This window comes from Brassica napus, chromosome A5 (assembly GCF_020379485.1).
Source record: "Brassica napus cultivar Da-Ae chromosome A5, Da-Ae, whole genome shotgun sequence".
Taxonomy (NCBI): Eukaryota; Viridiplantae; Streptophyta; class Magnoliopsida; order Brassicales; family Brassicaceae; genus Brassica; species Brassica napus.
The window spans coordinates 24,587,510-24,841,493 of NC_063438.1; the positions used below are offsets into that span (position 1 = coordinate 24,587,510).

The 253,984-nt window shown below is 35.3% G+C and overlaps 45 protein-coding genes, 5 long non-coding RNA genes and 4 other non-coding genes across 74 annotated transcripts; 26 read left to right on the forward strand and 28 right to left on the reverse strand.

Moving 5' to 3' along the window:
* The first annotated feature begins 227 nt into the window (after positions 1–227).
* LOC125609072 lies at positions 228–1,762 on the forward strand. 3 transcript variants are annotated; one of them, XR_007339571.1, is made up of 6 exons: positions 236–500; positions 891–922; positions 1,003–1,074; positions 1,180–1,269; positions 1,372–1,476; positions 1,560–1,762. XR_007339571.1 is itself a non-coding variant. In XM_048779898.1 (5 exons), exons 1-5 carry the CDS (start codon positions 494–496, stop codon positions 1,405–1,407), a joined length of 237 nt encoding a protein of 78 aa, XP_048635855.1. In that variant the 5' UTR covers positions 236–493; the 3' UTR covers positions 1,408–1,762. The 3 variants fall into 3 exon arrangements, 2 of the variants coding, with proteins under 2 accessions (XP_048635854.1, XP_048635855.1); XM_048779898.1 differs by having other exon boundaries at positions 1,372–1,762; XM_048779897.1 differs by having other exon boundaries at positions 228–500; positions 1,180–1,762.
* A 3,373-nt stretch (positions 1,763–5,135) lies between these two features.
* On the forward strand, positions 5,136–7,369 carry LOC111211371 (high mobility group B protein 10). The gene is made up of 6 exons (XM_022712392.2): positions 5,136–5,379; positions 5,980–6,058; positions 6,154–6,316; positions 6,416–6,454; positions 6,546–6,922; positions 6,995–7,369. Exons 1-6 carry the CDS (start codon positions 5,213–5,215, stop codon positions 7,109–7,111), a joined length of 942 nt encoding a protein of 313 aa, XP_022568113.2. The 5' UTR covers positions 5,136–5,212; the 3' UTR covers positions 7,112–7,369.
* A 14,742-nt stretch (positions 7,370–22,111) lies between these two features.
* Positions 22,112–23,122, forward strand: LOC125575296 (high mobility group B protein 10-like). The gene is made up of 4 exons (XM_013784610.3): positions 22,112–22,268; positions 22,412–22,444; positions 22,526–22,800; positions 22,879–23,122. Exons 1-4 carry the CDS (start codon positions 22,166–22,168, stop codon positions 22,999–23,001), a joined length of 534 nt encoding a protein of 177 aa, XP_013640064.1. The 5' UTR covers positions 22,112–22,165; the 3' UTR covers positions 23,002–23,122.
* Positions 23,123–26,816: 3,694 nt separating this feature from the next.
* LOC125608697 (uncharacterized WD repeat-containing protein C2A9.03-like) lies at positions 26,817–27,758 on the reverse strand. The gene is made up of 3 exons (XM_048779147.1): positions 27,687–27,758; positions 27,492–27,578; positions 26,817–27,391 (listed from the first exon to the last, which is right to left on the reverse strand). The coding sequence occupies exons 1-3, from the start codon at positions 27,756–27,758 to the stop codon at positions 26,978–26,980; spliced, it is 573 nt and encodes a 190-aa protein (XP_048635104.1). The 3' UTR covers positions 26,817–26,977.
* Positions 27,759–29,803: 2,045 nt separating this feature from the next.
* LOC106452328 (high mobility group B protein 10-like) lies at positions 29,804–30,984 on the forward strand. Its single transcript, XM_048779901.1, has 4 exons — positions 29,804–30,043; positions 30,187–30,219; positions 30,301–30,575; positions 30,654–30,984. The coding sequence occupies exons 1-4, from the start codon at positions 29,941–29,943 to the stop codon at positions 30,774–30,776; spliced, it is 534 nt and encodes a 177-aa protein (XP_048635858.1). The 5' UTR covers positions 29,804–29,940; the 3' UTR covers positions 30,777–30,984.
* A 603-nt stretch (positions 30,985–31,587) lies between these two features.
* Positions 31,588–32,979, reverse strand: LOC106454098 (uncharacterized WD repeat-containing protein C2A9.03-like). The gene is made up of 5 exons (XM_048779148.1): positions 32,970–32,979; positions 32,732–32,858; positions 32,552–32,657; positions 32,363–32,449; positions 31,588–32,264 (listed from the first exon to the last, which is right to left on the reverse strand). Exons 1-5 carry the CDS (start codon positions 32,977–32,979, stop codon positions 31,851–31,853), a joined length of 744 nt encoding a protein of 247 aa, XP_048635105.1. The 3' UTR covers positions 31,588–31,850.
* A 1,635-nt stretch (positions 32,980–34,614) lies between these two features.
* Positions 34,615–35,734, forward strand: LOC106345410 (high mobility group B protein 10-like). Its single transcript, XM_048779900.1, has 4 exons — positions 34,615–34,880; positions 35,024–35,056; positions 35,138–35,412; positions 35,491–35,734. Exons 1-4 carry the CDS (start codon positions 34,778–34,780, stop codon positions 35,611–35,613), a joined length of 534 nt encoding a protein of 177 aa, XP_048635857.1. The 5' UTR covers positions 34,615–34,777; the 3' UTR covers positions 35,614–35,734.
* A 681-nt stretch (positions 35,735–36,415) lies between these two features.
* On the reverse strand, positions 36,416–37,459 carry LOC125608698 (uncharacterized WD repeat-containing protein C2A9.03-like). Its single transcript, XM_048779149.1, has 3 exons — positions 37,388–37,459; positions 37,193–37,279; positions 36,416–37,092 (listed from the first exon to the last, which is right to left on the reverse strand). Exons 1-3 carry the CDS (start codon positions 37,457–37,459, stop codon positions 36,679–36,681), a joined length of 573 nt encoding a protein of 190 aa, XP_048635106.1. The 3' UTR covers positions 36,416–36,678.
* Positions 37,460–39,510: 2,051 nt separating this feature from the next.
* On the forward strand, positions 39,511–40,686 carry LOC125609075 (high mobility group B protein 10-like). The gene is made up of 4 exons (XM_048779906.1): positions 39,511–39,745; positions 39,889–39,921; positions 40,003–40,277; positions 40,356–40,686. Exons 1-4 carry the CDS (start codon positions 39,643–39,645, stop codon positions 40,476–40,478), a joined length of 534 nt encoding a protein of 177 aa, XP_048635863.1. The 5' UTR covers positions 39,511–39,642; the 3' UTR covers positions 40,479–40,686.
* Positions 40,687–41,289: 603 nt separating this feature from the next.
* Positions 41,290–42,680, reverse strand: LOC125608699 (uncharacterized WD repeat-containing protein C2A9.03-like). Its single transcript, XM_048779150.1, has 5 exons — positions 42,671–42,680; positions 42,434–42,560; positions 42,254–42,359; positions 42,065–42,151; positions 41,290–41,966 (listed from the first exon to the last, which is right to left on the reverse strand). The coding sequence occupies exons 1-5, from the start codon at positions 42,678–42,680 to the stop codon at positions 41,553–41,555; spliced, it is 744 nt and encodes a 247-aa protein (XP_048635107.1). The 3' UTR covers positions 41,290–41,552.
* A 1,687-nt stretch (positions 42,681–44,367) lies between these two features.
* LOC125609073 (high mobility group B protein 10-like) lies at positions 44,368–45,436 on the forward strand. The gene is made up of 4 exons (XM_048779905.1): positions 44,368–44,582; positions 44,726–44,758; positions 44,840–45,114; positions 45,193–45,436. The coding sequence occupies exons 1-4, from the start codon at positions 44,480–44,482 to the stop codon at positions 45,313–45,315; spliced, it is 534 nt and encodes a 177-aa protein (XP_048635862.1). The 5' UTR covers positions 44,368–44,479; the 3' UTR covers positions 45,316–45,436.
* A 6,027-nt stretch (positions 45,437–51,463) lies between these two features.
* Positions 51,464–54,391, reverse strand: LOC106452329 (uncharacterized WD repeat-containing protein C2A9.03-like). Of its 2 annotated transcripts, none has more exons than XM_048779902.1 (10): positions 54,155–54,391; positions 53,674–53,877; positions 53,429–53,596; positions 53,263–53,349; positions 53,044–53,178; positions 52,850–52,960; positions 52,659–52,750; positions 52,479–52,584; positions 52,289–52,375; positions 51,464–52,190 (listed from the first exon to the last, which is right to left on the reverse strand). In XM_048779902.1, the coding sequence occupies exons 2-10, from the start codon at positions 53,830–53,832 to the stop codon at positions 51,777–51,779; spliced, it is 1,359 nt and encodes a 452-aa protein (XP_048635859.1). In that variant the 5' UTR covers positions 53,833–53,877; positions 54,155–54,391; the 3' UTR covers positions 51,464–51,776. The 2 variants fall into 2 exon arrangements, with proteins under 2 accessions (XP_048635859.1, XP_048635860.1); XM_048779903.1 differs by having other exon boundaries at positions 53,674–53,871; positions 54,155–54,386.
* A 550-nt stretch (positions 54,392–54,941) lies between these two features.
* TRNAD-GUC lies at positions 54,942–55,013 on the reverse strand. The gene has a single exon. It is a non-coding gene; the product is annotated as a tRNA-Asp (tRNA).
* Positions 55,014–55,239: 226 nt separating this feature from the next.
* Positions 55,240–58,407, reverse strand: LOC106452330 (vacuolar cation/proton exchanger 2-like). The gene is made up of 13 exons (XM_048779904.1): positions 58,046–58,407; positions 57,733–57,819; positions 57,411–57,656; positions 57,264–57,331; positions 57,150–57,178; positions 56,873–57,069; positions 56,593–56,808; positions 56,371–56,505; positions 56,184–56,300; positions 56,043–56,096; positions 55,834–55,950; positions 55,631–55,724; positions 55,240–55,515 (listed from the first exon to the last, which is right to left on the reverse strand). Exons 2-13 carry the CDS (start codon positions 57,775–57,777, stop codon positions 55,505–55,507), a joined length of 1,329 nt encoding a protein of 442 aa, XP_048635861.1. The 5' UTR covers positions 57,778–57,819; positions 58,046–58,407; the 3' UTR covers positions 55,240–55,504.
* Positions 58,408–58,694: 287 nt separating this feature from the next.
* Positions 58,695–62,039, forward strand: LOC106418136. 4 transcript variants are annotated; one of them, XR_007339573.1, is made up of 8 exons: positions 58,695–59,136; positions 59,259–59,359; positions 59,727–60,262; positions 60,408–60,655; positions 60,741–61,243; positions 61,339–61,455; positions 61,525–61,589; positions 61,699–62,039. It is a non-coding gene; the product is annotated as an uncharacterized LOC106418136 (long non-coding RNA). The 4 variants fall into 4 exon arrangements; XR_007339575.1 differs by having other exon boundaries at positions 58,696–59,136; positions 59,727–59,986; positions 60,199–60,262; positions 61,339–62,039; XR_007339574.1 differs by having other exon boundaries at positions 59,255–59,359; positions 61,339–62,039.
* Positions 62,040–70,263: 8,224 nt separating this feature from the next.
* LOC106452331 (chaperone protein dnaJ 11, chloroplastic-like) lies at positions 70,264–75,902 on the forward strand. Its single transcript, XM_048779908.1, has 2 exons — positions 70,264–70,539; positions 75,339–75,902. The coding sequence occupies exons 1-2, from the start codon at positions 70,394–70,396 to the stop codon at positions 75,670–75,672; spliced, it is 480 nt and encodes a 159-aa protein (XP_048635865.1). The 5' UTR covers positions 70,264–70,393; the 3' UTR covers positions 75,673–75,902.
* Positions 75,903–76,016: 114 nt separating this feature from the next.
* Positions 76,017–82,238, reverse strand: LOC106452332 (enhancer of mRNA-decapping protein 4). Its single transcript, XM_013894415.3, has 12 exons — positions 81,311–82,238; positions 81,159–81,208; positions 80,922–81,078; positions 80,622–80,840; positions 80,171–80,299; positions 78,499–80,028; positions 77,929–78,288; positions 77,719–77,838; positions 77,428–77,598; positions 77,175–77,339; positions 76,710–76,829; positions 76,017–76,619 (listed from the first exon to the last, which is right to left on the reverse strand). Exons 1-12 carry the CDS (start codon positions 81,986–81,988, stop codon positions 76,320–76,322), a joined length of 3,999 nt encoding a protein of 1,332 aa, XP_013749869.2. The 5' UTR covers positions 81,989–82,238; the 3' UTR covers positions 76,017–76,319.
* Positions 82,239–84,634: 2,396 nt separating this feature from the next.
* On the reverse strand, positions 84,635–90,337 carry LOC106452333 (enhancer of mRNA-decapping protein 4). Its single transcript, XM_013894416.3, has 13 exons — positions 90,202–90,337; positions 89,440–90,113; positions 89,312–89,361; positions 89,068–89,224; positions 88,772–88,990; positions 88,344–88,472; positions 86,772–88,202; positions 86,185–86,544; positions 85,977–86,096; positions 85,675–85,845; positions 85,439–85,588; positions 85,228–85,353; positions 84,635–85,158 (listed from the first exon to the last, which is right to left on the reverse strand). The coding sequence occupies exons 2-13, from the start codon at positions 90,082–90,084 to the stop codon at positions 84,859–84,861; spliced, it is 3,858 nt and encodes a 1,285-aa protein (XP_013749870.2). The 5' UTR covers positions 90,085–90,113; positions 90,202–90,337; the 3' UTR covers positions 84,635–84,858.
* Positions 90,338–92,945: 2,608 nt separating this feature from the next.
* LOC106345412 lies at positions 92,946–94,510 on the forward strand. Its single transcript, XM_048779910.1, has one exon. It carries the CDS (start codon positions 93,117–93,119, stop codon positions 93,315–93,317), a length of 201 nt encoding a protein of 66 aa, XP_048635867.1. The 5' UTR covers positions 92,946–93,116; the 3' UTR covers positions 93,318–94,510.
* Positions 94,511–95,595: 1,085 nt separating this feature from the next.
* On the reverse strand, positions 95,596–96,683 carry LOC106452336 (RNA-binding protein PNO1-like). The gene is made up of 2 exons (XM_048779909.1): positions 96,536–96,683; positions 95,596–96,436 (listed from the first exon to the last, which is right to left on the reverse strand). Exon 2 carries the CDS (start codon positions 96,424–96,426, stop codon positions 95,782–95,784), a length of 645 nt encoding a protein of 214 aa, XP_048635866.1. The 5' UTR covers positions 96,427–96,436; positions 96,536–96,683; the 3' UTR covers positions 95,596–95,781.
* A 5,639-nt stretch (positions 96,684–102,322) lies between these two features.
* On the reverse strand, positions 102,323–102,989 carry BNACNNG68960D. Its single transcript, XM_013784613.3, has one exon. It carries the CDS (start codon positions 102,770–102,772, stop codon positions 102,434–102,436), a length of 339 nt encoding a protein of 112 aa, XP_013640067.2. The 5' UTR covers positions 102,773–102,989; the 3' UTR covers positions 102,323–102,433.
* A 548-nt stretch (positions 102,990–103,537) lies between these two features.
* Positions 103,538–103,618, reverse strand: TRNAL-AAG. The gene has a single exon. It is a non-coding gene; the product is annotated as a tRNA-Leu (tRNA).
* Positions 103,619–104,125: 507 nt separating this feature from the next.
* Positions 104,126–113,373, reverse strand: LOC106452337 (beta-glucosidase 10-like). Its single transcript, XM_048779911.1, has 14 exons — positions 113,154–113,373; positions 113,016–113,079; positions 112,802–112,851; positions 112,618–112,693; positions 112,442–112,513; positions 112,267–112,354; positions 111,913–112,168; positions 111,793–111,816; positions 106,413–106,504; positions 106,066–106,295; positions 105,945–105,970; positions 105,785–105,872; positions 105,592–105,682; positions 104,126–104,489 (listed from the first exon to the last, which is right to left on the reverse strand). The coding sequence occupies exons 4-14, from the start codon at positions 112,676–112,678 to the stop codon at positions 104,252–104,254; spliced, it is 1,266 nt and encodes a 421-aa protein (XP_048635868.1). The 5' UTR covers positions 112,679–112,693; positions 112,802–112,851; positions 113,016–113,079; positions 113,154–113,373; the 3' UTR covers positions 104,126–104,251.
* Positions 113,374–113,729: 356 nt separating this feature from the next.
* Positions 113,730–113,800, reverse strand: TRNAG-CCC. Its single transcript has one exon. It is a non-coding gene; the product is annotated as a tRNA-Gly (tRNA).
* A 1,258-nt stretch (positions 113,801–115,058) lies between these two features.
* LOC106452338 (protein CWC15 homolog) lies at positions 115,059–116,909 on the reverse strand. Its single transcript, XM_048779914.1, has 7 exons — positions 116,661–116,909; positions 116,363–116,469; positions 116,218–116,259; positions 116,005–116,095; positions 115,667–115,766; positions 115,433–115,536; positions 115,059–115,338 (listed from the first exon to the last, which is right to left on the reverse strand). Exons 1-7 carry the CDS (start codon positions 116,789–116,791, stop codon positions 115,215–115,217), a joined length of 699 nt encoding a protein of 232 aa, XP_048635871.1. The 5' UTR covers positions 116,792–116,909; the 3' UTR covers positions 115,059–115,214.
* A 209-nt stretch (positions 116,910–117,118) lies between these two features.
* LOC106452339 (WEB family protein At3g13190) lies at positions 117,119–118,572 on the reverse strand. 3 transcript variants are annotated; one of them, XM_013894420.3, is made up of 3 exons: positions 118,467–118,572; positions 118,243–118,378; positions 117,119–118,170 (listed from the first exon to the last, which is right to left on the reverse strand). In XM_013894420.3, the coding sequence occupies exons 2-3, from the start codon at positions 118,333–118,335 to the stop codon at positions 117,289–117,291; spliced, it is 975 nt and encodes a 324-aa protein (XP_013749874.2). In that variant the 5' UTR covers positions 118,336–118,378; positions 118,467–118,572; the 3' UTR covers positions 117,119–117,288. The 3 variants fall into 3 exon arrangements, with proteins under 3 accessions (XP_013749874.2, XP_048635870.1, XP_013749873.2); XM_048779913.1 differs by lacking the exon at positions 118,467–118,572 and having other exon boundaries at positions 118,253–118,455; XM_013894419.3 differs by lacking the exon at positions 118,467–118,572 and having other exon boundaries at positions 118,243–118,455.
* Positions 118,573–119,919: 1,347 nt separating this feature from the next.
* LOC106345415 lies at positions 119,920–120,489 on the forward strand. Its single transcript, XM_013784614.3, has one exon. The coding sequence runs from the start codon at positions 120,049–120,051 to the stop codon at positions 120,364–120,366; it is 318 nt and encodes a 105-aa protein (XP_013640068.2). The 5' UTR covers positions 119,920–120,048; the 3' UTR covers positions 120,367–120,489.
* A 1,661-nt stretch (positions 120,490–122,150) lies between these two features.
* Positions 122,151–123,845, forward strand: LOC106454101 (nematocyst expressed protein 4-like). The gene is made up of 2 exons (XM_022717500.2): positions 122,151–122,696; positions 122,775–123,845. The coding sequence occupies exons 1-2, from the start codon at positions 122,681–122,683 to the stop codon at positions 123,197–123,199; spliced, it is 441 nt and encodes a 146-aa protein (XP_022573221.1). The 5' UTR covers positions 122,151–122,680; the 3' UTR covers positions 123,200–123,845.
* A 2,894-nt stretch (positions 123,846–126,739) lies between these two features.
* On the reverse strand, positions 126,740–127,580 carry LOC106345416. The gene has a single exon (XM_013784615.3). It carries the CDS (start codon positions 127,471–127,473, stop codon positions 126,880–126,882), a length of 594 nt encoding a protein of 197 aa, XP_013640069.2. The 5' UTR covers positions 127,474–127,580; the 3' UTR covers positions 126,740–126,879.
* A 2,857-nt stretch (positions 127,581–130,437) lies between these two features.
* Positions 130,438–131,960, forward strand: LOC106452340 (30S ribosomal protein S10, chloroplastic). Its single transcript, XM_013894421.3, has 4 exons — positions 130,438–130,853; positions 131,048–131,086; positions 131,321–131,653; positions 131,749–131,960. The coding sequence occupies exons 1-3, from the start codon at positions 130,626–130,628 to the stop codon at positions 131,630–131,632; spliced, it is 579 nt and encodes a 192-aa protein (XP_013749875.2). The 5' UTR covers positions 130,438–130,625; the 3' UTR covers positions 131,633–131,653; positions 131,749–131,960.
* Positions 131,961–134,698: 2,738 nt separating this feature from the next.
* LOC106452342 (serine acetyltransferase 3, mitochondrial-like) lies at positions 134,699–136,188 on the forward strand. The gene has a single exon (XM_013894423.3). The coding sequence runs from the start codon at positions 134,815–134,817 to the stop codon at positions 135,985–135,987; it is 1,173 nt and encodes a 390-aa protein (XP_013749877.2). The 5' UTR covers positions 134,699–134,814; the 3' UTR covers positions 135,988–136,188.
* Positions 136,189–136,444: 256 nt separating this feature from the next.
* LOC106452341 (ABC transporter C family member 7) lies at positions 136,445–142,709 on the forward strand. Its single transcript, XM_013894422.3, has 9 exons — positions 136,445–138,983; positions 139,364–139,450; positions 139,531–140,148; positions 140,220–140,384; positions 140,475–140,769; positions 141,355–141,875; positions 141,961–142,024; positions 142,099–142,338; positions 142,436–142,709. Exons 1-9 carry the CDS (start codon positions 136,671–136,673, stop codon positions 142,552–142,554), a joined length of 4,422 nt encoding a protein of 1,473 aa, XP_013749876.2. The 5' UTR covers positions 136,445–136,670; the 3' UTR covers positions 142,555–142,709.
* Positions 142,710–143,011: 302 nt separating this feature from the next.
* LOC106454107 lies at positions 143,012–147,528 on the forward strand. Its single transcript, XM_048779916.1, has one exon. It carries the CDS (start codon positions 144,427–144,429, stop codon positions 146,386–146,388), a length of 1,962 nt encoding a protein of 653 aa, XP_048635873.1. The 5' UTR covers positions 143,012–144,426; the 3' UTR covers positions 146,389–147,528.
* Positions 147,529–147,749: 221 nt separating this feature from the next.
* Positions 147,750–152,057, forward strand: LOC106452343 (putative DUF21 domain-containing protein At3g13070, chloroplastic). The gene is made up of 14 exons (XM_013894424.3): positions 147,750–148,653; positions 149,184–149,281; positions 149,364–149,457; positions 149,542–149,619; positions 149,702–149,805; positions 149,887–149,968; positions 150,038–150,177; positions 150,272–150,350; positions 150,449–150,512; positions 150,599–150,690; positions 150,778–150,843; positions 150,943–151,059; positions 151,191–151,373; positions 151,455–152,057. The coding sequence occupies exons 1-14, from the start codon at positions 148,090–148,092 to the stop codon at positions 151,677–151,679; spliced, it is 1,986 nt and encodes a 661-aa protein (XP_013749878.2). The 5' UTR covers positions 147,750–148,089; the 3' UTR covers positions 151,680–152,057.
* Positions 152,058–152,275: 218 nt separating this feature from the next.
* On the reverse strand, positions 152,276–156,354 carry LOC106345417 (protein STRUBBELIG-RECEPTOR FAMILY 4). Its single transcript, XM_013784617.3, has 15 exons — positions 155,789–156,354; positions 155,504–155,636; positions 155,350–155,421; positions 155,185–155,250; positions 155,022–155,093; positions 154,865–154,936; positions 154,717–154,788; positions 154,576–154,644; positions 154,438–154,503; positions 153,763–154,366; positions 153,411–153,682; positions 153,214–153,334; positions 153,008–153,144; positions 152,764–152,920; positions 152,276–152,682 (listed from the first exon to the last, which is right to left on the reverse strand). Exons 1-15 carry the CDS (start codon positions 155,877–155,879, stop codon positions 152,620–152,622), a joined length of 2,067 nt encoding a protein of 688 aa, XP_013640071.2. The 5' UTR covers positions 155,880–156,354; the 3' UTR covers positions 152,276–152,619.
* A 658-nt stretch (positions 156,355–157,012) lies between these two features.
* On the reverse strand, positions 157,013–160,709 carry LOC106452344 (YTH domain-containing protein ECT3-like). 3 transcript variants are annotated; one of them, XM_013894426.3, is made up of 9 exons: positions 160,499–160,709; positions 160,235–160,310; positions 159,817–159,854; positions 159,576–159,735; positions 159,291–159,367; positions 158,760–159,206; positions 158,046–158,603; positions 157,748–157,960; positions 157,013–157,664 (listed from the first exon to the last, which is right to left on the reverse strand). In XM_013894426.3, exons 2-9 carry the CDS (start codon positions 160,278–160,280, stop codon positions 157,335–157,337), a joined length of 1,869 nt encoding a protein of 622 aa, XP_013749880.2. In that variant the 5' UTR covers positions 160,281–160,310; positions 160,499–160,709; the 3' UTR covers positions 157,013–157,334. The 3 variants fall into 3 exon arrangements, with proteins under 3 accessions (XP_013749880.2, XP_048635875.1, XP_013749881.2); XM_048779918.1 differs by lacking the exon at positions 160,499–160,709 and having other exon boundaries at positions 160,235–160,446; XM_013894427.3 differs by lacking the exons at positions 160,235–160,310; positions 160,499–160,709 and adding an exon at positions 160,101–160,216.
* Positions 160,710–160,724: 15 nt separating this feature from the next.
* On the forward strand, positions 160,725–164,749 carry LOC106452345. Of its 6 annotated transcripts, XM_048779924.1 has the most exons (9): positions 160,725–161,165; positions 161,308–161,390; positions 161,480–161,569; positions 161,655–161,724; positions 161,819–162,021; positions 162,250–162,303; positions 162,639–163,005; positions 163,093–164,229; positions 164,326–164,749. In XM_048779924.1, the coding sequence occupies exons 7-9, from the start codon at positions 162,654–162,656 to the stop codon at positions 164,559–164,561; spliced, it is 1,725 nt and encodes a 574-aa protein (XP_048635881.1). In that variant the 5' UTR covers positions 160,725–161,165; positions 161,308–161,390; positions 161,480–161,569; positions 161,655–161,724; positions 161,819–162,021; positions 162,250–162,303; positions 162,639–162,653; the 3' UTR covers positions 164,562–164,749. The 6 variants fall into 6 exon arrangements, with proteins under 6 accessions (XP_048635881.1, XP_048635877.1, XP_048635876.1 ...); XM_048779920.1 differs by having other exon boundaries at positions 161,807–162,021; positions 162,639–164,229; XM_048779919.1 differs by having other exon boundaries at positions 162,639–164,229.
* A 542-nt stretch (positions 164,750–165,291) lies between these two features.
* Positions 165,292–168,901, forward strand: LOC111211926. The gene is made up of 10 exons (XR_007339576.1): positions 165,292–165,565; positions 166,272–166,423; positions 166,533–166,601; positions 166,688–166,801; positions 166,892–167,041; positions 167,129–167,812; positions 167,902–167,961; positions 168,066–168,158; positions 168,250–168,369; positions 168,441–168,901. It is a non-coding gene; the product is annotated as an uncharacterized LOC111211926 (transcript).
* A 138-nt stretch (positions 168,902–169,039) lies between these two features.
* Positions 169,040–170,211, reverse strand: LOC106452348 (histone acetyltransferase HAC5). Of its 3 annotated transcripts, none has more exons than XM_048779926.1 (4): positions 170,094–170,211; positions 169,721–169,935; positions 169,441–169,640; positions 169,040–169,354 (listed from the first exon to the last, which is right to left on the reverse strand). In XM_048779926.1, the coding sequence occupies exons 2-4, from the start codon at positions 169,796–169,798 to the stop codon at positions 169,225–169,227; spliced, it is 408 nt and encodes a 135-aa protein (XP_048635883.1). In that variant the 5' UTR covers positions 169,799–169,935; positions 170,094–170,211; the 3' UTR covers positions 169,040–169,224. The 3 variants fall into 3 exon arrangements, with proteins under 3 accessions (XP_048635883.1, XP_013749890.2, XP_013749892.2); XM_013894436.3 differs by having other exon boundaries at positions 169,716–169,935; positions 170,094–170,210; XM_013894438.3 differs by lacking the exon at positions 170,094–170,211 and having other exon boundaries at positions 169,721–170,087.
* A 1,535-nt stretch (positions 170,212–171,746) lies between these two features.
* On the reverse strand, positions 171,747–174,358 carry LOC106452350 (NAC domain-containing protein 21/22). 2 transcript variants are annotated; one of them, XM_022712480.2, is made up of 3 exons: positions 173,721–174,358; positions 172,724–173,004; positions 171,747–172,329 (listed from the first exon to the last, which is right to left on the reverse strand). In XM_022712480.2, exons 1-3 carry the CDS (start codon positions 173,911–173,913, stop codon positions 171,964–171,966), a joined length of 840 nt encoding a protein of 279 aa, XP_022568201.2. In that variant the 5' UTR covers positions 173,914–174,358; the 3' UTR covers positions 171,747–171,963. The 2 variants fall into 2 exon arrangements, with proteins under 2 accessions (XP_022568201.2, XP_013749895.2); XM_013894441.3 differs by having other exon boundaries at positions 172,724–172,989; positions 173,721–174,267.
* A 3,119-nt stretch (positions 174,359–177,477) lies between these two features.
* LOC106345418 lies at positions 177,478–179,047 on the forward strand. Its single transcript, XM_048779927.1, has one exon. It carries the CDS (start codon positions 177,762–177,764, stop codon positions 178,863–178,865), a length of 1,104 nt encoding a protein of 367 aa, XP_048635884.1. The 5' UTR covers positions 177,478–177,761; the 3' UTR covers positions 178,866–179,047.
* A 2,501-nt stretch (positions 179,048–181,548) lies between these two features.
* Positions 181,549–182,404, forward strand: LOC106345419. The gene is made up of 2 exons (XR_001270304.3): positions 181,549–181,970; positions 182,194–182,404. It is a non-coding gene; the product is annotated as an uncharacterized LOC106345419 (long non-coding RNA).
* Positions 182,405–182,976: 572 nt separating this feature from the next.
* Positions 182,977–185,533, forward strand: BNAA05G26260D. Its single transcript, XM_013894442.3, has 3 exons — positions 182,977–184,261; positions 184,802–185,180; positions 185,262–185,533. The coding sequence occupies exons 1-2, from the start codon at positions 183,244–183,246 to the stop codon at positions 185,176–185,178; spliced, it is 1,395 nt and encodes a 464-aa protein (XP_013749896.1). The 5' UTR covers positions 182,977–183,243; the 3' UTR covers positions 185,179–185,180; positions 185,262–185,533.
* On the reverse strand, positions 185,503–187,117 carry LOC106389835 (protein Iojap, chloroplastic-like). Its single transcript, XM_013830177.2, has 5 exons — positions 186,796–187,117; positions 186,433–186,559; positions 186,189–186,327; positions 186,034–186,122; positions 185,503–185,942 (listed from the first exon to the last, which is right to left on the reverse strand). The coding sequence occupies exons 1-5, from the start codon at positions 187,030–187,032 to the stop codon at positions 185,821–185,823; spliced, it is 714 nt and encodes a 237-aa protein (XP_013685631.2). The 5' UTR covers positions 187,033–187,117; the 3' UTR covers positions 185,503–185,820.
* Positions 187,118–187,631: 514 nt separating this feature from the next.
* On the reverse strand, positions 187,632–189,333 carry LOC106452353. Its single transcript, XM_048779928.1, has 6 exons — positions 189,192–189,333; positions 189,031–189,123; positions 188,562–188,944; positions 188,387–188,488; positions 188,031–188,306; positions 187,632–187,690 (listed from the first exon to the last, which is right to left on the reverse strand). Exons 1-5 carry the CDS (start codon positions 189,210–189,212, stop codon positions 188,138–188,140), a joined length of 768 nt encoding a protein of 255 aa, XP_048635885.1. The 5' UTR covers positions 189,213–189,333; the 3' UTR covers positions 187,632–187,690; positions 188,031–188,137.
* Positions 189,334–196,603: 7,270 nt separating this feature from the next.
* LOC125609077 lies at positions 196,604–198,074 on the forward strand. 2 transcript variants are annotated; one of them, XR_007339579.1, is made up of 3 exons: positions 196,762–197,008; positions 197,095–197,885; positions 197,970–198,074. It is a non-coding gene; the product is annotated as an uncharacterized LOC125609077 (long non-coding RNA). The 2 variants fall into 2 exon arrangements; XR_007339578.1 differs by having other exon boundaries at positions 196,604–197,008; positions 197,095–198,074.
* Positions 198,075–202,426: 4,352 nt separating this feature from the next.
* On the reverse strand, positions 202,427–205,281 carry LOC106345420 (transcription factor JUNGBRUNNEN 1). Its single transcript, XM_013784619.3, has 3 exons — positions 203,743–205,281; positions 203,099–203,418; positions 202,427–202,951 (listed from the first exon to the last, which is right to left on the reverse strand). The coding sequence occupies exons 1-3, from the start codon at positions 203,957–203,959 to the stop codon at positions 202,562–202,564; spliced, it is 927 nt and encodes a 308-aa protein (XP_013640073.1). The 5' UTR covers positions 203,960–205,281; the 3' UTR covers positions 202,427–202,561.
* A 14,471-nt stretch (positions 205,282–219,752) lies between these two features.
* Positions 219,753–221,634, reverse strand: LOC106345421 (scopoletin 8-hydroxylase-like). The gene is made up of 4 exons (XM_013784620.3): positions 221,222–221,634; positions 220,727–220,968; positions 220,200–220,524; positions 219,753–220,119 (listed from the first exon to the last, which is right to left on the reverse strand). Exons 1-4 carry the CDS (start codon positions 221,480–221,482, stop codon positions 219,874–219,876), a joined length of 1,074 nt encoding a protein of 357 aa, XP_013640074.2. The 5' UTR covers positions 221,483–221,634; the 3' UTR covers positions 219,753–219,873.
* A 5,991-nt stretch (positions 221,635–227,625) lies between these two features.
* On the reverse strand, positions 227,626–229,007 carry LOC106345422. 2 transcript variants are annotated; one of them, XM_013784621.3, is made up of 4 exons: positions 228,499–229,007; positions 228,284–228,415; positions 227,996–228,160; positions 227,626–227,901 (listed from the first exon to the last, which is right to left on the reverse strand). In XM_013784621.3, exons 1-4 carry the CDS (start codon positions 228,820–228,822, stop codon positions 227,791–227,793), a joined length of 732 nt encoding a protein of 243 aa, XP_013640075.2. In that variant the 5' UTR covers positions 228,823–229,007; the 3' UTR covers positions 227,626–227,790. The 2 variants fall into 2 exon arrangements, with proteins under 2 accessions (XP_013640075.2, XP_022573223.2); XM_022717502.2 differs by having other exon boundaries at positions 227,626–227,904.
* A 6,555-nt stretch (positions 229,008–235,562) lies between these two features.
* Positions 235,563–236,401, reverse strand: LOC106345424. The gene has a single exon (XM_013784623.3). It carries the CDS (start codon positions 236,282–236,284, stop codon positions 235,739–235,741), a length of 546 nt encoding a protein of 181 aa, XP_013640077.1. The 5' UTR covers positions 236,285–236,401; the 3' UTR covers positions 235,563–235,738.
* Positions 236,402–236,792: 391 nt separating this feature from the next.
* Positions 236,793–237,575, forward strand: LOC111211429. Its single transcript, XM_022712509.2, has one exon. It carries the CDS (start codon positions 236,876–236,878, stop codon positions 237,488–237,490), a length of 615 nt encoding a protein of 204 aa, XP_022568230.2. The 5' UTR covers positions 236,793–236,875; the 3' UTR covers positions 237,491–237,575.
* A 565-nt stretch (positions 237,576–238,140) lies between these two features.
* Positions 238,141–240,264, forward strand: LOC106452359. Its single transcript, XR_001289786.3, has 4 exons — positions 238,141–238,877; positions 239,144–239,204; positions 239,493–239,574; positions 239,850–240,264. It is a non-coding gene; the product is annotated as an uncharacterized LOC106452359 (long non-coding RNA).
* A 3,494-nt stretch (positions 240,265–243,758) lies between these two features.
* On the reverse strand, positions 243,759–245,665 carry LOC125609079. The gene is made up of 2 exons (XR_007339581.1): positions 244,059–245,665; positions 243,759–243,996 (listed from the first exon to the last, which is right to left on the reverse strand). It is a non-coding gene; the product is annotated as an uncharacterized LOC125609079 (long non-coding RNA).
* A 5,937-nt stretch (positions 245,666–251,602) lies between these two features.
* On the forward strand, positions 251,603–252,383 carry LOC106452360 (auxin-responsive protein SAUR72-like). The gene has a single exon (XM_013894451.3). It carries the CDS (start codon positions 251,706–251,708, stop codon positions 252,102–252,104), a length of 399 nt encoding a protein of 132 aa, XP_013749905.2. The 5' UTR covers positions 251,603–251,705; the 3' UTR covers positions 252,105–252,383.
* Positions 252,384–253,984: the final 1,601 nt, after the last annotated feature.

The window sequence follows — 253,984 nt, forward strand, 5'->3', positions numbered from 1 at the left end:
GAAAAAACAATTATCTACTCTATACTAAAAGGAACAAATAGAGTGTTTTAAGCCTGTCCACGTCGGATGGGAAATTCTAGCCAATCAGATTGCAGGTTTGATCCACATCATTACGAATTGATATGGTTTGGGCTTTTGTTGTTTATTTTTTAAATTGTAGAGTAAAAAATGGGCCTAAACCCTAAGTCCCACCGTTTGTCAGAGACCACGAACAGACTGCCCACAACACGAAAAGTTCGAACATGAAACGATTGTAATTAAGATTCTCCATTAATTTCTATACCAACCCCTTCCTCTACGTTACATTTAATTTTTTCTTTTTCTACCTAAAAAAACTTCAGAGATATATACACTATAAATAATGAGGATGCTGTGATCAAATCTCTTCCATTCAATTAACCTGCAACAATGTTGACCTCTCATCTCCTCTCCTGCTGTCAGATTTGAAGTCCGGTTGTTCTCCGCAGGCAGACGGTGGTCATGCTCTTGATTAATGAAAAGTTTGTCCTCCTTATCTTACCTTTTGTTTTTTTAATCAGTGGGTTTGACGTTACGAGAACCAAACCGCTTCAAATTTTCAGATTCATCAATAGCTATTTGCTTCACCTAATCGACATTACATACGGAGCTCTTTAGGTTTTGTTGATATGAATAATTGATGGTACTGACAAATACAGAAAACAGATATTATTAATACTGATACTATTCACCTTTTAAGTAGGTATTTGTTAAGAATTTGTTTTTGATTCATCATTATTCGCTAATTAAAATGAAAATATATATCAACAACTACTTATTTGAAGATGGGATACTAATCGGACTTAGGCTTCTTCTCCATGATGAAGTTAAAAAAAAAACTAATATGATCTTTATGCATGTTTTATTTGCAGGTGTCTCCACGATTAATTGGGCCATTTGTAAGGTTTGTCTAAAAATCATTTATTGGAATTGTATGTTCTATCACAGGATATAGCTTTTTCTGATGATTAAGCTTTGTTGCAGGCTATTGATCTGTTGGAAATGCTAAAGAGAGAAGAGGAAATGCTTTCTGCAATCAAGGAAAAACAGTTGAAGGTATTGCTTTCTTTACATCGCAAATGCCTTTTTGTTAAGCATACAAACTAAAAAAAATGTTACTTAAAATCCCATGATTTGATTTGGGAGGCTAATTTTTTTCAGGGGCTCTTGATGATCGCACATAGAAAGCTGAATCTGGCGCACATATTTTTCGAATGTTCAACATGGATGACCAATGTTTTTCTTCAAGATGTAATCAAAGAAATCAATAAAGACAATTTAAAGATTTGCCTCTTGACATGTATTTTCACTGATGTTTGTCTTTTCGAGCTGTTATGGTTACCCAAAATGCAGGATGGATGTTTGAGTATGGAGAATATGTTGCGATGATGTAAAAGGGAAATGCTGGTGTCAAGAGACATGAATGAGAAATAGCCTAAACATCAACATGAGAAATGTGTAGGCACATACACAATACCCACATCAGCGTCTTTGGAACATTTACCGTTGTGGCTGCTAATGTTTGTAATCTTGAACTACAGAGAAGGCTGCAAGTGAAACAGGATTCAGTGATTCATAGGTGCAAGAAGGCAGTTGAATCTTTAGAAGGTTTAAGTTTAAAATGTAAAAGAAAAACCAATGTCTCATCATCATTAGTTGTGAGGACTATTTCAAATGTCTCTGTTTTATTTGTAACAACAGTTACAAGTTTGGTAAGTTTTGTTTAATCTTCATTCTTCAAATCTTTGACCTTTTTGGGTTTTTGAGAGAAAACCAGCTACCATTAGAGCACAGTTGTTATACAACTTATGTGACCTATAATACATATTTTTTTTCTCTAATACATATTTTTTTGTCAAGGCTCTAATACATATTTTCATATTTTACTTTATATAGTTACACAACAACAACGAGTCTAATATAAAGTAAAAAACTAATGTTCTTCACGCAGAGGTCCATCTTTTTCATTTTGATCATGTTCCTTTTCTCAGTACAGATTTTTACTTTAATAAATTCGTCATTTATATATATATATGTTTTCTTATATTTTCTTCAAATATACTACTCAACTCTTTTTATTAGTGTATCCTCTACCAAACATAATCTTATTTTTAATATATGCTGAATTTGAAATTTAAGGTTTAAAATGTTTCTATACGCAAAATCCTAAATCTAACTCTTAATGTTTTATATTTCTACTATAAAATTAAAATAGTTAATAAATAATAGTTTTAGTGTAAACTAATCCGCCCGTAGGGCGGGCAAACCCCTAGTTGTTGTAATAACTAGCTGAACTGGCGTGGACATATAACTGTTTTAAGGAAAACAACTAGATCTTGATCCGCGCTTTAAAAGAGCGGGTTTTCTTACAATAAAAAGTTTATTTTTGTATGTTATTATGTTACAATATTGAATTATATCAAAACATAGAATTTTATAAAATTATATGATTTATGAATTAATTTATTTAAAATTTTGTATGTATATTGTTATGTAACTCTTTTTTAGGTCCAAACATTTTGTTTGGTTCGAATAAAAACCGATCCGAATCGGTTCAGATCCAAGTCTACGGTAAAGTATCTATTGGGTATATTTCAGATCCGCAGTGTCGGTTTAAGTTTGGATTCTACAGAGATCTGAACCGGTACTCTGAGTATCTAAAATGTATTGTGTATATTAAATATATTTTTCTGTTTCAAATATGTCTTCGGTGTCACGATTATTCTTTTGTGTTTCAGATTCGGTTTTCGGTTAATGTTTCAGATTTTAAATAAAATGTTAGATTTTTAGAAACATATTTTGTGTATACGCATAAAATTTTGAATATAATAAAAAAAACTTTAAAGTATTGTCATGTTTCTATACATTATGTTTTACATAAAAGTTTTACATTCTGTATATAAAAAAATTTGGTTTATATAATATGTTAATAAATGTTGTAAATCAGCCTTTATGTGGAGCGGATAAATGATCATCATAGCTGACAATATAAACTATATCTAAACATTATCTTTCTTGTATTTAAAAATAAATGCTATTATAATTATTTTCTGTTAATAAGCACAAAATCTGGTGGCAGAATCTTTTAGTTTGGCACAAATATTAAACATATTATGTGGAGTTGATTAATTAAGGTTATATAAATATTCTAATAAAAGGGTCCAACAACTTTTTATAAGTAGATTTTTAAAAACTGATTCTCTTTTAATAGTATAGATTTAGATTATTATCAAGTTGTCTTATTATATATTCTAAATAACATGTATGTATAATGAAGTAATTTTATGATTGTTGGATTATAATTTTATATACAAATATACGGTAAAAATGCTAATATAATAACTTTAATATTGCCAGTTAAATGTTTTCAATCTAACTTTTGGTATTTATTTTAAAATATGATACACAGATGAATAATAATTTATAAATGAATGAAATATGATGATTTAAAGTACATATATAATTTAAAAATTACTTAATTGTGTGTAGTTTTTGAATTCATGAAGTAATTATTATTATAAAAGGAATATGTGTCTCTTTTTCAATTTGATGAAAACTTCATTTCACTCATAATATTGGTTTTTCATATAAAGAATTATTAAATCTTCATATCAATATATATGCTCTCATTCTTTCATTTATAAATTATGAGTATTTAGATTAAGATGAAATGCTTACCCCTAGTTTCCTTTCAAATAACATAAATAATAAATATTCTCTTAAAACATTTTTTAAATAATTATACTATTTTAGTGGGCTGCATGATTAGATAAGCCCACTAACTGAGCAATAGGCTTTTGCGAATATTGGTTTTTTAATTTTTTTTTTTGGGTATACTTTATCCTAGGGCTGTTCAATATGGTAAAACCGAACCGTACCGAACCGAACCGAACCGAAATAGACAATATGGTTTGGTTTTGGAATATACCATATAAACCGAATGGATATAATTTTATAAAAACCGTAGGATTTGGATATGGTTTGGTATATAACCGATTAAACCGAATAAACCGAACAAAACCGATTAAAAGTAGAAACATGTAAATATGTATCTATTTTATAACAATACATGAAAATCTATTTGTTACATAAGTTAAATTTGTGTTAATAACTATTACCATAATTTTATAATAATAAAAAACCTTAATTTGTAAAACACTTGAACTATAACTAAATAACAATACATCGCAATTCAGACATCTTATTTTCTAAGTCTTTTTTTGATCTTTTTGATTATTTTAGTTTTCAATAAATTAATATGAAGATTATAAATTTGATGGACAATAATTAATGGAAAATTTTCAATTGAAAAAACATGACTTTAATGAACACTAAATATGGAAGAGTGGAAAAACTTTTCTTTCATGTTTCTGTTTTGTTTCAAATTTTTATTTTCAAAATTTCAAGCTTTGATTTTAGTTATAGATTTGATTATTTTATTTGATGGTAGAAGCATTTTTACTTTTTTGTTCATTTATTTGAACATGTAATATATTTTTAATAAATGACTGTGTTGACAATATGATTCTAAAATTCATATAATATGATCTCAAACAAAATAATTATGTTTTTTGGTATAAAACCGAATAAACCGAAAACCGACGGTATATAAACCGAACCGAACCGAAGTAAATATGAATTTAGAATGGTAGTTATATTTTACTAACCGGAATACCGAAAACCGAAAAAAACCGAACCGAAACCGAACCGATATCCGGATTGAACACCCCTACTTTATCCCATTAATCTAGTCAATGTATATAGATATGTATTTAACAAAAAAAGAAAATAATCTTAATTCTTAATCTAGTCAATGTATATAGATATGTATTTAACAAAAAAAGAAAATAATCTTAATTCTTGTTTTTTTGTAAGACTATGACTTGGTCTTGTTAAGACTAAAAACTTCTTAATATATCATCAATACTTATCTAATTAATTAATTATACTCATTTTTTTAAATATTACTAAGGCTTCAAATATTTTTTAAATATATTATTTCCTAGTATTATATGTTTTTGTTATTATTAGAAAACGCACGACAGTTATTTTTGCATGTTGCCATTCAGTCTCTATGTTTTCTTCTTAACTGTTAAGAAAGTGACTAATTGTAAAGACAACAAAATCAGTATTTAAAAGATTATACGGCCTCACAAACTCTTTACCATTCACCTAAGACAGCAAAAAAGAAAAGATGTCGACAGTTTCACCCTCCTCGCAACTAGTTCAGGTGGTTCCAGACAACCACACCAACACTGGCGACTCCTCTGCTAGGGTCAAGTACGAGGATCTTGTCCGCAACTCCGACATCTTCCTGGAGCATCTCAGAGCTCTCCTCGGATTCCTCGGGAACGAACTCAAGTGAGTTTTTCTTTTTTCATTTTCCTTTCCTCGTATTTGGTTTTTGTGGGTTTGTGAGATTGTTTTCTTGTGTTTGAGATTGTAAAAGAAAGAAAAATCTAAACTTTGGTTTGTGGGTATTGTTGATTTCTCCTGCCGATGTAATTGAATGGGTTTGATCTTGTGTTCGGTGTTTGTGGGCATGCAAGTTTTTTTTTGTTCGTATTGGGGTTTGAGATTGGTTTAGGGTTGTTGATATGTTGTGTGGTGAGATTGAAGTAGAACCGTTACGTTTTTTGTGCTTAGTGGATAATCTAATTAGGGATAAATGGAATCTGTATTGGTGCAGTTTAAAGACACATCCTTTATGATGATTGATTCCTTAATATATGCAGGATTTTGCGTTTTATGTCACTGTTCAATTGGGTTTTTATCTTGTTGTTTATCTGATTATATGTGTGGTTTGGAAACTATCTTGTTGATAAGGAAACTAGAATCAAATTGGATTTGGTGTTTTACTAATCTGAAATGTTGTGATTAAGATCTAATGAAACAAGTTTAGGGCTTTATGTGTTGTTCTGTCTATTTGGATTGAAAACATTTGTTATGTTTTCTGTGAAGGGTTCCTACGGTGGGAGGGAGCACTCTGGACCTGCACCGCCTTTTCGTGGAGGTTACCTCTCGTGGTGGGATTGCAAAGGTACTGTCATTAATCAGAACTGTCATTTGTTATGTTATTTGTTCCATTTGAGTATTGAAAATCTGTAAATTTTGTTTTGTTTTTGTTATTAAAAGGTGATTAAGGATAAGAGATGGAGGGAAGTGATTGGTGCGTTCAAGTTTCCGAACACAATCACAAGTGCGTCGTTTGTGCTGAGGAGGTACTACTTCAAGTTCCTTTTTCAGATGGAGCAAGTGTATTACCTCGAGCAATCAGCTTCTTCCATGAAATCAGCAGGTCTTTATTCCAACACCCTCATGTTCTTGTTTTTTTTTTTTTGTTTCTTTCGTTTTACTTTGTACCATGCTGAGACACTATAATTCTTATGATTTTCAGAGGAAGTAATGGAGAGCCTCTCCCCAAACCTCGAGGAAGGTATTTAAAAATGGTTTCTCTAACTCTGTGGCTTTGTATCACTTTGTATCACTTTGTGACTTATTGAACTTCCACCTTATGGAACTTGCAGGCACTGATGAACCGCAGATTGGGGCTTTGGTAGACGGAGTGCTTGATGGGAAGTTCGAAAGTGGATACCTGGTGACGATGAAATTCGGTTCTAAAGTGCTAAAAGGAGTGCTTTACCATCATCATGTTCAAAGTCCCCAACAAGCCATGGGAACTCCACCTTCAGGCATGCCACCAGCATCGCAGCGCCGAGCTAAGAAGAAAGCAAGATTGACTACTGTTGTTGATTCCCAGAAGCCCAAATGCCACAGGAGTGGCTACAACTTCTTCTTCGCTGAGCAGTACGCTAGGCTCAAACCTGAGTACCATGGCAAAGAAAGGATCATCACCAAGATGATTGGACGCATGTGGGGTGATCTCTCCGAGTCTGAGAAACAGGTAACTGACTTAGTACTCATCATCAAGTCAAATCCACATTTTGCTTACAGTTTGATTATCAACTTCTTATAGGTTTACCAAGACAAAGGAGTTAAGGATGTGGAGAGGTACAGGACTGAGATGCTGGAGTACAAGTCTGCCCATGAGTCTGGAGCTTCTGCTTCTGCAGCAGCCACCATGGCTCAGTAGTTTTTTCTTTCTCCCGTTGTGTTGTTGTTTTCTCTTTCTTTATTACATTTCTCTTTCTTCTTTCTTTCTCTGGACAAGTTCTTTTTCTTTTATGATGGATATTTATTTCTTTTGATCAGTTTGCAGAACATGCCATGTTTATGGTTTTAGGGTTAGTAAAAGAGGTTACTAACTGCTTACTAAGGTCATTCTTCTGTTTCCATGTTTTCAACTTGGATATATTCTCTGTTGTTGCAGAAATTTGTATTAACTTAATTACTTTTTAGGTTTCAAAATAATTTATTTTTTTAAAGAAAATTATTTGTTTTTAAGACAAGTTTTATATTTTCGATATATTTTTATTAGATAAAGTTAAATTGTAAATTTTGAAAAAAAATAATCATGTTTACTGAACTCTGATTAGATAAATATTATAAGAAATATAGTTAAACACAAAATAATGCATTTATAACTGTGTTTAATATGTGCAAATTTTTTCAAAACATATCTTTTTGAGATGGAGTAGAGAATAATCTATCCGTTTCAAAATAATATATGTTTTAGAGTTTTCATGCATATTAAGAAAATATGTTAGTAAATGTATTATTCTTTGTGATTAGTTATTTTTCATAATTTTTAACCAATCAAAATTAAATAAACAAAATTAATGTTTTTAAAATTTACAATATATCATTATTATATATATTGAAGATATTTCAGAGATCTCCCCAAAGAAGTCAATCTTCTGCTCTGTTTCATACCCCTTCGAGATGTCATAGACGTGGACAAAGTCTGCTGGTTCGGCCATGGCCATGTATTTTCCATCAGATGTGTAGCGGATTGACCGGATCGCTCAAAGGTTACCCTTCAAAACAGCAACAGAGTGAGATAGGTTGCGGATGCTCCATACTAGGGGCGGAGGCAGCTAAGGGGTAGGGGGATACTTTAAAAAAAATATTTTTTTAAGATAAATTTTATATTGACCCTACTTAAAAAAGAAATTTGACCTCACAAAAACAATTACAAAACATTAAAGGCAAAATTTAATTATACAACTAATATATTTTCATTTTTTTATTTTTAAAATTTTGGATTTATATTAGTTTTAGTCTTATTTTATTACTATAGTTTTTTTTGGTGTAATATATTTGTAGTTTTTTGGTCATTTAAACATTATGTTTTGATTTTTTTTCTCGATTCCAGTACAAAAAGTTTCTCGCTCCGTCACTGCCTCATACACGGCAGGTCTTGTCTTGGTTTTCCAGTTGAGAAAGTGGTTACGTCAGGATGCCACGCAGAGGCAAATGAATAGTCAAAGTGCCCTGAGAGTGTTTCCAGCGTTTGTAGAGGAAGTTACAAAGGTCTGGCATTATAAAGAAACCATTTGAGACTAACTTACACACTTGGGTCCTGGATCGAGCAAATACGTACTTTTCTTGTGTTGGGTTAGGAATATCAATTGAGCTGTCCATGTTCAAATGGACTTACTTGTCCATATAGACAATCGATTTTTGAACATTATTGGGCAAAACCTAAATTGTACCAAATTCAAACTGTACCAAACCCATTTTGGACCATGCAAATATGTACTTTTCATGTGTTGGGTTAGCGAGACAATGTGATTTTCCGGTTTTGACATAACTTTGTAAATTTGGCGGGAAAACATGATGTTGCAGTTTTGGTGAAATGTGATTTTATGTTTTTGAAGGGAAAACGAGATTGTAACGCTCCGACCACCCACACCCGTTCTCTCGGCCCGTGGGCCCCATCCTGTTCCAGCGATCGGTCCGTTAATTTTCCAAGGCTTGAAATCATTGTTTACTGACCCTGTAATCACCTCATGATCTTTCCCCGTGCTTTGGTCTCACTCGCACGCTATCACAAATCACTTCCCGATAGGTCACCCATCCTTCCACTACTCCAGCTCAAGCACGCGTAACTCTGGAGTTCTTTCAGGATGTGCTCCGGAAAAGGTTAGTCAACTTTGGTGACATAGGTAGCCAAATCAATTCTCATAAGTCTTTTTCACATATCACAACTCGGGATGATACCATTCACCCCCTCTCAACGAACGCAACGTCCTCGTTGCGCCCCACGACAGGTCTCAAGACGCCTCTCGGGTCATAACCAAGATGGCTAACCAGCTCTGATACCACTTGTAACCCCCCGAGCACCCACAGCTAATGGGCCACCCACACCCGCTCTCTCGGCCCGTGGGCCCCATCCCGTTCCAGCGATCGGTCTGTTAATTTTCCAAGGCTCGAAATCATTGTTTACTGACCCTGCAATCACCACATGACCTTTCCCCGTGCTTTGGCCTCACTCGCACGCTATCGCAAATCACTTCCCGATAGGTCACCCAACCTTCCACTACTCCAGCTCAAGCACGCTTAACTCTGGAGTTCTTTCAGGATGTGCTCCGGAAAAGGTAAGTCAACTTTGGTGCATAGGTAGCCAAATCAATTCTATTAAGTCTTTTTCACATATCACAACTCGGGATCTTACAGATATTTTATGGTTTTGACGGAAAACATGATTTGCAGTTTTGTCTGAAAACATGATTTGCGGTTTTGACGGGAAAACATGATTTCACGTCATTGGCGAGAAAATGTGATTTTACGATTTTAAGAGGAAAACGTGATTTTGTTGTTTTTGGCGGAAAACATGATTTTACGGTTTTAGGAGAAAACATGATTTTGCGATTTTTTTTCAGAAAAACTTGATTTTGCGGCTTTGTGGGATAACATGGTTTTATTATTTTGGCGGGAAAAAATAATTTGTGGTTTTGGGGAAAATGCGATTTTACGGTTTTTACGGGAAAACATAATTTTGCGGTTTAAAAAAAATCATGATTTTACGGTTTTGACACGGTTTTGGCGAAGGATATGATTTTACGATTTTGGCGGAAAAAACATGATTTTACGGTTTTTGGCGAAGGACGTGATTTTACGGTTTTAACGCGAAGATGTGATATATGGTTTTTCCGGGCAAACTTTATTTCATGGTTTTTGCGGGAAGCGTGATTTCATGGTTTTGCGGGGTGGGGGGGAGGGGGGGGGGGGGGGGGGGGGGGGGGGGGGGGGGGGGAGAGGAGGGGAGGGGTGATATGATTTTACGATTTTGGCCGGAAAATGTGATTTTGCAAATTTGTAGGAAAAAACATGTTTTAATTATCTGATTTTGATTTTCTATTTTCTCTTAATTTAGAAAACTAAATTTTTAAGTTTATTGGACGCTTATGTCTAAATGGTTTTGGCCATAAAATTTTGGTTAAAATTGTTTTTTTTCATTTGGACTACCAACGTGGAAAGTAGAAATAGATGAAGCTTTGTTAATAATAATGTGCATATGACTACTCAATAATCAATATATCTAGAGACTCCTAATTTTGCACCTACGTTCTTAAAATCCACCAGCAACTAGGAAGTCAGCTTTTACTGCAAGTGTGCTCACTTGAGTCTGCGTAAACCCTTCCAGCAAACTTCCAGGATGTTTCTAAATGTACCAAACAATCAAATTATAGTAACAGTATAGTTGCATCTAAGTATAATAACTTTACATTCTGGTGAATAAACAAACCTCGGATGTTGCAACATTACCGGGAACATTGAGAACTTCCATCTTCCCAGACGTTAGAGAAGAATAATGTGTCAGCGGGAAATTAGACATAAGATATACGTCGTGCTTGGATGTTGCCACACCAAGTTCCTCAGCTATGAAACCAATCAAGATTCTTGATCAGTTACATTTTATCTGTAGTAGGAAGTGTTGGGATTTATTAAATCTCATATCCAATTCTCTATTATCTGATTATTACGATATTGTTCATTTTGGATCAGATTGGCTGGCCCGCATGGATTTGCTTTTGGACTCCTTCCCAAAAGACCTCGTAATATTAGAGTTGAACACCTATTTTTGAGCTCAAAATATATGTGTTAACCTCTACGAAAATATTGAGTGTTTTTCGTAAATGTTATATATACCGAAGCCTATGATATTTAGTGTTGTTTTCAAATTTCTAAACACCTTCTCCCTTTGTATTAATATATATTAAACTCTCTTTCATTGTATATGGGAATCATTTTAATTTTTGTTAATTAATTTAGTAAAACTTCATAGTACTCCATATATAGGTGGACAAACCACTACAAAATCGCTATTTTCTAGAGAAACGGAAAAAAATAAAAGTTTCAAACCTGTTTGACCTTCATCATATGTTAGTGAATGATGCAACTATGCAATAAAACAAAATTTTCATAATTTTGAATTTTTCTCAAAATCTATGTGTTAACTAACCCCTACGAAAATATTGAGTTTTTCATTAAATGCTCTATATACTAAAGTCAATGATCTTTAGTGTTGTTTTAAAATTTTTAAGCACATTCAACATTTCTATTAATGTATATTAAACTCTCTTTTATGGTACATGGACATCGTTTTAATTTTTTGTCAACTAATTTAGTAAAACTTCATAATACTCCCTAAATTAGTGGACTAACCACTATAAAATCGCTATTCTCTAGAAAAACGGAGAGAACAAAGGTTCCAAACATCTTTGACCTTCATCATATGTTAGTGAAGGATGCAATTATGAATTAAAACGGACTTTTCAGATTTTTGAATTTTTCTCAAAATCTATGTGTTAACCCAACGAAAATATTGAGTTTTTTGATAAATGTTCTATATGCCGAAGCCTATGATTTTTATTGTTGTTTTAAAATTTCTAAACACATTCTACATGTGTATTAATGTATAATAAACTCTCTTTCATTGTATATGGGCATCGTTTTATTTTTTTTGTTAATTAATTTAGTAAAACTTCATAATATTCCATATATTGGTGGACAAACCACTACAAAAACGATATTTTCTAGAAAAACGGAGAAAATAAAAATTTCAAACCTCTTTGACCTTCATCATATGTTACTGAAGGATGCAACTATGCATTAAAAAAAAATTTGAATTTTTTCTCAAAATCTATGTGTTAACCACTACGAAAATATTGAGTTTTTTTTTCCGTAAATGTTATATATACCGAAGCCTATGATATTTAGTGTTGTTTTCAAATTTCTAAACACCTTCTCCCTTTGTATTAATGTATATTAAACTCTATTTCATTGTATATGGGAATCATTTTAATTTTTGTTAATTAATTTAGTAAAACTTCATAATACTCCATATATTGGTGGACAAACCACTACAAAATCGCTATTTTCTAGAGAAACGAAAAAAATAAAAGTTCCAAACCCCTTTGACCTTTATCATATGTTAGTGAAAGTTGCAACTATGCATTAAAACAGAATTTTCATATTTTGAATTTTTCTCAAAATCTATGTGTTAACTAACTCCTACGAAAATATTAAGTTTTTCGGTAAATGCTCTATATACTGAAGCCTATGATCTTTAGTGTTGTTTTAAAATTTCTAAACACATTCTACATTTGTATTAATGTATATTAAACTCTCTTTCACTGTATATGGGCATCATTTTAATTTTTTGTTAATTTATTTAGTAAAACTTCATTACACTCCCTAAATTGGTGGATTGACACTATAAAATCGCTATTCTCTAGAAAAACAGAGAAAACAAAGGTTTCAAACCTCTTTGACCTTCATAATATAATATGTTAGTGAAAGAAGCAATTATGCATTAAAACATAATTTTCATATTTTTGAATTTTTCTCAAAATCTATGTATTAACCTCTACAAAAATATTGAGTTTTTTTCGTAAATGTTATATATACCGAAGCCTATGATATTTAGTGTTGTTTTAAAATTTCTAAACACCTTCTCCCTTTGTATTAATGTATATTAAACTCTCTTTCATTGTATATGAGCATCGTTTTAATTTTTTGTTAATTAATTTAGTAAAACTTCATAATATTCCATATATTGGTGGACAAACCACTACAAAAACGATATTTTCTAGAAAAACGGAGAAAAAAAAATTTCAAACCTCTTTGACCTTCATCATATGTTACTGAAGGATGCAACTATGCATTATATTTTCATAATTTTGAATTTTTCTCAAAATTTGTGTGTTAACTAACCCTTACAAATATTTGAGTTTTTCGGTAAATGCTCTATATACTGAAAGCCAATGATCTTTAGTGTTGTTTTAAAATTTCTAAACACATTTTACATTTGTATTAATGTATATTATATTCTCTTTCATTGTATATGGGCATCGTTTAATTTTTTGTTAATTAATTTAGTAAAACTTCATAATACTCCATAAATTGGTGGACTAACCAGTACAAAATCGTAATTTTCTGGAGAAACAGAGACAACGAAAGTAAGAAACCTCTTTGACATTCATCATATGTTAGTGAATGATGCAACTATTCATCATAACAGTATTTCATATTTTTGAATTTTTCTCAAAATCTATGTGTTAAACCCCCTACGGAAATATTAAGTTTTTTTCATAAATGTTCTATATACTGAAGCCTATGATCTTTAGTGTTGTCTTAAAATTTCTAAACACATTATAAATTTGTATTAATGTATATTAAACTCTCTTTCTTGGTACATGTACATCTCTTTAAGTTTTTGTCATTTAATTTTGTAAAACCTCGTAATACTCCATAAATTGATGGACTAATCACTATAAAATCACTATTCTCTAGAAAAACGGAGACAACAACGGTTCTAAACCACTTTGACCTTCATCGTATGTTAGTGAAAGATGCAAATATGCATTAAAACAGATTTTCATAGTTTTGAATTTTTCTCAAAATCTATGTGTTAACAATTCCTACGAACATATTGAATTTTACAGTAAATGTTCTATATACTAAAACTTATGATCTTTAGTATTGTTTTAAAATTTCTAAACACATTCAAAATTTGTATAAATGTATATTATAATCTCATTCATTGTATATGTGCATCGTTTAATTTTTTGTTAATTAGTTTAGTAAAACTTCATAATCCTCCATAAATTAGTGGACTAACCACTACAAAATCGCTATTTTCTAGAAAAACATACAAAACAAAAGTTCCAAACCTCTTTGACCTTCATCATATGTTAGTAAACGATGCAACTATCCATCAAAACAGTATTTTCTTATTTTTGAATTTTTCTCATAATCTATGTGTTTAACCTTTATGAAAATATTGAGTTTTTTCGTAAATGTTCTATATACAGAAGCCTATGCTTTTTAGTGTTGTCTTAAAATTTCTAAACACATTCTCCCTTTCTATTAATATATATTAAACTCTCTTTCATTGTATATGGGAATCATTTTAATTTTTGTTAATTAATTTAGTAAAACTTCATAATACTCTATATATTGGTGGACAAACCACTAAAAATCGCTATTTTCTAGAGAAACGGGGAAAACAAAAGATTCAAACCTCTTTGACCTTCATCATATGTTAGTGAATGATACAACTATGCATTAAAACATAATTTTCATAATTTTGAATTTTTCTCAAAATATATGTGTTAACTACCCCTACGAAAATATTGAGTTTTTCATTAAATGCTCTATATACTGAAGCCAATGATCTTTAGTGTTGTTTTAAAATTTCTAAACACATTCTACATTTGTATTAATGTATATTAAACTCTCTTTTATGGTACATGGACATCGTTTTAATTTTTTGTCAATTAATTTAGTAAAACTTCATAATATTCCCTAAATTAGTGGACTAACCACTATAAAATTGTTATTCTCTAGAAAAACGGAGAGAACAAAGGTTCCAAACATCTTTGACCTTCATCATATATTAGTGAAGGATGCAATTATGCATTAAAAAGGACTATTCAGATTTTTGAATTTTTCTCAAAATCTATGTGTTAACCCAACGAAAATATTGAGTTTTTTGAAAAATGTTCTATATGCCGAAGCCTATGATCTTTAGTGTTGTTTTAAAATTTCTAAACACATTCTACATTTGTATTCATGTATATTAAACTCTCTTTCCTTGTATATGGGCATCGTTTTAATTTTTTTGTTAATTAATTTAGTAAAACTTCATAATATTCTATATATTGGTGGACAAACCACTACAAAAACGTTATTTTCTAGAAAAACAGAGAAAACAAAAATTTCAAACCTCTTTGACTTTCGTCATATGTTAGTGAAAGATGCAACTATGCATTAAAACAGAATTTTCATAGTTTTGAATTTTGAATTTTTCTCAAAATCTATGTGTTAACTGACCCCTACGAAAATATTGAGTTTTTCATTAAATGCTCTATATACTGAAGCAAATGATCTTTAGTGTTGTTTTGAAAATTTTTTAACACATTTTACATTTGTATTAATGTATATTAAACTCTCTTTTATGGTACATGGACATCATTTTAATTTTTTATCAATTAATTTAGTAAGACTTCATAATACTTCCTAAATTAGTGGACTAACCATTATAAAATCGATAATCTCTAGTAAAACGGAAAGAACAAAGGTTCCAAACCTCTTTGACCTTCATCATGTGTTAGTGAAGGATGCAATTATGCATTAAAACGGTCTTTTCAGATTTTTGAATTTTTCTCAAAATCTATTTGTTAACCCAACGAAAATATTGAGTTTTTTTTATAAATGTTCTATATGCCGAAGCCTATGATCTTTAGTGTTGTTTTAAAATTTTTAAACACATTATACATTTGTATTCATGTTTATTAAACTCTCTTTCATTGTATATGGGCATCGTTTTAATTTTTTGTTAATTAATTTAGTAAAACTTCATAATATTCCATATATTGGTGGACAAACCACTACAAAAACGCTATTTTCTAGAAAAACAGAGAAAAAAATAATTTCAAATCTCTTTGACCTTCATCATATGTTACTGAAGGATGCAACTATGCATTAAAATAAAATTTTCATGATTTTCAATTTTTCTCAAAATCTATGTGTTGACTAACCCCTACGAATATTTGAGTTTTTCGGTAAATGTTCTATATACTGAAGCCTATGATCTTTAGTGTTGTTTTAAAATTTCTAAACACATTCTACATTTGTATTAATGTATATTAAACTCTTTTTTATTCTATATGGGCAGATTTTTGATTTTTTGTAAATTAATTTTGTAAAACTTTATTTTACTCCCTAAATTGATGGACTAACCACTATTAAAATGTTATTCTCTAGAAAAACAGAAACAACAAAGATTTCTAACCTCTTTGACATTCATAACATGTAAGTAAAGGATGCTAATATGCATTAAAACATAATTTTAATATTTTTGATTTTTTTCTCATAATCTATGTGTTAACCCCGACCAAAATATTGAATTTTTTTGGTAAATGTTCTATATACTGAAGCTTATGATCTTTAGTGTTGTTTTAAAATTTCTAAACACATTCTACATTTGTATTAATGTATATTAAACTCTCTTTCATTGTATATGGGCATCGTTTAATTTTTTGTTAATTAATTTAGTAAAACTTCATAATACTCCATAAATTGGTGGACTAACCACTACAAAATCGCTATTTTCTGAAGAAACTGAGACAACAAAAGTTACAAATCTTTTTGACATTCATCATATGTTAGTGAATGATGCAAATATACATCAAAACAGTATTTTCATATTTTTGAATTTTTCTCAAAATCTATGTGTTAACCCCCCTACGAAAATATTGAGTTTTTTTCATAAATGTTTTATATACTGAAGCCTATGATCTTTAGTGTTGTCTTAAAATTTCTAAACACATTCTACATTTGTATTAATGTATATTAATCTCTCTTTCATTGTATATGGGCCTCGATTTAATTTTTTGTTAATTTATTTAATAAAACTTCATAATACTCCCTAAATTGGTGGATTAACCATTATAAAATTGCTATTTTCTAGAAAAACGGAGAACACAAAGGTTCCAAACCTCTTTGACCTTCATCATATGTTAGTGACGGATGCAACTATGCATTAAAACAAAATATTTATATTTTTTATTTTTTCTCAAAATCTTTGTTTTACCCTACGAAAATATTTAATTTTTTTTATTAAATGTTCTATATACTGAAGCGTATGATTTTAAATGTTAATTTAAAATTTCTAACCAAATTCTACAGTTGTATTAATGTATATTAAACTCTCTTCCATGGTACATGTACATCTTATTAATTTTTTGTCAATTAATTTAGTAAAACTTTATAATACTCCCTAAATTTAGTGGACTAACCACTATAAAATCGCTATTCTCTAGAAATACGGAGACAACAAAGGTTCCAAACCTCTTTGACCTTCATCATATGTTAGTGAAAGATGCAACTATGCATTAAAACAGAATTTTCATAGTTTTGAATTTCTCTCAAAATCTATGTGTTAACAACCCCTACAAACATATTGAATTTTGCGGGTTTTGAAAAAAATCGTGCTTTTACGGTTTTACACGGTTTTGGCGAAAGACGTGATTTTACGATCGCGGAAAAACATGATTTTACGGTTTTGACGCGAAAATGTGAAATATGGTTTCTCCGGGCAAACTTTATTTCATGGTTTTTGCGGGAAGCGTGATTTCATGGTTTTGGGGGAGGGGGGGGATATGATTTTACGATTTTGGCTGGAAAATGTTATTTTGCAAATTTGTAGGAAAAACATGTTTTAATTATCTGATTTTGATTTTCTATTTTCTCTTAATTTAGAAAACTCTAAAATTTTAAGTTTATTGGACGCTTATGTCCAAATGGTTTTGCCCATAAAAGTTTGGTTAAAATTGGGTTTTTTCCATTTGGACTACCAACGTGGAAAGTAGAAATAGATGAAGCTTTGTCAATAATAATGTGCAAAACCATGTTAATAGCATTATCATCATAAGTAGTACGAGAGCAAAAGCTGATGCCATGTCTATCAAGATGCTGAAACCAAAGTGGAAAGTTAGAAATATATGAAGCTTTTGTCAATTATTTACAGAAATATTAAAATCCAAACTTTCGAATAAGAAATGATTTTTAGATTTTAGCGAGAATATGAATATCTATAAATCAATAACACTAGTCTTTAAATTATAAAAATTAATTCCACTAACACCTTCTAAATGCACCAAACAATCAAATAAGTATACTATTTTAATGGGCCGTGTGGTTAGACAAACTCTTTAACTGATCAATAGGCTTTATCAACATTATCTCACTAATCTAGTCAATGTATATAGATATGTATTAAGCCAAAAAACGGAAGCAATCTTAATTTGTGTCTTTTTGGTCTTGTTAAGACTAAAACAGTCATTAACACATCAGCACTACTTATCTAATTAATTAATTACACTTATTTTTAAATATCATTAAAGCTTTGAATGTTTACGACGGCATCGTAGTTAATAATTATGAAAATCTCTACATATACTTGTGTATATCAGAAACGCAAACGTAGTTGTTACGCATGCTACCATTCGAACCTTAAGTTTTCTCCTTAGGTGTTAAGTAAGTGATTACTTATAAAGATAACAAAATCTGCATTTAAAAGATAATACGGTCCTCACAAACTCTTTACCATTCACAAAGACAGCAAAAAAAAAAGATGTCAACAGTTTCACCCTCCTCGCAACTAGTTCAGGTGGTTCCAGACAACCAGAACAACACTGGCGACTCCTCTGCTAAGGTCAGTACGAAGATCTTGTCTGTAACTCATGTCTATTTGAAAAATATGTTCTAAACCTGTGAGGAAACTAATGAACCTGAATGCCATATAAAAGGTCAAGTAGACATGACTTACGGACAAGATCTTCGTACTTGACCTTAGCAGAAGAGTCGCCAGTGTTGTTCTGGTTGTCTGGAACCACCTGAACAAGTTGTGAGGAGGGTGAACCTGTCGACATCTTCTTTTTCTTTGCTGTCTTGCTAATAGTAAAGAGTTTGTGAGGATCGTATTTTCTTTTAAATGTAGATTTAGTTATCTTTATAATTAATCACTTCCTTAACACCTAAGGAGAAAACATAGGGTCCAAATGGTAACATGCGTAACAACTACGGTTGCGTTTCTTTTTTTGTTGGAATGTTAACTTTATAACAACAAAAAAAGAATTGTACAATCGTTTGATCCTAAACTAAGAGATCAAAGGACACTGGAGAACATATATGAGTGTCAAGCACAAGAACGCTCTACTGTTGCAAAAGAAAAATATGAAATCTATGAACTACGGTTGCGTTTTTTAATATACACAAGTATATGTAGAGATTTTCGTAACAAGTTAACTCAGGATATCTTTATAATGAATCACTTCCTTAACATCTAAAAGAAAATATTTAGGATTCGAATGACAACCAGAAAAAGAACTGCGGTGCGTTTTTATAATAATAACAAAACATATAAATAGATATTGAGATTTATGTCATTATTAACTGCGGTGCGTTTTATAAATATTCAAAGCCTTAATGATATTTAATAAAATGAGTGTAATTAGATAAGTAATGCTGATGTGTTAATGATTGTTTTAGTCTTAACAAGACTATGTCATAGTCTTACAAAGAAAACAAGAATTTAGATTACTTTCTTTATTGGCTAGATACATATCTATATACATTGACTAGATTATTGAGATAATTTTGACCAAAAAAGAAAAAAAAAATTAGATGCCAATAAAAGCAAAAGCCCATTGATCGGCTAACGGACTTGTCTAACCATACGGCCCACTAAAATAGTATAATTTTTTGTTTATTTGGTGCATTTAGAAACATCTGCGAAGTTTGCTCGAAGAATTTACACAGAGTTGTGAGCACACTTGCAGTAAAAGACGACTTCTTAGTTGTTGATGGATTTTAAGAACGTAGCTGCAAAATTAAGAGTCTCTAGATATATTGATTATTGAGTAGCAGTGGCGGAACCAGCTCCACCTTTCACTGGGGTCAATTGCATAATTTTCTTATGTGACAGGGGTCAAATATTTAAATCTGCAACATTTTCAGTTTTTTTTTTCTCAAAATACAAAGAAATTTTTTCTTTTGATAAATTTCCATGTGGGTCATATGACCACCCTCACATTAAAGTAGCTCCGCCACTGTTGAGTAGTCACATGCACATTATTATTGACAAAGCTTCATCTATTTCTGCTTTCCACGGTTGTAGTCCAAATGGAAAAAAACCCAATTTTAACCAAAATTTTATGGCCAAAACCATTTGGACATAAGTGTCCAATAAACTTAAAAATTTAGAGTCTCCTAAATTAAGAAAAAATTGAAAATCAAAATCAGATAATAAAAATATGTTTTTCCTACAAATTTGTAAAATCACATTTTCCGGCCAAAGTCGTAAAATCATATCCCACAAAACCAATCACGCTTCCCGCAAAAACCGTGAAATAATTTTTTCCCGGAAATCCATATATCACGTTTTCGCGTCAAAACCGTAAAATTATGTTTTTCCCCATCGTAAAATCACATTTTCGCTAAAACTGGGTCAGAACCGTAAAATCACGATTTTTGCAAAAACCACAAAATTACGTTTTCCCGTCAAAACCGTAAAATCCCATTTTCCTCAAAACCACTAATTACTTTTTCCATTTTCTTGGTAGAATTATTCATGTTTACCACAACTAAAGAGACATTTTCAAAAAAATATTCTTCATTAAGTGGCAAAAAACTCTTATATCTTTGTTCTATATATATGATAAATAATTATTTAAATAAATTAAAAAATATATATTTTTATATATCCCCTTATATTAAAGTTTAGAAATTATAAATATGGTCAACTTGATAATTTTAATTATTTAAGGTACTTTACAAACAAATAAAATGATAAGGAATAAAATATAATAACTTAAGAAAATAAATCAATATATTTTAGTATAGACTGACACGTGTCAGTTACGAGGCATGTTTTAGCTATTTATTTTGAGTTTAGGTATGAACTTTAAAATTTTATTTAGTTTATGAATTTTTAGCACATTAATATATTCTAGATATGTATTTTCTCCGCTTTCGTAGTGTGAATATGAATAAGCCGTTTTCCCCAGTAAGAAACAGACAACAAACGAAGTTAGAAACAGTGACTCTTAACAATCTAATGCGGACAGCAAAAGAAAGAGGCAAAAAAACTGGGTTTGTAGTAGATTTCAATAGCATTGGTAATAGCATTATCATCATAGGTAGTACGAGAGAAAAAGCTGACCTGGGGTCTATCAAGATGCTGAAACCAAAGTGGAAAGTAGAAATAGATGAAGCTTTGTCAATAATAATGCATATGGCTACTCAATAATCAATATATCCAGACTCTTGACTTTGCATATAAGATCTCCTTGAAATCCACCGGCAATTATTCGTCTTTTATTGCAAGTGTGCTTATATGTGTAAACTCTTCCAGCAAACTTCCATGGTGTTTCTAAGGGGCTGCTAGTTGGAGTTTGATTTATATAGATTTTGTTGATTAGAAGAGTATATATACTTGTTCAATTTGGAATGAGTTGGAGAAAATTTTGTAACAATCTATAAAAATAAATAACTCAAATATTTTTTAGAATCCGAAGGATATATGTAGTACTTTTTATGAGTTAAATAATTAAGAATACAATTCTCAATAACAGTAACTTTAATAAATTTACAGAAATATTAAAATCCAAACTTTCGAATAACAAATGATTTTTAGATTTTAGTGAGAATATGAAAATCTATAAATCAATAACACTACTATTTAAATTCTAAAAATTAATTCCACTAACACCTTCTAAATGCACCAAAAAATCAAATAAGTATATTATTTTAATGGGCCGTGTGGTTAGACAAACTCATTAACTAATCAATGGGCTTTATTAACATTATCTCACCAATCTAGTCAATGTATATAGATATGTATCTAGCCAAAAAAGGGAAGCAATCTTAATTTGTATCTTTTTGGTCTTGTTAAGACTAAAACAGTCATTAACACATCAGCAATACTTATCTAATTAATTAATTACATTTATTTTTTAAATATCATTAAAGCTTTGAATGTTTACAACCACACCATAGTTAATAATTACGAAAATCTCTACATATATTTGTGTATATCAGAAAAGCAAACGTAGTTGTTACACAAGCTAACATTCAGACCTTATGTTTTCTCCTTAGGTGTTAAGGAACTGATTTATTATAAAGATAATAAGGTCCTCACAAACTCTCCATTCACCAAGACAGCAAAAAAAAGATGTCAACAGTTTCACCCTCCTCGCAACTGGTTCAGGTGGTTCCAGACAACCACAACAACACTGACGACTCCTCTGCGGAGGTCAACTACGAAGATCTTGTCCGTAAGTCATGTCTATTTGACCTTTTATTTGACATTAAGGTTCATTAGTTTCCTCACAGGTTTAAAACATTTTACAACACTCATGTTCTTGTTTTCTCTTTACTTTGTAACATGCTGAGACACCATACCTCTTATGTTTTTCAGAGGAAGCAATGGAGAGCTTGTCCCTCGAGGAAGGTATTAAAAAAAGGTTTCTCTAACTCTGTGGCTTTGTATCACTTTGCGACTTATTGAATTTCCACCTTATGGAACTTGCAGGCACTGTTGAACCGCAGATTGGGGATGTGGGAGACGGAGTCATTGATGGGACGACGTCCGAAGGTGGATACCTGGTGACGATGAAATTCGGTTCTCAAGTGCTGAAAGGAGTGCTTTACCATCATGCTAAAAGGCCCCAACAAGCCATGGGAACACCACCTTCAGGCATGCCACCAGCATCACAGCGCCGAGCTAAGAAGAAAGCCAGAGAGACTACTCAAGTTGATTCTAAGAAACCCAAATTCCGCAGGAGTGGCTACAAACCTAAGAAACAGGTCACTTACTTATAGTTATCATCAAATCAAATCCTTTAACCAAGTGTTTGCTTATAATTTGATACCATTTTCTTACAGGTTTATCAAGACAAAGGAGTTACGGATGGGGAGAGGTACAGAACTGAGATCATGCTGGAGTACGAGTCTGCACATGAGTCTGATGGAGCATCTGCTTCTGCAGCCGCCACCATGGCTCAGTAGTCTTTTCTTTCTTCTGTTATGTTGTTGTCTTCTTCTTTCTTTATTACATTTCTCTTTCTTCTTTCTTTCTCTGGACAAGTTCTCTTTCTTTTATAATGAATATTTATAATGTCTTTGATCAGTTTGCAGAACATGCCATGTTTATGGTTGTAGGGTTAGTAAAGAGGTTACTAACTGCGCATTTATGTCTTTCTTGCTATTTTGCTTCATGATATCCCGTTTTTTTTTCTGTTTTCAACTTGGATATATCGTATTGTTGCAGAAATTTGAATTAACTATTATTACTCTTTCCGTTCCAAATTAATTCATGTTTTAGAAAAAAAGTATTTTAAGAAGATATATTTTATACTTTTATTAGATAATAATGTAAAATTTTAAATTTTGAAAAGAAATCGTGTTTACTGTACTTCGATGGATAAAAATTATAGAAAATATAGTTAAACACAAAATAATGCATTTATAATTAAGATCAAACATATTTTTAATATGTGTGGAAAAATTTAAAACATACATTTTTTGAAATGGGGTAGGGAACATCATTTATTTAACACATATGTTTCTTGAATCCCATTTTTGTTGTTAGTTTTCAAGAGTTTCAACATGTTCTCCCAACATATAAAAAGCTTGTTTTGATAATCAATTTGTGAAATAACCAAAAATAAAGAGAGAATGGGTGATTTTGGTTAGTTAGTGGATTTTGTTTTTTTCTTGTATATTGGACCTAATTTCCCATTAATAATGCAATGAATGTTTTTAAGCCAACATGTCATATTTGGCAAGAATGCGTTCAAGGCAACACAAATTTTTGTGAGAAACTTCATTGATGTTTTCATAATTGAAACAACTAACCAACACTACTTACTGTACACATCTTGAACCTTCAGAATTCACAAGGAAACAACATGCAAGCCGCCGGCAAAGCACTACAAGAAAACAGCGGTATTCTGACGGACGTTCCGACGGAAAATGAATTCCTCGGAATATACCGAGGAATTTCCGAGGCAATTCCGAGGAAACCCAAAATTTGGCTTCCTCGGAATTTCCTCGGAATATACCGACGGAATTCCGAGGAAAATTCATTTCGTCGGAATATTCTGACGGAATACCGAGGAAAATAGTATTCCTCGGAAAAAACCGATGAATTCCGAGGAAATATTATAGACGTTAGAGAGCCGTTGGAGAGCCGTTGGGGGGATTTTAAAAATTCCGAGGAAATTCCGAGGGCAGAAAGGTTTTCCTCGGAATTTCCTCGGAATAGATCTTGTCGATTTAGGGATTTGATTATACATTCCTTTTCCTCGGAATTTCCTCGGAATTTTCCGAGGAAATTCCGACGACGATAGAGTTTTCCTCGGAATTCCCTCGGAAAATTCCGAGGAACTTGGGGTTTTAAACCGAAAACAACGTTTTACGGATTGAATAACACGTATATAACCTTCATTAAGTGTCTTAACCAGATTATGAAGTCAAACTTTGGTGTTTTACCCAATAACAAACACTTTTACGATTGCATGAACGAAAACCACACAACATAAGAGAAACACTTATACACTTTAACAAACGGTAAAGGGAATACTTACAATTATTTTTGAAATTTTGTTATTTCATGGTTTATGATCATCTATACAAAGAATCCTCAATGGTATGCATTATAATTGTATAAGAAATGAAATACGGCGAAAATAATCGATGTTTTGAAACCCCAAACCCTGGTTCCTCAGAATTTCCTCGGTAAATTCCGAGGAAATTCCGAGGAAACCTGGTTCCTCGGAATATTTTCATTTAACCGGGTAAACCAAGCCGCCAAATATTTCGCGAAAATTGAATTAATGATTTCCGAGGAAATTCCGAACGATATAGTAAATATTTCCGAGGAAATTCCGACGGATAATTTCCGTCGGACCCCTCATTTTATTAGGTCGAGCCCGACCTTCTTCCCCATTTCTCTCCGCCGCACTCTCTCTTTCCCCTGCGATTTCGTCGACTCCTCTCTTCTCCCTTGCGATTTACGGCGCTTTCTCTCTTCTCCCTCGCGATTTCCACCCTAATCCTCATGTATGAACCCTATCCCACTCTTTTAGGTTAGATTTGTATGGTTTTTAAGTAGATTTGATGATTTTGGAATGAGATTTATAGATTTTGTTAGGGTGAATGGTAGATTTGTGTAAAATCGAGTTTGATTATGTATTTCACTTGATTTGAATTTTTTTTTTAGTTTTTATTAATTTTGTGGTTATAAAAATCGAATTTGTAATTATATATATATATATATTGAAAACGTTTTTTGTATATAAAATCTATTTTTTGCATTTTAAATTCATTTATATATTTATTAAACATTTTTAAAATCTATAAAACTTTTTTTAAGATTAAAAATCATATATATAATATTTAAAATCATTTTTTTGTGGTTATAAAACGTTTTATGTATTTTATATATAAAATATAAATTTCTATTTTATATATAAAATATAAATTTCTATTAAAATCATTTTTTTGTGGTTATAAAACATTTTTTTTATTTATAAACACTATTTTATTATTTTTTGTATTTATAAAAACTATTTTGTATTTATAAAAAGATGATTTCATATTTATAAAAATATTTATATTTATTAAAACTAATTTTGTATTTATAAAACATTTTTTTTATTTATAAACACTATTTTATTATTTTTTGTATTTATAAAAACTATTTTGTATTTATAAAAAGATGATTTCATATTTATAAAAATATTTATATTTATTAAAACTAATTTTGTATTTATAAAACATTTTTTTTTATTTATAAACACTATTTTATTATTTTTTGTATTTATAAAAATTATTTTGTATTTATAAAAAGATGATTTCATATTTATAAAAATATTTATATTTATTAAAACTAATTTTGTATTTATAAAACATTTTTTTGATTTATAAACACTATTTTATTATTTTTTGTATTTATAAAAACTATTTTGTATTTATAAAAAGATGATTTCATATTTATAAAAATATTTATATTTATTATAACTAATTTTGTATTTATAAAACATTTTTTTTATTTATAAAAACTATTTTATTTTTTTTTTGTATTTATAAAAACTATTTTGTTTTTATAAAAAGATGATTTCATATTTATAAAAATATTTATATTTATTAAAACTAATTTTGTATTTATAAAACATTTTTTTGATTTATAAACACTATTTTATTATTTTTTGTATTTATAAAAACTATTTTCTATTTATAAAAAGATGATTTCATATTTATAAAAATATTTATATTTATTATAACTAATTTTGTATTTATAAAACATTTTTTTTATTTATAAAAACTATTTTTTTTTTGTATTTATAAAAACTATTTTGTATTTATAAAAAGATGATTTCATATTTATAAAAATATTTATATTTATTATAACTAATTTTGTATTTATAAAGCATTTTTTTATTTATAAAAACTATTTTATTTTTTTTGTATTTTAAATATGTTTTGTATTTTAATTTTAATTTTATATTTTCGAATTTCAATTTAAAAAAATAAATTTATATTTTTTTTTTAATTTTGGAAATATTCCGAGGAAGTGTATCCCTCGGGATATTCCGACGACATCTTCCTCGGAATATTCCGAGGAAATTCCGACTAACTTGTGGTCCTCGGAATTTCCTCGGAAATTCATTTCCTCGGAATTCCGTCGGAAATTTCCGAGGAATTTCCGAGGAAAAATGAAATTCCGAGGAGTTATTTCCGAGGACTTTTTTCGTCGGTATGTCGTCGGAATAGCGTTATTCCGACGACATACCGACGATTTTTTCCCTCAGTATGTCGCTGTTTTCTTGTAGTGAAGGAAACAAAAAGACAGTAACTACAATAGCATTTGCATAACACATCATTTACACCTTTTAAGACATCCATTATATTCTGTGCTTCTGCTTTTGTATGAGCTCTCTTTTATTCCTTGGAACGGGTTGTGTATACTTCTCTTCTTCGCTTAAAGAAACGAATCAAGATAGGTGTAGTTTCTGCGCCGATGATACTCAAGGAGGCTACCATAAGTGCGGTCCCATACTCCAATGAAGAGCGCCTGTGTGTCAGGGCTGATTGATATTCCAGATATCTCTCCAAAGAAGTCGATCTCTTGCACTGTTTCATACCGCTTTGAGACGTCATAGACATGCACAAAGTCTGCCGGTTCGGCCATGGCCATGTATTTTCCATCGGACGTGTAGCGGATCGACCGGATTGCTCCAAGGTTACCCTTCAAGACAGCAACGGAGTGAGATAGGTTGCGGATGTCCCATACACGGCAGGTCTTGTATTGGTTTCCAGTTGAGAAAGTGATTCCGTCAGGATGCCACGCTGAGGCAAAGGAATAGTCAAAATGTCCTGATAGTGTTTCCAGCGTCTGTAGATGAAGTTTTTTAAAGATTTGGCATTATAAAAGTGGTGACCAACCATTTGAGACTAACTTACACACTTGGGTTCAGGATCTAGCTAATATGTACCTTTCCTGTGTTGGGGTCTACTATAAGGCCCTCGGGATTGTCGCCAACAATAGCTAGTAATTTACCATTAGGACTCAATGATGTGTGCTGTTACCAACAAATGGAAGACAGAAGAACATAATTAGCCTAACTGAAACTCCGAATTATGCCAAAATAAAAGGAAAACTATGAGAGAAGCAAGGACTTTATGTTCACTGGCCAAGGAAAAGGAAAAATGCTTAACAAGCTGGTATCTCTCCATGTCAAAATCTCTAACTCCACAGTCATTATTCGAGGCAGTAAAATGAAGAGCACCACTATGAACAGATGACAAAAACTAAGTTAGAAGCAGTGACTCTAACAATTTAAATGTAAACCCTTCAGCAGAAACTTGGGTTTGTTGTAGATCTCAATAGCATTGTAATAGCATTATCTTCATAAGTAGTACGAGAGCAAAAGCTGACGCCAGGTCTATCAAGATGCTGAAACCAATGTGGAAAGTAGAAAGATGTTTTTCCTACAAGTTTGCAAAATCACATTTTCCGGCCAAAGTCGTAAAATCATATCCCCAAAATCATGAAATCACGCTTCCCGCAAAAACTGTGAAATAATTTTTTCCCGGAAAACCATATATCATGTTTTCGCGTCAAAACCGTAAAATTATGTTTTTCCACCAAAATCGTAAAATCACATTTTTCGCCAAAACTATGTTAGAACCGTAAAATTACGATTTTTGCAAAAATCGCAAAATTAAGTTTTTCCGTCAAAACCGTAAATCACATTTTCCTCAAAACCACAAATTACGTTTTCCCACTTTCTTGGCAGAATTATTCATGTCTACCACCACTAAAGAGATATTTTTAAAAAACATTCTTCATTAAGTGGCAAAAGACTTTTATATCTTTGTTCTATATATATATGATAAATAATTATTTAAATAAACTAAAATATATTTTTTATATATATCCCCTTATATTAAATTTTCGAAGTTATAAATATGGTCAACTTGATAATTTTAATTATTTAAGGCACTTTACAAACAAATAAAATGATAAGGACTAAAATATAATAACTTAAGAAAATAAATCAATATATTTTAGTATATACTGACACGTGTCAGTTACGAGGCATGTTTTAGCCATTTATTATGAGTTTAGGTATGAACTTCAAAATTTTATTTAGTTTACGAATGTTTTAGCACGTTAATATACTCTAGATATGTATTTTCTCCGCTTTCGTAGTGTGAATATGAATAAGCCGTTTTCCCCAGTAAGAAACAGACAACAGACGAAGTTAGAAGCAGTGACTCTTAACAATCTAATGCGGACAGCAAAAGAAAGAGGCAAAAAATCTGGGTTTGTTGTAGATTTCAATAGCATTGGTAATAGCATTATCATCATAAGTAGTACGAGAGAAAAAGCTGACCCCAGGTCTATCAAGATGCTGAAACCAAAGTGGAAAGTTGAAATAGATGAAGCTTTGTCAATAATAATGCATATGGCTACTCTTTTTTTTTTTGCGCAACGCATATGGCTACTCAATAATCAATATATCCAGACTCTTGACTTTGCATATAAGATCTCCTTGAAATACACCGGCAATTATTCGTCTTTTATTGCAAGTGTGCTTATATGTGTAAACTCTTCCAGCAAACTTCCATGGTGTTTCTAAGGGGCTGCTAGTTGGAGTTTGATTTATATAGATTTTGTTGATTAGAAGAGTATATAGACTTGTTGAATTCGGAATGAGTTGGAGAAAATTTTGTAACAATCTATAAAAATAAATAACTATAATATGTTTTAGAATCCAAAGGATATATGTAGTATTTTTTATGAGTTAAATAATTAAGAATACAATTCTCAATAACAGTAACTTTGATAAATTTACAGAAATATTAAAATCCAAACTTTCGAATAACAAATGATTTTTAGATTTTAGTGAGAATATGAAAAATCTATAAATCAATAACACTACTATTTAAATTCTAAAAATTAATTCCACTAACACCTTCTAAATGCACCAAAAAATCAAATAAGTATATTATTTTAATGGGCCGTGTGGTTAGATAAACTCATTAACTAATCAATGGGCTTTATTAACATTATCTCACTAATCTAGTCAATGTATATAGATATGTATCTAGCCAAAAAAGGGAAGCAATCTTAATTTGTATCTTTTTGGTCTTGTTAAGACTAAAACAGTTATTAACACATCAGCAATACTTATCTAATTAATTAATTACATTTATTTTTTATATATCATTAAAGCTTTGAATGTTTACAACCACACCATAGTTAATAATTACGAAAATCTCTACATATATTTGTGTATATCAGAAACGCAAACGTAGTTGTTACGCAAGCTAACATTCGGACCTTATGTTTTCTCCTTAGGTGTTAAGGAACTGATTTATTATAAAGATAATAAGGTCCTCACAAACTCTCCATTCACCAAGACAGCAAAAAAAAAGATGTCAACAGTTTCACCCTCCTCGCAACTGGTTCAGGTGGTTCCAGACAACCACAACAACACTGACGACTCCTCTGCGGAGGTCAACTACGAAGATCTTGTCCGTAAGTCATGTCTATTTGACCTTTTATTTGACATTCAGGTTCATTAGTTTCCTCACAGGTTTAAAACATTTTACAACACTCATGTTCTTGTTTTCTCTTTACTTTGTAACATGCTGAGACACCATACCTCTTATGTTTTTCAGAGGAAGCAATGGAGAGCTTGTCCCTCGAGGAAGGTATTAAAAAAAGGTTTCTCTAACTCTGTGGCTTTGTATCACTTTGCGACTTATTGAATTTCCACCTTATGGAACTTGCAGGCACTGTTGAACTGCAGATTGGGGATGTGGGAGACGGAGTCATTGATGGGACGACGTCCGAAGGTGGATACCTGGTGACGATGAAATTCGGTTCTCAAGTGCTGAAAGGAGTGCTTTACCATCATGCTAAAAGGCCCCAACAAGCCATGGGAACACCACCTTCAGGCATGCCACCAGCATCACAGCGCCGAGCTAAGAAGAAAGCCAGAGAGACTACTCAAGTTGATTCTAAGAAACCCAAATTCCGCAGGAGTGGCTACAAACCTAAGAAACAGGTCACTTACTTATAGTTATCATCAAATCAAATCCTTTAACCAAGTGTTTGCTTATAATCTGATACCATTTTCTTACAGGTTTATCAAGACAAAGGAGTTACGGATGGGGAGAGGTACAGAACTGAGATCATGCTGGAGTACGAGTCTGCACATGAGTCTGATGGAGCTTCTGCTTCTGCAGCAGCCACCATGGCTCAGTAGTCTTTTATTTCTTCTGTTATGTTGTTGTCTTCTTCTTTCTTTATTACATTTCTCTTTCTTCTTTCTTTCTCTGGACAAGTTCTCTTTCTTTTATAATGAATATTTATAATGTCTTTGATCAGTTTGCAGAACATGTCATGTTTATGGTTGTAGGGTTAGTAAAAGAGGTTACTAACTGCGCATTTATGTCTTTCTTGCTATTTTGATTCATGATATCCCGTTTGTTTGTTTTTTTTTGTTTCTGTTTTCAACTTGGATATATCTTATGTTGTTGCAGAAATTTGAATGAACTATTATTACTCTTTCCGTTCCAAATTAATTCATGTTTTAAAAAAAAGGTATTTTAAGAAGATATATTTTTATTAGATAATAATGTAAAATTTTAAATTTTGAAAAGAAATCGTGTTTACTGTACTTTGATGGATAAAAATTATAGAAAATATAGTTAAACACAAAATAATGCATTTATAATTAAGATCAAAAATATTTTTAATATCTGTGGAAAAATTTAAAACATACATTTTTTGAAATGGGGTAGGGAACATCATTTATTTAACACATATGTTTCTTGAATCCCATTTTTGTTGTTAGTTTTCAAGAGTTTCAACATGTTCTCCCAACATATAAAAAGCTTGTTTTGATAATCAATTTGTGAAATAACCAAAAATAAAGAGAGAATGGGTGATTTTGGTTAGTTAGTGAATTTTTGTTTTTTTCTTATATATTGGACCTAATTTCCCATTAATAATGCAATAAATGTTTTTAAGCCAACATGTAATATTTGGCAAGAATGCGTTCAAGGCAACACAAATTTTTGTGAGAAACTTTATTGATGTTTTCATAATTGAAACAACTAAGCAACACTACTTACTGTACACATCTTGAACCTTCAGAATTCACAAGGAAACAACATGCAAGCCTCCGGCAAAGGAAACAAAAAGACAGTAACTACAATAGCATTTGCATAACACATCATTTACACATTTTAAGACATCCATTATATTCTATGCTTCTCCTTTTGTATGAGCTCTCTTTTATTCCTTGGAACGGGTTGTGTATACTTCTCTTCTTCGCTTAAAGAAACGAATCAAGATAGGTGTAGTTTCTGCGCCGATGATACTCAAGGAGGCTACCATAAGTGCGGTCCCATACCCCAATGAAGAGCGCCTCTGTGTCAGGGCTGAATGATATTCCAGATATCTCTCCAAAGAAGTCGATCTCCTGCTCTGTTTCATACCCCTTTGAGACGTCATAGACGTGCACAAAGTCTGCCGGTTCGGCCATGGCCATGTATTTTCCGTCGGACGTGTAGCGGATCGACCGGATTGCTCCAAGGTTACCCTTTAGGACAGCAACAGAGTGAGATAGGTTGCGGATGTCCCATACACGGCAGGTCTTGTCTTGGTTTCCAGTTGAGAAAGTGATTCCGTCAGGATGCCACGCTGAGGCAAAGGAGTAGTCAAAATGTCCTGATAGTGTTTCCAGCGTCTGTAGATGAAGTTTTAAAGATTTGGCATTATAAAAGTGGTGACCAACCATTTGAGACTAACTTACACACTTGAGTTCAGGATCGAAAATATTTGTACCTTTCCTGTGTTGGGGTCTACTATAAGGCCCTCGGGATTGTCGCCAACAATAGCTAGTAATTTACCATTAGGACTCAATGATGCGTGCTGTTACCAACAAATGGAGGACAGAAGAACATCATTAGCCTAACTGAAACTCCGAATTATGCCAAAATAAAAGGAAAACTATGAGAGAAGCAAGGACTTTACGTTCACTGGCCAAGGAAAGGAAAAATGCTTAACAAGCTGGTATCTCTCCATGTCAAAATCTCTAACTCCACAGTCATTATTCGAGGCAGTAAAATGAAGGGCACCACTATGAACAGATGACAAAAACTAAGTTAGAAGCAGTGACTCTAACAATTTAAATGTAAACCCTTCAGCAGAAACCTGGGTTTGTTGTAGATCTCAATAGCATTGGTAATAGCATTATCATCATAAGAAGTACGAGAGCAAAAGCTGACACCAGGTCTATCAAGATGCTGAAACCAATGTGGAAAGTAGAAAGATGTTTTTCCTACAAATTTGCAAAATCACATTTTCAGGCTAAAGTCGTAAAATCATATCCCCCAAAATCATGAAATTACGCTTCCCGCAAAAACCGTGAAATATTTTTTTCCCGGAAAACCATATATCATGTTTTCGCGTCAAAACCGTAAAATTATGTTTTTCCACCAAAATCGTAAAATCACATTTTTCGCCAAAACTATGTTAGAACCAAAAAATCATGATTTTTGCAAAAAATCGCAAAATTAAGTTTTTCCGTCAAAACCGTAAATCACATTTTCCTCAAAACCACAAATTACGTTTTCCCACTTTCTTGGTATAAGAATTATTCATGTCTACCACCACTAAAGAGATATTTAAAAAAAAAACATTATTCATTAAGTGGCAAAAGACTCTTATATCTTTGTTCTATATATATATGATAAATAATTATTTAAATAAACTAAAAAATATTTTTTTTATATATCCCCTTATATTAAATTTTTGAAGTTATAAATATGGTCAACTTGATAATTTTAATTATTTAAGGCACTTTACAAACAAATAAAATGATAAGGACTAAAATATAATAACTTAAGAAAATAAATCAATATATTTTAGTATAGACTGACACGTGTCAGTTACGAGGCATGTTTTAGCTATTTATTATAAGTTTAGGTATGAACTTCAAAATTTTATTTAGTTTACGAATGTTTTAGCACGTTAATATACTCTAGATATATATTTTCTCCGCTTTCATAGTGTGAATATGAATAAACCGTTTTCCCCAGTAAGAAACAGACAACAAACGAAGTTAGAAGCAGTGACAATCTAATGCGGACAGCAAAAGAAAGAGGCAAAAAACCTGGGTTTGTTGTAGATTTCAATAGCATTGGTAATAGCATTATCATCATAAGTAGTACGAGAGAAAAAGCTGACCCCAGGTCTATCAAGATGCTGAAACCAAAGTGGAAAGTAGAAATAGATGAAGCTTTGTCAATAATAATGCATATGGCTACTCAATAATCAATATATCCAGACTCTTGACTTTGCATATAAGATCTCCTTGAAATCCACCGGCAATTATTCGTCTTTTATTGCAAGTGTGCTTATATGTGTAAACTCTTCCAGCAAACTTCCATGGTGTTTCTAAGGGGCTGCTAGTTGGAGTTTGATTTATATAGATTTTGTTGATTAGAAGAGTATATATACTTGTTCAATTTGGAATGAGTTGGAGAAAATTTTGTAACAATCTATAAAAATAAATAACTCAAATATTTTTTAGAATCCAAAGGATATATGTAGTACTTTTTATGAGTTAAATAATTAAGAATACAATTCTCAATAACAGTAACTTTAATAAATTTACAGAAATATTAAAATCCAAACTTTCGAATAACAAATGATTTTTAGATTTTAGTGAGAATATGAAAATCTATAAATCAATAACACTACTATTTAAATTCTAAAAATTAATTCCACTAACACCTTCTAAATGCACCAAAAAATCAAATAAGTATATTATTTTAATGGGCCGTGTGGTTAGACAAACTCATTAACTAATCAATGGGCTTTATTAACATTATCTCACCAATCTAGTCAATGTATATAGATATGTATCTAGCCAAAAAAGGGAAGCAATCTTAATTTGTATCTTTTTGGTCTTGTTAAGACTAAAACAGTCATTAACACATCAGCAATACTTATCTAATTAATTAATTACATTTATTTTTTAAATATCATTAAAGCTTTGAATGTTTACAACCACACCATAGTTAATAATTACGAAAATCTCTACATATATTTGTGTATATCAGAAACGCAAACGTAGTTGTTACACAAGCTAACATTCAGACCTTATGTTTTCTCCTTAGGTGTTAAGGAACTGATTTATTATAAAGATAATAAGGTCCTCACAAACTCTCCATTCACCAAGACAGCAAAAAAAAGATGTCAACAGTTTCACCCTCCTCGCAACTGGTTCAGGTGGTTCCAGACAACCACAACAACACTGACGACTCCTCTGCGGAGGTCAACTACGAAGATCTTGTCCGTAAGTCATGTCTATTTGACCTTTTATTTGACATTAAGGTTCATTAGTTTCCTCACAGGTTTAAAACATTTTACAACACTCATGTTCTTGTTTTCTCTTTACTTTGTAACATGCTGAGACACCATACCTCTTATGTTTTTCAGAGGAAGCAATGGAGAGCTTGTCCCTCGAGGAAGGTATTAAAAAAAGGTTTCTCTAACTCTGTGGCTTTGTATCACTTTGCGACTTATTGAATTTCCACCTTATGGAACTTGCAGGCACTGTTGAACCGCAGATTGGGGATGTGGGAGACGGAGTCATTGATGGGACGACGTCCGAAGGTGGATACATGGTGACGATGAAATTCGGTTCTCAAGTGCTGAAAGGAGTGCTTTACCATCATGCTAAAAGGCCCCAACAAGCCATGGGAACACCACCTTCAGGCATGCCACCAGCATCACAGCGCCGAGCTAAGAAGAAAGCCAGAGAGACTACTCAAGTTGATTCTAAGAAACCCAAATTCCGCAGGAGTGGCTACAAACCTAAGAAACAGGTCACTTACTTATAGTTATCATCAAATCAAATCCTTTAACCAAGTGTTTGCTTATAATCTGATACCATTTTCTTACAGGTTTATCAAGACAAAGGAGTTACGGATGGGGAGAGGTACAGATCTGAGATCATGCTGGAGTACGAGTCTGCACATGAGTCTGATGGAGCATCTGCTTCTGCAGCCGCCACCATGGCTCAGTAGTCTTTTCTTTCTTCTGTTATGTTGTTGTCTTCTTCTTTCTTTATTACATTTCTCTTTCTTCTTTCTTTCTCTGGACAAGTTCTCTTTCTTTTATAATGAATATTTATAATGTCTTTGATCAGTTTGCAGAACATGCCATGTTTATGGTTGTAGGGTTAGTAAAGAGGTTACTAACTGCGCATTTATGTCTTTCTTGCTATTTTGCTTCATGATATCCCGTTTTTTTTTCTGTTTTCAACTTGGATATATCGTATTGTTGCAGAAATTTGAATTAACTATTATTACTCTTTCCGTTCCAAATTAATTCATGTTTTAGAAAAAAAGTATTTTAAGAAGATATATTTTATACTTTTATTAGATAATAATGTAAAATTTTAAATTTTGAAAAGAAATCGTGTTTACTGTACTTCGATGGATAAAAATTATAGAAAATATAGTTAAACACAAAATAATGCATTTATAATTAAGATCAAACATATTTTTAATATGTGTGGAAAAATTTAAAACATACATTTTTTGAAATGGGGTAGGGAACATCATTTATTTAACACATATGTTTCTTGAATCCCATTTTTGTTGTTAGTTTTCAAGAGTTTCAACATGTTCTCCCAACATATAAAAAGCTTGTTTTGATAATCAATTTGTGAAATAACCAAAAATAAAGAGAGAATGGGTGATTTTGGTTAGTTAGTGGATTTTGTTTTTTTCTTGTATATTGGACCTAATTTCCCATTAATAATGCAATGAATGTTTTTAAGCCAACATGTCATATTTGGCAAGAATGCGTTCAAGGCAACACAAATTTTTGTGAGAAACTTCATTGATGTTTTCATAATTGAAACAACTAACCAACACTACTTACTGTACACATCTTGAACCTTCAGAATTCACAAGGAAACAACATGCAAGCCGCCGGCAAAGGAAACAAAAAGACAGTAACTACAATAGCATTTGCATAACACATCATTTACACCTTTTAAGACATCCATTATATTCTATGCTTCTGCTTTTGTATGAGCTCTCTTTTGTTCCTTGGAACGGGTTGTGTATACTTCTCTTCTTCGCTTAAAGAAACGAATCAAGATAGGTGTAGTTTCTGCGCCGATGATACTCAAGGAGGCTACCATAAGTGCGGTCCCATACTCCAATGAAGAGCGCCTGTGTGTCAGGGCTGATTGATATTCCAGATATCTCTCCAAAGAAGTCGATCTCCTGCTCTGTTTCATACCCCTTTGAGAATTCATAGACATGCACAAAGTCTGCCGGTTCGGCCATGGCCATGTATTTTCCATCGGACATGTAGCGGATCGACCGGATTGCTCCAAGGTTACCCTTCAAGACAGCAACGGAGTGAGATAGGTTGCGGATGTCCCATACACGGCAGGTCTTGTATTGGTTTCCAGTTGAGAAAGTGATTCCGTCAGGATGCCACGCTGAGGCAAAGGAATAGTCAAAATGTCCTGATAGTGTTTCCAGCGTCTGTAGATGAAGTTTTTTAAAGATTTGGCATTATAAAAGTGGTGACCAACCATTTGAGACTAACTTACACACTTGGGTTCAGGATCTAGCTAATATGTACCTTTCCTGTGTTGGGGTCTACTATAAGGCCCTCGGGATTGTCGCCAACAATAGCTAGTAATTTACCATTAGGACTCAATGATGTGTGCTGTTACCAACAAATGGAAGACAGAAGAACATAATTAGCCTAACTGAAACTCCGAATTATGCCAAAATAAAAGGAAAACTATGAGAGAAGCAAGGACTTTATGTTCACTGGCCAAGGAAAAGGAAAAATGCTTAACAAGCTGGTATCTCTCCATGTCAAAATCTCTAACTCCACAGTCATTATTCGAGGCAGTAAAATGAAGAGCACCACTATGAACAGATGACAAAAACTAAGTTAGAAGCAGTGACTCTAACAATTTAAATGTAAACCCTTCAGCAGAAACTTGGGTTTGTTGTAGATCTCAATAGCATTGTAATAGCATTATCTTCATAAGTAGTACGAGAGCAAAAGCTGACGCCAGGTCTATCAAGATGCTGAAACCAATGTGGAAAGTAGAAAGATGTTTTTCCTACAAGTTTGCAAAATCACATTTTCCGGCCAAAGTCGTAAAATCATATCCCCAAAATCATGAAATCACGCTTTCCGCAAAAACTGTGAAATATTTTTTTCCCGGAAAACCATATATCATGTTTTCGCGTCAAAACCGTAAAATTATGTTTTTCCACCAAAATCGTAAAATCACATTTTTCGCCAAAACTATGTTAGAACCGTAAAATTACGATTTTTGCAAAAATCGCAAAATTAAGTTTTTCCGTCAAAACCGTAAATCACATTTTCCTCAAAACCACAAATTACGTTTTCCCACTTTCTTGGTAGAATTATTCATGTCTACCACCACTAAAGAGATATTTTTAAAAAACATTCTTCATTAAGTGGCAAAAGACTTTTATATCTTTGTTCTATATATATATGATAAATAATTATTTAAATAAACTAAAATATATTTTTTATATATATCCCCTTATATTAAATTTTCGAAGTTATAAATATGGTCAACTTGATAATTTTAATTATTTAAGGCACTTTACAAACAAATAAAATGATAAGGACTAAAATATAATAAATTAAGAAAATAAATCAATATATTTTAGTATATACTGACACGTGTCAGTTACGAGGCATGTTTTAGCCATTTATTATGAGTTTAGGTATGAACTTCAAAATTTTATTTAGTTTACGAATGTTTTAGCACGTTAATATACTCTAGATATGTATTTTCTCCGCTTTCGTAGTGTGAATATGAATAAGCCGCTTTCCCCAGTAAGAAACAGACAACAAACGAAGTTAGAAGCAGTGACTCTTAACAATCTAATGCGGACAGCAAAAGAAAGAGGCAAAAAACCTGGGTTTGTTGTAGATTTCAATAGCATTGGTAATAGCATTATCATCATAAGTAGTACGAGAGAAAAAGCTGACCCCAGGTCTATCAAGATGCTGAAACCAAAGTGGAAAGTTGAAATAGATGAAGCTTTGTCAATAATAATGCATATGGCTACTCTCTTTTTTTTTTGCGCAACGCATATGGCTACTCAATAATCAATATATCCAGACTCTTGACTTTGCATATAAGATCTCCTTGAAATACACCGGCAATTATTCGTCTTTTATTGCAAGTGTGCTTATATGTGTAAACTCTTCCAGCAAACTTCCATGGTGTTTCTAAGGGGCTGCTAGTTGGAGTTTGATTTATATAGATTTTGTTGATTAGAAGAGTATATAGACTTGTTGAATTCGGAATGAGTTGGAGAAAATTTTGTAACAATCTATAAAAATAAATAACTATAATATTTTTTAGAATCCAAAGGATATATGTAGTATTTTTTATGAGTTAAATAATTAAAAATACAATTCTCAATAACAGTAACTTTAATAAATTTACAGAAATATTAAAATCCAAACTTTCGAATAACAAATGATTTTTAGATTTTAGTGAGAATATGAAAAATCTATAAATCAATAACACTACTATTTAAATTCTAAAAATTAATTCCACTAACACCTTCTAAATGCACCAAAAAATCAAATAAGTATATTATTTTAATGGGCCGTGTGGTTAGACAAACTCATTAACTAATCAATGGGCTTTATTAACATTATCTCACTAATCTAGTCAATGTATATAGATATGTATCTAGCCAAAAAAGGGAAGCAATCTTAATTTGTATCTTTTTGGTCTTGTTAAGACTAAAACAGTTATTAACACATCAGCAATACTTATCTAATTAATTAATTACATTTATTTTTTATATATCATTAAAGCTTTGAATGTTTACAACCACACCATAGTTAATAATTACGAAAATCTCTACATATATTTGTGTATATCAGAAACGCAAACGTAGTTGTTACGCAAGCTAACATTCGGACCTTATGTTTTCTCCTTAGGTGTTAAGGAACTGATTTATTATAAAGATAATAAGGTCCTCACAAACTCTCCATTCACCAAGACAGCAAAAAAAAAGATGTCAACAGTTTCACCCTCCTCGCAACTGGTTCAGGTGGTTCCAGACAACCACAACAACACTGACGACTCCTCTGTGGAGGTCAACTACGAAGATCTTGTCCGTAAGTCATGTCTATTTGACCTTTTATTTGACATTCAGGTTCATTAGTTTCATCACAGGTTTAAAACATTTTACAACACTCATGTTCTTGTTTTCTCTTTACTTTGTAACATGCTGAGACACCATACCTCTTATGTTTTTCAGAGGAAGCAACGGAGAGCTTGTCCCTCGAGGAAGGTATTAAAAAAAGGTTTCTCTAACTCTGTGGCTTTGTATCACTTTGCGACTTATTGAATTTCCACCTTATGGAACTTGCAGGCACTGTTGAACCGCAGATTGGGGATGTGGGAGACGGAGTCATTGATGGGACGACGTCCGAAGGTGGATACCTGGTGACGATGAAATTCGGTTCTCAAGTGCTGAAAGGAGTGCTTTACCATCATGCTAAAAGGCCCCAACAAGCCATGGGAACACCACCTTCAGGCATGCCACCAGCATCACAGCGCCGAGCTAAGAAGAAAGCCAGAGAGACTACTCAAGTTGATTCTAAGAAACCCAAATTCCGCAGGAGTGGCTACAAACCTAAGAAACAGGTCACTTACTTATAGTTATCATCAAATCAAATCCTTTAACCAAGTGTTTGCTTATAATCTGATACCATTTTCTTACAGGTTTATCAAGACAAAGGAGTTACGGATGGGGAGAGGTACAGAACTGAGATCATGCTGGAGTATGAGTCTGCACATGAGTCTGATGGAGCTTCTGCTTCTGCAGCAGCCACCATGGCTCAGTAGTCTTTTATTTCTTCTGTTATGTTGTTGTCTTCTTCTTTCTTTATTACATTTCTCTTTCTTCTTTCTTTCTCTGGACAAGTTCTCTTTCTTTTATAATGAATATTTATAATGTCTTTGATCAGTTTGCAGAACATGTCATGTTTATGGTTGTAGGGTTAGTAAAAGAGGTTACTAACTGCGCATTTATGTCTTTCTTGCTATTTTGATTCATGATATCCCGTTTGTTTGTTTTTTTTTGTTTCTGTTTTCAACTTGGATATATCTTATGTTGTTGCAGAAATTTGAATGAACTATTATTACTCTTTCCGTTCCAAATTAATTCATGTTTAAAAAAAAAAGTATTTTAAGAAGATATATTTTTATTAGATAATAATGTAAAATTTTAAATTTTGAAAAGAAATCGTGTTTACTGTACTTTGATGGATAAAAATTATAGAAAATATAGTTAAACACAAAATAATGCATTTATAATTAAGATCAAAAATATTTTTAATATCTGTGGAAAAATTTAAAACATACATTTTTTGAAATGGGGTAGGGAACATCATTTATTTAACACATATGTTTCTTGAATCCCATTTTTGTTGTTAGTTTTCAAGAGTTTCAACATGTTCTCCCAACATATAAAAAGCTTGTTTTGATAATCAATTTGTGAAATAACCAAAAATAAAGAGAGAATGGGTGATTTTGGTTAGTTAGTGAATTTTTGTTTTTTTCTTATATATTGGACCTAATTTCCCATTAATAATGCAATAAATGTTTTTAAGCCAACATGTAATATTTGGCAAGAATGCGTTCAAGGCAACACAAATTTTTGTGAGAAACTTTATTGATGTTTTCATAATTGAAACAACTAAGCAACACTACTTACTGTACACATCTTGAACCTTCAGAATTCACAAGGAAACAACATGCAAGCCTCCGGCAAAGGAAACAAAAAGACAGTAACTACAATAGCATTTGCATAACACATCATTTACACATTTTAAGACATCCATTATATTCTATGCTTCTCCTTTTGTATGAGCTCTCTTTTATTCCTTGGAACGTGTTGTGTATACTTCTCTTCTTCGCTTAAAGAAACGAATCAAGATAGGTGTAGTTTCTGCGCCGATGATACTCAAGGAGGCTACCATAAGTGCGGTCCCATACCCCAATGAAGAGCGCCTCTGTGTCAGGGCTGAATGATATTCCAGATATCTCTCCAAAGAAGTCGATCTCCTGCTCTGTTTCATACCCCTTTGAGACGTCATAGACGTGCACAAAGTCTGCCGGTTCGGCCATGGCCATGTATTTTCCGTCGGACGTGTAGCGGATCGACCGGATTGCTCCAAGGTTACCCTTCAGGACAGCAACAGAGTGAGATAGGTTGCGGATGTCCCATACACGGCAGGTCTTGTCTTGGTTTCCAGTTGAGAAAGTGATTCCGTCAGGATGCCACGCTGAGGCAAAGGAGTAGTCAAAATGTCCTGATAGTGTTTCCAGCGTCTGTAGATGAAGTTTTAAAGATTTGGCATTATAAAAGTGGTGACCAACCATTTGAGACTAACTTACACACTTGAGTTCAGGATCGAAAATATTTGTACCTTTCCTGTGTTGGGGTCTACTATAAGGCCCTCGGGATTGTCGCCAACAATAGCTAGTAATTTACCATTAGGACTCAATGATGCGTGCTGTTACCAACAAATGGAGGACAGAAGAACATCATTAGCCTAACTGAAACTCCGAATTATGCCAAAATAAAAGGAAAACTATGAGAGAAGCAAGGACTTTACGTTCACTGGCCAAGGAAAGGAAAAATGCTTAACAAGCTGGTATCTCTCCATGTCAAAATCTCTAACTCCACAGTCATTATTCGAGGCAGTAAAATGAAGGGCACCACTATGAACAGATGACAAAAACTAAGTTAGAAGCAGTGACTCTAACAATTTAAATGTAAACCCTTCAGCAGAAACCTGGGTTTGTTGTAGATCTCAATAGCATTGGTAATAGCATTATCATCATAAGAAGTACGAGAGCAAAAGCTGACACCAGGTCTATCAAGATGCTGAAACCAATGTGGAAAGTAGAAAGATGTTTTTCCTACAAATTTGCAAAATCACATTTTCAGGCTAAAGTCGTAAAATCATATCCCCCAAAATCATGAAATTACGCTTCCCGCAAAACCGTGAAATATTTTTTTCCCGGAAAACCATATATCATGTTTTCGCGTCAAAACCGTAAAATTATGTTTTTCCACCAAAATCGTAAAATCACATTTTTCGCCAAAACTATGTTAGAACCAAAAAATCATGATTTTTGCAAAAAATCGCAAAATTAAGTTTTTCCGTCAAAACCGTAAATCACATTTTCCTCAAAACCACAAATTACGTTTTCCCACTTTCTTGGTATAAGAATTATTCATGTCTACCACCACTAAAGAGATATTTAAAAAAAAAACATTATTCATTAAGTGGCAAAAGACTCTTATATCTTTGTTCTATATATATATGATAAATAATTATTTAAATAAACTAAAAAATATTTTTTTTATATATCCCCTTATATTAAATTTTTGAAGTTATAAATATGGTCAACTTGATAATTTTAATTATTTAAGGCACTTTACAAACAAATAAAATGATAAGGACTAAAATATAATAACTTAAGAAAATAAATCAATATATTTTAGTATAGACTGACACGTGTCAGTTACGAGGCATGTTTTAGCTATTTATTATAAGTTTAGGTATGAACTTCAAAATTTTATTTAGTTTACGAATGTTTTAGCACGTTAATATACTCTAGATATATATTTTCTCCGCTTTCATAGTGTGAATATGAATAAACCGTTTTCCCCAGTAAGAAACAGACAACAAACGAAGTTAGAAGCAGTGACAATCTAATGCGGACAGCAAAAGAAAGAGGCAAAAAACCTGGGTTTGTTGTAGATTTCAATAGCATTGGTAATAGCATTATCATCATAAGTAGTACGAGAGAAAAAGCTGACCCCAGGTCTATCAAGATGCTGAAACCAAAGTGGAAAGTAGAAATAGATGAAGCTTTGTCAATAATAATGCATATGGCTACTCAATAATCAATATATCCAGACTCTTGACTTTGCATATAAGATCTCCTTGAAATCCACCGGCAATTATTCGTCTTTTATTGCAAGTGTGCTTATATGTGTAAACTCTTCCAGCAAACTTCCATGGTGTTTCTAAGGGGCTGCTAGTTGGAGTTTGATTTATATAGATTTTGTTGATTAGAAGAGTATATATACTTGTTGAATTTGGAATGAGTTGGAGAAAATTTTGTAACAATCTATAAAAATAAATAACTCAAATATTTTTTAGAATCCAAAGGATATATGTAGTACTTTTTATGAGTTAAATAATTAAGAATACAATTCTCAATAACAGTAACTTTAATAAATTTACAGAAATATTAAAATCCAAACTTTCGAATAACAAATGATTTTTAGATTTTAGTGAGAATATGAAAATCTATAAATCAATAACACTACTATTTAAATTCTAAAAATTAATTCCACTAACACCTTCTAAATGCACCAAAAAATCAAATAAGTATACTATTTTAATGGGCCGTGTGGTTAGACAAACTCATTAACTAATCAATGGGCTTTATTAACATTATCTCACTAATCTAGTCAATGTATATAGATATGTATCTAGCCAAAAAAGGGAAACAATCTTAATTTGTATCTTTTTAGTCTTGTTAAGACTAAAACAGTCATTAACACATCAGCAATACTTATCTAATTAATTAATTACATTTATTTTTTAAATATCATTAAAGCTTTGAATGTTTACAACCACACCATAGTTAATAATTACGAAAATCTCTACATATATTTGTGTATATCAGAAACGCAAACGTAGTTGTTACACAAGCTAACATTCGGACCTTATGTTTTCTCCTTAGGTGTTAAGGAACTGATTTATTATAAAGATAATAAGGTCCTCACAAACTCTCCATTCACCAAGACAGCAAAAAAAAAGATGTCAACAGTTTCACCCTCCTCGCAACTGGTTCAGGTGGTTCCAGACAACCACAACAACACTGACGACTCCTCTGCGGAGGTCAACTACGAAGATCTTGTCCGTAAGTCATGTCTATTTGACCTTTTATTTGACATTAAGGTTCATTAGTTTCCTCACAGGTTTAAAACATTTTACAACACTCATGTTCTTGTTTTCTCTTTACTTTGTAACATGCTGAGACACCATACCTCTTATGTTTTTCAGAGGAAGCAATGGAGAGCTTGTCCCTCGAGGAAGGTATTAAAAAAAGGTTTCTCTAACTCTGTGGCTTTGTATCACTTTGCGACTTATTGAATTTCCACCTTATGGAACTTGCAGGCACTGTTGAACCGCAGATTGGGGATGTGGGAGACGGAGTCATTGATGGGACGACGTCCGAAGGTGGATACCTGGTGACGATGAAATTCGGTTCTCAAGTGCTGAAAGGAGTGCTTTACCATCATGCTAAAAGGCCCCAACAAGCCATGGGAACACCACCTTCAGGCATGCCACCAGCATCACAGCGCCGAGCTAAGAAGAAAGCCATAGAGACTACTCAAGTTGATTCTAAGAAACCCAAATTCCGCAGGAGTGGCTACAAACCTAAGAAACAGGTCACTTACTTATAGTTATCATCAAATCAAATCCTTTAACCAAGTGTTTGCTTATAATCTGATACCATTTTCTTACAGGTTTATCGAGACAAAGGAGTTATGGATGGGGAGAGGTACAGAACTGAGATCATGCTGGAGTACGAGTCTGCACATGAGTCTGATGGAGCTTCTGCTTCTGCAGCCGCCACCATGGCTCAGTAGTCTTTTATTTCTTCTGTTATGTTGTTGTCTTCTTCTTTCTTTATTACATTTCTCTTTCTTCTTTCTTTCTCTGGACAAGTTCTCTTTCTTTTATAATGAATATTTATAATGTCATTGATCAGTTTGCAGAACATGTCATGTTTATGGTTGTAGGGTTAGTAAAAGAGGTTACTAACTGCGCATTTATGTCTTTCTTGCTATTTTGATTCATGATATCCCGTTTGTTTGTTTTTTTTGTTTCTGTTTTCAACTTGGATATATCTTATGTTGTTGCAGAAATTTGAATGAACTATTATTACTCTTTCCGTTCCAAATTAATTCATGTTTTAAAAAAAAAGTATTTTAAGAAGATATATTTTTATTAGATAATAATGTAAAATTTTAAATTTTGAAAAGAAATCATGTTTACTGTACTTCGATGGATAAAAATTATAGAAAATATAGTTAAACACAAAATAATGCATTTACAATTAAGATCAAACATATTTTTAATATGTGTGGAAAAATTTAAAACATACATTTTTTGAAATGGGGTAGGGAACATCATTTATTTAACACATGTTTCTTGAATCCCATTTTTGTTGTTAGTTTTCAAGAGTTTCAACATGTTCTCCCAACATATAAAAAGCTTGTTTGATAATCAACATGTTCAATATTCAGGATAAAACGCTGCGTATCGAAAGAGGCGACAAAAGAGGCGATAAGGCGATTGGAGTTTCGACGTTCGATAACGGCATGAGTACGGCGGATCCGCCGGATTTACCATTATCTCCGGTGAGAGATGGTGCATCTATGGGGGAGGCGCAGGGTTTGGATCAAGGAGCACGGCAAGTTTTGGATCTATCGGACCTAACTCAGAATTTGACGAAGGTTTTGGGTATTACAATCTTCGACGGTGAAGGATCGAAAGATCAAGCTCCTAAGGGATTGGATAGGGAGAGGAAAGGCGATCAAAGGGATGTGAATTATGGAGGATTAAAAGGTTCGTGGGTTGGAGCGGTCCAAGGTCAAAAGGTTCTGAAGAAGTATGAAGTAGAAGTCGAGATGAAGGATGGTATTGGATCGGTAACAGTTCCGGAAGAGATAACAAAAGATGTAGCTCCTCTGTGGGATGATTTTCTCATTGGAAAATTTTTGGATGATGCTCCTCATATTGGCAAAGTTCATGCGATAATCAACAAGATATGGACGATCAACGATAAGGCTCAGAAGATAGAGGTGTTTGAGGTGAACTCTACTATGATGAAATTCAGGATTATGAATCAAGATGATAGGAGAAGGGTTCTAAGGAGAGGAATGTGGAATTTAGCTGGAGTTCCGGTGGTAGTAACAAAATGGTCTCCGGTGATAGAGAAGGAGAAGCCCCCAACGCAATCAATTCCAATGTGGGTTCATGTCAAAAATGTCCCGCTGAAGTTATTCTCGTGGCAAGGACTAAGCTTCGTGACAAGTCCAATAGGAGTGCCTGTTAGACTACACCCAGAGACAGCTCAATGTTTAAACTTGGATGTGGCAAAAATATTTGTTAAGGTGGATTTAACAAAGGATCTGCCAAGAAGGATGAACTTCAACGTTCAAGGAGAGGATGTTTTGGTGGAATATACATATCCGTGGTTGCCAACTAAGTGTGAGAAGTGTGATAAATGGGGTCACTCGGGGAAAAATTGCCAAAAAGATAAAGAAGAGATAAGGGGAGTGGAAAAGAAGGATGGATAAGGTATAACTAAAGAAAAGGAAAATGAGGAGGCTCATAAGGAGGGAATGGAAAAACAGAAAGAGTCAGAAACTAAGAGTAATCACGAAGAGAGGAGGGGATCAATCTCACCTGAGAAGGAAAATGGTGGAAAAACAAAGGAGACAGAATCAGAGGGGAATCAAAAAGGAGAAGGAAATCAAGCTGAGTGGTTAGATGTATCACCGGGGAAGGCAAGTCGATCACCGCCTAGATTTGGACAAGTTTCTATTCTTACAAAGTCTCGTTTTGAAGTTCTTTCACCGGCTGAAGATGGAGAAATAAATGAAAAAAGTAAGGAGGAAGAAGAGTTATTAGAGGGAGAGGAGTTGTTGGAGGAAGAGAAGTTATTAGAAGCTGAGGATTCTGGAGAGGAAATAGAAGAGAAAGAAGAACTGGTAGTACGACAAAAACTACCTAGAGACTCAAAGATGAATCACAGATATCTAAGAGGTAAAACGGATCAGAAAGCTCAGGATTCAAGTCCTAGCAATCTGAAGAAGAAGAAACCTCGACGTCATTAAATATGTCTGGTTTCTACTGGAATGTGAGAGGCTTTAATCAACCCTCAAAACATTTGGTGGTAGCAGAATGGGTAAGAAGGAGTGGTTTTCAGTTTGGATGTCTGATTGAAACAAGAGTAAAGGAGAAAAAAGCTAAGGGAATTATAGAGAAAGTGTTTCCGGGATGGTCATATATTACAAATTACGAGTATAGCAGGTTGGGAAGATTATGGATTGTATGGAGTCAAAGGGTGAGAGTTACTCCTTGTTTTACAAGTGCGCAACTGATTACTTGCTCTATTTTGTTGGAGGGGATGAAGGAAGAGATTTTTTGCTCCTTTGTTTACGGGTTGAATTTGGTAGAGGAGAGGAAAGAGCTTTGGAGGGATCTTAAAGATCATCAGGATTCGCCTATTATAAAAAAGGCTTCATGGATGGTTCAGGGGGATTTTAACGAGATACTTAACGGAGGGGAACATTCTGATTCGGATTCTTTTCATAATGCTTTGGGAATGCAAGATTTTCAAGAAGTGGTGAAGTATTGTTCGCTATTGGATATGTCTTATCAGGGTCCTCTCTTTACATGGTGCAATAAAAGGGAGCTTGGGGTTATATGCAAGAAGTTAGATCGCACACTGATAAATGAAGTTTGGATGCATAATTATCCTCAGTCATACTGTGTCTTTGAGGCGGGAGGCTGCTCTGATCATCATAGATGCAGGGTGATGATAAAATCTGAAATTATGAAGCCGAGAAAGCCTTTTAAGTTTGTTAATGCTCTAGTGGACATGCCTGAGTTTCTCGAAGTGGTTAATGGTTTCTGGCGAAGTACTGAACCGCTATTCATATCTACCTCAGCTCTATTCAGATTGTCAAAGAAAAGAAGTTGAAAGCGTTGAAACCTTTACTAAGAGATTTGAGTAAGGTGAAGGTGGGGGATATAAGCAAGAAGACAAAGGATGCGTATAAAGATTTGTGTGAGGCTCAAATCAAAACGCTTATAGACCCAAGTCAGAGTAATATGGAAGCTGAAGCTGCAATATATGGGAGATGGTCTTTTTTATCCAGACTAGAGGAGAAAGTGCTGAGTCAGAGGGCCAAGATACACTGGTTAGATGTGGGTGATGGAAATAACAAGAGCTTTCATAGAGCAGCGAGAGTAAGAGAAATAAGGAATGCTATAAGAGAAATAAAGAGAAGTGATGGTTCTATAGCAGATAATCAAGAGGACATAAAGAAGGAAGCAGTGGATCATTTCTTCAACTTTCTGACTCATGTCCCAACGGACTATAGTGGAAAGAGTGTAGAAGATCTGAGGCTACTACTGAATTATGAATGCACTGGAGAGGATAGGAACATGCTAACAGGAGTGGTGACAGTGGAAGAAGTGAGGAAAGTATTATTCTCCATGGCAGCGGACAAATCACCAGGTCCTGACGGGTATACAAGTGAGTTTTTTAAAGCTACATGGGCGATAACAGGAAGAGACTTTGTAGTTGCCGTGCAGTCTTTCTTTGATAAAGGATTTCTACCAAAAGGTATTAATTCAACGATTCTGGCGCTTATTCCGAAGAACACTGAAGCTGTAAGCATGAAAGACTACAGGCCTATTTCATGTTGTAATGTCATTTATAAGGTCATATCAAAGATTCTGGCAAACCGTATGAAGAAACTGCTTCCTCTGTTTATATCTCTGAACCAGTCAGCTTTCGTCAAAGATAGACTGCTCATGGAGAATGTATTGCTTGCCTCTGAATTAGTGAAGAGTTATCACAAAGAGACTGTGACTGAGCGATGTGCAGTAAAGGTGGATATTTCTAAAGCATTTGATTCAGTGCAGTGGGATTTTTTGCTGAAGGTTCTTGAAGCTATGAATCTACCTGAAAAGTTTATCCTTTGGATCAAAAGGTGTATTGAGATGGCATCTTTCTCTATTCAGATTAATGGCGAGTTGGCGGGATATTTCAATAGCAAGAGGGGTTTGCGTCAAGGCTGTGCACTATCTCCATACCTATTCGTGATAAGCATGCAAGTTTTGTCAAAACTTCTTGATAAAGCTGCAAAGGAAAAGCAAATAGGTTACCACCCGTATTGTAAAGAGTTGAACCTGACTCACATTTGCTTTGCGGATGATGTATTGGTGTTCTCAGATGGAAAGAAGAGATCTATTGAAGGCATTTTGGCGGTTTTTAAAGAATTTGCGAGAATGTCGGGGCTTAATATCAGTTTAGAGAAGTCTACTCTATATCTGGCTGGAGTTAAAGCAGAGGATAGTGCTTCTATACTGGATCAATTCCCTTTTGAAGCAGGCTCTCTTCCGGTAAGATATCTCGGCTTACCTCTATTAACTAAAAGAATGACGGTGCGAGACTATAGTCCTCTTATATCTAGAATAAGAGCTCGGGTATCTTCCTGGACTGCAAGGCATCTCACCTTTGCGGGTCGTCTGCAGTTGATTGGTTCCGTCTTATATAGCATCATCAATTTCTGGATGGCAGCGTTCCGTTTGCCAAATATGTGTATACAGGAAATTAATAGTATATGCTCTGCGTTCCTCTGGTCTGGCCCGGCACTGTTAGCTCAGAAAGCAAAGATTGCATGGATAGACGTATGTAAACCGAAAGAAGAGGGAGGATTAGGTTTGAGAAATCTTTTGGAAGCAAATAGAGTCTCTTGTTTGAAGCTGATTGGGAGAATTTTGACTGCAAGATCATCTTTATGGGTGCAGTGGATTTGGAAGTATCTTATACGTAAAGGATCGTTCTGGAGTGTGAAGGAGAAGAGTAGTCTTGGATCATGGATGTGGAAGAAGTTATTACAGCTCAGACCGCTGGCTCTGCAGCTAACTAAAGTGGAGATTAACAGTGGTTCTACTACATCTTTTTGGTTTGAAAGATGGTCCCAATTGGGTAAATTGATTGAATTAACTGGAGAGAGAGGGTGTCTCATGCTTGGCATACCTATAAATTCTACAGTTGAGAGGGTTGTTCAGACATACAGAGCTAGGGATCACAGAGACCCTGTTTCCCGACAAATAGAGCAGGAAATTATGGCTTTGCGAAACCGAGGCCTTAATCAGATGGAAGATGTATGTCTGTGGAAAAGGGAGACAGGCTACTATAAGGAAGGCTTCCTCACGTCTCAAACATGGGAGCTGATCAGAATTAAATCGCCAAGAGTGATGTGGCACAAAGGCATTTGGTTCCAGGAAGGTACTCCTAAATTCTCCTTCATAACATGGCTTGCAGTTCATGATAGGCTAGCAACGGGTGATAGGATTCTTCGCTGGAATCCTAGAGCCATATCATCCTGCTGGCTATGTAACTCGGCAACTGAATCTAGAGACCATTTATTCTTTGAGTGTCTTTACTCTAGAGAAGTTTGGTATGGAACTATTGGTGATTTGGCGGGCAATAGAAGTCTACATAGATGGTCTCAGATCATTCAGTTCTTGGCAAATGGTCTACATGAGAGAAATCTGACATTTCTACTGAGGTATAGCTTCCAAGTAGTGCTATATGCAGTTTGGCATGAGAGAAATGTGAGAAGGGTTGGTGAAACATCTCAGCCAGCAGCTTGTTTGATTGCAAGATTAGACAAGTTGGTTAGGAATAGAATCACATCATTGAGAAGGAAAAATAGCAGAAAGTATGAGAAGACCATGGAAGTGTGGTTTGGAAGAAGATAGAGTTTGAGTTTATGAAATTTTTTAAAGTTTAATCTATAAGTCTGGTGTATAGAAAAGGAAGCAGTTTTTTCTGTAAACAGGTTTTTTTGATTTGAATAAATTTAAAATTCTTTCAAAAAAAGAAATAACCAAAAATAAAGAAAGGATGGGTGATTTTGGTTAGTTAGTGAATTTTTGTTTTTTTCTTGTATATTGGACCTAATTTCCCATTAATAATGCAATGAATGTTTTTAAGCCAACATGTCATATTTGGCAAGAATGCGTTCAAGGCAACACAATTTTTTGTGAGAAACTTCATGTTTTCATAATTGAAACAACTAACCAACACTACTTACTGTACACATCTTGAACCTTCAGAATTCACAAGGAAACAACATGCAAGCCGCCGGCAAAGGAAACAAAAAGACAGTAACTACAATAGCATTTGCATAACACATCATTTACACCTTTTAAGACATCCATTATATTCTATGCTTCTGCTTTTGTATGAGCTCTCTTTTATTCCTTGGAACGGGTTGTGTATACTTCTCTTCTTCGCTTAAAGAAACGAATCAAGATAGGTGTAGTTTCTGCGCCGATGATACTCAAGGAGGCTACCATAAGTGCGGTCCCATACCCCAATGAAGAGCGCCTCTGTGTCAGGGCTGAATGATATTCCAGATATCTCTCCAAAGAAGTCGATCTCCTGCTCTGTTTCATACCCCTTTGAGACGTCATAGACGTGCACAAAGTCTGCCGGTTCGGCCATGGCCATGTATTTTCCATCGGACGTGTAGCGGATCGACCGGATTGCTCCAAGGTTACCCTTCAAGACAGTAACGGAGTGAGATAGGTTGCGGATGTCCCATACACGGCAGGTCTTGTCTTGGTTTCCAGTTGAGAAAGTGATTCCGTCAGGATGCCACGCTGAGGCAAAGGAGTAGTCAAAATGTCCTGATAGTGTTTCCAGCGTCTGTAGATGAAGTTTTAAAGATTTGGCATTATAAAAGTGGTGACCAACCATTTGAGACTAACTTACACACTTGAGTTCAGGATCGAAAAGATTTGTACCTTTCCTGTGTTGGGGTCTACTATAAGGCCCTCGGGATTGTCGCCAACAATAGCTAGTAATTTACCATTAGGACTCAATGATGCGTGCTGTTACCAACAAATGGAAGACAGAAGAACATCATTCGCCTAACTGAAACTTCAGAGTTATGCCAAAATAAAAGGAAAACTATGAGAGAAGCAAGGACTTTACGTTCACTGGCCAAGGAAAGGAAAAATGCTTAACAAGCTGGTATCTCTCCATGTCAAAATCTCTAACTCCACAGTCATTATTCGAGGCAGTAAAATGAAGGGCACCACTATGAACAGATGACAAAAACTAAGTTAGAAGCAGTGACTCTAATAATTTAAATGTAAACCCATCAGCAGAAACCTGGGTTTGTTGTAGATCTCAATAGCATTGGTAATAGCATTATCATCATAAGTGGTACGAGAGCAAAAGCTGACGCCAGGTCTATCAAGATGCTGAAACCAATGTGGAAAGTAGAAAGAGATGAAGCTTTTTGTCAATAATAATGCATATGACTACTAGTCAATAATCAAATATATCTAGAGACTCTTTACCTTGCATATAAGTTCTCCTTGAAAGCCACCAGCGACAAGAAAGCCGTCTTTTACAGCAAGTGTACTCACTTGAGTCTGCGTAAACCCTTCCAGCAAACTTCCAGGATGTTTCTAAATGCACCAACCAATCAAAGTTATAATACTATAGTAGCATTCTAAGTATAATAACTTCACATTCTGGTGGAAAAACAAACCTCGGATGGTGCAACATGACCGCGAACATTGAGAACTTCCTTCTTACCAGACGTTAGAGAAGAGTAATGCGTCAGCAGGAAGTTTGACATAAGATAGACGTCGTGCTTGGATGTTGCCCACACCAAGTTCCTCAACTATATGAAACCAAATCAAGATTCTTGATCAGATGGCATCTTTTCATTACTAGGAAGACTATCACCTAAGTCCAAAAAAGGAACCTGGAAGTGAAGGATAGTAGATTTGACAGATCTTGAATTACGCCAGAAGCCATAGAACTGCCCCCCTTTCTGTGTGACATTGCAAACCTGAATTGATGCATATTAATTAGAGGATGTGCTAATTAAAAAAAAAAGAGAGATGAGAGAATAAAAAAAGTTTTTTTACCTTTTCAGATGATTCTCCGGAGTTAGGGACGTTTTCATAGTTCTTGTACTGTAGTAACCTAGTTTGTCTGTATTTATCTCTAGAGATGCTAAGCCTGTCCCAAGGAATCCCCTGAATATCTTTCCCTTTCCGAGCTTGTTCTGCCGATGTGTCAGCTATTTTATTATTCTGTTAAAACCATAGAAGAACACGAGATTAGTAATAAGGTATGGGGAAAAAAAAAAAAGATCACAAAGAAACTATACGGAGTAGTCAAACTCTTCGACGTCAGAATCTGATGCACCATCACCCCGACGGAACTCGTCATCCATATCATCATTTTCCACATCTTGCATCTCATGATCATCTACATCTTCTTCCATGTACTCCCCAGCATCATCATCTCCTCTTTGGTGATTGGACATTTTTTTTATTTTTTTTTTTAGAAAGTAAACTTAAGGCACCTGCACCTGCATATGCAAAACATGAACTTACCGAAGATCAGGACAAAACACAACCATCGTAATCCAGTTCCGACACACTTTTTATAATAAAAAAAGTTCAAAATCACACGAATTCAATACAAGCATTAGAATCTGGAAAGCTAACCTATAAAACAAATCCGACAGAATTGGAGGAAAAAAAAAGAAACACATCTGAAACAATTAAATTCAACACACAAACACCCTAACAATCACATCTAAATATATATATATATAGAAGTAAATAGATGGAGGTGGTACGAACCTTAGGAGGAATCAAACCGAAACCGAATCGTCACACACTTCTTTTGTTTTCTGAGAAATCTCAGGAGCAAATCCGAAAATATAGTCCTCCTAATTTCAATTTCGGGGTCATGTTAGATAATTTAAAATAATATATCTTCAATGATGATCGAAACGGGGAAGGAGAGAGAGAGAGAGAGATTGAACAGCCAAATAAATTTATCGAAAACTTTATCGGAATCTAGTGTGTGAATTAACCCAAATGTCAATAAGTTAATAAACCAGATTTGGCTTTCAGATATTGTTTTACATGTTCACCCTTGCTTTAGATGCGTCTCCAATCTTCACACAGTTTTATTTCATGAGGGCATGTTTGTCTTTTTCAAAGAGATTATTTTTAATTAACGTTATCTTTCGGACACAGAGACATACTGTGCACTACTTTATTATCCCCAAAAAAACCCACGTCGTTTTGTTATGGTAATGGTCCCATAACTAATAATCCAGTTATTTTAATTTTTTTAAAACTCGCACTAAACAAATTCATGGTAAATATAATCAATCTCATTAAAATATAACTACTTTATTTAGATTCAACTTTCAATAACAATGTTTAATGGATTCAGCTGTGAAGGTATTGAATCAGAAAGTTAACATTTTTGTTGAGTGTTTTACTAGAATGTTCAAATTATCTACCTCTTTAAACATCTCTAGCATTCAGAAATTTCCTAATGCTTTTGCAGAAATTGATGTCCGTGGCCTTTTCAGTCATAGATACAGCCCACGGGACAAGTACACAAAAAATAATGCGCCGTTGCCGGGGATCGAACCCGGGTCACCCGCGTGACAGGCGGGAATACTTACCACTATACTACAACGACTTGGTTGATAGTTTCCACGAAACAACATTGATATCTTCCGTCAACAGATGGAGCTAGCCACCAGAACTCGGTATATATTAGTAGTTCACTTCAGTCTAATCTGAAATCAGTACGAAAACCATTTACGTGTTAACTTTTTACTAATGTACAGTACACTGGTATTCCGTATGAACTTTTTTTACTGATATAATTTTCACTATCGTTCGTAAAAATGGATAATCACAAATCACAAAGAATCAATTTCCAAACTTTTCATAAGACCATTGTAAATTAACAAAACTTGTAACTTTAAGGATATTAATTTTACTGTGGAGGGAGCCAAAAGGAGTTAACCTTTACTTATTCCAACAAAACTTCCAAAACGTTTAACTTAATTCAAGTTTATGGAAACAAGCCACATTAGAATCAGATCTACATCTTCGTGTTCATGAAATCATCAGCTTTTTAGTTAAGACCAACCTTGCTTCACAACAGACTCTCTTCCACGGTATTTATAAAGCATCTAACCAAAAAAAAAAAAAAAATACAAGAGAGCAATATGAAAAAGTCCATTAGATTGTTTTTGTTAAATGCAAAGAAACTCGTTTCAGGTATTAAAATGAACCAACCAAACTAACCTTCATGAGGATCTTCGTGTACAAAGAAACTGGCAGCTACTATCAAATAACAAAGAATGAGCATCAACCCTTTGAAGTAATTCGATGTCCCTTCCTGTGTTTACATACACAGACACAATCATCACTTATTAGTTTTCTATTTACCATTATCAAATCTAAAAGGTGACTTATTATTTTAGCCTCCAAGGACTTCTTTACCCCACCTGGAGAAAGAAAGCTACTACTATAACGGTGATGAACAGCATCGCTGTCTCAAAAAGCTGGAAGTTCAGGTCCATCTGTTCACCCATCATCCATCCAATCACCACACAAAACGGGACCTGGCCATATACAACCAGCAACAGAGATCATTGTCTCATTGAACAAGCCTCTTGTTGGCCAAAGATGATATACTTCTCTTTCAATAACATACCACAAACATGGAGATCTGGATAGAGGAACCAATAGCCACTCCCAAGGAAAGATCCTGTAGACGTCAAAACAAAGTTCAACCATGTCTCAAGACGAATAAAGAGTCTATAGATGTTACAAACCAAAGAACTACTCTGCCTACCAGTTTATCTTTCATGGCAAACATGATAGCGCCTGCATGCTCCGCTGCATTCCCAACAATAGGAAGCAATATGACACTGATAAAAGCTATCGGTATGTTCCAAGAGACCGATGCACCCTGATAAAAACAGTTACATAACTTAGTGAATGTTAAGCCAAGTTAACTAGGAAGACGCAATGTTGATTACCTCTATGGCATCAACAAGATAGCCAGAGAGAAGGGAGACCCAAGCAGTCAAGATCGAGAGCCATATGATAGCTTCCCACTTGGAGATCTCAGGATCTTCATCTTCACCACAAGCTTCTTCGTTCTGATTTGTTTCCTAGAGTTCACAAGCATATATAGAGTTACACAAACCAATTGGTTTTATATACATTAGAATGGATTATCTTGAAACAAAACAACAAACCTCTTCAAGAGGGCAATAAGAATTATTAGACTGGCTCTTTAACTGGAAGAAGAGATAAGCGGCATATGCTATAAGCATTATGCAGCTGCTGAACCTCGACAGGGCCATCTCTGATGATCCGGCATGAACCTCGCTGTGAGTGTAGTGAAGAACGGCAGGGAAGAGTATCCCCATTACAGCCATCAAAAGCAATCCTGAGTTCACAACTGCAATTCCCTGGATGCAGGAGAACAAATGTCAGAAGAGAATACAATGAAGAAGTTGGATAAGGGATCATTACTTTGTCAAAGACTTGGTCTTTCTGGTAAAACACTAGACCACCGCAGAAGAAAGCGCAGCCAAGCACAAGCAACATGTTAGACAGAATCGATCCTAGTAAAGTCAGCTGAACAACACGTATCATTCCATTTTTCAAAGCGAAGATAGATATGATTAGTTCTGTCACATTCCCGAATGTAGCATTTAGGAGTCCTCCAACTGTGAAATTTGTAATAAAATATCAAAAAAAATCATGGAACAAAGGAACTGCCTGTTAAAGAAGAACCAAGTCATCATACCAGTTGGTCCAGTGTAAAAAGCTAGTTGCCTGTTTCAAATAAACCAATACTTACACATAAGTCTCATAGACAGAACAATGGTACGGTTAAGTTTGTGCTATAATAAGTGCTTACTCTGTGGCATATCCTAGACGTTCAGCCAATGGTGTAATGCCTATTAAGCTCAGCAAGAACACCCACCCCTGAGGCCAGGGAAACAATCATTTCTTGAGGTTCAACTCTTACAACATGAAATAAAACTACTAGTATTAGTACACTTACCTTACTATCTATCATGTAGTGAACCAATATCGCTAGAGGACCGAAAGGTAACAACATATTGAGTTTGTTAGAAAAAATCACGATCTTAATACTCCTGAGAACACTGTTCTTTGGCGACTTGGTTGCGTGTTCAGGGAAACTCAGAGAAAGTGATCCTTGCTCCATCAAAGAAGCTGCTTTAGCTTGCGTGGCGTCTTCTTCTTTTCTAAATAGACTCTTGTGCTCAAGTTCATTAACCGACCCCATCTGTTACAGTAAAGCATCCTAACATTACCCCCACACATTAAACTCAGACAAGAGATAAGAATGATCTTGTGCTTACTTCAACTTGTGCTTCGATTAGAGCCGGCAATTTACAATGACTCATACCCTCTCGTGCTACCAAAACATGGACCAAGGATAATGCAACCTGGGTACAGAGGAACTTCTTGTAAGAGATCTAAGTTTCAATGACAGTTATAATATTCAAAGCCAATAAAGGCAGAGTCTTGTGGTTGTGGGTAACGGTTACTTCACATTAAGGGAAAGAATCATATAAAAGCAAGCAAAAAGATTACTTCTCTAAAACCTTAATCTAAAGCCCTTACAACAGAAAGAAAGAAACTCCATGAAAGATAAAAGGAGGAAACTTGTACCTCGAAGTCAAACAAGGGTCAGTCAGAGAAGAAGAATCGAGCAAGTTGCAGAAACCAAATCAGAGAAACAACGACTTTGAAGTTTATATCTTCTTCCTCTGATCTGCTAGAGACGAAGGAAAGGTCGAGTGTGATTTGAATTTGATAGAATAATAATAAAAGTTCATGAACGTGATTCCGTGATCTGGACGTCGGTGTAGAATCAAATCATTTGGATCTCAGATGATGCTAGTAGAGGAGAACGAGCGAGGAAGTTTCGTTCTTGTGTTCAAAGTTGAAACCTTTCAGCAGTTTGAAGAACACAAGTTTTTTTTTTTTACTGAAGAAGAAGACACATGTAACGGCGCCGTTTAGTGTTTTGTCCTAAAAAATAAATAACCCGCGAATCTTAGCATAATAAAAATGAAATTAATTAGTTTGGTTTTCGAATATTTTTTACAAATCACTGAAATGACAGGGGCAAACGTTCAATTTACTATTTATAATTTTATAGTACAATTTTTTTTGAAAAAAAAATTACCTAGTGATAAAGACATGGATTTATTTTCTTTCTTTCAAATTCAATACATGGAATGATATCTTTTCTTTTCGAACTGGCTTCATTGGAATGATTAGTTTTTCTAAAGGTAAGAGAAAAAAATCGATCTACAATGAAAATCTAACCTATACTAAAAGGGTTATATGAGCATCAGAGAAGCTGTCCACGTAGGACAATTAAATCAGCCAATCATTATGTGACATCTGTTCACTTTACCGCGTTTCATTTATTCTGTTTCCGTTTGGGCTACATTCTTTGTTATTGTTTTGGTTTATAAAGCCCAATCTTTAAAAAGCAGAGTAAGACGTATGCCTGAAACGCAGAGTTTTTAATTCTATGGTTTCATCTCATTCTCTTCTCCGCCGTTGCAATATCATACCCTAGGGTTTTGATCGAGATGCTTCATCTTCTTCCTACGGATCCAGCAATCTACCTGTTACAGATTCTTACTCTTAAAGCCCTTTTTAAATCCATCCTCCACGATGAAGCTCAACGATTTCTCACTCAATACTCTCATCTCTCTTACAAGCGGTGAAGCTCCTCCTACAAAAAGGTATGTGCTCTTCCCAGAAACATCATTCTCACAATCCTACTACATTCCCATAAACTGTTTTCTAAGAAATCAAAGTCGATAATGGCTAATTCCTCCGTCTTTCTCGCCGATTTGAAAGCTAGCCGCTGCACCTCCACCGCCCAGGTCCGTTTGCTTAGGTTCTGGGAAGATAGGAATGTTAAGCGCGACAGAGAGGGTCAACATTCTCTTCATGGACGCCAAGGTAAATCCGGCTTGACTATGTAGTTTTGTTTTGTTTTTTAATCCTTTCTCGCGTTGTTGTGTTTTGGTTATGAAACTTTCAAACCTAATAGTTCTTCACCGGAGATCAATACATTCATGTCTTCGTTATTCTCCATAAGTTTTTGTTATCTTCAAATATTTGGGATATGATCATTGTTGTGATTGTTGATTCTTTTTTACTTTTTTCGTATATTTTATTCATACCTAAAATTCAAATAGTCCGTGTAGAGACATCCATATGCTTATGTCTTTTGATTATGAAAAAGTTAACAAGCGCTTTAGTTTATTTTTAATGATTGCAATATTTATTTCATTTGTTTATGTTTCCAATTTTTCATGCTTTGCAGGCCACTCTCACCTAAGCCACCGTGAACGTCTACCGCTTAAACACATTCAGACATCTTTTCACTGTTGGTTAAGTGTACTCTGTTAGCGGCTTTGAGCTGTCCGGACTTCAAGCTGTCCGACTCTCCTGTGTCGATCCGGTTCAATATTGAGACGGGTTTGAAAGACTTAACTGACCCAGGTTCACCAATTCCTCAAGAACGTTTCAGGTTCTGCAAAGATGAGTTGCTTGGTCTAGCAAACACCAACACCCATCTTCCAGGTAACCCTATTATTTTTTTTTTGCAAATATGTCATTGATAAATCGATCCACACCGGAATCTTGGATGAGAATCAAGGTATTTTGTAATTTATATGTAAAGGCTTATATAGTTTATTTCTTAATAAACATCATCCTCACAACTCCTAATAACACCAGAAACTTCTTTTCTCATATATCCTTCTAGATATGAGTTGATTGATAAATTTGTGCAGGAGCATGGGCTAACTGAATAGTTCCTCCGTGCCTGTCCTTTTGGTATAATGCCTGATGGATCAGGTAACAATCATTAAAACCATAAACTATGTCTTAATGTATCACATTAGTATGAAACCATGTCAACTTGCAGGGTGAAAATTTTGATTCCAAGTCAATTGACCTATATTATCTTAATAATTATTTCTTCACCTTTATTTTCTTTCAGGCACCAAATTTTTTAGGTGAATCCTTAGACGTTAACGACAATAACAAGTCGGTTTACTGGAGGAGAAGAAGGAGATAGTGAGAACAAGAATGATATGACAAAGGAGGTGAAGAGCAAAAACAAGCAAGACAAGCGAAGAAGTAGAAAACTAACGAATGAGACATATTGCGGTCGCTAGGAATAGGAAGCAAATGAACGAGCATCTTCGTAACCTCAAGTCTCTTTTGTCTGGATCCTACGTTCAATGGGTATCATGATAACACATATACATCTTCATTTCGTGATTGTATTCATTATTTTAAAATATTTTTTTAATATGCATGTATATAACAGAGAGATCAAGCGTCGATCATAGGTGGAATAGAGTTTGTAAGAGAGCTTGAGCAACTTCTACAATGCCTAGAGTCACATGAGTCGTATAGGAGGAGGAGGAGGGCTCCGGGAAGAAACAGCTGAGAACGAGTCGTGCTTGGCTGATGTGGAGGTGAAGCTGCTAGAGTTTGATGCCATGATCAAGAAACTTTCAAGAAGAAGACCAGGACAACTTATTAAGACTATTGCTTTTTTGGAGGATCTTCATCTCTCTATTCTTCACACTTACATGACTACCATGGAGCAAACAGTCCTCTACTCCTTCAATGTCAAGGCAAGTTTCACCTTTGTACATTATACTCTTAGGCATTCATATATATAGTACATCCTCAAATAAAGTTTTTTACCCATATATTTGGATTGATTTAAATAAAATATGCATATATTAGTAACCTACAAGGAAAAGTGGACGTTGAAGGTTTCCTCTCAGCACAAGCTGCCATAGATGCAATTAAGGGCTCCATGTAAGTTTGTTTTCTCCAAAACACCAGAGTATTTTACACGTTTACTCTGTTACCTTAGTCACAGCAAACAATGTAATGTTTTGATGTAAACGCAGGGATCTTTACGCAGCTAACATCAAAGCTGGCTTGCAGCGTTAATGAACATACCGGTCAATCTGTTCCTCCAGGTTTGCGTTGATGCCTTCTCCGGCTCGCTGGAGAACAAACTCACTGTGAGTGGATCAGTCTCACCGTTGGATAACATCCTATTTTTGAATTTGAATTTAAGCCACTTCGTTCAGTGTATTTTTTCTGCAGAGCTAATGTGTCTGAAAATGAGAGGCGAACAGGTCTTTATGATTATCAGGTATGCTCTCTTTTGTACTTGAAACAACACCTCTAACAAACGACTGGTGAGTGTATATGGGAGTATTTTGGATGGGTTTTGTTAGATAGACTGAAAGATGTCTGTGCAGAGCCATGATCAATATTCTAAGGCAAGAAACATGGACGGATAATAGAGAAGCGGGAATATCCGAAGGATTCTTTTACATGCGTTTGGAGAAAATCTTTAGCTTAGTGGATGTCTGACTGATCAAACTTCAGAGTACGCACCAAGGGGCAAGCCTATGGAACATCCCAGATTCAATACATATCATACTTGGTGAGACAATAAGTTTAGAAGATCACAAACAAGTAACTGTTTTTAGGTGTGAGAGAGCTTCTTGAGTATGAATGTTATAATAACAAAACGGGTTGTATTGCAGCGATACTAATGTGGTTGCTCCATTCATATATTGAAATGAATTTTCAGATTGTTGTTAACTCAGTAAGATAGCTTTGTTTTCATTCGAAATAAATAAATATATTTTTGGTTTAATTCATTTTAACAGAATCTCTTTCACACATAGCCCAAATTTGATAGTACATTCAATCAAGTTTTTGCTTAAGTCGATTACGTGGAAATTCATTATATCAACAAAAATTAATAAAAAGTAAATAATTTACACATGTACTAGAAACTCAATAAATTAATATTTGATAAATAAATAAATACAATAATTAATAAAAAATTCAGTTCCAAGTTGAATATGTGCAGAATATAATTTTGGGTAAGTCCTAATCCCTTTTAGATCCGGTTTTAAATATTTCACTTATAAATAATTGAAAATTTTCATTTATCATACAGTTTCAACTTCTACCTATTTTCAACTGAAACTAACGAAAAATATAATTAAAGTTAAGCATTATTACATTTCAAAATGACATTTAAAATTAGCATTCTACATGAAAATTTCATATAATAATTTACATATTTTTGCAGAATTTTGTTTTCATGAAGGGACGTCATCATATGAAACAACATAAATTTACAGATCCTAACAATCATTTAATATTTATAAAATTTCTCACATCTCTTACTCCTATTATTTGAACTGAATGTATTAAAAACATCAAATGGTCCATATATATATTAAATAAACCATTGTACATAAAAATTGTAATTTAAAATTATAAATATTTATTTAGACATATTTTAACAAATAAAAATTAAAACATTTGATTATACTAATATGTTTATATTTTTAATATTGTCAAGACTTAAATTTAAATTTTATAGCAAAATAATTATGATAATCTATATTATTATTATTATCAGCAAGGAGAAAGTGAAGTCGTTCACGCTCTTCATGTGGTATCCATTCCCTTTTCTTCTGCAGCAAATATCCCATTAGCAGATTGAAGTCATTCAATCTAATGTATTCAAATCATGCAGTAATGTGATCTTTTTTTTTTTTTTTTTTTTTGTTTTTTTTTTGACAGCACAGTAATGTGATCAAGAACTTACATTCACCTTCCTCTTTCTATATATTTTTATGTATTTTCAAGAATTGATCAAACTTTGCAACTTATTACTTATAACATCATAAAACTCATCGAGCAATGTTTTAAAACTAATTCTAACTATCTATAGTCAAACTAAAACAAACATTAAAAAAACAAAATAATAATCTCCTATAAAACTTTTAATGATTAATAAGTACGATTTTTAAAATGAATAGTCAAATAAATATATAAATTGTTTTAGTAAAAAATATAAATATTAATATTAATTTCAGTTAAGAATAAGTTAAACATATTAAGTAATTTGTATAATTTATTTCACACCCGTAGTAAGAGAAAATGCGTTTGTATATTTTTATTTACATAATAGTTTGTAAAGAAATATTTAGTGTAAATAATATCATAGTTTTATAAAATACTAAAATAAATTAGGCTGGTTTTCAACTTTTACAAATAAAAAATATTATTTGTAAACTTAGAAAAGAATATGTTAATTAACACAATGAAACTTATATATATATATATATATATATATATTTTAAAAACAATCAACACAAGTATGAGAGTCAATCAGGAAGGAAAAAAGTTCTTCGATTGGCTCCTTTAGGTTGGGGAAGATCATCCACAATTAGAATCGCGATATGAGCGTGAAGACTACCATGAACAAATGATAACTGTCGATAAATCATTGATTCGTGAGTTATGTTGACCCATTAAAAGAAGTTGTTGATACCGCATATGGAGAAGTCAACAAACTGACAAATTCCCAGACCTCCTACACTGATAAAGCTATACTCACACCCCGTAATGAAACCATCGATGAAATCAATGCTTATACAATCTCACAGACCGACGGGGTGTCACGAGATTACTTCAGCTCAGACAGCTTTGAGATATCGGACACTACATCAGATCAAAATGATACATTATATGCCTTTGAGTATCTCAATTCATTGGAATTCTCAGGGTTGTCTTCGCACAAACTAACTATGAAAGTTGGTGCCTCAGTTATGCTTCTGCGAAACATAAATAAAAAAAATGATTATGCAATGGTACCCGTATGATCCTAACCCACATTGGCGACCGCTTATCAAGGGCAAAATTATCACTGGCTCACACATTGGAGAAGAAGTCTTGATCCCAAGGATTGTTCTTTTGTATGATGAAACAAAGTTACGTTCATATTACGTCGGCGGCAATTCCCTATCAGATTGTGTTATGCAATGCAATCAACAAAAGCCAAGGCCAAAGTTTAAAAGATGTCATCTTATATCTGCCTAAACCGGTCTTCGCTCGTGGTCAACTTTATGTGGTCCTCTCACGTGTCACAAGCAAAGCAGGATTAACAATCATCAAAAGCGAAGATTCCCACCAGCTGAAAAGCGAAGAACATAGTCTACAAAGAAATATTCAAAGGCCCCCCCCCCCCCACCCCCCCCCCCCCCCCCCCCCCCCCCCCCCAAAAAAAGTATTTTTAATTAAAATTAGTAGTTTTCACTTCCACCATTTTTCAAAAGTCTTCTGATAAAATATTCTATTCACAGATTTACAACGCCCAACATATCAACCATACGATGATACAATTAAATAAAGAAGGACTTACACAGAATTTTTACCAAGCTATGCCAGGTATGGATCTTTTTATATAAATAACCATAGCTTGGTATTTACTTAAATTTAAGTTTACTAACTTATTTTTAACCAAGTTCAGGTTATTTTTTTCTTATGGTCCATAGCGCAGCTTCTGATTTTCAAAAGACTTGATCTCTTTCTTACATTATTTATGATTACTTAGCTACTCTTTTTTTTAAAACAATTGCATAAACTCGATATTCACCAATTTTCAAAATATTTTGAAAAATACAATGCTTCCATTCCAAACAAAAACATTCGAACTTATAATCAAAAATCGAGTATCAACATACTTTTCCGCGCATCGCGCGGAGAAAGACTCTAGTATCTTTTAAAGTATAAATATTAAAGCTTGTTGATGTTAGAAATAGATTGGTTACAAAAACATGGCATGTATCCCACTATCTATTATATATTGGACCACCAATAATGATTGTCAATAAATTGATAAATTTCCCAATTGAATCGAGACAATGGATCAAGTTTCAACCCACTTGTTTATGCTGTAGTTATGATAGACCTTGAATATTTTAGAAATAAATAATTTTCTTACGTTATTTTTCTTACATATATATATTTTTATATATATATATATATATCTAATAATATAAATGTATCAGGATTATTCTGAATTTGAATTTAATTGGTTTTCTTCTTTTCTTTGTCTCTTATTTAATTTCACCAAATACTCGAAATCTAGTCATGCAAATGTTTTTTTTTTAACAAAAATTCATGCAAATGTTATAACTTATAAGCATTTCAATTTTCATAAAACGGGTCAACTGTCAGAGATCTGACCTGAACTGAAACACTATCGGGCCATCTTTGATTTGACACAAGGCAGCCCATTAGATAGATGTCGGCAGGTAATATGGACTCAATACGGGTGGGGTTACTCAGACTTAGCCTAAACCCCCAGTAGCGGTAAATTTAAACCATTCCAATTAGATTATGGGTTTCGACATAATCGTATGATTTATTTAAAATAATTCCGATTAAAAAATCATCTTCTTTTAAGAAGTTGAGAAGTATTTTTAAGTGTTGTTCAAAAAAAAAAAGTATTTTTGAGTTGAGAAGTACATTGGTTTGTTCAGCTACGTTGTTGTTTAAATACTTTATCCGATAACATTAAAATTGTAAATAAGGCCAAACACATTATATATCTAATATCTGCTTCAAATCAATGACGAATATAACGACGACCAACTTGTGAAATAAAGAGAGCTGATGTACTGAGCCAAAAAAAAAAAAAAAAAAAAAAAAAGAGCTGATGTACAGTACAGCCAACAAATTATCTACATACTAAAAGAAAATAAATTAATTTATCTTCTGAAAAATATCCTTTTAGCACTGTTTATTTGTGGACCTGTGGCTCTGTGGTGGTTTCTAACGCAAGTTGCTAAGGATGGTTAGATATCAATCTAGTAGTGTCCGTTATTAACTTATTAACACAAAATCGATGCTTTAGATATCAGATTTGCAAGAAAAGTTTAATACTATGTTGATGGTATTAACTATTAAGTATTAACATACATACTATACTAAAAGGGGATATAAGCCGTGGAGAGGTGTCCACATAGGATAGACAAATCAATCAATCAGAGAACCCGAAATTGCCATGTCATCTCATTTACCTTTCGTAAAAAATAAAAAAAACAACGCGAAGCTGAGAATCGAACCCGGGTTAGTATGATATATATATAGGACAGTTACCACTAAGCCATTGAAACATTCTTGGACACATATACAAGAACCACTAAGTATATAATCACAAACTCTTATGTACATTTACAATAATATAATTTCAACTTTCAAGACTCCGATACTTTGTTTTGTAAAAAAAAAAATAAGTAAGTGACTAAGCTAATATATTCTTAGAAAGTGTGAGAACGTTGACAAATATGAAAAAGCATAGATTTTTGTTTTCGTGACAAAGTTAAGAATTTTGTAAAAGTAAGTTTAACATATAAATTTTCGTGACAAATATGAAAAAGCATAGGAAACAATTAAAATATACTTCTCTAATGTCTTAATAAAATATTATTTAAGGGTGTAATAATTAAATATATTAATTCAATAAATTTTGTAATTTATAGACAAAACAATAACACAACAAATTTTGAAACATTTGTTTAACCTATCGATTTTTTTCATGAGAATCCAACTAAACAAGATAAAAAAAATAATTAGATTTACAAATATTTAATTACCATTTTATTCAATTTTGATTAATTTCAAATTGTCATAATGTATCTTTTTGAAGTTACAAATATGAAAAAGCATAGATTTTTGTACAATTTGACAAAACAACTCAAAACATATTTTTCTAATGTCTTAATAAAATATTATTTAAGGATGCAATAATTAAATATATTAATTCAATAAATTTTATAATTTATAGACAAAAAAATACCACAAATTTTTTTAAAACATTTGTTTAACCAATCGATTTTTTTTTCATGAGAATCCAACTAAACAATTAGATTTACAAATATTTAATTACCATTTTATTCAATTTTGATTCATTTAAAATTATAATAATGTATCTTTTTGAAGTTACAAAAAAAATAATGTTCTTTCTTTATTAAACTAACATTATATATAGATTCTATATACACAAAATAAATATAATATAACAACATAAGCTTGCTTTCCTAGATTCATATGAAAACTTTTTAAGTGATAATAAGACAAATTTGACTTTTTTTTCCACCAAAAGTTTATTATTAATTAGCATCAGTTATTTCAAGATGTTTAAGAAATGGTGGACAAAAAAATAGGATGGACATTAATGATATATGAACTATGAATAGTACTTTGTGAAGCAGACTTAGATAACATATCTGCATATCCATTTCCAGTCCTTTTTGATGCCTAAATTCAATTTCTTCAGAGTAGTTATTCCACAAGTAGATCATATGAGATATTGTTTTGATATGTAGATTTGTTTTTTCAATGTTAAGAAGATTGATAACTGTAAAAATGTCTCCTTCGAATATGATATGTCTATAACCGAGTCCCCAACATGAAACAAGTTTGTTTAAAAAGTAAATAATTTTATTTTTCTTATATTATATAATCAATATATATTATTTACTGATAATAAAAATATAGTTATTCTTCTATCACAAATATCTATGCAAATATGTGAATCAAGTACAACAATCAAACAACATAATGATTTTCATAAAGAAAATTTAAAAAGTATATTTATGTTATGTAGTCATATTTTATATTCTTTAAATAATGTAATACAATATTATATATTATTTTTTTTAGAATTGAGAAATACATATATCAGTTAGATAAATTAAGCGATAATTAAACAAATTTGATTTTTATTTTGTGAGCAAAAAGTTTATTATTAATTAGCATTACTTATTTCAAGATGTTTAAGAAATGATGGACAAAAAAATAGGATGGACATAAATGATATATGAACTATAAATAGTTTTTTTTAAAGCTGACTTAGATAACACATATGCACATCCATTTCCAGTCTTTTTTTATGCATAAATTCAATTTCTTCAGAGCACTTATTCCACAAATAGATTGTATGAGATATTGTTTTGATATTCAGATTTGTTTCTTAATTGTTAAGAAGATTGATAAGTGTAAAAATGTTTCATTCGAATATGATATGTCTATAACCGAGTCCCCAACATGAGACAAGTTTGTTAAAAAGTAAATAATTTCATTTTTCTTATATTATATAATAAATATATATTATTTACTGATAATAAAAATATAGTTATTCATCTATCACAAATATCTATGCAAATATGTGAATTAAGTACAACAATCAAACAACATAATGATTTTCACAAAGAAAAAATAAAAAATATATTTATGTTATGTAGTCTTATTTTATATTCTTTAAATAATATAATACAATATTATACATTATTTTTTAGAATTGTGAAATACATATAATATCTTATCCGCGCGTAGCGCGGTTAAAAAATCTAGTACATATAATTTGTTAATTTGCATATTAAAAAAAGTATTAAGGAACAGGCAAAGACGAATCAGCGTCTGTGGAACTTGGAGTGCACACAAAACATGACTCCCCCACCAAGTTCCAGTAGTCCCCACCTTAACTACACAATTAAACAAAGCACCATTATAATCAATCTTAATTAATCATTTTACTACTTTTGTAGAAAAGTATAAACGTTAACTATTGCTAGTCACTCATCATAAAATAACTAACAAAGTTGAATTCCACCCCCATCCATTACATCTACTACTAGAATATGTTACCTATCTATGATTGCTTATTACCACTGTTAACCACAGTCTAGAAGCTTATGCTTATTGCCAGTAATTCATGATAAAAAAACGTAAAATAACTAACAAAATGAAATTCCCACCGTCCAGGAGATAAAATAATTAATCTCTACCGATTAGTATCAACCATATATTACACAAGCCGTAACTACTTTTCTGTCTGTTTTTTACTAAAAGGTTGGACTCATCCATCGTTCAAACTAAACACATAACAAGGAGTGTGTTAAGCACATAATCGTCTCGCGGGCTTTGTTGCGTTCACTGTCTTCTAGAAGTCCTATCCATCTAGTTGGCCTAATCAAGACATCCTTTAAAATACACTCTTGTCTCTGTTTCTACACACTAGTTTGATCATAAAATAGATTTATGTAACTTAGCAATAATTTTGTTGATAAAGACAAAAGCAAAAGCTTCTGGAAAGGCGTTGATATTTATTTGTCTATGCGTTTATTTTTCTTGGTTGTAAAGATACTTTATTGCTGCTCTCTTAATTCTCAGCCGTTGATTTGATGGGCACAATTTCTTCTAGAAGCACATTCTTCTTTTCGATCCCAAGTTATTCTGCAAGTAATTATTTTTTTTCTTCTTTTTTTGAAAAAGGGCATTGCAAGTAATTAGTTGAGGAAACAGTTAAACACTATTGCCCACATTTAAATTAATGGATAGAGCTGACTGTTAAAAAAACACATCCTTTAATTTAATGTCTGTTTAATTAATGATGATACAAATAATAATTAAACATGCCAAAAAAATTTTAAATATTGTTTTTATCAACTTGACACGTCAATCTTAGTGAGCCGATCAAGTAAGCTGAGCCTAGCCAATAAAGAGATTCTAGAAGGCCAATCTTTTGAACTGGATGACACGTCAGTGTACCATAGATTTTTCAGAAAACTGGTGACTGCCGTCGCCCCCACGGGTTTTACCTTTCTTTTTTCCTTGAATTTCGCTCCTTTTAATTACTTTATTTACATATTAACCCCATAACTTTTACTTTAAATAAAATTGAACAGTAGGTTTTACTAATCAGCTAAGAAAGCTTTTTTTGTTTTGTCGTCGCTAAGAAAGTTAATTTAGTATATCTCTTATATATCTTGGTTGACATTTCTCTAATTTTCAATAACAGCTGGAATGAACATACCCGGATTCTAAAACCAAGTAGTATATTTTTCTAAAAATTAAAATATTAAGAAAATAGCAACGAATATTCTAAATTAACAAAATCAAACAAAAACTTTTGGACTTTGAGCTCTCCTCTATAAATAAAGGTAACATTCTCAATCCCTCTCTCCTTGTGATTCATATCTTCTTCCTCAACACGAACCTCTCTGCTTTGCTTCTTTTCAAAAAAAAAATTCAATTTCTTTCGAATTTGCCCCTCTGGTTTTAATCTAATTACTTAAAATGTCTGGAATTCTAGTTTATTCCGCCGCTAGCTCCCTTCGATTCTCGCCGGGAAACAGCTTTACGGCGAAGACAGTCCGATCTCGCAACGGAAACGCACGGTTTCCCTCCGGAGCTACGTCGGTCAGGGCTTATACGCAGCAGACATTGTTGAACCAAGCTTGAAATAACTTGAGTGTCAAGTTATCTATTTCCTACCGAGTTATGGAATAGGAAATAGGAAAGTCCTTAAGTGTTTAGGAGTTATCTAAAACATCATTATCTTGTGAGTTTAGGATTTTATATTCTTATATATATGGAGATGTCAAAGTGTGACATAATATAAGAAATAATTTGTGATTGAGGGCTTAAGGTTTTGAGTGAGTTTCCTTAAGATATTAATAAGAGAGTGATTCTTATTAAGAGAATTCTTGACTGTGTTCTTGAGATCGTGTTTTTACATTTGGTATCAGAGCATTAGGAACGATTCAAAAGAAAAAAATATATAAATCGTGATCAACACATATCATGAGTGACGACAAGAAAGACGACGGTATGATCAAATCGAAGGAAATTGGACCATCCTCCATTAAGTGTCCTATGCTTGATTCAGCAAACTACACAGTTTGGGCCATACGTATGAAAGTTGCTCTCAAGGTAAACAAGGTGTGGGAAGTTATAGAACTTGGAAGCAAAGATGAGAATAAAAACGATATGGCAATTGCATTATTGTTCCAATCTATACCAGAAGCATTAATCCTACAACTTGGAGATCTTGATACCGCAAAGGCTGTATGGGAAGCCATAAAGGCTAGACATGTTGGAGCTGATAGGGTTAAAGAAGCTAGACTACAAACCCTAATGGCTGAGTTTGACAGAATCAAGATGAAGGAGTCAGATACAATTGATACATTCGTGGGAAAACTTTCAGAGATTTCTTCCAAATCAATAGCACTTGGTGAGATCATCGATGAACCAAAGCTAGTTAAAAAATTTCTAAAAAGTCTACCACGAAAGCGTTATATACATATCGTTGCAGCACTTGAGCAAGTGCTTGATCTTAACTCCACTAGTTTTGAGGATATTGTTGGAAGATTAAAAGCATATGAAGAGAGAACTTGTGAAGAGAATGACGAAGAAGAAGAATCTGAAGATCAAAAAAAGCTCATGTATGCAAACTCTGATTCACGTCCTCAAGAGAATCATGGAGGAAACAGAGGAAGAGGAAGAGGATACGGTGGTGGTGGTCGATCATACTGGAGAGGTAGAGGTCGTGGTCGTCATAATTCCTGGTATCGACCAGAGCGAGATGATTCAAAGATAACGTGTTATAGGTGTGATAAGTTAGGACATTATGCAACGGATTGTCCAGATAGGCTACTTAAACTTCTTCAAGAAACAACTGAAAAGAAAGAGGTGGACACAGAAGAAGCTGATAATTTGATGTTGCATGAAGTCGTATATTTAAATGAACAGAAGGTAAAGCCTAGTTCATTCGATAGCGACCAGGATTCCGATTTCTTGTGGTATCTTGATAATGGAGCCAGCAATCATATGAGTGGGAATCGGTCATTCTTCTTTGAGCTTGATGAAACCATTAAAGGAATGGTAAAGTTTGGTGATGATTCTAGAATAGAGATACAAGGAAAAGGCTCAATACGGTTTCTACTCAAGAATGGCGATAAGAAGGTTCTTAATAGTGTTTACTTTATTCCAGACCTAAAGAGTAACATTATAAGTTTGGGGCAGGCCACTGAAGCAGGGTGTGAAGTTCGTATGAAGGATGATTACTTAAAATTACATGATCGAAACGGAAATCTAATAGCAAGAACTAAAAGATCCAAAAATAGGCTATATAAAGTAACGATAGAAGTGGAGATCATCAGGTGCTTTCAAGTTGCAGGTTCGAGTGAAACAAATAAATGGCATTCCCGATTGGGACATGTCAACGTCGACACAATAAGACTAATGGCTAACAAAGAACTTGCGCTTGGATTACCAAGCATCTCTATGGAGAAAGAAACGTGTGGATCTTGTCTGAGAGGCAAACAAACACGACAGAGTTTTCCTCAGGCGAGCACATACAGAGCTACACAACCCCTTGAGCTGGTACACGGGGACCTTTGCGGGCCAATCACGCCATCTACCCCAGCACACAAGAGATATGTGTTTGTAATCATTGATGACTATTCTAGATACATGTGGAGCATTCTATTGAAAGAGAAGAAAGAAGCGTTTGAAAAATTCAAGATATTCAAAACACAAGCTGAACAAGAGACAAGAGCCAAGATCCTTACATTCCGAACAGATAGAGGAGGAGAATTTACATCAAAAGAATTTCAGAGTTTTTGTGAGAACAATGGAATCAAGAGACATCTTACAGCTCCATACTCACCCCAACAGAACGGAGTTGTTGAGAGACGCAATAGGACGTTATTAGAGATGACTAGAAGCATGCTTAAACACCAAGACATGCCTAACTACCTATGGGGAGAGGCTATAAGACATGCAACCTATCTCATTAATCGTCTTGCAACAAGATCTTTGAATCCTCCACAGACACCTTATGAGGTGCTACGTAGAAGAAAACCTAACCTTGGACATATTCGTATCTTTGGGTGTATAGGTTATGCGAGAACAGAGGAAGCAGGGAGAAAGAAACTAGACGATAGGTCAAGGAAACTTGTTCATCTCGGAACCGAACCCGGTTCTAAGGCATACCGTCTCCTAGATGTCTCAAGTCAGAAGATTGTCGTCAGCAGAGATGTAATATTCGATGAGGATCAAGGCTGGAACTGGAATAACAAAGGAGATATCAATACTGGAATACTCAATCTACGTTTTGAGAAGCTTGGAGATCACGTAAGTGAAAAGGATGAGAGCAGTGGTGATGAAAAAGAAGGAAGAGGTTCAGCTCGAGTTATGAGTGAACCAGAGAGAGATGATGATACTGAGGAAACTCAGGAGATAAGCGAAGCAGAGAATGATGACGAGGATGAAGAAGCTGCCGCTCCAAGACGATCGGACAGAACTCGGAGAAAACCTGAGTATCTTAGTGAATATATTTGTCTTGCCGAGACCGAGTATGAGAGATTGCTTATCATGATCAATGAAGAGCCTTGGGATTTCGAAGAAGCTAAAAGTCACAGAGAATGGATAGTAGCATGTGAGGATGAGATAGAGTCCATAGTAAAAAACAGGACTTGGGATTTAGTCGACTTGCCACTAGGAGCCAAGGCTATTGGCTTAAAATGGGTCTTTAAGATCAAGCGAAACCCCGATGGAAGCATAATCAAATTCAAAGCAAGATTAGTAGCCAAAGGTTATGTACAAAGACATGGCATAGACTATGATGAGGTGTTTGCACCTGTGGCGCGAATTGAAACCATACGGTTTATTCTATCTCTTGCGGCTACCAATCATTGGGAAGTACATCATCTCGATGTGAAGACTGCGTTCCTTCATGGAGAGCTAAAAGAAGAAGTATATGTGAGGCAACCAGAAGGATTTGAAGTTAAAGGAAGAGAAGATAAAGTGTATAAGTTAAATAAAGCGCTGTACGGACTCAAGCAAGCCCCAAGGGCTTGGAACATCAAGCTCAATAGCATACTACGAGGTCTTGGCTTCGTCAAATGTTCTAAGGAGGCGTCTCTATACCGAAGGAAAGAGAATGATCAGCTACTGATCGTCGCAGTTTATGTGGATGATCTTCTTGTAACTGGATCAAGACTAGAGATGATACAAGAGTTTAAAAAAGAGATGGCTACAAACTTCGAGATGAGTGACCTAGGGAAGCTGAGCTACTATCTCGGTATTGAGGTAACTCAACACCCTGATGGTATAACATTGTCACAGGAAAGATATGCATCCAAAATACTTGATGAAGCAGGGATGGGGGCTTGCAACTCTTGTCAAATTCCGATGGAGCCAAATATAAAAATGTCAAAGGGTTTAACCGAGAAACGCGTTGGTGAGAAGGAGTATAGAAGAAGTATTGGGTGCCTACGGTATCTTCTCCATACCCGTCCGGATCTCTCTTTTGTTGTGGGAATGCTAAGTCGATACATGCATGAGCCAAGAGAAACTCATAACGCGTGTCTCAAGCAAGTATTGCGATACTTACGTGGAACTTTGAGCTACGGTTTGTCTTATAAACGAGCTGATGGTATGAAGCTAATCGGATACAGCGACAGTAGTCATAATGCAGATGCAGATGATGGAAGAAGTACAACTGGTCATATTTTCTATCTTGAGAAGTGTCCTATTACTTGGTGTTCACAGAAACAGGAAACGGTGGCACTCTCATCATGTGAGGCAGAGTTTATGGCAGCTACAGAAGCTGCGAAGCAAGCAATATGGCTCCAAGAACTTCTAGCTGAGGTAACGGGAAGGCAATGCGAGAAGGTGACAATTCGAATCGACAATAAATCGGCAATAGCTCTCACCAAGAATCCAGTATTTCACGGTCGCAGCAAACACATACACAGGAGGTTTCATTTTATAAGAGAATGTGTGGAGAATAATCAAGTAGAAGTGGATCATGTGCCGGGAACGGAACAAAAGGCTGATATACTAACTAAGTCACTTGGAAAACTAAAATACAGAGAGATGAGAAGCTTCATTGGTGTTCAAGATTTGAAGGTTAGAGATTTCAAGCTTGAGGGGGAGAATGTTGAACCAAGCTTGAAATAACTTGAGTGTCAAGTTATCTATTTCCTACCGAGTTATGGAATAGGAAATAGGAAAGTCCTTAAGTGTTTAGGAGTTATCTAAAACATCATTATCTTGTGAGTTTAGGATTTTATATTCTTATATATATGGAGATGTCAAAGTGTGACATAATATAAGAAATAATTTGTGATTGAGGGCTTAAGGTTTTGAGTGAGTTTCCTTAAGATATTAATAAGAGAGTGATTCTTATTAAGAGAATTCTTGACTGTGTTCTTGAGATCGTGTTTTTACAGACATTCAACGCCGAGCCAGCTGTAAAGGAATCCGTTCGCCGGCGAGCGTCGAGCCTCTACGAGCTGCTGAAAGTCAACGAAACGGCGTCGTTGACGGAGATTAAGACGGCGTACCGGAGCTTGGCGAAGGTTTACCATCCCGATGCGTCGGAGTCTGACGGGCGAGATTTCATGGAGATCCACAAAGCTTACGCGACGCTGGCGGATCCGACGACGAGAGCTATATACGATTCGACGCTGGTAACACGGCGGAGACGGGTTCACGCTGGAGCTATGGGTCGGGCGGGTCGGGTGTACACGACTACCCGGAGGTGGGAGACGGATCAGTGTTGGTGATTTTTTTGTGGCAGCGAAAGGGCACTTTTTGACTTTATTTTCCCCTTTTTAATTTTTTTTTTTTTAGTTTTCCTTTGTCATATCTTTGGAAAATTAAAGGGGGAAATAAGTTGTACGAGCCTTTTTTTTTTAACTTAAGAAGAGACGTGTATATTATTTTTGCTTCAAGTTGTGAATTTTGCATCACAATCATGACTTTTAAAATTTAATTCAGGAAATAATTTAAGACATTTTTTATAAATTAATAATCATAGTTTATACTTTATACTATAATTAATGAAATTTTGTAACACAACTAACATTGTAAAGAACAGAAAAAAAAGTTGTTCACACACACTGTAAAGGACAGGAACAGAAACAAATACGTGCCTGTGAGTTTTGAATGAAAACCTCCAAAACATTGGTTTGGTTTTTACATAAGATCAACTTGAGGAAACGTATATGAAACAACCAGATTATACACTTAAAAGAAAAATGACAAGGAAAATACAAAATTCAAACCAAAAATGAAAAGATGATCAAAAATCTGACAAACGTAGAGATACACAGACACGAGTAGAGAGATTGTTGTGTTCCTATGTTTTTTTTTAATAATAAGCAACGAACAAGGCGAAAGAGAACAAAGAGAGAGAGAGAGAGAGATTGTCTCATTTGCAGGCCATTAGCATGGAGTTTATCACGTGCATTATAAGTCTCGTGGCAGAGACGTCGCTGCCTGGTGCGTTGCGGTGGTGGTGCAGAATCTGATACACTTGCTCAAAGATTGGGCGACCATGGACAGCTACCATCGGGTCTGATGGGTTAATTGCTGCAACCACATCGGTCATCCATGCAAGCTTACGGGATGAGTCCTTGCTGATGTCGCAGGCTAGCTGTTGCAGCAGTGACAGAAGTACGCCTTGGCTTAGAGGAAGCGGGTTCATCGCCAGTAGTCCACGCAGATCCACCTGAAATTGGCAAAAACCAATGTCATGGAATCTTTTAGGTAAAACTGATGATAATGAGAGATTTTACAATTGCGCAAAATTAAATTTCACCTGTGAGCAGAGCCATGATACTATGGAGACATCGCTTCTCTGTAAAGCTGAAGTAAATGATTCTTCATATTTGCGTTCCGATATCAACCTGGATAGTTCTGTTATTGGGTCTGCTTCAACCTGAAAGGAATATGTATGTTTGCGATTGTCAAAAACTCAGACAAAGATATCAACTTGGGATTCTTCTAAGATCCATTAAATGAATGTCTCTTCAATCACTCTGTGGCGCAGTTCATAAGAGACAACAGTGAACAAAACGATGCAAGGTCCTAGACCAATTCCATATGCTTACTTCTACCTAAAATTTCCTTTGGTAGCACTCTAGCTAAATCGAATCAACTATGATTGCTGAGCAGTTACAATTAACTACATGCCACCTAGGGTAAATTACAATGATCCTACAGTAGACTAACACAAGGCTTATATCACATTCATAGTTATGATTAGTTCCAGAAATGTGAAAACCTTTTCAAGAAGAGCACCCAAAGGTCCACTACTTCGTTGAGAAACCAAGGTGTTTGATCCACTAGAATTTGCTCCAGCGGCGGCGAGAGCTAAGCGATTCCTTTGGCTCTCCGCTAATTCACGGCTCAATGCTTGAGTAACTGACGACGCAGAAGTAATGGTTTCCTGTAGATCATGTAACCAGTTCAGCAAGTGGAATAATCTGTTTCGATCTTGCAACCATAATGGGAAGAAGGATGATTTTCCATCATACCTTTAAAGTATGAGCAAGCTGGGAGTGTCCAGCGTCAAACCGTTGTTGGGCTGCGTTTGTGTGCTCGGCCATCCCTTTCTGGAAGGCTGCGTCTACTTGCTCAAACATGGTCTTGCATGACCTCTCAAAGGAAGGTATGAGCGAGGCCTCCAGACCCGACCTAAGAGCTTCCTGACAATTATAAATGGTAGAAATATAAGAGATCAGTTCCATTTTCGCCAAGCTATGATGCAGTTAAGACTTGCAGTCCGTCTACATAAGTGATTTTAAACATGTTGAATTCCAATTTACCTGGAGGGCTTGCCTGCCAGATGTCTGAAATTGGGTTTGAATTTGCTTAGTTATGGTTGCCTCAAGCTTTGAATTAACAGATTTATCAAGCTGATTGACTGCTTTGTCACCAAGTCCTCTCTGTATAAAAGAAAGAAAAAGCACTTTTTTCAACAATACAATAATACGATTTGAAAAATCAACTCTACCAATTAGAAGTAAAATTTGAACCTGGAAGGACTCTGTGACTGAGGAAGATACAGTTTTTTCAATAGCTGGTGACAACGCACGAGCTAGGGCTGGAATCATTGTAGCAAACTCCTTCTTTATCGTTTTCTCAAACAATGCATTTAACTCTTTGCTCATGAAGTTTGTCACTGCATTCACAATTTGCTGTGAATTATCACGCATTGCCTTTTCATTCTTAACGATCTCCTCTTGTAAGCGGGCCCAAAGAGCATCAGCATTTGACTTGCTGGATCTCTCAATCATTCTCCCTAAAGCCACTTCTAGTCTTTTACCTTCTTTAGTAACAGGGCCATTGACAGCATTGGACAGTTGTCTCTGCATCTCCTTCTGTGAAACCATCATCTGCAAGGGAAATAATGTTTTCAAGTCAACAAATATTTAACAAATTACCCAGGTACGTCTTATGAAGAAAAGTAAAACCTATCAACGAGAAATGCAACTTTCATAGAGATTACAATCTCGATTGCTACAAAGGAACATGTTCTATGCCAAATCATAGTAACCGCAAGTTAAGCAATAGGTTAATTATTGATGTCAAGATCAAAATGTCACCTGATTCATTGTTTCTTGCAAAGCTAAGATAGGTTGGCTTGAACTCTGAGTTTGCTCATTGTAGGTATCAGCCAAATTAGCAACATTTGAGGATGTAGATGACAATCCGGGACCTTGTGAGCTTTTGGACTTCTGCTTCTTCCCTTTGTTTGTAGCGGCTGACTGTGAAAGCCCAATTGATGAAACCGACTCAGGAAGCTTTCCAGACACATCTCTCGAGTCAAGATTATCCCCAGCTTGTACAGACTGTTCATAAGCCTTAGATTCCTCTAACTCTGTACCAGGATAACAGTCTCTTGCCATCTCAGTGCTCAGGTTCGTAGTCTGTGAGTAAAAGGTTTTTTCTGTATTTACTGAAGTGCGATGCTCAGTTTCATCACTGTAATTGATTTCACCATTCTGCGTCGAACTTGATTCCCCTACTTCTTTTACCTCAACTTCTGTGTCTCTTGAATCAATATTGACGTCCTGGATATTTGCATCTCTATCCCTTTTGTCATCAGTGGTAATGGAAGCTTCAGTAGACGGAACGCGCATCAAAAACTCCGAAGGAGTTACAAGATGCGTGGGATGCTTGAAGAAAGCTTGTGCGGTTCGCATCCCAGACACATCATCATCAGGTGTAACATCATTGTCCTTGCTTCTTGAGCTTTCCTCCAAATTTCGTTCTTTAGCAGGATCTGGTTGCCTATCAACAGAATATACAGAAGAAGGTCCTTGGCCACCGAGTTCATGATGTGGTAGCATTGGCTCAATAACATCCACAGGAGTCTGATGGCCAGAAAGTGTACTTGATAGTCTGGGACTTAGAGGAAGCTGGGGTGAAGTAGCATACGTCGACCCTGCAGCACTGGTCTCAGATAGCAGCCCAGAAGCTTTAGGCTCACCGTTGGATGAAACAAGTACTGGTGCTGTCGTCTCCACAGATGCAGAACCCGCCGGATAAGTCGAAGTATTAGCACCTTTCGATCTATTCACTAAAATAGATGGTTTAGGCACTGAATCAACTGAAGGTAAATCTGTAAGCTTCATTCCAGATGGTTTTGATATGGCTTCAACCAAATTAGCCTCCCGCGAAACACTAGAATCTGACTTCTCCAAACCCACATTCTCCTCTATAGGAGGAGGCAAACACAAGGATAAGTCTAATGTATACTGCTGGATTGCTTGCGTCTGAACACAATAAACCTTAACAACGGCTTCTTCTGGTGGATCATTAGTCCCGATAAAACTTAATATCGGCATAGTGACTGTAAACTCAGACAAGTAGTCCATCCTTGTATCAGCTGGAGATGAGCCATAGTCCAAATGCACAGCATATATGGCGTTCCTTTTCGCATTTGCAAGCAAGAGGAGGCCTGCTTCAGACAAGGCTATAACTTGGTTGAAAAACGCCATCTCCGCTCGTGGCTCAGTTGAACTTTTCAAATCAAGTTTCTGAGTACAATTCCATGACTCAGATTCAGCTGGCAGGAGCCATCCTTCTTCCCCAGTCGGGACCCAAATCTTCATCTCTCGATTTAGAGGACCCTATAAATATTGCCAACACAGACAGAGTTAGCAACTAAGCACAAAGATAAGCTATGTTATAAAATGTAAAGTCAACACAGCAGATTTAATTTCCCATTAGATAAGACTCAAAAAAGTCGGAATACTGATACAAAATAATTACCCCAGTGATGAGAATGACGTGATCAGATCTCTCAGGGGATGTCACAAATGTTGCCGAATTGACTGGATGGCCATCATGAGGTCTCAGAACTGCAACTGGTTGGGCCTTGAAATCTTGCCAAATCTTAACCTGGTAAATATTATGAGGAAAGCGAGAGTAAGATTCTCTCTCTCACACACACACTAAAACACTAACTACTGCAAAATGTGACCGGCTGAGAAGCGACAATACAGAACTAAGCCAATGTTCCAAATTAAAAAAAGAGCTAGAACTGTAATTGGATGTCAACTTCACTAGCATAACAAAGGTAAAAAAAAGTAAAATTCACCATTCCAATACGATGTGTAATCAGTTTCACCCCTTGAGTTAATTCATCTTTAGAAATATATATATTAAGAACAAAGATGATGGAAATAGGATGACTCGAGTGAAGTATAAAACAAATACGAACCGTGCCATCAACAGAAGAAGAAACGAGGCGTGTGATCATCCACTGGCACATAGATAAATCTGTAACCTCTCCATCGTGCTTGCCAACAATCTTCACACCGTCAACCAATTTATCAAGGTGGCACTGAATCGGAGACTCAGACGAGAATACTTCACCTCTGCCAACTTTGGTAGTATCAACTAGGAGGACGTGTTTACCAATTGAAACCACCAAAATTTCCTGAAAAGATAATTTTAGACACAATAAACACTGAAGTACATCAAAAATGCAACTAAAAGAAATGTTTTTTTTTTTCTATACCTGTTTGTGGGAGTGCCAACAAACACGTGGATGTTTGGTGTCTTCCTCACCAAGTATCTGAAGAGCAAGAACAATCTTTCCAGTAATCTGGGGGTCATCATCTCCCTCAGAGCCTTCAGATATTTTCCACACGAAAACTTTTCCATCTAAGCTAACACTGTTTTGGAGAAATAGAAAAAGCAGACTTACGGTAAGGTGATCTGTAAAAAAGGTAGCATAACAAAAAAGAACACAAACCTAGCCAGGAGATGAACATCATGAGCAAAGAAGGCCATGTCTGTCACTCGCTGCACACACACACACACACAAACACGAGTGTGAGTTAACATAAGGAAGCTAAAACCATATGTATACAAAGATTATTTTTTTAATTAATTATTATTATTAACCTGAGAATGGCCACGGAATAAAGCTCTTAAAGCGGTGTTAATATTGAGAACACGAATGTTTCCTCCTTTCAATCCATAGCATATGTAGATCTTGTTCACTGCGATCTGGCGACCCACAACTAGCTGAGGATCCGACCCGTATTTAGTAATCGGAGTCACCTCAAGCTGAGGCTGAATCTCGCCGTGTAGCCTCACGTCGACATCGTACACAGCGTGCTCCCCGCTCAACCGCCTCCCTCTAGGAAGCTTACAGCTCGGCACGCGAAGAGGACCCGAAGGAAACGAGCGGATCTCGGGAGCCTGATGCTGCTGCGGCGGCGGCGGATCTTGATTGGTCACGCCGCCGTTGTTGTTGTTGTTGAGGAGAGCCAGGATGTGTGTACCGGGATTGTGATTAGCGCTAGTGCGCGGCGACGGCGACGGCGACGGCGTATGGAGGAGATTCAGAGGTGGCGAGGGGAAAGGGAGTGATCTCTGTTGTTGGAGGAGGCTACTCGAAGAGGAAGGCGCGGCCTCTTGCGGAGGAGGAGGAGCGTAGGGTTGCTGAAGAAACGGACCCGCGGGGGGAGGGTAAGACGCCGGCGGCGTGGGGAAGGGGCTCGACGAAGGTTTGAAGAGAGTACCGAGATCGAACGGCGGAGGATTGTTGGGGTTAGTGTTACCGGGTGAAGACGCCATGGATTTGAGCAGATCTAAGATCTACGAAGCTAGGGTTTGCGGAATCGATTGATTAGATGGAGAGAAAAAAGGAAAGACTCGGCGGATCTGATAAGTCACAGACTCAGAGAGAGCGAGAGAGACGATGAAGAAGAAGAAGAAGACTTGATAGTGAGAAGAGGAAGAGAACTTTTGGAGACTTTTAATGAATTGATAAATGATCTAAGATCGCGATAGGTAATGTAATGGGAGGAGGTATACTAGTTAGTAGTAATCGTGTATTCAGCATCTGTTTAAGGATGAATTTTTCTGGTATTTAATTCATATTTTTCATTAATAGGCCTTTGTTTCTATTTATGGGTCTTATATACCCAGCCCACGTTAGCCTGAATCACTAGTCTTTTGGGTTTCTGCTGCTGGTTTGTCAAACACTTGCGGAAGATGATTACTTGTTATATGCTAGTTTAGCAAGGGGAAGTATCAATCAGTGATCAAATTTAAACTCTTACTAATTGACCATTACAGTATAAATGAAACCAAATGATTGTCTTCAAACTTATCAGTATGCCAGACATACCATATGCAACTCACTTCAAGAAAGGAATGGTTCATTGTTTCGCTCAGGAAAATGATAGGAACCAGATATTACTAGGAGATGATCATGTTATTGTATGTGTGTGTTTAGATTTGTGTTTTTAGAAATCTTTTAAATTTATTTGTTTCTAATAAAACGTTACAAAACTATGTAAATTTTATCAAAATAGTCAATACAAATATCCGCGCTTTGAAAAGCGCGGATCAAAATCTAGTAATAGTTTAACGTTGTTTCTACATTAAAGTTTTTTCTCAAATGTAATATTTATAGGACCTCCACTGTGTTCTTCAAAGTCGTTAAGCTTATCGAAAGATGAAGTTGGGTTTGTTAATTTGTGTGACGCTCCTCTTGTATATTACACTAATTAACCCCAACTTTGACCAGAGTAACTTACTCATCTCATACACGAGTAAGTTCCATCACTTATATTAGCAAAAAGTCAGATCTATTTGTGGATTTACGTATGTTCAGAGGCGGACTTATGTTAGGGAATAGTGTGTCAGGTTAAATATATAGTTTTGACGTTTTAGCTATATAACCAGTTGATTTGGCAGCTTGGTTGGTTAGTTTCCTCCTCTACTGACTCGCCTTTTCTCAGGTTTGAATCTCCTTGATACCACTTCATGATTATTTTTTATAATATATTTTAGATATGAGTCAAAGCCAATTTCTAAACCTCTAAAATTTGAAGCTGGATTCGCCACTGCAGTTGTAACAATCTTTTCGATTCTCTCTAAATAAATGAAATGTAACTTCTCTTTTGTTTGATAGTTAAAATTGTGTATTGATTGGTGTCACAGTTTGTTTTTTTCTAAATAAATGTCTTTACCCAAATCAATGATTAACATTGTAATTTCAACTCATACAAACAAATATAATAAAAATATAAAAAATAAATAAAAATCGACACACGCTCATTACATGCATTGACTTATATGTAGCACAAACTTGATGAGAAGTAGTTAAGTTAAGGTTATCATCGTTGATGAAATGATAACAACTAGATTCCGAGTGAAGTTAATGAAATGAGGTACAAATACAATTTTTAGGATAATGGTATGTATATAAACCTTTTTTAGGCTAAAGGTTAATAAATCTTTAAAGTAGATCGATGAGACATGCCATTTTGATTAATAAATCATGACCAAAGCAAGTTAAACAAATGGATGCTAAAGAAGGATCAAAATGTCAAATTTCTCATCCGTCAAGAAGGCAAAAACCCTTGGTTTTGTTGCTTTTTGTGTGGGAAATGTTTGTTTGATTGGTGTTTTGTAGAACAAACATTTTACGGACTAAAAACGGAGTATCTTAGAAACATCTTCACACTAACCAAAACCTATGAGTCAGGGACGAGTCAAGTCCAGTTCATAATGGTAGTGGTGTATACAGGACCGGATCTAAGCATAGACAAGTGAAATATTAGCTTTTGTCTCTATTTTCTGGATATGTTTTCCATATGCATAATCCCCTAAAATATATATAAAAAAATTATTAATATTTTTTAAAAATTGTTTCTATCACCCCCCCCCCCCCCCCCCCCCCCCCAAAAAAAAAAAAATCAGGTCATGTGTGTTTATATGCAGTATGCTTTTGCATAAGAATTCTCTCACGCTTTTTTCGTAATTTTTTCTAAAACAATTGAACATTTTTTGTGAAAATATTGTATATATACCAGTGACATTCTTCTATCATGTTAATATACATTTTCACTCTTTTAATAAAAATTATATAAGTTTTTTTAAGAGCAGAAAATCCATTTTCAACATATTTATCCAACTTTTTACTTAATCCATTAAATTTATAAAAGAAAAAGATTCCAATAGTATGTGAGAAGTGATGCACTTCACTAGAACAAAAAGTCAAAAATCTACTAATTTTCCACGTTTTTGTATATATATTTTTAACAGAAACTACAACAACAACAAAAAAAACGAGGAGAGAAATAAAACAGGTACAACAACAAAAGAAATGTAAACACAATAAATTAAGGGTGAGAGACAAGACAATATGCCTGATATGATTCCATTCCATCAGGCATCATCAGTTAGTTGTACGAGGAGGCAACATAGAAGAATAATAACTTCTCCGTTCGCTTGCATGTACGGTTTTGATTCCAAGAAATTTTGTTTATGGAATTTTTATAGAATCAACGCGTCCACTGTATAAACGCGTCTAAACAAGCGAGAATCTACATTTTAAGGAAAAAATGAAATGCAAAAAAAAAAGAAAAACCAAAAATGAAAGATTTTAGTGATCCTATGGTTTGTGAACAAGAAGATAGAACGAGAGGGAGTAATCATTTGCAGCCCATAAGCATGGAGTTGAGGACGTGCATTATAAGTCTGATGGCAGAGACGTCACTGCCTGGTGCATTAAGCTGGTGGTGCAGAATTTGGTAGACTTGTTCAAAGATTCGGCGAGCATGAACCACAATCATCTGATCTGATGGGTTAATCGCTGTAACCACATCTGTCATCCACCCAAGCTTACGGGAAGTGTCTTTGCTGATGTCACATGCTAGTTGCTGCAGCAGTGACAGTAGCACGCCTTGGCTCAGCGGCAGGGGATTCATAGCCAGTAGTCTATGAAGATCCACCTATTACACATCACGTTGTAAAGATAATGCAAACTTAAAAGATTAGGAAAATTAGAAACCAAATTTTACCTGTGCGCAAAGCCATGATACTATAGAGACATCGCTTCTCTGTAGAGCCGAGGTAAAAGATTCTTCGTACTTGCCTTCAGATACCAACCTGGATAATTGAGCAGTTGGGTCCATAGGTGCTTCAACCTGAAATGACATCAATTGTGATTGTATGCATAGATACTTGGAGAAAACTCGGAAACAGACAGACATCAATTTGAGATGTGCAAACCTTTTCAAGAAGAGTAGCTACTGGTCCCTTACTAACTTGAGTAACCGAGGGATCTGACCCACCAGTTAAGACGCCTGAGCGATTCCTTTGGCTCTCGGCTAAAGCACGACTTAAGGCTTGAGCAACTGACGACGTGGAAGTAATGGTCTCCTGTAAATCGCGAAAACTTTCTTTAGCAAGAGGAATTACATGACTCGAATAATACTGCTGGGAAAAAGGATGATTTGCCACCATACCTTTAAAGTATGAGCAAGCTGAGAGTGTCCAGCTTCAAACCGTTGTTGTGCTGCGTTTGTGTGCTCGGCAATTCCTTTCTCCAAGGCTGTGTCTACTTGCTCTAACATGGTCTTGCATAACCTCTCAAAGGATGGTATGAGTGAGGCCTCCAGACCCGACTTAAGAGCTTCCTGAAATTTTAAACATGGTTAGATATAAGAGTTCAGCTCTGTTTTCGTCAAGGCCAAGCTATGATGCAGTTAACATTTGCAGTACGTGTACAAGTACTTTAGATTTTAATACAAAGTAAACTCCAATTTACCTGGAGAACTGGGATGGCAGAGGTCTGAAATTGCGTTTGAATATGCCTAGTTAAGGTTGCCTCAATCTTTGAATTAACAGATCTGTCAAGCTGATTGACTGCCTTGTCACCAAGTCCTCTCTGTATACATGAAATTAAAAGCAGTATTTATCAACAATACAACAATATAAAGAGAAATCAGCTCTACCAATTCTCGTATAATTCTAACCTGGAAGGACTCTGTGATTGCAGATGATATAGTTTTTTCAATCGCCGGTGTTGCTGCACGTGCTATGGCTGGAACAATTGCAGCAAATTCCTTCTTGACCGTTTTCTCAAACACTGCATTTAACTCCTTGCTCATGAAGTTTGTCGTCGCATTCACAATATGCTGTGAATGGTCACGCATTGCCTTTTCACTCTTAACAGTCTCCTCCTGGAAGCGAGCCAATAAAGCATCGGCATTTGACTTGCTCGTTCTCTCAGTCATTCGACCTATAGCCACTTCTAGTCTTTTACCTTCTTTAGTGACAGGGCCATTGACAGCATTTGACAGCTGTCTCTGCATCTCCTTCTGCGAAACCATTATCTGCAAGGGAAATGATGTTCCAAGTCAGCAAATATTTAACAAATTACTCAGGTACGTCTTATGAAGAAACTATTATCAATAAATGCCAGTTATGCATAAGAGGACCCGTAATACGCAAGTCACGGTCACAACAAGTTTAATAGCGTGTGGGTAAAATGATGCAAGAGGAGAAAAGCAGATATTGTTAAGGAACTGGATACTTATTAGTTTCAAGATCAATTTGTCACCTGATTCATTGTCTCCTGCATGGCCAAGATCTGAGGAAGTGAATCTGTCAAGGGATGACTTAAGCTCTGACTTTTCTCATTGTAGGAGTCAGCTGACGAATTGGGATTCTGAGAACTTTTGGCTTTCTGCTTCTTCCCTTTGCTATTCGTTGCTGCCGACTGTGGAAGCCCACTAGATGAAACCAACTCAGGAATCTTTGCAGAGACATCTCTTGACTCAAGACTATCGTCAGCATGTACAGACTGTTCATAAGCCTTAGTTTCATCTGTACTAGGATAACAGTCTCTTGCCATCTCAGTGCTGAGATTCAAAGCTTGTGAGTAGAAGATTTTTTCTCTACTCTCTGAAGTGCCATTCATAGTTTCTTCATGATAATTGACTTCACCAACTTCACTCGCCTCAATTTCTGTGCCACTTGCATCGTTACTAACTCTATCACTCTTGTCTTCAGTAGCAACGGGGGCTTCGGCAGACGAAACGCCCATAGAGAACTCTGACGGTTTTACAAGATGAGTAGGGTGCTTGAAAAAAGATGGCGAGCTTCGGATCCCAGACTCATCGTCATCAGGTGTTATATTCTTCTCCTCGCTACTTGAGCTTTCCTCAAAGGTGTGCTTATCAACACCATAATCAGCAGAAGGTGCTTTGCCACTGAGCTCATAACGAGATTCTACCTGCTCAAAAGCTTCTACAGGAGTCTGATAGCCAGAAAGTTTACTTGATAGTCTGGGACTTAGAGGAAGCTGGGTTGCAGTACCATACGCAGACCCTCCACCATTGGTATCAGATAGCAGCCCAGAGGTTCTAGGCTCACTGTTGGATGGAACAATCGCTGGAGCTGTGGTATCCCCTGATGCAGAACCTTGCGATCTATTCACAAGTATAGATGGTTTAGGAACTGAATCAACTGAAGGGAATTCTGTAGGCTTCAGTCCAGATGGTTCTGACATGCCATCAACAAGATTTGCCTCCCGCGAAACACTAGAATCTGACTTTTCCAAACCCACATTCTCTTCTCCAGAAGGTGGCAAGCACAAGCATAAATCTAACGTATACTGCTGGATTGCTTGAGTCTGAACACAATAAACCTTAACAATGGGTTCTTCTGAAGGATCATGTGTACCTATAAAACTTAATATCGGCATAGTGACTGTAAACTCAGACAAGAAGTCCATCCTTGTATCAGCTGGAGATGAGCCATAGTCCAAATGCACGGCATATATGGCGTTCCTTTTCGCATTTGCAAGCAAGAGCAGGCCTGCTTCAGACAACGCTGTGATTTGGTTGAAAAACGCCATCTCCGCTCGTGGTTCAGTTGAACTTTTCAAATCGAGTTTCTGAGTACAATTCCATGACTCAGACTCAGCTGATAGGAGCCATCCTTCTTCCCCAGCTGGAACCCAAATCTTCATCTCTCGATTTAGAGGTCCCTGCAAACATTGGCAACACAGACAGAGTTAACAGCTAAGCAGAAAGATAAGCTACAGTATAACTGCAAGTCAACACCGCAGAGGACATTTGGCATTAGATAAGGCTCAGAAAAGATGGAAATGCTGATTCAAACGAATTACCCCAGTGATGAGTATGATGTGATCAGGTCTCTCAGGGGATGTCACAAATGTTGATGAATTGACAGGATAGCCATCATGAGGTCTCAGAACTGCAACTGGTTGTGCCATAAAATCTTTCCATATCTTAACCTGTTGGTATTACGAGGGAAGGAATAAGACTCACACGCAGACAAAAACACTAGCTATTGCACCAATATGTTTAGCTTTTAAAGAGACTGTGCAAGGCTGGATGAAACTAAACTAGCGAGCAAAACAAAGCTAAACAGGCTGACGGTGGTTCCAACTAAGTAACTTCACCATTCCACCCAAGTAAGTAACGTAATCAGCTTAAACTAGAGTTTTTGAGAATAATTTCATTATAAAGATATAAATAGATGATGAAAACAGGAAGACTCGAGTGAAGCAAAATGATAAAGATAAATACAAACCGTGCCATCAACAGACGAAGAAACGAGTCGTGTGGTCATCCATTGGCATATAGATAAATCTGTGACCTCTCCATCGTGCTTGCCGACAATCTTTACACCGTCAACCAATTTATCAAGGTGGCACTGAATCGGAGACTCAGACGAGAATACTTCACCTCTGCCAACTTTGGACGTATCAATTAGGAGAACGTGTTTCCCAATTGAAACCACCAAAATTTCCTGAAAAGATAATTTTAGACACAATAAACACTAAAGTACATCAAAAATGCAACTAAAAAGAAATGTTTTTTCCATACCTGTTTGTGGGAGTGCCAACAAACACGTGGGTGTTTGGTGTCTTCCTCACCAAGTATCTGAAGAGCAAGAACAATCTTCCCAGTTATCTGAGGGTCATCATCTCCCTCAGAGCCTTCAGATATTTTCCACACGAATACCTTTCCATCTAAGCTTACACTGTTTTGGAGAAATAGAAATGAAACGGTAAGGTCCTAAAGAGAAATTTAAAAAAAGACGTAAATAAATTTTAAAAAAAAACACTACCTAGCCAAGAGATGAACATCCTGAGCAAAGAAGGCCATGTCTGTCACTCTCTGTACGAACAAATACAAACACGTGTTAACCATATGGATACTTCAATTAAGTAGAGCATATGGATAACTTCAATTAACCTGAGAATGGCCTCGGAATAAAGCTCTTAAAGCGGTGTTAATATTGAGAACACGAATGCTTCCTCCTTTCAATCCATAGCATATGTACACCTTACTGACTGCGATCTGGCGACCCACAACGAGCTGAGGATCCGACCCGTATTTAGTAATCGGAGTCACCTCAAGCTGAGGCTGAATCTCGCCGTGCAACCTCACGTCGACATCGTACACAGCGTGTTCCCCAGTCAACCGCCTCCCCATCGGAAACTTACAGCTCGGCACGCGAATAGGACCCGAAGGGAACGAGCGAGCGGTTTCCTGATGATGCGACGACGGCGACGGCTCTTGATTCGCCGCCACGGCGCCGTTGCTGCTGTTATTGAGGAGAGCGAGAAGGTGCGTTCCGGGGTTGTGATTAGCACGCGGCGATGGGAGATTCACAGGCGGCGTCGGGTACGATAGAGTTCTTTGTTGTTGGTGCAAGTTAGCCGCGGGTGAAGACGACGACGACGACGAAGTCGCAACCTCGTTGTGGAGAAACGGACCTGCGGGGGGAGGGTAAGACGCCGGCGGCGTGGGGAAAGGGCTCGACGATGGTTTGAAGAGAGTGCCGAGATCGAACGGCGGAGGATTGTTAGGGTTAGTGTTACCAGGGGAAGACGCCATTGATTAGGGCTGATTCAAGATCGCCGAATCTAGGATTTACGAAATCGATTGATTCAGAGATTTCACAAAAAAAAAAAAAGTAGACTTAGCGGATCTAAATAAGAAACAGGAAGTTACTTGTGGAGGAGGAGGCGGTGAGCGACTTGAAAGTGAGAACAGCTCCAAATCTTTTTCTGGAGGCGTTTTTTTTTCTTTCTTTTTTCAGCGTGAAAATTGAAATATATTGCATTGGGTGGAGACGAAAGTTATAGGTGATGTTCATGTATATAGTAAAAATATGAGGATACGTTCTGTAATTATCAAATGCAACATTTAGATTTGGGCCTTGTTTCAATCGAAGCCCAAATCATTCTCAGAAATTTTCAGCACCGATTCTAAACGAGAATTCGGCCCAAAAAAACACGAACTTTTCATGAATTGCCAAAGAAAACTTGTACTCGACCCTCGTCAAAAAAATCGTTTACTTTTGTTGACTTTTTTAGTTTATTAATAAACTTAAGATTGACTTGCCAATTTAGCACGCCGTGAACTCACAGTTAACTAGACGTTAAATGTTAGCGTTAAGTGAAACGACGTCGTTTCATCTCATTTGAAAACGACGTCGTTTTACATGATTTGAATTTAAAAATATGTAAACCTCTAGATTTGAACCCAGGTTGATTGATCAAATGGCAAGGTATTTTACCACTGGGCTACTGGCACTTTCAATGTACTTACTAACATGCTTACTTTTATTTGGTACATATTAAATATAAAATATTCTCTAAAAACTTAAAAAGATCTTTAAAATTCCAAAAAATTGAAAAATAAGAAATTTTTTATAAAATTAATTTTAAAATTAAAATTGAAAATAAATTTTATTTTTCTTTCTAAAAAATAAAAACTCTTTCAAAATTTTCTAAAAAATTAAAACGATCTTTAAATTCCAAAAAATTGAAAAAAAAATAAAGAAATTTTTTATAAAATTAATTTTGAAATTAAACTTGAAAATAAAATTTTATTTTTCTTTCAAAAAAATAAACTTTTATTTTTCTTAAAAAAAATAAAAAATCTTCCAAAATTTTCATAAAATTAATTTTGAATTAAAAAAATTGAAACTTTTGGAAGATTTTTTATTTTTTGAAAAGAAAAAATAAAATTTTATTTTCTATTTTAATTTCAAAATTAATTTTAAAAAATATTTCTTATTTTTCAATTTTTTGGAATTTTAAAGATCTTTTTAAGTTTTTAGAGAATATTTTATATTTAATATGTACCAAATAAAAGTAAGCATGTTAGTAAGTACATTTAAAGTGCCAGTAGCCCAGTGGTAAAATACCTTACCATTTGACCAACCAACCTGGGTTCGAATCCAGGGGTCTACATATTTTTAATTTCAAATCATGTAAAACGACGTCGTTTCATCTCATTTGAAAACGACGTCGTTTCACTTAACGCCAACAATAAACGACGTCAAATATTTCTGTTAAATTTGTTGACAGCGTGCTAAATTGGCAAGTCAGCGAAAACATCTAAACTATTAAAACTGAAGTACAAATAAATCTTAACCCTAAGTTTTCCTCAATAATTACCATCCAATGCCACTGACCTTATAAATAGCAATTTAAGTAAAAATTGTTATAAAATTGCCTAATATTTAGCTGCCTAATATTTAGCTACCTAATAAATTTAAAAGATATGCAATCATTCATTTATTCAAAAAATCAATAAAACAATTTTGCAATCTATAAAAAAACTATAAAATAGATTCAATGATCAGATTAATTTATTGGTTTATTAAAAATTAAATTAATCAAAATCGTTTAAAATTTTCAGAATAATAAAATTAACTCAGTTATATTTAATTATTTAGCATCTTCTAATTTAATTAGTACAATAATATATGTATTTAACTTTTAAATGTTTATAAAAATTAAAAACAAATACCCGTGCGGATGCACGGGTTAAGATCTAGTTGTTAATTAATTCTAAAGTCAATGAAAGTTTGGTGTTTTTTTAGTCAGCCCATAAGTTAATGTTTCTTTTGGCAATTCGTGCAAAGTTGAGGTTTTTTTTGGCCGAATTCTCGATTCTAAACACACACAACAACAATTAGCTTCTTCACCAGTTCACTATCAACCTCTCAAAAAAATAAAAAAATATAACAATCTATCACCATGATAAACCAGAAACAGATGAATCAACCACTAGATGCAGCGAGGTTTGTTTGGAACCGGTAGATGCAGCGAGGTTCATTTCAATGAAGTTCGAGGTTATGGACTTGTATTCAAAGCCGCATGACAAACTGGCTCACCAAAAGTTGTTTGAAGAGATTACAGCGAGCTTGTTCTTTTTTTTTAATGTAATACTTGGCTTTTTAAGTATGTCTTTAGATGCATTATCAAATTCAGCTGAGTTTGTGTCTCTATCCTTTTATCGTTCTATTGATGTTGTTAAAGTTTTAAATTTGGCTATTCGGATTTGTCCGAAAGAACTTATTTACTATGTAGTGTTTTAACTATGAATGAAATTAATTGGTTGCACAGAAAAAAAAAGATGAATCAACCACTTTTAGGAGAAAAATTGTTGTAAATCTTCTTGCTCGAAGTTCAAATCTCTTTATAGGATTTGTAAAAAAAGCAAAAGAACTTTTAAAAAAGAAGGTCAATATCCTTTTACAAAGTATGAAAAGTAGCAAGTAAAGTTTTATATGGCTTTAAAAGATTAGGATTATAAAGTTATAATAACTTTACATTCGGCCTGATATAATCTCATAATCATTAGTGGGCCTAAACGCTTGGCCCAATGTACTAAAAGAGTAAACAAAGCTTGCTTATCTAGAGGATTGTGATTAGAGGATTTTGATTAGCTTCAAAAAGCAATAAATAGAAAGTAACGTCCACTCGCCAATCTCTCTATCTCTCCCACTAAATATATCCTCTCTCTCTCCCAAGTTTCTCGCCAACAAACAAATTCTCTTAAGAGCTGTTCAACCTCACGAGAATCTCGGAATCTCCAGCGACAAAATTCAATCAAAGCGGAGGAGGAGGAGGATGTGTTGTGGAAGGATATGCATGCTGTGCACGTGTTTGATTCTGGTGGTGATCGCGATCGGGTTCCTATTCGGATTCGGAGTTTTCAAGGACGGTTTCCACAAGATCCAACAGTCCGTTCATCTCGAATGCGATCCGAGATCCGGATGCGGCGGAGGAGTTGGACGTCGTGGTTACGGTTTCACAGCTGGTAATAACTAGCTGTGTGATATGATATGATGAATTCTTTTCGAACCAGCAGCTAGCGTTTGCTTTTTGGATTCGAATATATATATCGATTTTTTAGGTGTTTTACTTTCTCCAATAGCTCCACATTGATTATTCCGTTTCGTTTAACCATTAGATTTAGTTTTCACCTTATGATTGATTGTTTGCTTAACTTTTCAATATGTTGTCTACTAAAATACATTCCGATTACGTTACGTCTATAGATGTTTTCACGTTAATGCAGTTCGCAGCTTTTGGGCAAAGAGTTAAAAGCATCTTTATTTCAGATAACCCCAAAAAGATATTCCTAAGCATAATCCTATTAGGAAAAAATCCATAACAAGAGAACAAAAGAACAATAATAATTCTAATATTTATTATCTTTACCGTAAAGATTGCGACGATCTAAAAGTAATATTCTCGTACCTAATAATCTGTTAATCAGGGGTGTAAGTTTGTTTATTGGGTAATAAATTGATTCGTAAACCAAATTAAAAGACTACAGGGTTAAATTCGGATTTCGAAAAGCTATATGCATTTAAACTACCAAACTAGTTAGCCTCTAGCTGAAGCAGCGGGTTTCAGAATCCAGAGAGATCCCAACAAAGAGGAGAACGAGAAGCCAAACAGACGATTATAACGAGATGAGGATCACTGTGATGACAGCCGGAGTGCCGGTGAACAAATCATTACACTTGATGTTGATTCTCACGATACATTAAGCTTTACTTTCCACGAATAAGATTCTTTGGGTTTACTTAACTACGTTTCCGTAAATTTCGCTATTGTTAGATCATTAGGTTTTGTTTTTCTCGTAGGTTGAGAATGTTAAAGACTTGCTCGGAGTTGAGGTAAGTGATCTCAAATATATCTGATATGACGAGCTGAGCACTCTGGCTCAGCTGGTCGGACTGTCAGTTACCTGGGTGAGCTGAGAAGCAAGAAACGACCAACCTTCTTTCTGACACTTCTGAGCAGAAAGGAATTGATGAGAACTGGGAAGCTGCCCTTGAACATGTTTTAGTTTATGCTTATGAAATTAGTTATATTTAACTTTATCATAGGCAGACATGGATTATTTTTTCTCATTTCCTTAGATAATGCTGTATGGTGGATATGGAGGTTAACGGTACGTACGCCTCTAAAGGCAAAATTTGGCATCCAGATGATAACCTCTTTTTGGCTTACTATCTGGTTTCGATCTTAATCAGTTCCTCAGTGCGCTTAGAGATTTGTTATTTAGCACTCCTTAGTTCGTTTGAATCATTCCAGGCTTTTGTTGATAGTGGTGCACAATCAACAATTATATCCAAGAGTTGTGCTGAGAGATGCGGGTAACTCTTTACATTATTTATATTGGTTCAGGTACTTCTTTTCATATAGAAAGATGGAATCACTCACTAGTCTTGTTAATAACTTACACTCAGGTTGCTGAGACTCATGGATCAACGCTATGAAGGTCATGGTGTTGGCCAATCAGAGATAGTAGGCCGCATTCATGTTTTAGTCTTGATTGGAGGCTTTGGAGCAACCAGCAAAACCTTCTTTTTATTCAGGTAAAAATCTGAGTTTCAGCAACCTGAGTGTAAGTTAACCCAAAGAATCTTTGTATAACCCAAATCACCCCCAGAGCTAAACGCAGCGTTTTCCGGCACAAAATCACCCTCAGATTCTTTGGGTTTACCAAAAAGCCAACAAATTGTCGTTTAGCGAGACCTATCAAATCTGCCTTATTGTATTTTACTAGCTCTTTAGAAAAACATAGGAAAGGTGTAAACTGCAAGATAATGTCATCAAGACATTCTGTTTATGCTGTCGAGTTAGCAAACAAAGTTTATAAAACTGGAATTGTGTTGGATTTACCAAATGTGGCAAAGCAAACAATGATTCATCTTGCTTTGATGACATACAAATGTCATGCCATACAACGGTATGAGCATGGTCATTTATTGAGGAATAGAATATAATACTACGAATGAGAACTTAGATGGAAGCTCTGGAACATAGCTTTTTGGTTGTCTGAAACTTGGTGAATAGACACATTTAGAAAACTCAAGAAAAATGTATAATTTTGAAGCAACACAAAATAATAAACTCATGTAAAGACTCTTTCATTTAGCGGTTCGTTACAAAACATAGGAAAGGTGTAAACTGCGTTACAATGTCTATCAGGACATTCTGTTTATGCTGTCGAGTTGGCAGATAAAAAGTTTTATACAACTAGAATTGTATTGGATTATGTTTTGATGACTATCTTCTCTACACTTTTCAGTAAAACCATGAAAAATTTGAATATAACACTAGGAATGACAACTCAATACAAACCATTCTTTTTCCGAACAGAACCTTTAGTTTATGTCTGAAAATTGGTAAACAGATGTTTAGACAACTCGACGAAACATGTGTATTTCTGAAGCAATACAAAATAATAAACTCGAACAAAACTCAAGAAAGCATACTAGTCAGCTAATCTAGCACTAACATTACGAAGCTTGGAGTAAACTTTCCCCGCAGGAGATCCCATAATAAGACTGCAAAGAGAACTCCTCGCAACCTTAATATTAGTAAACGCCCCCAAGATATGAATCCTCGTATCCGCAATAACAATCCTCGTCTTCGTCGAGTTCTCAATCGCAAACTTCGTCTTCCCTCCTTTCCCCGACAACCTCCCAATGGCCCTCGACAAATGCTCCCCTTTCAAAGTCTTCACGTCCTTAATCTCAAACGACTCAACATACAGCTCGTCCATCCTCAGAAGCGCCACCGCGTCAGGGATATCGAAACCTAGCATGAAGGCGTGAACAAAGTCAGCGGACTTCTGGAGGTTGCTGACGTCAGGGGTGTCGGCTCGGGTCTTGAGCTCGACTTTGCGGGACTTGAGGTTCATCCTTATGTCTACTTTCATCTGGTCGTAGACCGGAGTGTAGATGTCTAGCCACGCTTTCTTGAGAGGTGTGTAACGGTTCGGTGGAACAGGGATTTTTCTGAACTGGACTTTGCCGTCGGACATCTCGTGTGCTTTCAGAGGCTTGAAGACTGGTTTTGCCGGTAAGGGGACAGCTTTTGTCGCGGTCTCGATTTCCATCTGAGTAGTTTCTGCCATTATTATTAACCTATAAAGCAAAGATGGATCTCAAAACTCAGGTTACATCTCAACCTAACATGGATTCTAGTAAGTACAGGAGCTAACAATTCAAGATTAGAATACATACCTGAATAATTGATTGGGAGCTGGTGTTGGTGGGAGAAGGGAAGGAGAGAGAGGAACTGCTGCTGCTGCTAGGGTGGAGGAGGAAAGGATTCTCTGGCTGCTTGGAGGTTTTTAAGCTCTAGGGTTTAGCTGTTGTCGCAGGACAAGGCGTCGCCATTTTATAATTACTTATTGGGTTTATGAAACACATTATGATTATTTCAGAAGTTGGCCCAGTAAAGGCCTTATTGTTTCATAAGGTGTCTCTACTTATTCTTTTCTAAAGCAAAAATGTGTGTTGGACCGGGATAGACCGGACTCAATTTGATTGGGTATCCCTTACGCTAATAGTGTTAATTAAATAGGTTTGATTAGGAAACCCCTACTTAGGGCTGGGCAATTAATCCCTATTCGAAAATCCGAACCGAATTTGACTCAGATAAAAATGAATTCATACTGATCCGAATCCAATATAATACTGAACGGATATTGTTTTGCGGTATTTTGGATCATGGATTTTATCCGAATCGAGACATCTGAAAATTTAGAATCCCCAAAAACAACATGTACCTAATCCGATCTTAATTTCTATTATGTATTCAGAACGTACTAAGATAATTATTGAGTACTTAAAATAGTTATATATTACATGAATATTTAACTTAATATTTAGAGCATGTTTAATGGATGTTCTTAGAATATAATTATTGGAAAGTTTTTAGGGTGGGATTCTTATCGGAATATAAGAACCCGTCTATTAACTTTTAACTAAAAAAGCAAAAACTGAACCGGTTCTTAGTTTTTTTAGTTAAACGTTAAGAGACGTGTTCTTATATTATGATAAGAACTTCACCCTAAACTCCCTAATAATCATGCTCTTAGGGTGGATTCTTATATTCCGCTAAAAACTCTACCCTAAAAACCTCCATTAAGCATGATCTTAGCAAACCCTACTCATAGTTTAAAACGGCATGATATGAAAAAAATTTACCCGATTTCAAAACGGCACCACGTCCGTAGGAGAAAACTTGTCTTCTTTTGTTTGACCTCAACGTTATGTAAATTTAACACAGAGTGTTTGCATTGCCCAGAGGTACCTCTACTTGTTATGCATTTTGGTATTTTGAAGAAATCCTTTATGTAGAGTATATATATGGAAAGTGTCTTATGTAAATATCTAACGTGAAAACCCTACTTTCTATGATGTATATATTGTGTACTCTGATATCAATAATACATATCGTTCATTATCTAATATGGTATCAAGAGCTTAAGATCCCTATTTTTCTTTAAGCGGCCGCCACCTCCCCCTCTTTTCTCATCTTCTTCTTCGTTTCAAAGTTATATCTCACAACCATGTCACAATCTCCGGCCAGCAACAGTGAGACCATTAACGTCTCCGATACTCAAACCGTAATTAACGTCAACATGACGAACGTTTCCAAGCTTACCTCCACCAACTTTGTGATGTGGAGCCGTCAAGTCCATGCTCTCTTTGATGGATATGACCTAGCGGGGCACATTGATGGATCTATGATCATCCCACCCCCCACGCTTACAAATGAAGGCGTCATCTCTACAAACCCGGCGTATACTCTGTGGAAACGCCAAGACCGGCTGCTCTTCTCAGCCCTGATCGGAGCTGTCTCGACCTCCCTGCAGCCGATCCTGTCCCCTGCCTCCACTGCGGCTGAGATCTGGACCACACTCTCCGACACTTACGCTAAGCCAAGTCGCGCTCACTTCAAACAACTGAAGCATCAGTTGAAATACTGGAAGAAGGACAGCAAGACCATCGATGAGTATCTTCAAGGTTTAACTACTCGTTTTGATCAGATCGCGTTACTTGGCAAACCACTTGATCATGAAGATCAGATCGAGTACGTCATCGACGGTCTTCCGGAGGATTACAAAACTGTCATCGATCAGATTGAGAGCCGTGACACTCCTCCATCTCTAACCGAAGTTCATGAGCGCTTGCTTAACCATGAAGTCAAGCTTCAAACCGTCGCAACGGCGCCAGTTTCTGCTCCCATTACGGCGAATGCAGCGACTCACACTGGGCACAAACCGCACAACAACAACAACATCAGGAACCAGAATCGCTATGCAGGCAACAATCGTCAAGGTAACCGCCAAGCACAAACATGGCAGCAACAGAGCTTCACTCCTAGACAGGATAATCGTCAAGGTAACTCTCGTGGCTATCAAGGCCGGTGCCAGATATGCAGTATGTATGGGCACAGTGCAAGGACATGCTCTCAACTGCAACAACATGGTTCCTCTTCCGGCACAGGCTACACTTCAGCTCCTTGGCAGCCTCGCGCGAATCTCGCCGCAGCTCCGTACAGCGCAAGTAACTGGATCCTCGACAGCGGAGCAACCCATCACCTTACAAGTGATCTCAACAATCTCTCACTACACCAACCGTACAACGGTGGCGAGGAGATCACCATAGCTGATGGTAGCGGTCTTGCGATCTCGCACACTGGTTCATCTATACTCCCTACTCCCTCTCAATCCTTAGCCTTAAGAGATGTCTTATATGTTCCAAATGTTCATAGAAATCTCATCTCTGTTTACCGATTATGCAACACTAACCAAGTATCTGTCGAATTCTTTCCGGCACATTTTCAGGTGAAGGATCTCAGCACGGGGGCGCGCTTGCTCCAAGGCAAAACTAAGAACGAACTATACGAGTGGCCTATCCCATCCTCCCCAATCGCCACCTATCATGCTTCACCATCACCCAAAACCTCTATCTCCTCTTGGCATTCAAGACTTGGCCATCCTTCTACTTCTATTTTAAAGTCTGTTGTTTCTCAGTTTTCATTACCAGTTGTTGATTCAGTTCAAAAACAGTTTGCATGTTCTGATTGTCTCATGAATAAAACCCACAAACTCCCTTTTCACCTAAACACTATCCAAACACACAGACCACTTGAATGTCTCTATAGTGACGTCTGGACATCCCCACTTCTTTCTACCGATCAGTTCAAATACTACCTTATCTTTGTTGATCACTACACCCGATACACTTGGCTTTACCCACTTAAACAAAAATCCCAAGTTCGTGAGATCTTCATTGCGTTCAAGGCTTTGGTTGAGAACAAGTTTAACACCAAGATTGTTACCTTATACTCTGATAATGGAGGAGAGTATATTGGTCTCAGATCATTCCTCACCGCTAATGGCATCTCACATCTTACTTCTCCGCCTCATACTCCAGAACACAACGGTATCGCCGAGCGGAAGCATCGACATATTGTCGAGACTGGGCTTACATTACTCAGTCAAGCGGGTGTTCCCAAAACCTATTGGCCATATGCTTTCGCCACAGCCGTGTTCCTTATTAATAGGCTGCCGTCTCCAGTACTTCACAACAGCTCTCCTTACGCCAAGCTCTTTCATCAACCACCCAACTACCTCAAACTTCGTGTGTTCGGCTGCTTGTGTTACCCATGGCTGCGACCATATGCCAAGACAAAGCTCGACGATCGCTCCTCCCCCTGCGTCTTTGTCGGCTACTCGCTTACCCAAAGCGCGTACCTTTGTCTTGAACCTGTTACTGGCCGAATATACACATCTCGACATGTTCAGTTTGTCGAAGACTCTTTCCCATACCGTAATCCTCAACCCAAATCTTCCTCAACCGTCGAACCGCAAACACCAGAACCCACACATTCTTATCCTATAGCTATACCCGTTCCTAGCCGGCCACTCGTATCTACTAGTTCAGCAGCGCCCCCGAGCTCGGTCCCTCATCAGACGATCGTGCCAACTCCATCTCCGGTAATCTCTGAAACTCCATCTACTGCAGAACAGAGGTCGTCTATCCCTAGCAATGTTAGTGGAGACCAGATGACTTCTGTAAGGAATTCGACAGGTACATCATCCTCCATTCCCGTTCCTATATCCTCGAACCAACCTGTAGCCTCCACACCTCCTCAGCCACAAATATCACCTGTCCTGTCCCCAGCTCAAACTTCATCTTCATCCTCTCAAAATACAAACCCGCCACCACCTCAACCCACAAATCAACATCAGATGAGAACCCGAGCCAAAAAAAATATCGTAAAACCCAACTCCAAATTCACCCTAACCGTAAACACCCGACCCATAATCCCAACCACAGTGAACCAAGCTTTGCGAGATCCAAGATGGCGCAATGCTTGTACTGATGAGTTCAATGCAGTCACTCGGAATCACACTTATGATCTGGTTCCACCAGCTCCGGGTCAAAACGTCATTGATACCAAATGGATTTTTACACTAAAATATCTTCCTAATGGTCAAATTGACAGGTACAAAGCTCGACTTGTGGCGCGTGGTTTCAATCAAAAGTATGGTCTTGATTATGCTGAGACTTTTAGTCCGGTGATTAAATCAACTACTGTCCGTCTTGTACTGGAACAAGCGGTTCGACATGACTGGTGCATCCGTCAACTTGATGTCAACAATGCATTCTTGCAAGGCACACTTCAAGACGAGGTCTATGTCTCTCAACCTCCTGGTTTTGTTGATCAAGATAGGCCTCATCATGTTTGTCGTCTCAGAAAAGCTCTTTATGGACTAAAACAAGCGCCTCGAGCATGGTACGAGGAACTGAAACATACTCTACTTGCTGCTGGGTTTCGAAATTCAGTGGCCGATACATCTCTCTTTGTCTACACACATGGTGGTCATCAGGTCTTCATCCTGGTTTATGTGGACGACATTGTTGTTACCGGGAGTAGCAATGCGTTGGTTGATCAGTTTATTCATCTCCTTGCCACACGGTTCTCCATCAAAGATCTTGGCAACTTATCCTACTTTCTGGGCATTGAGGTTACACGCACAAGCTCTGGCCTACACCTCATGCAAAGGAAGTATATTCAGGACCTGCTCACGAAGACAAAGATGCTAGATGCTAAATCAGTGTCTACTCCGCTGGCCTCACATCCCAAGCTCACTCTTGCGTCTGGAACCATGCTCTCAAATCCGACGGATTATCGAATGGTTGTGGGTAGCTTACAATATCTGGCCTTCACACGTCCGGATATAGCATATGCCGTTAATAAGTTGTCGCAATTCATGCACAGACCCACTGATGACCATTGGCAAGCGGCAAAACGAGTTCTACGTTATCTTGCTGGAACTGCATCTCACGGTATTCTGGTACGTAAGAACTCTCCTCTCTCGCTTCATGCGTACTCCGACGCTGACTGGGCAGGGGATCCCGATGATTATGTGTCCACGAACGCTTACATCATCTACCTTGGTGCGACTCCCATCTCATGGTCAGCAAAGAAACAGAATGGTGTTGCCCGTTCTAGCACTGAAGCTGAATATCGTGCAGTAGCAAACACTGCCTCTGAACTTCGTTGGGTATGTTCTCTTTTGTCAGAACTCGGAATCAACTTGCCTGCTGCGCCGGTGATTTACTGCGACAACGTTGGTGCCACCTACTTGTGTGCGAATCCTGTTTTCCATTCTAGGATGAAACATGTGGCTCTCGACTATCATTTCATACGGAATAATGTCCAGTCTGGTGCACTTCGTGTTGCTCATGTTTCCACCAAAGACCAGCTTGCTGATGCTCTTACAAAACCGCTCTCGAGAGCAAGATTTCAAGAATTGTTTGGCAAGATTGGAGTTACTCAAGTACCTCCATCTTGAGGGGGCGTGTAGAGTATATATATGGAAAGTGTCTTATGTAAATATCTAACGTGAAAACCCTACTTTCTATGATGTATATATTGTGTACTCTGATATCAATAATACATATCGTTCATTATCTAATACTTTACAAACAAGAACATAAAGAAAAGAAAACCACACCTTGTCTCACGTTCTATATACACACAAACACATTGGAGAGGTTTTGAATTGAGAAAAAAAAAACACATTATATAGCTTATTAAATCATGAGACGACGACTTTAGGATTTAGGAGAGCCTCCTCCTCCCAACATGGAAAGGTTAGAGGGAACAGATATGCCACGTGACATTCCGAGTGCAGAGTTGCGACGGTGGTAACGGCACCGGAAGGAGCCAGGGTGTGTTGTTGGTGCGCATAAACAGTTTAGCCTCACGCTCGACGACTTTCCCATACCCGCCGAGCCACTACCACCACGTACACGTGGAGACATGTTGTAAGCTTCTTGTCTTTTAGCGTCTTCTTGGCTTATCTCTTGAGGTGTCTCCTTGAGTTTGTTGATCTTCATGATCATTGTCCTCTTCGCTTCTTCTTTCTCTTTCTCTTTCTCTTTCCCTTCCATTTATTTTTACTTTCCTCTTTGTTTCTCTCTCTACCTTCTTACAAATAGAGAAACCTCTAAAAATAGTCCACAATGGAATTTATGAAACTAATAAAAAAGCTTACAAAAAAAGGTACGCTGATGTAAATTTAATATATCTAAATATAGTGAGTTTTCTATATACCATTTATTTTGCGTTTATGAACATTCGAGATAGCGTTTTCTTTGCCGTAAATATATGTTTGCCTCTTGTTAGGGGTGTAGCCAAATAAAAACTGTTTTCTTAACAAAAAGGAAAAATGCGAACTCGCCCCATGCTGGTATAGTGGAACTAATTTGGGATTTCCTAGTAATGAGATTTGTTATAACATACAAGTCACAGTCGATTGTTACTCTGTAGTTTGACAAAAATATTTATCGTTTAAATGTCCTGTATTTAGACGATGATACTTTTTGTGATTGAAGCTCAACTCTTAAAACTTCTGATGATAAACTGTAGATATTACAAAATCCTCATTGTTGGTTGGTATATACGTTCACATAAAGTTGATTTTAAATCCTTTTCAAGCCACAACAATTGTGGTATACTTCTAAAATGTAGCTACAAGCCTACAACCTACGCAAACTGAAACGGTACACCAAATTGCTTATTGAACTCGGCTTCAGTAAAAAAATAACAACATTAAATCCAATAATCTGACAAACACAAAACTCAGAATAAGCACACACGTGTAAACAGAAGGGACTTACTGTTAGTAGTGTAAGGATCAAGGAAATAAAAACTAATGTTGACAGTGGGATTTGAACCCACGCCCTTTCGGACCAGAACCTTAATCTGGCGCCTTAGACCAACTCGGCCATATCAACTTTGTTGACATTGTTTTTGTCGCTATATCTAAATATCTAAAGCACGATGTCACCATATAAAATACTCAAATCTCTGCCTCTTCTCTCTCTGTCATTGCGTCTTTAACACTGTTTCCATGTGTGCCAAGTCTAGCCAGTGCCATACACAGCTTATCCCTTCAAAATCAGCCATTAGCTTTCCCGGCCTTGCAGGCTGGATTCATGGGAATATACCATTACCAACAAGCACAGCCCTCTTACTGAGTGGCTCCAACGAATCTTCAATGACTGAAGAAAGACTGGACGCTTTCATGGTGGGATCAGTTCATGATTATATTCAGAAGAACATTCAGAGAGCGCCAGAGCGGCGCAAAGAGTACTTTGCTAAGCTAAGGGTAGTTTCAGTCACTTGGTGTGGCCGTTGTGTTGGGTATCCTTTGGCGGAAACCAAAGACAGACACAAGAGGCGCACCTTAGAGATCAAGTAACACTTGAACACATTAAGTGGTGAAATTTGGTGCGACCATATGGTGTTAAAATGCATGTTTTATTGTACAATAAGTCAAACCACTAAGTTCTTTTTTGGTCACTGAAAAGACCAACTCAGACCAAATGAGAATCATAACCGGAACCATAGTTATATATGTAACTACATCACAAAGACGACGGACCAGAGAAGTGGCTCTGCATCTGAGTAATATCTCGAGGAGAAACATCCATTGTACCATTGAGAAAACCAGTGTACCAAGAAGCAGATAGCTTTGGTGACCTCTTGAGACCAGAATCGCTGAAATTCACATGGTACATCCCATAGCTGTACATGTATCCACTCAACAACTCGTACACATCAATCATCGACCATACAAAGTATCCTCTTGTATCCGATCCATTCCTAATCATTAGAATCAAGATCAGAGAGTACAATAAACCAGAACTGAACCGGGATACACCAAATGCGCTAAACATCAGTACCCCATTAAAAACCAACTAATTATATACTCTTTCCGTTTCACTTTACATATCAGTTCTAGAATTTTTCACACAAAATTAATAAAACAATTAAATTTTGTTATTTTACCCTTAATTAATACATTGATTGATTTGATTATCTTAATTAATGAGTTAAGAAAACAAGAGTAAAATTGAAAAAACTATCAAAATAAAAATGCATTGAAAAGATACTTAGAATGAAACAAATTTTACACTCTTAAACATAACTAGATCTTGACCCGCGCCCCTGCGCGGGTGTTGGATTTAACTTGTGTTCAATGTAAATTTATAAACTATTGATTTTATAAAATGTCCATTTCTATTTTTATGTTTTGTAAAATATATTTAGAGTAGAATATATTACATTATAATATAGATGTTTGATAATAATTTTTTATATGTACGTAATATTATATTTATAATTTTATAATTTGATGCAATTTGATGTAATTGTAATATTCATATATTAACCTATTGATTTTTTTTGTTTATTTATTTAAAAATTATTTAATTTTTACAGTAGTTTTTTATGAATTATTATTAATTTTATGATATTTTAAAAAAAAAAAATTGTATTGTAGTAGATTAATATATACTATATATTACAGTTTGTGTTCTTATTTTCAGCAAAATGAAATAACAATTTATTGTAATTAATTTAATTTTTTTGATTCTAAGTGAAGTGGCAGATTTGTAAATAAGAAGGAAATATAATGGCTAAACGTGTAAATAAAAAGAAATATTTAATCTGCTATCCGTGTTTCTAAGCAATTTTTATTTAATCTACTATCCAAGTTTCCAAACGACAGAATCTGTAAATGAGAAAGAAATACATTGACTAAAAATGTAAATAAAAAAATATTTAATCTGTTATTCTTGTTTCCAAACAACTTTCATTTAATCTACTATCTAAGTTTCTAAACAGTACTAAAAGGTACTTCAGTTTTAATAATATAGATTAATACGAAACAAAGGGAATGCAGTATAAATGAGGAGAATCTTACTTGATGGCGTTGAGCACAGCACCAATGTAAGCTTGAATGTATTCAATTCTTGGCGTGTCTTGTAGCGTCGAACCATGTTTCATCGGAGTACCTGTTTTTTTCATGGCTCAATTTGAAAAATCTTGAGAATAAACAGTCATGCTTTTAAGAAGAAGAAGAAAAAGAACATAGTGAAAAGACAAAAGAAGTGGACCGTTTTCAAGAATGTAGATTGGAGGATTGTTATAGCTCTGTTTCACATACTCCAAAACACTTTCAAGACCCCATGGAATAGAATCCCACTTCATACAGATAAAAAGAAATCAAATAAGGAAGAGGAAGATAAATCAATAGTTTTGTGAGCAGGTTCTTACCTCAAAGAATGTAGAATTTCCCATGACTATCCAAAAACAAGAACAAGAAGATTTTATCAGTTACAAGAACCAAGACGCCATGTTTTGATCTATTGATGATGGAAAATAAAGTAAATCTTACAGATCGTCTCGGCTCCCATGTCGGTAAAGAAGTCTTGTCTTCTAGGAATAAGAGAAGGTGTGGTGGATGTACTGTTTCTCACATAGACTGTCGCATAGTGGATAATTCCTACAAAGTCAGATGAACCTTTAACTTGCTCTGACTCTTCCTCTGAGAAAACAGGTAACCTCGGTCCCAAGACTCTCTTCATTGCATCTGGATAGTCCCCAAACACCAAAGGCTTCAACATCCTGAGGGTTGTCAAATTAAAAAAAGTCATTCACGTTTTTTTCCTCAACGTTACTGAAACAACAAAAAAACATTTCTTTTTTTTTATGGTAAAAAAAAAGTAACTTGTGTTTACTAACCAGCCAAATAGAAAATCTTTAGCTCTTTGAGTTGCAATTTCATCCTCCTTGGAGTTACTATAAGGAGTTAACCCGAATGCATATATGCTAAGAGCATCAGCATCGGGGTCCCTTAAGGCAGGGCCCTTAAAAAATTTGGGTCGAAAATAAATCAAAAAGAAAAGAAAATGAGTGGAACGGGCCTAAAATAAGGGATGATGGGCTCGTCCCGTGAGGCTACGTGTCGGGTCGGGATTGGGAGATGAAATCGTCGCGTTTGTCTGTGTCTTCGCGTCAATCTCATTCTGAAACACAAATGCGAAATACGAAATGAAGAAGGCGATAAGCTGATCTCTTCAGATCGATCTCTCTTTCACCTGAGTTTCTGTCGGCGTGTCTCCTCAATCGAAAGCCCAACTCACCAACACGAGAGATCGCAGCTTCCGTTTGCGTTTGATCCGCAGATCGAGATCCCGAGCTCCATCGACTTCCGTTCGATTCCGGTCTTGTACGAAGGGTCTCATCTTCCCCAAATCGTCTGAAACTCTACCCGAGCTCAATCCTTAGCCGTTACCGAGGTATTTTCTTTAACTCCCATCTGAAATTGAAAATTATAGGGTTTAGGAATAGTGCATGCTGAGTAGTGGTATAGATTCTATGTTGTTGGAGAACAATTGTACAGATTCTAGGGTTCGCAAATGTTTCCTAGTTTCGTATAGATTTTTAAAGATTTAAATTGTTGGATTGTGTGATTATTTTCGATGTAGTTTGATTGATTGTTTTGTATAGATTGAACTATTGTAGTCGTTGTAGCTCGTTTGATTGTTTCGTATAGATTGAACCATTGTTTTCATTGTAGCTTGTTTGATTGTTTCGTTTAGATTGAACCGTTGAGTTTGATTGTACCTTGTTTGATTGTTTGAGATCAAAAACTAGCCTCCGTATTTGTATGGTTCGAGAACAAATGTATAACAAATCAGTAACTGATTTTAGCAACATGAAAGAGCTGTTTGATAGTTTAGTTTCGATGCTTTGGATCCTATAACTGGTTTTGTGTCTCCGCGTAGCCATAGTTCATAGATCAAATATGTGAAATCGTTTACGTAATAGTTCATATAAGAATAAATGTAGCTTCTACACTTCATCTTTCAAGTCGTCTCTTGTTTTATTTTTTAAAAAAATTCAATACAAGTGATGTTGTTACGATTTAAAACTTGAATACTAATTTCAAGTTGTGTGTGGTAGTTGTATATTAAAGACACTGACTTCGTTTTCTGCTTACTTACATTGTATACAGTAGGTTTTAAACGAAATCCGCTTACATTAATGATGTTGTTACGAAAGTTGATAGCTTTTTTTTGGTGTAATAAGTTAGGATTTGACATTTCTTGTTGGGAGTTCACCATTATGAGTTTATAGACTTCACTTGAGGCTATAAAATCTCTTATCTCTTATCTCTTATCTCTTCTATCTCATAACTCTTTCTCCATTCTATCTCTTATCTTACTCTCTTCTATGGATCCAAGCAATCTTCCTAGTCAGTCCGCTAGCTACGTAGGACTGCTTCACAGTCAACAAGGAAGCGTTTATCATGAAAACTTCCCTTATGGAAGTTTTCATTCTAGTGTCAACTTTGCAGAATCAGATACATTTCCGGCTTTCAGTTCTCAACAACCTGAAGACGCACCAGTCGACGCACCAGTAGACGCACAAGCTGCCCGTCCTGTAAGACGCAAGTGGAACCCTGCAGATGACGAGGTGCTGATCAGTGCGTGGCTCAACACTTCGAAGGATTCGATTGTTGCAAATGAGCAGAGGTCGGGGGCCTTCTGGATACGGGTTGCTAAGTATTATGCAGAGAGTGCTCATGGAAGAGAGGATGGTGCGAGAGAGCAAGGTTGTTGCAAGAAGAGGTGGCATAGAATCAATGATGACGTTAACAAGTTCTGTGGCGCATACTCAGCAGCTCAGCGACAAATTAGCAGTGGTGAGTCTGACACAGACGTTCTGAAGAAGGCGCATGAAATTTTCTTCTCTGATCATCAGCACAAGTTTACCCTTGAACATGCTTGGTGTGTGTTGAGGTTTGAACAGAAGTGGCTCAGCCTTAACACACCCAAAGCTGGTGGCGTTTCAAAGAGGAAGAATGTGCAGACAGATTCCCAAACTTCTACCAACGAAGGCTTCGTTGATGTTGAGAGCAGGCCCGAAGGTGTCAAGGCTGCTAAGGCTAAAAGAAATACGGGTAAAGGGAAGTCCGTGGCTGAGATTGCAACAGTTTGGGAAATGAAGAAGGACGATTTGGTGAGGAAGGAGAGACTGTCGAGGCTAGCAATACTAGACACTCTCCTTACCAAGCCTGTTCCATTGACTGAGAGGGAAGAATCTGCGAAGAATAAGCTCCTAGCCGAGTTATTCTGAAAAAAAATTAAATGTTCTTGTTTCTAGTTCTTGTATGTCGTCACTTTAATTTTTAGAATAGCTCTATGTTTGTGTTTGCTCTATCTTTGTGTTTGGTCTATGTAGTTCCGGTTTCGTTAAATGAATGATTTTCTTTCAATGTTTGTGTTATTGTTTATCTGTAAATTTATCTGTTTCTGATTTTCTTTCAATGTTTGAGTTTCATGTTCTATGTTTCTAACTAGTATGGCTCGACAATGTCTGCAGGTTAAGTAAAAAATGGGACGTTACAGCTACTCGCAGCCATCAGAAGACGAGACTTTATTTGGAAACAATGACGACAGTGACTACAGCGAGACGGAGGATCTCATACGACGCGACCAAGCTGAGTTAAGCTTGGAACGTTGTTCACCGGTTCACTACCCCCCGCAACCGGAGGTAGAGTTTGGTTTCCCGCAGGTCTGCTATTGTGGTGCTCAGCCAGAGCTTGCAACGTCTAACACTAGGAATGATCAAGGTATGTGCTATGGTCGTTGCTTAATTACTTAGCCTGTGAAGAAGGCTTGTGCTTGTTTATGTATGTGCTTAGCGAGTTTTTGCGTATGTTAAACAGGGAGAAGATATTACACTTGTGCGAACAAGGACGACGGCGATTGCCATATTTTCAAATGGTGGGATGACGCGGTGATGGATGAGATGAGAGCCAGAGATGTACATGTGTTTCAGCTGGCTGAAAAGGTTGAAAGCCTAACCCTTTTAGCTGACTATGACACTGAGGAGAAGCTACGAAAGCTAGAGAAGATTGTTGGTGATATGGCTAAGGAGAAATCATGTATGATCAAAGGGTTTGAGTGGTTTGTAATAGGCATAGTTGTTCTTGTTGTGGTAATAGGCATGGTGGTTATGTTAGTCTAATGTTTGATTGTCTCAATGTATTGAATCCGTTAAGGAACCTCTTTCTTTCTCCTAATTTAGACGAATGTGTTCGCAGTTTGTAATCGCATGTATTGATTAAAAACAGGAACCGCTTTTGTTCTCAACATTCAACAAAATATGTCTTTCAGAACTTGCTTGAACTCGTGTCCTCACAATGACTTACAATTTGCTTTTACAAGATGTAACCATAATATTCAAGAATTTTATACACATGGTTATTTAATTTATAACCATAAGTCACATGTTGAGTTCCTTTGTACCAAAAAGTCACATGATCCATAGCACATGTTTATTTTGCTTCCTACCAATAAGTCACAAGTTGTACTAAAGAGAAATAATTCAATCACGGGAGGTTTGTAGAGACTTCTTTTAAATCATATAAATAAGTATTGTGATTTCTTCTCTCATTACAAAGGTGCAAAGTCTCATCTTCTCTTAAGATTCGAAACATTTTTTCCTTTAAAAAAAATTGTCAATGGCTTCTTCTTCCCATTATCATTACCACAAAGATGATGATGATGAATTAGATGACATTTTTGAAGATTTATTTGAAGACTTTGATTTCAATCCCACACCAAAAGAGCGAAAAAAACGAGTTTTTATCGAGAGACACCGGGAGGAAGGCCATCAGAAGCTCTGGAATGATTATTTTAGCGAAACTCCAACATACCCGCACAATTTATTCCGGCGACGGTTTCGGATGAACAAGGAATTATTCTTGCGTATTGTGAATCGTCTCTCTACAGAAGTCGAGTATTTTCAACCCGGAGTAGATGCTACCGGACGATCGAGTCTAACTCCGCTCCAAAAATGTACCGCAGCAATTCGTCAATTGGCGTATGGTGGTGGTTCTGACACAGTTGACGAATATGTCCGAATTGGGGAAACAACGGCAAGAAGGTGTTTGCACAATTTTGCTGCGGGAATAATCGACTTGTTTGGCGAACAATACCTAAGACGTCCCACACCGGAAGATCTGCAAAGACTACTTTATAATGGAGAACAACGTGGGTTTCCGGGGATGATTGGAAGCATCGACTGTATGCATTGGGAGTGGAAGAATTGTCCCACGGCTTGGAAAGGAATGTATTCACGAGGAACTGGAAAACCAACGATTGTCTTGGAGGCGGTAGCTTCATATGACCTCTGGATATGGCACGCGTTTTTTGGAGCTCCAGGTACTATGAACGATCTTAATATTCTTGACCGATCACCCGTTTTTGATGACATTATTAACGGAATAGCGCCACAAGTTAACTTCTATGTTAATGGTAATCCATACCATTATGCATATTATCTCACCGATGGTATTTATCCGAAATGGGCTACATTTATTCAATCTATCCGACTACCACAAACTCAGAAGCATTCATTGTTTGCTCAAACCCAAGAAGCTGTGCGAAAAGATGTCGAGCGTGCCTTCGGAGTCCTACAAGCTAGGTTTGCCGTTGTTAGAAATCCTTCTAATATATGGGATAAAGAAAAAATAGGAAATATTATGAGAGCATGTATCATACTCCATAATATGATTGTCGAAGATGAACGAACATCAAGAACGAATTACAACGTTGAGGAATTTGAAGAAGAAGATGTGGAAACATTTTCCGTCAATATGCCTTCAACTGTCGGGAGTACACTTGAACGTCGAACGAGCGTTCGGAATAGACAAGTCCATCAATATTTAAAAAATGATTTGATTGAAAATATATGGACTAAATTTGGAAATCCTTGAAATAATATATAATTTGTATTTTCTTTCAATAATGTCATTTTCTTATGTTTTCTATTTTTTTTATTATGATGTTTGTATTTTCTTTCAAAAATGTACTTTTCTTATGTTTTCAATTTTAATATTACATTTTAATTTTTAATGTTTTATTTAAATATTATATATGTCATTATTTATTAATTAAAATAATAAATTAAATTAACTAAGGGACAACATAAGTCCCACCAATAATCAACTAATTTAGCCAAATCCCTTACTTTAGTCCCTAAGCAAAAAATAATAATAAATAATAGTTAAGGGCCCTAAAATAAATCCCACCTATAATGATGCTCTAAGGCCTATGGATCCTCTCTGCTTACTCTGCACCATCATATCATTTATGTTTCATATAACTCATAAAAGAGTTAAAAAAGGGTTTTAAGTTATAAAATTTGATTATTTTTCTTTTTGAAGTACCTTGTATTTTAGTTTGTACAGTTTTGACGCAGAGGCATGAGCTAACAACATGTTATGGCCTGCAAGATATGGTTCAGTAGAAGAATTTCCCGTAGAGCAATTGAAGAATGAGGTAGGAGAACAGTGTCCTGGTGGTGCAAATCCTTCGCTATAAGAAGCTATGGCGAATATGTTAGCTTCGTTGATTGTAGTCCATAGCTTCACATCATCCCCAAACTCTCTAAAGCATACATCTGCAAAAGCAGTGAAGTCTTCTCTGCAAACCACAAAAACAAAAAATCATTTTCTTAAAATATACAAGAAGACTTTTGTTAGATCAGAACCTTTTTTTAGAAAATTATTTAGTTTATTTACATGATTTTTCGGTTGATCCATCCTCCGTACTCATGTTCAAGAGACTGAGGAAGATCATAGTGGTATAGTGTAACGTGTGGTTCGATTCCTGCTCGTATGTTTTGCCAAAACCTTTTATCAGAAGCTATGAAGTACAGTCTTCAATTTAGGTTTTCAAGTAGAAAAGAAGTATCACCATTGGTTCGTAGTTCTTGGATGAGGTTCTTGTAAAACAATAGGCCTTTAGGGTTAATGGGTCCTCTTCCCTCTGAGATACCAAGAAACAAAAACACAAAATAGGGTTTTAAAAATCTTACAGAATAATGAAAATTTATAACTTGAAAGTCAAGAAACCAGAAGAGGAGATGTTACTAGGTATAAGCCTTGTCCAAGATATAGAGAATCTGAATGCTTCCAATCCCATTTCAACCATGAGCTTAACATCTTCCTGTGCAAGTCACAGAAACATATCGAAATTTGAGAAAACAGAGCAAGAGACTTAGGGTAACTTGTTCCACAAGAGAAAGGCAAACAAATAAAGGAAAGAAAAAGAAACCTTGTATTTGTGATAGCCATCACATGCTATATCTCCATTTCCTTTGTTATCTGCAATTTTGTTTTCAGACAACATTAACGAGTTCTCAGATAGATAAAATAAAACCCTAAATAATTGCTCAATTTGCTAATTTAAAATGCCAATTAAATGGTAACACACACAATAACATTTTAGCTAAACAAAAACAGAAACATGAAAGAAAAAAAAAGCTTACTAGAGTGGGAGAGAGTATCCCAGACGCTTGGAGTCCTTCCGTCTTCATCAACCGCTCCTTCCCACTATAACAAAACACAGAACAATCCAACTTCAAATACAGCAAAGTCCTCTGGAACTTTAACGAGAGTCGTTGAACCTGATAAGCGGAAGTGGCGGCTCCGAAGAGGAAGTCCTTCCGTCTGCATCGCTGCAGCTTATTGCAAAATGGATGACCAGAAAACTCAATAACAGATGAGAGAAAGCTTGCATCCTTTTTGTTTCTTTGGAGCGTTGAAGAATGTACGAAGTGATTGAGTTGAGTGACCCATCTTTCATATTCCCTTCATCCACTCATTTAAAGCTACAAACAAACAAACAAAAAGGTATACGTGAAGCATCCTAAATAAGTACTTCTCTTTCGGTTAAGTGCGTTCCCACTTCCATGTGATGTGACTGGCAACTATTAAAAAAGCATTTCAGCAAACAAAATATCTTTTCGCCAGCAATTTGTTACTAGACATTTTTTTGTGTGAATGAAAGTCAGCTACACTTGCTATTCCCAAACAAAGACTACACATGGTTACAATTCTTCAACAAAACATCAAATTCTATTCCTCCTCCTTCTATACCAATAAAAGTGTCCAACAAGTGCATATTCAAGATTTTATTTCTCTCTGCTGTAAACCGATAGTTATAATTTTATTTATGTGAAAAGACTATACAAGCAAAAAAATGCACATCCAGGGAATCGAACCCTGGTCAGTACCGTGGGAGGGTACTATGATACCACTACACCAGATGCGTTTCTGGATACAGGATTCTTAAACATTTTGTTCTTTTTATGTTCATAATACACTAATACTCCTACAAAAGTAGTGTTCACATGAACTAAATCTATACTATTAAAGCAGGATCATATTGTCATAATTACCTTAGGGGTATGTTTCCTTCACTAACATTGCATGTTTCATTAAGGGCAATTAAGTAATATTAATAACAAATCTATATTGGGTCATTATTTTTGGATCCAGCCCAAATCAAATCTCTCTTGGGCCATTTGGCCCTATTAAAAAATCAGATTCAATTCTCACTTTTTTTTTTCCTTTGGGTCATTGAGTCCAAGTTCAAATAATTTTTTTTCAACTATTCTTAATTATTATTTTTTTCTTTTCTTAATATAATTTAAGCATTCATAAAAATAATTGAATTTTTTTATTGAAAAGTATAAATCTTTATTAAAATTATATAATTTTTTAATTAAAATATTAACCCCATAATAAAATTAATTTATCAGAGTTATACCAACTTAATTCATTAAAAAAATAAAGTTTAATTTTTTTAACATAAATAGTCATTTAAAATGAAATACGATAAATAAAGATAAAATTTTTAGGTCTTTTATAAAATAAAACACAAATATATGAAAATGTGACATTTACTAAATATTTGTCAATTGAAAAAAAAAACAAAAATAAACCCGCGCTTTGAAAGCGCGGGTCAAAATCTAGTAATAGTTAAATACCAAGGCAAAACTGAGAAAACTGATCTTTCACTGACTAATTTAAGCTAATCAGCCTTTCGAACAAAAGTTAATAACTGGGCTTTCACTGACTGATTTTTAATCCGATACTAAGTAAACCCCACAAGTACTATAGAAGTGCTCTTTCTAACTTTTTCTTTCATGCAACTACATCGCTTACAGTTACGTACAGCCGTACTAGTTTACGTAGTTCTGAGGTAAATATACGCGTAAAAACGCATATACGAGACATACTCTTTTTTTTTTGTAACACAAATACGAGACATACTCATTGGTCTTGATCTGCAGTTTGAAGATGTGGTGGAATGAATGTAAGGAGATCGCCTCTTTGGTACTAATGCTCTTTCTTCTAACAGGAGGTTATTGTGTTCAGGTGAAACTCCTAACTTGGATGGATTACTCTTTGTTTGAACCATAACTAAATGCTGTATCGAAATTCTATCTACTTAGCCCTCTTAATGTTCATGGTGTCAGTGATGACTGATGAGTAAAGAGAGCTTAATAGGAATTTGAGAAATAGCATTGAAGTCAAGTGCATAAGCTTTTGATATAAAGCATAAAACATGCGTTGTTTGGCTTATGTATTAGTACAAGAGAGATTATAAAATCCCACACAGAATAAAAGCCTTAGATCATTCATCATACAGACAAGTAGTAACAAGTAACACTCTTGTTCAATCACTTCATGTATCTGTGCAGGAATTTTCTGTGGAAGTCATTCCTTATTGTATCATTGATGAAGCGCTTAGGTGCTTTCATTTCACCACGAGCCTGATTCTTGAACACCACATCGTCATCCCACCTGAAAAGACGAAAAACAATTCTTAGTACTTGCCTCCAACAATTAAAATAATCTCAAGATTCATGAAGAAACAGGATATCAACAAAATCCTAACCTCCTTTTGACGCTAAACGAGGTTGGAGCGTTGTTAAGCAGTGGGTTTCCTTTGAGAAGCTCTTCTTCTTTGGCGTTTAGCTCCTCCATCTGCTGCTGCTTTTCCTGAAAAAACGTGAATGAATGATACATATATTACTACCAAAGAAGCACAGTAACTCTGACAAGACAATTCTTCCTTGCATAAATAGTAATACGAGCAGAATCATCGAACAGACAAGAGTTAAAACTTTACCTTCCTGAGCCTCTCCTCCACTCTTTCTTTCTTAATCTGGTCGAGTTCAGCCATGAGAGCTTCAGTGTCGTCCTCGTCATCATCATCACTTTCGTCATCACTTGCAAAGACAAAACATATTGTAAGATAGCTTTTCACGGAACTAGAGATATATGAGTTAACGTACAAGAAAAGGACAACCACATTCCCCACATAACCATTTGCATATACTCAAACTATGGCCCCAATATGAACAGCAAAATCGCTTACAGATAGGACTAGTTTCCAGCCCCAACCCTGATTCTTATTCAAATTTAAAGCACAAGAAGTGCAAAGAGGAAGAGAATATGAATAGGTACCTATCATCGTCATCACTTTTGAGATCAACATCAGAATCATCAGCATCGACGCTGCGAGGAACAATTCGATCTTCAGGGTCCCTCTTCGAGCCTAACAGCAGGACAATCCACGTTAGAAGACATATGATCTAACTATATGTGGTATTATGTGACAATAGACAACAAGCATGACAGATAATCAAATTGAAAAAAAAAACAATAACTTTATCTAACCTTCGAGTAACAGCTGATTCCCTCTCCTGCGGTCTCTATCATCTAACGAGAAAAACAATACCTCGTTAGTCCAGATGCAGTTAAAACAAAGCAAGAATCTCAAGTGAAAAAGGTTTGAAATTTAATGGTCATGACTCTGACATACCACTGTAGGATTTGTCTTTGGAAGAGAAGTGCCTCCTCTCACGCTCTTCAAGCTCATCACGAAGATTCTTCTTCTCCACTTCCTCTTGCGTGTGTTGCCCTTCTCTCCTGCCAAAAACAATATACCCTACAAGATCAGATCTCTTCCACAGATGCAATAAGCTATCGATCTAAATACAATTCGAAATCTTTCTAATGTCAATCAACCCTAGATTCCTAAAGAATCTCATCAATCAAAGATTAATTCCGATAGAATTCACGGATCTGTGTCGATTCAAAAGAAGAAGAAGAAAAAAAACCTTGGCTTTAGAGTCGTGTGAGCGGCGACATCGCGAGACGAATACTTCTGAGAAGCGCCGAAGATCCGGGCACCGCCCTGCTCGTTGCCTCCCTTCGCCGGAGCCCACGTTGGTCTAGCTGCAGTCGTCATCTTCAAGAAAAAAAAACCCTAAATTCCCAAATTAACCACAAATCGAGATTAAGGCGAGAGAGGATTGCGTCGGACGAGAGAGAAGTAGAGAGAAAGAAGTCTAATTTATTTCTTTATATACCCCTGATATTCTCCTTTTTCCTTTTTTAGTACCTAAACTTTTTCCTTTTGCTTAACCACCCATTGAAGAACAAAATTCACTGATAATGGCCTTAAGTAAATGCTAATTCTTGTTGAAAAGGATAATCATGGAGAGTGTTTTCTCAAAAGAAGTCCCTTTTAAGTCAGGAGATTACATGATCTATAGGTTTATTGAACTCATTAGAAGAATTACATATGGTTAGTTTATAAGATGATGATACTGAATTGTTTACATATTACAACACACATTATTAAAAGCTTCAAGTTTAAACAAACTGACACACTTATTTCTTTTAATTATGAGTTTAGTTTATACAGATTGTCACAATTTCAAAAGAGACCAGCAGGTTCTTTCTCTAACACTTGACTAAACAAGTCTCTTTGGATCTTGATTTTGACTTGTCCACTTCCTTTGCAGAGGGAAACGACTTAGCCCACATCCTACTAGCTGCCTTACGCCGTCTTTTAAGCTCTGCATCCATCACAATTGTAGCTTCCTCAGCCATCTCTGCATTCTTCAACGCCTCTTGTGTTGCTGCTTTGATATCTTCAATCTCCTTCTCGCTCATCTCCAGTTTCTTCAGCGTTTCATCTCTGCATGCTCTCAATGCTTCCGTCTCAGTTAATCCACCACCACCACCACCACAACTTTCTTGAACGTTTAGACATTCCTCTACAGCTTTTGCTTCTTTAGCCTCTTTAAGAGTGATCTTTAGCTCTTCCTCTAACTGCAAAAGCTCCCTCTTTGCATCTTCAGCTTCCTTCTTCAGCTCCTCAACGGCTTGTTCTGTTTCTCTTTGCTCTTTCTCCTTAAGCTCTGAATGCTCTTCCTTAACGTTTTCAAGCTCGAGTTTAAGAGACTCAATTAACATACACAGTCCACTCTCCTCTTCAGCTGCTCTGTGAAGTGATTCCTTAGCAAAGCCTAGCTCTGAAGTCACAACTATCACATTATTACTACTACTCACATCTAAGTCCTGACGACTCTCCTCTTCAGCTACTACTCTTTGAAGCAGTTCCTTAGCAATGCCTAGCTCTGAACTCACATCTCTCACATTACTACTAATACTACTCAAAGCTAAACCTTTCTCATCATTTCTCAACTTGTGATTGAGATGCTCAACCGTTTTCTTAGCTTCATCAAGCTCTAACAAAGCCTCAATCTTCGCCATCTCAGCACTCTTTATTTTCTCTTTCAACTTGTCAACCTCTTGATTCCAGAGACAGAGATTCGTCTCCTGCAACCACAATCAGTTAATTACACCAAGAAACACACAAATGTTATAAAGAAAGGAGAAAAACAATCATACATGTTCTTGCCTCTGGTTGAGATGTTCTCCTCCACCAGATAAACCAGCGTTGAAGAGCTTCACTGCATGTTGAACAGAATGAATAGTAGCCATTCACTCCCAGCAAAAACACTGATCCCACTAGTTTAGCAACGCCCTGAATAGAAAATACACTCTCTTTGTTTCTCAAGTAGATCAAAACCATAAAATAAACTTAAAACATTGCATATGGGAGCTGTCTGTACCTTGAGACAATGTAACTCAATAATGGAAGGAGGAAAGATGGCAGCTTTGTCATGCTCACGTGTCACGTCCGTGCAGAGATTTTGTAAAAAGAGAGCTCACGGGTCAACTTAACCTTCATTTTTTTTTTTAAGTTATCTCTGCGCTGCACGTGATGCTGCTTGTTTTTAACCACATAATCTTTCTAGTTTAGTTCCTACAGAACATAAACAGAAAGAGATGTAGATTTTTATAAAGTTTTAATAAACTTTACGGTTTAACTTTTTCAAAATAGTTAGCATTACACGGTAACTATAATCGGCAACATGAGTGAAGCAGCCACCGTCTACAACTAGGGTTGGGAAGAACACCTGTTGCCGTAATGACGGTTTTAGCCTCGAGTTAAATGGAAATTTTAAATTTCAAACCCAACACAGGACTCGACCCTTGATACTGGGGGGGCATAGGCCTCTTAAATCTTAATAATTGCTGTCGGATCGTCCAGTGAATTGTTTGTTAGTGTGTTTAATATCGCGCTGTTACGAACAATACGAAGAAAATGCTTTGCCGTTTAACCGATCTACAGACGGCGTGTATTGCAGTTGTCAGAAGGTATTATTTATGGGCTCCGAGGAAGCCCATATCATACTTGTCGGTTGAAATAAAGTCGATATATCAATCATACAAACCGGACAAAATTATTTTGAAATGGAATATCATTCATTATATTATCTTGTACGATTTACTATTTATGTCAGAAAATGTTACATTCTTTGACTTTTATAACAATTTCACCTTTTAATACAAGCTGTTCTTTTTACCACATTTTTATATAAGCTGTTAATAAAGGAAAATAAAAGCAATACTCTATCCAGATAGCTTTTTAAAAAGAAAAAGTCGAATACAGAAATCACTAAACCAAGTTTATAGACTGAGTAGTGAGTATAATAAATAAGTAAATTTATGCAAAAATTATCAAAATTAAAACAAAATTACATGAATATCTGTCAAAGTTTATCATTTTATGTGCAAAATATAAAGTTTTAATTTGACCTATAATGTATGAAAATCTAACAGTTTTGAAAGATGATGTTTGCAACAAAATATTTTCAATTAGTAAAAATTGTGTCTAACTAACAGAATTGTTGATTTTGACTTTTTATTTAGATAAAACTGACCGATGTAATTATTTCTTAAACTTTATAATCTAATATATTTCCAAAGTAAAAAATACAATGGTAGACAAACTTATGTAAAATGTTGATTTCTTTTTACTATTTTTATATCGATTTTGTATTACCGGTTAGCTACATGCATGAATCAGTAATTAGTCTAAGTTAGTATAAGTATTGTTACAAAAAAAAAATCACTAATATTTAAATATAATCTTTTTGAAAGATTAACTTCTGATTTTGACGTTTTTTTCTTGTCAGCAGGGGAATCTTTCATATTTCTTTAAACATCCACTAATAATAAAGAGAGAAGTATCACATGAATATAGCTTACCTCTCTCTCCTTCCCTTACATATCTATCTCTTGCTCCCCCTCTCTATCTCTCTCGTGTTATCCAACAAAAGTCACGGATCTTGAGCGGTGATCGGAGAGATGGAGTTCCGGGAGAAGCTCTTAAAGTTCAAGCTACAAATCGTCTTCACCTTCGTTTTCTCCTTCGTCACCGTCGCCCTCGTCACTTATTCTCCCGGTTTTCTCACCGTTGTATCTTACTTCTGGCCTCTAGTTCTCTCCACCGCCCTCTTTCTCGCCGCCGTTTTCTTCTTCGCAAGGACCTCCGACCTTCCGACGTCATCTACCCTCTCCGGCGATGGCTCCGGCCTAATAGTGGCGGCAGAGGGGATCCTAGACTATGTCGTCGGCGGACAACACGAAGAATCTCTCTTTGATAGCTTCACTAAACTCGACTAGTACTATGAGATGTCTATGTGTTTTAATTCCTCAAGTATTTTCGTTAGTTTCTTTTTAATAATAGAGGATATTTAAAAATGTAACAGAGTTAACCTGGAATAAGAGTCAATCTTGCTTTATGAATTTTTATGATTCCTTTAGGTTATATCACTTATTTTATACGTTACACTACATTGATATGATTTACTTTCAAAATCGATCAGTTGTATCTTATAATTTAAATGGCGAATGACCTTAAACTCGGTGCCTTTATTTAACTTATAAAACCAATCCACCGACGCGAAAGGATTTTCATTTGTTTACTAATTTAACGTACGAAGAAAAACATTAAGATGTTATCGTAGGTTAAAGATAGTAGTATTCCTCTAGCTAAGATTCTATAAAAAATAAAATTGGGTGATCTATCAGAGAGATGAGATCAAATAATTGTATAACATAGATTCGTACTTTTTGGCACGCTCCTCACGTGCATGAGCATCTCGATCACTGTATCTAAATCTTAAATTATGAATTGAATAAGTGCATCAACGGTTTGCTAATGATGACGTCAGCTCAGCTTAAAAACGTTGCGTAGTTCGCCTATTCGTTTCAAAAGTGACACGGACGTCGGTCATAGATTGAGAATAGTCAGATAATTCTTCATTTAGAGAGTAGGGAACTAAACGGCATGCATGTCCTGCTTATAAGCTGAAAGGATGTTTTGATTGTTTAAAGCAGCTGAATAATGTTGGTTTGAAACATAAGCTTCACTTTTGTACACCATTTCTGTTCATGTAGTTGTAGAGGAAGTCCAAGGTATCAAATATGAGTATAATGTTTTCTTTTCTGTTTTATTGCTTGTTGATATTGTCCTTAGAAGGCAAGTGTATACACTATACACTGCACGCTGGTGGTTGAAAAGAAAACAGGTGAACGGTTATCTTTTTTTTTGCCAACTGGCTATATTCAAATAAAGTTTTGATCGGTACTAAAGAAGTTATTATGAAAACACCTTAGTCCGTCCATGTCTGATTTACATAAGAAAATATAACGAATCTAATTCTAAATTCTTTGACTAATAAATCTATACGTATGTATCTGCACAAGTAGGTTGAAGGCGTGTTCAAGGAGGTGCCAAGTAAACTCTCGATCAAAACCAGATATCAGATCTTACAATGCTTTGGTCAAAGGATTGTGTAGAAAGGGTTCTTTACCCGAAGCTGTTGCGTTGCTTGATGAGATTGTGAACAAGGGTCTCTGAAGCCTGATGTTTTCACCTTCAACACGATGTTACATGAGTCTACAAAAGGGCACTTTGATGTGGGAGAAGAGTTAAGGGCAATTTAAAATTCGCTTTTGAGCTTTGCAAGGACATATTCACGAAGCCGAAGCGTATACGTGTCTAGTGAGCCCATCGTGCCAGAGGTGGTTGATGCGTTGGTGAAAGGATCAAAGCAAGAAGAAGCTGAGGAGATTGTTGAGCTCGCGAACAAGGATGAAATTTCCGGTTCAATCTATGTCTCTCTTCCAAAGAGTAGTTTATTTGGAAGCTTATTAACAAGTTTATATGCAGTCTATGTTTCCCCCTCTCACGTGTCTTGTTGGTGCACAACACTGCGCGAGCAGTAAATCGAATAACCAAACTATCTTAAGTATCGTGTTTGTGTCACTGATGTTCAGATTTAGAGGAATGCTGATTGATACAGTTCATGTTATTGTCGACTTCAACCGCACGAGTGTCCTAGGTTTGGTCATTCATACCGAGAGGGATTTGGGTTTCAAAATACTTACCTTTTTTTATTAATGAGAGAACTAAAGTAGAATATACAAAGATTTTATACACAAAAATATATTCTGTCTTGGTGATTGGCCTTTGCTCAACTTTGATTTTATCTTTATGTAATTAATGTAAGATATCAGTTGACCCTATGTTTCCTTCTTGTGCCCCGTAGAATAAACAATTTCGGAATACTAAATATCATACACACGCATTTTCAGGCAAGACTAGATATAATTAAATACTATTACCTTAGTTACACTTTCCTTAGTTAAACAAGAACAAAGTGTATATAAAAACATGTTGATTTGCTCTACTTGTTACAGAAGCATTAATCAAGCAAAAAGGAGAAGAAAAAAAATGCTAGCAGCTCCTCCTCCAATGGATTTCTCTGTCGACATGGTTAGCTAAAGTGAATACAGAATATTCTTAGATTTAATCGATTTAACTATTATTGTATCCTCTTTTTTACTTTGATTACTCTTTTTTTTTTTGCAGAGCTGTGATATAAAAGTGAATAATAGCTGCGAGCTTTGCCATCGAAAAGTGGATGAAGTTATGCAGTCTCTCACCGGTACCCTCTTCCTCTCCTTTTATTTTGGTTTGGTTGTTGATGATAGATTCATCTTTTTAATATTTATAATTACTGCAGCATTTTACTCTGTGACTTATCTTGGAGAAAACAACACAATTAAGCTCAAGGCGAGAGCTAACCCTAATGTGATTATGTGGATCAGTCACAAGTACGGCGATCACGGCAAGATCTCCAACTTCCATATGAACGGCCAACCCGTCACCCCTCAACCTGGCGGCGGCGGTTATTACGGTCCATCAGGCTATAACCTTCCTTCTAACACCTCCGGTTATTATCCATACCCTCCGCCGCCGCAGTTTCTAGCCGGGAACTATGGTTACCCTATGCCTAATCCACCGCCACCGCAGAAGGAGAGTACTCCACAGGGGATATATAAGCAGCATACAGCGCCGCCGTCTTATGTTATGCAGCCGCCACCGCCAATGCCGTTGTCTAGTTACTCTTACATTGAACCTCCGTATTGGCCGATGAGTGGGAGGTGAGTGAGCGATTGTGTGATAGCGTGGCGAAGAAGGAAGCTTCTTCTTTTGTCTCAAACGCTGCGTTTTGGTTTATGGTTGTGATCGCTGTTTTTTTAAAATGCGATTGCGTTATAGACGCGAATTCTGATTTTGTTTGACCAACAGTTATTAAGACAAATTAATTGTTGATTATTTGAAGGGGCACTCGGTTTGAAGCAGAATAAAGTTTTTTAGATTGTGGTCTCAACACCTTTAGAGAACTAAGAATAAAGTTTATGATTTGATTTGATTTGATTAGTAATGGCTTTAGTTTATCAAGTTAACTTTATTATTATTTGCAAGTAGGCAAGCAAGATTGGGCGAGTGATAACAATAAGTATGTCTTCATAGGAATGTTGCTGCTTCATTGTTTTTTTTTCTGACTAGTCTGTTTGTTTGTTATAAGAGAATAGAAACCATGGAGTTGGCATATTTATCATGGCATACTCATCAACTCCTTGATGTGTCATGATAAACCCTTTGAACAAGTTGCACTAGTTGTTTAACTTCTAGTCTCCTAGGAGCACTTCATTACCTTACGTCCACCATAGCCAATCTTTCATAGAGTCGTGCCACTATGACTAATTTATGAGTGATCCAAAAGAGTCTTACATCTTGGAGCTTTAATACCATGAAACTATGAAAAATTATCTTTCCATGACTAATTCAATTGTATTCATTTCAACATAAAGTACAACTAGTTATAAGAATCTGGGATTCACCCCATATGTAATCTGAGAACATCTACCTCGAATATAAATATCATGAAAAGATTAAATCAAACGACAAAAATACCCCCTTGATCCAAATCTCGGTAGGGCTTAGTCTTGAAAATTTGAAACCCGTGATTAGGCCTAGCCGATTCTTTTGGTATCAGATTGTATATGACATAATTCTCTAACTCTTGGAACTACTTGATCAATCCCAAGACTAGTGATGGCCATGAGGAGTGTTGGGTCCATCATCCTTCCCGTACACAACATCTGCATGGCCCAAGGAACAAACTAGTACTGGTTATTACTTCTCACTTCAAGCATGTCCCCTCGTTCTCTCATCATTTTCAATTTGTGGTTGTCCAACTTCACCGCCCTTACACCCTTCAACTAAAACTTTTATTTCAAAAAATTTCAGTTGAATAGAGAACATTTTTTTTTAAAGAAATGATCTATGCATCATAGCTGCCTTTTACGTACTTGAATGCAATTGCATCTATTTGCTTTTCTTCCTCCATCGTTCCATATAAACTCAAACAATAGCATCTGAATGCATTATCTTTCCTGAATATACTGATTCGTTTTAGACTCTTACGAGTCTTGTGACATCTTTACGAATCTTGATTTTTTTCTTCTATTCATCTCACGAATATTCCTAAGGGTTTTTGGCTTTAATTAGCTTTAGATATGATTGAGCATATGATTGTTAAACATGTATGTGTTTAATTTGATCAGTTTATCTCTCAATAATTAAGTTTTGGACCCACTTAATTCTAAGAAAGCCTGATTGTTTATAGGGCTCCTTTGTTTATATTATTGTAATTTGATTCTTTCTGTTTCGTTTCTATATACACTGATTGAGTTTACTGTTCTTTCTCCATGTCTTTTGGTTTTGTTTTATTTTAAAATTTTGGATTTTAATATGCGTAAAGAGCTCCATGATTGATGTATACACTCTCATTCATTTCATGTCTAGTACATTTGTGGCTGTTATTTATCTATCTATCTGATGCCGTTCGAACTGTTGCACCTCATGATCACCATATTAATATTATTTTTATATAACTAGAAGATTCCTGACCGATCGCTTAAACTAATATCTGAAACTGTGAAGATTTGGGCGGCTAATTTTACTATTGCAAATGCCCCACCGTATAACCATTCCAATTGAAAACTATTGATCCATAATGAACACCGACTGAGGAGTGACACAGACAAAGGTGCATAAAGTCGTTATACTTGCATAAACATGTTGCAATCAAAGCCTAACACATCAATATAAGAACTTATTTGAGTTCAACTGACCCGTTAAATCATCTAATTTTCTTTCTCGTACGTTGAGTGGATATGTTGTGTAGTGTCAAAATCGTAGTCATCTATTATTATATTCGATAGTTTTCTGCACTCGGCCATTTTCGAAAGCTTAGTTAATATTACCAAAATAATAAGTATATGTAGTTGTTATCAAATATAATATGGATCGAATACCTAATCTTCATCATCCATACACTTTAACTATCTCATCCTTGCTTGTTTGATACATGTAACATTACTAGGCCATTCTTTCTGGCCCGCTCGTTATTTTTCTTGGTTAATGGGTTTTTGATAAAATGAGATTAGTCAAATCACATGTTTTCCTTTTAAATACCAACCTCTCGAGAAGACTAGAAAAAAAATCTTTATAACTTTAATGTTGTGATAACATAGAACGTGTTGCTAATATAGCTAAACCGTTTTGTGAAAAAAAGACTAGAAGATTCTAAACAAAGATTCAATGTTCCGAAATATTCAAATTAATAATTTATTCTGAGACTGGTGATGGATAGGTAAAATAGTGAGAAACTGCAGGAAAGAAAAAGGTAAAGCATGGAGGTCTGGAACTAAAAGCGAAGAGAATAGAATCTATTGATCTTAAAAGCACAATCATTTTCGCTTTTTTAACATTGTTTCGATTATTCGTTGATAACTGTTCATATGGTTAGATAAATATGTTAAATTATATTTTCGCTTTTAAGATCAATAGATGGATAGATGTATTGTCATATGTTAAATTAATAATTTATTCTGAGACTGGTGATGGATAGATGGATTGTCGCACAATCATTTTCGCTTTTAAGATCAATAGATTTATCTGATCCATGGTAACATATAATCGTTAGGTGTTCCCATAGTTTACAGATGATCACAGGGTTCAGGCTTGGGAATACGATATTTTAATTTTGTTATCATATATGTTTCTTGTCGATCGATCCAAAAGTTCTCAGATAGAGAAATCAGAAATGAATTAAGTAATCGTATATCATATCTTTTTAAAATGAGAATTCATTATACGTACACGTGTGCGTAGCACCATTATTCCCGATACCATCGGGGTGCAGACAACACATAGCTAAAAGTATAGATTCTACATCAGTCTAGGATCTAGGAACAATAATAGAGATCGATATGATCATGTGTATGTACTATTTATGTGTGCATATATATAGTCATACGTTAATCATGCATCTTTACTAAATTGTTCTCGTTGTTGCATGCATTTCTTTAGTGAGCTTCATTTTTGCATAATACAAAGATAATATGACTAAATAACCATCGTTTATTTTCAAAATCAGCTGATGATTCACAAATCTTATGATTCACTGATCGTGCATGAGTTTCTCAAATAAAATAGATTTTATGTGTGATTTTGTTGTTTACTAAAACGAGCAGTAACTATTTTATGTGTGATTTTGATACGTTAGTTATAAAGTCATACAAATATAAACTACAGGGGAACAATGTTTTAATAAATAATGTAACGCGAGAGATGTATATAAAACAAGATTCCATTAAAATAGATGCTAAAAAGTACAAGTGACGTGAAGAAGAGGCTAGAAAAAACTTCGCTCTCTAAGAACTTATTGCGCACGTCTAATTAAGCTTAAACATATATAGCTAATTAATAAGAAATCAAACAAGGATTAGATGCTGTTTAGCTTCGAGTCTAAGCTCTTCCTTCATCTTTCTAATGAACTCATCAAACTTCTTGTTAATATCTTCCTCCGTCACCATCCCCACACTATCTTCCTCTTCTCTAGATTCGGCACGAATATCACACTTCTCCTCTAGATCACCATTATTCGGTAATGGCTCATCAGATTCTTCATCTTCATCTTCTTTCTCTTCTTCGGTTTCTTGGTCTTGTGTACTAACTTCCTCTGCAAGAAAAGTCTTTGTTCCTCTATCATGATCATCAGAGTAGTACTCTAGCTCCAACGTCGCATCGTAACTATCAAAGTCTCCGTGATCAAAGGTTTGATCGGTGTTGCTCCAGCTTTCCTCTACAGGTTTTGATGAAGATATTAAACCAGAGTACTTAGCGACAAACACTAAGAGACCATTGCAGACGAGAAACATGTACATCTTATCTACCGCGTGTGTTACGAGTTGAATTGTGAGTTTACATAAATAGAAATTGTGAGTGATTAAAAGAGATGAAACCCATATCGAAATTACTATAAACTTCGTCAGTTTCTTCATTAACTCAGGTTTTATTCGATCCATCTCTCTGGTCTTTTTCTCTCTGACTTTTATAAGTGAATGATAAAGAAATAAGAAAAAGAACGCTCAGCTTTAGGACTTTAGAGACTGATTGTGCAAAGGCTTACACTCAACGGCTTTGGTATTTATAGTTACAGTATGAGATTTTTTGGCCAAAGGAAACCTTGAAATGATTTTACCAAACTGCCCCTTTGTTCTGATGTTTCATACCACGTGTTAAGACTTGAGAGAGATTTTTTCTCAATTATGTGGATCAAATTTAATCTACTCTCCCTTCTTTGTCAACTAATCTTTGTTTCCTTTTGGCATATTATTAGTTTGATTTTGTGGACTTTCTTATGAATGTTCCAAAGCTTTTAGCATATTGTATGATTTTTATAAGTTGTGCTAATAGAACAATGATTATGTCGTCGTGTGTTATTTATAGATATGGTCATGTTTAATACAAATTTTAAACAGAATAGTCTAGAAGTAAGTTCATGGATGATTGAGTCAAGTTTCTGTAGTGAGGGGCGTGTGGACAATAACTATTCAGAATATTTCATTGTCTTTTAGTAAACACTACTTGACAAACCAAAACAAACCGTGTGATACGCAATGAATGTGGAAAAATGCACACATACATTATATGCCCAAACGTGACGGTAACGTCGATAAAACTATATGTCTATATATACAACCAAAAACACTCATCACTATAAATACAAAAGGCAATTAGGGAAAATTATACAGATATTCTTATTTTTATTTATGATCTTTATTCTTCTATGGACATGGATTTCCGGTGGTGTATGATGATACTTCTTAATTAGTTTGTCTTGTAAGTTATGATTATACTTATCTATCCAATCATGACCTAGATTTACCTAGATTTCATTAACCTAGCTACAGCGTTTTGGCCTTTAAATATGTTTGATCCATAATTTGACATCTGAAGTATAAATCCATTAATATTGAGTATTTTCATATAATATTTCAAGAATAAAAACTGACATAATAAGAAAAAGAAAAGATAAATTAAGAATAATTTCTCATACGAAAGGCTCCAATCTTTCTTTTTTTTTTAACACTGAATTTCATTATATAGAAGAGATAAGCTCATCCCCAAACCAGAGATGAGACCAATACAGAGCCATTCGCACAGTCTCAAAGCAACGCAAAAAAAAACCAAACGTCAGAAAAGTAAAGCAGAGAAAGTTTAAAAAGCTAAAAACAGTAAATAAGCACCACCACTAGGCAGCATAATAAAAACACAGCTCAAAAACTGAGACAGAGAGAAGAGAAGCTATCAGACCAAAGCCAAACACTTCACTGCCTTCGTTATCCTGCCGCAGGAACCACAGCGGTAGCTCGCAAAGCCGTGGCTGAAGCTTCTTTGATCAGCAAATCGTTTAGCCACAAAGGTCCTCCTGATGCAACATAAGACTGGGAACGGTTATCCGACGTCACACTATTAGCGATCGACTTAGCAGCTAAATTTCTCTCATTCTTAATAAAATTAACATTCCAATCCTGGAAAAGCCTCAAACGCTCTACGATGGCAGAGATCAAAAGATGAAACTGGGGAAATAGATCTGGTCGAAGAAGAGCCATCCGAAGATCCAAAGATGAGGTTTCAAAAATCACACGTTGAGAATGGTGAGAAACCATAGACTCTACTGACCAGAGAAGGGCATGAAGCTCCGTAGTAAGCGGAGAAGCTAGTCTTGTGAAGGCCCGTCTGCTGTGTAGAAGTACTTTACCCTCCTCATCACGAAGTAGCCATGCGGCTCCACTCAGTGGCGCATTAAAGGTCCAAGACGAGGCCACATTACATTTAAGCCAGTTAGGAGGAGGGCGCAGCCAGCGCACCTCATCAATAGAAGGTGGAGCCAAAGGGGCTTCCAGTACAGTACTAGGCGCCATAGTTTCTCTCCATACTTCAGCATCCATCATAGCTTTATCGAGAACACTAGCCGGAGCAAGTCTTGTATGCTCAAAGCAGAACTCATTTCTGGCTTTCCAAATATGCCAAAGAACCCAAGGAAACATTTGAGCAACGCTTGGAGACAAGTTCGTCCTTTTGCTGCATTTCAGAAGATGGTAAAGATTAAGGAAGACTGAGTTCGACCAAGAACCTGAGGGAGGCATAGGGATATTCGATCCAGCCCAAACATCTTTTGCGAAGTGATAATGAAACAATACATGTGCAATATCCTCAGGGCCCCTGCCACACGCTGGACATGTAGGATCGATGTTAATACCTCTCGTACGTAATCGAGTTCGACCAGCCAAAGCACCAGAAAGGATTCTCCACAGAAAATGCCTCAGTTTTGGAGAGGTTTTGGTTTTCCATAACTCTGTCCATAACTTCTTTTCAAGAGGAGACACTGCAGGAACCGTAGGGTTGAGGCTTTCCTCTGCAATTTCCAGGAACTTATACCCACTCTTGGATGTGTAGTTACCATCTTTAGTATATGCCCATATTAGCTTGTCCCTCCTATTGGGGTTCTTCCTTGTTTTGAGTATAATCTCTGCGTCACCAAGACTGAAGGTTTGGCGAATCAGGTTCTCATTCCATGCACCCGTTTGATGATCAAAAAGATCTTCCACCTTCAGTGTAAGATCAACCACCGAATCAGCTCTGTAATTAGGAGAACGTGGGACTTTGTCAATAATCCACTTATCCCACCACACATTAGTTCTAGTAGTTATAGAAACTACTATATTACATTATAAATGGTTAATACTTTGATGAAATATTTTAATATAAATGTCATTTTTTCTGAATGATCAACCTTAACTGAATCTTTAAACGAAAATGATGTTTAAGACATTGTCATTTTGTTGAAAATGAATCTTTGTAGCAATTATGCTGTCACAGTGCAATTTAAAGACAACGACATAAACCAAAAAGAATAAATGAAAACTAGGATACCCTCGTCTTACTGGAATATAATACTGGGCCAAACGGGTATTTATAAAACTGGGCCTTTTTGTTTTACTAAGTGGGCTTCCGACAAGTATTCATCTCATCAATTAAAAAAAGAGAAAAAGATTTTGGATAATTGGATAACCCTCGAAACGAAGCTGAGGAAGAGGAAAACCACATCCTTGCAGCGTTAAGAGGAGGAGGAGGAAGAAGAAGATAAATCGATTCTCTGTTTGGATTTTCAATGGCGGTTTCTTCTGTAACTTCGTTCATACTACCCTCTTTCGCCAATCCCACCTCTTCGTCTTCTACCAGACAGAAAGTCTCTCTGCATCCATCTTCTACTCATGGCGTCATTGGCTCTTGCGTCCTTAACAAACCTTCCGTCTCGTTTACGAAGAAGGTCTTCGCAGCTCCCGAAACCCTTACTCCAGAAACTCTCGATGAACCCTCCTCTGAGGAATTCTCCGAGGTACAACTCTTTTCCTCTCTGTCTCTTTCTCGGATTCTTCGACATAAGACAATGCGGGAACACATGTTTTGCAGACTTATTAGCATATCATATACGTTTTCTAATGTCTCGGCTAGATAAAGCTGCTTCCTTTATGTGTAATTAGTCTTTGTTCTGATAAAGTTTACTCCTTTTTGTATCTGTGTGACATTCAGGCTCCGAGCTCTTCCTCCATAAGCGTAGACGCGGATAAGGTATATTCCAGCTCACTACTATAATGTTGGATATGCATATTTGTCAAAGTTGTTGTCTTTTTTGGTTTACGAGGTTCTTACATTACTCGGTGCTGTCTTCTCTGTATTAAGAAAATGACATTAAGTAGATAGTTTTCAGACCACTATCATGTTTAGAGTTATGTTTTTTTTGGAGGTTTTGTGGAGATTCATTGTTTTTGTTTGGTTAAATTGATTTTTTTTTATTGTAAGCAGATGGCGCCAAAGCAAAAGATTAGGATCAAGCTTAGATCATACTGGGTGCCTCTTATCGAGGACTCATGCAAGCAGATACTCGACGCTGCGAGGAACACCAATGCCAAGACGATGGGTCCTGTTCCATTGCCTACCAAGAAGCGTATCTATTGTGTTCTCAAGTCTCCCCACGTTCACAAGGATGCAAGGTTTCACTTTGAGATCCGGACTCACCAGAGGATGATCGATATTCTCTACCCTACTGCTCAAACCATCGACTCCTTGATGCAACTGGATCTTCCTGCTGGTGTTGATGTGGAAGTGAAGCTCTGAAGATCAACCGTAACTACAATGGTAACAAAAATGACTCTGACTAGTTAGTGAACTGAGTACAAAATCTTCATCAGATTAGAATTTAACTTGTTCCTAACCAAAGTTTTCTTCTTCAGGTACCATGGGCATTTACATTGCAAGAACAGGCTGTTTCATATCAACAACACTGCTTAGAATTGGTAAACCATGTATTATCTTTTGAGAGCTTCTGTAATGAATATTCTTTGGTCCTAGAAAAGTTGGAATCTTTTAATCTTCCTTGTTATTAGTTGATGAACAAATCCGCAATTAAGCAAGTTCAAAGAAATCTTTTGTGTGTGTGTGTCTACTAATTGTTTTGCCGCCAGTGCTATAATTAGTACAATACGTTTCCTTGATTCAAAAAGAAAGCACAATACATTTCCTCTTGTATTTTAGTGGAATCTTTATATGAAATATAAATAAGGAAAAGTATACAAGTTGAGTTTTTAGAAAAAATAAGGAAGTTGGAATCTTGAAAGCAACTTCGTTGTTATACTTAATCTGAAAGTTTATCCACAAACTTAATGGAGTTTACAATGACTTGCTAAATTGGCATTATGCATAGATATTCAACTAACCAGTATATTTAACTTGGAGATTATTGCAAAATATCATATGTACAGCTTTATGATTAATATTTTAATCACAAAATTAGGGGGAGTATTACTTCATTGTAGGATCATCTCTTGACCAAAAGAAAAAGAATGGTCGACAAAATTGAAAATTAATCTAAGTGGAGGAGATGACAATGATGGGCATGTTTTTATAATAGTCGCCAAGGCATATTCCCACGATATACCAACATGGACCGTCCATTTTATTTTATTTTACTTGATATTTTATAATTCTTTTTGTTTAAAAAATATTCGAATAAAAGAATATTGTTACTTTTGAATTCATACACAATACCTGCTTCAATAATTTTATATTTTGCTAGATACATGCTAATAATATTACTCCAGAATGGTGCCATTTTGGGTTTGTTAATGATATTTGCTAACTAGTCAAATCATATTTGCATCAAAAATATGGTATAGTTTGGTTTATTTTGACCACGCTTTATTTGATATCTCCATTGTTTTGTTTTGTTTTTTTTTCTATTCGCTAGTATATCAATATGCTCAAATGGAATTGAATACATGTAATTAAGTGATGATTACACTAATATGAACTATCTTCTTTTTTTTTTTTCCTCTGAAACATTCCATTCCATTGATGAAAATCCATGACTTACACATGATACACAATCAAATCTAGCGAGTTATCAAACTCCTAGAGACTAAACAGCAGTACACAAGATCGTATTTGTTTGTTATAAAAAAAATTCGAATATTGTTACTTTTGAATTCATACACAATACCTGTTTCAATAATTTTATATTTTGCTAGATACATGCCAAAGAATTACATTTCGATCTAGTAGTAAGTTATACGAGTTAGTATCGATCCCTCCACTTATAGTTGGTTTGGTTCTGTTAAAAGTCTTTATCGTCCGAGAAGAACCAATCCCAGTCGAAAACCAACGGCTATGTTAGAAGCATCAAACAAAACAGGGTTGTGTGTTTTCAAAACTCGAAGAGACAATCTTTTCAATGGCTGAAATTGAAAGGAAACAACATATACTCCCAATACAAAGAAAACACATAAGTTTCATATTTTTTCTTTTGGTTTTTGCAAAGTATTCTGAGACTCATAATTGTCACACATCTATTGGAGGGGTCCTCAGTGATGTGCCCTTTAATAGCTTTACTTAAAAAAAACTTGTTGTTTGCGATTGCAATTACTAAACTAAGAAGAATCTGTATTTTCACATCCTATCACTTGGATAAAATTTAGGTAGTAGCTTATTGTTAATCATATAAAGTTGCCAAAATAACATATAAGCTGCATGTCATTTTGAAGTCAAGCAGGATAATATTAAGTAAATTTGCTCATAATATAATAATCTCATTTGATTAGAGAGAGAAATGAATGAGAGTATGGTTCATCTGACAGTGACCTGAAAATGGTAGCCTTCAAGGGAACGATGGCTTCACGGATATATGGACAAACGATGTCATTTGTCACTGCATACGTCACTCTCCTTCTCCATCTTTCATCTTTTATTTATACACACGTCTGAAACATAGGGATTTCTGTAAATATTTCTTTTTGTCGAAATACATGTTTAGATTTTTTTCTTTAACAAGTTTAGATTTACTTCTATCAAATATATGTAATTTATTTTGAGTTTTTCTTAAAAAAAAAAATTAAATTGACTATTAGGACAAATTGCACCAGATCAGTGTAATTGGATGTAGTATTCATTCACGTTTACGGATTATAGTCAAATAAACAAAGATTTTTTCATTGAAATATTATATTTTTGAAGTTGCTATATAAATTATAATAAAATAAGATAAAAACAAAAGAGGTTGATGATAAACAGAAGTAGGTGTCACAGAAAAGAGCATGTGATTAAATACATATTACGCACAAAAAATCTTGGCCACAAAACCGATGAAAAACATGTGGTATGTAATAACGTTGCTAGTTTAACCGTCGACATAGTTCTTGAATTTTGAATTGCACAAGAAAAAACGAAAAAAATCACACAAACTTTCAGAATTAAAATAATATTTTACCTTTCGAATAATAACCACACAAACACACAAAAGCAGTAACTGGAATTGGATATAGACTACAAATGTATTTTGAAATAAAAAACCTAAGATTCATGCCAAATATATGAAAATTATCAATCTGGAAGGGAAAACATTTATCACTTGCAGTTGTCTTTATTTACAAAAATCTAGTGTTTTTTAATAAAAAAAGATTATCATTACTTTGAGGTGATATAAAGCTCTGTAGAAAAATAACTTATTACCAAATCTGCATCCTGTTTTGCTCAATTTTTTTTTAACATCCTGTTACCAGTTGAAATTTGGAACAAGAAAAGTAAGAATGCCACCCTAGTCCCCAGTCCCAGGGAACAGTAAAAATAGCTTCATTTACCACTGGTTTAACAATTAAATTAGGTTTAGCTTTCCTTTTGTAGTGGAGAGGAGAGAGATAGAGAGAAACTCCAAAAATATAAATTGCTGACATCCTCCCGTTTTCGTGTTTAGATATTAAACAAAAAAAAAAAAACTCATTTCTTTTTGTTGGCCGAGAAAATTTCCAATGTTCCCGGTCACAAGTCGCCGCCACTTCACATCCTCCCTATATATCCTCCGTTCATCTTCTCCACACAACCATCTCCTCTACTCTTCCTCCTCCTCATCTTTCCTCCCTTCCTTCATCTCCTCCAAATCCAAATCCTCCTCTTCAACCAACAAAAACAACCAACTATCCCCTCCTCCAATGGCCGCGTGCATCGACACGTGCCGAACCGGTAAACCACAGATCTCACGTGACTCAAACCGGTCCCACGACGACGAATCCGGTTTTCGTTACTCCAATTACTACCGCCCCTCCGGTTATCATCATCCAACAACCCAGACCAAAACCATCCACACCCGTCCTCTCATCGAAGACCTCCCAAACGACGACGTATGGGCCAAGATCCGACAAGAAGCCAAATCCGACATCGAGAGAGAGCCAATCGTCTCCGGCTACTACCACGCCTCGATCGTCTCCCAACGCTCCCTCGAAGCCGCCTTAGCCAACACGCTCTCCGTCAAGCTCAGCAACCTAAACCTCCCGAGCAACACGCTCTTCGATCTCTTCAACGGCGTCCTCGAACAGAACCCTAAGATCGTCGAGTCCGTTAAGCAAGACCTCTTAGCCGTCAAGGAGCGTGACCCGGCCTGCATCAGCTACGTCCACTGCTTCCTCCACTTCAAAGGCTTTTTAGCCTGCCAGGCCCATCGAATAGCCCACGAGCTTTGGGCCCAAAACCGAAAGGTTCTTGCTCTGCTGATCCAGAACAGAGTCTCCGAAGCCTTCGCGGTTGATTTCCACCCCGGGGCCAAGATCGGGACGGGGATTTTGCTGGATCACGCGACGGCGATTGTGATCGGAGAGACGGCGGTGGTGGGGGATAATGTTTCGATTCTTCATAACGTGACGCTTGGAGGCACGGGGAAGCAGTGTGGGGATAGGCACCCGAAGATTGGGGACGGGGTGTTGATTGGAGCTGGGACGTGTATTCTTGGGAATATTACGATTGGTGAAGGGGCGAAGATTGGGGCTGGGTCGGTGGTGTTGAAGGATGTGCCGCCGAGGACGACGGCTGTGGGGAATCCGGCGAGGTTGCTTGGTGGGATAGATAATCCGAAGAAGCATGATAAGGATCCTGGTCTGACTATGGACCAAACCTCGCATATATCCGAGTGGTCGGATTATGTTATTTAAAGTGTTTTGTGTTTTGTTGTTTATTCCATAATCATCAGATCATTTGTCTTTGTAAGGTATTGTCTGATTTAAGGATTTGAAACTAAACTCGGAAACTCTTAAACGATGTGTAGTTTGAGTTTCATGTGGTTCGTTTCTGATTAGCAGAGACTATGTTTAGTATGTATGTTTGTCGGGAATAAACTGAAAGTTTATCATTTATCATCAGCCTCTTTGAGTTTTTATTTTGCTTGCTACAGCTGTTTAGGAGATGACAACAATACCACTCAAGAACTAGGAATGCTTGTTACAATCAATATGAACGTAGATATTACTCTGTAAGTGTCATTTATTTTCTGTTGTCACTTGTTTTAGCGTATGTGCTAGGCAACTATAGCGACATGTTGTCCTGCTTTAGGTAGGGATCACTATATATCTATGGAAGGTCTTGGTCTTCTTGTATTTTCTGAGTAGTTTAAGAAGATTGTGTGCTTTTGTTCATGGAAAATACACAAGAGTTTCTGGGAAGGAGAGTTTAAGCATTTAAAAAAGGGCTTTGCCTCTTGCGGCGTCAAGAATTATAATTTATTATTGACTGTAATGAATTTGTCTTCTGTCATAATATTTTTATTGACGCAGTTTGGCTATATGTATGTTGTTCATCGTGTGAGAGACTTAAACATTTTTATCGTCTCTGTTCTCTCATGAAACAGAGTTACACGATGGACAATTCTCTCGACTTTCTCCTCTATCAGTCCATCTACTTTTCGATGTTCTCCATTTTCTTTAATTTGCTTTTGTTGTTAGGTATGTTTGGATCCTGGGTTTACCAAAAAGGCGTGGCTTGTGAAAGTAATGATGGTGTCATGACCGAGAGGTTTAAGAAAACGTCTTTAACGTACAATAAACTGGTCCTTGTATGTTGTGTCGCTTTCTCTGCCTTGAGTTCTGTGTTGTTGCTGTCAAGTTGCTTCCATCTGCATGCAAATGGTTGGGATCGCAACAAACTGATGAATCTCTTAGATCTTCTGTTTGCAGCTCTTTCTTGGGGTGTCATCTCTTTCTACCTGTATAGAAATGGTCAAAAGTTTCCTTTTCTGCTTAGAGTCTGGTGGGTTATCTATTTCATGGTTTCTTGCTGCAGTCTTTGGGTAGACATTGTCCTATACAAGAAGCAAGAACTGGAGTCTCTTCACCTTTTGATATATCATGCAGTGGCAGTTACCGTGGGGTTGTTTCTCTCCTATTCATGTTTCCAGAAGAAGCAAGGAGAAGGTGAAAGGATCAACCTACTCGAAGAGCCCCTCTTGAATGGAGGAGCCGAAGAGGAGGTTGTTACACCTTTCTCTAACGCTAGCTTTCTAAGCCACATGAGTTTCTCCTGGATGGGGTCTCTCATCGCCTTGGGAAATGAGAAAATCATAGACAGCGAGGATGTTCCTCAAGTCGACGGCAGTGACAGAGCTGAGAAACTGTTTTCTATATTCAGGAGTAAGCTTGATTGGGACGATGGTGAAAGAAACATCACCACGTTCAAGCTTATCAAGGCGCTCTTCTTCTCAGCGCGGCGAGATATTCTCTTCTCGACTCTCTTTGCTTTCGTCTACACGTTATCTTGCTACGTTGCGCCGTACCTCATGGACACTTTCGTCCAGTACCTGAACGGTAACAGACAGTACTCAAACGAAGGGTTTGTTTTAGTGACGACCTTCTTTGTTGCCAAGCTTGTGGAGTGCCAAGCGCGGAGGAACTGGTACTTCAGGCTGCAAAAGGGCGGGATTGGAATGAGATCGGTCCTTGTTTCGATGATCTACGAAAAGGGCTTGACACTTCCTTGCCACTCGAACCAAGGACACACCAGCGGCGAGATCATAAACCTCATGACGGTTGATGCTGAGAGGATCAGTGCTTTTAGTTGGTACATGCATGATCCATGGATACTCGTCTTGCAAATCAACTTAGCTTTACTGATCTTGTACAGAAGCCTTGGGCTAGGATCAGTTGTAGCTTTCGCCGCAACGTTTTTAGTAATGCTTGGGAACATTCCTTTAGCCAAGCTGGAAGAGAAGTTTCAAGGAAACTTAATGGAGTCTAAAGACGAGAGGATGAAGAAAACATCAGAGGTGTTGCTGAACATGAGGATACTTAAACTCCAGGGATGGGAGATGAAGTTTCTTTCCAAGATTCTTGGCCTTAGACGCGTTGAAGCAACCTGGCTTAAGAAGTTCGTGTATAACTCGGCGGGTATCAGCTCTGTCCTCTGGGCTGCACCTTCGTTTGTATCAGCAACAGCTTTTGGCGCTTGTATGCTTCTCAAGATCCCTCTTGAATCAGGAAAGATACTAGCGGCTCTCGCAACTTTCCGCATTCTGCAGACTCCGATCTACAAACTCCCCGACACGATATCGATGATTGTTCAGACAAAGGTGTCCCTCGACAGGATTGCTACTTTTCTATGTCTTGATGATTTGCAGCAAGACGTTGTGGAGAGACTCTCTAGTGGAAGTTCAAAGATAGATGTGGAAGTCAGCAACGGTGCTTTCTCTTGGGATGAGTCTTCTCCCATCCCAACGCTGAGAGACATAAGCTTCAAGATCCCTCGTGGGATGAACGTTGCTATATGCGGCACCGTTGGCTCAGGGAAATCGAGTTTGCTCTCGTCCATACTCGGTGAAGTTCCCAAAATATCTGGAGATCTTAAGGTTTGTGGGAGTAAGGCGTACATTGCGCAGTCGCCTTGGATCCAGAGTGGGAAGGTGGAAGAGAACATTCTGTTTGGTAAGCCGATGCAGAGAGAATGGTACGAGAGGGTGCTTGAAGCGTGTTCTTTGAATAAAGACTTGGAGGTGCTTCCGTTCCGTGATCAGACGGTGATTGGGGAAAGAGGTATTAATCTAAGTGGTGGACAGAAGCAGCGGATACAGATTGCACGTGCTTTGTACCAGAATGCAGATATCTATCTGTTTGATGACCCTTTTAGTGCAGTAGATGCTCATACTGGTTCACATCTCTTCAGGGTAATAATGTTTCCTTGTCTTTCTGGTTATCTTGACTTGATCATAACCAATGTTCAACAAATACTTAGGTGGTAAATAGGCACTTCGTACATAACTAGCAACTAGTCGGAGTATTCAGGGTACATGCCGGGCCTAGGCTTTAACAAATGATTGATTTGTACAAATTTGTAGGTTTGTACTAAAATTATTGTTTAATTTAACAAACTGAGACTAATTAAGATAGATTTAATCCGATTTAGAATAATTTAAACCGATTTGAATTGCATAAATCAGATTTTAAGAAAATAATTTTATAGTTTAAACCGATCTTTAGAACCATGATCATAACCTCTTACCATGTTGTACTACACATCTCTCATGCATATCTTTCTCTGTAACAGGAAGTCTTGCTGGGGCTTCTGAGAAACAAGACAGTCATATACGTTACTCACCAACTTGAATTCCTGCCTGAAGCTGATCTTATACTGGTTTGGGACTTGTTCGCTTTTACCATCTTTACATTATTAAATGACATATTTACGATATTGTATATAAATCATTTTGGTAGGTAATGAAAGATGGGACGATCACGCAAGCAGGAAAGTACAAAGAAATTCTTGACTCAGGAACTGATTTTATGGAACTTGTAGGAGCTCACACAGATGCCTTAGCAGCAGTTAATTTGTTTGAAAAAGGATATGAGACAGCACAATCAGCTACAGGCAAAGAAAAAAAAGTGTCCGACGATGAAGACAACAAACAAGAGGAAGATTTGGGGGCTACCCCGAAAGGACAATTAGTTCAAGAAGAAGAGAGGGAGAAAGGCAAAGTTGGGTTCGCTGTATACCAAAAGTACATGTCACTGGCTTATGGAGGAGCACTTGTACCTGTTATATTGGTCGTACAGTCTCTCTTTCAGATTCTAAACATCGGTAGCAACTATTGGATGGCTTGGGTGACTCCTGTCTCTAAGGATGTGAAACCTCCGGTGAGCGGCTCTACATTGATTATAGTCTATGTAGTTCTAGCCACTGCGAGCTCCGTGTGCATTCTTGTCAGAGCAATGCTGGCTGCGATGACTGGTTTCAAGATAGCTACTGAACTCTTCAACCAGATGCATCTCCGCGTTTTTCGTGCCTCCATGTCCTTCTTTGATGCAACCCCAATTGGAAGAATATTGAATAGAGTAAGGACTATCTATGTGTAATGTTTAATGTGTCAATACTGAAAACTGATCACTGTGGTTTTACTCTTTAGGCTTCTACAGACCAAAGCGCCGTGGATTTAAGACTACCAAGTCAATTTTCGAATCTTCTTGTTACCGCTATAAACATTTTGGGGATTATTGGAGTGATGGGACAGGTTGCTTGGCAGGTCCTTATTGTCTTCATCCCCGTCATCGCTGCTTGCACCTGGTATCGGGTATGCTTCTTCCTAACACTCACAAACTCAGATCAAACCTTAGCTTCATCATGTTGATCTTTGATAATAATTAAACATATATGTATGCAGCAATATTACATATCTGCGGCTCGGGAACTGGCGAGACTATCTGGAATAAGCAGGTCGCCTTTGGTACAGCATTTTTCAGAGACACTTTCAGGGATAACAACCATCAGGAGCTTTGATCAGGAACCGAGATTTCGCAGCGACATCATGAGACTCAACGATTGTTACTCTCGGCTAAGGTTCCACGCCATTTCCGCAATGGAGTGGCTCTGCTTCCGCCTTGATCTCTTATCTACAGCTGCGTTTGCGCTTTCGCTTGTTATCTTAGTTTCTATCCCTGAAGGAGTCATCAATCCAAGTAAAGTTACCTCCCTCTTATCAGTTTTTTTTCTCTTTGTATTAGCTCTAGGCATTCGGTTCGGTTCCGGTTTGATTCTTTCGGTTCTTTGTTTCTAGAGGTTTAGGATTGGTGGGTATTTAGAAAATTCAGTTCGATTTCGGATCGCTTATTTCTATTTTTGGTTTCGATAACAAAGTTGAGAACCGACTAATATCTGAAGTAGCTTCTGAGCTCATTCGATTCCAGTCGGTTTTGTTTTTTCGGTTAATTCGGATGAAAAAGTCAGAAAATTCGAATTAATTCGGATTGATTATCCCATTTTTTTGGATTTTTGGATAAAACTTGGATAATTCGGATGATTTTAAGTATTTTGGATAAAAGTATATTATGATTGGGTAGCCATTTGGTTCTCAGTTCCGGTTCGGTTTTGGTTTTTGGTTCTAGAGATAGGATCCGTTTGGATAACTGATAGGATCCAAACCCGAACCGAGCCTCATTTTTTTGTTCTGCTCTTTGTTTGCGAATAAATATACCCATGCCTACTTTGTATCCATTCACAACTAAATCTTCCTCTGTCTTTTTTTGTGTTCTGGTTGTTAAAAGGCTTTGCAGGATTAGCCGTTACGTATGCACTCAATCTGAATAGTCTGCAAGCCACGCTGATATGGACGCTTTGCGACCTTGAGAACAAAATGATATCTGTGGAGAGAATGCTTCAGTACATAGACATCCCTAGTGAACCGCCTCTTGTGATTGAATCAACTCGGCCTGAAAAATCATGGCCTTCTTGTGGAGAGATTACTATTTGTAATCTACAGGTGAGATATGGGGCGCATTTGCCTATGGTGTTGCATGGATTAACGTGCACGTTTCCTGGAGGTTTGAAAACGGGGATCGTTGGAAGAACGGGATGTGGGAAGTCCACTCTGATTCAAACGCTTTTCAGGATTGTGGAACCAACGGCAGGAGAGATCAGAATCGATGGAGTGAACATTTTGACCATTGGGTTGCATGATTTGCGTTCGAGACTAAGTATCATACCTCAGGATCCAACCATGTTTGAAGGCACGGTTCGTAGTAACTTGGACCCTCTTGAGGAACACAGTGATGAACAAATATGGGAGGTGAGTAGAGACTCTTCTTTCCTTTTGGTGTTCTCGCTGATAGCAAAAGGAAGCTTCTGATATTTTTTTTGGTTTCTTCTTTTAGGCACTTGACAAGTGTCAGCTTGGGGATGAAGTAAGGAAGAAAGACCTAAAGCTAGATTCCCCTGGTTAGTATTAATAAAACTATTGAATCTCTTAAATGCATCATCTAATGAAAAGAATCTCTTCTTATATATATCAGTTAGCGAGAATGGGCAGAACTGGAGTGTTGGCCAGAGACAACTGGTCTGCCTGGGAAGAGTCTTGCTCAAGAGAAGCAAAGTATTGGTTCTTGATGAAGCCACTGCTTCCGTAGATACTGCGACTGATAATCTGATCCAGGAAACGCTGAGGCAACACTTTTCGGATTGTACAGTGATAACAATCGCTCACAGAATATCATCAGTTATAGACAGCGACATGGTTCTTCTCCTAGACCAAGGTCCTAAACTTCATATGATCATAATACACTTATACGACGCTTATTTGTTTTTGTATGAAGATTTGTATTAACATTTACTCTATTATCATAAGTGCAGGGCTTATTAAAGAACATGATTCACCAGCGAAATTGCTTGAAGACAAGTCATCTTCGTTTTCGAAGCTTGTGGCAGAGTACACAGCGACTTCGGACTCCAGATTCAGAAGGAGCTGCTAGAATTTTTTAAAGAAATCCATGAAAACGAGGGAAATCAGACCCAAAATATGTTATATATATATAAACGTTTTCTTAAATTGAAGCTCTTGCCTTGTAATTGAACTAAAATTTGTAAAGAAAAAAAATGATGTTTATGATATTCTTTTTCTAGCTGATGAAGGAAAAAAGAACAAGCTAGATTCCCCTGGTTAGTAACTTGGTATTAATAAAATTACTGTCGCAAAGAATCGGATTATAAGGTGATAACAATCGCACACAGAATATCATCTGTTATAGACAGATATGGTTTTACGTACTCCTGACCAAGGACCTGAAGTCATGATCATCACACACTTATTGCGTTTCTTTTCCTTTTTACTTGTACTAACACTGTCTCTGTATCCTACGTGCAGGGGCTTATCAATTGAGATTGTAAGATTCCAAGTTAGAAAGAGATCTAAGGGGGTGTTAGTGGGAATTGAATTTATAATGAGTTTTAGAATTTTCAAGTCTAGTGTTATTGGTTTATAGATTCTTACATTCTCATTAAAATCTAGTGTTATTGGTTTTATGATTCTATAATTCTATAAAAAATCATTTGTTATTCAAAAAGTTTAGATTTTAGTGATTCTACAAATCTATTAAAGTAAGTGTTATTAGAAGTTGAATTTTTAACATTTTAACTCACAAAACAAGATTTTGAGAATACTACATGTTTCCTTTGAATTCTTAGAATCATTACATTACTTTATTTTCATAGATTTTTACAATATACAAAATTCTCTACAACTCTTTCTAAATTTAACAAATTTCTTAATTTTTAAAATCAACAAACTCTATAGAAATCTAAGTCCCACTAACACCCCCTAAGTAATATTCCATCGGTTTCATTTTAATTGTGTTTTAGATTTGAACATGCAAATTAAATAATACTCTTTTCATTACTAATACATCTAATCACATTTTAACCAATAAAAAAATAAATTGAAATATAAAGTTAATTAAAGTTTGCATTGAAATTATAAAACAACATTTATTTTGAACAAAAATTCTATTTTATAACGACAACTAAACTAAAACAGAGAAAATATTATATAAGAAGACTAGCCTATCCATTAACAGTCTTTTCTCTCAAAGTTTTGTTGCAGTCCTAAAAGATCATGTCTGAATTGCCTGAATGGATTCAGTACTAAAAAACATATCTGAATTATCCGAAAGAACCGTGTCATACTCGAATTGGGTATTAGATACCCGTTCAAAGCCTTACTGCACCTGTTTCTTAACTCCTTTGGTCTTATTATAAGACTATAAACTATACTGTCATGTAATTAAACTTAAACAAAGGTGACCCAGTCATATCAGAAATTCAAGTCGTTAAATAAAACGGAAGGGATACTATAGTTTTTCGTGCCAGCCTGGAGACATGACTTGGTAAACGATTTTGCAGAAAATACGGGCCAGCTTGTTAATAATATTAAGTTTAACTTTGTTTGCATTTGGTCAACTCAGATAGGAGAGGTAGTAATTAGTATTTAGCCATAGCAAATCGAATACTATAACCAAAGCACTAAAGAAAATGACTTGTACCGTAGTATTTAATAGAGACGAATGGCCGAGATGCTTATTTGATTACAAGTTGCAACGACGCTAATATAGTAACTATATATGATTTGTGTCATTCTTAATTAATGAAAGAAATTGCAAGTTGGTAGTCGTTGTTTATCATGGAAATATGGAACAACTTGTTCGTTATTTTAACATATGTTTGCATTTATTTCAACTCCACAGCTATCATTACCAAATCCGTTTATAAAATGGGAGTAGTATGTAATGTAACAGCATAAATATTCATACACACTTGCACACAAGAGTTATCATCATAACCTGTAAAGAATGGTAGAGCTAGAAGAAAAAGAAGAGGAACTAGAAGAAGATGATGATATTAATGATGAACAAGAACTAGAAGAAGAAGAAGATGATGATGAAGAAGAAGAAGAAGAAGAAGAAGAAGAAGAAGAAGAAGAAGAAGAAGAAGAAGAAGAAGATAATGATGATGATGATGATGATGAAGAGAAAGAAGAAGAAGATAATGATGATGATGATGATGATGATGAAGAAATAGAGGTTTTGTGCAAGGTCATATGCCCTAGATCTCATCCAGATCACCCTCACACCCTCTCTTTCCGAACCGGTAAAGCCATTACCTGCTATTCTTGCGGGAACCAATCCGGCGTGTATTACTACTGCACCACCTGTGATGTGCGTTTTAAAAAGGATTGTCCCTTTCATTCCAACAAAATAACACACCCATATCATCTCCAACATCCTCTCACCTACATTCGTCTAAACACTGAATCTGAAATCAACAACACTATCCAAACTCAATCCCCTTTCATCTTTGATGCATGTAGTTGGTGTGGGAACAAACCTGACACATGGGTCTATAGCTGTTATATTTGCAGCTTTTGCTTGTGCGTACCTTGCTCTAAAAATACTCCACCTCTTACCATAGCAAACCCAAAAAGCCATCACCATCCACTTCTCTTCCTCCCTCGACCACTCTTAGTTCCATGTGATGCTTGTGGATTGGTTAGAGCATCTGAAGCAAGTTATACTTGTTTCCAATGTAACTACATGGTCCATGAGAGTTGTATGAGCTTACCACGCGTCATCAAGCTCACACGCCATTCACATCGTCTTTCTTTTACCCCTTTTCTTCCACCCTCAGTTTTGTCGTGTGGAGTTTGTTACAGGGCAGTTGATGTCAGATTCGGACAATATTCATGCGACCATGAAGACTGCTTTTATGTAGTTCATTCCAAATGTGCAACGCATGATGAAGTATGGGATGGAAGAGAGCTAGAGTGGGAACCAGAAAGCCAAGAAGAAGCTGAAGATGATGTTGCATCGTTCAAGAAAGTAGGTGGTGATCTGATCAAATACTTCAGCCATGATCATCATCTAAAGCTCGAAAACTACGACGGTGTAAGAGACGCCAAGAAGCAATGTGAGGCATGCATCCTTCCTATCGATCCTCGTTGTTTCTACGGTTGTACGCAATGTGATTACTCTCTCCACGAGGTATGTGCTGGTCTTCCACGAAAACTGGATCATCCGTTACATAAACACTGCCTTGCCCTTGACCATGCTCCTCTAGACGACTATGACTACATGAATTGTTCAACATGTTTTCGAACGTCCAGTGGTTTCAGGTACAAGTGCATTGAAGGAGAATGCAAGCTTCGAACATGTCATATAGATCTTCGATGCATTTTAATCCCCGAGTGTACATTCACCCACAAAAGTCATGAACATCCCCTCTTCATCTCGGTATCCTACGGCCTTGAAGGTGGGCCAAGATGCTATATTTGTGGGAAAGGATGTGCGAGAGCTATTCTACGTTGTAGTAAATGCGCGTTTACCATGTGTTTCCGGTGTGCTACCATTCCTACAGAGTTACACTACAAACACGATCGTAAGCATCCTCTCTCCCTTTGCTACGGGGAAGGCGTTGATGATGTTGGCAAATACTGGTGTGAAATATGCGAGATGGAAGTAGACTCGAAGAAATGGTTTTACATGTGCAACCAATGTTGCATCACAGTCCACCGTGAATGCATATTTAATTCCTCCATTTATATGAAGTCTGGTTCTACCTTCGATTGGAATGGTTATCTGGTGCGAACTGATTCCACCAACAGTCCTACCCGACAGATTTGCGCTATATGCGAGGAACGTTGCACGTTCTCTGTATGCTACACACTCATCCTCGAGGAAGGCTGGGATGATAAGGCTTTGTGTTCTTTCAGGTGTTTACGTGCTGCAATGTGGAGAATATTCCCTGAAGACATGTGATCAGTTTGTTTTTATTTATTTTCTTTCATACTTGTTGTAATCTCACAGGTGGTGACAGAATAAAATTTCACTGCATTTGTTGATTATCTCCATCTTTTAATCGAGTTTACAAGAATGATTGTCTTTGGTTGAGGTTTTGATGAGCGTTTATAATTCATGCTTTGTGCTTGGCTCAGGTCCTTTAATTAGGAGCTTTGGTGCAGAAAGTCAGATGTTTCATTCTTCTGATTAATTTGGTTTTGATACTTTTGGCATCCTTGTATAGCATTCTGATTTTAGTATATATGATGGTTTATGTAGAAGCTTAAAACAATTGATCTAGGCTATATCATTAAAAAGTACATTTACCTTTCCAGTTAGTTCTACAAAGATAACTTCAAAATTAAGCATGTTTGAAATAGAGTAATTGATTTGATAAAAAGAAGTTCAAAATTAAGCATGTTTGAAATAGAATAATTGATTTGACCAAAAAAAAAAGTAGACTAATTGATAAATGGTGATCCATTGCAAAATCTATTTTTACCCTTTTGAATAACACACAATTTTTTATTTAAATCATTTTAATTTAATTAATCATATATATTAAATAATGATAAATCAGTCTATTATATATAGTTTTTTAATCTTCGTGAAATATATCTGACACTTTTTAAAAAACTAAACGAAGTATTAAATAAGCCGATCAAGTTTTTTGTTGTTGTCAGATAAGGATAGAGCTCACAACATTGAGCAGTGTTCTAAATTTTGGTTTAGACAATGCTTAGACATCCATTTATATGGTAAATTAGTATAACTAAAACATTTTGCTCATCGATTTTAAAACAGTATAAATATTTTGAACATCTATGTAAGCAAAAAGCTCTTATAATGATTGGTTGTGGCTGTAGATACTTTAGAAATCCAAAATTTAGTTTATAGTCATGTATATTAACCAATCGAGCTTTCTTTTTTTTTTAAAAACCTACAGCAAAAAAAATTCTAAAGAATTAAATATGAATATAGAGAACTTTATTTTCAGAGCAAAAAATTAATGATTTAGAAAGGTACAATAATGAAATTTACAGCTATAGATTAAATTCTACTGCAAAAAATACAAAGCTACAGTTCTTACCAATCATTCCCTAATTATCGGTTAAATATTTTTTGAATAATATACCAATGGCGGTCCACGAATTACACATTGCTTAAAGATATGATTTGATTTGATGAAGGCTTCTTTGAAGAGCAAACCGGGACACCACTGTGGCGCTGGGAGACCGGCCCGGTCTAGTCATTAGTAAAATCCTTTTTCCGTGGTTGGTAGGAACGATAGGGTTACTAGCGTCATTTAACCAACTCAACCACTTGCTCTCGTGGTCTGAAAAAACAATGTGTCGGAGGAAAGGCGCAGCCTTTTTTGTCTCCGCAACATCACCATCTCGGCCTTTCGCTGCCGGAGGGGTTTCATCTTTTCAGATATGAGCTCTAGGCTCTAGCTCACAGTTTCAAATTCACCATTTTGTTTTTGAGCAAAGAGATAATAACTAATACCTTCTTGTGTATCAACTCTACACGCTTCTGCGCAATTAGAGAATTGACTTCATAAGGAAGAGAAGCCGTCTTGTATTTCCTTCATACTTTGGCTCTTCCCACACGTTAAAGGCTTCGTGGTGTGGCTCTGCTTTGTCTTTTAGGTTTTTTTTTTCTAGTATCTGATTCTCTATGACGGGTATGGCACTTGAGTTATCGGTTCTGGGTCGGTCTGTTGTTAGCACAAAAGCCTCAAACTTGAAGAGATACGGTCAAAAACCAAACCTTTCTGGTAGACTTCTCACGAGAGCTGCTGAGCTGCACTGCCCTGTGATGTCGTCTAGAAACTCCACTTTGAGTTTTAGATTCCGGCGAAGCTGTGAACTTAGCAGCAGCTACAGAAGTCGCTTTATGATGTTCAGCTCGAGTCAATGTAGTCAACAAAGTTCGGATTCTGGGGGGAAAGAGCTGGAGTTGATTAAGGTTTTGCTGAAACGTGGGATTGTTATAGGAGCTGTGGTGTGTGGAGTTTACTTGTATGGATGTAAAAAGGTGTTGGCATCGTCGAGCGGTGTGGTGGAAGCAGGGCATGAGGTGTTTGGTCAGGGCCTAGTCTTGTTCAAGAATGCTTTGCCGAAAATTTACCAGGTTCTTAAGGTTCTTAGAGAGCAAGGTCTGATATTGGCTGCACTGTTCGGCCTCTCAGCGTTTTTCTCTATGGCAGAGACGTCCATTACCACTCTGTGGCCCTGGAAGGTAAACTACATGTCCTCCCAGTTTTAATTGTGAGTTCCTTTCGTGTGATTTATTAGTTAGTGCCAATGCTGAAAAATTGTAGCAATGTTCAAGAAATAGCTAGGCGGCTGTTAGGCATTTTTATAGAAGATTATTGTTGAGGCGGGCGCCTAGACCGATTTTTTAGGACGCCTAGTCCAATTTTGTTACAAATCGGTTTAGAAAAATTGTTTTGCTTAGACCTGTTTTGCCGCCTAGACCGATTTTTAGAACAATGAATTGTAGCATTGAGTTGTTTTGAATATTTATATTCTTTTTGCTGGAAGATGAATTTGATTGTGGAACAGCAAGATTTATTGGCAATAATATGTTGTTTTAAGTTAGGAAACTTCCATGGATATTAGATTTTTGATTCTTTGAGATGTTATCACTGGTTGTATATTGAGAACGCATTGTGTCACCTCATGTCTCCTGTCTGGTCTCTAGTGTTCTAGTTAACTGATCTGATTGGTTTTTAAAATATTTCTGTTTTGATGTGCGGGTCATCTAAGGTGCGTGAGCTGGCTGAGAAAGAGCCAGAGAATGGTGTATTCAGAATGCTCCGTAGTGATGTTACCAGATTCTTGACGACTATTCTAATTGGAACAACGTACTGGCTTTTCTCCTAGATGCAGTTTGTTTTCTTATAAGATTGCTTGAAAACTTATCTTAGGCCTTGTGGTTGATTTTAGTGTTGTGAATATTGCGGCAACTGCCCTGGTCACTGAAGCAGCAACAGCTATATTTGGTGAAGCTGGTGTTAGTGCAGCCACTGGACTGATGACAGTACGTATAACTATTTCAATACTCTGCCATATCTGTTAATTTTTAAATCGCTTCCTAAGTTGTTATGCTTGCGTGACTATATAGGTGGCTATATTGCTTCTAACTGAGATTACTCCAAAAAGTGTTGCTGTTCACAATGCTCAAGAAGTTGCAAGGATTGTGGTAAGTTTGAATCAATTGGCATTGGTTTACTTTAACAAGCCTATGTGCTTACATGACTTATGTTGTCTGACTGTGCATCTAGGTTAGGCCAGTGGCGTGGCTTTCCTTAGTATTATATCCTGTCGGAAGAATTGTCACGTATCTGTCAATGGGAATACTGAAAATTCTTGGCTTAAAAGGACGGAGGTATGCATCAGCTTTTCTCCTTGTTGAAAAAGAGTGGATCCAAGTTGTAATCTCTTGTTTCTTTGTGTGTGTGTGTGTCAGTGAGCCATATGTTACTGAAGATGAGTTGAAACTGATGCTACGGGGTGCAGAGTTAAGTGGCGCCATTGAAGAAGAGGAGCAGGTAATATCTTAGCTTTTCGTTTAAAAAATCTATACAATATCAACATTTATAATAATGATTGCTTTGCAGGATATGATTGAAAATGTGCTGGAGATAAAAGACACACATGTTCGAGAGGTGATGACACCTCTTGTTGATGTAGTTGCAATTGACGCCAGCGGCAGTCTAGTTGATTTCCATAGCATGTGGGTGACCCATCAGTACTCGAGGTAACACAAAATTTCAAAAGCCTTCTTTCTAAATCCTTTTTCCTTTCCTAAGGGTTAATTGATCAGGCTTAAATGTTTTCTTCTCACTTCTCAGGGTGCCTGTTTTTGAGCAGCGTATAGATAATATAGTGGGAATCGCATATGCTATGGATCTTCTAGATTATGTTCAGAAGGTTTGACTGTTTTCTTTCTTCCAGTATCTCTTAGTGCTTCTTTCTCTTTAACGTATTTGTGGTGAAGAATGAAACATATCTTTGTTTGATTCTTGAAGGGTGATCTGCTAGAGAGTACTTCTGTGGGAGACATGGCACACAAACCTGCCTACTTTGTCCCCGGTAATCATCTATGTATTTGCTTTTAATTTTGATACATACTTCTCAGGGAAGGAATCTAATGATATATATAATGTTATATATTGCAGATTCAATGTCAGTTTGGAATCTTCTTAGAGAATTTCGCATAAGAAAGGTTCACATGGCTGTTGTCCTGAACGAATATGGTGGAACCATTGGTGTATGTGCTACTCTCCTTTTATGCTTCTCTACTCTCTTTTTCACAATTTGGTAATCTCTCTCTCTCCTATCTAATTTGTTTCTGCAGATAGTAACTCTTGAAGATGTGGTGGAAGAGATTGTTGGTGAAATATTTGATGAAAATGACTCAAAAGTAAGTGTCCTACTGATATGCTAAACCTATCTTACATAACTTATTTGCCTCTGTTTTCATTACTTAATGTCTGGTCTCCATGACTTTTTGGGTCAATAGGAGGAGATTCAGAAGAAGACAGGGTACATTGTGATGAGAGACGAGGGAGTATATGATGTTGATGCTAATACATCAATTGATCAGCTATCTGAAGAACTGAATATAAAGATGCCAGAGGTAATGTAGTTTTTAGCAGTGGCTTTTATACCTCTTTAGTGCGTCTTCAAGAGCATTTCTCAAGGCTACTTAACATAAACTTTGGAAAGTATTATAGACTCGCAATGTTTGATTATTTTTGTGGGAAGCAGGGGATTCAGTATGAGACAGTCTCAGGGTTTGTGTGTGAGGCCTTTGGGTATATCCCAAAAACGGGAGAAAGTGTAAAAGTTGTTCTTGAGAAGGAAAACTGGGAAGAGGATGGTGAAGAAGAGGAAGGTAACAAACAGGAGAAGCAGGAGCAGAAGGAAAAGCACCAAATCTATAGAGTTGAGGTACTGAGTGGTGTCATAATCCTTGTGGTTCAGGAAAAGCATCTTAGTTGTTTCGTACTGATAAAAAAAGTCTGTATACAGATACTAGCAGGGAATGCAAGAAAAGTGAGTGCTGTCAGGTTTGAAAGAGTCAACGACATGGATCAAGTGTCGGAGGCAAAAGATGTAAGAAGCATGGTTCCTAAATTCGTGAGGAAGTGGAGCAGTGAAGAGGATGATGGGAACTCGTCGTACCAAGAAAAAACCGAGGATGCCGTCTCAGATGATGAACATGTATTGGCTGATAATAGCAACAAACAACATTGACATTGGGTCAACAGTTCCTTTTTTTCTTCAATATGCTGCATTTTTTTTCCAATTCTTCTTTTGAAAAGGAAAGAAGAACAACTACGGACATTAGAGATGTCAGAGCTCTTTAACCTAAAATAAGAAGTCAACTCACAAATACAACAAGCTTTCTTCTTTGCTTGAATGTAATAATCAGATAGAACCCACAAACAAAACAGGAGAAAATATGAGTGGTTTGATCATGTGAAGGTTCTTGCTGCCACTGATTGATGAATGTGTCATAAGTCAGTCTTGAACGTGTTTTCTTTTGTTGTATCCGTGTATGCAACTATGATGAACTTTACTTGTGGTCTCTTGTTTCACTTGTAATCAATTTGATATCCCTTGTTTATATTATCGCTAAGTTTATTTTGTGTGAATCTGCTATCACTATATGGAAAAACAGGAAACTGTGCAGTTGAACACAAAAGAAAGAGCTGTGAAACTGTTATCATTATAAGTAATTGTATCATTTGAGTTTGTGCTGATAGATTGGACCGATCCAGTTACATTCTGAAGTTGATGATGCAAAGAGAAGTGTTGCAGATACAGTTATACTGTTTATATTGGCACAAATCAAACGTTAGGTGTCAGTTTTAAATGTTATTGTTCTACTTCTATGAGACTACGAGTTTTTTTTTCTTTTTTCTTTTACTTCTCCTCAAATGTATAAAAGATTAACCTAAATGTTAGACAATCATGACCTGAAACAAAACAAAACATAAAACTGAATAATACAATCTCTGTCTCTATCTTTTCCTCCACCATTTTTACCACCTTACACTCTATACAAACCTGAATCCAATAGCTTCTTGAGCTCAAGTTTGATCAGAAGTTTCTCAGATTTTAGCCTCATTCTCCCGAACAGTTATTCTTCTTCTTCTTCTTATCGGTGACATACACAACTTGAGGCACTAGACTATACTAGCCTCTTCAACGCCTCCACCACGTTTGACACTGGTGGCCTAAGCCCAGGCTCCGACTGCAAAAAAAAAAAACAACAACAATAACAGTCCAGTCTAGAGAACATATAAACACATAAGAGAATCGTCAATGACTATACCATAACGCAGATGGAAACTATATCCGCAAATGCCGAGACAGATTCTGGAACGTAGAGTCCACACAAGGACGGATCAACCATCTCCTCAAGAGTGCCCATCTCTTTAAGCTGCGGCTTTGCCCAACGAACTAGTGACTGTTCTGCTTTGGGCCTTTCACTGAAGATTAGAGGCAAGCAATAACATTCTCAGATACTTGAGTAGTTCTATATTATTATATTCTAAATATATGTTTAGTAACTGAACCTGTCATAAGGCCTTCTACCGGTTAGAAGCTCCAGCATCACCACACCAAAGCTGTAGACATCGCTCTTTAATGTGTAAGCTGAAGGGTCTGTGCATTCTGGAGCATTGTATCCCACTCCAAGATTCTGACTTGTGCGCTACAATTTTCAAGAAAGAAGACATTAGTTTGGAAACAACTATGTATCTCTATTTATAAAGAAGCTCACATGGTGAAAGTTCGCCAAGCCATAGTCTGAGAGATGAGGATTCAGCTCACTGTCAAGTAAAATGTTTGATGACTTGATGTTCTTGTGAACTAATGGAGGCGAACACACTTCATGAAGGTACCTAACAAAACAAAGTTTTACTCAGCTGGTTAATTTGTTTAGATGATTGTTGTCAAAGAAATGGTTAGAATAATTACTCTATAGCTTGAGCAGTTCCGAGAGCGATTCGGATTCTTGTGTTCCAAGTTAACGGTCTGCTGAAATCATCAGTCTGGTGAAGGAACCTGTTAAGTGACCCACTAGTGAAATACTCATAAACAAGCATGTTCCTTCCTTGTTCTGAACAATAACCAACAAGCTCAGCCATGTTAGGATGGTGAATGCTGGAGATGTTGGACACTATGTGTGAAAAATCTTCCACATTCCTTTTCCCCAACAGTGAAGAATCAATCTCTTTCACTGCATACTTCTGTTTCAAAACAAATGTCTGAATAAGATGATGAAGAAACAAGAACAAGAGGAAAATGAGAGAGAGAAAAAAAAACAAACCCTTCCATCTTCATATTTAGCTTTATACACACGTCCAAGAGTTCCTTCACCAATAAGGCGATTTGGGGAGAAGCCAGAAGCAGAGTTCTGCAGCTCCACAAGCGTAAAGGCTTTCACACCGCGCGTGTCAGGAGAGTCTTCAAGGCTAGAGAAACGACCAGAGGTTGCAGCCACTGGTGTTGAAGAAGGTATGAGATGAAAAGTGGGAGAGTTCTTGAAACTGACTGATGATGTTCTTCTAACAGAAGAAGGTTTTGTCTCAGTTGAAGCATTGGAATCAACAGTCTTCTGGCCTTTGACGTCATCCATAGAGTCATACTGAAGAACCTGAGAGGGTTGCGGTGTGAAGAGCGGTTTGCTTCTGTTGGTTCCTCCTTTCTCTTCGTCGAAAAAGTGTGAAGAGTGATGAGAGTTCTTTCTTCTAGCGAATAATGCAATCACTCCTGCTGTGAAAATGAGTCCACCTATAGTGGATGCTGCTACTATAAGACCTGTGGTTAGAGCCTTGTTGCTTAATCCAACGCCTCCTGAGTTTCTGTCTACGCGGCGAGTCCCGGGAGGTGGTGAGGGAGGTCTACTGCTTGACCAACGGTTTCCTCCAGTCCTGAACAAGAAGTTTAAGGAAAACAAACTTAATATGTTTTGATTGTGTTTAAGTATAGAGATGAAACATACTCAAGGTTTCCAATGTTCTTCAGCTCGTTTGGGATCCAACCAGTAAACTGATTGTTTGCAACGTTTCTGTCATTGTCAAGATTCATAAGAATTACATTAATGAAGGAAAAGGATAGGAAGTTGTGTTATTATACTTACACATCATCGATTTGAGGAAGGTCCCTGAGTGAATTTATAGAGCCTTTGAATTGATTGTCTTGCAAATGACTGTTAAAGAGAGTAAATGGTGAGTAAGAACAATACAAGAAACTACTTTCAAGTGTCTTCTTCTTGTCTTACATTGTTTTAAGTCCTGTTAGATTGGCAAAACTCTGTGGTAGCTTTCCTGTGAGTTGATTAGAAGACAGATCACTGCAAATAACATAAGACTCTATGAAGTTAATGAAAATCTGTTAGAGTTAGCATGTGTTTAGTATATGTGACTTACATTGTTTCGAGTTTTGGAAGCTTTTGAAACATGTCGCTAAGTTCACCATTGAGGTTGTTACGACCAAAGTTTCTGAACAATAAGAAAACAAGAACGTGTATTAAGCAAATGGTGATATACTTTGGGGAAATAAGTCAAGTAAGTGTCTATGGCTTACAGGTAAGTGAGGTCGTTCATGAGAGACACAGAGTATGGCACATTACCGTTGAAGTCATTCTCAGAAGCATCTCTGCAGCATTGAAGTAAGATTCACATATCGGCTCGAACACATTGTGTAGACATCAAAAGAACTTGAAAAATGGCATTTCAATAATACTTACAGATAAACAAGATTCTCAGGAAGCTGATAGGGTAAGTTTCCGTTAAGATTGTTCTTGCTTACATCACTGTTATACAAATGACAAAATATATAACATGTCGTTTAAACATCAACCTAAACCTGATGATCAAGATGTTAGAGATTTAGGAGATAGATGTATTCTCACAGGTAAGTGAGTGATTTCAAGTTTGCAAGCTGGTAACCTAAAGATCCACTGAGTCCACGTCCGGACACCTTTCTACAAAAATACAAAACCAAAAATGACTTTAGAATCGATGATGAGATAACCCTTTAATCAGATGAGAGAGGAGGTAACAAACATTTCAGTAACAGAAGAGCCCTTGCAAGTAATGCCATCCCATGAGTCACCACAAGGATCACCTCCACTCGAAGACCAGCCATTGAGTTTTGATGGAGAGTTCATGCTCTTATAAGCGTCATTAAGAGCCGAAACTACAACACATCCATATAACCATTTATGAATTATGATCAACACATAAGATGTTTTGTTACATAACCATTTAATAACCCCTTTGTTTTCTTAAATAAAAATGACCTCTCTGAAATAACAGTTTTCGGTTTGATAGATTGAATAAGACACTTACCGTCTTGGCTATCTGTTTTTGCAAGAACATGGGACGTGAAGAATCCTAAACATGCAATACAAAGTATTATCGGATGCAGAGTGGGTGCCATTTTGAGCTTTTAGAGATCAAGAATCTGCGGGAAAGCAAAAGAGATGATCCAAAGAGAAACCCAGCGTTGGTTCCGGGTTTCCTTGGGGATGAAGGAAACACAGGAAAACCAAAGGAGAGGAAGCTAGATAGGTCATGAAAAGAAAGAAACAAACAAATTTGGAAATGGGAGGTGTGGCAGTTAACCAAAAATGGCAAATTCAGTTTCTTTCTTCTGTTAATTGTTTTTTGTTATGAGGTTAATGAGTGAAAAGGCGAATAAATCTGGTCGTGTGAATAGAGAAATGTACAGCTAAAAATGAAAGCAGGCACCGAAACATTAGGAGAGAGACTACAACTGTTGTCCCAGTCCGATCTAACTGCAAACAGCATCAAAGTAGTTTCAACGTTTATTCAACACACGTGTGAACCATCAACAACACAACAAAAGAAAAAAGACAAGGTTTGTCTGAATATAGGTTTGGTCTGAATATATGTTCTCTAAGCTAATACATAATTACATACTCCCTATTAGCCATGAGCATTCGGTTCGGTTTTGAGGAAGAACTATTCGGTTCCAGGTATATAGATAAATCATTTTTATATCCAATAGGTACTTATGAGATTTCGGTTCAGTTCCGGTACCCATTTAATATATGAATCAAAAATATATATATATATATATATATATATATATATATATACAAAATATATGATTTAACATGTTAATCTAAGTGGTTTAGTAATTTCACACTTACATATTTGTCAATCCAATCAGAGTTCAAGTTACTAAAATGTTAATTTTATAAGTATTTACTGTATATTAATATAGAAATAACATATATATTTATAATATAAAAAAAGAATACATAAAAGATAATTTGGTGTTCTCACTTTTCATGTCCAGCCTAAGTTTGAGTAGGTTTGATTACATTTTACTTTATATCAAAAAGTTTGAGACTTGTTTTTTGGATATTTGGGTAACTGTTCGATTCTGGTTCCGGTTCGGTTATTTCAAATATATAAATATAACAACGAATACCCGGGTTTCGGTTCGGTTCTGTTTTTTTCCCAGGGTTACTCCCTTTTGTAAATTACTATGTGGAGAAAAAATGTAACAAAACTCAGAGATGGTAAACGCTAAGAGCTTTTTGATTAACGGGTGTAATCTGCATGTTTATTACACACTGACTTCAAAGATATATGAAGCAACTTTACAAGAGCAACATTATATTGTCTTTCATACATCTTCTTATCAACCCCAAAGAGATATGGGTACATAACATTGAAATAAGGGAAATGAATCAAATTTGGCTAATGGGGAACATAAAAAGAGCCAAAAGAGGCTTTTACTTTACACAAGAAACTAGACTTTGTCAGACGTGAAGTTTCTTTTTAATACCCTTCTTAGAACAAACAAGAGATCATTATGGAAACTGAAAACATAAGTCTTTGCTAATTTGTTGTCTTTTACTTACTAGTTGGATTGACTGACAGCCACCGTTGTTGTAGTTGCATCAGGAGATGAACTTGTCTTTCCTGATTCTTTGCTTCCCTCATCCAACCGGACTACCTGAGCAAAACTTTTGGACATGTTCTTGATCAAGTCTGTCTGCAACGCAGCAGCAGAAGAGGGTTTATCTCCGCTTTCTACTACTCCAGACGGCAAGCTTGGCTGTCTTCTCGCCTTCCGGTCTTGAATTATTTTCTCCCTCTCTTCATAAAACTCAAAATCATCCAAGATTGAAGTCTCAGCATCATAGCTCTTGAATATCTTCAGCATCTCAATCCCCTGCTCCAGTTTCACCTGCAGTTTTTTTTTTGGTTCGGTTGTGAATATGCAGTGGTTTCAAAAAAGAGGTATCTTATGGACAAGAAGAGTCTACTTACTTCTTGAGTGTCACGACTATTAGTCACAGGCTTGTTGTCATTGTTTTCCAATATAATGTGACGGAACTGACTGTTTGGAACATCTTTGATAATGTGCCACTTCACTGGAAACTGTCCACTCCATTTGTCTTGTTGCCAGTAATCAACGCTCTTCTCAAAATCCACAGGTCCAATCATCTCGGCCACACCACAGAACTGAGAGCTAGCGTTTACCTGCAGTTACAAAACCAAATAAGAAAATCTGCAGAAAGAAAAGCAAATTAGTTTATTGCTTGATCCATGGTTTTAGATTCCGTACAGAGAACAGAAGAAACACTGGGCATGGTTCTTTCTCGTCCTTGGCCTCACGATAAGCAGCATCAAGCTTTTTGTTTCCATTAGCTGTGCTAGCCCATACATTGTATTTGATGCTCTTGTGAACGTTGTCTTCACTGTAAGATTTGATTATGAAGAGCTTAGCGTTATTGTAGTCTGTGACAAAGTCATTACTATTGTTGTTGGAGTCCTCATGTTCCTTTGTACTGCCTTTGTTATGTTTCTTAGTGTCAGCAGAAGAATCAAGCTCCTCTGATGATACCTGAGTCTTGGGCTTTGAAGCTCTTGGTCCTCGGTTTTGCTCGTTGAGGATATCAAAGTTACCATTATAACCGCCACCAAGGGATGATGGATCACTGACTCTTCCACGTCCTCGAATGTTGTCAACGCCAATCCAGCTTTGGTTTCCCATACTCACATTAGAAATGAGCCTACTTCCATAGTTAGAGCCTTGGCCATGACCACCACTATGCATGTAACCTCTGTTGTAAGAGTTTGAACCAGATCCATAACCGTAAAACGATCTCTGTCTCTGTGAGCCCTGGCAAAACAAAGGAAAGGGAACCAGTTTCAACATATAGTCCAATATACATCCATTAATCTACATAGCCGGATCTGAGATTTTAGAGACTATATACATTTTTTAAGAACTTTAATTAAAAAAGTTTCATTGTTTAGGGACTTATAATGAACAAACCATGGGAATGTTGTGGCCATATGATCCAAATGAACCGAGTGGCTGAGGAGATAAAGCAGGTGAAACATGAGAAGAATGTCTGTGCATATCAGAAGGCTTGGACCAATCCGACCATATCCCCCCATCAAAGCCTTGCTGCCACTCAGGGAAACCAAGGTTTGGCTGGTTTCCATTAAACGGTCCAATAGGATGAGGATGGTAAGACGGTCTTGGTCCTCCCATGTTATCGCCTTGTTGGTCAACACCAACAAGGCTGGTGAGCTCTGGCTGAGTTGGAGACGATATATATTGCATGCTAGGAGGAACTACCTGCTGGTAATACGGTGAATACAACTGCCCCTCAGAAGGTAAGGGGCTTGCAGCAGGGGAATATGGTCCATAGGGCATTTGAGGGTTGTATCCGTATCCTGTTTGGTATACCAGAGAAGCATTCTCATTGAAGCCAACCTGGTTTTAATCAGAGAAAGAATAAGAACAAGCTGGAAAGTGTTCAAAGAATGAATCCAAAAAGAGAAGTTTCATAGTACACACAGGAGATGTGATGTCCAATCCTTCAACATTGACATAGGAAGAGTAGTCGTCCCATTCACCTGTGGGGTTTTCATAACCTGGTTCCCCAAACATACATAGGAATCACCATTAGCTTCTTCTATACATCCCATTAACCAATTCAAGAACTAGAGTCATGGTTAAGGGCTTATGTTATTTCTTTTTTATTGCCACTTTACAACCACTAAGATATGACCTCAGAAGATACAGTGTATTTGGGATCTGATCAGAGAATCCAAAAGAGAGGAAGATGAATGAGAAACCAACCTGTGTAGTAAAAGCCTTGAGCTTGAGGAGAGAGGATGCTGCTAGGCAAGTGTCCAGCAAGATCACCTGTTATACCATAAGGTCCAGAGAGTGGAGCAACCTTTGCTGGATGAACTACAACTGCAGATTCCTGAGAGGACTCATTGTTTGCCGGCACAGGCTGCAATAAAGAAAAAAAGACAACCAAAGATATGAACTTATATCCACTGAGAATCTTCATTATAACAACCAGATCAAGTACCTGCTCCTTCATGATGTCCAGATTAGCAGGCTGCTCCTCTGTGTTCATTCAATTAAACGGTAAAACACTTAAATAAGTCGGTGGAAAGAGACATACATGAACAAGATAAAGAGATCTTGCAAACAAAAGAAGATCTTAGTGAAACTAAACCAACAACACACAAATAGCAAGTTTCCAAGCTTAAGATAGAAAGAACACGGATCCCCCCAGATCTTAGCAAAAAGGAGATTCACTTCCAATAGAATTATGCTCTAGTAAACAACCACAAATCCAGATCAACGAACCCTAACACGTCCAAAACATGACTCAGCCCCCACGTCAACGGATTCGACAACAAGGATAGAGGCAGAGAGATAAAAGGTAAAGGTAAAGGAATCAAATTTAGGAGAATTGAGAAGATGGGGTTAGTGATGTTTACCTGAAGGAATAAGATCTGTGGCGTGTGAAGGAGGAGTCGTTGCCATGAATCTGATCGAAAGGCCAAGATTAAGGATCTGATTCAAACAAACAAAAAACAGAATCTTTAAAGGTAGAGAAAGATAGAGGATCTTTCCATATATGTGTAAAACAAATACGTAAGAAGCCAAATACTTTGGTAATAAGATTACAGTAAATTGTATGTTTTGTTTTTGTAATAAAAAGGGAACAACTTTGTTGCTATTAATGATGCAAGGCTTTTTACCTTGTGGTTGGTTAATGTCGTCTTTAAAGGGCAAAGCTTTTTAACTTACGAGAGAGATAAGAAGAGAAAGTAATGGGGGCATTGCTTCTCGTCCCTTTCCTTTTCTTTGTTTGAAAATGGAAATTACTATGATCTCTTTCCTTTTTTTAGTTCTCTTGGGGACTCCGAGAATCTTTTTTTTTTTTTCCTTCTTCTTTAAATATTCATTATGTCGTTGATATGAGTAATGATCCTAACTTTCTATGTATAAGGCAAAAGGCGCACAACCACTTGTGTATGGGTAAACTAACGGTTTCAAGAGGTGTGTGAGTTACACTTGATGTAAAGAGCGCGTAGTGTAATAAAGACGGTCCAGACCAATCAGGCAAAGACAAGGAGCAGCACACTTGTCTTCTCTTCCTCTACGGTGATTCGTTAGCCTCCGTGGCCACAATCTCCTCCTCCTCCTTCTTTTTCGCTTTCTGATTTCGGATAAACTCTCTCTTTCTTTGCTCCTCTTTTGATTTGGAGATATGTTTTTTTTTTCTTTCTGTAATTTCTCAGAGAAAGTTTCAAACTTTCTTGCTTCTGATGTCACATTTGGTGATTAAACTCCTCGAAAGTGTTGAGCTTTCTTATGCAGGAGAGTTACAAAAATTACAAGACTTTTATCATCCTGTCTCCTCAGGTCCGTTTCTATTCCGTTTTGTAACTCTATTCCATGTTAAACTTGTTCTGTTTGTTTGGATTTTAATTTCAATTTGGCATTTTAGTCAGAGATGGAACACTGGATTAACACTTAACCGTGTGTTGCTTCAAAATTCATGTAGAGACAAAACCACTGCCAAGGCTGTTCTGAAGCTCATGAATGCTGAGGGCTTGACGATCTTATCATGTACAAAGTAAATTACAGGTACTAAATTAGTTTTGCGTCTGACCAATTTTTACAAGTACAGAATACCAAATTAGCTGAATTATCTCTGATAATCTTTTTAACTATAGATTAGCTGGTGAGAAGAAGAATGTTAACTCAGAGGAAAAGAAACTGGCTTTGAGTAACAGTGAAGCTGATGAGAAAGAAAAAAAGAAAGGGTAACGCATTGTGTTTCTTGCTTGGTTTCTGGTTTACATATTGGATCCCCAGTAATGTCTCAACATTTTATCCTTAAATGGACAGGGCAATGCAATTAACTGAAGTTCTGCATATGCAGATGGAAGTTCAAAAGCAATTGCATGAACAACTTGAGGTAACACCGATAACACTTTAGTTCAGCAGAAGAAACGTTTCTAGACTTGTTAGTATAACCAATTCCGTAAATCAGTAAATAGATCAACGTGCAGGTGCAACGGGTGCTTCAGCTACGATTACAAGAGCATGCTAATTACTTGGGAAAAGATGTTGGAAAAACAACTCAAAGCCGGAAGGCTAATTTGTTGTTCTTCATCTGCATAGAACCTAGCTTCTGAATCCGAACACGATAAATGTGAATCCAACAATGCTGAGTTTGAACATCCTGAGAGAGATGGCAGGTTTCTTCAAATATGTGAGTATAATCTAGTTTTTTTTTGTGTGTAGTCAGGGGAATGTTGGGGGCCACTCAAAGTAGATATACATGTATTTAATGTTAATGATATGACCTTTTTATCTGACGCGTGTAAACTTATGGAGTAAGTAAATGAACTTATCATTAATTACAAAATTATCTACGGAGATAAAACAAAGGCCTCAGCTTTCCCTCTCTCTAAACCAAGGGTTTCATTTTATCTTCCAGGGTTTGCTGTCTCTCTTCTTATCCGAGAGACTCGACGCTTAGACTCAGACTCAGGTAATCTCTCATCACTTGTTCCAAGCAGTTATGTAATGTTAATGTATGAGTTCGATTCTGTGAAGAAAATTGTTTGCTTTGATCTTTTCTTATATCACTAAGGAAGCAAGTTGTAGGTTCGATTTTTTTGACTGCTGGTGAATAGTTTCTACCATTTAGTTTTAACTCATTTGATGGTTGCTTGAGAGCATTATAAAGTTCAAAACTCTCGTTTTTTCTTCACTCTCTCTGTCTCAATGAACATGCAAGGTTTCGATTAGACATCATCAGGTTGCAGTGCATGTAATGGCTGGTTCTAAGTCTCTGATTCACTCACTGTGATTTTCTTTAATTAGGTGAATCTTTGAATCATGGACATTCATGATCATGGAGTTTGGGTGAACGAAAACGAAAGGCGTGTTAGATGCAAACACTGCGGTAAAGAAATGACTGGCTTGAACCGTCTCAAACGTCACTTGAGTGGTACAAGTAGCCGTATGACTCCCTGTACTCAAGTTACACCGACCATTAGAGAGGCGTTTCGTGATGAGGTTACTAAGGAAGAGTTTGATCTCACCGCTGCTAAGAGTAAAAGAGCTGGGGAAGTCCAAATGGGTAATGATCATAAGCGTGGAAGAGAAGAAGAAGAAGAGGATTCATCCAGAAAAAATGAATCTGCTGAGAACGAGTTCTTGTTGTTAAACAAAGCTCAAAAGTGCATTGGTCGGTTCTTTTATGAACACTGTTTCGATTTTTCATCTGTGGATTCCCTAAGCTTCAGAGAAATGATTGCTGCAACGTCTCTTGTAGGTGAGATTAAGATCCCTGATTCTGAAGAATTAAACGGACCGATGCTTCAAGAAGCGGTGGCGGAAGTGCAAGATCATGTGAACAAGATTAAAGACTCATGGGCCATCACAGGCTGCAGCATCTTGCTGGATGCTTGGGTTGATCAGAAAGGCCATGATATGGTTACTTTCGTCGCAGACTCTCCAGCTGGTCCAGTGTATCTGAAATCCTTCTATGTTTCTGATATCAAGAAAGACGTCAATGCCTTAACGTCGCTTGTATATGGGGTTGTTGAGGATGTTGGAGTGCACAACGTGGTTCAGATCATTGCTTGTTCAACCTCTGGCTGGGTTGGTGAGCTAGGCCAGTCTTTTAAGAGCAACAACCTAAACGTCTTCTGGTCCGTGAGTGTATCCCACTGCTTTAATCTCATGCTGGTGGAAATTGAGAAAATGGATTCATTTGGAGACGTACTTGACAAGGTCAGTAACATCACAGAGTTCATCAACAACAACCCCTTGGTTTGGGAACTTTTCAAAGATCCTACTCATGGAACAGACATGACAGTCTCCTCCTCTGAGTTTGAGTTTGTCACGCCGTATCTCACTGCTGAGAACATTCTCAAAGCCAAGAACAACTTGGAAGCCATGGTTGCTTCTCTAGATTGGAACAAAGAAGAAGGCACAACAGTGTCCACACTGGTGAAGGATTCTTCCTTTTGGGAATGTGTTGAGAGGCTTGTGAAGTCCACATCTCCTCTGATTCGCAGTCTACACTTGTTCTCTACTGTCTACAACAGTCAGCATGCTGGATATGTCTATGACACTATGGATGGGATCAAGGAGAGTATAGCCAAGGAACTCAACAACGAGGAACAATGTTACAAGCCGTTGTGGCATGTGATTGATGATGTCTGGAACAACCATCTTCACAGTCCTCTTCATGTTGCCGGTTACTTTCTGAACCCGGCTGCTTTCTACTCGACTGAGTTTCAGAATGACACAGAAGTTACAACTGATTTGATCTCAGCTTTGGGTTATTTGGTACAAGAATGTTGCGTTGTAGCTAAAATTGGCAGACAGCTTAAGATGTATAGGCTCGGTAAAGGTTGCTTTAATGAGGCCAGTCAAGCTGATCAGGTCACTGGAGTCATTCCAGGTGTGTGAACTTCTTGATTTGTTGATGTTGTTGTGTTGTTGAACCGGTGAAGCAAAGGGTCTTGTCATTGATTTTTTGAATCTCTCTTTGTTGCAGGTGAGTGGTGGGCTCAGAAGGCGAGCGAGCACCCAGAGCTGCAGAGTTTCGCCATTAAAGTTCTGAGTCAGACATGTGAAGGTGCTTCGAGGTACAAGCTGAAGAGAAACGTAGCAGAGAAGCTGCTGCTCAGCAAAGGAGTGAGCCCTTGTGAGAAACAGCATTTGGAAGAATTGGCATTTGTTCATTACAATCTTCATCTGCAAAGCTCAAAGCTGCAAAGCCAAACTAAGTAAAGAGAAGTGAAGGAGATTGTGCTGCAAAGACTTTTGTATGGACTGACCCGTTAAGCTTCTTTTTTTTTGTGGATGTGCATATTTTAGTTTTTTAGTTTGTGTATTCATCAAAGCTCATTTTTTGATACAATGCTAATGTAAACTCATATTTTGAATCAATGCTAATCGACCAGATATATTATATGTGATTTCTTAAAGTGTGATGCTTTAGGAAAATATACACATGAATCTAACAGGTATAAGACAAAAACAAAATAGTATACAAAGATTTTTTTTCAACACCATGATATTCTGAGAAAGTTGTGTTGGTTACTCGTTGTTTTTTCAAATTTCAAATAGGGAATATAAAAATCTGTGAATAATAAACTACAGATTGTCAACATGAAAAACTAAACAAGCCAGGAAAAGGGAATCAGGCTTCAAGTCCACTAAGTTCTAACCACAAAGCGACAAAAAAAATCTTAGTTGTTTTTTGCATGTGAGAATGCTTCAATATTTTTTTTGGTTTTCTCAATAGTGTTTTATTCTTTTCTTCTTTTTTTTGTTTAATTTACTTTTGAAATTACTAAGAAAAAGACATCAAATTCCCAAGAGCCCGTGTAGATTGAAAGCAGTGTGTTGCAGATTCTCCTCTGTTCTGTTCAACTGTATCTTTGTCTTCTACTTTAAGTCATTTACTTTGATTCATTATTGGATAATAATAAGAAAAACTAGTCATTTTCTTAGTTGGCATTAACTGTTGAGTCGGAAATCAGAATAGAGATTTTATTTTGAATTTCAAATTGAGAAACTTTTTAAGATTGCGAAATAAATAAGATGGCCTATGCTCTTTATTTGACACCTAAGAGATAGACAGATTAAGATTAGTGTGGGAGAATCTAGCAGAAACTTTCAGAAGAAGCTAAGGGTTTTGGTTCTCGAATCACATAGCTCTTCTTCTCTATTCTTCTCGGATTTTTGAAGGTTCTCTTTCAGCCATTTGAAGAGTTGAAGAGAAAAAAAAGGTTTGCTTTTGTTCCCACTGTTTATTATTTCTCTTCTCCTTGGTTCAGTTATATGTTTTTGCAGAAAATTGGTTACATTTTCTACGATTCAAAGTTTCAATCTTTTTTCCTTTATTATGAGTCATGAGTATTGATGTTGGTATATTCATAAAGTCAATTAGAAAGATTTGTTCTTTCATAGACCCACTTGATATGTCTTTAGCTTCTTATTTCTTTCTGTCTTCTCTTTTCATCAAAGTTTGTCTAATTTCTCTCTTTATTTTTGTAAGCCAATAGTACATTCCAAGTTCAAAAGTCTTCATTTTTTAAAGGAAAAGAACAAAAATCAAACACATATTCTTTAAAACTCTTTAACCAAATCTAGAATTGCATGTTCAAAGGTTGTATCTTTTGGTTTAGCTGGTTCATTGAGTTAACATTTCAATGTGTGAAATTTTTGACCATGTGATACGTTTAGCTGTCTAGTCATTTTTAAACAAGACATGTTGCTGTTCTTGTTTTTCTGTATCTATAATTATATTTGTCCTTATTAGATGTTCACAGGTGTAACAGTGCCTTGTCTTGCCTCTTCATCTTGTGCTGAGAAAATTCCATTATCAAAACTCCATCATTTGATTAGTGTCTTGTGCTTAGCAGTTAGCAGACAACCTCATTGGTCTTTTTCCTCTGAAATGTTAATTTATCTCATTATTCTGGTTTTGTGCAGGGATTATGTCATTTAAGTCTTTTGTACTTGAGAGAAGAAGCTAAAGTGCAGTATTTGTTGGAGAAGTTCATCATTTGGTTTTTATGGTGATAACTGCCAAACTCCAGAGCCTTAGGATGTATGACTCTCAAGTTTTGAAATCTAAGTCAGAGGTATGAATGAATGTTCACTAAATTTATTTTCATTTCAGAAACTAAGTCTAGGTTGTACATGTTGAAGTCTTAAATAACAATAAGAGCTTGCTTGGTTAATTGTGTACAGGGCAAAGAGAGATGCCAAGAGTCTACAAGTGGTGAATCGTTTCTGTATAGATACCAACTTGAAGAGGATGTGAGCTTCTGAACTCAAAGAAGAGTCTGCATTTTCTACATAAATTGCAATGTTTTGCCAATTCTGAAAGAAGTTTTATGTTGCAGGTAAAAAGATTGCAACTGCAACTACAAGAAGAATTAAAGCTGCATACTTTTTTAGAGAGCATCATGGAGAAGGATCCTTGGGAGCTAACTTCTGCTTGTAGTGTTCCACATCATGTATGCTCCCTCTCATCTCATCCCATTATGATTACATTTTTTAAAAAATTATCGTTTTTGTTTAAATGATGATTCTGAAAAATTGGGCAGGCTCAAGAACTGCTTTCCAATATATCCACCCTAGAGACTGCAGTCACCAAGCTAGAGCAAGAAATGATGTCTCTGAACTTCCAACTTAGCCAAGAAAGAAACGAGAGAAGACTAACTGAATATCATTTGACACACTCAGCTTCTCCACCAGTATGTATCTCCTTTATATAAAAACTCATCATTGTCTTGTTTTTGTTGTAATCTAGATTGGTGTGTAACTATTTATTAGTTATGCAGAACATTTCTTCTTCCTTGATATATTTGAATCATTCGGATTCTGAAGTACATCAATCAGCAGAAGACAATCCATGCCAAAACCAAGACTCTTCATCTGAATCATCTCAGGCAGAATCAACTGTTAAGAAGAGTAATCAAATTCTTGAGAAGAGACTAATGAGAAAGACAAATGGGAGGAAGCTACCTAAGTACATGTGGGATCACCCTAATCTACTCTCTGAAGAAATGGTGAGATGTATGAAGAACATCTTCATGTCACTTGCTGACCAGACAAAAGCATCCTCAAACGAGAGCCAACTACTCTCACCGGTGGCATCACCACGTGGGCATCTATCAAGCTCATCATCCTGGTGGCCTTCAACAGAACGGTAAAAAATCTCTTCATGGGTGCAAAGCCCTCAGATAGATATCCAAAGAAGTAACAACGATGTCTTGGCCACAGGAAACGTCTTTGATCCTTACAGAGTTCGTGGGAAGCTAAGCTGGTCGGAGATTGGAAACTACAGTTTGGCATCCGAGGTTTCTTGGATGTCTGTTGGGAAGAAACAGCTTGAATATGCTTCTGGTGCATTGAGAAGGTTCAGGACACTGGTGGAGCAGCTTGCTAGAGTAAACCCAATTCATTTGAGCTGTGATGAGAAGCTAGCTTTCTGGATTAACGTTTATAACGCGTTGATCATGCATGTTAGTTTCTTTTTTTTCCTTCTACTTAATCAAAAGCCTTTCTGCAATGTAATGAATGTTTATGAGAGTTGTCTTCTTTTTATGTGTAGGCGTATTTGGCTTATGGTGTCCCAAAAAGTGACTTGAAGCTCTTCTCGTTGATGCAAAAGGTTATATATATATATATATATATATATATATATATATATCACTTAGAATAAGCTTCTTCGCATTGTTCTTGCCTTGTCTTATTCCTTTTATGTTTGCTTCACAGGCTGCCTATACGGTTGGAGGACACTCGTATACTGCAGCTGCAATGGAGTATGTGATACTGAAGATGAAACCGCCTACGCACAGGCCACAAATTGTATATAATCTTTAACTCATCTTTGTCTTCGGTGTTTCTTTTGTTTGTGTTTTTCAGAATCAGTTAGCATTTACTGTCTTCTGATGTGTAGGCTTTGCTTCTTGCCATCAACAAGGTGAAAGTATCAGAAGAACAACGCAAGGCAAGCATTGATACACATGAGCCTCTTCTCTCCTTTGCCTTAAGCTGCGGAATGTACTCTTCTCCTGCGGTAAGTAACTAACTATCATTCTCCTTTTGTTTGGCATATGGAATGTGACTTTTTGTATCTTGTTGTTGCAGGTGAGGATCTACACAGCGAAAGGAGTGAAGGAAGAGCTACTAGAAGCTCAAAGAGAGTTCATACAAGCATCGGTAGGGCTGAGCAGCAAAGGGAAGCTCCTGGTACCCAAAATGCTTCATTGTTACGCCAAGAGTTTGGTGGAGGATTCGAACTTGGGGGTCTGGATATCGAAGTACCTTCCACCACATCAAGCAGCTTTTGTGGAACAGTGCATCTCTCAGAGAAGCAGACAAAGTCTTCTCTCCTCACGTAGCTGTGGAATACTCCCCTTTGATTCTCGTTTCAGATATCTGTTTCTCCCTGACAACAACAACAACAACTCCTGTGTGTAATAACCTTTTAAAAGCTCTGCTTTGTGTTCATCAGCATGTATCATTATTGTTCCCAACTTAGCTTTGGGGCTTATCATTGTACATTTTTTTCAGATAATGTATATGTAAAAAGAAACTTTGAACAATCATTAAGCTTCTTCTAGAAACAAACATACTAAATGGTTCTCTTTAACTCATCTCTCTACTTCTACATGAGCTCCTACATTAATCACATCTAATCTAAAGCAACGAATATTCCACAAATTAATAAAAGAGAACGCCATAGCTAAAGAATGAAAAAATCGAAAACATAAACATGGAGTCTGTCAATGAAAACATGCAGGTATAATAATCCAAAATCAGGAGGATTTATTCGCTTATATCTTTGCCAGAAAAAAAAAATGCTAACATATACAAAACGAAGGGATCAAAAGAGTGAACTACAGCAAGGTAAGACCATATCTCTGTCTGTCTATGTTGATGAGTCAACAAGAGTGGAGGCTGTTGCTGCGTCAGCGTCAGCGTCTCTCTGTCGTACCGCAGCTGCTCTGCGTCTTGAACCTGCCTGTTGTTGATTTCTACTAAAACGAGCTCTAAACTCACTGTCACAAAATGTCAGATCATTATTATTATTAAAAAAAAAAACATTTTAACTTTATTCTTCTTTCTGATCGAGGAACAAATATACCTGCATTTGGGTATTGTGCATTGGGGCTCCCTGCAGTTTCTGGCGTGCATACGGAAGATATCCCACATTCTCTTACAATGATTGCAGACTCTCTTTTTGCATGTAACACCATGACGGAGGAGAATCTTGACAGTGCGACACCTTGGATACTGGCACTGTGTGGTGCAGCATGTCGTCACGTGTAGAAGCACTGCTCTTAACTGCAGTAACCAACAATCACAACTGCATTTAGTAATTAGTAAGAAATAAATAAATAAATAAATAAATAAATATACCTGACCAGTGGGTGATGGAGGGCTAATGAGGGTGTGTGGATGGTTGATGATGCCGTTTGAGTAACAAGGGCCGCAAACTTCATAGTCAGGACAAACTTCGCAACGCCAACGTTGAGCAGGTTCGAGATCTTGCTTGCAGATGGCGCATGCCGTGGCTCTCAAGGATGTCGTCATAACTCTCCTTAGTTTCGGTTAAGGAACGTCGTCAGATGGCAAAAACCTTATCATGTTCCAAACCCACCATGAAGAAATAAAAAAAAACAAATATATTAAAAGATTCACAGAACTATCAGATTGGGAAAAAATGTTTTAATTTCAAAACCAACTCTAGGTCGACAATGAATCAATTATTGGAATGAACAAAAACAAACCCTGAACCTGAGATCGTTGGGGGGGGGAATTAGCAATTCCAATCCGCCATAGGGAACAGAACACAACGAAGAGGTAACACAAAAAAGAAACCTGTTTTTACCAGGAATGAGGCTAATAGTATTTGTTTAGACCTTAAAGAAGATTTGCCGTTTTTTGGAATCTCTAACGGGACGCAGTTGCATCGCTAAAACAGTAAACGCGACCAATTCTTCTTTTTTTTTGGTCAAACTACGATTTCATTGCATAAAGAAAAGTTTAGTGTTTACAGATACAAGCTCTGACTTTGTCAATAAATCAGCTTCAACATTACATAAGCAAGAAATATGATAAAAGGAACACGCCTTTAACAAGCTGCTGAAGTAGTAGATATCGATGAGGATGTTGTTCAATTCCGTCCTAGATCTCTTAGTCTTGAGTAGCTTCACTAGCGTCTGTGAATCAGATAAAACCAGCAGAGAGTCCACATTAGATATAAACACTTCCAAAACTGCCTTTCGGACCGCCAGAGCTTCATCAATCAGGACTGAATCAATACTTTGGAGTTTTAATTGTGTTCACATAATACTTAATTTCATGTTTTTTATTACAAATGTTTTCAAAATATGATTTTATTTTATTTATTTAATTTGATGTGATTATTTGATCCATAACTAGAATTTAACTCACACAACTGTGCGGTTTTTTTTTCAGTTGATTAAATTTAAGAATAACTATTTGTCTTAAAATATATATTTAAATGACTATGTTTTTAATTTTTATATTGTATTTTTTTTTTTTTTTTTGACAGCAAAGAATTTACAGACTCATGTTGACTCTGTAAACCAAATCGGTAACTCCGCATCCATGTGAACGACAAAGGACGATTGTTTCCTAGCACTGCGTGCTAGACTATCCGCCCGAAGATTCGCTGTCCGAGGTACATGAACGATATCTGAGTTGAGGAAACTTCCTTTGAGAAACTGTATGTCTTCCAAATAGCTTTCGAATGCTGGCCATTCTTCTGGTTCCGAAACCATCTTCACCAATTGAGAACAATCCGTTGCAAACGTTACCTGAAACTGTCTTAAATTCTTCATACATTCCATTGCCCAAATCAACGCCTCTATCTCCGAATGAAGGGGTGAAAGACATGCCCTTACATTCCTTGCCCCTAGCAGCCCATCAAACCCTGGTAAAGTACTATACCAGCCTTGTCCTGAGAATGTATCCTCATCCTTCCATGAACCATCTAGGAAACACCATCGACCTTGTGTCACTAGGGGAACATTGGTCTGTACCGAGAGCCCTCTCGTTGGTATATTGTATTATTTGCTTATATCGGTAGTATAACTTAAAGCATAATTTTAGCACTGTATCTCATTTGTAATTTGGTAATTTTTTTGTTTTTTATTTAACATTATTTATTATTTAATTATACTATTTTATTTATGTTTGAAAGATAAATGAATATTCATTTCTAACAAAAAAAAATTAAAATATTCATAAATGTATTTCCAAAATTAATCAGTTTAAATTGTTATTATATTTGAATAATTAATTTTATATAATTTTATTTTTTGTTTACATCAATGCTATTTTCGGGATTTTTTTTAAATTTTCTAAAAAGATTTTTCCGAGATTTTTTTAGATTTTTTAAAAGAATATTCAGCTGCATTTCAAATAAAAATGTAAACATATCGAAAGATATTAAATTTTTATGCAGTTTCTAAGAAATGGTTCAAATAAAAAAAATTACACATGAAAAATGTTTGCATTGGTGAATAATAGATAAGAAGATGACGTATAACAATGTTTACACGAGATGGGTGAATAAATGTTTGCATTGGTGAATAATATGTATGATTCATACACATGATTATAGATTTCTGGGTAGTGATCAATATTTCCAAGCACCACGGCTTGGTTTGCCAACGTCGGTCAATTGGCTTTCTGAGCTTCCTTCTCCATAGCTCTGTGATTCTTTGGTATTGTTGGTAAGCTGACTTAGCAAAGCCTTGAGAACCATTTGATCAGAGGAAGGATTAATAGACAACGGGTTAGGATTCTTGTAGACCAAACCGATTTGGTTCTGTGACAGATTGGAGAAGCAGGGCACTTGCTGGTTGATGATGTGATGATGATCGAAGTTGATATAAGAGTCCATTGATGCAGAAGCTGTTTCATCAGAGCAGCTTATCATGTTGTTGCCCTTCTCATCTTCATTGTTGTTCTTGTTGAAAACTCTACACAATACCCATTCTTCCTGTTTTTTTTTCTCAAAGCAAAGCAAATTGTTTTTTAAAAATTAAAATAAAAAACAACAAATGTCAAAATCATATGGTTGAGAGTAGATATTTGTGCCAAGTCAAAGATCATCTTAGGTAAGATAAGCCACAAATAAATATTTTGTAAGATCGTCAGCGATATATCCCTTCGAAGTTAAATGTGAAACAAAGATAAAAGTCAAAACGTTTCCCATAATCCACGGGATAATATGATTGCGACGTCATCCCCAAGACGCTTGATTCATGCTTAATTTGATATTTTCATATTCAAGAAACATATAACTACATTCAGAAAATAATCTAAAAACTAACCCCCAATAAAGGATGTTTATGAATTTCAAAACATATAACACGAGTAAATATAATAATTACCTTGGGAGAATGGTGGATAAAAGTTCCTTGGAGACGAAACTCGTGCATGACCCAATCAGTTTTACGACCTTTAGGGGCTCGACCTCTGTAAAACACAAGTGTCTTTCTCATGCCCACAAGGCTACCATTTCTTTGGATTGCTCTATCTTTACCGGTTGCTTTCCAATAACCGGTGGCCGTAGCCCGGTTTGTTCTTTGCCCTGTTGCGTATTTCCGATCTTTTTGGCTGTAAAAATACCATTCTTTACCTCCTACTCTCGCCGATTCTGTACAATTGATAACTACATTTTAAATATTTTAATCGTTTTTTTTTTAAAAGAATGTTGACGTTGAATGCTCTTTCTTTTACATTTCACATACTTTACGGGGTTTTAATGTTGAATAAAGAAGTGTATTTTGTTCAATATTTACTGGATAGATTATGATAAGACATGAGCAGAAATGAGAAGTCTTTTCGTAATTGTCTTTATCTTTATGATGTATACAATAATATCCAAATGATTCCCATCTATCCGCATCATATCTTAACTAACCAGGTTCCCAGTTACCAAGCACCGAATAGGCATTCAACACGTATACATGATTACGATCATTTGTTTTTTTTAATGATACAATATTAGTATACTTTAGAAAGAAAGAATAGGTGTATGATTAGCCATTGATAATTATGCTGCTAAATAGTCCTTTTCACGATAAAATACCAAGAAAAGTACTAATCTGCAAGTGGCTCGCAAGTTGAACTTCGTTTTCTCTTCTTCGTTTTGTTAGTTTATCAACATATGATGATCTTGTATTCGAAAATATGGAATAAACAATCAACAAATCGTGTTGACAACTAGAAATATGGATTATAACATGCTTAAAACTACGATCGAATGGTTAGACTATACATGATTGATGAGTTGATAACTAATATGATCTTCATATTAGTTATGGAAAATTATATTAGTCTTTGAGAAAACGAGAGATAGAACCAAAAAGGTATTTAAGAACTTACGAGGAATGTCCCAAGGCTCGCACTTGTTGAGATCGACTTCGATCAAGACCACTGGTTGATAGCGGCTGCGAACGTTTCTTTTCACTAAGTAGTCGCAGACAAGCTCGTCGTCTCTCGGGTGAAATCTAAACCCAGGAGGCAGCTTAGCCTCGACCATACTTATACTGCCCTTATTTTCCTCTTCAGCTTCCATTTCCTATTTGATATGTAGAGGTTTGTTTATTTAGTGTTACCTTATTATCATCTGATGATAGGTTGATATTTGTGTAAAGAAGGGAGGGAGATGGAGAGATGGAGAGGAATATCGTAGGTTTTAAGCACGAGATAGGAAAGAAGAACGGTGGTTTAAATAATTAAGAAACAATAAAGTCAACTTCCATATTTTTCGTATGTAGATATGATCTATCATTAGAGGTGAAAACAAATTATGAATGTAATGGATTTAGATTTTATTTTTTATTAAATAAACTTAAATTTATACGATAGTTTCCAGTTTCTCTTTGCTTCTCAATAGGTAGAAATTAGAAAACAAAAATTCTGAAAATGATCTAAAATCACAAACTAAAACTGAAAATGTTTATCCGTTCAGAGAAAAATATACAACCAATAAGAAGATAGCTGGATGATGACTTTATGGTATGCTCAATTTTTACTCTATTACAAATTGACTTTAGCTATGTGAAATGATAATCAGATCTTTAATTATTACTCCCGGCCGGTGTGATTGTGAACAATAAATATTTGGGTTGTTGAACTTGAAGGTATGAATTTATTTGTGTTGTCACAAAACCTGTAAATATTGGTCTGAACAAGCAAACAGTACAGAAGTAATTACGAGTCGAACCATTTATAGTTTTACTTACAACTTTACGTTTTGATATTGAGGGTTGTCGTTTACGACTTGAGGCGAATCGATACATCCATGGAAGACAAAACGGTAGCTTTCACCTGTCTAAATATATCTTTTTTACTAACGGTAAATCGGTATACTTCTAAAAGTAAAACTATTAAATTACCTGATAAAAAATAATAAAATCATAAATTCAGATAATTTACTCTCCAAATAAATGTAAAATAATTGTAACTAGGATAAGACCCGCGCCTTGCGCGGAATTAAGTTATTATTTTTATTATATTTTGGAGAATGAAACAATAGTTTGGCTTCATTTGGATTACGGGTGTTCAATCCGGATATCGGGTTGGTTTCGGTTCGGTTCGGTTTTTTTCGGTATTTGGTTAGTAAAATATAACTACTATTCTAAATCCATATTTACTTTGATTTTAGTCTTTCACATACTTTTGAAAGATTTCAACTGGACGACTAAATTGATCAGTCAATCTTGTTGCTTTAAATCATTAGTGTTTATATATATATATATATATATATTATTTAGTTTGAATATTTATTAAATAAAAATTCATATGCGTTATATTTTATGATCATTTGTAACTTATTATAACAAAAAAATAATCTATTGATCACAAAATTTTCAGAGTGGGAATATTCAAATTTTTAATAATATATAGACGTTTTAGAAAATTCAAATATAACATATAAGAAAAAATATAAATGTTTTTATTATATATTTAATGTGATTTTTTAATATCTTTCAATAATATAAAATTAAAAAAAAAAGAACTAAGATACCAAAATTGTTATCAAATATTTATTATTCATAATAATTAATTTTCATATATACGTTAATCATATTAGGTAATTTCGTAGCTTCTAATTAAGGAAAGTGCAAAAAAAATTTTGGTAGATTATTTATCAATTCGATAGTTAGTTTAATAAAAAATATAATGTAAGTCAAGATGGATCAACCTATTTTTCTAAGAATAGTATATTTTATATAGTCATTTATTAAATGAGAATTTATAATCATACAGTTCTATGATCATTCATATCATTTTATAACTGAATATTTAAATCATCGATAACAAAATTTTCAATGTGAAATCTTTAATAAGTTTATAATTTATAAATGTTTTTGAAAATTCATTGAAAGTTTTAATATTAAAATATTTATGTAATCTTATCGTATATAGTATAATATATATATATATATATATATATGTTTTATTATTAAATGATATTTTTTACTCATATGGTTTTAAAATAATGTGTATCTTCTTATAATATTAAATAAAAGTTCATATTAATACAATTTTATGATCATTTGTAACTTATTATGACAAAAAAAATAATCTATTGATCACAAAATTTTCAGAGTGAGGATCTTCAAATTTCTAATAATTTTTAGACGTTTTGAAAAATTCAAAATATAACATATAAGAAAAATTATAAATGTTTTTATTATATATTTAATGTGATTTTAAATATATTTTAATAATATAAAATTAAAAAAAGAACTAAGATACAAAAATTGTTATCAAATATTTATTATTCATTATAATTAATTTTCACATATACGTTAATCATATTAGGTAATTTCGTAGCTTTTATTTAAGGAAAGTGCAAAACATTTTTTGGTACGTTATTTATCAATTCGATAGTTAGTTTAATAAAAAGTGTAATATAAGTTAAGATGGACCAACCTATTTTTCTAGGAATAGTATATTTTGTATAGTTATTTATTAAATAAGAATTTATAATCATACGGTTCTATGATCGTTCATATCGTTTTATAACAAAATATTTAAATCATCGATAACAAAATTTTCAATCTGAAATCTTTAATAAGTTTATAATTTATAAATGTTCTTGAAAATTCATTGAAAGTTTTAATATTAAAATATTTATGTAATCTTATGGTATATAGTGTTTAATATATATATATATATATATATATTTTATTATTAAATGATATTTTTTACTCATATGGTTTTAAAATCATGTTTATCTTCTTATAATAAAAATGTTAAACCATTGATCATTAATTTTTAACATAATAATTTTAATAGTTTTAGTCATTTATTGTCGTTTTTAAAAATTCAAAATATAACATATACGAAAAAATCTAAATTTTATTTTTATAGCTAACTTTATTGTTTAATTTATTTTAATAATATAAAATTAAACAAAAAATGATGGAGGAGATATACATTGTTATCAAATCTTTATTATTAAACTCATTAATTGTCATATATATATTAGTCATTTATGGTAATTCCGTAGGTTTTATTTAAGGAAAGAATATATCATATCATTATATCATATAGTTTGACCAACTTATGTATCTAACAACATATAAAAATCGAATGTGGACCTACTTATTTTTCAATTGAATGTAATTGACTACCTAATTGAGTGTCACCTATGCATTGGGGCCTCTTTTAATTAATACAAAATTGAGGTTACATCTTTTCAAATGTTCCTCAATTAATATATAAGGGATATAGACTCTACTCTAAAAAAGTGTACAAGATTACGAGTCAAAAAGCTAGTATTAGTTAAAAAGAGAGAAATTTTACCCATTCTATTGGATTGGACGTAACATAAGTCTTTCGTCTTTCGAGAATGTGGGTTGTGACTTGTGAGGCACAGGTCCAATTCATATGCTACAAATTGTATTCCTACAATATTAATTACACAGATATCTATATCATAAATTATAAATATTTTTCAACCAGCTGATACAAAAGATAGACATTCAAAACCCGAGAATAACTTATGATTTAAATATATGAAATGAATCATCGAACTTTGGTGTCATCTGGTAAAAAAAAAACATACAAGTGTGAAGTTAATTACTTAAACAAGTTTTCTTGGTAATCGCATATCTCTTCACATAGCATTGAAGTTACTGATGGGCGTGTGTACTCATGGTAAATATTATCTCTGCGAGTATCTAACTTTTCATCAGTCAATTTGGGCCATTTAAGCCCGACCCGACCAGAACCTCTACCCGAAATGATTGTATCCAGTAAAAGAGAACACGTGTGTTCTGTCTATATGAGAATCTGATCTGAGCTGTATATATTGCTTGTCTCTGTCATCGCCACTTCTCTACAAAAAGAGAAAACTCTCTTTCTCTCTCTCTCTCTCTCTCTCTCTCTCTCACTCAGTATCGACTCTAAATGACGTCGGTTTGCGTTAAAAACGTTGGTACCTCTCCGGAGAAGCTATCCCCGGCGAGTCACTCTCGGAAGAGCTCCAAAACGTCAGTCACGAGCCTTGAATCTCAACCGTTGGATCCTCAGTTGGAAGATCCTGTGGACTTTGAGTTTCTTCTCGAAGATCCCGTCACAATGCTAACCGCCGACGAGCTTTTCTCCGACGGAAAGCTAGTCCCGCTTAAATTCTCCGGCGGGACTAATCCGGAGGAGAAGCCTATGGTTCCGGCGGTTAACACAGTACTGGAGAAACCATGCCGAAGATTGGAGATGGAGATCGATCCTTACCTCTTCTCCCCGAGAGCTCCTCGCTGCACCGTGAGATGGCGCGAGCTTCTAGGCCTTAAGAGACTCAACAAAACGCCGGAAGAAGCTTCCCCGCCGTCGTCGTCGTCGTCGCGGCTGTCTTCTTCAACTCCAAATCCTAAGACGAGCTCGTTTAGACATTTTCTCAACCGGAGCTCCAAATCTACAACCGCAGCTCCTCCTCCTCCACTGATAAAAGACTCAGACGTCTCTGAGTCTTCAACGTCGATCTCCTCCTCCCGTCTCTCCCTCTCGTCGTCATCCTCCTCCGGCCACGAGCTCGACGACGTTCCTAGACTCTCTCTAGATCTCGACAACAAACCCAACGCTCCAAACCCCTTCGCTAGGTCACGTGCACACCACCACTTGCGCAACCAGAGGAAGCCACGGCGTCATGATGAGACCACGGAGAGTAGTAACGACACGAGGGCGTTGACGGTGACGGCGGATAGTCCGAGACTCAACGCTTCGGGGAAGATCGTGTTCCATGGACTCGAGAGAAGCTCCAGCAGTCCCGGTAACTTCACCGGCGGACCGAGGATGAAACAGCACCACGGGATGCCGAGATCTCAGTCCGCACACGTCAGAATCACTCCTGTTCTTAACGTTCCTGTCTCTTCTCTCCGTGGTGGGCCCAAGTCAGGTCTCTTCTTCGGCCAGCTTTTCACTTCTTCCTCTGGGAACAGAGCACAGTTACAGAGCAGCAACACTGCCAAGAACCGTACCAATCGAACCAGGCTTGAACCGACTAGCGAACTCTAAGAAGCGAACCGGTTTCTAATTGTACTTGTACCGACTTTATTCTTCGTTTTAGTTGAGGTTGATTTAATGGATTTTAGTTTAACCGGGGCGATTTCATCAGATGAGATTTAGATTTGGGTTCAAAATGTAAATAAAGAGAAATATTTGATTTTTCAATTGGTGGTTCTGCATGGAGCGAGTTGTTCGAAACTGGCGAAAGACCAGACTGTCATTAATTACTGTAGTGAGAGTGAGAAGTGCTTCCCATGTTCAGAGATAGATTCCAAAGATATTAACCACATGTTTAGAGAATTTAAAAATCTTTTTGACTCATTATCTACCATTGTACTTTATTATGAAAACATTAAAGATACTTGTATTTTACACTTTAGAGGAGCGACAACTTTTGTTTTTATTTCTATTTTAATTTGCATGTTATCTTACAATCCAAAATGCAAATCCTCTCCGTATCTGCTTAGTTCATATACTACACCCGTTTAGTTATTTTAATTAGTGTCAACTTAGTGTAATAGTTTAAGGATAAAAAGTCAGGTTTACTGTGATTGGTCATGTGTAGGTCCAGATCAAGAATTATGAAGTATATTTGAAATAATCATTGTAGAGAGTTTAAGAATGTGCCGTAAGGATGGTGAATTGGTGATTATCTGGATATGCTGTAACTTCAAGCCATGGATATTCATATTTAGTTTAGAATAATTAAACTTGCTTATAACTAAACTGAGGGGAAAATTAGGGAATGGTCAAAGCGTGAAGAAAGATGTCAGTCATATTATTTGCATTTTTCGAGTACATGAAACTGGTTCCAATAATTTTTTGTCTATGTACAAATGCATCACCAAATAAAAGTTGTTCGTCAATCTTGAACATTGTGTTTTCAATCCCATCCGTTGGATTTTTCTTTCTTCCACTCCTCAATTTAGTGACAACAATACATATCATTGTTCCATTTAAACATTTAATGACAACAACACATATCAGAGAGCAAAAATTGGAGCTATGAATGTTTCCTTTATGTGAGAAATCAATCGGTGTTAGTCTAAGATCTCAACTGATTACAACATGTTAAATATCACTAGAAAAACCGCTTGTCAAAACAGCATATCAAACTTTCCACCATTGTACACACATATAACAGAGAAAAGGTGACATGATTATAACAGAAACTACATCTACGTTAGTTTTTATTAAAAATAGTCTTGGATTAAAAAGTAGACTTGGAGTTTTGGATGAATGCTTAGTTTCACTAAAAATACGAATTTACAAAACATGTAATCCTATGGAAGTATTTCATTTTCACTAATTTACATTACAAGCATGTTGTTTCATTTAGAATATCAGATATACCATATATAACAATAAAATAAAACAGTCTCAAAAAATCTACTACGGTCTTCTGACTAGCTTTTGAAATTATAGGGACCCATCGGCTTCGTGGTTATTATTTGTCTTTTGGCTGTCATATTCGACCAAAATTGGTACGTACGTACAATACAACCACAGTGTTAATCACTGATTACTACAACACAAAAAGTTCAACCACTTATTTCTACACCGTACTGACGAATTCAAATTAATGTTCTCACGAGTCGCATTCTATGAACAATAAGCAAAATATGAAAATAACCAGTTATGCTCTAAAGAGTTACAAAACCGTACTCACGAAAACAAATGGATGTTCTCACTAGTCGCATTCTATGAACAATATGCAAAATACGAAAATAACTAGTTACGTTTAAAGAGCTACAAAACATTGACATGAATTGATGCAATTATATATACATTAGTACACTTTTAAACTTTCTATAATACTTGTTTGTATCAAGGGACAAATGTACAAAATCAAATGTAAAATACCATATCGTTTGGAATAAGAAATAATAAATCCAAAAAAGTAGTAACAAGGATAATAAAATATAAAAAACAAAGTTGGGGAAATGAAGTAGAGAACGTGATGGTTCCCAGTCTTGCGCCCTCTGGGTAGATTCTCTATCACCAGTTTGATTCTCATGGTGCTTTTATTCAAATGTTTTTTTGCTCTTTTCTCGATATCTCTACATCCATTTATTTATTGATACTTTTTGCATTATATATTGGGATAACTTGAGAGTCACGACAAATGGCCTAAGTAGAAAAGGCCGACAAGAAAGGAGGAATTAGTTAGGAATAAATACCGAGTTAAGTATGTAAACTGGACATTAACATGTTATGGTTTTCACTTCTTCATAAAAAGACAAATACCAGAATCCAAAACTAGTCCAGTATAAAGATCCTGTAAACCTAGCTAGTCTACTTCTTGTTGTTTCCGTGAGATTTGACTATGTCATTGGAAAATGAATCTGTGACATAGTGGGATATACAACTTTTTTCATTTTTCATAAGAGACATTACCTAGTCTAAGAACTAGGACGATCCACGTCCTTATCCTAATTTGGCAACAATTGCTAAACTGTTTATGGTGCGAGCGTGACAAAGATGCAATGTATATCAAATGCAGAAAAGATAATAATTTCATTGCATTAAGTCAGGTTGGTGGTAGCTCCTCTCATTGCATTAACTCAGGTTTGGAGTATATGTTCAATTTCATTGCATTAAGTCAAGAAAAATCTAGTAATCTTTATAATGGCATTTAGTGAAAGTGAATGGAACCAAGGGGACACATATATATTAGCTGTTTGCCGCAGTGAACCAGATGCTCAATAATAAATATCTATTGTTTAATTATTTGTACAGTGAGAAGCAGAAGAAAAAATAAAAGAGGGATAAAAAGAAGTGACGAAAATGTATATGTGATTGCAATGGGAATGAGGATGGATATGAGTTTATTACTGTTAAAGTCAAATTTGGAACTTATGTATAAGAAGAAGAAACAGTACTTTGCTTTGTCTTCTTCTCATATCTCTCTCTATGTACATTTGTACAGGTACTTTCTTGTTCTTCTTATAATTAATTTCAAACCCTTAGATGGGCCTTCAAAAATATTTGGCCCGTTTAGAAAAAACAGGGCCTTATCGTCGAAACCCTAGCTATATAAGACGGAGTGGTGCGCTCGACTAACTACACAGCGGAGGAGAATCTGAGTTCGGCGACTTGACGATGAGGGCGAAGGTAAGAAAATGACCTCTGTAACCTCCGACAAGGCTCTCTATAGGTTTCGTATTGTAGATTGATTCTCTTACATCTAGCAGAACTTTAATGGATGCTGAGTATCGTTCGTTTTATGAGTGAAATAGCTACTTGATTTTGCATTTGGCGTACAGTTATTGATTCTTGTTATTAACTGGTTAGAGTGATTTCATTGTTGTGGTTTGATCGTATCTTTTGTTTGTAGTGGAAGAAGAAGCGGATGAGGAGACTGAAGAGGAAGCGCAGGAAGATGAGACAGCGATCCAAGTAGCCTGTGTGTCTCCATGCCTATCTATAAATCTCTGAACCTTTTATGTTTTGTGTTTTTTTACGTTTAAGTTTGAACAATCGTTTGTATAACATGTTTTGGATCAACTCCCTTTTTATTTATCTACACAGAGCAGAGATTTATCTTATTTTTCTTGGATCTGTTTATTTGTGGGCTTGTGAGTGCAAGTAACGGTTATCTAGAGGCTTGATGAATGATCTAAACCTACTCTCATATCCTTTTTTATTAAGAAAAGTAACATTTCAACAAGCACATTACGTAGGACCAACTCCAACTACATAAGTGTTCATCTCTGTCTGATCATCGATGGATGCAGAGGCTGGCTCATTTTTCCCTTTTCAATAACTTGGCTCAAGTAGAATTGAGTCAAATACTAAGAAGAGGATACAATGAGACCCCGAAGTAGACAAAGAGAAGAGCTCGCGAACTTTTATCACCTTGAAGATCGATGGATTGTCATGCTCCTGCTCTTGCACACACCGTCCAATGGATTTGTAAATAGTCTCATGTCATTAGGACTTGAACATAGCCAATGTATCTGTCACTGAAGTCCCAAAGTTACAAAACTTCTGAACTTCAAAAGTGAAAAAACAAAAAACAATACGGGGCCATTATATAAAATAAACGATTCTCGAGGGGCTTCAAAATAGTTTTCGAAAAATATTGAAGAACAGAGTCCGCACCTTCATAAAAACCTTTGATTTTTAATCTCCTCTCAATCAATCGGACAAAAATCAATTTCCCGACAGAGATTGGTTCAAAAAAGCCTTCACCTTTGACACATCTCATCTCAACTTCTGTCCTTCCCCTGCGCTTACTTGTCCTTGCTCTCGTAGGCGATTGCTCAATCTCTGATTCCTCTCCGTCAAAGTCTCAATCTTTCCACATAAAGATGATCCCTTTCAGAAGCATCGATGATGGGTCAAGAATCTTCTAATCGCTTTTACGTCTCTCTCTCTCCTTTCGATGGCAGCGAATGGTCTCCCTACATTGGGACGCGTCAAGCTCTGTGATCTACTTCCCACCGAAGGCTCACCTTCCGACTCCTACAAGCTAGCCGTCTCAACGCTATCTCAATCCTTAGCACAATACTCCGCCGCAATCATCCAGTTCCCGGCCACCGACGCAGCCCTCCTCCGATCCGGCCTCGACTCCGCAAAGCTCTACTTCCACCAACGTGACTCGTATCCTCCAACCATCCACACAACAAACGACTCGAGAGAATGGTGCAAGACCTCTGGATACTACTCAGACCCTCACTCATGGCAAGAGAGCTACGAGTACAGACCTGGGTTAACCTTCACCGAGTCAGCTGAGTTCCCTCCTTCTGGTTTGCCTGACATCTTTGGTTTATTAGGGAAAGCTTCTCGGTTAGTTCTTGACGCGGTTGGTTTCTATTTGAACTTGAGAAGCTCTCCTTTCACTGAGATTCTTGATAACGTTCCCTTGAGGAGTAACGAGGTTTCTTCCTCCGTGTTGTCTGTTTGCTGCTACGCGAGGCCTTCCTTTCATCATCATAACTTGGCTGAAGACGAGCAGCTTCTCTTGTACTCAGATCACGACCACCAGCTCGACAAGAGTCTTATCTCCTTTGTGAAGTCGGATAAGGCGGGGCTGCACGTTAGGGACATGCACGGGCAGTGGATTCTAGTGGATGTGGATCTTGGGCCTCAAGAGGCGGTTGTGTATCCAGGGCTGGCTCTGTACCAGGCGACGGCTGGCTATGTGAGTCCTGCGGTGTATAGAACTGATTTGAATAGTATGCAAGGGAGTATAGAAGGGAGATTCTCATTGGCTTTTAAACTCATGCCTAAGTCGATGACTAGTCTGAGCTGCTCCGAGATGAGAGCGGCGGGACATGGTGTTGATGCTCAGTTTCTGATTCCGGTTTCGGTTGATGACTTTATGCAGAGGCCTCACTCGAATGATGAGCTCTTTAATAGACAGACTTTGCAGAGCTTCAGTGTCCCTCAGTCCCAAGATGGTATAACAGTTTAATCTTTTGAATCTTAACGCTTAGTTTCCATTAGGCACGCGGGTTCGGGTAGTTTGGGGTAGTTCGGTTCGATCAGAATCTCACCAAATTGAACCGGAAAAAGTTTTGTTGTCGGTATTTGAGTAGTTCGGTTTTTAAAATTTTTACCGGAACTAACCGAAGTTTTTGGTTTTGATTATATTTCAGTTATGTTGAACTCGATCATTTCGGTTTGTTTGGTTAATTTGGCTAGTTTAGTTCAAAATTTAGTTAACAATTTTTTTTTTAAAAACAGAACTAATCATTTTTTTTGAAAACGGAACTAATCGATTACCGAATCAAAAACCGAAGTTTTTTAATAAACCTGTTGAAATGAACCTAACTCATTACCGAACTAACAAAATTTCGGTTTGGTTCGGTTTAAAAACGGCAGGCCTAGTTTCCATAGCAGATAGAAGAAGGACCTTGTGTTCATAGTTCTTTGTTTAATTTACACATTAACAAGAAGTTTTGAATGACAGAAGGTTCTTCATTTGATGGATGGTATAGGATCAATGAAACAGATGAAAAAGAGGAAGAAGAGTGATTCAAGATTGAAACCTCTACCACCGTCAAAGCGGCTGAGGCTAGAAGCGCAGAGAGTTCTCAAGGAACGAGTTCAGGAGATTGCAGACAAAAAAGGAATTAAACTAAGATTCTGCAACCCCAAGGACTGCGAGAGTAACCACAATACAATGAACAGCCCTTGCGCGCATATTAAAATGGAGATAGGCTGGCCTCAGGGAGTTCCGTTTGTTCACCCTCACGACCTCCCAAACAAAGCTAAAATCGGGTTCCTTGAGACGTATGAGCCAGGATGGTCTGAAACACATGATATGGAGCTTAGTCTCTCTGAAGCCGCTCAAGGAAACCAACACGTGACTTAACTGTAAGCTATTCTTTTACCCAAACATCTCATTTCTCTTTCACTGTTACTTGAGGTTATACCAGTTCAATGATTTTATTACAGGAGATGGGAGAGTTCCAGTATTGGTCTCTTGTTTGCCTGGACTGTATACCAGTCAGGGTCAGTGATTGCACATGCTATGTATGAGCTATGGAAACATCAGAGAGGAGTTAAGCTGTGTGAATGGCTCTTATTATTTTGACTCATTGTACATTTCGTCTCTGTATGATATATATCAGTATAGCATGTTCTGTGTTATTCTCCATATGTGCACACAGAAACATCATATGGTTTACTCCAGCGGTTTGTGATAAAATAAGATTTGGATTCTTTCATTTGAACATCAACTAAAAATATTCTATCTAATTGACTGTTGAAGTGAAATTACACAGCTGAAGTACATAACACTATGAAGAGCCATCTTCAGTGAAAGATGGTCTCATTCTAATCTATAAAGAAACTACAAAAACATGTTCGAGATCTCGCTGAGTGTTGTTGAAACCATCTTAGCCAGTAAAGTCCATCAAAACTCCTTAAGCAGAGAGCTGTAAGCATCAGAAAAAAGCCACTGATCAACAGACTTCTTACAAACTATTTGCCTTTTCTTTTGTCTGGAGCATCATCAACTTCGAGGTGGTGGCTCATCTTGAAATGGAAGCGGAACTGACATGGCATTTCCGTAGAAATCTTCCAAGTTATAGAAGGTTCTTTGCGGAGGTAAGAAAATATGGATCACCACATCTCCTGAAAACATACAATGAAACAAACATAAACTGTCATCTTTCTTACCCAAACCCAAAGGTAATATAACAGCAAACCAAAGAAAGAAACTCACCAAAGTCCAACAAAGTCCATGCATTCGGCTTCACATCTCCATTAGCAACTCTCCCATACTTCTTCTCAGCCAGGTCTCTCATCCTAGACCTGCATCATGATGAGAGAGTCTGTTTAGGAGATGGTTTTCGCAAGTGGAATAGAGAAAGTATCTACCCGATTGCATCGATTTGAGGGCGGGAGAACGCAGTGGTTATGATGAAAAAACGAGCCCAGTAGACGAGTGGCTTCACAAAGAGAACCTTAATGTCTCCAGCTTTCACTTCACTAGCAACTTTAGCCATTTCAACAGCAACTGCAAAGAGTGGATAACAACAACACATGACCACCACCATCATATCAATATTCATATTCTCCATTAGCCAATAAGTAGAAACATAGTAGGCTTTAGGCTTCTTACATGCTAAACTTTCAGCGTCATCATCAACCTCAGCTGCTGGAGACTTTAGATCGTCGCTCTTGTAAACAACCTTCCCATATTTCTTGAACAATTCGTCGAACATCTCGTCACTATCTTCACTTACATCCTACACAATGCAGTGTTATCATCAACATCAAACTCAGAAATCAATTGGGTGAACTGTAGCAATTCTCAAGAAGTTAAAAAGGTTGAAACTTCGAAACAAGAAGAAGAAAAGTTGTAAACTTTAATTGAGTTTCATGTAAACTAAACAAAACATGAAACCCAATCTTCCTTACAAGAAACACAAGTAGGAAGGAAACTTGCGAGAACAGAGAAGCGGTTTAAGAGTTTGAAACGTACCGAGAGGAAGCCATCTTCAGCTTCCTTTCCCACAGCGAAGCTCTTCGAGTTACTGAGAGTTGTCTGAACTCTGCCTCCTCTAGAGAGTCGCAAAGGGAAATTATATGGTGCAGAGAGATCTCCATTGTTGAGGCATAACAGTGATGAAGAAGAAAGCTTTCTAGGTATTTGAGAGGACCAACATGGGAATCGAGAACCCCCGGTAAGCGGAGCTCCGGCGACGGTGGAAGATGCCATTGTCTCGCAGGTAAGCAGACAGTTTCGAAAACACACTGGTCGCCGTTTAGAACAGAAGCGGATAAGATATTTGTCCTTTAACCCTATCCTGCTTCTTCTCTTTTTTTTTCCCTGTTTTAACCTTTTTTACCAGACTGTAATTTTTTTTTAAAGTCGATTTCATTTGTAATCTTACACAAATATATGGTAAAACAGGTAAATGTAATAATTTGTGTGGAATTTTTCTGCGAAGATTCAAATCAAACTTGAATAAAAGAATGGTCTTTTATTGTAAAAAAAAATAATTAGAAGCTTCAAATCCTAAAATAGAAACGGAAATTTAAAAATAATAAGTATTTTTATTAATGTTAACCTTTCACAAAAATGAATGTTTGTAAAGTTGTGTTCTATAAGTAACTTATTTGCCAAATAACCAAAAAAATGGAAAATTAGATTTTGGAAAAAAGTTGTTCAAAAAAATCTTTCACAAATCGTCGAAAAAAAACTTTAACAAAAAAGAAAAGAAAAGAGTTGTTCAAAAAAAAAAATTTGGAAAAGAAAGTAGAGAAGAGTGCAATTTCTCTTTTTTTTTTTTTCACTTTGATTATTGATTGGACAACCAAAGTTTTATCATAAAAAAACAAATAAAAACACATTAAACATCCAGACAAGAGAAAAGTGTTAAGAGTGAACTTAATCAACCCCTTTGATACTTTAGAACACAAGTTTGCTTTGATGCCAATTAGGGCCCCTCCTCAAAGCTAAGAGAGTTTGTGAAAGAACAAACTAAATAGAACAAAACACAAGTTGTGTTTCAAAAAAAAAAAAAAAAAAAAAAAAAGAACAAAACACAAGTTACTTTAATTTTTTTTTCATATCCCATTAAACAAAACATAGGTAGCTTAAATACACAAGAACATGTCAACTAAATAACTGCCCACTAAACTAATATAGAACATGGTATACAAGTGGAGATGATCCCACGATGCCATGACTCTTGTTATGATCTTATCAAAAAGAAGGAGGCATTGCATGACACAAGTTAATAACACGAGACAGCATTTGAGAGTGAAAGAGAGCGAGAGATTTCTAGTCCGTAGTCTTGATCTTCTGATTGGTTTTAGAATTATCCACGAAAGCCAAAGCTACGTGCAGTTGCGAGAGAGATGCCAGTCTCTATCACAGTTTCTGGGAGGACCTCAGTAACTGCAAATTTAAAGCCTTCCACAGAACCTCCGCTATGTTTCAGAGCCTCGTCCATAGCATATTGTCCACGAAGATAAAGCAAAACTGAGCTGCAAAAACTCAAACAAGGCTTTAGGTAGCGCAACTGATAAAATTAACCAGTAAACTTGGTGGGAGGAAGAAAACACACCCGTCCCAGAGAGGAAAACAATCGGATCCGGGGAAAACCCTAAGTAGCATCTTCTCGATATCATTCAGAGAGAGGGAAGTATCAAATCCTCTAACTTTCAACCTAAATATATTTAGCAGGAGATGGTATTATCAACATGACAAGAAAGATTCTAAAGGAAAAAAAATCAATTTACGTGTGCTGTCGGTATTCGTCTATGACACTGGTAGGAGCAAAGAGATGCTCAAGGCTATTGTCGTCAAAAGGGTAAGCCGTAATTGTTAAAATACGTCCTCCCACGTTACTTTTTTTTTTTGAAACAAGTCCTCCCACGTAACTTCCATCAAGCTTCAACGCCTCTGCTTCACATTCTCCATTAACATAGATTAAGGCGCGTCTGCGATTACGACATTTGTAGTCTACGGGAACAGAGACATGCATTAACTTTATTCCACGTGATGCGAAGTGTTTTTTCAGAGCCTCTTCGACATCCTCCCTACGAGGGGAGGTGTCGTATCCCTCAACCACCATCCTGCTAATAATACTGCTATTTCGAATCCCACCGTTCAATTCCAAACCCTAAAGTAAATAAGATCTAATCAGATCTGAAGAAACAACATAATTCAATCAACAGAAAGCGATGATAAGGATCGAAGAATAATTACTTCGTCCAAGGCGACTTCCCTAGGTTTCACGTGGATTCTCAACGTGCTGGAGCTAATTAGGATCTCTGCATCACGACCGTTCAATTCCAGACCCTAAGGTACAAAAGATTTAATCATAAACTATTCATTGAGAAAGCGATAAGGATCGCAAGAAGAATTACTTTGTTCGCGGATACGTCCATGGGGACTGGTGTGCTAGGTTTTTCGAGAGGCGATGAAATGAGTGCAATTTCTCTTCTATAAAGGGCATGTTGAGGTTTATTTATATCTCAAAAAATACAGAGACCGTATCATGGGCTTGTAGGGGTGGGCACTTTACCCGATATCCGAAGTGGCACCCGAACCCGATCCGAAAAACCCGAACCGAAATCCGAACCGAAGTAGCAAAATACCCGAACGGGTATTGAATAAGGAGAGATTGGATACCCGAACCCGAACGGGTAATACCCGAACCCGAATGGATATCCGAAGATAACCGAACATATGTATAATTAACCTTATATTTCTAGTTTATATCTCTCATTTTATATAAAATATTTATATTGATACTACACATACTTTAAGTTCATATGATATACATACAATTACGGAAAAAAATGATTTGTTATTCACTTAAAATGCATGTCAAATTTTTTATTTCAAAAATTAACAAAAAGATACATCCAAAATTTTTAAAAAATAACTAAATTAGTGTCTTTTTAGTTTTAAAATGTTATGTCCAAATCTATTAACCATTCAATCTATTAGAAATAAAAATTAGTTAACTGAAAGTTATATTTTTAAATACAAGAAACTTGAGAAATGAAAATTTTAATTTTTTTTTCAAAATCTAAATATCCGAACCCGATCCGAAATAACCGAATCCGAACTAAAAATATCCGAACCCGACCCGAACTACAAAAATACCCGAACGGGTTCTACACCTCTATACCGAAATACCCGAAAATCCGAAATACCCGATCCGAACCCGAACGGGTACCCGAACGCCCACCCCTATGGGCTTGTTTATAGAGGTCAACTTCAGTTGTGAAGTCTATAAAATTGCCTTATCTCAATAAATACAGAGATCGTGTATTGGGCTTATTTTGGAGTTTAAAGTCTAACTGGGTTTTAATTCCAACGAACCCAACTTTTAAATTCCACAAGCCGACTATTCTATCATTGTCACTTTGTTTATATTTTTCTTTTTTTTTTTGCAAAACCATGCATGTTAATTTCATTGGTTAGATTACAGGCTAGCTTGTTGATAAATGGAATCAATGATATATAAAACTTTGGAAAAGATAAGACTTGGAAATGGGATGGACCACTAGGGTTCCCAAATTGGCATATATCATTAATCATCATATACACATAGAAAAATGTCGCATTCTTTGATGCGTACATAACGAAGAATGCCAAAAAAACTCAAATGTCACAGTCTCACGTAGGTCATATATCCCACGGAATCAAGTCGATATAATTTATGAGCTACTTGGCTAGACAGACACACACATGTCTCTGCCTGTATATGTCAATATATAAATCTATGTATTTTATATGGAGCAAACAAGTTTGGTTTGGGAAGTGTGATGAATTGGACAAGTTCATGTAATTATAGAGGAAAAGAAGAAGAGAGGGACACATCCAAATAATACAAAACGCACATCTACCTTCCTGTCAACATTTTTATTATTATTTTGGTTGTACCAATTATATAATTTATGTGCATTACATTTCTGACAGTGTAGTTTCGTTATATCACATCTACTCATACTACAAAACAATTAGATTTTTCAAAGATGTTTGACATGAATCCATGGAGAAATGTGGTGCAATGGAATTGGATGGAGAAGAAGAAAAGCCATTCATTTTTCTGCCGACCTCTTTTTTCTCTCTACACATTTTCATGCACTCTCATAAAGTCGACAGTGAATTTACGTCTCCTCCTCTCACATTTTCTAGATTGATTTTGAATTTATTTATGCCTTTAAAAAAATATATATATGTATCCATGTTATATTCATTTGGAAAAGAGAGACCTATTAATTTCACTCGTTTCTGGATTTTTTTTAATGTGTAGTGGGTTGGACGGTGAGGTGATGATTCCCCTATCTTTACCCAAATGTTTTTTTTAATTCATCAACTAGTTAATCAATCTTGGCAGCTAATTAGCAGGTTGATTAAATAAGTTAAATATGACATGTTTAGTCAAATTTGAGCTATAGACATGGGATAAAACGTTTTATAATCTAGCATGGGAAACTGAGAATCAGCAGTTGTGGCATCTGATTCCAAAATCAAACGTTAACGTGCGGATGGGTCATAAGGATTAGGTGAAAGCGTGAGTGATGATAATTGAGGGATTTCTTTTATTATGATTATATGTGAGGCCTCGATAATTACGGCCCCGTCTCGATCTACAAATTGCCTTGGATCCACGTAACGTGTGTTAAAGACTTGAAAACTCGTTGATGTCTTTGCTGTTCTACTCAATTATCACTTTATCAGGTAGATTAGGTAGGTCCACATGGGTGCATGAAATCGAGTGTAACGCTCAAAATCAAATCGTGGAATATATAATTGTTGCAAGGAGTGGAAATGAAGGTTCTAGGTGTGTTTCCTATGGAAGTAAGATGTTGGTATTGGGATCTATTCACCTATATATCCACCTTATTTCCTTCCTGGTGTAACGAAAGCTACAATAAAGCAAGTAACCTATTGAAAATATATAGAAAACGCTATTTTTTTTGAATTCGTTGAGATCCACATATCTACGGAAAACAAAATTGAGAATACTATTCTTGCTTAACAAAAACTATTTATAAAATATCAATATAATCTGAATACAAACTTAAGCATAGGCAACTATATTTAAAAAAACTATAAAAATCCTAAAACAATAAAAGTAAATTATCTTATTAATAAATAAACTAGTTAATAATATCGAGAATATTTTCACCAACCCCCACCCCCCCCCCCCCCCCCCCAATTAAATAACTTAATAATCGCTTTTAGTTCTTGTAGCAATTTATTTTTTAACAAAAACGATATCAAATATACTAATTGGTGGTTGTCAAGTTATATGGGTTTGTTTGTTTGTAGAGAAGGTTTGAACGGGTCTTTCATTCTAACTAACATGCACATATTTCATATTTGCAAACTAATTTGAGGTTACCGCCACAAAACAACGATGGATTAAACTACATTTGTAGAAGTATACTTAATAGCGGAAACCTATAATCTTGAGAAATGAATCCCTTTTTCATACTGTTAAAATAAAATAAAAGACAAGTGAAATTGTTTTTCTTGATGGGGGTCGTAGAAAAAGTGGAAACACATAATTGAAGTTTATGGACTATAATGATACTTTGCTCCACTTTTTGGTAGTGCATGTGATGGCATCTCGAGCCGTATCCAATTCCTTGCTCAACAAACTTTTCCGATGCATTGCTTTCACGTATTTTGTGTTTATCGATATCTATAAGCATGAAATATATATGGGATGTGCATATTCTTCTTTTATATGTTTATATACATGTTACTTACACAACTAGACATATGTTTATACCTCTGTGTATGAGATATATGACGAGGTCTATCATATATGGTAGAGTACCTTACGAACGCTACAAAATATATTATGCATGTAATGTAGGGATGATGAAAGCGAGATTCCCTGAAAAAGGAATAATAAAGTTTGTAACGTATAGAAAATTAGATGGGGGTTTATGTGTGTGTGACATTGAGATTCTCATTATAGTTAGTGGTTGAGATGATGCGTGGAAACTAATTGATCAACGACTTCTTAAACTCGACTAAAGAAAATAAAAGGGAAGGAAGTACTTTTATCATGTCTTTGCCCTGAAAAGCAGGGAAGCCAGAACCACTGACCTACATTTATATTCTTATTTTTACGTTTATTTTCTTGCGAACATGAATTAATTTTAATACCATTCAACATTTATTTAATGATTTTCTCACTACAAACCTCATGGTAAAGTAATTGAATCATGGTAAACCTCAGATATGGGCAGAAGTACATTTGTATATCTTAGTAGAAATTATGGTTACTCTAGAAAGTGTGTGTGCATTATTTTTTTCATAGAAAGAAAATAAAACTTAAACCAATGTACTTTCGTTCCTTTCAATAATAAACAATGTAGGGTTTTAAAACGAAAAAAAGAACTTTATTAAACTGAAAAACTGAGATGATGAGCATATTGTTACCGTGTAATTTACAAACTAAAATAGTCCCAACGTAAGACTCATTCAAATTATCTTCTTATATTATCTAAAGGATATGCAACTTTTATAGTTTAGTCCTATTCGAATGTCTCTTTAACAAGCAATATATTTTGAAACGAGCATCTACTTTTGTTATTAGGCAACCTGTAACTTTTTCCATTTTTTTAATATTGTGTTGTCAGCCATAAAAAAATGAAATAATAGTTGTACGATCATACGATGTCAGGTCGACCCAAATGTCTGATACGATAAATAAATTGATAATATAATACTAGAGATATTTGAACAAAAAATAATGGTAGAGATAATGTTCTGAAAAGCAGATGATGCAGCAGGCATGCCCATCTTAATGCGTTTGCTTGCTAGCCTCGTGATTCTATGCCTCTCTTCATGCTCTAGCATTCCCAAGATAACTTAGTTTATCAGCTGGTGGCTTAAATTATAGAAATGATAGTGACATAGTGTGTGTAAATAAATATAGTTTAATCATAAACTGTAATAGTCCAACTCGACATTAGTTTACTTCTATAGTGATTACATCTGGTCACCAAAAAAGGTGTCCACCCGCACTAACAAAAAAAAACTGTAGATTCGTATATATGAAAAAACTATGGAAAAGATGAACTCCTTGTAAAGTTATTAAATTCATATGGAAAGTACACCTTGTGAGCATCTATTCCAGATTGTCTATTTGATTGAACACAATGATTTATCCCATAGTTTTTCTTGGAATTTTTGCATAGGTTGATTTCATATAACAAACTAAACACAAAATGCTAATAAGAAAAAAAAATTACGACTGAATAATAAAAGGTATGCTGGTCTAATTAAACAACTAAACCATATGAAAACGATATTGTTAGTAAAAATCATATAAGCGTTGACATGCGATGAAAGCTTTGCTATTATAACAAAATGTATACTATTATGTTTTTAAAAAATGCATACTATACTATACTATTACGTAAAAGTATTTTGTTTTTGTTGGTCAAAACGTATTGGAGTATCAATGTATCATTTTAACTAATCAATTATGTTTAGACGACGAAGTCGTATGTCAGCAGAAAAAGTGAAGTCAAATAACTTAAACCAAATATTTATTGAGAGATATACCCATTTCATTCTCTACCTAGAGTAGGTGTAATACAACGCAGACAACATCTCATTGATGCAAAGACATTCATAAAACAATTTTGAACAAAAAAGCTGTTGACAAAAGAAGTTTTAAACTTAAATAAAAACGTCAGCCAGGAAAACAAATTATTAGGGATGGTGAATATACGCCAAACTCATAATAAGAGATTAATGAGTTTTTCAATTGATGTGGCAATGACACTAGCCGTAATATCGAATAGAGGTTTGGGACACCAGGCGCGACTTTAGGTTAACAGACGTGGCAACCAGAACCATGAAAGTAACACACAAAACATAATTAAGTAATTTAAAGAAAAAAACAAAATCATAAACAGAGGTAAAGAAGCAGCGGTGGATACACCGTACCTTTCTCAACGGCTGCACTATGTTTTCTTATTTTCATTCTTTTTTGTTTAAATCAAAGTTTTCTGGTTACACTAAAATTAATATAAATAAAGAATAATGCCAAGCTGACAAAAAAAAGAATAATGCCAAGCTGGCACTTCACACGTGCCCATGCGACCCTCGTATCCAGGCAACACCATCACACGTGGACCAAAGGTCCCACACCTTAACATTTTGTCTTCTTTGACATGTGGCATCGTCAGTGACCGTCTGTTATCTAGTCCTCTGCTTCATTTACGGATTCGCCGCGTTGGAATAATAACGGGCTTGTCCGAGTCTGCCCTAACGGATAAGGCACTCCTCATTTATTTTTGTATCTATTCTATTAAAACAGCAGATTGACCAATTGATAAAAGTTGTGTTCAATTATGTATTCCTATTATTTAGGGGTAATTTTTATAACTGCATCATTTATTACTTTTTTATATAACCAACTTTTATTTACGGGTCATTTTTTTGTAACTGCACCACTTATTATTTCTTTATATAACCATGATTTTGTTTATAACTTCCATTTGATTCTCTCATTTCTGGACCCACTTATGTCAAAGTCTACGGTTTCATTCAGCAATAATCAGTCCTTTCTTTTTTCTGACATCATTTTTTTCTTTTTAATTATATTACACTGTTCTATATTCGAATTATAATTATTAGAGCAAATTATCATTTTAATCTATTATGGACCATATTAAATTAGGACCCATATGAACACCATTAACACAGTCCCAATAATAATACTAATATCAACATAGTTAATGAATGTTAAGGTATATATTAGCCTATTTAAATCATATACTGTTTTTTTAACAATCGTATATTAAAATTTAAATCTATTTTATTAAATTAGAATCATGCCAATTTATAAGTGTTATGTCCAACTAATTATTCCCATGTTTTACTCTTTCAAAAATGAAATATAATTCTTTATTTTATGTAACTAAATATAATATTCTGGTTTCAGAGTTAAAAACTTAACTCTCTATTAATTTACAAAGCACATAATGTTAAAATAAGATTTAATAGGGTTTAACTGGATTTTTAATAGAAATAGAAAATTTATATAAACTCATTTAGCTTAACAGAGTTTAAATAAGTTATTTAATTAACAACATTTATTAAATGTGATTTTACTTAAAGTTATTGAAGACCATATTAACCATATATATAGATATATAACATAATATATTAGAATTTATCTTTTTCAAACACTTTTCAAATATTTTGTTCAGTTTTCGGTGCAGGTTGAATTTCATATTGGTTTTCGGATATAACATTTTTTAAGGAAAGTTTAAGTATATAGGTCTAATAGAGTATGAGACTTTAATTTTCAGATCTTTTTAAGTACGGATATTTTTGACTATTATGTTAGGTAATTAATAAAAAAATATAATATATTGCAAACTTTATAATTTTTTTTAAAAAAAATCTGAAATGCATATAGTATGTGAATAGTTATGCAGTTTGACATATTTAATGTAGTTACCAAAAATTATATTCAATTAAATCAACATTTAATATAAATACGATTACAAAAAATAACATAAATATAAAAGTGTTATTTCTCAAAAACGTTAAAACAAAAATATACCCGCCCTTTCAAGGGCGGATCAAAATCTAGTTTTCCGTTTAAAGTTATTGATTCAAAAATTTCTGAGCCTTTAAAACTCATACATGCAAAGCAATTAATAACGAATTTATTTATATACAAAGAAAGTAAAATAGGAAGTTTAAAGTAAAAGAGGCAGATATAGATATTATGATTTTGACCGTAACATCTGTCGTAGTCAAAAGTGTTTTTTTTTGTCATGAAGAACCGCTGAAAAAGGCAACTTATTTAATGGTTACTGGTCAGCAGGATAACCGAAGAATCCTCATGATTAATGTTTTTAATTATTTAAAATACTTTCTAGAAAACAACAAAATTAAGAAAATTATTAATAAAAAAACACATCACATTTTCCTCTCTGTTCTCTATAAATTGGCAGACAAGGGTGGTGTTGGGGTCTGCTTTGATATTTGTTTTTTAGTTTTTCCTCTCTACAAAACCGTAATTAAAAACCCCACAACCTCTCCATCTTTCGTTGCATTCACGTTTCAACAGGCTCCCTTCTATATCGCCCATTTAATAGCTTTGAACCAGTTTCTCAAGTACAAAAACGTCGATGGCCGTTGAAGCTCACCATTTAAATCATCTATATTCTTCTAATAACAGGTATTATATCATTTTTCATTCTCTCTTGTGTTCTTCTCTCTCTGTTTTTTCAACAATCTTAACGTTACGAGTGGTTTTGTTTTCAGAGAAAGGATGAATCCCGTTGAAGCCAACGGTTTAGTCTATAACACCCAAATGAGATATAACACTGTTCAAGCGACGACAGTGTTAATCGATACGCGTTAAGAACACGCATGTGTTGTCCCTTTCTTATCAAGGAAACGCAAATTATAATTTTATATAGAAGTATATAAGTATTTGACTGCCTCCATTCCACCCAACACCATCACCACAGCCCATTCGTATTTAAATAGTTTTTCTTGGTTATAAAATACTCCCTCCGTTCCTAAAAAATGTATGTTCTGGAAAAAAAATTTGTTTTAAAAAGATACATTTTTTACTTTTTCAATGTATGATTTTATGAAAAATTGTAAGTTTCAAAAAAATTAATAGTGTTTATTGAAATTCTATTGACTTAAAGTTATGGAAAATTGTTATTTAATTACAAAAAACAATGCATATTTAACGAATTTTCTTAATATATGTGAAAAATCTAGAATATGCATCTTTTAAAAACAGAGGGAGTAATGTATTGTATTGCAAAAAATAAAATAAAATACTTTATTGCAATGTCAATATGTTTGGTTAAGTCATTCAATGCTGTATTTATATGCTATCATGCAATCAACCACGGCATCTTTAAGTAACATGATAAGGATTATGAACTCGTAGGAAGTTTGACTGGGAATAAATATTTAACTTTATTTTTAATGTAACGTTACTAAGTTAATACGCTCCTAAAATGTAATGTATAGGATGGAAAAAAGTAGAGCGAGGCTTCGAAGAACGAGGGACCGTTTCTGAAGCATGTGAAAATGTAGCTAGTTCACGTTCTCTCATAACCCCAACTTTTAAAGTAGAGATTATTAAGTTTTGTCTTCTTACATCTTTTTGAATGCAGAGTTGTTGATATATAAAAACAAATGTTGTTAAACAAAATCAAATGGTGAAACATTTATATCAACAGGAAGCGATCGAATGAAATTTACCGCTAGGACAGCACTGTATCATTGATTATACAAGAGTATATAATTTCTGCCAGACTGTGGTCTATAAAAATATTTAAAAGATGTTTGAATTAACTATTACTATTGTTAAGCAATACAGTACGTAATAAATAAAAACGATATTATCTAAAATTAGGTAGTGTTATACTCCCTCCGTTTTTTATTATAAGTCGTTTTGAAGCTATGCACATAGATTAAGAAAATCATTAATTTCTTATATTTTCGAAACAAAAACATCTTTAATTATTTACCTAACCACAATTTAACCAATAGAAAAATAGAAGATATATTATCATTGGTCAGACAATATTAATTACTAATAAATGTTACATAAAAAACCGAAAACGACATATAATTTGGAACAAAAAAGTTTCTCTAAAACGACTTATATTAAAAAACGGAGAGAGTATCTATTTTTCAGTTAAATTGTAAATTCTGCAATTGTACTACTGATAGGAATCTAGTTGAAAACTGAAGGACAAATGGTGAAAGGACACTGTCGGTAGAAAAAGAAGCTATTTAATTTAGGGAACAAATCTTAAAAGTGGAGTCCACAAGAAAAAAGACAGAAAAGCCAAACTCGGCATTTAAATCGCACCGCCGGGCCCACGTCTTCTTTTCCTATATTAATATTATTATTTCATTAAAAATAAGATTTGGGCCGTTTCTGGGCCCACTTTGGGGATCGTTTCTTCTTTATTTCCCCTTCTTCAACACGTGAAGTTGATTCCACACTTGGAACTTTCCTCGACTTGAATTTTAAATATCAAACAAAACTCCCCATCTTACACGTTATTGTATTTTAATTCATCAGTTAACCTAATTTTTATGTATATAATACAGACAAATAACGTATGCTTCCAGGTGACTTCCTGATGTGTTAGCATTTCAAGCAAAAATATATCATACAGATGACAAAGTTACTTGACTCTATAAATTAATTATTAGATGTGTTTGGAACCGACTTTCACCATTTTAATATTTTAACTATTATCAACTGTGGAAATGAACATAGTGGCGATATCGACATGAAAGAGGTTAACCTTCTATGCCGTGTGTTGTGTGAGTCACCTGCACCATATGATATACTCACAATGAACAATATTTTTTCTCTCTTCCTTTCTGAAATGAGCTTTCACAAAAGTCGATACAATACAATAAGTCTGGTGAAACATTACACACTCCAATCAATATAGTAAATAGTATCAAAAGAAAATTAGTTAGATTTTCGAATGGGGCACAAAGTAAAATTATTCATTTTTGGAATAACTCATTCTTTTAGAGCATGTTTATTGGGAGTCTTTAACGAAATATAAGATATCGTCCATTAACTTTTAACTAAAAAAATTAAGAACTGGCTCTTAAATAAGATATTTAAGGGCATCATTATCCCCAAAAATGTTTTTGGGATTCTTAAGTTTTTTTTTTCTTTTTATTTTTCTGATTTAAAAATAAATAAAAATTTAAAATTTAAAATGAACCAGTCGCGGACCGCCACACGTCAGTGGAGACCGGCAAACAGTGTAACAAATGCAGTGAAAACGTTTGTTAATTAAAGACATTTTGACACAGTTTTTGGAAAAAGGTGGTGGGGCCCACGCGTAAGAACCCTCCCCCCACCACCGATAATGTTGCCCTAAGAACCGGTTCTTAATTTATTTTAGTTAAAAGTCAAAAGATAATTTCTTATATTCCGCTGAGAACCCCAACCTAAAAACCTTCCGGTAAACATGCTCTTAGCTTCTTCTGTTGTTTTTGTCAAAGGAAATGATCTAAAGTCATCTTTAACTTCCACTGTGCTCAGTAGTTTGATGAAATGAATATGATTCACCTTTCAATATATATAAGGAATAATATATTTCACAACTTGTAAAAAAGAAGTCCATGGCAAAGATGACATTAGAAAAGTTGTATGAATTAGTGTCATCATCATTTCGAATTTGATTGATTTGTGGGTCGGTTTTTATTTGTTCTGTAGCCTAACCTCTAACATTCAACGTCCCTACTTTATTAGTTTATATAAAATATGAACATATATCAAATATGCTTTTTGGACAAAAAAACTTGGATGAGACCTCACATTCATAAATGGTGTACCATGTCAACTATGGACCAACGATGATATCGATGGCCTGAGTTCTTTATCCTTTCTTCTTTGTCACAACTCTTGAGCAAATATTCTACCTTCCATACCAAAGTGGAACCCAACTTTCTGTTTCTACCAAAGTCGTCCATAGTCTCTTGACGCAATTAAGAAAGTAGCTTATTGTGATTAAGATGTTGATCGTTTATCTCAGTTGAAATTAGTTGCACTTGCCATATATGTGATTGTGTAGTTTACATTTTTACATAAGTATGAATCGAATTGGGTGTTGTCAAAGATAAAGGTCCAAGAGATATTAATCAAATTCAGAAAGAAGCATACATGTTGTAAGACTTTAGAAAGTGAAACAAAAGTAAACGTTTAGTGAAACATTATTACGAGAGGTGACTAAAGATATTAAAAATGGGTGCAGAATCCTCATCTGTAAACTATATCGTTCCGTATTTTGTGGTGTGTGAGTTTATTTTGATATATAATATGATATCGTTCGTACCAATTTGCTAAAGCCACCCACATGATAGGTAATTCTTAATAGTTCCTCTTCGCCAGGTCTTGGATCTATCAAATAATAGCAATCATAAACATTGTAGTGATAGATCTAACTGTGCATTTGATTGTACAACAGAAGATGAAGTTAGAAAAGATGTGAGAATATTTCAAAGGGTTTAATAAAGTTAAAAGGAGTAGCCTGTACCACGATCGTCCACTTGGCCTAATCCCCTTTTTGTTTGTTCTAATTTAATGATGGGAAAAATTAAATTAGTGCCTATGCAACTATCGTCCTCTCACCCACTAAATGGTACAAAATATCAAAACACCATGTGGTTTAGATAAGAAATATAATTAGAAGTTTATGTTTCTATCCGCGACAAAAAACAATATATGGTTATGACATGACATTGATATATTTGATAGGAACAAGACATGGACATTTACGGGTAGAGACTGTACTTTCGTGTGGATGAAAAAAGGTGATGAAATAGTTAGGTTATTGTCCACATTAGGAACCAACCACTCATAGTAATTTAAAATCTAACTATTAATATCATGTATAGTTCTTTGGTGGGAGCAAACAATAAATATCAACATCGATATATTACAAAAAAGAGCTTATAATTCAAACAATTATTGTAACCTTGTTTTGTAACCATGCAAAATTTCAAAACAAGAGTAAAGCAATTCAATGATAGTAAGAATAAATTCACAAGATAAAGAATATGATAAAGCTACGAAAAAGTGAAAGAAAAACCAAGATGTGCGTCGGCTAGCTACTTTGTCAAAGGGAGACAAAAAGTAAAAGACAGACTTAAAAGTCTAAGATGGCACACTAGATTAAACGATAACAAGAAATCATAGATATCCTAAACACATGGAATATTCTTCTATTTGTTTACTAAGACAACCACGAAGATCAGTAGTAGATCACTCTTGATTATGATGATTTAAGATCCCAATAGGAGTCTAGTTTTATAGTATATTATTGTTGCCAAAGTTACCTGATAATGATGATGATTAATAGTGGTGCAAGTAAGGAAGATGAATGATGTGAAGTGATGGATGAACGGTGTCCTTAGTGTCCAGCAGGCCAAGACAACAACACAACACGATTACTTAAATGAATCAAGAAAGCAATACATGGACCCCATCCACAACAAAAATGGACCATAAAGATTGAGTCCCTACGAAATCAAGATGCCTAAGTTGGATGATTGTGACACATTTTATTTCATCCGTAGGATCCAATCAATCGTATATATTGTGCAATGTGCACCACTATAATATTAACATTTTACAGGTGAGTGGAAAATTAGTGCTTCTAGCAAGGTAATGTGATATACTTTCAAATTTAGTAACATGTATTTCGCATAGTTTTGTCCAGTGTCACATGTCTCTGTTACCTTCCACTATGTATAAGGAGGCGATGCCATGTTCTAGTTTACAGCAAAAAAGTTTGGTTTGGGTACATGGGTCGTAAGAAGAAGAGGAAATGGGGTACTCAAACATACCAACAAGTCCGATATGACTATATCTCAATAGTTTTAAGTCCGCTTTTGCTTTGGACTCGCATCATTTAGAAGGTTTTGCCTTTGGGTTTTAAAATCCTTTCTGATATGGCCTTCTGTAACATGGGCTCGGCTACATTTCCTCGTTACTTAATTTAACGCAAAAAAACAAAACTACTGGTTTGTTACCAAGAACAAAATACATGCAAATACTAGGTCAGATTATATGTAGGAAAATGGAGAATAATAATAATAGTATATGGATATATATTATCAGGTACATTACACATGTATATATATAATTGTCAGAGTATTTCCCTTGCAACAAGGTCCAAGTACTATATAATGTATAGTAATCAATTAGTAAAAGGACATCTAACTAATAAGAGGAAGGGCCAAAAGCAAACTCCACAACCGAGCGAAGCTCGTCCCAGTTCTCGTAGTTTACATCGTCCATGTTATTATCGTTTGAGATATGTGAAACTGTGTTATCCACTTGTGTGCTACTAGTGTACTCCATGGGAATGGGCTGGTGTGGATGAGGCGTTTGGTGAAGCTGGAAAACGTTCCTCTCATTATTCTCTTTGCTTTCCATGACGTTGATCTTGTTGGTACTACTCTCATTGTCACCAAAACTGATATAAGCTGCTTCGCGATTATTAGATTGTTGTGGCTTCACGCGTTCCCAACTTGCTAATTCTTTCGAGTCCGGAGTGTATTTTCTACTAGACGCATTCCTCTTGAATATCCGGCACAATGTCCACACTTCCTGCAAAATTATATCATATGAATCAAATCATGAACATTTTTTAGATTCTACACCGAAGCTCATGAATATTTGTTTGCTTAAAACGTGTAGCCAACCATAATAGATGTAACCATGAATTCATGATGATTGAGTAGGTTACAAACTTACAGCATGTAGCAAGGAAGACGGAGTAGGGCTACGGTGGGTGGAAGTGGAACCACCAGGGATAGTGTCATTGGCCGTGGGGAGTCGAAACTCGTGCATCATCCAATCTGTCTTGCTTCCTTTCCCGGCGCTTCCGATGTAATAAACGAGTGTCTTCTTTAGACCGATCACGGCTTTGCTGGATCCATCGAGGTAGATAGGTTTGTCTATTCCCGTGGCTTTCCAGAAACCGGAACCAGTCACTCGGTTTGGTCTTATGCTGTTTCTGTACTTCCTTCCTCTCTTGCAGAAGAAGTAGCTCTCTTTCTCCGTATGCCTCGAGCCTTCAAGCCAAACACACCTTTGATCAGTAGCCAGCCCGTACGTGACATAAGCCACATCTATTAGGGCACGTAAATTATATTTCAAAAATTCTATTGTATATTTTCATTGTTTATTACTTCTTCTGTATGAATATATATTCTTATAGTTTTGGCTTAGGATAATAATTTTTTTTTACTATGTTTCGGTCGTTTGCTTATAGCTAGTGTGTTAATTTTACGACACAAGCATGCATGAAATATCTATTTTCTTTTTGTAATAAGAATAAACACTAAACAGTTTGGAACACAAGTTACAGGAACAAGTGATGAGTGAAAAAAACTTACGAGGAAGATCCCATGGATCGAATTTATAGATATCGATTTGATTGATGATCTCATCAATCTTGCTGGATTTCTTGAGTAGTACTTTTTGAGAGAGATAAAACCCTACAAGCTCCTCATCGGTCGGATGAAACCTAAACCCTGGGAGCTTTAACACTTGTTCCTCCTCTTCTTCTTGTTCTTCCCTTCTTTTGTCCCACGATCCCATCATCTCCTCCATGCCTTTGGTCTACTGTTTTCTCGTTTGGCTTTAAGGACTCGTATATTAGAATCTTCTAGAGATTATATAAAGAGATTTTGCATCGTGTGTATCCATTAAAATAATAAACCGATTCGGTCAAGTCATTCTTGTTGACTTATTGTTCCAAATCAATCAATGACCCGGCTCATAAAAAGTCTTGCCGGCTTGAGATTTAGAATTAGTCTTTTTGCATCAATGCGTCTTGTATCTTCGTATATGTGGTCCCGATATGTCGCTTTTACCCTTTGTTTACTGCAGAGGCTAAGGAGAGGGCTTACTTTTGACACCCTGACGATGATTATATTGTATCAACTTCCGAACATTAAAATTCTTCTAGGCACATCATTATTGTCTGCATATTATATTCTAGACCACGAAGAAATAATCTTATATATCATCATGACTTTAACGTATAATAGTTTCGACTTCGTGCTTGTAAAGGTAGGATTTGTATGTTTTCCCCCAAAATTTTAACTTGGAGAGATGAACAAAAGAAAAAGAGAAACATGAACATTCTTATACTTTTCTTTTCTACAATTTCTACGATATTGACAATGATAAAACCACCTAATCAAGACCGAATATTACCATTCAGTTCCATTCTCACTTCTCCAAAAGATTTTACTGGTTATTGTAGTTAATCAACTTAATTTTGGACAATGAGACAATTGTTTATCTCTTCTTATCACGAAAAGGTAGCTATTTAATCTAGTTTAACAAGGTAACTTGTTCCCTTCTATTTCAATACTTACAAGTTAAGCTACGGCAGTAATACTCTCTACTAATATCCCTGAATAGCGTTTTAAGATTTTATTTTTGCTTTATAAAGAATTTTTTTTTTATATTTACAATGTAAAATTTTAAATAAATATTTATTATTTTAATGTATTAATTAGAAAGAGAGTATTTAATGTGTTAACAGAGGGTATTTTTTTTTGTCATCAACTTATACAGACTCATATAGACTCTGTAAACCATGTTGAAAGATTTGCATCCATGTGAACGACGAAAGACGGTTGCTTCCTTGCACTACGTACTAGACTGTCCGCCTTGGTATTGTACGTTCTTGAAACATAGAGAATCTCTGATCGGAGGAAAGTTGCTTTCAGGAGTTGTAAATCTTCCAAATAATTTGCAAAAGCTGGTCATTCTTTTGGTTCCGAAACTATCTTCACCAATTGAGATTTAAACAAAAATTTTAAAATATTTTTTTTAATATTATAATATATGTTAAAAAAAGTTTCAAATAACATGATTTTAAGTTCTCTTATCTAAGTATTTTTGTTCTTATTACAACAAATTAGATTGGTTTAGTTCCCACCAGAAATCCTCGTTAGATATATATTTTCCCACTATCATTTATAACCAGAAAAAATAAAAATTATAGGAATGGACGGTTTTCAGCAAATAACAATTTTTTTTTTGAATTGTTGCCACATTTTTTTTTTAAAAAATTGGTCACATTTATTCTTTTTGAAAGAAAAAAAGTTCATTACTTTCAGAGTTTGATATATCCGATTTTCATGTTGATTTCAGTGGCAGAACCATAAATTATTTATGCGTATAATAAATATATAATTTAGATATAAGTTGGCTTATATACTAAAGTGTACCAATTATGCATATCAAATTTAAATATAAAGGGGTCAATAACCCAAAATTTACCAGCTATTATATTAGCTATTTCAATATTTACATAGAATAAAAATTTTAATTTTAATTATTTGGAAATAAACACACTTTAAAAAAAAATAGTTTCAAACATAATTTTTGATTTTCAAAAAGAAAATTTTGAAAAAATATTAAAAAAAATTCGAAAAAGAAATTCAAAATTTTTTTTATAAAAAAGTTCGAATTCGAAAACATGAAAAAATATTTTTTTTACTATTTTTTAAATAATAATTTATTATATATAGAGAAATAAGGGTATAAGAATCTTTTGTCACTTCATGAACAAAATATTTTTGAAAATGTCCTTTTTTTGAATAAATGTTAAATTGTATTCATCCAAAAAAACGTTTTTACATGAAATGCAACATGAGACTAAAGGTTAAAGAGTGAACTACATTTGCAAAACATTCTATCGAGTGCCAAACCACATTTGTAACCCCTTCTCCATCTTCTGATCTCCTTGGCGCCGAATGGTGGACAACCTATTTCTCACATTCTTGTCAATGACTTTAGTTAGCAAAGTGTGTGGAAGCTGTTTATCCCATGCCTTCTTTAATTCCTCTCTCTCCAGATTGAGTGAGCTGCTGCTTGGAATGCATATCTTATCAGAAATAGTTCACCCGATCCTGACTATGATCAAGCATTAGCTCAACAATATCTCCCCAACTTCAGTATATCTCACACAAAGCAACCCTCTCATCAGTTTTTGCCATACTTGACTTGTGTATGCACAAGAGAAGAACATATGATTTTTTGTCTCCACTTCCTCCTTGCACAGTACACATACTGGATCGATGGCTGGATTCCATTTCAACATTCTGTCACAAGTCGACAATCTATCCAACATTGCTGTCCAAATGTGAAAGGAGTACTTTGGTGTAGCATGTTTGAACAAGACACATTTGCTCCAATCTTGCAATATATACTCCTTGTGAATCATAAACCATGTATATTGTTTGATGAGAATGTAGGCCGTTAACTCTTTGCTTTATTTCTCCATACAGCAATATCCTCAGCTTGAATACTCTCAGACTTCAGCCTTTCAATTTCCTCTTCAACTTTATTCAAAATCACAATACGATGCCTCCTCCTTCTGTGCTTCTGCAAAGCCTCAGTTACTGTTGAACATTCTGGTATTCCCATATCAATATAGGCTCTAGCTCCCAATAAGTTCCTCAAGCGCCCCCATATTGCACCAATGGTCATACCAAAAAGAAGTAGACTCTCCATTCGATGAAACCTTCTTGAAGCATCCCTTGGTGAGAAAGATGAAAAGTAGTACCATGAAAGTGGTAAACATGAAATTTTCCCTAACATTTATCAGTTTTGTATGACTGGTAAAAACTTACCCATATCACATTGTGGTCTCCACTTTATGTTGTTTTAACTACACTTGAATCAACAGTTGAATAATTATTTCTAACGCTCTCATTGCACATGCTCTTAGATATAACCATTGCACATAGTCTTAGATATAACCATAAGATGGTTGTGTGGTGGTTGGTGGATTTTGGAAAGTTAAACAAACCAGATTTAATGGTAATTTACTATACTTTATTTTGTGGCCACACAGAAAATAGAATTTCTACCTTCTTTGAAAGCCTAGAAAAAAGATTTATCCACTGGATTTCACTTCTTTTTAAGTATTTGTTTGGGCCTAAGACCATGCATGATTAACCTATTCCTTTGTTAAAGTTAATAACCGATTCTTAAATTACACTAAGAATTCCACCTCTAAGAACTCTCATTAATCATGTTCTAAGAGTATGATTAATGGGAGATTCTTAGGATTCTTAGGGTAGAGTTCTTAGCGAAATATAGGAAACCGTCTCCTAACATTTATCTAAAAAAAGTTAAGAACCGGCTCTTACACTCAACATATACCCTATTTGCACTCTATACCCTATTTCCCCCCAATTTTTTTCCCCCCATCATCACCATTTTCCCACAACTCTATGGTATCTCACTTCTTTTTGGATATTGAGCTAATTTACTCTAAATAATATTGGAATTAGTCTGATTAATCATTAAAAAAAACTTTAGAAAGGGTTTTGGTAAGGGAACCATTCTCCAACACATGCATTCACATTTCGTAATTTTATTGCAGTCTAACGAGTTAAATTTATAGTACTGAAGTAAGTTTGATGCAAAAGAGAAGTAGCAAATAGGGAACCAAAAAAACAAAGTGAAGTTATTAAATCATTTCATATACAGAACATAGGAGAACATTCACAATTTGAACAAATAGGATCCCTGTTTAAATTTGTAGAGTCAATTCGTGGCGGCTGGTCAAGTCAAAGAATAATTAAACCAGTCACCAATGGCTGACCCAAATTCTTCATGTTGGACATCTTCTTTTTTTTTTTTTTGACTAATAATGTTGGACATCTTCTTCTCCATTTATTATAAACCGTAATCTTTTGGCATCATTTATACGATGATTATAACGAAAAAGTATCACCGTGAATAATAGACCAAAACACCTGCATATATTTTATGTTATATTTATAAACCGTTGTTATATACTTCAAGAGTTTGGACCGTTCTCGTATATGATCATGCTCCAAAATATAAGAAGTATTTGTACGTATAAGAATACATGCGATGGGACGCCAAACAATGATGTAAAATGCGATGACTAATCTTAGTATAGATTCTTTACCCAGAGAGGGAGATACGAGGTAATAGACAAAACCATAATGGGTCCTTGATTTGATCCCAACGTGGATTGACTTTATAAGACAAAGATATTACTAGAGATTGATCCGCACGTCCGTGCGGTTGTTAATATTTTAGGAGGATCCGACAAAACCTATCCATAATTTTTATCTGAATGGAGCTTAGTTTTAAAATCTAAAAAACCTGATACCCGAAAGAAACAACTCGTACCTAAATGAATACCCGAATGTTAATACCGACTGATTCTGTAAACAAAATAAATAAAAAACTCTTTGTTACCATTTTGAATTCTTGTCACAAATAGAACAATTAAATTCAAACATGTTGAATTATTATGGATAGTATGTAAACAAATTCTGTCAAAATATTATAGTAAAACTAATTAATAAGATTCTTGAGTTAGAAAATGAAACACTTGTAAGTTATGTTTTGTACTTTTGTAGTAAATGATGTTGATTTTTTTATAAAAGATAATAAATGAAATGGTTAGAATTTATTAAAACTGAATGAAAATCTGTAAAATAAAATGTTATAGGCAAATATTATTTTGTCCTTTTTAATAGAATAGATAAAATTATGTTAATAAAAAAACATTTACCATACTACATATTTGTTTTAAATGACTTTGATACACATAACATTCTTATTGTTTGTATGTTGTAATGTATTGTAGCTGTATTCAGTATTTTTATAACACTGTATTGATTAAACCAATTGAAATCCAAACAGTCATATTCAGATTATAATATATAATATAAACAATAATAATGTTATGAATTATTTAATATACATTCTTTTTATTACAAATAGAATATCATTTTTAGATAAGCTAAACATTCAAGTCTTGTAAACAGAACATGCAAATTATGTTGGTAAGATTGCTAACGTTTTAGTTATGATGATTGCTTTAAAATAGGAAATGCTTTAAAAAAATTAATATTATAGGAATATACGAAATATCTTTAAATTAAATATGAACTTTTTTGGAATGTTATTAATTTTAGGAATATACGAAATTATTGGTTTTGATTCTGTTTAGCAAAAATATCTTTTGAGACTAACTAACCAAATGTAGCATTTTAAATATATTTTGCATTTATACAAAACATCTTTGATGTATAATCTTATATTTACGCGTCTTTCTCTTGGTCTTGTTTTTGTATGATCAGGAAAATTCTTTTGAAGGTCCAGCTTAATACCAATAATGTAACGTACATATTTTGATGAAAACTGAAAAAAAAAACACAATTGTAACAAAAACAGCAACCAAACTGATTTAGTGGTATACATGAAAAAAAAATACGTAGATGAGAAAAGTTGTTTGATAATCACGGGCTTGATTATCACACGCTTTATACAATTGGTGTATAATAATAGTCTATTGATTTTGTGTAAATCAGATTTAATTCTGCAGACCAACATAAACTGATGTATATTTGGTATTGAAACACGTCATTTTAGGTAAAGAAAACTAAATAATGATATTAAAAGTCAGTGGCACAAACTTGTAATTGTTAGGGAAAAGTTAGAGTTCATTTAATTTTGTACTTCAATTTTAATAGATTACTAGATATTAACCCGCACATCCGTGCAGATATATTTATATTTTTAAATTAATTTTTAAAATATTAAATATGTTATAAATAAATATATTTAATATCAATTTTAGGTATATAATTTTTATTTTAAAAATTTTTATTTGTTGAAATTTGTTTTATGATATTGTACAAATCATATTTTAATGAAGTATTTTTGTTTATTTATTTGAAATGCAACATCAATAGTAATAGTTTAATTTTAAACATTAGTTTTATATGAATTAATAAAAAAAATTATTAGCTTCTTCGTTTAGAAATTTTTATTCTCGAAATGTTTTTATGTGAATAAAATTTTAAAGTATTATTTATTTAATATATTATATTTAAGTTTAATGTTTTTATTTTTACTAAAATATCAAACATTAAATGTTACAACCAATAAAATATTATTTATTTTGTTTTATTTAAAAATTTAATATGATAATTTAAAAAGAATTAGGCTATACTATTTAATTTCAAATTAGTTACTGAAATATATAAAATATGATCTATATTAAATATGATAAACAGTCAAATGATAATTACCTAATGACAATATAATTATCTTTTCTTAGAAATGTTATTGTTTAGATGTATATTTTTTTTGTTAGGAGAATATTATATATGAGTAATTTTAGGATGTTTATTAAATTTCTAATGAATGGTCTAACATAGACTGATGTATGATAAATAAAAAATAGGACTGTATTTTAATAGAGTAGATGGATTGTAGCAGGATAATTAATATGATTTGGGACTAGCTAGTGTGAAACAAATACGTTGATGTTGTCCATACATAACATAACAAACGTTATGATCATACATAATACTAATTCAAGATATGCGTACGAGAAAGGCAATCTTTTGAATTGATAATAGAGTTTGCTTATTCGGTGTGCGAAGCGTTTTAGGATATAAGACAAGTTTTAAAATAAACTTACGAAAATAATTGTCTAATATGATATATCAATTTCACTAAATATACAAATCTAACATTGTAAAAGAATAAGTATATTACGTAAATATGTTATATTATATCATATGAAAAAATATATGAATTTAGAAGGTGATTTACTCGACTTTCGTAGAAATATTTATGTTTTAAATAAGTCTAAACCACTAGACTAAAAATTATTTTAAATTTTTAGGATTTTAAGATAATCATATTAATCGGGAGCATGAGGTGAGTGACTTTTTGTAGGCACGCCTCTATGCTTATTTAAAAACGTCATTTATCGTTGAATTATTCGGATCCCAGTTAAGAGTTTTGGTTGAGTTTAACTGAAAAAATTATACTCCAACTCGTTAAACAAAGAAAGGAAAATGTCAACAGACAATGGGAGTGATTGATTGGGTTGTAACTGTAGAAAATCTACTTTACCATTTTATCTGTAGGATTTTTGATTTAGCTTTAAGTGATGTAGTTTTAAAATTTTCTACAGCTAAAAAAATGAGGTGATTGATTGGGTTGTAACTGTAGAAAATTTACTTTACCATTTCATCTGTAGGATTTTTTATTTAGCTTTAAGTGATGTAGCTTTAAAATTTCCTACAACTAAAAAAAATGAGGTTTTAGAAAATAAGATTTTTACAACCATTTTTTATGTGTTTTTGCTGTAGTTTTAATTTTTTGGTTGTACCTTTAAAAACTAAGATAAAATACGATTGATAGTATTTAAGATTGTAGATGAAAATTAAAGCTAAAGCCACTTCCTACAACCCAACCAATTATCCCAATCGCACGAGATTTGAAATTCTGTAAAACGTCCAACGTCACAATGTTTGAAATTAATCAAATTAAACACACCCACGTCATAATTAGAAAAGTTTAGAACTTTACCGCTTATGCCAGACCGACTTCCTTAAAAAAAATACCATACATTTCGCATCTATAAAACTAGGGGTGGGCACTTTACCCGATATCCGAAGTGGCATCCGAATCCGATCCAAAAAACCCGAACCGAAATCCGAACCGAAGTAGCAAAATACCCGAATGGGTATTGAATAAGGAGAGATTGGATACCCGAACCCGAACGGATAATATCCGAACCCGAATGGATATCCGAAGATAACCGAACATATGTATAATTAACCTTATATTTCTAGTTTATATCTCTCATTTTATAAAAAATATTTATATTGATACTACATATACTTTAAGTTCATATGATATACATACAATTACGGAAAAAATGATTTGCTACTCACTTAAAATGCATGTCAAGTTTTTTATTTCAAAAATAAGCAAAAAGTTACATCCAAAATTAAAAAAATAACTAAAGTAATGCCTTTTTAGTTTTAAAATGTTATGTCCAAATATATTAACCATTCAATCTATTAAAAATAAAAAAATTAGTTAACTGAAAGTTCTATTTTTAAATACAACAAACTTGAGAAATGAAAATTTTAATTTTTTTTTTCAAAATCTAAATATCCGAACCCGATCCGAAATAACCGAATCCGAACTAAAAATAACCGAACCCGACCCGAAGTACATAAATACCCGAACGGGTTCTAGACCTCTATACCGAAATACCCGAAAATCCGAAATACCCGATCCGAACCCGAACGGGTACCCGAACGCCCACCCCTATATAAAACGATCTAGTAGTTCTCAATATAATTGTCGTTTCCTTTTTTATAGTCAAATAAAGATTGTGTACGATCTTAAGATAGAACCGGCTAGACGTCTAAACCGAAAATATAGTATGCCATTAAACGAATGAAAAATGGAAACAGTAAGTTCAAATTAATTAAAAGAACCCTTTCTCAAAAAATAAATGAGAAGATAAGTCTTGATATATAAATTGGAAATCCTTCCAGGGGGAAATAAAATCATATGATAAACATTGGGAAAAAAGCCAAATAAATCCTCAACTTTCAAAATTAAGCCAATAAGAGCCTCAACTAATTAGTAAGCCTTTTAAGGGTCTGACTGGTTCAAACGCAGCAGTTGCGGTTGCGGCTGCGGGCGTTTGCGGATGCGGGTGGTTGCGGTTTCTAGCGGTTTTAAGAGATTTGTACGACTGGTTATGCGGTTAGAAATTGGTGCGCTTGCGGGATACTTATGACTGGTTAACTACCAAATACAGCAGCGGTTAAATAATAAATTAACAATATTTACATTTTATATAATTATAAAAATATCAAAAATCATAATATTATAATAAATATGTAAATTATATTTTCAAAGTTATAGTTTTAAATTTTTTAAATTATAGAAAATATTTTTATTTTAAAATTTTATAATATTAATTAAAATATAATAGATATATTTTAGTATTTTTATAATTCCATTTTAAAAATTTTATTTTTATTTTTATTTTTGTATTTATATGGTTTTTTTTAAAAAAAGAAAAAAAAATTATCCTCCCGCAACCGCCCGCAACCGCAAACGCTAGCTGGAACCAGCTTTTGATTTTAAGAGGTTCGGAGCGGTTTGATGCGATTTGTAGCGGTTTGTATGATTGTTTCGAAACGCTGTCAACCGCTACCAATCGCAAAAGCTGCGTTTGCGGGTGGTAGCGGGAAAACCAATCAAGCTCTAAATCCCATACTTTTGAAATTTTCCCATTTAAATCCCGAATTTACTTTGACCAAGCCATTTAACGCATTTTAAAAGTCAACTGTTAAAAATATATTAACAACGTTAAACATGGAGATTACATCGTTTTAGCCTAATGAAACTCTCCTTAAATCCCCAATTCTCAAGCCCTAATTTCCAAAATTAGAGATTTTTTTTCCCAAATCAAAATTCTTCTCATCAGTGCCAAACTTATGTTAATTTTGATAAGAGAACAAAAGACTTTTTGATTACTTGTGTGTTCGTGAGGTTCTGACACAGAAGCCTTTTTGGCTATTCTTTTGAATATGGGTTCATGGTCTTTTATTGTTTGCGTTTCTGGTCAATTTTCTCTTCGTATTGAAATATGTTAAGCTGTAGTTAAACATTGCGTAAGTGTTGCTCAAAAAAAAACATTACAGTTTACAGTCTATTAGATTATGGTTAAGTGATGGTTTAATAACTGGTTTAGCTTCCTTTTACTAAACCGGTTGTATAAATACATCCTCTTGTACATTGTAAACTTTAACTTGAGCAATATACTTTTTCCTTTTCATCGTAACAAACTTTCTCCATTGATCTTGAGCTCAAGTTCTAATATGGTATCAGAGCCAATCTGATCTTCGTTCTTCCGCTTCGTTCTTTCTGGATTCAAGCTTCTGTAGCTGCGATTCAGTCTGATTTCATCTTTTTTTTTCGTTTTCTCACTTCTTTTTCTCGGGAAAATCAGCTCGATCTTCTTCGCTTAAGCGCATTCTTCATCTCAATGAGTCTCTCGTTACGGCGCCTGATCGATCTTTTTGTTGAGCTGTATCTTCCCATCCTTTTTGCGATTTATCAGTTGGTTTCTATGATAATCGCGATTCTGTTTCTTTCTTTTCTTTCTCTTTGATCTTCGATTTGCGTATTCTCTTCTCGCGCAATCGTTTTCTGGTTTTCCAAATTGATTCTTGTTTTCTCATGACGACTCCTGCATCAACGATCCCTCTCTCCGACGATAATCCACCTGTTTCGGCGTCACTTCTTGATCCCAATTCCAATCCTCTGTATGTTCACAATGCCGATCACGCTGGTATCTCTCTTGTTTCTGAAAAGCTAGCTGGTTTGGGGAATTTTAATACTTGGCGTAGATCGATGATCATGGCACTGGGAGCTAGGAATAAGGCAGTTTTTGTGGATGGTACTTATCTGGAATTATCTGAAACGCATCCGGATTATGCATCTTGGTCACGTTGTAACAATATCGTTTGCACATGGATTGTGAATGCTGTCGAGAAATCCATCGCCAAGAGCATAATGTACCTTCCTACGGCTCGTCAAATGTGGCTTGACATCCATGATCAGTTTAAGCAGAGTGATGGACCAAGAACAGCCGAGATAAAGCAACAAATTTTTGCGGAGGTGCAGGGCTCTCAAACTGTTAGTGAATACTACACTCGTTTGAAGCAACAATGGGAGGAGTTGAAGAATCATGAGAGTCCTTATACTTGCTGTTGTGGACGTTTTGATTGTTCGAGCATGAAGAGGATTGCTGAGGGAGAGGAACAGGACAAGATCTTGAAGTTTCTCACGGGGTTGAATGATACATTCACTGCTACTCGGGGTCAGATACTGATGATGGATCCAAAACCGAACATTTCTAGAGTGTTTAATCTTGTTTCACAAGAGGAGCGACAGAGATCTATGAAGAGCACAAGTGTGGTAGCGTTTCAAGTTTCTCAAGGAGCATCTAATGATGAGATGGTTGCTGCATATCACTCTGGTTATAACAAACAGAAGCAGCGCCCGATATGCTCTCACTGTGGCATTGCTGGTCACACTGTTAACCGCTGCTACAAGCTTCATGGTTATCCACAAGGATATAGAGGTGCTACGGGTTCCTCCAAGTTCTCTACTCAGGCTTCTTCTTCATCTTCTTCTGTGAAGAGTCAACCAGCTGGCTCACGTCAAGAGAATATTGCGAACGTGTTGGTCAAAGATACTGGTGGGATTGATCTTTTGGACCATCAAGGTGCGTGCTTGGGGTCTGTCACTACAGCACAAGTCAGTCGATTTCTAAGTGTCTTGGGGGCTCATCCGTCGAGTCTCAATGACAATGTTTCTCAGGCTTCAGCTAGCACTATTAATCATTCTGATGGAACAGTCTCTACACCAAAACCACAACCCCACCTCGTCCCCCATTTACCGTTACCTCACCCTTCTTCAGGTACCACTCATTACATCAATTCTCATTTTGTTTCTGCTGGAACCAATAATGGCCTTACCTTTCTAAGTGATGCGTGGATCATAGATACTGGTGCTAGTTGTCACGTTAGTTCGAACTTAGGTTTGTTTCATTCAACTAGAACCATTAGTAACACATCTGTCACTCTTCCTGATGGAACCCAAATTCCGGTCACAACTTCTGGTTCCATTACTCTCTCTGAACATTTAACTCTTCTTGATGTCTTATACATTCCGCATTTTCAATTCAATCTTTTGAGCATTAGTGCTCTCACTCGCAACAGTACTATTGCTGTTTTGTTTTCTTCTCATTCATGTTTCATTTTTCCTAACAATCCATTTCTCCTCCAGGAGCATACTCTGGATTGCACGATTGGGAAGGGTAACCTCCTGCGCAATCTGTATGTCCTGGAGTCTCCTACACTTTCTTCACATTCCGCGCATTCTTTGTCGGTTTCTACACCTTCTTCTATGGATCTTCCTCTTTTACAAGTCTCTGCTGATGTGTGGCATCAACGCCTTGGTCATCCTTCTCAAAACAAGATTCAAGCTCTTTCAAAACTTTTGAAGATTTCTTCGGCTAAGATTGATCATAGTAGTTTGTGTTCTGTGTGTCCATTAGCTAAGCAAAAGCGTCTGTCGTTTCCTTTGTCTCCTCATTTGTCCAAAACTCCTTTCGATCTTATTCATATAGATATATGGGGTCCTTTCTCGACTACTACACATGATGGTTATAGATATTTTTTAACTTTGGTCGATGATTGTACTCGTGCTACTTGGTTATATCTTTTAAAGGATAAGAGTTCGGTTTCAACAATTTTTCCTGAGTTTCTTGCTTTTGTTCATACTCAATATAAGACTCATGTTAAATCCATTCGTTCTGACAATGCCCCAGAGCTTGCCTTTACTGATCTGTTGCGTGAAAAAGGAATTATGCATTACTTTGCATGTCCATTCACACCTCAACAGAACTCTGTAGTTGAACGAAAACACCAACATATTCTAAATGTCGCTAGAGATTTGCTGTTTCAATCAAAAGTACCATTGATATATTGGGGAGATTGTGTTCAAACTGCTGTGTATTTGATAAATAGGACTCCCTCACCGCTTTTGAATGATAAGTCTCCATTTGAACTTCTCTCAAAACAGATTCCTTCATATGATCATCTAAAAGTGTTTGGTTGCTTATGTTACTCTTCTACACTAGCTAAAGATAGAAATAAATTTACTCCTCGTGCTGACGCATGTATTTTTCTTGGTTATCCGAATGGCTATAAAGGGTACAAAGTTTTAAATATCACGTCTCATTCGATAAATGTCACTAGAAATGTTGTTTTTCATGAAACAGTTTTCCCATTTCATAAATCTACTGATTCTTCTACTCATGATGATTTCTTTGCTCAGGATGTCTTACCATTACCTGTTCCGGATTCTATGTTTCCTGCTTTCTTTGACTTGGGTTCTGATATTGATTCTTCCATGTTTCCTGATCCAACTACTATTAGTTCTTCCAACATTTCTAATCATTCGTTTGATGCGTCTCTTCATCCTTCTGTTTCTACTTCTGTTCCTTCTTCTTCTTCTTCATTACCATCAGGAACTAGAAATGAAACTAGGACTCGTCGTCAGGTTAAGGCACCAGCTTATCTAGATCAATACCATTGCTATCTTTTACAAAAAGTGCCTATGGAACCAGTTCATCCTACTCATACGACTTCATACCCTATATCTGCATTTCTTTCTTATGATAAATTTGATGAAACACACCGAAACTTCATTCTTTCCATAACCACCACCAAACCACCCCAAACTTACCAAGAGGCTGTTCTATCTGAAGAATTTAAGAATGCTATGAAGTCTGAAATGACTTCTCTAGAAGAGACAGGGACTTGGACTGTTTGTGAGTTGCCTGCAGGTAAACACCCGGTTGGTTGCAAATGGGTTAATACTTACAAGTATAAAGCTGATGGTACTGTGGAAAGACCGAAGTCTCGTCTTGTTGCCAAGGGCTATACTCAGTTGGAGGGTCTTGATTATCTTGACACTTTTTCTCCGGTTGCGAAACTTGGTACACTTCGTCTTCTCTTAGCTGTTGCAGCAGCTAAAGGATGGTCTATTCAACAGCTGGATATAAGCAACGCATTTCTCAATGGTGACTTGGATGAAGAGATATATATGCGGCTTCCTCAGGGATATGAAGAACTCACTGGAAAGAAGTGTCCTCCAAACTCTGTTTGTCGGCTCCATAAGTCTCTTTATGGCCTTAAACAGGCTTCAAGACAATGGAATCACAAACTCTCTAGTGTGATCTTGGGTGATGGATTTGTTCAAACACACTCTGACCATTCTCTCTTCATCAAACACAATGAGAAGGCTTTTCTAGCAGTTTTGGTCTATGTCGATGACATATTGATCGTCTCCAACGATGACTCTGCTTCTGCTACATTCATGAATGTCCTCAAGTCGGCATTCAAGTTACGTGATCTTGGTCAAGCTAGGTACTTCTTAGGCTTTGAGATTGCACGTAACTCCTCTGGAATTTCTTTGAATCAACGGAAGTATTGCTTGGAGCTATTGGAAGAAGCTGGAATGCTGGGTTGCAAGCCTGTATCTGTTCCTATGGAACCTAATCTGAAGCTTTCGGCTACTACTGGTGACGTTTTACCGGATGCTTCTGTTTACAGGAGGCTAGTGGGTCGCTTATTATACTTGACTCACACAAGACCTGACATCACTTATGCTGTTCATAAGCTAAGTCAGTTCATGTCTGCGCCTACGACTGATCATCTACAAGCAGCATACAGAGTTCTTCGCTATCTCAAGAATGATCCAGCTCAGGGTCTTTTCTATTCTGCAACTTCTGCGATCAAACTCACAGCTTATTCTGATGCTGATTGGGCTTCATGTCCAGATTCTCGTCAATCTGTGACAGGTTACTGCATGTTCTTAGGTGACTCGTTGATATCTTGGCGTGCAAAGAAACAACCTACTGTTTCCCGGAGTAGCTCAGAGGCAGAATACAGAGCCATGGCTGATGCTACTTGTGAACTTATCTGGTTGACTGCGTTGTTGATTGAGATGCATTGTGCTCCTGTTGCTCCTGCAACCTTGTTTTGTGACAATCAGTCAGCGTTATACATTGCGTCTAACCCGGTCTATCATGAACGCACCAAGCATGTTGAGATCGACTGTCACATTGTTCGGGAGCGGTTGCAGAGCGGCTTCATGAAGGCTCTACATGTCCGGTCTGAGCTTCAGTTAGCTGACATATTCACTAAGGCTGTTCAACCAGGTTTGTTCAAGAGTTTAGTAAGCAAGATTGGAATTCATAGTCTATGCATTCCATCTTGAGGGGAGGGTATTAGATTATGGTTAAGTGATGGTTTAATAACTGGTTTAGCTTCCTTTTACTAAACCGGTTGTATAAATACATCCTCTTGTACATTGTAAACTTTAACTTGAGCAATATACTTTTTCCTTTTCATCGTAACAAACTTTCTCCATTGATCTTGAGCTCAAGTTCTAATACAGTCTTTTAACTCACATTCAAATTCAAAGACAATGTAGCTACATTAACTTCAGTTGTGTTATGTTAGATCACTAGAACATAGCCGTGAGGTTCCACCTGATTGTGATGATGATGTATATATGTTCCTCTTTTGCTTTGGCTTGAAAGCTGGTTGTGTTCTCGTTCATAATATCCAACTAAGTAAGGATATTTGCAATTATTTTTTTAAGAAAGTTTATGTTTAGGTCAATGTAGTTTTAATATCTGACGGTGTTAATATGTTTTTAACAATTGACTTTTAAAGTGTGTTAAATAGCTTGGTCAACAGAAACTTGGGATTTAAATGGGAAAGTTTTTAAAATATGGGATTTAAAAGGCTTGCTAATTAGTTGAGGCTTTTATTGGCCTAATTTTAAAAGTTGGGAATTTATTTGGCAGTTTTCCCGATAAACATTAGTTAGGTCAGACTAGCACTTAGAAATTTTGGTTTAGAAGACTCAACCATGCAGCTAATATGCATGAAAAATTCATAAAGTTGCGTCACGTTTTATGGAGTGCAAACGAAGAAGGAAGCATTTATTTATTAGGTTCGAACAAACATAAAAAAGAAACAACGTCGCACATTTTAGTTAATTTGGCACGTAGAAACTGATAAAAGTGATAATAGAATATATCAATCGGCACGAGCAAAGTCGAGAGATTTCTTGCCGTCATGTGGTTGGCCGAAAAAGTTGTTCATGTAGTCTTGAAATAAGAGTTCTTTGTAACGAGCCACCCCATCATGCTTCACCACTTCCGGCAACGGACCTATCTTCTCCGAGGGATTAGGTGCGGTAAAAATTGGTACGGAGACTCTCGATCCAAAGTTTGTGGTTCGAACCCTATGTTCAGCACTTTTGTACTTCCCATTGCTTAGAATCTGTTGATAGATTTTTATATATGCATTATATATATGGTTTCAGACATTCATTTTCAAAGGTATCTTTAACGATGAGAAACCTGCAAAGTATCGCCAACATTAATGACTAAAGCTCCATCGAGAGGAGGGATCTCGGCCCAGTCACCGTTGTCTAGTTTAACGTAGAGACCACCAATGCCATCTTGTAATAAAACGGTCAGCATTCCCATGTCCGAGTGACGACCGACGCCTATGCTGAGCTCGGGGCTAGGACAGGTTGGGTAGTAGTTCATGTTGACCATCTTAGTCCCCATCAAACGGTTCATTCTCTCTTCTTCGAGTCTCACTCCTACATCCTCCATCAAAACTTCAACTACTCTTTCCACCATTGCCATAGATGATTTTAGGAAATCAAGTGCCACCTCTCTGTCACACATATACAATATATACCTTAACTTTCACGAGTTTATAATTTAAAACTAACTTCAGTGATTAAATCGATGAATATCTCTCATATAAATAGTTTACTTGCCATCTCAGTTCAAATTAGCATGCTCTACTAAAATAATTTTCATATATACCTGCATTAGTATAACACAATTGAAATATTTTTACTATATATATATACCTGCATTGTGGAGGCCAGTGTTGAAGAACCTCGTGGTCATTGGTGTAAAGCATGCTCACATAATCCTTCCACTCAATGGCCTTCTCTTTCTCTGGTACGAAGCTCGTTCCGTACTTAACTAGCTTGCTTGGACTCACTTCTTTTAGGTAAATAGCCTTCTTCTCAGGAGGTTGTGCAAAAAACTTATGAGCCGACGTTTTTAGCAATTCAAGCAGCTCCACCGAAACACCATGGTTCACCACCTGCCATTTTCATTTATTCCACAAATTATATCTACTTTTATTAAGGATGCATTTTGTAAGAGGCTGATATATTAAACATACTAAATATAATTATTTTTTTTGTTTTATGTATCTAGCGTCGGTATCCTGGTCAAGTATACATATTCACACGCATATATTTTATTGCTCCTTTCTTTTTTGGGGTTTGGTTAATGATATTGCAAGAATAGAAAATATTCTACACTAAAATTGCTATGTCTATGCCATTACTTACCTGGAAGAAGCCAAGTGTCGCAGCAGCTTCAGTGATCTGTTTGGACACCTCCTTGTGGCGTGGACCGTCTAGCTGGAAAAGATCGATTGGCTGGGCAGCTTCACACGTACGGGCATGTGGGGTCGCGATTCGCTCAGAGAGAGGTTGGACGAAAGGCTGTGGAACACAAGACATGCCAGAGTCTATCAGACCCTTCACACCATTACCTTGTTTGACAACGAAGTTGAACAATGTGGCTTGGTCCTCGTAATTGACAGCCATTGTGTATATTTTCTTCTGTTCGAAAATGAGTGTTGAGATGTCCTGAGAAAAGGGTATAAATAGTGACAAAATATGGAGATGGTTACTTATTTTTGGTCTGAGAGAGAAGACTAACACAAGAGACTATGTTTTAAATGTAATTGATGTGGGATCACGTTAAAATCACTTGGTACTCCCCCAGAACTGGTAGTTGATCCGACTAATCACAAGCATGTATAATGCCAAATTCTTTTCTGAAAAGAATCTTTTAGCAAGTAAATGATAGAGTGATGACAAGAAAGATGAATACGAATGACTGGTTTAAATATGTTTGATGACATATAGTTGCATGTCTTCTCATTTTTATTTGATTTTATTTTTTGTCAACTTGTTTGTTAGTATTTTGTCAACGACTATGTACCTCATCAATGGACACATGTTAATACACATACAAGTAAAGTTGAATCAATTCATTTTCTAGGTATATTAATCTTCACACAATCAGTGCTATTTTAAAGTAAAGAACTCACGACACTGAAGTTCTTACCTGCTAATTTCTTTCAAGAGACATACAAGGTATGCGTCATGCCATTCAAAACAACAATAAAAATACTAAGTAGGTATAGAAATATATATTTTTCTTTAATAGGTATAGAAATATATGTTTGAGTGAGTATATAATATACTATAGACATACTCTTTTACAATCCTGGTAGGCTTTCTTTTTTGTCTACTAAATAAAACTCAATTTGTCAACCAAGTTGCTTTGGTCTAGCGGTATAGGAGCTCCAGATGGAGTGCCCGCCCCTGGGTTCGAGCCTTGGCCACTGCAGAATTTACATATGGGCTGCAGCATCCGAGACCGAAGACCGTTACACGGTGAGCCACATGGTGACGCCCTGGCAGCGTCCTTGCTCACTTCGGTCTCTAGTCTGGACCACCTCGGTGGGGCCAGAATACTCGGTTAGCAAAAAAAAAAAAAAAAAAAAAAACTCAATTTGTCTAATACTATAAGTTTTCAAAAAAATATCTGATGATAAAAAGTCACGCTTGATAGTTGATACTACACTAGTACACTGACTCCCTGAGGTATGAGCCATGCCTCTCCCCAGGTTAACTTTTTCGCAATCAAATAGTATGTCTTTTGAGATCAGAAGTCAACGCGGTTCTTTAAAGTTAATTTTTAATGGGCCTAAAACTAAAAGCCCAGTCACGTTGAAGAATTAAGTTCAATTAGAAGCCTAGTGAGGAGGATGCCTAATTTCCGAAGCCTAACTAAAACACCGAAGAAAAACACACAAACATATGGATAAAGAATACAACAACTAAAAAGAAAAATATAAACACACAAATTCCTAGTAAATTTAAATATGACTGTCTTCTAGGAAAACTAAGATTTTTTTTTGGGTTACGAAATTTTGTGTTCCTTGATAGTTTAATGTAATATAATCATATTTTTTTGTTGCTAACAATTATATTACTTAATATGGATTATTTTAGTTGAAAAGACGATAAATATAAATAATTGTACTAAAGAAACTTCAACTGATGATGTATCAATGGCTTATATTTTTATTTTAGTATGTTTTAATTACCTGAAGTTAAAGCTAAAGCTACACAGTTATATATTCCATCTGTTTCATAATAAGTGTCATTTGAACTTTTTTTTCTTGTTACAAAAAAATGTCACTTTACAATTCCAATCCAAATTATATTTACTTCCAGCTGAAAATTAATTGAAAACTGCATTGATTTTATAAATAATTTTATTTATTTCAAATAATATTGGTCAAAAATGTATAATTAATAACAACTTACATATATTTCTGTCACCTTTTTAATATGTGTAAAAAATGTCAAAGTGATACTTATTTAGAAACAAAGAGAGTATTTTGAACTAATTTTTGCAGTATCGCTTTTTGATTCAAAATGTTATTAAATTTTAAAGGCAGAGTATTTTTTTTGTTCAAAAAAAAAAAAAAAAAAATACTCTGCCTTTAAAATTTAATAATATTTTGAATCAAAAAGCGATACTGCAAAAATTAGTTCAAAATAATATTGGTCAAAAATGTATAATTAATAACAACTTACATATATTTCTGTCACCTTTTTAATATGTGTAAAAAATGTCAAAGTGATACTTATTTAGAAACAAAGAGAGTATTTTGAACTAATTTTTGCAGTATCGCTTTTTGATTCAAAATGTTATTAAATTTTAAAGGCAGAGTATGTGAATGGAAAACAATACTACAAAAAAAAAGGAGATGGGAGAGGGATGTCTTGTCTGGAAGAGAAAATCGCGAAAGAGACAACGGAAGTGAAATCTCACATTTGGGTAACAAGATCGCTATTGTTACACAGTTGCATGCAATAAGAAGCCTAACGACGTCCCTATTTTTGATTAGCTCCCACTTTCTGATTTTAACTTTGTTAATCATTCTCATGATTGGATATTTAAGTGACTTTTAAATTATATAAACTAAAAAGGTAAGATTTCCCAGCTCAGTGGGAAGGGTCAACCCATTTGCATCTAGTCTAGTAATTCATAATTTCTATAAAGATTCTGTCGGACCCTCACCTGTCGTGTGGCCATCGTTGCATTCATTATCTTATTTTCCAAATTCCCACGAACTATGCGCAGTTTGATATTTCGAACATATTAATAAATTCAATTGCTAAATGATTAGTAAACATGTGGCTCTCTTGATCGCAGCGTTGTCTCTTCATAGGCTGCAACACAACTTTGATAAGCTGCTTAAACCTATGTTTATTGATTCCCCTAATCAAACTCATCAGGGGCGAAGCCAGACACAATATTCAATGGGTGCACATCTAGTATAATTAAAATAAATGTGAAAAGGGGTATCGAACTTGAGACATCAATGGGTGCACAAGACACTCTAATCATCTTTCCTAACTGATCTTTTTGAAAATTTACATACTAAATTTAAAATATCAATAAAATTAGGGGTGCACGTGCCCCCATTGGTCATGCACTGGCTACGCCCCTGAAACTTATCATCTCATAATAAAATAATTAAACAACGAAATGAACAACATTTGTCCATAATAGCTGCATTTTCATTTATAATTTATTTTTCCTTTTGGTAAATATTGGGAGATCTAACATATAAACTACAATATGCATATACTTAACTAAACCTAATTTCTAAACTAATATGAGATATTATATATCATGATAAGTTTTTGATTGTAATATATTGATATATATCATTAATCTTGACCATTGGATTAAGATCGATTATCTAGATATCCCGTTAATAAACATTTTTAAGCTTCAATTGGTGACCATAATTTAGGGAAAAAATGATGATGAATTTGTTGTTTTTCAAAATTGATACAAATTAAGTTGATTTTTTTGTCAAATTAAAAATATATGGACCCCACCATATTCATATATGTTCCTCATATATTGATGAATTAATGAAGAGTATTTTCCACATCTAAATTTGATGAGGAACAAACATTTCTCCATATTTTTTTTTCAATTCAATTCCTTAAATGGAATTTTGTTCAACATTTTTATGTTCATTTCATTCATTTTTCTGGTCACCAACTGAAGCCTTATAGTTCTTTTTAGCTAAACTCCAAAAATATCATTAAATGTATAAAATAAAAAAAATTCATCCTTAAAATGTACAAAAGAACATAATTGTTGACTTACTGAAAAACAAAGAAGAATAAAATTATCCTAATTTGCTATCATTTTCCGAAAAATATATAAAAATTAGTAAAATGCATAAAAACATAAACAATATAGATTCAGGCCAGGATTTGGAATTGGGCGTAGTAGCTCTCCCTCCCATTGAAGGGGTAAGTTGTTGATTGTAGCTTTCGTTTTCAACATGCATAGAGAGCGACCTTCACTTCTCTAACGGTAACACAGGCTTTATGAAATTTGGAAAATCCAACACCGAATCTTTGCAACATTTTTAGCGAAGTGGACAAATAAACGCATCACAGTATGTGAAGGCGCAATTCCTCCAAAATACAAATTACAGTTCACAATTTAACCAACTATAGCGTTATTTCAAGCACTTAGTTGAGGTATTATAATAGCCTAGTTAAGTGCTTCATCAGCGTGAATACTTTTATAATTTGTACACTATGAGAATTCTTGTATCATTTGAATTTTAACGAATCAACTCCTATTGCCTTTTTCTGTTCAAGTTGACATATGTAAAAGACAAAAAAAAGTTTGAGATAGTGGGAATTCACTGAATTAATGAAATATGGGTAAACACTGATTATCTTTCTTGAAAAGTGACAAAATGGAAGATAACAATTAACGATTACTTGATGCGATTTTTATATACACTTGGTTTTGACTTCAGCATCTACGATCGATTGAGTAATGTGTGTACCCAAGTCAAGAAGCAGAGTCAACTCACTTCAGTTACATCAACGTAAAATTTTCTATGATAAATCAAGATCGTAAGACTATGTATCCGTATTGAGAAGGTTCACTACATACAGTAAAAATTCTATAAATTAATAATATTGGAAGTATGTTATTTTATTAATTTATATAGTTATTAATTTACAAAATATTTCTTTTTTTAGTTTTTTCTATTTTTAAATATTTTATTTATAAAATAAAAATTTATTTTACCGTATATACATTAATTAAATTTTAGAAATTCGATTCTCATATTGTTTTATTATATTATTTTTTGTATATTTTTATGTTTAATAGAATTTAAATTTGGTTTTAGATATAAATTTACTAAATATTATCAAATATATTGAAATGTTAAGAAAAAATAGAAATAATTTCACTGTGAATATAAAACCAACATTATAATTTTTAGTTTGTACTTATATAAAATTTATATATAGATAGAATATTAATTTATGATTTTAATAGAAACATATATTTATATAGGACTTACTAAAAACTTATTTTATTATTTTATTGATTGTGTCATATTTTCAACCGGTTCAACTCGGGATCGAGAAAATTTATTAACTTATAGTGTGTATTAATTTATCAAATATTAATTTATAAATTTTCTACTGTATGAAATGATCATGTTGAAAACTCTCTTCTTTAGATTTTCTTTACATTAATTGTATGACATTTTTTGTAACGCCACTTCATTAATTGTATGACTAATTAAAAATCTTGAGAAATATTTTATATTATTAGTTTATATATTTGATTGATTTATAAATCCATATATTATTTATAAATCCAAGTAAAATATGCAAATCCTGAGGGTTTTCTTCGGATTTGAGTTTTTGTATTTTTAATATAGATTTGAAAATCACAGAATCAATAACACTAGATTTAGTTCGGATTTTCAAATCCATTAAAATACAACAACCAATAACCCCTACTAAGACTCGCACTCTAATATAAATATGAATAATATAGCAAAATTGATTTAAGTCTCTCTGAGTAGAATAGTAGTATAAGATGTCGGGCCAACAAAAAATTAAAGAAATAACAAAAATATACACATATATTCGTCAAAGAAGAAAATAAAGGGGGACAAATTCAGAGAATATAATTTACAGAGTTTGAAGCCTTATTATATATGTTTGTTTCAAGAATTATATGTCTTAAAAAGTGATTGGAACTTGGTTCCGTATCATGTCTCTCCTCCACACACTCTCTCTATATCTACACTGACTATATACACCCTATCAATCTGCTTTAATCGATCATTGCAAGAATTTTGTGTACAACTTCTTATCATGTTTCTGTGTTTTGTTATTAGACCAATTAATCCGCATTATTCTTTATATCCATTCATATATAAGCATGGAAAAGAAAGATAAGAAGGCCACAAGCTATGTAACGTTTCGTCATTCGTCTTATGATTAAAATTTACATCATATATTCCTTAATAAACATTTGTTCCGTGAATCCTCTGGTTAATTAATCTTTTATCGACCTACCAATTTATTCGAATCGTAAAAAAGTGTTGCTTGCCATAAACAATCTCAACAATCTTTTTAACCTCCCCAAAAGAATCATCTTTTCTTAGATTTACTGCAAAAGCTAATAGTCTATTTTTTTACCTTTTTTTTAAAATTACATAATAAATTAAGAAACGGGAATATTTTGCTCTTGTATTGAGATCGTTATTGGCTGAAATTATTCACACCGATGATGTGAAGTTCTTTTATTTATCTACTAGGCAGAATCTTCATGTTCATTAACCACATGACTAATTAAGTACATTATGATATAGATCTACATCAAATAACTAAGCTGCTTATAATTAAACTAAACTAATCGATCAAATTTTATAACTAGCGACATTAATTATTGATTTGGAAGTAGGTAAATGATAGTAGGATCAGAAGCTCCATGTGCTTGGATTATGATCATCTCCAGGAGCGTCCAATTCACAAGGAAAAGAAATCAGATTAGACATTGCTTCGTTAAGCCATCCATCATCGTTTTCCATCTGCTAAAAATTGTGATGCAATATTCTAATTAGTTCTACATTTGATTATGTAAATAATAAACTGCTCTGGAATAATAAAATGAATTTATAATACCTGGATTAGATAGTCGTCGGATCCAGAAAATATATCTTCTTCTTTTTCAGAATTGTTGTTGTGAGTTTTAGACATGTGATATTGTTGTTCACATGTGTCATTGTTTCTAGCAAATCGTCCTCGAACACGAACACGCCGGTCAGCTAGGGTTTTACGGCATACATACTGCATATATATATTGTATTTTTAAATCTCTAGTTCTTATATATATCTCTAGTTCTTATACAATTCATAAACATAAAAAAAGGAAATATAAATTTACTATAAGGAGTGTATATATATACATACCTTGATGGTCTTATTGAAGTTGCGTTGGTTCTTCTTTTTCAAGTACCTCATGATTCTCTCTTTACGTTCTTCAACCGAATAGCGTCCCACTTTTGTGTTCTGCTCAGCTTGTATGCCTCCTTCACTAGATCCCTGCTTCATAAAAATAATTTCTTTGATGGTTTCTGGTAAACAATAATATCCATTTAAGATAATATTTGAACATGCTTATATACCCAAGATTGCTCTCCAAAGGGCTTGATTTCTGGTGAAAAGCCGTAGTATTCTTGATCACCACCATGAAAATATTGTGTGGCATTGTTCACACCCATTTTCTGGTAATAATAGTTGTACTCCTGCATAGGAGCGTCAGAAGTTCCAAAAACTTGGGGATAAAATGTGGATTCTGGGATAGAAGATGCGTTGAAGGGGAGGTAACCGTCGTCATAGTAATTGGATAGAGCTGAGACGTCAGGACATGAAGAAGAGCCGTGAAACTGTGAAGAAGTGTTGCCGGAAAATGTGAAATCGGCGTAGAACTGAGGAAGAGATGATGCCATGAGAGAAACAAGTTTTGGGGTTGTTTTGAGGAAATGAGAGTGTGTGCAAGTGTGTATATATATAGAAGTGAGTTTGTGTCAGATGTTACAAGTTTTTCTTTTGTTGGGTTCGGGCAGCCTGACCGAACACACCAGACTTGCAGTTAGTTAGTGAGACTCTGCTCTGTTAATAACTTCTTACACTCTCTTTTCATGCTGTCAAAGCCTCTTTCTGTTCTTCATTTTCTTACCTTGCTCATCTTGATTATTACCAGCTCATTCTTCTTTTTTGTTATGTTTTAACTGTTTCTATTTTCGTATTTTTCACCTTTCTTTCTTTCGCGTCCTTCACATTTTCTTTTTTCCTTCATTTCTCTATCTCTTCTTCTCTCCTCGCTGCGACGAAAGGCGAAATCCGATGCGACCGATGGGTCTGTTCGACGCCACGGCTGCGTCTCAGTTGGTGGCTGTCGTCGACGATGGCTAACGACGGCCTCTCTATCTGTTGCTCTCCTCCACCAAGGAAAACGGTGACATCTCTCTCCGTTTCTTTCCTCTCCTCGGCGAAAGGGGAGATCTCTCCCGATCGGTGGTTCTGTTGGATGATCAGGCGACGTCTCCGTCGGTGGCTGTCGTCGAGGAAGGGCCACGGCGATCTCCCTATCTGTGTCTTTCCTCTCCTCGGCGGAATCGTTACGAGCTCTATCTCAGGCGAATCGAAGGTAAAGATTTGTTAATATGATGCATGTATTTGATTTTGATTATACATGTATTTGATTTAGATTTTCTCGAACAGTTCGAGAATTTTAATATGAGGAACATGATAAATTTGGAATTGATTTTTTTTGTCATGTTCTTGTGAGATGGAATGATCAAGAGCCAGACGATTTTTCATTCAAAAGGCAGAAGATCAAGGGCTACATGTTAAAGGTAAAACCTTTTGTATTTGGTCTGGTGAATTGGATGAAGCATTGTTAATTACATTTGGTGGTTTGTGGTTTGTTATTGTTGATTTTTATTCTCTGGCGAGCTCGTGTAGATATATATAAATATTTGTTTTGGTTGTGATTTGTTCCTTTCCTCTCTGTCTTTAGGTTGTTTGATGAAGATGCAATGGCAAGGTTCGTGAGACAAAAGTCCTACGCTTGCTGATAGAGGTAAACCCCTCTCTTTGCTCTTGTGAATATGATAAAGCATATTGTGGTAGTGTAAATGTAAATGTTGATGGTTAGGTTAGGTGAACACTGTAATAAATGCGATGGTTAGGTTATGGTTGTGTAATTAAGATAATAAAGTGTAGTTATGGATCGATAGATATCTATGGTCTTGTGTGTTAATTGCGGTAGATATATGTCTTCTCGAACTGGTTGTGATCAATGCTTCTCTTCCTCCATTTAAACTCTGTCTTTGTCCTCTCTCTTGTTCCTTTTCTTGCCACTCAAGGTACCGCTGATTCAGCCTTCGACGGCGACACTCCTGCTGGCCGTCGGGAATGAAAAACTTGGTCACCAGCGGACGATGTGTTGCTGATCAGCTCGTGGTTAAACACGAGCAAAGATCCAGTTGTTAGCACCGAGCAAAAGTCAGGCGCTTTCTGGACAAGAATAGCAGCCTACTTTGCTGCAAGTCGTCAAGATGGTGGCTCCGACCAGAGAGGGGCTAGTCATTGCAAGCACCGTTGGCAGAAGATCAATGATCTCGTCTGCAAATTCTGTGGAGCCTATGAAGCTGTAAAGAGAGAGAAGACATCGGGTCAAAACGAAAATGATGTGCTCAAACTTGCGCATCAAATATTTTTCAACAACCATAAGAAGAAATTCCTCCTTGAACACGCGTGGAAGGAACTGAGGCACGACCAGAAGTGGTGTGAGCTTTCAACTGCTAAGAATGAAGGAACCTCTAAAAAAAGAAAGGGCGAGGACGGTGGTGATTCTTCAACATCTCAAGCAGATTCTAAGAAGCGTCCACCAGGTGTTAAAGCCTCAAAGGCGAGTGGTAAGCAGACGGTTGATCAAGAGAAGCAAGTGAAGGAGTTTGAGAGGATTTGGACAATCAAGCAGAAGGAAATTGATGCTAAGGAACGCCTGACTAAGATGAGCCTGCTTGATAGTCTTATTGGAAAAAAAGAGCCTTTGGCTGAGTATGAAAAGTCCCTTAAGAAAAAACTAATCAATGAATTGTTCTAATTGTAGTTTTTGTGCTGTTTGTTGTTCTGTTTGTTGTTGGCTTTCAGTTTCTCGTTTCACCGGATGTTGTTGTTCTGTTTAATCAAGTTCTTGTAATGCTACAATGTTCATGTTTAGTTTAATCAAGTAACCTTGTTTCTGTTGATATAGCTGTTGCTGTTGTTCCTGTTGTCACTTGTTATATGACACTGATGTTCCTGTTTTATTGTTTTGTAGTCTAGTATCACGGGAGTGGCGACTTGGACAAGAACAGGAGAGAGTGGAAAGGCAGACAAGACCACACGAGTATTGTATCACGGGACTTGTACTCTTGCATTGTTTTGGTCACGGGAGTTGTACTCTTGCAGTGTTTTGGTCACGAGTCTTTGTAACGATCTATCACGAGAATGCATGTATTTTTTCACGGGTCTTTGTAAGACTTATAAAATGTAACGAGACTTCTATCACTTTCTTCATTCTCTCAATTCTCTTCATCAAAACAATCCGTTCTCATTATTCTCTCAATTCTCTTCATCAAAACAATCCGTTTCTCAAGTTATAAACAATCAGTTCCCTTTATTCTCTCTATTCTCGTGTTATCAATATCTCTCTTTTAACCTCATTATCTCATCACAACCACACTTATAAAAATCTACAAAATTTCATCTAATGGCATCTTCCTCTCATAACAATTTAGAAGACTCTAGTTATGATGCGTTCGATCAATATTTTGATCATCAATTCGATGAAGCATTTGAGAATTTGTGCAATACTTTTGGTGATCAAACAGAAGAAAAGAAAACAAGAAAAAAAAGAGTTTTTATCGAAAGAAACCGTGAAGAAGGTCATATCCGATTATGGAATGATTATTTTAGTGACGCTCCAACGTATCCAGAAAACCTATTCCGGCGACGATTTCGTATGAACAAACCATTGTTTATATATATTGTTGATCGTCTCTCAAATGAAGTTCCATTCTTTCGCCAGAAGAAGGACGGTCTCGGAAGGCTTGGTCTCTCTACACTTCAGAAGTGCACGGCAGCTATTCGTGTGTTGGCATATGGTTCTGCGCTTGATGCGGTCGACGAATACCTGAGGCTCGGTGCAACCACTACTCGGTTATGTGTGGAAAATTTTGTGGAAGCAATAATAGATTTGTTCGGAAATCAGTACCTAAGAAGACCAACACAAGATGATCTTCAACGTCTCCTTCATATTGGAGAGATTCGTGGGTTTCCCGGGATGATAGGAAGCGTCGATTGTATGCATTGGGAGTGGAAGAATTGTCCCACCGCTTGGAAAGGGCAATATTCTCGCGGTTCTGGAAAACCGACTATCGTTTTAGAGGCGGTTGCTTCATATGATCTTTGGATATGGCATGCGTTTTTCGGACCTCCAGGTACGTTAAATGACATCAATGTTCTCGATCGCTCTCCTCTTTTTGATGACATAATAAATGGTCAAGCTCCGCAAGTGAATTTCACGGCCAACGGAAGAGATTATCATTTGGCTTACTATCTCACCGATGGCATTTATCCGAAATGGGCAACTTTTATCCAATCTATTCCAATTTCACAAGGGCCTAAAGCGGTTTTATTTGCTCAACATCAAGAAGCTGCCCGAAAAGATGTCGAACGTGCTTTCGGAGTCTTGCAAGCTCGATTTGCAATTGTTAAAAACCCGGCACTTTGTTGGGATAAAGTCAAGATTGGAAAGATTATGAGAGCATGTATCATACTCCATAATATGATAGTAGAAAATGAACGAGATGACCAAACTCAATACGATGTTTCTGATTTTCAACAAGGAGAAGGAAGCGGAAGTTCTCATGTCGATTTCACATATTCAACAGATATCCCTACAAATATCGCTAATCAGATGGGTGTTCGAACAAGGATTCGTGATAGACAAGCACATCAACAACTGAAAGGTGATTTGGTTGAACATATTTGGCGTAAATTTGGACATGATCAAGATACCAACTGAGTTTCGATGTCTCGCTCAAACTATTATCGTTTGTTTTAATAATCTTTGTTTCCATGCTTTTATGTTTGTTTTTTTAAATTTATGTTTGAAATGTTATGTTTAACTATGTTTTTTTAACTTAATAAATTTTATCTTTTATAAAAAAATTATGTTTAAAAATAAATTTAATATTTTTTTATTGTTAAGCACCCTAAGTTAAGCAACTACCAATAAACCAATTTCATTAAGTGTTTCTTAATTTGTTGCTTAGCTTTATTTTTAATACTTAAAAATTCATTAAGCAACTCTAAAGGTTGTTAGCAATAAACATGCTCTAATGGTGCAACTATAAAAGTCTAAAATGTCATCTGAATTATAAACTAATGATAAAGTAAATAAATATAAAATATGTAGAATTGTAAAACGTTTGATAATGGAGCACAGCCGACTACTAGTTATCTAATTCAAGCCACACCATTTGTCGTCAGCTGCCAATGTTCTTGTCTCGTCATTTTTCATAAAACAGAAAAAGAATTAAAAACTGAGAATATATTTTTTCGTGTTATTGCAAATGGCCGTACGAAATTAAAACTCACACGCTATGAAAACTACGCAAAGGGAAACCCTACCCGTAGCCCCAGAATCTTAGCACATGTTCTAAAATTTTGCACCATTTATTATTATTATTATTAATTACATTGGTTACAGAATTGTAATGATTGCAGAACAACTATGCATGCTCTTAGTTATTTCAGTTGATAGACTCTGGTTACAGAATTCTAGTGCTATTGCATAACAACCAGGCATGCTCCTAATTCTTGATTTTGCATGCAAGTTTTGATATCTAAACTCCGGTGGAAAATATTTTATTTTACCAGTCTCAAAACCCAAAATGGTTACCATATTATGATCCTTCAAAGCCTGTAATCAACCATCCTATTACCATGCACGAGTTGTTTTTGAAGATAAGAACAAAATTTTGAGATTATGGCAAAAATTAAATTAGGCTAGTAGAGAGATGCATATGAGACCATAAGCATAGTTATTAAGTACGGAGGACCGCCTCCAAACATGTTCAGTGAGATAGGAGATTCGAAGAAAGATGATGGATGGGTCATGACATGACTGAATATGCATTCAAAGATTAAAGTTAGACATTTTTTTCCATCTTGTTTTCTTTGAAGTTGTACGACTTCACAATATTAGATTCTCTTTACATGATCTTCTTAATTTCAAACTCGTCCCATGGAATAGACAATGAAATATTTGATGAGAAAAAGATCTTCCAAATATTTCAAACTACATGATATATAAGATGTCAGTTATTTTTTTTACGGCATATAAGATGTCAGTTATACGTCATCTTTTGTAATAAATTCAACTGAAGAATTAGGATATTAAGTTATTAACATTAATAAATTGTTTTAGCATACATATGTATAGGAATAAAATATGATATACTTGAAAATTATCAACTATCCTCCGATCATATTTGTTGATTCCATTATGCCCTAAAAACTCAGCAATCTTAAGAATTAGTTAATTATCAATATCTGAAATTCTGCGTCGTCCGTTTTTTCTTCAAAGTACCTATACATTTTTCTTAAATTGTATATATTTTGTGTTTTGTGTTGGCTATTCGTTCAAAGTTCAAACTCAAAAAGTTGTTTTCGGAAATCTTGCTTTCATGTGTTCTGTTAAGATAAAGCGAAACTGATATATATCATAGTTCGATCTTTGTTTATAAAAAAAGGTTCTAACTTTAACTATCGTACACCGATGTGTTCCAAAAAAACTATCCTACACTGAAAAGAATTAAGCATTCATTTTTCCTCCAAAATAAGGCTGATCTATAGAGTAAATTATCTTGAAAAGTATAGTAAAACAGCCACAAGATCAGATTATTTATATAAGTGCATTGTTGTCTAAACATAATAAAGAAGGTTTTTAGGGGAAATCTGAGAAAGAAAAATGAAAGAATAAAATGAAATAAAAAGAGAAAAAGGAAAGCTTAAACTGAAATTGTGCAAGTTGTGTTTGGCTATTGTTGTTGGTGCATGTTGCTTGAGAAGGGAATCTCAGATATGTAGCTGTTCCCTTGAAGAACAAAAAAAAGAAGCATTAAATTTTTGGGTTTCATTCTACATAAAATTCAATCTACTTTTGAAGAGAATTCTTGTCAGAGATGCATTTTCTATTGTCTATGCTGCCAGAAAAATTAAAGAAAAAAGAAATAAAAAAAAAGCAAAAGAAAGCTGGTAGCCTGGTAGCTAAATCTTGTGTTAAAAGATATGTCCTGATTTTATTCTACATCTTACCGGGTTCGAGTTGCCGCTCAAACATTATCTTTCTCTATTCATAGAAAATAGATTACCAAGTTTCTGTTCATTTCTTATAGCATCTAAAAGAAGTTTAGCCACAAATAGAGAGATCAACGAAGAAGAGGGAATATGTTTGTTATTTGGTTCTTGGAACTAAAAAAAAAAAGTTATAGCAGCTTTTAGTTTGAATCAGGTTAGCGACATGATCATGAAACATATCAATAACAATCCATACTGTGTGATATGATAAATTCACAAGAGTGCAAAGATATGGCAATGATTAAAGATCATAGAGTGATATGAACAGAGATGTTTAAAGTGAAAAATAAGTTTTTCACCATTTTTCATTCAATCTTGAAATGATTGAGAAGAAGAAGAAGCAAACTTGGATTTAAACTTGAGAAGCTAGACACAGTTAAATAGTCATTGATAATGCTAGGTAAGATAAGACCATATGACTTTTTGAGAAATTAGGTAATAAAGTCACTAGAAGCGATCAATGATCCTGAGCAGAGCTTGAGTTAACGCCAAGTAAACCTCTGTATGGTAACGGAAACTCGAGGGCAAATTAAAATTAAGGGTCACGAGACTGGCACGGCACGAGACCGGAGGAGCCTCCACCGTCATGCTGACGTCATACGCAGCCTTGTCGTAATCTCCGGCTATCAAGTGAGCGTCGACCTTTCCCACGCCACGCTTTGCCGTCGCGTAACCCAAACCACATTGTTTCAAGGCGGCTGCAGCTTTAGGATCCCGGCGGTGCTTCGGGGCCAAAGTGGAAGTGTTGTTGGTGAGGGTGATGAGGTGAGAGTTGACGCATCTGAGGATGATGCGAGCCAGTTCGACATGGTCGGCTTTTGGAGCAGTTGGGTCTGAGCTCAGACAGCGAAGACACAAGGTGGGGTTGTCGGAGTTGTGACATAGTTGCATCATCAGCTCTTCGTTAGCTCTGGAGATAACCAATGTGGTAACAAGTGTGGTGAGGAGAAGAAGCTTTGCTATAATAGAGGAAAACTCCATCTTTAGTTTCATGATATAATAGTACTACTCTTTTTTCACCTTTTTGGTAATTGTCTATGGTACGTCCTTAAGTAATGTTATGAACTTGTAACGTTCGAAAGTAGAAATATTTTTTGTTCAATAATTCCATTGGGTGGATTATGTTAGTTGGTGACATTTGGTGAAAGCGTTACGAGATTTGTAACAATCTAAGCACAACAAAACGTGAGTAAAGACTCTCTTTTGGTCTAGTGGTATCATCTAAAACAATATATTTTAAAGTTCAAAGAAAAAACGTGAGTGATGTGTTGTGTGCCCTTTTCAAAATGGTTTAGATGTGTTGTATAATTCTCGTCTATCATGGGCCATTTGATCTACACACATAAAAATTAGACATAAGCGTTTATGGGCCTAATATTCCATGGGCCAACGGAGCCGAGATTGGTTGATGACCGTTAGACCCAAAGGACAAATATGTAAATTCACATAAAAATAGCCGTTACCAAAGAAGAGCCATGAGTTTCGCCGCTTTATTTAATCGGATCTTTCCTCTTGAAACTGCAACTATAACGCTTATCTCTCCATCTCTCTATCTCTGATTTCTCCACTGTATTTGCTGCTTCCATGGCCTCAGATCAGAGCACGAACCCACCAATCATGGAGTCAAAGCCGAGACACCCTCTTCACCAAATCGCCGACACGCCAACACACAAGCTCCTCCTCAAACAGTGGCTGAAAGAAGAAGAGCTCATCCTCAACCGCGTCTCGCACAAAGAGTCTCAGATCGATTCCGTGCGACGAGAGATAACTCAGCTCTACATCTTCTTCTTCCTCTTCCACTCTATCTCTCTGCTTCTCCTCTTCCACGCTTCCTCTGCTTCTGCTTCTTCTTCTTCCTCGTGTAAGAGATCATGGATCCCTTCTCTCTGCGCTCTTTTGTCTTCCCTCGGGATCATCTGGGCCGTACGGTACAAGTCTGAAGTGGAGTCGCATCTCGAGAAGTTGTTGGAGAGGGAGAAAGAAGATGCGAAGCTGTTGCGTAAGTGCGTTGAGGAGTTGAAGAAGAAAGGGGTCGAGTTTGATTTGCTCAAGGAAGTGGATGCTCTGCGCAGGGCGAAGAGCTTGAGGGTTGAGTCTAAGGTCGTGAGGAAATGGTCTGCGAGGGACTTTGTGACGCTCTTCTTCTTCTCTGTTTCGTGTTTGGTTCTTGCAATGATTAGACTCATTCTCTGTGACTAGATTGTGTTATGAATCTTTGTTCTCTTGCTTTTTTTTCACTTTTTTGTTATACTTTTACTTTTTAATTCAGCAGAATTCTCTTGTTTCTGCAATTTTTTTGTACTTTTTAGATAATAATATTTTTTTCTTTATATAACTCAAATCAAAATTATATTATCCAGAAAAACACTAATTTTTGTTATGCTTAATTAATATAAGAAGAAAAATATGTTTGATCCTCTTAGTTGTAGATTCAGTATTAGAGAATCTGATGATGGTTTCTTTTTTTCAAGCAAAAACATAGAACCAGAAACATTTCAAGATATCCAACAAAATTTGGTAATTTTTTTTCATTTAAGAGATTCAATACTATAAAATCTGATATGGTTAATCCAATTTGTTATTAAATTAAAATAAAAGCTTGGCATGAGGGAAAAAAAACTACTACATTACAGAAACCTGTCTTGGGTCTATTCATCATCTTGTGACTTAGTTTTTTTTTATAAGCCCTAACAAAATGGACTAGCCCCATCTTCTTCTTCTTTTTATTTGATTTCTCCCCATCTTCTCCCTCATCCTTCTCCTCTGTCTTTCTCTTCTCTTTCTTCTTTTTCTTCTCTGAGGCTTCCACTGCTTTTACTTCTCCCTCGTCTAATAAAGAGAAAACACCCCATCAAACAAACAGCTTAACATCAACCCTTAAGAGAGAGAGAGAGAAGGGGTATAAAAGTGAAATGATACTTTTCTTCTCAAGACTTTCCAACACTTCTTTCATTACATCCACATTCTTACGTGGGGCAACACCTTTGTCATAAAACTCTAGTCGTTCCTCCACATCATCCCATAGATGCTTTGCCAGCTTCAACGACCTCTTTTGCCTTATCTTCATCCCCGAGGATATCAGTAAGCATAGGGATGTGCTCTTCGGACAACTTTGACTTGTCCTTAATAACTTTTGAAACTCGGGCGCAAAGGTAGTTGTCGTTGACTATTTTAACTAGCTCAGGGAAGTGCCACGAGTACAATTCTCTGCCAAAAAACACAACATAAGAGCAGCATTATCGGGAGCTTTTAAAAGCGTCTCTTATATTTATTAGGATTTAAAAAAAATGAAAAATCTCAATAAACCTAAAGACGTATCTTATTCAGGGACAAGAAGAGACCGTCTCTTGTGATTCTTCTTCCTCCCTCTTCACCTTCTCCAGAACTTCATCTCACTTCTCCTCTAGATTCAAACCTTCTCGAAACCGCAGCAGAGGCCGAGCAAAAGGTCTGTTCCTACTGATTTCATTGTGATCGTGTTAAAATAATCTGCCGCCGCCGTCCTTGGTCTCCAAAGCTAGAACCGCCTTCAATTCCGCTGCTGCTAAAGCGGAGCGCGTCTTCACTGATCTCAAATCCGATCCAGGTCATCTCTCTCTCTCTCCCTTAGCTTCCCTTAGCTTCCGCTTCAGTTTACTTAACTTTCCGTTTACTAAAATTTGACTGATGCAACGACGTTTATAGCTCGACCTCTGATTTTATCCATTTTCTCCTTTTTCCTAGTTTTGATTGAATCATAATTCTATTTTGGGTTCTCTCTATTGTGTCAAAACTAAATTCTATTTCGGTGTTCTTGTTTTTGTTGTTGTTGGTGATATTCATTTGAGTGTTTTTTTTATTTCCTATAATCAGAATCGTCGAAGAGGAGGAGGAGCAGCAGCAATCAACTAGGAAAGCAAAGCAAGAATTTCAGGTATGTTGTCGCATCAACTCCATAGATTTTTCATGAGAGGTTTTAGAGCTTTCTTGGATTTATTAGAGAGATGACTTGAGAGCATAAATAAAGCCTTGCACTTGTTGCTTATTTCATTTCTTCAGTCTAGAGAGTTTGTGTTGGTTTAGGCATGTTTGTTCCTCCTTTCTAGCTAAGCGTAAGATAAAAAAATAGTGAACGACAGCTCTCTGAGTTTTCCTTTGTGCTACTACTTACTCTCTCATCTTGTTTGGCTCGGTTGTTTTGTTGGTGGTGAATTGCATAAAGGCTGGGAAGCCTCTTGGTTACAAAGAATGTCAGTTTCACAGTCATCAAGGACTTCATGATTCAAAGTGGTGATTTTCTTAAGGTCAGTAATTACACTTTACATTTAAAGGAAGCCTAAGGTTCGTTACTAGATCTGTTGGTTTAGAATCTTGGGTTGGATCTGACTGATGCAAATAGGTTCTCTGTTTTGCTCACTTGAAAAGTTTGTTGCTTTATTTTACTACATCAGTTCAAAAGTTAGGTTTTTGATATTATATCCAAAATCAGTTCTTCAAATGTGTGTTGATTTCTTCAGAACATTCGTATAGACTTGTTATTTGCTCTTAACCTCCTCTGTTTCCTTTTTCTCATCTCCAGCATTTGAACAACTCATGGCTCCCTCTCACAATATTCCACTTCGTAGTCTCACCTCCACTGATGAATCCAAACTTGACTTCAATGCTCTGTCTTTGAGCATTTCCTTCCATGGGTGGAGAGAGGCGAACTCAGCTTTCAAGTCTTGGGCTATAAAAATGTCATCTTTACACAGACCCACATGGAGAAAAGCTGAGATCTTCGAAGCAGTCATGGCATCTACCAAAGGACTCAACAAAGACACAAAGAAACCAAGAGCTACTGGTTAGTTCAATATCATTGATCAATTTGAAGTTTTTTTATTGTGCATTATGGTAAAGTTTGTTGTAATGAAAGTGTTTTATAATTTTTTTTTAAGATCCCATAATTAAGAAACTTGCAATAAACCACTTAAATGTTCAAATCTCTTTCTAAGTCTCTTAAATCACTTTTACACTTTAAAAACTATTAAAAATTAATTAAGAGACCCTTTAAGGGGTTTTGGGATAATGATGCTCTAAGCTACTCGTAACAGACAAGACATAATCTGAAAGGTTAAAACAGTAAAAACAAACCTGACTCTCATGTCAAATGAGTTGATATCCTTGGCAAGCGTGTCGAGAAGGAAAATGGCTTGAATAACCATGTCGTCCACACGGTTAAAATTGAACTTCACTTTTGCTCTGCTGTAGCTGTGAGCTAAGTCCAAGTTGCGCCTTTTCTAAATCACCAGGCTGCGTTATTAAATAAAATGACACTGAGCACGAAGCGGAAACACTAGAGAGGAAATTTAGGTTGACTCAAAAAGTCCATACCTTTAGGTCTTTGATGAACCTATCAAAATGCTGGCGCACACCTCTAAGAAGCTCATGAACGAACTCATTGCTCTGGCAAAGGAATCTTCGTGGCTTCAAAGATGCAAGAACCGATCTTTGACCAAACCAGAGCAAGCTTATTGGGAGACAAAAGCTTCTCAGCTCTTTACTCATATACCCTAAATACAATGCTTTGTTGTAAGGCAATTGCAAGAGTAGGGGTGGGCACTTTACCCGATATCCGAAGTGGCACCCGAACCCGATCCGAAAAAAGAATTCCAACAAGGAGAAGCCAAGGAACAAGACATACCGAAGGAGGGCTAAGGTACTCCCCTTCATCTATAAAGGATAGGCAATTGAGAGAATAGATCATGAAGATTGAAACTATTCATGTTGTTTTCTATAAACTCCAAGGCCCCTGTGCTGTTCCAGAAGAAGCAAGATAACCGAACCGAAATCCGAACCGAAGTAGCAAAATACCCGAACGGGTATTGAATAAGGAGAGATTGGATACCCGAACCCGAACGGATAATACCCGAACCCGAATGGATATCCGAAGATAACCGAACATATGTATAATTAACCTTATGTTTCTAGTTTATATCTCTTATTTTATATAAAATATTTATATTGATACTACACATAATTTAAGTTCATATGATATACATACAATTCCAGAAAAAATGATTTGCTACTCACTTAAAATGCATGTCAAGTTTTTTATTTCAAAAATTAACAAAAAGTTATATCCAAAATTAAAAAAAAATAACTAAATTAGTGCCTTTTTAGTTTTAAAATGTTATGTCCAAATCTATTAACCATTCAATCTATTAAAAATAAAAAATTAGTTAACTAAAAGTTATATTTTTAAATACAATAAACTTGAGAAATGAAAATTTTAATATTTTTTTTCAAAATCTAAATATCCGAACCCGATCCGAAATAACCGAATCTGAACTAAAAATACCCGAACACGACCCGAAGTACAGAAATACCCGAACGGGTTCTAGACCTCTATATCGAAATACCCAAAAATCCGAAATACCCGACCCGAACCCGAACGGGTACCCGAACGGGTACCCGAACGCCCACCCCTAGCAAGAGGTTGACTTTTCCCTCGTATTAACTCCTTGGGCCTTGGCCCACTAAATTATTGTGTGACGCATGAAATAAGTTAAGGCTTTTTTAATCATCTATGAAGCTTTTAAGCCGAATTATACTCTCTTGCTTCTCATTTTTCTTCCTCGTCATTGCATGTGCAGCTTTTGTAACCTGGACTAAACTTTTCTTTTCTGAGATGCAACATTCTCACTTCCTCTTATGATCTAAAGGCTCTTATTTGGTTTAGTTAAGGTTGGTTTTTTATTTGGAAAGTGGGCCTGAATATCTATTGTTAAACTTTATATTCTTAGCCAATTTAAATAATAAACCCAAAAAGAAATCAAAGAACAACAAAAAAAGATACGATGGGAAAAGTAAACGATGAATGATCCAACTTTAATCAAAAACACGAGCACACGACCGACCCATTAAGAATAGTAATGCTTAGTCATAGAAATGATGTAAAGGAGGGTGATGAGTCAGGAAAACGTCATTTCGATTACCAAAAAGTTTGAAGAAAAAAAAAACATAAAGACAAAGGTGGAGCCAAGGGGCAAAAGAGTGAGGTCACTGTACCCTAGAAGCTACGGCCAATGTGGGCACCCTACACTTTGAAATTGAATCATCTATATATGGACCACAATTTGAAAAATATTGCATTTCTATTTTTCTTATTCCGTACTTGTCGCTCTCTGTATTTCAATAAGAAATTTTAAGCATATAACACGATAATGTAGGAGCGAGAGTGTCGTGTGGCTGTCCTGCGTACGGCTGTACGCTTGGAGCTTGTCGTCTTTTTAAGTTTGGAGTCAAACATATTAATGTTCTCGATAGTTATGTTCGTGGAAAATCTATTAGCCTGCTCTTCCACCAGATTTTTTTTTCCCGGGTCTTGTTTCACCTAACCAATCAATTTATATTCAATGCGTAGATATAGAGGAATGAATAAAATTATCTGCGTTCTACAACTACTTCAAGAAGACTATTAATTACTACTCCATGCTAGAACTTTCTATGTCTGTAAATGACTAAATATCCATCGATTTTATTTCTACAGAATCGTCTTCTTGGATTTTTTCAACATGTGTGTAAGTCTTTGTCGTTCAACGAAAGCATTTTTTTTTCTAAGATCTATTGAAATAAATGGTTGTTAATAAAAGCTGAAATGTATACGCTAGCATATATTTTCAGCTAACTGGAAACTCTATATTTACTTGTAAACAAAACAAAGTCATTTGAGAATTTTGGTAAGTAAGTTATGATACTAACTTACTAAGTGAAATTTATCAATTGAATTCGACTGAGGTATTGATGAATCTACTCACCTGTCAATTGAAATTCTATTAAAATTTTGCAAGTACAAATTAGCAGTCAAGAGTCTGACCAGTGTGATGACTAAAGAAAGTGGAGTATACGATGGTTTTCGCATTATTATTACCAAAGCGTATAGGATGATTTTTATTATATATTTTTAGCCGACAGTTGATGACTAACGAAACTAAATAATTTTTAGACCATAAAAAGAGAAAACATAGAAAAAAATATATATACATTTTTGAGTGAAAATAAAGACCAACAAATTTTTAAGAAAAAAATTAAAGAAGAAAGAAACTAGAAACAAACGGCTTGTAGTAAATAATTTTATTGATCCACTTCTAATGGTTTTATTTACATTACTGAACTATATCTTATAAAGATTAATGCATCAAAGTTTTATTTGCAAGATATTTATAATTTCAAATTTTAATCTGCATAAATAACAATAAATTGAACTATATAGAAATCGAATCTCAAACCTCTCTGAAAGAAAATCACAAACCTCTTGCTACAAAATTATTACAGTAACTAGAGTCCGTATCCGCGCGAAACCGCGCTTCGCGCGGATTACATGTTTAATTAAAGAATAGTTTAATTAAAATTGGAAGTTTTAAAGTTTCTGAAAGTGTAAGTTAAGTTTTGTTTCTTTTATAATGTGAAGACGTTGGAAGCGGTGATCACTTTTTTTTATAAACTAAAGTAAGTTTGAATAATAAATTATGTTGATGAATTTAATATTCGTAAGAGAAAATAGTATTTGAGTGTGCCTATTTAATTGACGTAGAAAGCTGTAACGTAAATTTTAAAAAAGTTGACTGGTGTCGTTTGCTATGAAGCTTAGGATAGACATTTATTCTTCTTTTGGAAGCGTTGTATGATATCAATATTGTTGTCAAAGTAGAAGCGCGATCCAGGTGTGGTTGTGAGTGATAGTTTCCCTGAAAAAATGAAATATTTGTAAGAATTTAGTTTGACATAAACTTTATGTTTAGTTTATTACCTTCATGTAACCGTAGAATGACACTTGTGATGATTACGATTTAGTTTTTTCTGGTAGATATGCGATTTTACTCCCTGAAATTAGACGTCTCCTTGTCCCACAAAGTTTAACGTACCAGTTATCTACAAATAATTATTGTATTATATTTCAAATTTTTTATATTTTCTATATATCTAGGGTATTAGGGTCATTTTGGGCATTTTGCTACATGCCATCTCTACAATTAAAAAAATAAACATGAGACGGATAATTTTATTTAATGTTGGTAATATCTTATGCATCATCTATAAAATAAATATATATTCATATATACCATTCCAGATTTAGTAATATTATTATTTTTATATAATTATACAATTTGTATTACTAAAGCTTTTAAAAATATGCAATTCTTAAACATCTAATATCTAATCGTATGATATTTAGTTTCTTATATATCTACAAAATTTTAAAAATATTGTTTAGGCCAAATGTTTGATAATTATACAATTTTATATCATTTTTATTAGTTTTATATAATTTGATATAATATATATCAAATCTATATTAAATTTTATTAAGATAATAGTAAAATCTATAACATTTAATAAAATTTATTTTTAAATATAAGTTAGAACAACACTAAGAACCTCAATTGAAATAGTATAATAATGGGATGCGTGAGAAGCTTTGTGATTCAACACGCATCCGGTCACTGTGGCGAAAGACTAAACAAAAGCATGTAATTTCATAAAATAGAATGAGCTTCTTAGTTTCTTGATATCATATACCGTAAATGGATATTGGGCTGACTTCAGTATTGACTGGGATTTAAATAAATTGTTTGGGCTTCGTAATTGACATGGATATCAGCCCAGTTTGAGATGAGCTGTTAGATTGATTGGCCAGGAATTTTTTGCATATGTGGCACACTTTAGAAGCCTTTAAAATAGCTCCTTTTATATAGTAGGATAACTTTTCAGTCAAACTAATGCAATAAGGTAACTTCCATGACGCACACTTATCATTCTTTAATCTAATCTATTCACATTAAATTAAATTTTGAAGACTAGTCACGTTGGTTTGTACGGTATGACACGTAAGGAAGAAAAAAAAAAGTTGGAGTGGGTTAGGTTAACATGTACGACTGCACCGTACGGATATTTATTCATTTTATTTATATAAATCCCAAATGGGTTCCCACAAACTCCTTTCACGTGACGCCATTCCTCTCATTATTAATAGTACTAGATCCTTTCTCCGCGCTACGCGCGGATAATATATTTAAATTTGTTACATTTATCATTTTTATTTGTATGTAAATTTTTCTATATTAAATTATATATAATCAATTTTTAAATTTGATTTTTTTTTATATTTTTAGTTTGAAGTAAATATTTCTATTATATGTAACACAATTAACTAATAAAATATGAAGAATCAAGTCCGAGATTTTAGAGTTATGTAAAAAAAATATAATTTTGTATAGAACACAAATTATCTTAATTTAAAAGATCAGAATCTCATCTCGAATAAATTTACGAAAAGAAAAATCCAATAACCTACTTAAAATATAAAACTACCTTTTAAAAAAAGCGTACTTAATAATATTTTTTTATGTATAAATAGTTGAAGACTGACAATTGAATATCGATCTAGAATATTATTTTAATATATCTAATGTAAAATATTAATTGTAATAAAAAAATTTTAAATTTTGTAATATTACATGAATTAGAAGTCTTTAAAATCTAAAATCTATTTTATTAACATACTATATTTTTTATTCATTTATTATTTTGACGTTACAAAATATTGCTTTAGTTTTATTTGTATATTATTTTTTTGAATAATTTAGTTTCTTTTTAAGTAATTTTAAAATTATCAAGAATATAATATATTTAAAATTATTTATTTAAATATATCCTAATATGATGTCTCATTTTTATGTGTGTTTGCGTTGAGCATATTTAATTTGTAATTTGTATATTTAATAACACCTTATTGTGTGTCGTTCTATGGTTTTAATAAATGTGTTGTCATCTCATTTTTATTACTACTAACATGATTTTTTAGTGATCAGTGATAATGTATTTTTAACGTTATGTATTATATTTTATTGTATATTTCTTAACTCTTCGTGCTGGCACTTTTTTTAAAATCATTTTAATTAGATAATAGGTTTCAAAATGTAAATAAAACTGTATATGTTGTAAATTTAGACTTATTATTGTAGCTGAGCACTATCAATTGGAAATTATATTATGATTTTATTTTATTAAATCTTTCTTTCTGTGTATTTTTTTGTTTTATTTTGTATTTTTACAATTTTATTGCATTATTCTTTAAATGCAGAGAATTGATATTTCCAATTTTTGTTTCATATACCTTAAAAGTCTTCGGTTGATTTTTGTTTGTTTTCTTTCTCCAATTATAATGTAGAGTTCGACCGTTTCTTTTTTTTTTGATCAGACTACTAATATCATCAGATAGAAAAACTTAAACTCTAAGAATGGAGTGAGTGTTTGTCAAACTGATTTAACCAATAATATAGAGAGATATTATAATATTAGAAGGTATGTAAACTCTTCTATGTTGTCCTACGCTGGACATAATTATGTTGTTGTCAATTGATTCTATATTTGTGATAACTGGAAATACATCTTTTTGTCTTCCTTACATCATTCTTAATTGGTTTACGGTTCGACTATTTCTAATATACTGAGAGTAACATAAAATTAGATGTTGATTATCTCCTCCCAATTAGGAATGCACAGAATGAGAGAAATTCAAGATCAGACCAGTTTACAATTTTGTCCTTATATCTATATAGAGTTAGTTTATAGATTACTCTATTTGTTTCAAAATATAATCAATTTTAATTAAAATATGTAATATTTAAAAGTTATTACTTTAGAAAACTGTCATTTAACATATAAATTTAATCGATTACACAGTAATTTACATAATTTAATTGGCTACACAATATCCAATAAATATAAAGTTACATTGAAATATAAAAACAATTTATATAGTGAAACAAAAAATACTTTTAAACTATTATAGTATAAAACAAAGAGAATATTCAAATTATGTTGAACATTAGAATAGTAAAAATCAGAAAAGCTGAAATCTCAATGTCGATCATTTACGTTGGCTATGTTATTAACTTTGAAGATAACGTGAATGATCAAGAACAAAAAGATTAATTTTAGCTTCATTCTTTTTTTTTAATCATTTTACCAAAAAGAAAAAAATAACAGGAAGATGACTAATAAAAAAAAGATACAAACAGAGTACTGTAAAAAGATGTTGTTCACAATATCAAACATTATAGTCTCAAAAATAGTCAACTTTGTATTAAATATTAGTCAAAATAATAAAATACATAATATTAATAAATTTCATTTTAAATATAATTTAATTTTTAAAAAATTTATCATTGCACATGGTGCAGAAAACTACCTAGTATTATTTGAATTTCAAAAACTATCTGATGCACTAACTTTTTGTGACAAATCAAATTTAAGGAACTGGGCAAGAAATTAAGAAGAGGGATATGGAGAGGTATAAAGAGTCTTCACTTGATGAGTTATAATGGAGCATTGAAGTGTCATTGTTGTAGTCGTGGAGTTACACTGGTGAAGTTGGGTAGACGAACAGATTTGGAGTTGCTGGAGACGTCTGAGGCAAGTAGGCTAAAGAAAAGGAAGCTATAAGTTATACAATGGGCTTGGATGGTTCGAGACCCATCATCTTAACATTCGCGATGATGTGGTAGTTTGATTGGTAGAGAATATTTTATCCTATGTGGCACTCTTAAGAAGCCTCAAAATTAGTAGCTTTTATATAGTAGGATTTACTTCTCCTATCTACCAATTGATTCAAATATTCAATGCTCTTTACGATTTCGACTATATGCTTATCATTATAGTAACACTCGCCGCGTCTGTATTTGATTTATTTAAACGCATAAATAAAATCTGATAGGGAAAACTAGTTTTGGCATATAACCAAGTAATGTAGTTGATTACATTTGGAGAGAGCGAAGTATATATGAATAACTTAGTTTATTACATTCGGTGACATATATACTCGTTAATGATGCAATAGCGCGTACCGCGTTTACAGCTAACCAATCAGAGTGAAATTTCAAGCTGTTGACGTGTATCTCAATAATGCCTCCTTTATAACCTTTGCCGTTGGAAGAATATTCTCTCCTATGTGTTTTGCATAAACTAATACGTTTGATTATCTGTCTTACTATTTCTTAATTACAACCCTTTCCTTTCTTTTATTTTTATACTCTATATTTTGAGCATCGGATGCTTGTTTCTTTGCATAGCTTAAATTTTCTTTATATCTATCTGTTTATGGTTGATTGTATATTAATCATTTCAATACTCAAATTATCAACCAAAATATCATTGAACAACTAACTACCAATCAGGAAAAATAACCGATTAATTGCATAGTTTAAAATAAAATAGCTTTGATCAGTTTTCTATTGGATAAGTAAAATTACAGCAGATAGTTTAGTAGCTTACTGCATGGTTTTTTTTTTCGGAAAAAAACTTACTGCATGAATAAAGCTGTATTTTTTTATTGGAATAACAGTCTATATAGTTAGACTGAAAAAGTCACTCTCTATATAAACTATAATCAGTGATCTTTTTTCTTTTTCTTTTAAACACATTTTATTTGAAACACAAACTATAATCAGTGATCATATTAATATACTGAAAATGGAAACTACGTATATGGTTTAAGCATTCAAACTATTCAAGAAACTGAATCAAAAATATTACGAACCATCAGAGTCCCACGGAAATTAAAGAATGAGTCGTAAATGAATCAACTGCTTCATGAGAGCTTGATATAGTTTGGTAGATACAGTGTCCATCCGACCTAATTGCTTCTTTGATTTTATTGCTTCCTTTTCCATAAATATTTTTACAAGCTAAACGAACTTAGCTATTAGAATTTAATCTTTATATCATCAAGTTATAAGTTTCTAATTGTGGTAGAACTTAAATATATGTGACAATTTGAAATTTATAAAATTGGGCGAAGCATACCAAACATGCATGGCAGTATTCTAATATTTATAGCTCGACGTAGTAGAAGGCTATTTTAGTTTGATTAATCCACATGTGGCATGGCTATTTTATAGGTATAAATTTCAATAAAGTTAGGAGACTAAAGGGGTTTTTGTTTGATTAATCCACATGTGGCATGGTTATTTTATAGGTATAAATTTCAATAAAGTTAGGAGACTAAAGGGGTCTAAAGTTGCAACCCCCAAGTTGAGAAAGGGGACATACACTTTTGATAAGCAGAGAAACTTTGATCACATCATATCCTTGTCACTAAAGCTCTAATCCTTACAGAATGGAGAATGATCCTATACAACAATCTTACTTTACTTTTTTTCTCTCTTTAACACAGACACATGGTGATGGTCCTCCATGATATCCACGCACGACATTTTACAACGATGCTGTATATTACATTATTACTGATAAGTGATAACTCAACGCGCCAATCTAATTTTTAAATGGTAGAAGATGTGAATATATATATATTAAAGTGTCACAAAACAACAAATAGTTGACAAAAAACACTGCATGTTAAAATTTGGGCAACCATTACTAATTATATTAAGAAGAATGTGAGAGTTCTACGCAGAGCCGAAACAGAGTTCTAGGCATAACCCGAAAAAATGCTGCGTATTAAAATTTGGGCAACCATTACTAACTATATTAATGTAATTACTAATGGTCGCTCAAAAAATAATTAAAATTTGGGCAATATCAGTTCTCAGAGTCCCACCGTAAATCTATAAAAAAAATGTCATAATTAAAGGGTGGAGTAAATTGCATAGCCGGATGCTTCTTCTATAGGGTTACAAGATATCTATTATATCAACATTAACTCGTCTCCTCTATTGTCACATATGACTCACTTCTCTATAGATTGGTTAAAGACGTTACTATATTGCACGTAGTCTGCATTATTAATTATCACAATTATGTTTACACCATGATAATGTAATTTGTTAGTTTTTATTAGCTATGCCTGAAACTAATAGACTATAGTTATAATTGGGTTTTGAAAAAAAAAATTTACATAATGGAAACTTACAAGTAACTAAATTTTGTTTTAGTTTTCAATGATGGTTACGTGAGGGTCTGAATATGATCAGAAGAAAACAAAATGAATAATGAAGTCTTATAAGTAGTTGAGGGTGAGTATATATGTACCTAATTGACTTTCAAACTATTCATAATACCACACAAATGGAATATACTCAATCACTTGGTCCAAGTTCTAGAAGCCCTTATGCATTTTCAGAAGTCTATCATCACAGTTTATTTTAAATTTTTCCATTCAGAATTATTTGTCATTCACCCTTGGTTTCAGCCTTTTAATTTGTTTTAAATCCACCATTTTAGACCATGATAAAATCATGAGCCAGATTATAATATATTTGTTGTACTCAGTAAAAATAATATTGTTATTATTGTGGATAGAATGATGTACTTTTTTTTGTAAAAAGAATTAAATGATGTACTTCGTCTATTTGGTTTGTTGGATTTTTTGGTTTTCTATACCTATTACTTAACATGGTACTCAAGGTAAAGAAGTTCAAACTTAACGTGATGCCCCAACATAAATGAAATTCCTATTCCGATTCTAATGCAAAGAGAAAATACATTGCAATCATGCATGGCGATGGCGTAACGCGGCGATGTTTATTACTTGATATATGGAAAAACGAGTCGATGTATCCCTTGCTCCGTTGAAGAAGATAGATAATCGAAGGAATGTTGTTAGCTACATAATCTAGGACCACAATCCGTGGAAATGTATGCATGGAAGCATCTAAAGCAAGATTTGTTGTTGGTATGTTTACCTAAAGCAAGATGTATATTGAGTTGAATATGTATATATTTTTCTGAGTTGATCATGAACCTCGTTTATCAATAGCCAAATATACTAAAAAGACCTATATCTCTTCTTTTTATTTGGTCGAAAAAGACCTATACCAACTATTCAGATTGCATAATTAATTAATAACATCAGTTGATTTTAATTCTGTGTTATTTTGATATATACATGGTTTTTGTTACAAATGAAAATATATCAGAAAACTAATTTACAGAAATCACAGCCATGAATATATATATATAAGAGGTAAAGAAAACGTTATATATATATAAATAAATAGTTATATCAAATAGGATTTCCTTATGTTAATTAGAAATTTGATTTTTCTATTTCAAAGTCAGTCGTTTTTTTTTTTATAAAATCCATACAATTTATTTATATAAAACAAAATAAACTAAATCAGTCGTTTTCCTTTTATGTTTAAAAATCAAAGATATTTTACTATGTTTGTGTGGTTTTAAATTGGGCATTTTATATTCTTTTTTTCTTTTAATAGTCAAGTCGAAAATTTCCGAGTAAGTGTACCTGGCAAGTACTCCTTCCGGACCCACTTTATTTCGAAGCCAAAGTGTCATAACTACCCTCGCCTCTATATAAAATCTGAACCCTTCCTCTCTTTCCTTCAAGAACATCTTCTCATTCGTTCTTACAGCTCATACAGTTTCATCACTCTTGCAAAAGCTTCTCTCTCTACCTCTCACACACCACAGCAAGAAGATGAAGCACCTGATCCGCCGTCTCTCCCGCGTGGCTGAATCCACTCACTACAACCTCCTCCGGTCAGATTCGCAACGACGGAGCCGCCGTTCTAAATTTTCCCTCCGGTCTTCTATGGCTCGCCGCTTAAAGAAGCATACATCCTCTGTTCCTCAAGGACACGTACCGGTCTACGTGGGTGAAGAGATGGAGAGGTTCTTGGTTAGCGCGGAGGTGCTTAACCACCCGGTTTTTATCGGTTTGCTGAAGCGGTCGGCTCAGGAGTACGGATACGAGCAGAAAGGAGTTTTGCAAATCCCATGCCACGTTCTTGTCTTTGAGCGCATCATGGAGTCGGTTCGGCTTGGACTAGCGGTTCCAAGTGACCTCCAAGATCTAGTCAGCGAGGAGTGTGTCTGAACAAGCGTTTTAGAGGAATCTTTGGTAGGTAGAGAGACAGAGATGGATCTGGTTGGTTTTTGTTCAGAGAGTAATAATAATACTTAGTTGGTGTTGATGTACATAGCTACTATATATATATGTTGTTTGTTGCAAATTTCCTAATTTTTTACCGGTTTAGGTACCGGTTTGAAGCTCTTGTGGAGATATATGGAATTTGCTTCGGTTTAGATGTGAATGTAAGCTTAATTTCTGGGTTTTATTATATATGAAGAAGATTCCAGCTTCTTTATTTCTGTTCTTTCTGGTACATTTTGAGCCAAAGAATGAGAGAGGGATTTGATGTTTCACCGAGATTATCGGAAGTGCATATTCGTCAATGACTTACCTAAGAATAATGTTTGATATCCAAAAAAAATCTAAGAATAATGTTATTCTGCAAGTATGTCTTATTCAATTTCTAGTTAGTATCGGTTTGAACTGATCGAAAATTGAGTAAGGTGTATTAAACAATAACCCTGCTAATGGCGTTTGAGAGATAACCTCAATAGGGCGAATCCGCAATTTGATTCCCGTTAGCCATCCAGCGAATCCGTAATTTGATTTTCGTTAGCCATCCAGACTATCTTAAATTGTAAGAATATGTAGCTGCTGTGGATTTCGTGGATTAATCGGTTGACTTCGTTCGCCGAATCTTCACGGTTATAAAAAAAAGTGTATTAAACAATAAAGAAGAAAAAGAGCAAAAACAAATTTTATTGCTTTCGAGATTTTACTAAGTACACAAGTGGTATATTTTATGTTAAAAAAAAACAAGTGCTATAATTATAAATATTAAAATCAAACTTTTTCTTGTTTAACCAGCTCTTCAATTGATTTTTGTGAGTTTCATTTTATCTCTCATGTTGTATAATGAGTTCCAAGATTGAGCTGTACTCTGCTTTTTAGTGAATTTTCAAAGCTAATTTGGTTCCGGATACCATCAAACCGATGGTTTACAAATTTTGTATCTACGTTTTTTATCCTTTTTCAACTGAACACAAATAAACGAGTGAGTGAGAGTAGTTGAGAGACAAAACGAAAATCTTGCTTCTTTGAAATTTCATGCTTGGGTGATAGAGATGGAGACTCTTGTAACAAAATATTTCTCCGAGTCTTAATTAATTTTCTGTTACTTTTACTTTTAGTTATCGTCTTCTTTTTATATTTCCGTATTTTATAAGTACGGTATAGTGTCAAAATGCTTATAGTAAGACCATCTCCAACCCACCTCTATTTTTATCTCTATATTTTTCTCTAAAATAGAGAAACTTTATTATAGAGGTGGATTTGCTCCAATGTATGTCTCTATAATAGAGTTCTTCTAGTTATACGGGAAAATATAGAGATTTGCTATTTTCATCTCTAAATATAGAGGTAAAAAGTAGGATTCCTCTATATTTTCCTCTAAAATAGAGGAACTCTATTATAGAAGCATACATTGGAGCAAATCCACCTCTATAATAAAGATATCTATTTTAGAAGAAAATATAGAAACATACATTGAAGATGCTCTAAATGGTAAATACTGAAAATATATAATTGAACTACCGAGAAAATTATACAAAGTCATGTGGGATGCATATGATTTCCATCCTCTCAGATCCAAACACATTAAATCTGAAATTTGATGTCTAGTTCAATAGCCTATGCCACAAAAACCATATAAAACACCAACTTGTTATAATTATAAAACTAAAGAATCCCAGGAAGTTCGTAGAAGAGCTGAATACTATTCTTGTTAGATCTGCATATACTGTGATTAACAATGATTTTATCGTATTGGAGATTTTTTTGAGCCGTCACCAGCTAGACATGGTAAATCGATGAGCTCGCTACAAAAGCAAATATTATAATCTACA

Excerpts from the sequence above, each read along its gene's own strand:
- LOC106345420 (XM_013784619.3), bottom strand. The coding sequence starts at position 203,959 with ATGGAGGAGATGATGGGATCGTGGGACAAAAGAAGGGAAGAACAAGAA. Across the intron at positions 203,419-203,742 it reads CGATCCATGGGATCTTCCTC|GCTCGAGGCATACGGAGAAA; the intron begins GTAAGTTTTTTT and ends TTTGGCTTGAAG. Across the intron at positions 202,952-203,098 it reads CGTCTTCCTTGCTACATGCT|GAAGTGTGGACATTGTGCCG; the intron begins GTAAGTTTGTAA and ends ATAATTTTGCAG.
- LOC125609075 (XM_048779906.1), top strand. The coding sequence starts at position 39,643 with ATGTCAACAGTTTCACCCTCCTCGCAACTGGTTCAGGTGGTTCCAGAC. Across the intron at positions 39,746-39,888 it reads CAACTACGAAGATCTTGTCC|AGGAAGCAACGGAGAGCTTG; the intron begins GTAAGTCATGTC and ends TATGTTTTTCAG. Across the intron at positions 40,278-40,355 it reads GCTACAAACCTAAGAAACAG|GTTTATCAAGACAAAGGAGT; the intron begins GTCACTTACTTA and ends ATTTTCTTACAG.
- LOC106452339 (XM_048779913.1), bottom strand. The coding sequence starts at position 118,426 with ATGGTTTTGATCTACTTGAGAAACAAAGAGAGTGTATTTTCTATTCAG. Across the intron at positions 118,171-118,252 it reads GGAGAACATCTCAACCAGAG|GAGACGAATCTCTGTCTCTG; the intron begins GCAAGAACATGT and ends TTGTGGTTGCAG.
- LOC106345424 (XM_013784623.3), bottom strand. The coding sequence starts at position 236,284 with ATGAAACTAAAGATGGAGTTTTCCTCTATTATAGCAAAGCTTCTTCTC.
- LOC106452336 (XM_048779909.1), bottom strand. The coding sequence starts at position 96,426 with ATGGCAGAAACTACTCAGATGGAAATCGAGACCGCGACAAAAGCTGTC.
- LOC106452338 (XM_048779914.1), bottom strand. The coding sequence starts at position 116,791 with ATGACGACTGCAGCTAGACCAACGTGGGCTCCGGCGAAGGGAGGCAAC. Across the intron at positions 116,260-116,362 it reads CAAAGACAAATCCTACAGTG|ATGATAGAGACCGCAGGAGA; the intron begins GTATGTCAGAGT and ends TTTTCTCGTTAG. Across the intron at positions 115,537-115,666 it reads TGGAGGAGAGGCTCAGGAAG|GAAAAGCAGCAGCAGATGGA; the intron begins GTAAAGTTTTAA and ends ACGTTTTTTCAG.
- LOC106452331 (XM_048779908.1), top strand. The coding sequence starts at position 70,394 with ATGTCTGGAATTCTAGTTTATTCCGCCGCTAGCTCCCTTCGATTCTCG. Across the intron at positions 70,540-75,338 it reads AGGGCTTATACGCAGCAGAC|ATTCAACGCCGAGCCAGCTG; the intron begins ATTGTTGAACCA and ends GTTTTTACAGAC.
- LOC106452353 (XM_048779928.1), bottom strand. The coding sequence starts at position 189,212 with ATGGACGTATCCGCGAACAAA. Across the intron at positions 188,945-189,030 it reads GGGAAGTCGCCTTGGACGAA|GGTTTGGAATTGAACGGTGG; the intron begins GTAATTATTCTT and ends TATTTACTTTAG. Across the intron at positions 188,489-188,561 it reads GACGAATACCGACAGCACAC|GTTGAAAGTTAGAGGATTTG; the intron begins GTAAATTGATTT and ends AAATATATTTAG.
- LOC111211371 (XM_022712392.2), top strand. The coding sequence starts at position 5,213 with ATGTCGACAGTTTCACCCTCCTCGCAACTAGTTCAGGTGGTTCCAGAC. Across the intron at positions 5,380-5,979 it reads TTCCTCGGGAACGAACTCAA|GGTTCCTACGGTGGGAGGGA; the intron begins GTGAGTTTTTCT and ends TTTTCTGTGAAG. Across the intron at positions 6,317-6,415 it reads TTCTTCCATGAAATCAGCAG|AGGAAGTAATGGAGAGCCTC; the intron begins GTCTTTATTCCA and ends TATGATTTTCAG.
- LOC106452340 (XM_013894421.3), top strand. The coding sequence starts at position 130,626 with ATGGCGGTTTCTTCTGTAACTTCGTTCATACTACCCTCTTTCGCCAAT. Across the intron at positions 130,854-131,047 it reads CCTCTGAGGAATTCTCCGAG|GCTCCGAGCTCTTCCTCCAT; the intron begins GTACAACTCTTT and ends TGTGACATTCAG. Across the intron at positions 131,087-131,320 it reads TAAGCGTAGACGCGGATAAG|ATGGCGCCAAAGCAAAAGAT; the intron begins GTATATTCCAGC and ends TATTGTAAGCAG.
- LOC106452345 (XM_048779920.1), top strand. The coding sequence starts at position 162,654 with ATGGACATTCATGATCATGGAGTTTGGGTGAACGAAAACGAAAGGCGT. Across the intron at positions 164,230-164,325 it reads GGTCACTGGAGTCATTCCAG|GTGAGTGGTGGGCTCAGAAG; the intron begins GTGTGTGAACTT and ends TCTTTGTTGCAG.
- LOC106454098 (XM_048779148.1), bottom strand. Across the intron at positions 32,450-32,551 it reads CCTTTCCTTGGCCAGTGAAC|CACGCATCATTGAGTCCTAA; the intron begins GTAAAGTCCTTG and ends TGTTGGTAACAG. Across the intron at positions 32,265-32,362 it reads TAGACCCCAACACAGGAAAG|ACGCTGGAAACACTATCAGG; the intron begins GTACAAATATTT and ends CTTCATCTACAG.
- LOC106345416 (XM_013784615.3), bottom strand. The coding sequence starts at position 127,473 with ATGGATCGAATAAAACCTGAGTTAATGAAGAAACTGACGAAGTTTATA.
- BNAA05G26260D (XM_013894442.3), top strand. The coding sequence starts at position 183,244 with ATGGCAGCGAATGGTCTCCCTACATTGGGACGCGTCAAGCTCTGTGAT. Across the intron at positions 184,262-184,801 it reads TGTCCCTCAGTCCCAAGATG|GATCAATGAAACAGATGAAA; the intron begins GTATAACAGTTT and ends TGGATGGTATAG.
- LOC106452343 (XM_013894424.3), top strand. The coding sequence starts at position 148,090 with ATGACGGGTATGGCACTTGAGTTATCGGTTCTGGGTCGGTCTGTTGTT. Across the intron at positions 150,178-150,271 it reads GTGACCCATCAGTACTCGAG|GGTGCCTGTTTTTGAGCAGC; the intron begins GTAACACAAAAT and ends CTCACTTCTCAG. Across the intron at positions 150,351-150,448 it reads TTCTAGATTATGTTCAGAAG|GGTGATCTGCTAGAGAGTAC; the intron begins GTTTGACTGTTT and ends TGATTCTTGAAG.
- LOC106452344 (XM_013894426.3), bottom strand. The coding sequence starts at position 160,280 with ATGGCAACGACTCCTCCTTCACACGCCACAGATCTTATTCCTTCAG. Across the intron at positions 159,855-160,234 it reads CACAGATCTTATTCCTTCAG|AGGAGCAGCCTGCTAATCTG; the intron begins GTAAACATCACT and ends GAATGAACACAG. Across the intron at positions 157,961-158,045 it reads CAGTGTTTCTTCTGTTCTCT|GTAAACGCTAGCTCTCAGTT; the intron begins GTACGGAATCTA and ends TTGTAACTGCAG.
- LOC125609073 (XM_048779905.1), top strand. The coding sequence starts at position 44,480 with ATGTCAACAGTTTCACCCTCCTCGCAACTGGTTCAGGTGGTTCCAGAC. Across the intron at positions 44,583-44,725 it reads CAACTACGAAGATCTTGTCC|AGGAAGCAATGGAGAGCTTG; the intron begins GTAAGTCATGTC and ends TATGTTTTTCAG. Across the intron at positions 45,115-45,192 it reads GCTACAAACCTAAGAAACAG|GTTTATCGAGACAAAGGAGT; the intron begins GTCACTTACTTA and ends ATTTTCTTACAG.
- LOC106345415 (XM_013784614.3), top strand. The coding sequence starts at position 120,049 with ATGGAGTTCCGGGAGAAGCTCTTAAAGTTCAAGCTACAAATCGTCTTC.
- LOC125609072 (XM_048779897.1), top strand. Across the intron at positions 923-1,002 it reads TTAATTGGGCCATTTGTAAG|GCTATTGATCTGTTGGAAAT; the intron begins GTTTGTCTAAAA and ends GCTTTGTTGCAG. Across the intron at positions 1,075-1,179 it reads TCAAGGAAAAACAGTTGAAG|GGGCTCTTGATGATCGCACA; the intron begins GTATTGCTTTCT and ends AATTTTTTTCAG.
- LOC106452330 (XM_048779904.1), bottom strand. The coding sequence starts at position 57,777 with ATGAGTCATTGTAAATTGCCGGCTCTAATCGAAGCACAAGTTGAA. Across the intron at positions 57,332-57,410 it reads ACTACATGATAGATAGTAAG|GGGTGGGTGTTCTTGCTGAG; the intron begins GTAAGTGTACTA and ends CCCTGGCCTCAG. Across the intron at positions 56,097-56,183 it reads TTGCCATGAAAGATAAACTG|GATCTTTCCTTGGGAGTGGC; the intron begins GTAGGCAGAGTA and ends TGACGTCTACAG.
- LOC111211429 (XM_022712509.2), top strand. The coding sequence starts at position 236,876 with ATGGCCTCAGATCAGAGCACGAACCCACCAATCATGGAGTCAAAGCCG.
- LOC106452341 (XM_013894422.3), top strand. The coding sequence starts at position 136,671 with ATGAAACAGAGTTACACGATGGACAATTCTCTCGACTTTCTCCTCTAT. Across the intron at positions 140,385-140,474 it reads CTGCTTGCACCTGGTATCGG|CAATATTACATATCTGCGGC; the intron begins GTATGCTTCTTC and ends ATATGTATGCAG. Across the intron at positions 141,876-141,960 it reads GTGATGAACAAATATGGGAG|GCACTTGACAAGTGTCAGCT; the intron begins GTGAGTAGAGAC and ends TTCTTCTTTTAG.
- LOC106452332 (XM_013894415.3), bottom strand. The coding sequence starts at position 81,988 with ATGGCGTCTTCACCCGGTAACACTAACCCCAACAATCCTCCGCCGTTC. Across the intron at positions 80,841-80,921 it reads GTTGGCACTCCCACAAACAG|GAAATTTTGGTGGTTTCAAT; the intron begins GTATAGAAAAAA and ends TTATCTTTTCAG. Across the intron at positions 77,599-77,718 it reads CTGGCAGGCAAGCCCTCCAG|GAAGCTCTTAGGTCGGGTCT; the intron begins GTAAATTGGAAT and ends TATAATTGTCAG.
- LOC106345417 (XM_013784617.3), bottom strand. The coding sequence starts at position 155,879 with ATGGCACCCACTCTGCATCCGATAATACTTTGTATTGCATGTTTAGGA. Across the intron at positions 155,637-155,788 it reads AAAAACAGATAGCCAAGACG|TTTCGGCTCTTAATGACGCT; the intron begins GTAAGTGTCTTA and ends GATGTGTTGTAG. Across the intron at positions 155,422-155,503 it reads GGCTCTTCTGTTACTGAAAT|AAAGGTGTCCGGACGTGGAC; the intron begins GTTTGTTACCTC and ends GTATTTTTGTAG.
- LOC106452348 (XM_013894436.3), bottom strand. The coding sequence starts at position 169,889 with ATGACGACATCCTTGAGAGCCACGGCATGCGCCATCTGCAAGCAAGAT. Across the intron at positions 169,641-169,715 it reads CTCCATCACCCACTGGTCAG|TTAAGAGCAGTGCTTCTACA; the intron begins GTATATTTATTT and ends TGGTTACTGCAG. Across the intron at positions 169,355-169,440 it reads TGCACAATACCCAAATGCAG|TGAGTTTAGAGCTCGTTTTA; the intron begins GTATATTTGTTC and ends ATTTTGTGACAG.
- LOC106452337 (XM_048779911.1), bottom strand. The coding sequence starts at position 112,678 with ATGGTTGAAATGGGATTGGAAGCATTCAGATTCTCTATATCTTGGACA. Across the intron at positions 112,169-112,266 it reads TGGATCAACCGAAAAATCAT|AGAAGACTTCACTGCTTTTG; the intron begins GTAAATAAACTA and ends TGTGGTTTGCAG. Across the intron at positions 106,505-111,792 it reads AGCAGAGAGGATCCATAGGC|CTTAGCATATATGCATTCGG; the intron begins CTTAGAGCATCA and ends GATGCTGATGCT.
- LOC106452360 (XM_013894451.3), top strand. The coding sequence starts at position 251,706 with ATGAAGCACCTGATCCGCCGTCTCTCCCGCGTGGCTGAATCCACTCAC.
- LOC106452333 (XM_013894416.3), bottom strand. The coding sequence starts at position 90,084 with ATGGCGTCTTCCCCTGGTAACACTAACCCTAACAATCCTCCGCCGTTC. Across the intron at positions 89,225-89,311 it reads GATGTTCATCTCTTGGCTAG|TGTAAGCTTAGATGGAAAGG; the intron begins GTAGTGTTTTTT and ends TCTCCAAAACAG. Across the intron at positions 85,354-85,438 it reads TAGCTACTCTTCTTGAAAAG|GTTGAAGCACCTATGGACCC; the intron begins GTTTGCACATCT and ends ATGTCATTTCAG.
- LOC125608699 (XM_048779150.1), bottom strand. Across the intron at positions 42,360-42,433 it reads GAGATCTACAACAAACCCAG|TGGTGCCCTTCATTTTACTG; the intron begins GTTTCTGCTGAA and ends ATCTGTTCATAG. Across the intron at positions 41,967-42,064 it reads TAGACCCCAACACAGGAAAG|ACGCTGGAAACACTATCAGG; the intron begins GTACAAATATTT and ends CTTCATCTACAG.
- LOC106345410 (XM_048779900.1), top strand. The coding sequence starts at position 34,778 with ATGTCAACAGTTTCACCCTCCTCGCAACTGGTTCAGGTGGTTCCAGAC. Across the intron at positions 35,057-35,137 it reads GAGCTTGTCCCTCGAGGAAG|GCACTGTTGAACCGCAGATT; the intron begins GTATTAAAAAAA and ends TGGAACTTGCAG. Across the intron at positions 35,413-35,490 it reads GCTACAAACCTAAGAAACAG|GTTTATCAAGACAAAGGAGT; the intron begins GTCACTTACTTA and ends ATTTTCTTACAG.
- LOC106345421 (XM_013784620.3), bottom strand. The coding sequence starts at position 221,482 with ATGGCTGTCAATTACGAGGACCAAGCCACATTGTTCAACTTCGTTGTC. Across the intron at positions 220,969-221,221 it reads CGACACTTGGCTTCTTCCAG|GTGGTGAACCATGGTGTTTC; the intron begins GTAAGTAATGGC and ends TGAAAATGGCAG. Across the intron at positions 220,120-220,199 it reads ATGTTGGCGATACTTTGCAG|ATTCTAAGCAATGGGAAGTA; the intron begins GTTTCTCATCGT and ends ATCTATCAACAG.
- LOC106454107 (XM_048779916.1), top strand. The coding sequence starts at position 144,427 with ATGGTAGAGCTAGAAGAAAAAGAAGAGGAACTAGAAGAAGATGATGAT.
- LOC106345412 (XM_048779910.1), top strand. The coding sequence starts at position 93,117 with ATGTGTTGTGGAAGGATATGCATGCTGTGCACGTGTTTGATTCTGGTG.
- LOC125608697 (XM_048779147.1), bottom strand. The coding sequence starts at position 27,758 with ATGACTGTGGAGTTAGAGATTTTGACATGGAGAGATACCAGCTTGTTA. Across the intron at positions 27,579-27,686 it reads TTTTTCCTTTTCCTTGGCCA|CACACATCATTGAGTCCTAA; the intron begins GTGAACATAAAG and ends TGTTGGTAACAG. Across the intron at positions 27,392-27,491 it reads TAGACCCCAACACAGGAAAG|ACGCTGGAAACACTATCAGG; the intron begins GTACATATTAGC and ends CTTCATCTACAG.
- LOC106389835 (XM_013830177.2), bottom strand. The coding sequence starts at position 187,032 with ATGGCATCTTCCACCGTCGCCGGAGCTCCGCTTACCGGGGGTTCTCGA. Across the intron at positions 186,560-186,795 it reads CTGAAGATGGCTTCCTCTCG|GATGTAAGTGAAGATAGTGA; the intron begins GTACGTTTCAAA and ends TGCATTGTGTAG. Across the intron at positions 186,123-186,188 it reads CCTCAAATCGATGCAATCGG|GTCTAGGATGAGAGACCTGG; the intron begins GTAGATACTTTC and ends ATCATGATGCAG.
- LOC106452328 (XM_048779901.1), top strand. The coding sequence starts at position 29,941 with ATGTCAACAGTTTCACCCTCCTCGCAACTGGTTCAGGTGGTTCCAGAC. Across the intron at positions 30,044-30,186 it reads CAACTACGAAGATCTTGTCC|AGGAAGCAATGGAGAGCTTG; the intron begins GTAAGTCATGTC and ends TATGTTTTTCAG. Across the intron at positions 30,576-30,653 it reads GCTACAAACCTAAGAAACAG|GTTTATCAAGACAAAGGAGT; the intron begins GTCACTTACTTA and ends ATTTTCTTACAG.
- LOC125608698 (XM_048779149.1), bottom strand. The coding sequence starts at position 37,459 with ATGACTGTGGAGTTAGAGATTTTGACATGGAGAGATACCAGCTTGTTA. Across the intron at positions 37,280-37,387 it reads TTTTTCCTTTTCCTTGGCCA|CACACATCATTGAGTCCTAA; the intron begins GTGAACATAAAG and ends TGTTGGTAACAG. Across the intron at positions 37,093-37,192 it reads TAGACCCCAACACAGGAAAG|ACGCTGGAAACACTATCAGG; the intron begins GTACATATTAGC and ends CTTCATCTACAG.
- LOC106345422 (XM_022717502.2), bottom strand. The coding sequence starts at position 228,822 with ATGGCATCATCTCTTCCTCAGTTCTACGCCGATTTCACATTTTCCGGC. Across the intron at positions 228,416-228,498 it reads CCTTTGGAGAGCAATCTTGG|GGATCTAGTGAAGGAGGCAT; the intron begins GTATATAAGCAT and ends TTTATGAAGCAG. Across the intron at positions 228,161-228,283 it reads ACTTCAATAAGACCATCAAG|TATGTATGCCGTAAAACCCT; the intron begins GTATGTATATAT and ends ATATATATGCAG.
- LOC106452350 (XM_022712480.2), bottom strand. The coding sequence starts at position 173,913 with ATGGAAGCTGAAGAGGAAAATAAGGGCAGTATAAGTATGGTCGAGGCT. Across the intron at positions 173,005-173,720 it reads CGAGCCTTGGGACATTCCTC|TTATCAATTGTACAGAATCG; the intron begins GTAAGTTCTTAA and ends TTTAAAATGTAG. Across the intron at positions 172,330-172,723 it reads TTATCCACCATTCTCCCAAG|GAAGAATGGGTATTGTGTAG; the intron begins GTAATTATTATA and ends AAAAAAAAACAG.
- LOC106452329 (XM_048779902.1), bottom strand. The coding sequence starts at position 53,832 with ATGTCCAATCACCAAAGAGGAGATGATGATGCTGGGGAGTACATGGAA. Across the intron at positions 52,585-52,658 it reads GAGATCTACAACAAACCCAG|TGGTGCCCTTCATTTTACTG; the intron begins GTTTCTGCTGAT and ends ATCTGTTCATAG. Across the intron at positions 52,376-52,478 it reads CCTTTCCTTGGCCAGTGAAC|CACGCATCATTGAGTCCTAA; the intron begins GTAAAGTCCTTG and ends TGTTGGTAACAG.
- LOC106452342 (XM_013894423.3), top strand. The coding sequence starts at position 134,815 with ATGTTCCCGGTCACAAGTCGCCGCCACTTCACATCCTCCCTATATATC.
- LOC106345418 (XM_048779927.1), top strand. The coding sequence starts at position 177,762 with ATGACGTCGGTTTGCGTTAAAAACGTTGGTACCTCTCCGGAGAAGCTA.
- LOC125575296 (XM_013784610.3), top strand. The coding sequence starts at position 22,166 with ATGTCAACAGTTTCACCCTCCTCGCAACTGGTTCAGGTGGTTCCAGAC. Across the intron at positions 22,269-22,411 it reads CAACTACGAAGATCTTGTCC|AGGAAGCAATGGAGAGCTTG; the intron begins GTAAGTCATGTC and ends TATGTTTTTCAG. Across the intron at positions 22,801-22,878 it reads GCTACAAACCTAAGAAACAG|GTTTATCAAGACAAAGGAGT; the intron begins GTCACTTACTTA and ends ATTTTCTTACAG.
- BNACNNG68960D (XM_013784613.3), bottom strand. The coding sequence starts at position 102,772 with ATGGAAGGGAAAGAGAAAGAGAAAGAGAAAGAAGAAGCGAAGAGGACA.